This window comes from Esox lucius, chromosome 13 (assembly GCF_011004845.1).
Source record: "Esox lucius isolate fEsoLuc1 chromosome 13, fEsoLuc1.pri, whole genome shotgun sequence".
NCBI lineage: Eukaryota > Metazoa > Chordata > Actinopteri > Esociformes > Esocidae > Esox > Esox lucius.
This window is the reverse complement of record NC_047581.1, coordinates 11,593,607-11,861,139: the sequence shown is the minus strand read 5'-3', so window position 1 is coordinate 11,861,139 and position 267,533 is coordinate 11,593,607. Positions and strand designations below refer to the sequence as shown.

The 267,533-nt window shown below is 42.3% G+C and overlaps 13 protein-coding genes across 32 annotated transcripts; 7 read left to right on the top strand and 6 right to left on the bottom strand.

The window, feature by feature from the left end:
- Positions 1-41,330: 41,330 nt before the first annotated feature.
- Positions 41,331-81,864, top strand: ercc6l2 (excision repair cross-complementation group 6-like 2). 3 transcript variants are annotated; one of them, XM_034296466.1, is made up of 20 exons: positions 41,331-41,481; positions 60,568-60,886; positions 61,367-61,475; positions 63,132-63,242; positions 63,384-63,577; positions 63,651-63,812; positions 63,994-64,201; positions 64,475-64,615; positions 64,860-64,976; positions 65,063-65,182; positions 65,303-65,374; positions 65,746-65,891; positions 66,972-67,067; positions 69,494-69,593; positions 70,556-70,708; positions 71,713-71,814; positions 73,067-74,066; positions 74,264-74,418; positions 75,108-75,283; positions 77,551-81,864. In XM_034296466.1, the coding sequence occupies exons 1-20, from the start codon at positions 41,334-41,336 to the stop codon at positions 78,590-78,592; spliced, it is 4,671 nt and encodes a 1,556-aa protein (XP_034152357.1). In that variant the 5' UTR covers positions 41,331-41,333; the 3' UTR covers positions 78,593-81,864. The 3 variants fall into 3 exon arrangements, with proteins under 3 accessions (XP_034152357.1, XP_034152358.1, XP_034152359.1); XM_034296467.1 differs by lacking the exon at positions 41,331-41,481 and adding an exon at positions 59,409-60,056; XM_034296468.1 differs by lacking the exon at positions 41,331-41,481 and having other exon boundaries at positions 60,833-60,886; positions 61,320-61,475.
- A 15,447-nt stretch (positions 81,865-97,311) lies between these two features.
- LOC105014103 lies at positions 97,312-106,335 on the bottom strand. Of its 5 annotated transcripts, none has more exons than XM_034296245.1 (14): positions 105,668-106,335; positions 105,500-105,592; positions 105,084-105,188; positions 104,839-104,949; positions 104,282-104,386; positions 103,412-103,522; positions 102,841-102,945; positions 102,018-102,122; positions 101,295-101,399; positions 100,977-101,183; positions 100,244-100,726; positions 99,544-99,828; positions 98,783-98,931; positions 97,312-98,554 (listed from the first exon to the last, which is right to left on the bottom strand). In XM_034296245.1, the coding sequence occupies exons 2-14, from the start codon at positions 105,551-105,553 to the stop codon at positions 98,509-98,511; spliced, it is 1,971 nt and encodes a 656-aa protein (XP_034152136.1). In that variant the 5' UTR covers positions 105,554-105,592; positions 105,668-106,335; the 3' UTR covers positions 97,312-98,508. The 5 variants fall into 5 exon arrangements, with proteins under 5 accessions (XP_034152136.1, XP_028980675.2, XP_034152135.1 ...); XM_029124842.2 differs by having other exon boundaries at positions 105,500-105,748; positions 105,979-106,335; XM_034296244.1 differs by having other exon boundaries at positions 105,500-106,335.
- Positions 106,336-107,317: 982 nt separating this feature from the next.
- On the bottom strand, positions 107,318-136,369 carry hsd17b3 (hydroxysteroid (17-beta) dehydrogenase 3). Of its 5 annotated transcripts, NM_001310922.1 has the most exon segments (12): positions 112,705-113,092; positions 114,518-114,667; positions 115,158-115,223; positions 115,387-115,468; positions 115,659-115,693; positions 115,787-115,831; positions 116,056-116,123; positions 116,284-116,391; positions 116,496-116,571; positions 118,504-118,550; positions 133,439-133,665; positions 136,359-136,369. In NM_001310922.1, coding segments are annotated over 11 exon segments (924 nt in total). In that variant the 5' UTR covers positions 133,590-133,665; positions 136,359-136,369; the 3' UTR covers positions 112,705-112,996.
- A 2,969-nt stretch (positions 136,370-139,338) lies between these two features.
- On the bottom strand, positions 139,339-142,358 carry star (steroidogenic acute regulatory protein). Its single transcript, XM_010876119.5, has 7 exons — positions 142,101-142,358; positions 141,758-141,865; positions 141,342-141,472; positions 141,054-141,212; positions 140,645-140,829; positions 140,255-140,348; positions 139,339-140,092 (listed from the first exon to the last, which is right to left on the bottom strand). Exons 1-7 carry the CDS (start codon positions 142,162-142,164, stop codon positions 139,970-139,972), a joined length of 864 nt encoding a protein of 287 aa, XP_010874421.1. The 5' UTR covers positions 142,165-142,358; the 3' UTR covers positions 139,339-139,969.
- A 5,532-nt stretch (positions 142,359-147,890) lies between these two features.
- grk5l (G protein-coupled receptor kinase 5 like) lies at positions 147,891-184,106 on the bottom strand. Of its 2 annotated transcripts, none has more exons than XM_010876117.3 (16): positions 183,345-184,106; positions 161,821-161,916; positions 161,142-161,254; positions 156,732-156,809; positions 156,530-156,627; positions 154,746-154,838; positions 154,539-154,602; positions 154,309-154,449; positions 153,911-154,101; positions 152,738-152,775; positions 152,520-152,609; positions 151,936-152,144; positions 151,576-151,713; positions 150,028-150,165; positions 149,739-149,870; positions 147,891-148,692 (listed from the first exon to the last, which is right to left on the bottom strand). In XM_010876117.3, the coding sequence occupies exons 1-16, from the start codon at positions 183,394-183,396 to the stop codon at positions 148,609-148,611; spliced, it is 1,755 nt and encodes a 584-aa protein (XP_010874419.1). In that variant the 5' UTR covers positions 183,397-184,106; the 3' UTR covers positions 147,891-148,608. The 2 variants fall into 2 exon arrangements, with proteins under 2 accessions (XP_010874419.1, XP_010874420.1); XM_010876118.5 differs by lacking the exon at positions 183,345-184,106 and adding an exon at positions 166,851-167,020.
- A 1,098-nt stretch (positions 184,107-185,204) lies between these two features.
- Positions 185,205-191,594, bottom strand: lsm1 (LSM1, U6 small nuclear RNA associated). Its single transcript, XM_010876116.5, has 4 exons — positions 191,392-191,594; positions 191,048-191,116; positions 190,815-190,930; positions 185,205-186,088 (listed from the first exon to the last, which is right to left on the bottom strand). Exons 1-4 carry the CDS (start codon positions 191,435-191,437, stop codon positions 185,918-185,920), a joined length of 402 nt encoding a protein of 133 aa, XP_010874418.2. The 5' UTR covers positions 191,438-191,594; the 3' UTR covers positions 185,205-185,917.
- Positions 191,595-195,281: 3,687 nt separating this feature from the next.
- bag4 (BCL2 associated athanogene 4) lies at positions 195,282-200,015 on the top strand. Its single transcript, XM_010876115.5, has 5 exons — positions 195,282-195,609; positions 196,250-196,372; positions 196,571-196,813; positions 197,152-197,424; positions 197,804-200,015. The coding sequence occupies exons 1-5, from the start codon at positions 195,475-195,477 to the stop codon at positions 198,287-198,289; spliced, it is 1,260 nt and encodes a 419-aa protein (XP_010874417.1). The 5' UTR covers positions 195,282-195,474; the 3' UTR covers positions 198,290-200,015.
- Positions 200,016-200,182: 167 nt separating this feature from the next.
- Positions 200,183-202,184, top strand: LOC105014095 (dual specificity protein phosphatase 26-like). Its single transcript, XM_010876114.5, has 3 exons — positions 200,183-200,999; positions 201,426-201,637; positions 201,753-202,184. Exons 1-3 carry the CDS (start codon positions 200,821-200,823, stop codon positions 201,959-201,961), a joined length of 600 nt encoding a protein of 199 aa, XP_010874416.2. The 5' UTR covers positions 200,183-200,820; the 3' UTR covers positions 201,962-202,184.
- Positions 202,185-204,558: 2,374 nt separating this feature from the next.
- Positions 204,559-226,391, top strand: LOC105014093 (RING finger protein 122). Of its 5 annotated transcripts, XM_020052186.3 has the most exons (11): positions 204,559-204,780; positions 205,090-205,204; positions 206,082-206,132; positions 206,214-206,298; positions 206,439-206,577; positions 209,247-209,353; positions 209,446-209,539; positions 209,837-209,974; positions 210,149-211,207; positions 212,972-213,102; positions 213,285-214,041. In XM_020052186.3, the coding sequence occupies exons 1-9, from the start codon at positions 204,678-204,680 to the stop codon at positions 210,265-210,267; spliced, it is 951 nt and encodes a 316-aa protein (XP_019907745.1). In that variant the 5' UTR covers positions 204,559-204,677; the 3' UTR covers positions 210,268-211,207; positions 212,972-213,102; positions 213,285-214,041. The 5 variants fall into 5 exon arrangements, with proteins under 5 accessions (XP_019907745.1, XP_019907746.1, XP_010874413.1 ...); XM_020052187.3 differs by lacking the exons at positions 212,972-213,102; positions 213,285-214,041 and adding an exon at positions 220,417-220,504; XM_010876111.5 differs by lacking the exon at positions 212,972-213,102.
- A 1,247-nt stretch (positions 226,392-227,638) lies between these two features.
- LOC105014092 (chondroitin sulfate N-acetylgalactosaminyltransferase 1) lies at positions 227,639-238,725 on the top strand. The gene is made up of 10 exons (XM_010876105.3): positions 227,639-227,842; positions 229,842-230,477; positions 232,082-232,182; positions 235,466-235,635; positions 236,207-236,423; positions 236,713-236,814; positions 237,208-237,389; positions 237,487-237,581; positions 237,665-237,746; positions 237,826-238,725. Exons 2-10 carry the CDS (start codon positions 230,076-230,078, stop codon positions 238,116-238,118), a joined length of 1,644 nt encoding a protein of 547 aa, XP_010874407.2. The 5' UTR covers positions 227,639-227,842; positions 229,842-230,075; the 3' UTR covers positions 238,119-238,725.
- Positions 238,726-241,352: 2,627 nt separating this feature from the next.
- Positions 241,353-249,630, top strand: LOC105014091 (phospholipid phosphatase 1-like). Its single transcript, XM_010876104.4, has 7 exons — positions 241,353-241,571; positions 241,716-241,879; positions 246,358-246,509; positions 246,647-246,930; positions 247,573-247,630; positions 248,526-248,702; positions 248,857-249,630. The coding sequence occupies exons 1-7, from the start codon at positions 241,543-241,545 to the stop codon at positions 248,977-248,979; spliced, it is 987 nt and encodes a 328-aa protein (XP_010874406.2). The 5' UTR covers positions 241,353-241,542; the 3' UTR covers positions 248,980-249,630.
- Positions 249,631-254,099: 4,469 nt separating this feature from the next.
- LOC105014088 (ATP synthase subunit alpha, mitochondrial) lies at positions 254,100-258,627 on the bottom strand. Its single transcript, XM_010876099.4, has 11 exons — positions 258,470-258,627; positions 257,722-257,800; positions 257,250-257,419; positions 256,958-257,131; positions 256,656-256,822; positions 256,101-256,401; positions 255,784-256,008; positions 255,567-255,674; positions 255,294-255,438; positions 254,695-254,845; positions 254,100-254,328 (listed from the first exon to the last, which is right to left on the bottom strand). Exons 1-11 carry the CDS (start codon positions 258,527-258,529, stop codon positions 254,250-254,252), a joined length of 1,659 nt encoding a protein of 552 aa, XP_010874401.1. The 5' UTR covers positions 258,530-258,627; the 3' UTR covers positions 254,100-254,249.
- A 188-nt stretch (positions 258,628-258,815) lies between these two features.
- Positions 258,816-267,114, top strand: rnf165b (ring finger protein 165b). Of its 5 annotated transcripts, XM_020052698.3 has the most exons (9): positions 258,816-259,066; positions 260,217-263,139; positions 263,267-263,597; positions 264,144-264,290; positions 264,735-264,864; positions 264,995-265,099; positions 265,531-265,626; positions 266,045-266,148; positions 266,292-267,114. In XM_020052698.3, exons 3-9 carry the CDS (start codon positions 263,374-263,376, stop codon positions 266,407-266,409), a joined length of 924 nt encoding a protein of 307 aa, XP_019908257.1. In that variant the 5' UTR covers positions 258,816-259,066; positions 260,217-263,139; positions 263,267-263,373; the 3' UTR covers positions 266,410-267,114. The 5 variants fall into 5 exon arrangements, with proteins under 5 accessions (XP_019908257.1, XP_019908256.1, XP_010874404.1 ...); XM_020052697.3 differs by having other exon boundaries at positions 260,217-263,597; XM_010876102.4 differs by lacking the exon at positions 260,217-263,139 and having other exon boundaries at positions 258,836-259,066; positions 264,162-264,290.
- Positions 267,115-267,533: the final 419 nt, after the last annotated feature.

Here is a 267,533-nt window from a genome sequence, read left to right as displayed (position 1 = left end):
GATGATGACAAGACAAGGATGTGATGAAAACAGATCTTTGAAAAAAAACAGTGACTAAAATAATTTGTATTTCCGTTGACAAGAAATTATGAGATGAAAATGTTGGTGATGAATGAAGGAAAATAACATTGTTTTAAAGACTTGTCCTGTAAACAATCAAGTGCTTGCATGCACATCTTGTATTGTAGCGTGTCCGGGTCAGTCACTAAATGACACATTTTACTGGAGTCTAACTATTGTATATGTGCTCAACCCTCACAGCAAACAAACAAATGCAAGTCATTATCAAATAATTAAAAGTGAAAGTAATCCTCCATTTTGGCTTCAACCTCAACACCCATCCTTCAAAGGCTTGCCAGGAAAAAATTATCAGCATGGATGGTCTTTAATGTAAAATGTAACAGGAGGGAGACTTATTACTAAACCACAGAGGAGAAACATGCATCTAATCACAGTGAGCACCATCTTACCCTGCATGCCACTTGTAATGTCACTGAGAGCTATTAGTGATATTTAGATAGTAAATGGTTAGCAAGTTAAGTAGCGCAGTCAAACAGTAGCTTAAAGGGTAGGGTATTGTAAATGTTATCACTAAAACTTTGACTAAATAAAAAATTGCTGGCAAAATTAGCACAAAGGGACATCAGCAGACACACAGATCCTCTCCACATTATCAGGTAGGAGTGATCTGTAGGGCAGGACGCAATCCAAGAGTGTACAGAGCACCAGGGTATTTGACGGCAAGCTGAAGAGGGGATGAACCGCAAGTGTGGAGACTTCAGGACTAGTGGAGGAAAGCAGGAACTGGCTCGCAGGAGCCTGGATCCGGCGCCAAAACATACACAGACACCAACAGGACAGAGGAAGAGCCTGGCAGATTATGAGGAGGCGGATGTGGAGGGCGTGATAAAGGTGAGTGCTAATATTTAAATGAACCTGAAAATGGTGTAGTAAATGCATGTGAATTATTTTTTTTTAAATATATACATCCCACTCTCCCTGAGTCAACCTCTGGTCAAAGGAATCTGGCATTACTGACATTGACCATGACCCATTGGATGGCTACCTGCCATTGAATATGGTACCTGCCAACCAATAGGCTACATTCCACCCAATAGTGTATCTGCCACCCAATAGAGTACCTGCCACCCAACAGGGTACCTACCAATCAATAGGTTACATGCCACCCAATAGGATAACTGCCAACCAATAGGCTACGTGCCACCCAATAGGATACCTGCCATCCAATAGAGTACCTGCCAACCAACAGGGTACCTGCCACCCAATAGGGTACATGCCACCCAATAGGGTACATGCCACCAAAAGGCTACATGCCACCCAATAGGGTACCTGTGACCCAACAGGGAAAATGCCAACCAATAGAGTACCTGCCACCAAAAGGCTACATGCTGCCCAATAGGGTACTTGCCACCCAATAGGGCACCTGCCTACCAATAGGGTACATGCCATTCAATAGAGTACCTGCCACCCAATAGGGAACCTGCCACACAATAAGGTACTTGCTAGCTACTAGGGAACCTGCCACCTAATAGGGTACCTGCCAATTAATACACTATATGCCTCCCAATAGGGTACCTGCCACCCAATAGGGTACCTGCCAACCAAAAGGGTACCTGCTACCCAACAGGGTTTATGCCATTCAATAGGGTATTGGCCACCCAATAGGTTACCTGCCAGCTAATAGGGTACCTGCCACCAATAAGCTTCCTGTCACCAATAGGCTACATGTAATCAATAGGCGACCTGCCACCCTTAAACAAATTGTGTGAAGAGAGTAGTGTAATAAGAAGTAAAGTGGCATTGAGGAAATTGTTGTGGGAAATTCTCCTCACCTTGTAATACTGTAGAAGGAGTTGTAAAGATATGCCAGGAAAAGTCTGAAGGAGATTATATTGTAAGCATCTGGATTACCTAATGTGTGCATAGGATGCCAACACCCTCATCCAAGCATGAACATATTTCCTTTTTATTCAACATCATGTTTTAATAGTTGTCAGATGTGCTAAGTTTTAGCAACACCAAGTGGGGATAGTCATATTAGTCAAATGTTTCCCTCTAATGTTAGGATTAGAGACATCGGCTCTATGTTGATACTTCTATAGAGGTCGATTGCCTGATATTTACAGCATCATTACCAGCACCACTAAAGAGACGTCCAATCCCAAATTCCTAGGCTGAGGTTGTTGAATTTGAGGTCCTACTGTGTAAGTGTGAGCATTCGATACGGTAAAATCATGCTACCCGTAGTCTGTCAAACGACAGTGTGGAGCTAATGCCATTACGCTATTACTTCTTTCTGCTATACCGGGGGAAGGCTATGTGTTAGGGTTCAAGTTGAAATTGGCCAAGTGTCTCTCAGGATGACTTCATAAACCAATCAAATTCTTCAAACCCTGAGGGTTGATAGCCAGCTGGCTAACGGCCATGGGAAAAAACCTTTTAGTGCATTCAGTTGTTTATGATTTGCAGGTGGATTGTACAGTTTTGAGCAACATGGTGCCAGTAGATATTTTAGTTAAAGGCCAACTTTTTGTTCCTGGTCTATTCTCAAATTCTGAATTCAGGTTTTTTGTGCTACCCACACAATGAATGCATTTGTTTTTCATAGTTTCGTTATGTAGATAAGATGAGGAATAAAATAATAATAATACTGAGTGTGCTCATAAAAATGGGAAAAGTATATACATTAAATTCTTTACATTACTAAGAACAACTGATTGTTGCCTGGAGACAGAGAAGGCTATTAAATACTTCAATTCTTTAATAAATAGAAAAATTGGGGGGATTTCTATGTGTGCCTCAGATTATTATCTTGCTGATATTATCTGGCCCCCATCTGGGGCCAAAGTTTCACAGGTTTTTGGTTAAAATGGTTTATGATGCCATTGCCTTTAACAAGAGCCCTAAGACCAGTAGTGAGGAAGCAAAATTGCCCTAAAATAACATCAAAGATCCACTACCATATTTTATAGGAGGAATGGGGTTCTTTCTGCTTATGTATTCTTAATTTGTCGCCAAACCCACCACTGGTGTGTGTGGCGGACAAAGAGCTCTATTTTCATGTATGTCATCAGACCATGACACCAGTTCTAATCTAAGTGTCACTGATAATTAGCAATCTCCAAACGTTTACATATGGTGGATGACATGAAAATAGAGCTCTGTGTCCATTGGTGGGTTTGGCATTGAAATGAGAATGCATGAGCATAATAGAAATAACATACCTACTCTAAAATTGTGGTTGGCCTTTAATGTTATAGGGCCATTTTACTTCCACTGTTCGTGGGGACTCACAATTCACTGCTAGTGGATCTTCCAGCAAGACAATAACAAAGCAAACATCAACGTTCATAAATCAATTTATTTACCACAAAGTCAGCCTTGCAATGGTAATCTAAGGCTCCAGAATTGTGAGTCACTGAAAACCTGTGATTTGAATTGAAATATGAAATCCATAAATGCAAACGAAGGATCTGGAGAGTCTGCATAGAGGAATGATCCTTACCAGTGTGTTCTCAAAATGCGGCCTGCCAATATTCCTTCAAGGTCAGGTATTGAATAACATAATTCCCAGGCCTTTGGGCACATGAGCCTGGCACCACAACATTCAAAGCTGGCCTTAGTGGGAGGGCCATATGATTCTATAGGAATTACAATGCTGAGTTCATTATTTAATGTTGTTTTATTTTAGCTAATAAAAATACCGCAAAGCATGGTTCCAAATAAAACAATGTCATAATTTAAAATAGCAATTGTCCATTTCATCCAGTCCAGTATGGAGACAGTTCAGTTCAAGGTTACCTCATGATGACTGATGCTTGTGTGCACAAGACACGTGGTGGGGGAAGGGGTTGTGGGAGGTGATTGGTTGGTATTCATCAATTAAGCCAATACCAATCAAGCAAAGAATGTCTTTCAACAGATATTAAGCAAATTAAGTGTTGAAAAATATTGAACATTTTAGATGCATAGCTTCCTTAACGTGTTGCTTCAGTGGGCAGAAATATTCCCACTGAAAACGATTCAGTAGTTTTAAACAAGTCAAGTTTGAAGCGAGAGTATCCACCTCACACATATTATTAGGGCATTAAACAAAGAAAACAACTGTCATGTCAAATATAGAGTTGAAATATATTTAAGTTAAGGTTTAAAACTCAATATTAAACATTATCTATAGAAAAGACAACTGAAATATAACAAATAACTAGGTCATTTATTAAACTATTTATTCACTGAGGCAATTTTTCAGAGATGCTTAGTGGCAACAACAGGTGCTGGTCATAAAATTTTAATATCATCAAAAGGTAGATTTATTTCAGTAATTCCATTCAAAAAGTGAAACTTGTATATTATATTCATTCATTACACACAGATAGATATATTTCAAAAAGTTATTTATTTTAATTGTGATGATTATAATTGACAACTAATGAAAATCTCAAATTCAGTATCTTGGAAAATTTGAATATTACTTAAGACCAATACAAAAAAATGATTTTTAGAAATGTTGGCCAACTGAAAAGTATGAACATGAAAAATATGAGTATGTACAGCACTCAATATTTAGTTGGGGCTCCTTTTGCTTGAATTACTGCAGCAATGCGACGTGGCATGGAGTCGATCAATATGTGGCACTGCTCATGTGTTATGAGAGCCCAGGTTGCTCTGATAGTGGCCTTCAGCTCTTCTGCATTGTTAGGTCTGGCGTATCACATCTTCCTCTTCACAATACCCCATAGATTTTTTATAGGGTTAAGGTCAGGCGTGTTTGCTGGCCAATTAAGAACAGGGATACCGTGGTCCTTAAACCAGGTACTGGTAGCTTTGGCACTGTGTGCAGGTGCCAAGTCCTGTTGGAAAATGAAATCTGCATCTCCATAAAGTTGGTCAGCAACAGGAAGCATGAAGTGCTCTAAAACTTCCTGGTAGACGGCTGCGTTGACCTTGGACCTCAGAAAACACAGTGGACCAACAACAGCAGATGACATGGCACACCAAACCATCACTGACTGTGGAAACTTTACACTGGACTTCAAGCAACGTGAATTCTGTGCCTCTCCTCTCTTCCTCCAGACTCTGGGACCTTGAAATGCAAAATTTACTTCAGAGAACATAACTCAGCAGCAGTCCAGTCCTTTTTGTCTTTAGCCCAGGCGAAACGCTTCTGATGCTGTGTCTTGTTCAAGAGTGGCTTGACACAAGGAATGCGACAGCTGAAACCCATGTCTTGCATACGTCTGTGCGTGGTGGTTCTTGAAGCACTGACTCCAGCTGCAGTCCACTCTTTGTGAATGGGTTTTGTTTCACAATCCTCTCCAGGGTGCGGTTATCCCTATTGCTTGTACACTTTTTTCTACCACATCTTTTCCTTCCCTTCGCCTCTCTATTAATGTGCTTGGACACAGAGCTCTGTGAACAGCCAGCCTCTTTAGCTATGACCTTTTGTGTCTTGCCCTCCTTGTGCAAGGTGTCAATGGTCGTCTTTTGGACAGCTGTCAAGTTAGCAGTCTTCCCCATGATTGTGTTGCCTACAGAACTAGACTGAGAGACCATTTAAAGGCCTTTGCAGGTGTTTTGGGTTAATTAGCTGATTAGTGTGTGGCACCAGGTTTCTTCAATATTGAACCTTTTCACAATATTCATATTTTCTGAGATACTGAATTTGGGGTTTTCATTAGTTGTCAGTTATAATCATCAACATTAAAAGAAATAAACACTAGAAATATATCAGTCTGTGTGGAATGAATGTATACATTATACAAGTTTCGCTTTTTGAACGGAATTACTGAAATAAATGAACTTTTTGATGATATTCTAATTTTATGATCAGCACCTGTAATAGTTTACTCAATATTGATTCCCCAGTAACTTTTAAACAACAACAGTAAGCAGATACTATATCTTACACCAATCTGAGTATACAGACTGTTATGCACAACAAGACACGTGTCCTCTAGGGGATTTCTGTACTGTTCTTCTTTTGTCTGTATCTATAAACTGATTGGTGTACATTTTGGGGGAATCAACAGAGGGACATATTGACCCACTAAACGTATTTGAATTGCTACCCCAGGTTCCAATAAAAATAGAGCTCATGTGTTTTGATGTTTATATAGTATATTATTGGGATTTAAACTGAAAATAATAAAATGTATCTTGATTTCTGACACGGTACAAGTGTATTGATTATTTTAAGCCTATATTCATGTGTGTTCCCTGAGTGTATGGTATTTTGTTCAAACCACTGTATTAAAGGGTTAAATGCTGAATATATCCTGTAGTTCCCAATCAGTCAGCTTTCCTATTCAAATAGTTCTGAATGGAGAAAGATGCACAGCTGTGTTTGATTGCTCTTTGATATCTGTCCTGAGGCTAGATGGGTGGCAGTGTAAGAGCAGGCAGGAACAGAAGAAAAACACTGAAAAAAGAAAGAATTCAAACATAGCACACCTCTTTATTGGAAACCAACACATTCAACACTCCAATTAAGTAAGTCTGCTCTTTTTCTTTTCAAACCAAAAAGAAAAACAAAACACAGATGTCTTAGAGTGAAGCTCATTATAATCCAGATCACGTGAAGTGTTCCATTCATTCAGAGATACCGCAGACAACTCGTACGGTATGTGCAGCAGTAGTCTCAGAGCAGCAGTACTGGTGAGAGACAGATAGGCTGACAGTACATGGAGCTATAGTCTCTAAGCAACAGTGCTGATGAGAGACTGACAGGCTAGTGTAGATAGAAGCTTTGGAATTTAGTGAGACTATGTTTGAATGAAAAAAAAGAACACATCTCCGCGTTATATTATACACTCCGCTCAGCCATTATGGTGTCTTATTTTTCCAGTGACTGCTTCAATACCCCCCCCCCCTTCATTTATATGTCTGTCTTTTCCAGGCTTGGCCTATGGCTGAGAGGGCTAGTCAGTTTAGATTGCCTGCCTGGGATGTTTATGTTCCATGTCAAGGTTGTCCTCAATCATACAGAGCTGTTTGACAGCCATAGCATGGCCTACCCTCTGTTTACCACTCCCAATTTCTTCCACCAATCGCACGCTTTGTTCACAATCAGAGCAGCCCTGAACGCAATGGATTCAGCACTCTGGAACCTCAATTCCATTACAGTAAGCGGACAAAATGATCCCAGTACGCATTGTTATGTGATACTTCCTAACGCTTACAAGTGTCCTTAATAAAATAACATTTTAATTTGGCCTCACAAGAGAAGTGGCCTCTGTTGAATGTATAAAATAAACCACGAATTAATGTTGGAAAAATTATAAATTTGTATCTGGAATTCCCTGGATTGATGGGATTGAGTAAAGAGAGCATCTAAGGATGTTGTGGGCATTGAGCGTGTTTTGGTTAATTAGGCTGCTGCTGAACGGGGGAGAGGTCGTAAAAGGACAAAAGAGCTGGGGATACATTTTTATTCACATTATAGTGGTAATACTGCTATATCTGTGTTAGGTCATTGGAGAAATAGTGATGACAGATTTATTAGAGGATTTGGTTTTACATTCCAAGTTTATTCTTGGCTTTCTACCAATATGGGCTGGTTTGGTGGACACAGATTACACCTAGTCCTACAACATGATGAACTATATCAGACAGACTATACAATCCCTCTTTGTCAATATCTGTGTGTTTGATGTTATGACATTCATATCCTGCTGACGTGTCAACAAGTGTCATCAAGTGTCAACAAGTCAAGGAGGTTTTTACTGAGTTTAATTTTTCAGTCCAGGACTAAATGTAATCTTTCTCAGCAAAACCGGCCCTGTGTGCTAAGTCTGGAGGACACAATGTCAGAGCGGTGCAAAGACAAGGCTGGGGTCTGTTTCTAGCAGCTGGCCTGCAAAGCTGTACTTTTTGGAAGGGATTTCAGGGTCCAACCTTAACAGGAAACGTGTTCTGCTCTAAATGTATACACACGTCTCTCAACAAATAAGCAAAATAGTACAATATCAACGCTATGGCACCATCATGCTCCATGGGATTATTTTCTTCTTATTTCCCCCCTACTGTAAAGAGGGGTAAAGCCCACTGGGCACAGAGTTTGGACCTGTAGGAACGCCCCCAGGCACTGTGTCTGAAGTAGGTCTTGGAGCTGTAGGAACGCCCCCAACCACTGTGTCTGAAATAGGTCTTGTACCTGAAGAACCGCCCCCAGGCAGTGTCTGGAGTAAGTTTGTACCTGTAGGAATGCCCCAAGGCAGTGTGACTGGAGTGGATCTTGTATCAGTCGGAACAACCCCAGGCAGTGTCTAGAGTAGTTTTGGACCTGTTGGAACGCTCCCAGGCAGTGTCTGGAGTAGGTCTTTTACCTGTAGGAATGCCCCCAGGAAGTGTCTAGAGTAAGTTTGGACCTGTCGGAACACCACAGGCAGTGTGACTGGAGTAGTTCTTGTACCAGTGGGAATGCCCCCAGGCAGTGTCTACAGTAGGTTTGGACCTGTAGAAACTGTCTGAAAGAGACACAGAAAAGTAAGAATGCAAAAGGAACCCAACCGTAGTACTATAAACGGTCCAGACACTGGCGGCTGTAAAACCCCTGCAGCCACCGTGAGGCAGGGGGGCCCCCACACCCCAAGGGCCCCGCCCTGAATAGCAAAAAATATGCTAGCAAAAAAAAATGAAAAAACTGAAGGCGATAAACCTCAGCTCATTGAGAGCCCCTGAGTTTTGTGAGCCAGGTAAAGGAAGCCCGTGAAGTAGGCTACATAACAGATCTTCCTCCTTCTTCCAGTTGAAAAGGGGGCTAAATAGTATAAAAATCCCTGCATCTGGGAATAATGGCCTTTGCATATCTTAAGTGCATTAAGCCATTACGCCTCCTTCAAAATTGGTAATCATAAGTCTAAGGTTTGATCGATAACGGTAGACATTAGTAAAAAAAAAACATGCAAGCAGTGCTCAAAAGCACAGCATAGTGTTGAACAGGCTCGCATTAAACACCCAAAGATTACGTCCTTATTTAGACAAGCCATTGAGGACGCTATCATCATCACCTCCACAGGGCCTCCACAGACAAAACACTGCCGCCGTCGGTATCTAACAGCAGCACGTCTTCACCCGCAACTAGCCATCCCAACGTGAAATCAGTGTTAATTTCGTCAACAACAATAATGACAAAAATATTTATTAATACCTATTTTTCACTGGTTGTTGATTAGTTGATAACTGGCTCAAGAGAAACGGAAAAAACTAAAACTAAACGAAAAATACTTCTCATTTTGGTTGACAAATACGAGACTAGATGAAATAATCTTTGTGACAACAGTGAAATATAAGTAAAATAGTTAGGAGGATTTTGGAAAGAGACATCAAAAGAAATCTGAATGTGCATTATAATAATATATACGGAAAGACCGTGGTGCCTGGACACATGGGTATAATTTGTTAACTATCAAAATGTATTTGAATCTTCTTTTCTCCATTTCCATCCATGTCAGTTAAACTGCTCACACAATAATCATGTGCAATACACATTTTCCACTTGTAGACATTATCAACACTGTAAGTGAAACATGATATGTTCCATTGGCTTTATTTGATATGGTGATATGTTTATGCTACTATAGGGTTAATGAGGCAATAATTGTGATTGGACTAAAACACAAGGGCATTTTGTCATTTTGACATTAATTAGACAAAATCATTATTCAAATGATGTGTTTAAAAGTGAAAGATATTTTTGTCAAAATTACTAAAACTAGTTTGCCCACTGAAAAAGAAAGAATCAAATCTATAATTTTAATGGTAGGTTTATTTGACTAGTGAGATCCAGAAAAATGCATTTCAAAATTGTTATAAATTGATTTGCATTTCAATGAGTGAAATAATTATTCAAACCCCCTGCAAAACATGACTTAGTACTTGGTGGCAAAACCCTTGTTGGTAATCACAGAGGTCAGACATTTCTTGTAGTTGGCCACCAGGTTTGCACACATCTCAGGAGGGATTTGGTCCCATTCCTCTTTGCAGATCTTCTCCAAGTCATTAAGGTTTTGAGGCTGACGTTTTGCAACTTGAACCTTCAGCTCCTTCCACAGATTTTCCATGGGATTTAGGTCTGGAGACTGGCTATGCCACTCCAGGACCTTAATGTGTTTCTTCTGAGCAACTCCTTTGTTGCCTTGGCCGTGTGTTTTGGGTCATTGTCATGCTGGAATACCCATCCACGACCCATTTTCAATTCCCTGGCTGAGGGAAGAAGGTTCTCACCCAAGATTTGACGGTACATGGCTCCGTCCATCATCCCTTTGATGCGGTGAAGTTGTCCTGTCCCCTTAGCAGAAAAACACCCCAAAAGCACAATGTTTCCACCTCCATGTTTGATGGTGGGGATGGTGTTCTTGGGGTCATAGGCAGCATTCCTCCTCCTCCAAACACAGTGAGTTGAGGCCGACTTAACTGACCACAACACTTTCACCCAGTTCTCCACCTGGGAGCCAGAAATCTTTCTGATTGAGAGGGGACCAAATACTTGTTTCACTCATTAAAATACAAATCAATTTATATATTTTTTTACATGTGTTTTTCTGGATTTCTTTGTTGTTATTCTGTCTATCACTGATCAAATAAACCTACCATTAAAATGATAGACTTTTCATGTCTTTGTCAGTGGGCAAACGTACAAAATCAGCAGGGGATCAAATATTTTTTTCCCTCACTGTAATTGTAGCCCTTTTGTCCTAATCTCCCGCCCGCAGCACGTAGCTGTATAGCGCTGTCCTAGGTGTTGAACAATGATCAATAGGCTATATAGCGCTGCCTGTTAATTGTGCTGACTTTTGTAGTTTCAACTTTTTTTTTCTTTCTTTCTTTTCCATTACTGAATATTATATATGTTGTTAAAGGTAGACAGCCATCAGTCTATTGACGTAGGAGGCAGTGGTATATGCTAATAGATGGAGATACATTTTGAGGGGTTTGGGGGAGGGGCCTCGAGCTCCGACCTTGTGGGGAGGCCTCTGCAAAGTCTGGACGCCACTGGGTACAGAACTTGGTTTACTGGGACCTCCTAACCATGAGAAATGTTACCTTCATAAATACAATTTATTTAAACCCATAATCCAGGTCAGGACCTTTAGCATCCATTAAAACTTGTTAGAATGTACAAAATATTTATTATGAGCTATACACGAAATCTCAGTTCCCAGCAGCTAAAGTAAATACCACTGAAATCACCAGAACTTTTTTTCTAATGTACATGTTTCACAGACAGATGCATGTACAAATAGCTAAACACCCAAACAAAGCCATTGTCAGCTGTGTATTTGTAGGAGTCCCATGCCATATGTAACAGTTTACAATTCCTGAATAATGGTCCTATTAACTGTAATGAGGTTGTGTTAAGTGGTGTTCGTAATACCAGAACCATTCATAGGTGTTCCTAATTGGCAGTAGAGGACCAATTAAAGAATGTCTGTGTTTTGGACGTCTATGGCTTACCTAAAATGTGTGATGTGTTCTTAAATCAGAACTGGGGCAGAAAGACAAGAGAGATCTTGGTAAATAGCAATGATGCTTTTATTTTCAACTGTTGTCATGGAAATGCAGCATTTACGATTAAGTGCCTGGAAACATCCATTTGCACAGCTGTGAAGGACACTGGATGTTTAGTGTGTCTCCAGACAAGAAACTTGAGGATTTGTGAAGAGCAATTCTCACACGTGCCGAGTTCCACTGTAGTCAACCCAATACACTTGAGTGACAGAGATATCTTGGTAGTCGATGTCAGACTAATCTAACATAGTGTGCTCAAAGAAACAGGGAGTTAAATATACAGAAACAGAAGTCAGGTCTGATAACTGGACTTTTTAATTTTCCGGGCACTGAGCAGAGGGTGATTTTATACCTGTGACTGTTGATGTTTCCCACGACTAAACCAGTGTGTTTCAGCTCTGTTGACTGAGTCTTCAACAAGTCTTCCTCACTGTCATCTTCTGGTGTTTTCCCCACAACACCATGAAGTAGTGCAGGCTAAAGTGGACAATTAGCCCCAAAACAGCTCTAGCTCCTCTCCAGAGACACAGAGGGACTGAGGAATGCTTGATTCAGCTACACTTTAGAACAGCTGTGGAGGGCTTATTGTGAAACTTACTCCAGTTACTCCAGTTACTTTCTGTTCAAATACCGGCCAAGCATTCAACTATATACATCTGCATTGGTGGATATAACAGGATATTGTGTGTGTGTGTGTGCGCAGTATTGTTCCCTTTTAAAGATATATTTTCTGGCATTTTTATGTTTCATTAGACAGGAAAGAGTGAAAGTGGGCTGGATTCAAACTCGTGCGACCACCCTCTGTGCAAAATGTTCAACATCTTCTAATTTCTATAAAATGTTATTCCTTTTCCTATTAACTCTACATTACACTATGTTATGGCCTCTTTTTATTAGGTCAAGTACATTTTTTGCCTCATTTAGATAAACAGTGATAAATTGTTATCCCAATTAATCAAATAATGTTCATTTTCAACAAAAAGTATGTCTTTTCAACTTCTCTTATGTTCGTATGGATGGTCCTAACTGCAGATGCCTCGTATCGACAAGCTTGCAAGGATCCAGAGGATTCCACATCTTCAACACCCACATCCAGAGGATTCCACATCTTCAACACCCACATCCAGAGGATTCCACATCTTCAACACCCACATCCAGAGGATTCCTCATCTTCAACACCCACATCCAGAAGATTCCACATCTCCAACACCCACATCAAGAGGATTCCACATCTCCAACACCCACATCCAGAGGATTCCACATCTCCAAAACCCACATCCAGAGGATTCCACATCTCCAACACCCACATCCAGAAGATTCCACATCTCCAACACTCACATACAGAAGATTCCACATCTCCAACACCCCAGTGAGCCGCCCCAGGAAAGATGAGCAGCAGTTAGATGAATGAATCAATGTCACGTTGAATCCCATTTGCTATTTGTCTGGTGAGTGAAAACATTCGGTGAGTAAGCATATGCCTTGGTTTAGGTCCATGACTTTGGCCATTCAAACACCTGAGAAGGATGGAAGCTACTTTCAAAATGTGCGTCTTTACCCGTTAGACACTGTTCCCAGCTCTCAACAGCACCACTTCCCCCGAGTTGCTATGCCCCAAACTCTTAAACCCTCCTGTCGTCCTGCACTCTCTGGGTGCTCATTAGATGAGCCACACCGGATGTTTGGGTGCCTGCATCTAGACCGCTGCTCCCATCATGACCACTGGGTCCGTTGAGGCAGCGGCTGACCTCTAGGTCCGTACTTTGGTGTCTTTAGACCCGTGGGAACTGTCCCGCTAGTAAGGTGTTAGGGTTGTACCATGTCAAAAGGTATCTCATCCCTGGTATATCCAACGTTGCATTGTGAGGGTTTTTAATATCCTACATGAGGTGAGCTGTACCTGGCCAACACAAGAATCCATTGTGGCCTTGGCAGAATCAAGCCATATCTGACTGGAATAGAAAACAGTCTGTCTTCGTGTGTGGGAGTTGGAATAAACCCAAGTAGCTATGGATAGCTGTATCTGTTAAGAGCAGGTAATGGAGTAGTAAATTACAAACTGGCAACCTTTGTGAGTCCGAATAAATCCAAACCGAAACAGATAGTTGTATCTGGTACATTGAGAGCAGGTAATCTGGCAACCATTGTTGGTCTGAATAAGATCAAACAGATATCAAATAGCTATACCTGGTATATTGGTATACGGAAAAAGAGCGTAAAAAGAGAGTTGTATCAGAAAAGGAAGAAAAAATCTAGTGAACTACCTAAATAATCCTACAGACATTAAAGCTAGAAAGGGTGTGAGAAAAATACCTTTGTTGTGGTTCCATATATAGGTCAGATACCATAAATCCTTGAGATGCCATAATGTTATTAGAAATTAGTTACCAACGCAAATACAACAGTAAAAAGAATACGGTCTCTTATGAACCGGTTTGTTTGAATCATGAATGATGATTGGCTGATCAATCAATCAATCAATCAAAATTTATTTATAAAGCGCTTTTTACAACAGCAGTTGTCACAAAGTGCTTTACAGAGACACCCGGCCTTAAACCCCAAGGAGCAAACAACAGTAGTGTTGAATTTCAGTGGCTAGGAAAAAACTCCCTAAGAAGGTCGAATTTTAGGAAGAAACCTAGAGAGGACCCAGGCTCAGAGGGGTGACCAGTCCTCTTCTGGCTGTGCCGGGTGAGATATTAAGAGTCCAATTGGAATAATAAATAAATTTCTCTTGGCTAAATCCAGAGTATATTTGATTTTAGACTAGGTCAGAAGTATGACCAGGTGGACAAGGACAGGAACAGCAACGGTCCCCCCAAACCAGGTAATCCGCAGGTGTGGACCAGGACCTCATCTCCTTCTAAAATTTAAAATTGGAGGAAACTGAGTAAAGTTAGTAGTACATCCCTCATGTCCCCCAGCACAATAATATAGCAGCGTAACACCTTGGAAACTGAGACGGGGGGGTCCGGTGACACTGTGGCCCTACCCGGGGGAGGCCCCGGACAGGGCCCAACAGGCAGGAAATCAATCCAACCACATTGCCAGGCATCAACCAAAGGGACACCCACCATCCGCAACCCCCCTGAATGAGGGCCGAGTATTGCTAGTAGCGTACAGCCCAACTGCACAAGTGCGCAATAGAGAGTCAACAACAAGCCAGTGACTCTTCCCCCGAAGGGCATTGGAGGGAGGGCATCCCAGTGGCGACGAGAGCCCACCTGGCAAGACAGCAAGGGTGGACAGTATCAAGCCTACTGGTCACCTTCACGCCCCCGGGCCAGGCTACACCTAATTATAAACCGTGCTGTAGAGATGAGTTTTTTAGTAGACACTTGAAAGTTTGCACTGAGTTTGCATTTCTAACCTTAATTGGCAGATCATTCCACAGGAGTGGAGCTCTATGAGAAAAGGCCCTGCCGCCAATTGTTTGTTTAGAAATTCTAGGTACAATTAAAAGGCCTGCATCTTCGATATAAGGTTACGTGTAGGTATGTATGGCTGGATCATTTCAGCAAGGTAAGTAGGAGCAAGTCCATGTATTGATTTATAGGTTAAGAGTAAAACCTTAAAATCAGCCCTAACCCTAACAGGCAGCCAATGTAAGGATGCCAGGACAGGAGTAATGTGTTCAAATTTTTTTGTTCTAGTTAGGATTCTGGCAGCTGTGTGCAGCACTAATTGAAGTTTATTTATTAATTTGTCTGGATAACCAGAGATAAGAGCATTGCAGTAATCTAATCTAGAAGTAACGAAAGCATGGATTAATTTTTCTGCATCAGTTTTTGATAGGAAGTTTCTAATTTTTGCGATGTTTCGAAGATGAAAATAAGCAACTCTTGAGACATATTTTATATGTTCTTCAAAGGAGAGGTCAGGGTCAAGGGTAACGCCAAGGTTTTTTACAGTTTTTTGGGATACGACCATGCAGCCGTCGAGGTTCACAGTGAGATCTGCTAACAACGCTCTTTGTTTTTTGGGTCCTAAAAGGAGCATTTCTGTTTTATTTGAGTTTAAGAGCAAGAAATTCTCTGTCATCCACTTCCTAATATCTGAAACGCATGCTTCCAAAATAGCTAATTTAGGGGCTTCTCCATGCTTCATTGAAATATATATAACTGTGTGTCATCAGCATAACAGTGAAAGTTAATATTGTGATTTCGGATTACATCGCCTGCGTGTGATGGAATCGCCAATGACTAAAGTTTTCAGTTTTTCAAGTCCACCGGTAGAACATGCCTGCCGACCATTCCCCTCCGAAGACGGCTCGGGCCTTGACTCCGACTCCAGTGGGGAAAACCTGTTCAAAGTCTCAGTTGGTTTTAGCAACGATTCAGGTTTAACTGGTCGACGGCATTTCTTCCCAGTGACCAAGAGAAAGTTATTGCCCGGCTGCAGGAGCTGTGCCGGGGGGCTAACAAAACTATCGTTTCTACCTGGTGGCACTGACGCAGATTTTTCTATTTCTACACTAGCATAATCCTTGCCTGGCATTTGCGTCAGAAGCCGAGCCTCTAACTCTGCTATCTTTAACTTAAGACGAACATTCTCCTCCGTGTTGTTGCTACAACAATTACAGTGAAAAGGCATTGTATTGATACTTAGCTGTTAATTCTGTTAATTTATGTCCAAAAAGAGTCCCGGTGTAGAAAAGTTGGGTAAGAGGTCAACAGATAAATATTGCGTTGGTAAAACTCTAAAATAGAATTTTGACCAATTAGTTTATATCGAGTAAATTCAAAAAAGTTTGGCAGGTAGCCAGGTAGGTAACAGCAGGCAGAGTACAGCACGTCAACAAACCACAGGCATGACATCATATCACATTTCTCTACTCTACAGATTGGCTAATAAGTTGGCCTACCCTGGCAGAAATTGTGAAAGTTTTGCATTGATTTAGAAAATATGACTGATCATGCAAAGAACTATCTTTAACTGAAGGATAGTGATCATATGAAACCATTTATTATCTCATAGTTGTTTGACTCCTTTTTAAATCATAATGATAACAGAAATCACTCAAATGGCGCTGATCAAAAGTTTACCAACCCCTTGAATGTTTGGCTTTGTTACAGACACACAAGGTGACACACAAGGGAAAATGCCAATTAAAAGTGAATTTCCCACACCAGTGGCTTTTTAAATTGCAATTAGTGTCTTTGTATATATAATCAATGAGTTTGTTAGCTCTCGTGTGGATGTACTGAGCAGGCGAGATATACGGAGCCATGGGGAGCAGAAAAGAACTGTCAAAAGACCTGCGTAACAAGGTAATGGAACTTCATAAAGATGGAAAAGGATATAAAAAGATATCCAAAGCCTTGTAAATGCCAGTCAGTAATGTTTTTTCGTGTATCTCTTGATACCAATTTGAGTATCTCTTGATACAAGGCCAAGGTCATGTAGACCATGAAAGATTTCAGGCAAAACTGCCAGAAGAATTGTTCGGGATACACATGGGGCACTGGTCATTAGGGGCAGGTGTGGCACAGCCCCACCTGTTGTCAACAGAATGAACTACAACAAAATTGTTATTTATTTTTATTGTACATGTGAAAATATTAATATGCATGCTCAGAATGTTAGTGTGATCAATGTAGATCACACAAATTTGATGCCAAGTGGGTCTGACAGCCGGTAGCCCCACTACAGCGTCATTTCGTATTTCAGACGTGATTGGCTGTCTGTCTGTCTGGCGCCAACATTATTCGGCAAGAAGAGCAAGGAGGGTAGATTGTCTTAGCTAGCTTGTTAGCTTCACAAACGCCAGATAACTTCAGAAAATGAATAAAGTAGATTTCATACTCGAGCACCGGTTTGAAACCCTTAATTTGGAGGAGAAACTTGAAGTAAAGCGACTTGGTGCCCATCAGCTACGGGATATTGTCATCACTCAAACTGCTGGTAAAAGAAACCGCGGGATAAATGTGGAGTAGTTTTTGAAGAAAAAGTGGCTGACGGTTAGCATACAAAAGAAGGCACTCTTCTGTTTTCAATGTCTGCTATTTGGTGGAGATGATATTTGGTCAAGGATGGGTTACAAGGATTTGAAACATCTTTCTGAGAGGATTGCAAAGCATGAGAGCAGCGGGGGTCAATTGGAAAATGCTGTGAAATTGGGCTTACTTGGAAGGGTAAATGTCGCAGCCCAAGTTGATAGTGCATACAGACGCTCCATTGAGCAGCATAACAAACAGGTGGAGGAAAACAGGTACGTTCTCAGTCAGATCATAACATGTATTAAACTGTGTGGAAAATGTGAAACCGCACTGCGGGGGCACAACAGGTCGGTGGACTCCCTGAATCCTGGAATATTCAGATGCATTTTCAAGACTATGTGTGAGGGCAATACGAGACTTCAGAGGCACTATGACGCTCAGCCCATCTTCAAAGGGACATCAAGCACTGTACAAAAATAAACTGTTAGACTGTATGTATGAAGTGTACAGGGAGGAGATAGCCAAGCAAGTGGATGAGACATAATTTGTTGCCTTAAAGGCAGATGAGACAACTGATGTCTCCAGTAAATCACAAATGGTGGTTGTGTTGCGAAACATGTTGCCTGACAATACAGTGACAGAGAGGTTTTCGGAATTTGTGGAAGTCAAAGATAAAACTGGACTTGGCCTCTCTAATAGCTTCACGGGTGTGCTGGAACCACTGAAGTTGGGAGAAAAGCTGATCGCTCAGATTTAGCTGTAATGAGTGGAAACGTCCGAGGGATACAGACACTAATGAAAGAGACATACCCACATGCCCAGTTTGTTCATTGCTATGCTCACAGCTGAACCTGACCCTTGCAGCAACTATGTTCAGCAAGAATGAGCATCCTGAAGGTGTTTTTGCAGACCTTTTTCTCTGGCGCTCCAAAACGTGTTGCAGCAATTGCTGACACAACACAGAGATGCATTCCAAGGCCACCCGCTGTACAAAGGAACTTAAAAAGTAGAACTGTCAATGCAGTTTGGGAAAACCGCGCTACGCTGCTCCTGTGTATGGAGGACATACGCACACAACCAGGATAGGATGAGGTCACCATAAGTGAAAAAAACGCTGGGATCAAGCCTTTCTGCAGCTGCTGGAATTAATTTTCTTCCTTATGCCAGAAGTTTATGTTTTATATACTCTGCAAAAACAGAGGATCGATGTGCATCGATTATCTGGGATTAGCAATGCGCTCACCCGTTTCAACGAGAATGTCCAGAATATGCAGAAGCAAGCTGATGAATCGGCTGCCACCGTTCACGATGGAACAGACGAGCCAGGCCGACGAGTAACCAACACAGCGCCGTGATGAAGGAGGCATGCGACACAGGTGGAGCAGAGGTTTTCACAAAGTGACCACATGATCGCTCCCAAACTGGTTGACAGCTCGCTCTTCCCACAATTTGTCCTGTCATTCCCTACATCTGAGTATGACTGTGCAGTGAAACTATGGCCTCCAGGAAAAGAGGAATATTTGAACTCTGAGCTGACTACTAGCAGACAATTTGCATTCTCCTGCACAAAAGCTGTGCATGGGACGCTCTTGGACTTTCCAGCACGACAATGACCCCTAAGCACAAGGCCAAATCAACCCTCCAGTGGTTATAGCAGAAAAAGGTGAAGGTTCTGGAGTGGCCATCACAGTCTCCTGACCTTAATATCATCGAGCCAGTCTGGGAAAATTTCAAACAATGATGCAAGACGACCAAAGACTTTGCATGACCTGGAGGCATTTTGCCAAGATGAATGGGCAACTATACCACCTGCAAGTATACGGGGCCTCACAGACAACTGTTACAAAAGACTACATGCTGTCATTGATGCAAAAGGGGGCAATACACAGTATTAAGACCTAAGGGTATGCAGACGGGTCATTTCTTTCATTTTGTTTTATGATTGTGCCATTCTGTTATGACCTACAGTTGAATGTGAATCCCATAAAAAATAAAGGACATGTGTTTTGCCTGCTCACTCGTTTTTTTTTTTACAAATATTACACATATAACCAATTCTCCAGGGGTATGCAAACTTTTGAGTGCAACGGTAACCGTTTTATAAGAACAATCAGGCATCTTGGGAATTTGTAATATATTACAAATATACGAGTAAGCGCTGTTTAAGAACAGCTCCTTGCCTTGATTTGCCGTGGAATTTAACACACTCCCTCAAACCTTTTGTGTACTAATATCATGACTTTCAGCCAATCAGATTTCATGATATGAAAACGTTTTTGGGACATATGATTTGTTGTAAAGGGACTTAAAAATAATATAAAAATGTGTCATAATTATTGGCAGCACAGCATTTTTCTTTGGTCCTTTCTTGTGGACTCCGGGATTTAGGTCTAGGCATTTTTCACAGACTTCACCAAGGGCTGACTTTACTAATTCTAATGGCCACTATATTCTAATGTTAGAGTTAGGGTTAACAGCTTTATAAAAACAACAAATTATTCTTCTGTTAGCAAAAAATTGCTTTATTAGACTATTAAATTAATGCTAGGCATATCTGTCTCCTTTCTAATGCATGGCAATTGGTTGAAATACTCTGGTTAAGAAAATATCCTCTTATGCCAGATTTGTTCTGTGAATATTCATCATCTGAAATCTCAACTGAAACATCCAACTCAACAGGGTTCCTCTGTTTTTCAGAGAGGGTGGGACTGGGAGAGAGGCAGAATTAAAGAGGGAGAGAGAGAGGTGTGATTAAAAGAAGTGTGAAAGACGGAGAAAAATAGTGTGAAAGAGTAGAGATGCCTTTTTCTGACTGAAAGGTTGAACATAAACACAGCTGGCTGTGATATAAGATCATTTATTGGCTGCATCTTAATTATTGCTTTGGCTCAAAGCTGACTGCCAAGAGTTGACTGTTGTGTATACAAAAAATGTGCAGTTGACAGATTATCTGAATCAAGCCATACTTTTCAAGGAGGTGTTCACACCAAAAATTTGGCAAGAGCAGGGGTTGTATTCAAAGGCGTTACTGTGAGTTGGAGTTGGTGAAGTGTTCTGATCCTGTAGCAGCTTTGGTTGTGTATTCAATTTAACGGATACTAATCCATTTTTAAAATTCGGTCCATAATCATCTTCATACCTTGTACGTTATTACTCGTAAACACATTGCTGATCATTGTAAGTCCAGTGTATTGTAAGATCATTTGTTGCTATATCTTTCTGCTGCAATAACCCTTACAAGTAAAGGAGTTCAAGTAACTCGGGGTCTTGTTCAGGAGTGAGGGGACAATGGAGCAGGAGTTTGGCCGGAGAATCGGAGCAGCGGGGCGGTGTTGCATTCGCTTTACCGCACCGTTGTGATGAAAAGAGAGCTGAGCCTGAAGGCAAAGCTCTCGATATACAGGTACATTTTTGTTCCTACCCTCACCTATGGTCATGAAGGCTGGGTCATGACCGAAAGAACTAGCTTGCGAATACAAGCGGCTAAAATTGGTTTTCTCAGAAGGGTGGCTGGCTTCTCTAGAGATATGTGAGAAGCTCAGTCATCCGTGAGGAACTCGGAGTAGAGCCGCTGCTCCTTTGCATCGAAAGGAGCCAGTTGAGGTGGTTCGGGCATCAGGTAAGGATGCCCCCAGGACGTGTCCCTAGGGAGGTGTTCCAGGCGCATCCAGCTGGGAGGAGGCCTCAGGGTAGGCCCAGGACTAGGTGGAGAGATTATATTTCGACACTGGCCTGGGAACGCCTCGGGATCCTCCAGTCAGAGCTGGCAAATGTGGCTTGGGAAAGGGAAGTTCGGGGTCCCCTGCTGGAGCTGCTGCCCCAGCCACCCGATATCGGATAAGCGAATGAAGATGAAATGAGATGATGAGATGACAAGTTTAACTACAAACACCAGTTTATATGTATGCTATGCTACCAGATCAGGATCGTATTTGCAGTTTTCCATGTCTACAATATTTTATTTGCCATGATCAAATATTTCAGCTTTCATGTGTAAATCATACCATAACATTTAACATCTACCTTGACCGTCACAGCTTATTTCACAACAATACACATTGCGTGTGGCATTGTAATTGTTTTCACACTGGAGTGATTATGGGGGTATCTTTGGCAGAAAGGTCACAAGTAACCAAAGGTTTTCATTGTTTCATTTTTATTAATACCAATTCTACAGGCATGACTCCAAATGGAGGCAGGACAGTGGCAGGACTGTCCAGGACAGTGGCTGGACTGTTTGTGTACTCAGCAAAATATACACAGCAAAATATTGACCATGCCCAGTTGACTAGACACATCACTTCATGGGTCGTGTATTGCACTGTTTGATGGTTATTGACCTGAGCATTCTACATAGTGCATCTTCAATGAGTGCTGATGACTTTGGTGGAATTATTGAAGCTAGAAAACATGATGTCATGATTACACGCAGAGCACTATGATGTTTTAAGAACAACCCAATCCCAAATCCAGAAACACAGGGCAAGCAAAAAGTCAGTACACAATAAAGTCAGATTAGGCAGAGGTAAAGGTACAAAGGACTAAGGCAGTATTGTGGGCAAAATATTAATCGGCAATGGTCCACTGGCAAACAATAGAATTGACAAGAAAGAAAGGCTCAGTAGAGTGGCACATAAACACAATACTATACAAATAAGCTACAAACAGAACTGAACTATATAGGAACTGATAGAGAGCAGGTGAACAGAAACACAGGTGAAACTCATTAGGACTAACACAGGGAAGAAGGCTACGTTCAAACAACACTGAAACTTCATCTTCATCTTCATCTTCTTCTGCTTATCCGGGGCCGGGTCGCGGGGGCAGCAGTCTAAGCAGGGATGCCCAGACTTCCCTCTCCCCAGACACTTCCTCCAGCTCTTCCGGGGGGGACACCGAGGCGTTCCCAGGCCAGCCGGGAGACATAGTCCCTCCAGCGTGTCCTAGGTCTTCCCCTGGGTCTCCTCCCGGTGGGACGGGACCGGAACACCTTCCCAGGAAGGCGTTCCGGAGGCATCCGAAACAGATGCCCAAGCCACCTCACCCCTCTCGATGTGGAGGAGCAGCGGCTCTACTCTGAGCTCCTCCCGGGTGACCGAGCTTCTCACCCTATCTCTAAGGGATCGCCCAGCCACCCTGCGGAGAAAGCTCATTTCGGCCGCCTGTATCCGGGATCTTGTCCTTTCGGTCATGACCCAAAGCTCATGACCATAGGTGAGAGTAGGAACGTAGATTGACCGGTAAATCGAGAGCTTCGCCTTGCGGCTCAGCTCTTTCTTCACCACGACAGACCGATACATCAACCACATTACTGCAGAAGCTGCACCGATCCGTCTGTCAATCTCCCGTTCCTTCCTTCCCTCACTCGTGAACAGGACCCCTAGATACTTAAACTCCTCCACTTGGGGCAGGCACTCTCCACCAACCTGAAGTGGGCAAGCCACCCTTTTCCGACTGAGGACCATGGCCTTGGATTTGGAGGTACTGATTTTCATCCCCACCGCTTCACACTCGGCTGCAAACCGTCCAAGTGCATGCTGAAGGTCCTGGCTTGAAGGGGCCAACACGACAACATCATCCGCAAAGAGCAGAGACGAAATCGTGTGGTCCCCAAACCTGACACCCTCCGGCCCCTGGCTGCGCCTAGAAATTCTGTCCATAAAAATTACAAACAGAACCGGTGACAAAGGGCAGCCCTGCCGGAGTCCAACATGCACAGGGAACAAGTCTGACTTACTGCCGGCAATGCGGACCAAGCTCCTGCTTCGGTCGTACAGGGACCTGACAGCCCTTAGCAAGGGACCCAGGACCCCATATTCCCGAAGCACCCTCCACAGGATGCCGCGAGGGACACAGTCGAATGCCTTCTCCAAATCCACAAAACACATGTGGATTGGTTGGGCAAACTCCCATGAACCCTCCATCACCCTGTAGAGGGTATAGAGCTGGTCCAGTGTTCCACGGCCTGGACGAAAACCACACTGTTCCTCCTGAATCCGAGGTTCTACTATCGGCCGTATTCTCCTCTCCAGAACCCTGGCATAGACTTTCCCGGGGAGGCTGAGAAGTGTGATCCCCCTATAGTTGGAACACACCCTCCGGTCCCCCTTCTTAAAAAGAGGGACCACCACCCCGGTCTGCCATCCCAGAGGCACTGTCCCCGACTGCCACGCAATGTTGCACAGGCGTGTCAGCCAAGAGAGCCCCACAACATCCAGAGACTTGAGGTACTCAGGGCGGATCTCATCCACCCCCGGTGCCTTGCCACCGAGGAGTTTCTTAACCACCTCTGTGACTTCAGCCCGGGTGATGGACGAGTCCACCTCTGAACCCTCATCCTCTGCTTCCTCAATGGAAGACGTGACGGCGGGATTGAGGAGATCCTCGAAGTACTCCTTCCACCGCCCGACGACATCCCCAGTTGAGGTCAACAGCTGCCCACCTCTACTGTAAACAGCGTTGGTAGGGCACTGTTTCCCTCTCCTGAGGCGCCGGATGGTTTGCCAGAATCTCTTCGAGGCCAGCCGATAGTCCTTCTCTCTGACAGGAAACTCTGCCAGACGTTCCCAGCAGACCCTTACAGTACGCTTGGGCCTGCCGAGTCTGTCCAGCTTCCTCCCCCGCCATCGGATCCAACTCACATCCAGGTGGTGATCAGTTGACAGCTCTGCCCCTCTCTTTACCCGAGTGTCCAAGACATACGGCCGCAGGTCAGATGAAACGACAACAAAGTCGATCATCGACCTGCGGCCTAGGGTGTCCTGGTGCCACGTGCACTGATGGACACCCTTATGCTTGAACATGGTGTTCGTTATGGACAAACTGTGACTAGCACAGAAGTCCAAGAACTGACACCGCTCGGGTTCAGATCAGGGGGGCCGTTCCTCCCAATCACGCCCCTCCAGGTGTCACTGTCGTTGCCCACGTGGGCGTTGAAGTCCCCCAGTAGAACGATAGAGTCCCCAGTCGGAGCACTTTCCAGCACCCCTCCCAGAGACTCCAAGAAGGTCGGGTACTCTGCACTGCCGTTCGGCCCGTAGGCACAAACAACAGTGAGAGACCTATCCCCAACCCGTAGGCGCAGGGAAACGACCCTCTCGTTCACCGGGGTAAACTCCAACACATGGCGGCAGAGCTGGGGAGCTATTAGCAAACCCACACCAGCCCGCCGCCTCTCACCATGGGCAACTCCAGAGTGGTGAAAAGTCCAACCTCTCTCAAGGAGTGTGGTTCCGGAGCCCAAGCCGTGCGTAGGTGATCCCGACTACCTCTAGTCGGAACCTCTCAACCTCACGCACGATCTCAGGCTCCTTCCCCGCCAGCGAGGTGACGTTCCACGTCCCTAGAGCTAGTTTCTGTGTCCAGGGATCGGGTTGTCTAGGCCCCCGCCTTCGACTGCCGCCCGATCCTCTCTGCACCGGCCCCTTATGGTCCCTCCTGTGGGTGGTGAGCCCACGGGAGGGCGGCCCCATGTCGCTCGTTCGGGCTGGGCCCGGCCGGGCCCCATGGGGAAAGGCCCGGCCACCAGGCGCTCGCGAACGAGCCCCAACCCCGGGCCTGGCTCCAGGGTGGGGCCCCGGCTGCGCCATGCCGGGCGACGTCACAGGACACAAATTATTTATCATCATTAAGGGGTTTTTGAACCGCTCTTAGTCTGACCCGTCGCCTAGGACCTGTTTGCCTTGGGAGACCCTACCAGGGGCATATAGCCCCAGACAACATAGCTCCTAGGGTCACTCGGGTACTCAAACCCCTCCACCACGTTAAGGTGGCAGTTCAAGGAGGGGCAACACAACACTGAAACAATGTTGAAAAAACTAAATCAAAAACACAAGACAAGAGAGGCAAACCCAGCCCTCACAGATGCTATCTCTTAAGAAGGAATATAATTTGCTTGTAGCTATACCCTTTGTTATTATTTTCATTTCACCAGCCTGATTTTAGATGCAGTATAAAGTTACTTATCTAGCTAAAGTATTTTGCTGGGGTGTGCACCAAATGAACTAGCTACATTTAGCATAATTTAGCATTTGCTAGCTAATGACAACACTGCCATCAGTCCAACAAATTTTCATGACATGATGATGGAGCAAAAAAAAATTCCAGTTAATATTTGCCCACTTTAGCAATGTCAGCATATTTCCAAGCCTCTAGTGCAGAGGTCTCAAACTGGTTCCACGGAGGGCCATGTGTCTGCAGGTTTTTGGGTTTTCCTTTAAAGACCTTAACAACCAGGTGGGGGTATAAACGAACCAATTAGTGACCTAATTAGTCAGTTAAGTACAAGGTGAGAGCGAAAACCTGCAGACACTCGGCCCTCCGTGGAACCAGTTTGAGACCTCTGCTCTAGTGTAATTTAAACAAAACTTAATTAGCCTGTTTATTGTCATTGCCAATTGAGTCAATGGCTATCAAGCTGCTGATTTCTGGCTATATTCTTGGAAGGCCAAGTTAAAAGCAAAGATCCAACAGGCCTACAAATTTGGCCTGAAATGTCTGGAAACGTGGTTATCCAGCGCTATTGCATCCATAACAGCCTTGGGAATGACGCAATCAGTGACACCATCAGCCCAGCAGTCAGAGGCAGACGCATAAACTCACTGTAACACCGAGCTGAAACTGGGCTGGGGTGAGGGGAAGCTTGCCCAATCTGCTTATGGACAGAAATGCACAGGATAAATGACTAGTAGACATTTGCAATGAAGGTTTTAAGTTAATGTTTCAAATAAAACATTTTATTAATACGTTCTTAGCTCCCCGATAATTCTCAAGCTAATTGGGACTTAGCTCATCCATTATCTATTCAGTTAGTTAGTTAATGTTATTTATGATCTGTTCAGCAGCTGGATGCCTCTTGCTGTACCGTATTGCTGGCCTTATCACGGTGCCATGCGTTACCTACGGGTGGAGAATCAAGCAAAAGAACATGGAATTTTGTTTGCACTAGGGAGGCTCTCAAAATAGAACAATGTGTTAACAGCAACAACAAAGCATTTATTATTCATCAGTATATACTTTGACAGTCCTCATGTATATACATATTCGTTATTTTGGTTTATGATAAGCACTGAAAAACTAATTTTAAACGTTTATATCAATATGGCAAAGTTTTTTTTGCACAATAACAGTAAAAGCCATATTCACCATAATAGTATATAATTATTTAAGGATACCTACAAATGTTTTACAACTCTATAGCAAGTTACTAATCCATGATCCATAGAATGTCCATCTTAAAACAATTCCATGTGTTAGCTTAGCGAAAATGAAAATGAAGGGGAAAAGAAGGACATTGACTTGAATTGTTTAACAGACCTCTGGTCTCCAGGGTGAAGCAGGTCATCCACAGCCTCTCCCAGTGCCTCCTCCCAGTAACACCGCTAGCAAGGTATCTTTCCAGGAAGACAACAGTCAATGACATACATACATCACCTGAGGAGAACGTCAGAGTTCGATGTGAGTAACATAGTTCTGCTTTGTTGCTGTTTGGTCATTCCCGGATCAGCCATGCATGTCTTTAAAGCAGAGACAGGAAGTCTGCACACACACACACTCACCCTCACCTCATGCTCAAGTGATAACAGCAGGTGAGATCATCACTTGTGGACACGTGTAAACACATGCGTGTGTATGCTTGTCACACCCACAGACGCACACTCACAAGGACATATGCACCAAACACACATTCAACACATTCAAAACTCACATCTCTCCCCATACTCAACTGTTTATTACTGACAAATGACCGCTGTTTTACTCCTTACCCCCCTCTCTTTCACACACACACAGACACACACAGACACACACACAAACATGCACACACATACGCATGCACACACACGTACACAAGCATACACCAGCCCCACACATACAGATATGCTTCTACCAGTGGTACTAATACACACGCACACACGCACACACGCACACACACACAGACAGCCATGACACTTGTGACCTTGCTGTCATCCGATGTAGCAGCTCATTCTCTGTGTGTGAGGTCACATCCCATCAGAGCAAAAGTTGAGGGGGAGAGTGAAAGTCCAGCAGACACACAGCAAAATATTCCTGGACTGGGTTCTATTGCAAAAGTTTACTGAAATTATACCCCTTCCATTTCAGTTGTTATTCACCTGTACATGGTTTAAAGTTATCCTGTAATAATGTCAACTGTGCTGTAGCTCCTAATAACGTTACAAAAACAACCCAATTGGTAACAACTGGATATCAAATAGCACATCTTTGTGCTTCAACAAATAGATTCCTTAGAATGTTGTTAGGTTCTTCTCACCTTAACTTGCAATAACATTTTGGGAGTTCAGTAAACATGCTGTCCAGCCTGGTATTGTCAGAAATGCATCAATCTAGTATGAATTTTCAAAAAGATATGCATTCTAACCTAATGACATGTATGTAAATGCATCGTCCTGAATTGAGTGGAGGAAGAAATAGATCAAGAGAAAGAGAGAAAGGGAGAAAGCTTAGCCACACAATATTGGAACATAGGCAAATGTTTTAAGATATGACTCTTTAATTAATACTTTGAATTGAGTGATTCACTTCTCTCCCATTTCCCCCAGATAGGTGAGTAGAGATGTCTGCAGGCCTGCCTGCTTATTTTATCATATGAAATCCATGAATGTGCTTTATTCAAACTGTATTTACATGTCAGTATCCTGTTTGTGGAGATTGGAGGGAGTAATGAGGGAGAAGAACAGACGGGATAGGGGGGAGGGAAAGAAGGAGGGGAAGAAGACAGGAGAAGCAGGGAGAGAAGAGAGACAAAGAGAAAACAGAGAGGCAAGGACTGTCTGAATGAATGGACAGCCTGTGTGTAAGGATCCAGTTAGTGATGTGAGTACAAGAGAGGTGAGAGAACGGGAACAGATTTGTGGTGGGAGACAGGGGGAGCAGACAGAAAGGGAGAGAGTGACGAAGGGGGAAAAAGATAGAAATACAGACTGACAAGAGTGAGAAAGGGAGAGAAAGGAGAGATGTCTGAGCAAAAAATATAAAACCAGTATTAACTTACATTTGTTTGTCTATTTTGTTCTATTATCAATGTATGGGGCATTGTTTCAAAACTCTTAGTACAAAACTCCAAACTGATCATACTTGTAAACCATTTAATCTTGCATGCAAAACAACAGCTCTTGCTTTCATTTGGTTTCTAAACATCTTTCACCACAAGATCAGTGATTCAACCACTAAGTTTTTGGTGAAATACAATGAATACATTTGTGCAATTCCTTCAGTTTAGTCATTGTAACAATCTGTTAGTCCAAGACCAAACAATGTAAGACATGTGTTTCAAAATGACTCTTTGAAGTGCTAAAGGTAATCTGTTACAATTTATTTAACTGTTTTCACATTAGGCAAAACTCTGACTGTATACTACCCATCACAAATGACAGAAAATAATTTCCTTAATTTCTATCCCATAATCAAGTGTAATCAATCTATCAATTTTGTCTTCTGCATTTGGCCATGATATCATATCTACGTCACGGTGAATATCTTTATTTTTCATGCACTGCAGGAAGAATCTTTTGGCAAGGCAAACCCAAACGTGAAATTGGTCACCAGTGATGTTATGACAGGGCTTCTCCACCTCTGAATGGTGGAACCCATCCTTATTACACACAATGTCAATGAGGAACTCAATGAGGTGTGCAGCCACAGCATTTCAAGACTCCCCAACTGTCTATTCTCCTACCACCCCATCTTCAAATGTGGCAACACACACGTGAATATGTTGCCCCCACATTGTCCAGGCACATTGACAGTTGTTCATTGGCCAATGATATAGCGCTGACACTGTCGAGTTGAGTTAGAAGCCTGCTTTATCAACAAATATGTACTTGTGATGGTTCACAGCAGTTCGGTTTGTAGTTTTCAACCTGTCTCTCTGATTTATTCCTCTGCCTTGCTGGCTATCCTGCTCCATGTTGGAAGACATTGCCAGTGATCACACAATATATATTCTTCTACACTTACCAGTTGTGGTCATTATTATGGATGGCAATCATGTCCTGTTTAAGACAGTATTGTATAGTACATAGACTATGCTGTGTTTTTTTGTGACTCACACTACCAAGGTTGTGGGTTTGAATCCCACAAAGGTCACATACAAATCTATGGCTTTAGGGTGGCGCTTCTTTACTTTTCAATGGAAAATACATGCAGTATCTCCACCAAATGTTTGAGTAATGATCAATTAGGAACAATGAGCATAGTGATAGTAAAATGTATTTTAACAAAGAGAAGAACATCTTATTAAAAGTTATGTATACATTAGAACATAATGTATTCCAATGTGAAACGTCTTTCTAGATGTTTTTTAGTACTTAGTCACTGTCACATTTACTTAAAAGTTGTACATTTTTGATGATCTGTTGTGTTTTTGCACTAAGAGTGGTGAAATATTACCACATACTTGTGTGAATAAAACCAAAGCGTCTAAAAACCCTTGTAAATGTTATGCCCTTGACACATTTCTCCAGGCATCAATATGGTGATGCTAATCTCCACTCCGTTAAACGCAATTATGCGTTCATGGGTCGTTCTGTTTGATGCGTATCCTTCAGAAAATTCGTACCAGATTGATGTTGGTTAAGGTTAGGGATAAACTTAAACATACTATTGTATGTATACACAGAGATCAACCGATCGGCCAAAATGTCCAGGACTACAAAACATGATTTCACTTACACAGCATCATGTTTAGAAGGCATGATTATACATACACAACATCGTGTTTGGTTGAATTTGTTTCCATACATAACATTGTGTTCAGTGGACATGATTACATATGCAGCGTAGTGTGTTTAGATGATAATCATTTTTGTGACACAATGGTATGACATTGACGCTAATTGTGTATATGTAGAAGAAGGGATTGTTTGATTCTGACAGCGGTGGCAGTTTTAGGCCTACATAATATTTTAGAGTGATCTTAATGGCTCAGTTTTAGGCCTACATAAACATTTTGAACGGTCCTAATGGCTCAGTTTTAGGCCTACATAATATTTTAGAGCGGTCCTGATGGCTCAGTTGTTGGAGTGTCATGCTTGTGGGTTTGAATGGTTAACGAGGAAAACAACTTAAAATGAGAAATCTGCATAGTGCTGCATTTATAAACAAGACAAACATAATCAGCATCTAAAGTCCCATCTGGGTCCGCTCTGCCTTCCTTTACAGACTCTCTCTGATTGAGAAACCAGCGACCTCATGTCTGCAGAGCATTGTTTTGTCAAAGGAAGATGCTGTTTTGATTGTATGTACTACAGTCGTATTGTCTGGTCTACACACTGTTGGAAAACAACTCATAAAGATCACACACAAGCAGCTGTGTGTACAATCTTAACACACACTTGATCTGTCCATAGATCAATTCACACACACAAACACACACATACACACACACATACCAGCAACAGAGCGACCCTCCCCACCCCCCCCAACGTACACACACTATGTTTTGACATACTAACAACCTGAATACAGATGATATTGTGTCTATGAAGTGGCTCCAAGGCCATCCATCTTGTGTTTCTCCAAGTCTGTTTCTCCATGACAGCTGGCCTGGGATAGTTCACTGATACGCTCATGTAGTCTATGTAGAACATTGACAGCAATACATGCTTTGGTTGAGTTTTTCTGGCACTGTTTCCAAATGCTTTAAGCTTTTTTGTCACAAATCCCATCTACTATAAGTTCGCCATTCAAAATTGATTGTGAAGCTCAACAAACTCACAGAGGATTCACAAATGCAACAAATCATGGTACTGATATTACATATTATTTCACATCGTGTTCAATAAACAATAAGTTACTTAATTTATGTTCACAACCATTTTAAGACACTGTGTATGATTTTAACATGATTTAAATAACAATTAGAATGTAAGTGCAACAATATGATAAAATGTGAATATTTCTGCCACCCACATAAAGGGAAAAGATTCCATATTAATGACATCATAACTTTCTCTTCCACACATGCCATCTACTGTGGATATTTAAAGTCACCACACCCTTTCAAAATGTTCACCTTATGTTGCCTTACAGCCTGAAGGTGGGGAAATCACATATGACAGGTGGCTGAAACGACGGGACAAATTCTTTGTTATTATTATTAGAATGTATTATTATATTACTTATTACTGTAGAAACACTGCATTTGTAACTTGCAATTTACAAATCTTTGCTGTATTAATGTAACACCTTAAATCATACAGCAGATCCATCGTCTTTGAAAATGTTTAGGTTGAGCGTACATTTCTGTCATTGAGATTTATTATTCAGAGGATCACCACGTGTGAAGCTTTGTTTGATCACGTGTTTGATCACACGTGAAATTCCACTGACTGGTACTGAGGCTTTCTTTCAAGCCAAATTGTCTTCCCATTGCACCAAAGCGATAGCAAAGTATGTTTTATGTGAAAGCCGTCTAATTAAAATAATTATATTTACTTTTTGTATAGGTTGTGATAATCTTTTTTCTTCTGCAGTCTAAATCATACCAAGGATGCAATTTTCTTTACTTACAGTACCAGTCAAAAGTTAATTTAAATGGGTAAATGTGTCCAAATTTCTGACACATTTCCCTGGAGGTTTAAATAAATTCTGCTGAACATGGGGAGTTATTCTTGACAATTATCCAACTATTTGCTTACAATAGGTCAAACTCACTCAGCCACCACATCTGTGAACACAAAGGAGATAAACCTCTATAAAACCATCTAACAAACCATATTTATTTGTCCCACAAATGCTAAAACGTTAGCATGAACAAAAATAAAAATGTACCAGAGAAATGAAACCAAGTAGGGAAATGAAACCAAGTAGGTATTACTGTCATACATTGCCTATAGGCTGCTTTCAAGGTTCAGATACCATGGTGTAAATTAGGGTGAACTACCTCTTTAAGAGCATAACCTTAGCCAAGGGCTTGTCCCTCAACCACCTAAAGGAGAATGTACAATTAGACAAGGGAAATCTAGAAAATATATAATCTTGACAGAGTCTCCTTTCTACAGTACATTTGTAAAATAAATCAAACTGAATTACACTTCATTAATTTCTATCTATTTTAAAGAAAAGCATGAGACAATTTGGAAGAGAGCCAATTTAATTGGTTTTCTTGCATTTTTGTCTGAGCCTTAAAGAGAAGTGAAATGAAACAGAATGGCAATTTATCCATCTGACAATAAAATCCCCAACATGTCAGAATGGTTTCTGGTCTGTGTTTTGGAGACAGTAAAAGGTCAAAGCTCACATATACTGTGAGGTTATGGTTCCGTGGAGACATGCATAAACCATTCGATGAGGAGCCCAAACATCCAATCAGATAAATGCTCCTATTTTGTTTCTACTGGGAAAGCCATTCACGTAGATCATCAAACCCGTCATTATATTTAACAGATTACCATGAACATTTTTGGACTGTGAAAGGTTCCAGGAAGTCTCCATGCTCCTAGATTAGTGTGTAAACTTGGGATCTGACCACACAAACTCTACTGTCTCCATGCACACCTGTGTTCTTCTTCTATGGCTAAGCTAAGTATCGCGATAGAAATGCACCTTAGCCGATAACCACACTATAAACAAGCTCTCTTTGAGTTTTTTGTTCTATTCTAGACACTTGAATTTGAGCTGAGATACACCGTACAAATGGAACTCCCTTCCCCTGAATCTGATTGGGTGTGAAACATTGTTTGGGGTTCCATACCCTACCGTTCAAAGTTTGAGGTCCTTGCTTTTGAAAGAAAAGCTAATTTTTTGTCTATTAAAATAACATAAACTTGATCAGAAAAATAATATTGTAGTTGTAAATGGCTGATTTTTAATGGAATATGTACATAGGTATACAGAGACCCATTATCAGCAACCATCACTCCTGTGTTCCAATGGCACGTTGTGTTTGCGAATCCAAGTTTATTTCATTTTAAAAGGCTAATTGATCATTAGAAAACCCTTTTGCAATGATGTTAGCACTGCTGAAAACTGTTTAAAAACTGCTGAAAACTGTGCTGATTTAAGTAGCAATAAAACTGGTTTTCTTTACATGAGTTGAGTATCTGGAGCATCAGTGGTTGTGGGTTCAATTACAGGCTCAAAATGGCCAGAAACAAAGAACTTTCTTCTGAACTCGTTATTCTATGCTTGTTCTGAGAAATAAAGGCTATTCCAACAGTGACCCCAAAGTGACCCCAAATGTTTGAACGGTAGTGTACATGACTTAGCTTAACTGATGATTATGCTAAACAGCGAGTTATAACCTAAAAACACATTTTGTAACTTCAGGTTTCCCAATTCCAGTAGCTTTAAGTGGATTAGTTAAATGGATTTGCAGAAACTGTGTTTGGATGTAAACGAAACAAAACAAAAAGTACACTCACGCTAAAACTGTAAGTCAACCAGCTGCAATAGAATGGTGAGTTTGCTAAGCAATGTAATTTTTTGTTGTTGAGATAACGCACAATGAAGATACATAGTAAAGTCACAATCCTGTTGTAAGTCAAACCAGAAAAATTTTGTCTATTCAATGTAGGCCGCTTATGCAACTGTGTTTTATATCTCATAGCTTTCATCTGGTGATATATGTGAGGTTTTTGCGTCATTCCCGATCCAACTCCTCCCTGTCATTCTCCTCACCTGCCACAGTTACACCTTCACTTCCCGACACGCATGAACACACCCAACACTCCAGGTCCCAATCACCGGAATACTGAACACCTGTACCCTGTCAATCCCTCTATTTAGCCCGTGCTCTACCTCCACTCCAGTGTGAGGTATTGTTCTTAGTGGACCTGCCAAGCCTTCGTATCGCGCTCTGTATTTGCCTTTTTGACTCCCAGCCTGTCGTGTCTCTACCCTCCTCTCCCATCTCCTTATTCCAGAAACCTGCGTCCTGACCTGTTTACCTGCCCCATAGATTCTCTCCCCGCCTAACCCTTCCTGTGTTGTTGCCCTTACGGACTGATTACCCGGAACACCGACCTACCTGCCTGCCCCTGGATACTCTTACCGTCTCTCCCAGCCTGTGCTGTTGCCTCCGCGGACTGATCACCCGGCTTCCTGACCTGCTTGCCTGCTTCTGGGTTTCTTGTTCCTGTCCATTCCTGCCTGTGCCTTCGCCTTTGAGGACTGATCTCCTGGTTACCGAACTATCTGCCTGTCTTTATCGTTCTTGTGCTAACCTCACCCTGCTTCGATGGATCCACCAGAACTGAATGCGCGACTGTCGCAACAAGAGGAGAGGATTGAGGAGATGATGCGGCTGCTTCGACAACCAGGGCCCACGCCTCCTCCGTCCGGTATGGTTACCGTCTCCGCCTCTGCTCCTAATGTGTCCCTGCCAAACAAGTACGATGGGTCTCCAGGAAAGTGCAAGGGGTTTCTAATGCAATGCTCGAAGTACATCACACATCACCCGAGCCAGTTCACCTGCGACCAGAACAAGGTGGAATTCGTCATCTCCTTGCTAACAGACAAAGCCCTGGACTGGGCCACAGCCTTATGGTCTGCAAACAGCCCCGAACTGGGCTCGGAGGCTCAGTTCCTTGCACTATTCAGGGAGGTGTTTGACCACCCCGTCTCGGGACGCAATATAGGGGATCAGCTGGTCGAGATCAGGCTGGGGACACGCACCCGGCAGCATACGCCCTGGAGTTCCGCACCTTGGCTGCAGGAAGTGGGTGGAGCGAGGCTGCGCCCACTGAATCGAAAGCTGCAGGCCCAAGCTGGCCTGTAGGGGTGATCTAACCTCCCTCAGTGAATACATCAACGTATCCATCGCCATAGACAACCTGCTGTTGGACCGAAGGAGAACTACCACCCCACGACCCAGACCGGTCCCCTCTGCGTCCTCTGTGTCGACACCCCCAGCTGCACCAGCAGAGCCCGAACCTATGCAACTAGGCCGTTCCTGTTTGTCTGCCGCGGAGCACCATCATCGCCGTTTAGAAGGTTTTTGTCTGTACTGTGGCGAAAGAGGACACATAGCCTACCAGTGCCCTATTAGGCCGCCTCGCTCCGGAGAGACAGGGACCTCAGCGTACCACCAGGTAGGACGTTCCCACTTCCTAAATGTAACCCATAAGCAGTTGCATCTACCTTTGTGTTTCACTATCAGGGGGAGTCCGGTCTGCCTGGAGGGCCTGATCGACTCGGGAGCCGCAGGGAGTTTCATGGATCTGGGAATGGCAGAACAATTGGGGATTAAGCTGTACCCCATAGAACCGCTGTTGCGCGTTAAATCCCTGGACAGGGGACCTCTTGGATCCGGCTACGTTCACCATCAAACGGAACTACTTGACATGCAGGTGGGCGCGTTGCACTCAGAACGTATTCAATTACTAGTGGTATCCTCTCCCCATGAGCCGGTGGTGCTGGGGCACCCCTGGCTCTTCCTACACGACTCAGACATTTCCTGGAGTAAGGGAGAGTTGACGGCCTGGAATGCAACCTGTCTATCTCGATGTTTTAGTATGCCCTGCAGAGCCACCTCAGTGGAAAGTCCCACGTCATCAACCACTCCAGAACTCCCATCCGTTTACCTCCAGTACAAACAGGTCTTCAGTGAGGAGAAAGCATCTGAATTGCCACCACACCGCCCATGGGACTGCGCCATAGAACTGATCAAAGGAGCTCCGCTTCCGCGGGGATGCGTGTACCCACTGTCCATCCCTGAAACCGAGGCTATGAACACCTATTCAGAGCACATTGGTCACGTCCAACAGGTTCTACAACGGTTACAGCAACACCAACTGTATGTGAAACTAGAAAAGAGTGTGTTCCACGTCTCCACGGTGACCTTCCTAGGATCGGTGCTGTCGCCAGGCTACGTCCGGATGGACAAGAGCAAAGTATCCGCAGTGCTTCTGTGGCCTCAGCCAAAAACTGTCAAGGAGTTGCAGCGTTTTCTGGGTTTTGCCAACTATTACCGACGTTTCATCAGAAACTTCAGCACCATCGCTGCCCCATTGTTTGCCCTGACCAGTCAGAAAACCAGAACGTTGTGTTGGACCGAAGCTGCCAAGTCAGCTTTCGACAAACTGAAAGGTCTTTTCACCAGTGCTCCCATACTTCACCAGCCCGATTCCAGGCTACCGTTTGTAGTGGAGGTGGACGCCTCGGTAACGGGAGTAGGGGCAATTCTATCACAGCGCGTAGGCACGCCCCCCAAATTGCGCCACTGCGCTTTTTATTCCAAGAGGCTCACTCCCGCCCAACGGAATTACGACGTCGGGAATCGAGAGCTCCTCGCTATGAAACTAGCCCTGGAAGAATGGAGACACTGGTTGGAGGGAGCCCTCCACCCCTTCCTGGTACTCACGGATCACCGCAACCTGGAGTATTTGCAGACGGCCAAACGTTTGAATCCCCGTCAAGCTCAATGGTCTCTCTTCTTTAACCGTTTTCGTTTTTCAAGCTCAATGGTCTCCTATGTGCCCGGAAAAAAGAATGCCAAGGCAGACTCCCTTTCTTGCATGTTCGAGCAACCGACCTACACTCCGATGCACGAAACGATTCTGCCCTCCACCTGCCATGTAGGACCTATAAGATGGGACATCCAGGACACCATCGAGGAGGCCCTGTTGACGGATCCGGCCCCTCCTACCTGCCCACCGGGGAAGATCTATGTTCCGGCGGCCGTCCGATCACAATTATTACAGTGGTGCCACACTTCGTTGGGGACTGGGCATCCGGGCATCACCCGCACAACGAAGCTCCTGGGTAATCGGTATTGGTGGGCTTCTCTGTCCGATGACGTGCGCGACTATGTGCTGTCTTGCCCCGTCTGCGCTCAATCGAAAAAGTCCCGGTCACTTACCCGAGGGGCTGCTACAGCCTCAGCCTACTCCTCACCGCCCCTGGTCTCATATCGCCATGGATTTTGTAACGGACCTACCGGACTCCAATGGGTATACCACGATCCTAACCGTAGTTGACCGTTTCTCTAAGATGTGCCGTCTGATACCCCTAGCTAATCTGCCCAATGCCACAGAACTGGCGGACATTGTTTTCCAACAGGTGTTCCGGCAGTTTGGGATCCCAGAGGACATCGTGTCTGACCGAGGACCCCAGTTCATCTCCCGCGTATGGCGGGCCTTCTGCGACTGATCACCCGGCTTCCTGACCTGCTTGCCTGCTTCTGGGTTTCTTGTTCCTGTCCATTCCTGCCTGTGCCTTCGCCTTCGAGGACTGATCTCCTGGTTACCGAACTATCTGCCTGTCTTTATCGTTCTTGTGCTAGCCTACTCCCTTGTACGACGAAAAATAAATCTACAATTGCACTTCTGCAATTGGACCCACACTACTCTGGTCTTGGTGTTCACTACAATATGTGTGTCAGCTCCAGTCCCTGAGACCCCAACTCCTTATCCACTGCCACTTCCGTAAATGGAAACAGCCAGTCAGGACCAATCGATGGGTTTCCCTCCCATCACGCCATTTTGGAAACACTGGATTCAAAGAACGCCAGGATTCTGATTGAAAAATAAACAGTAGCAGCACCTGCGGAGCTGTGTAGAAAGTGTTTTTTGTCAGTCTGAGGAAAAGAGTGAATGGAGCAAGACGAAAGGTGCCTGTGTGTGTATGTGTGTGGGTCTGTGTATGAGTAATGAAACTGATTATTTCTGTCAGACAGAACATCCTGCTAAGTCCTAGGTTCCTGTGAGTGGGAGGGCGTTGATGTGCTGAACACATGCTGATTTTCTGAGGTATAAATCTTAGCTAAATAAACACTTTGTGCCTTCATGCGTTCACTCAGCAAATGTCATAATCTCAGGCTCATTTCAGATAATATGATTGTAGGTTTGGATCAATAGCTACTTATTGTATTTGAGGTGTTAAGGTGGTCTATTGTTTGGGGTATAAAGGTGAAGCAGTCTTTTATTTATGGTGCTAAGGTGGCACATTCTACAGTTTATGGTGCAGAGGTGGCAGTCTTTTATTTCTGGTCACAAGTTGGAATAGTCTTTTATTTATGGTGTAAAGTTGGTGCAGTGTTTTATTTATTTTGATAAAGTGATGCAATCTTTTATTGATGGTTAAGGTAGCTGTGACTATTTTCTGGTTTTAAGGTGACACAGTCTTTCATATGAATGGTTCCAAGGTATAGCCCTGGCATATCCTATATTGGATAAGAACAAGACACCACAACATTGTGTGGATTCAGACAGCATATTGTACAGGACCGGCTATGAAAAATAGAAACATTTATTTGGAACAACAAGAATACAGCTGTTGGGTAATGCTTCAACTAATAAAAATCAAAGTGTAGCCTGCATAAACTATCAGAAGTCAAAGAGCAGTTTATTGGTCTAAGCCTGCCTGGTGTAAACGGTCGGGTCTTCTGGGTCGAGAGTGGAATGGCCTCCAGTCCTGCTCTCAGACAGATGACTGATGAGCCCCAATCACGCTCTTTATTTTAACAAGAAGGCCGGGGTGCCATGCGTAGGGCATACCACGGTGGATTCATGGGTACCTTGTGTTCAGTATGGAGCACACTTCCAGCTCCTTGGACTTTTGGTCACAGTGAGCAAGACCCAGCCCACCTCTGTAGTGCACACTGACACACACAATAAAGCACGCAGCCGAGAGAACACGCACTCACACGTACATGAACACACATGAACACACATGAACACACATGAACACACACTCGAGGGGCAGAAAATGACTATGGAAATGCTTTCAAATTAAGAGGCCCCAACTAGGGTTAATTTGAAATGAGCAGGAGTCATTTCCACGCTCCTTCAGAGTAAGTTGTGTGACGTGCGTGTGCGCACTTGTACGTTGCATCTGTGTGTTCTCAAGTCTCTGCTCACATGCGTGTACATGCGTGTCTGCGTGCACGTTTTAAACAGTGATGAAAAATGTCGTGCCATAGAATAGTGTCTAACAGGGAGCTAGAGCAAACACAGAGGCAGAAGCAAAGCTGAACGGTTTCCTCTGCAGTCCGCACACACACAGAGGCCATTCTGTCTAACGCCTGTCTCTGCTGAGTGCATTATGACAGTAATCTGCCACGTACCACAGACACACAGGCAAGCTCTTCAACGATGTACTCAGTGACACGCTACTGTGCTGAAATGCGACTGAACCTTTGGTCCAAATCCTGGACCTTATATAGACTGGTGAACATATAGACTGGTCTTATAAGACATTGCTATAAATGAACTTAATAATTTAAATTGGTATAACTTGATGTCAACTTAATTACTTAACTCCATTGTTGTTGTTATGGAACATTGATATTTCCTACAAAACCGCAGGCTTTACAGACAAAAAAATAAGGCATGTTAGACATTGGTTTGACATGGAGTTATTTTTACTGGTGAGCTAAAGAAACAGGCACATTCTGTCTCTCTCACTGACATTTTTACAAATTATGTATGTATGCGATGGAGAAAATACTCCATTCTTCAGGGAGACAGGATGGTGAAAGCCATTCTGTCGTTTGGTGGGAAGCTGATATATTTGCAAATAGCACTGTAATCTCTTCATGCCAAGGCCAAACATACAGTGTTTGCTTGCTTATTTCACATAAAAGGCCGACTCGCTAACCCGCTCTGACACACAAGCAAAGACAAACATTCCCTTTATTGTGCAGACTCCTCTCTTTCTCTCTCCTTTTTCATTCCCCCCCTCTCTTCCTTCTGGGCCCAGGAAGGGCACACAGATATACTCACCCCGGAACAAGCCCGGAGGTATTCAGACCACACACAGAGTGGAGCGGTCTCACTCCCTCGTTCTCGCTCTCTTTCTATCCCTCTTTCTCTCACTGCGGTTGTCTCCTCTCAGCCAAGTCAAGCTCTCTGGTCCTGAACGAAGCTGAGGAGAAGGGAGACGCGGTTCTGTTCTGTGCTCTTTAAAAGTGTGTCCCTTCTCTCTCTCTCTCTCTCTCTCTCTCTCTTTCTCTGTCTCTCTCTCTCCCTCTCTTTCTCTGTCTCTCTCTCTCCCTCTATTTCTCTGTCTCTCTCTCTCCCTCTCTTTCTCTGTCTCTCTCTCTCCCTCTCTTTCTCTGTCTCAGTGTTTGTTTGAACATGCTGAAGTGAACTCTTCAACACCCGTCACTAACTGTAATATTTTTACCCATGTGACTAGTGACCACCCACCTAGGACGATGGATGTTTTGTTTTTTTTCCACTCCAGTGTTTTCATGCCCAGAGTGAAGCCAAAGTACAAGATCATGCTCATATGATTTTATGCTTCAGCGACAGAGAGACAAATAACAGCGCGTATGGAGAAGGAGATGTCTTTGGGGCAGGCACTTCACTTTCGTGTATAGTTGGGGACTGATCAAATAGAAGGAAATGTTACAAGTCAGTGTGAAGTCAATGGCTTGGTGAGACCCTCTAGTGGCTAAATGGGATAAGTCAAGAACATTGAGATATCTGGGCCCAAAAAAAGCTAAATCTCCCAACTAATCAAAACTGAAGTATTTGAAAGTTATAGTTTTTTTTTGTTGATTATCCTTAGGACACAGTGGATTTTTTACAGGGAAACTGATCTGAGGAATTACGTCAAATGATGCTACTGAGTAATCCCATTTTGAGAGTTCTGTTTGCATATCACCTGAAAGGAGTTTCACTCTAAGACACTACTGTACTTCACATGTATTGGACTTCTATCAGAAGTTTAGTGTTGGGTGCCTTGGTGTCAAAAGAGGATTCGTAAAATATAAACCACAAACATAGAGTCTGAGAGAGAGAGAGAGAGAGAGAGAGAAAGGGGGAAAGAGAGTGAAAGAGAGAGAGAAATAGAGAGAGAGAAAGAGAGAAACATAGAGAGCAGGGATGTAACGGAACATTCAGGGGGAGTGAGACAGAGACAGAGGGATATTTTGGAGAGATTATGAACGATATCAGTAAGCAACCTCTCAGATTGGGGAAGTTCCATGTATTTGCAGCTAAGAGAAAGAGGGAGAGAGAGGAAAAAAACAGGCATTTTCATTTAAGAGATAAAGAGAAACCTGTCTCTTCTGAGAATCATCAAGGACATGGTAAGTGTACCTTCAAAGGGCTGATATTCAGCAATCCTGACCGCACTACATTTAATTGATAGGTACCATTCATTTGGATTTCCCAATGTCCCAAGGCATATTAAGAAATAAATGTTTATTGTACTTAATTACTACTGTTTGAGTTCTGCTTGAAGTGTTGAACAGGGTTAGATGCCACACAGGTAAGGCTTTAACACTAAGCTATATACAAGACTTTATAAGTTGAAGAGAAACAAAGTCATAAACTCTTAGTCATAATTCTATTAACCTGCTCTTTGGGTTCAGCAATACAAGGTTGGGACAACTAAGGATTCCACACTGAAGTGTTAGAAATGAAACAAATAAATTGCACCAGCGCATTGAAATTGCGCCATGAGATGCTTGTGAAATCAACCAAATCGATGATATGTGTCACATCGAAGGAGCAAATACTAGCTAAGACCCCCCCTAAAAATTTCTTTTTGATCAATAGACCATGAGTCAGTTATCCTGTTAAAACCGTTTACATTGAACATTTTCAAATGGTGTTATTATGCTTCTGCTTGTGTAACTAACACTATTCAACGAGTCTCTCCATTCCTGATCCCCTTTGGTTTTAATTCATAAGCGGGGCTACTGTGTACATCTGCCCTGGTGTATCTCTCTCTAGTACTTTCCTGTTCTTTTTATTCCTTTCTTGCTTCCTCTCCCTTTTATGTCGTCTCAGGGCTCAGGACTCAGAGGTCAGTGGTCAGAGTTCTTGAGGTAACTCACATTATGGTCAGGACGCAACCATGGGATTAAAGAAGAATCCATTCAATGCAAATAGTCCATTGTGCAGTGGTGGCCATATTGGGTGCACCCTTTTTAATGTAGCATGAATGGAATTTCTTCTTTGTCCTGTATCCTCGTTCTTATCATATGGATGCTTATAGGAACCAATCCTAAAAGATTTCTTGTTGAGTTTTCTTCCAGAATTTTTTCCAAGAAAATCAGACAGGATACTTTCACTTGGGTTTATTAAAGTTCACTATAGTGCGGATAGGCAATCCAGAGCCTGGAATATCCCATGTGAATTCACAAACAGCATTCAAACATGTATCACTTTGATTCCCCCCAACACAGACCTTCCTCTGAGATTCACAGAAAAGAAAACCTGTTCTGCAAGGGGCCTGAACACAGTAGGCCACAGCTATGGAGAAAGCAACCGTGGCTATGTGGTCCATTCCTTGGGCTTGGAAACAGACCAACTAACCCCTCAGGACCAGGATGGAGAAAATGTGTAGTCTGAATACATAGGGGAATGGGCTAGCCCACAGGAGGAACACTCCCTACTGGAAAACCGTCACATAAAACACACACGCAGATAGGGTCACTGTCACACGACCACACAAGCATACACGCGCTGCACATAGATGCAAACACCGATACGCCCCGGTCCAAATGTCATTGAAATAGTTGTGCCTCTTAAATCTGAACACTTCTGCGTTCCCCAGTGACCCATCTAAGAGGGGAATAACTGGCTGCCATTGGTCGTTGTTGTTTTCCACTGTCCCCCCGGTTGCACAGCGATGGAGCACAGAGGAACATAATTGCATGCTTAAACGCCTGAGAAACGGACGTCCAGTTCTGCTGAGCTGGTACTTTTGTGTGGCCTCATTGTCGGGACGTGCAGTCATGCAGCTCTTTGCGCCCCTGTTGCTGCTCGAGTCTGGCTTTGGAAAGCAGTGGGGTGGTTAGGATGGTTGGAGCGGGCGGGGTGTGGGGTGTGTGTGGGGTGGGGGGGCTGGGGGACCGTCCAGCAAGCGGACAGATAATTCATTCCAACACCAAGCACTGTGCCTGGTGAGTCGGGAGGATTGCCCAGGATGGAGAAGAGAGAGAGGGACATTCTTTTGCATTTGTTTGCCGAGTTCCTTTGCTTTTGTTATTGGCCATTGAATCAGCTGTTTCGCGAGGCCCGTGGAGTCTTTGATAGAGAGAGACTTGATTAGGGGGGAGAACTCACTTGCACGCACACCCAGCACACGCACACACATAGCGGAATGCACGCAAGCACGTGCGCACACATGCACAGACACACACGCACACACATACTCTAGGTCTCTTGCACATCACTCTCTCATACATTGTCAGTTCTACTTTGTGGTTAACAAGCATATAGTGGCTCCGGTGGTGAAGCTGAAGTCTCCTTTGGACTGGTGTAATGATTGGTGGTGGGTGGATAGAAATACCATCTCAACTGTTGGGCAATTAGGGCAAGGAGAAGGATGACTGGAAAGGTGTTGATGATGTAAACACAGTGCTTCCGAATCTACACAACACTCAAGGCTCTGTGAATGTTATAGTCCTGCCGGAAAATGTTCTGGGAGTTCCTTTCGAAGTCGAGCTCTCATAAGGGATTTGTATAATTGACTGCCTCCAAAAAAGAGAACTGGAGAGAGAGATATAGAGAGGGAGAACTGGAGGGGGAGACATAGAGAGGGAGAACTGGAGGGGGAGACATAGAGAGGGAGAACTGGAGGGGGAGACATAGAGAGGGAGATCTGGAGGGGGAGACATAGAGAGGGAGAACTGGAGGGGGAGACATAGAGAGGGAGATCTGGAGGGGGAGACATAGAGAGGGAGATCTGGAGGGGGAGACATAGAGAGGGAGAACTGGAGGGGGAGACATAGAGAGGGAGAACTGGAGGGGGAGACATAGAGAGGGAGAACTGGAGGAGGAGACATAGAGAGTGAGAACTGGAGGGGGAGACATAGAGAGGGAGAGAGAACAATGACAGACGGAGTGAAAGATTGGATTGGGTTCAAGCAGCTTGGAAGAGATTCAAGTATTGTACAACTTAATTAAGAAGCATGGCAGCACCCTTTCTCTGTCCAGGGTCACTGAATAGATGCTATTTACAGTAGCATTAATTTACTCACAGTGTAATGGTAGTTGTTTTTATGGAAGGATATTCCCGAAAGATTATAGATGCCATTTATTGACTACCAGTCTCCAAAGTTGGTAAATGAATGTGGTTGAAAGGAACCCTTGACTATTTAAGGCATAAAGAGGGAAGAATTTTTCTGAGCTGAGGGTATCTTACCCAAGCCCAGATGCAGCCTGTCAGTTTCTGGGTCTGTAACTGCTATTCGTCTTAAGACGTGAAATAACTTGCAAAGTCATTAAATAGCCAGGTTATAAAGCCATTTCGGTCAGTCCATCATCAAATGTGTTTCATGAGAGAAAGTTGTCTCACACAAAGCTACAACAGCCAACCATTAGCTCTCTACGGGCTAGACCCTAAAGGAAATTCTTCTCCAGGTCAGACAATAAAATGGATCAATTGTTAAACAAGCATGGTTGCTTTATACAATAAATCAACTGTGTTAGTGCTACTGCAGCTTCCATGCATTGAAAGAAGAGGAGATCTAGAGAGCCGGCAAGCCTGTGGACATGATAGAGAGGTCTGCTTTGATTCAGTCGCCTTGATAATGCCTGTGACCCGTTTATGTTCAACATGAATGCAGGTCGGAGACATGATACAGCCGAAGCAGAATGTACGTTCATGTGGTCATGTGAATCCAACTTGGTGTAAATCAATGCTTAACAACCAGACACATTCTGGTAAATTAATAATTTACTCATCTAATGAACAAGGGAATAGCAGAGAGAAGAGGAAACATCTTCAACTTCATTTTCCATTTCTGCAATCAATGGTTATGAAGCTGAAACTGTCATTTTTGGCAGGGATGTAATTATTTTTGGCCCGTGTTGGGCCTAGTGACTCATGGGAGTAACACAGATGGAGCGTTTCCTAAACCCTTGAGAAGAGGAGGACAAATCCCCTATTCAGGTCTTAGACTCTCCAGTGTCTGATCATGACCTACAACAGACTTCCGGACAACGTTTGCTCCGTGTTGAATCCAGTTCGGTTGTTGATGTTCTAAAACTCTTGGAATTAAATACGTTTATTTTGGAAATTCATTTTTAATTTGACTTCTATTCAGTCATGTTGGAGACAGTGATGTATAGATGCATGAGTAACAAATAAATTGCCACTGTTTTGCATTGTAGTAATTGAAACAACAATGTGTTAAACATTAATGACCAGCCCAATTAAGTTGGAAGAAAGCTACGCAACCAGTGCTTAATATATTGTGGGCTAGTAAGTAAACATCTTCCTTCAATTACAAAGAACTAATGAAGGTGATCCCTAAGGTGCTTATCCTCTTCAAAGAAACAGAGAAAGTTATGAGAGGGACAAAGACACTGCATAAGCTAGGCAGGGAGAGTGGCCTTTTAAATATTATAGATATAAAAAAACCACAGTAGAAATCTGTCAGTGGGATTGTAATTGTATGGTGTACTTTAACTTATGCCTGAAGCTGCCTGGCCAGCACAAACCTTTGACGAATGTTGTCTGGCATAACAGCACTTAATATGTTTGCATTGTGCATTATTACAAGTCTGTAAGTTTCAAAGTCTTATCAGTAAAGAATTAAAACATACCTAAAAACACACGTTGCTTTTCACTCCATTAGATTAAAAACAAAAAGACCACTGTGACTGTGTCTGGTGTGTTCTACCCGTGACTTCACCGTCTCTAAACGAGTGCAGTGTGAACGAAGCCAGGCCCATCCGCCATGGTACAGTGCTATACAAAAATGGAACTTCTTGTTCCTGTTTTCTCAGTGCAGAGAATTTATAGGGCATCTGCCGCAGATGTTCCCATAAAGAAAACCCAAACACTGATGTCAAACGGTTTACACACTGGGCTAGATCTCACACACACTTGTTCTCTTGCTGAACCACGCAATGCAGTTCCCCGACCTCTTTTACAATAATACAGGACGGCTGGCCCAGGACTCACAACTGGAGCTGAAAGGTCAGTTGCTTGAGGTACTGTAGATCTTGATGACAGCCAGACAGATCACTTTGGCGGGGTTACTGAGTGACTACTGGGAAAGAATAGGCCGTATTTTTGGGTGACATTATACAGTTTTTCAGTTTTATCCAGATACAGTACTGTTATTTACTTGATTTGTACTATCTACTATGTACTGTAATTACAACTCTGTAGCAACACTGCATGAAGACAGTAGGATAGCTTATCTGGCTTGGACAGCTAGAAAGCTTCTGTACACACACAGAGAAAGCAAACTGTCTCCCCCTCTTAGTGTGAATGGTTTTCCCACCAGGGCATGTACTTCCTGAAGAGGACATGGCGTCTGTCTGTCAGAACACAAGCAACGTCCAATGGCTGCAACAGAATCAACTGGTCTGTGTGGCTGCGGGCTGGTGTGGGTGTTTATAATGTAAAATAATAAAAAACCAAAGTTCAATGTCACTGTCTGATATACCAGTTCCAGACAGTTCAATGACTATAGACTGAAATTCAATAAAAACTCCATATTTATGTGACAGGAAAGCCATATCAATGCAAATGGTAACTACAATATAGCCTATTCCTACCTGGGGTAAAGATATGATGATTATTGGATTGATCACTGGTTTGACCAGATCTTCTGTTGGAAGAATCTATGGAAACAAAACCATCCACACAGTGCTGGGTGATGCAAACGTGAATTGAAGGGTAACTTTTTATCTCAAAAATGTTAATTCTACAGCTTTACCAAGTGGTCCCCGTATGTGGTTCAGCTGATGGGAACAATTATTAAACAAATCTGGTTGTTTTTCTTTTACATACAGTAAACGTTACTTCAAAAACTTCAAAACTTTTAATAGAAGGCAAAATATTAGCCTACTTGCATATTACAGATTGGGTTGGCCTGACTGACGACTCTATATGGGATTTCTGATTTTATATCATTCCAAGTACTGTTTTTCATCAAATGTTTTAAGACAGAATGCCTCAGGGTGCCTTTCCATAGCTGGGCGGGCCGTTTTGTGAAATGTTTGGGTATAATTAGACTGTACCTATTTCTCCAAGCATCAACATATCACTGGCAGAATCACATGCATGCACTGTGCATGTAGCCTGGAGACATTCCTAATGAAAAACTTGGTTTAAATAGGATTTCATAGATGAAAGAAGAAATTGGGGCTATTATGCATTTCAAAATGACCTTCCAACCTTATTTTGCTACTAATGACCCATTGAGTGTTTGAGAATGAGCTGATCCTCAGTGCACTAAAGTCCATTGCCCGGGATGCAATCGGTCAAAGAACATTTTTGAACAACATTTATTTGTCAAGACAGATAAACCAAAAGGCATTTACTCTTCAACATGGAAGGACGGAATCCTCCTTATTACAACACCGAGGATAAGAGGTACATCTGCCCAGAGGTCTAGGCACGAATCACAGATAGACAGAAAGCACATGTAAGTGGGACACAAAACAGAGGAAATGGATTCCAAACAAAACACAGATAGCCAAAAGAAACAGTTTTTGGAGGAATGGGGTGGCGGGCCTTAAAAACAGACTAAGAGGGATGACACAAACACATTGGAAAGATGATCTTTGGAAGCAATCCTGGGTTCACCATTCACCCACGGGATTGGAAGGCGATGACAGCGTGAAAAGGGGAAAATGTAATAAAGAAACACTTTTGCCTTTATAGCTGATCCATCCATGGAAGATGTTCATAACCTCAAATATGTAAAGGGAAAAGAGGTAGCTGGGCCTGACAACATCAGTGAGAGACATGTGTGACTACAAGCAAAGCAAAGCATTGACAGACATCATGCCAAGTCCAAAAGCAATGGGAGAAGGAAAGATTTCCCTTCCAAAAGTGAAGCCACCAACATTAGACTAAATAACCTTCTCATTAGTTAAGCTGAGGAAAGGCATGTGGAAATGAGGGACACCGCAACAAATTTGGACACATAGCAATTTTACTGCTTGAAGAGACACTCTACAAATCATTGCTGCATTATTATCAGACTGTGTGAGGTAACAGAAACTAAAGGAGCTGGGTGAGATAATAGACTCTATATCAGCTGGTTGAGGTAACAGCGTCTAGAGGAACTGGGTGTGGTTACCAAGACTTGAGGACCTGGGTGAGGTAACAGTGCCCTCAGACACAACTCTGGACCTGGATGCAAGTCATACATTTTTTCATAATGACCTTCTAATCAGGGACTTATTTAGACCTCGAACACCAGGTGGGTGCAACTAATGATGAGGTAGAAAAGAAGAACAGCAGGCTCCGGACCTTGTAGTGTAAGAATTTAACACCCCTGGTCTAGAGGAACTGGTGACGTAACAGACTCTAGACGAACTGGTGAGGTAGCAGACTGTTGAGAAACTGGGTGAGGTAGCAAACTGTAGAACAACTGGTGAGGTAACAGACTGTAGAGGAACTGGTGAGGTAACAGACTCTAGAGGAACTGGGTGAGGTAACAAAGACTAGAGGAACTGGGTGAGGTAATAGACTCTAGAGGAACTGGGTGAGGTAACAAAGATTAGAGGACCTGGGTGAGGTAATAGACTGTAGAGGAACTGGTGAGGTAACAAAGACTAGAGGAACTAGGTGAGGTAACAAAGGCTAGAGGAACTTGGTGAGGTAACAGACTCTAGAGGAACTGGGTGAGGTAACAAAGACTAGAGGAACTGGGTGAGGTAATAGACTCTAGAGGAACTGGGTGAGGTAACAAAGATTAGAGGAACTGGGTGAGGTTACTAAGACAAGAGGAACTGGGTGCAGCCTGGTTCTCACTGACCTCTAGCGAGGAAGTTTATTTATATAGCAAAATTCATCGAAGCAATTCAATGTGCTCTACAAAGAAAAAGAAAAAATATAAAAATAGAATAACATACTCAAATTAAAAAATCAAAACAACATCATAATAATAGAAAATAGAATAATAAAATATAAAAAGAATAAAAACGAGATAAAAAAACATATACAGTGGGGAGAACAAGTATTTGATACACTGCCAATTTGCAGGTTTTCCTACTTACAAAGTATGTAAAGGTTTGTATGATTTTTAAATAATAATTAGCATTTTATTGAAAGACATAAGTATTTGAGCACCTACCAACCAGAAAGAATTCCGGTACTCACAGACCTGTTGGTTTTTCTTTAAGAAGCCCTCCTGTTCTCCACTCATTACCTGTATTAACTGCACCTGTTTGAACTTGTTACCTGTATAAAAGACACCTGTCCACACACTCAAACAAACAGACTCCAACCTCTCCACAATGGCCATGACCAGAGAGCTGTGTAAGGACATCAGGGATAATATTGTAGACCTGCACAAGGCTGGGATGGGCTACAGGACAATAGGCAAGCAGCTTGGTGAGAAGGCAACAACTGTTGGTGCAATTATTAGAAAATGGAAGAAGTTCTGGGGCTCCATGCAAGATCTCACCTCGTGGGGCAACAATGATCATGAAGAAGGTGAGGGATCAGCCCAGAACTAAAAAGCAGGACCTGGTCAATGACCTGAAGAGAGCTGGGACCACAGTCTCAAAGAAAACCATTAGTAACACACTACGCCGTCATGGATTAAAATCCTGCAGCGCACACAAGGTCCCCCTGCTCAAGCCAGCGCATGTTCAGGCCCGTCTGAAGTTTGCCAATGACCATCTGGATGATCCAGAGGAGGAATGGGAGAAGGTCATGTGGTCTGATGAGACAAAAATAGAGCTTTTTGGTCTAAACTGTAAGCTTGGAGGAAGAAGAAGGATGAGTACAACCCCAAGAACAACATCCCAACCGTGAAGGATGAAGGTGGAAACATCATTCTTTGGGGATGCTTTTCTGCAAAGGATTGCAAGATCTTGGCCAACAACCTCCTTCCCTCAGTAAGAGCATTTAAGATGGGTCGTGGCTGGGTCTTCCAGCATGACAATGACCCGAAACACACAGCCAGGGCAACTAAGGAGTGGCTCCGTAAGAAGCATCTCAAGGTCCTGAAGTGGTCTAGCCAGTCTCCAGACCTGAACCCAACAGAAAATCTTTGGAGGGAGCTGAAAGTCCGTATTGCCCAGCGACAGCCCCGAAACCTGAAAGATCTGGAGATGGTCTGTATAGAGGCCAAAACCCCTGCTGCAGTGTGTGCAAACCTGGTCAAGAACTACAGGAAACGTATTATCTCTGTAATTGCAAACAAATGTTTCTGTACCAAATATTAAGTTCTGCTTTTCTGATGTATCAAATACTTACGTCATGCAATAAAATGCTAATTAATTACTTAAAAATCATACAATGTGATTTTCTGGATTTTAGTTTTAGATTCCATCACTCAGAGTTGAAGAGTACCTATGTTAAAAATTACAGACTTCTACATGCTTTGTAAATGGGAAAACCTGCAAAATCGGCTGTGTATCAAATACTTGTTCTCCCCACTGTAAGTAAGCTATAAGGCTAAACAGTGTGGTTAAGTTTAAATGCTCAGTCATAGGCATGTGAAAGGAGAAGTGTTTTTAACCTGGATTTAAAAATAGATACATTTGGGGCATGTCTAAGATCTTCTAGTAGTTTATTCCAGTTGTGTATAGCATAACTGCTAAACGTAGCTTCTCCATGTTTAGTTTGGAATCTGGGCTCTACTAGCTGACCTTTGTTCATGGATCTAAGAGCCCTACTTGTTTCATATTCTTCAAACATATTCGGGGCCTAAACCATTCAGAGGTGTATAAACTAAAAGCACCACTTTAAAATCTATTATGTAACTGACTGGAAGCCAATGCACAGTTTTAAGAACCGGAGTGATGTGCTCTGTTCTCTTGGTCCTGGTTAACATTCTAGCAGCAGCATTCTGCATTCTTTTTGGGGAGTCCAGTTAAGAGGCCATTACAGTAGTCAACCCTACTAGAGATAAAAGCATGGATGAGCTTCTCTTGGTCTTTTTGGGACACAAAGCCTTTGAATCTGGCTATATTTTTAAGATGATAGAATGCTGTTTTGGAGACCACTTTAATATGACTGTTAAATGTGAGGTATGAGTCTATCAGAACACCAAGATTAAACACTTGATCCCGGGTTTTAAGGGCCCGAGAATCCAGCTCTTAACTATTACTTGTTCTTTTATTTTTGTTGCCAAACACAATAATCTCAGTTTTATCTTAATTTAATTATATAAAATTTTGGTTCATCCACATATTTATGTGCTCTATACAGTGACACAGAGAGTCTATTGAGCTGTTGTCAAATGGTTTGAGAGACATATATATTTGAGTATCATCGGCATAGCTGTGGTAGTTAATGTGTTTGTTCAGTAGAATTTGGCCCAGAGGTAGCATATAGAGATTGAACAGAAGCGATCCGAGAACAGATCCCTGTGGAACTCCGCATGTCATAGCCACCCTATCAGATTCATGATTACCAATGGTGACAAAGTAACTCCGGCCATCTAGATAAGATCTGAACCAATCAAGGACTGTCCCGGAGAGTCCTACCCAATTTTCCAGCCTATCTTTAAGTGTTCTATTATCTACAGTGTCAAATGCTGCACTGAGATCTAATAGAACCAGAACTGTTATTTTATCAGAATCAGTATTCAGCCGTATATCATTTAAAACTTTAATCAGGGCCATTTCAGTACTGTGGTGAGGTCAGATGCCTGACTGAAATTTGTCTAAGAGACCGCTTGAGGTCACAATATTGCTGAGTTGATTGAAGACAACCTTTTCAATGATCTTGGCTATAAAATGGAGATTTGATACAGGTCTATAGTTGTTCATTATAGATGCATCCAATGTTCTCTTTTTTATTAAGGGCTTAATGGCAGCTGTTTTTGAGACCTTAGGAAAATGCCTGTTTGCAGAGAGCTCTTAACTATATCCATTGTTATAGAGTTAAAAAAAAATTCTGATGGCAGTGTGTCGAGACAACGTGGAAGCTTTAAGATTTAATAACCAAGTTATGTCTTGGTGGTCGTAGTGACGGTACAGTGTCCTAGTTCTGATGGGCCGTCTAATACGTTTTAATTTTTTCATTAAGAAACATGCAAATTCATTACATCTCACAGTGGACATGAGTTCTGAAACTATCTGCTTCATTGGGTTTGTAAGCGTGTTGACCATGACAAATAGAGTGCGGGTATTGTTGAGATTCTTGTTGATCATTCCCGATAAATGTTGCTGTCTGGCCCTGCGTAACTCACACACTGTTGAATGCTTTATAAGCAAAGCCTTGGTAGCTTCAACAGTGTCAATCACACACTCATATCTCTCAATATGCTTCATTAACAATTTGCAGTGAAATGCTTAATCACTGGCCATTTTCCAGAAATGCAAACTGAAGTAAATAATAAGAAATACAAATATTACAAGGAATAAATTCTAAATTATTTACAAGGAGTGCCAGTACAAAGCTGCTGTGCGGGATGCTTTGTAGGGGTAGCAGTGGATAGGTTACAGACAGTAGCATCAGCAACTATGGGTAATTAGTGTGGCGTGTGTGTGCATGTATGCAGAATAGGTATGAATGAATAACCATGTGTACTGCAATGTTTCCAACAGGATTCTAGGTTAGCGGCGGGGGCACCAATTGTCCTGGGGCTCCAGAGATAAGTTTTTCTTCACTGTATTGTATTTACAGCCTTAAACTGTTCCCCAAGTAAAACATTTTACGCAGCCCTTAATTTCAGAATAGTGTTTGAGTCCTGTGTGGCCAGGCAGTTGTGTGTGAACAAGGAGTACAGGAGTGGACACTACATACCCCTGAGTGGCCCCTGTTTTAAAGGTGAGAATGGTGGATGTGTTGTTAACTACCCTACCAATGGAGGTGTTCAGTCCCACGATCTTGAGATTAGTGATTATTATGGAGGGTGTGAAGGTGTTGAATGCTGATTGGTACTCAATTTACAGCACTCGCATAGGCATTCTTCTTTTCCCAGCAGAAGAGTTCAGTGTGGAGTGCAATTCAGATGGCATTTTCTGTGGTATGTGATTACATGACATGGTATTCTGTCTGGCCCTGTGGCCCTGCAGATGTTCTTCTGTATAATAGTCTTAATCACATTGGCTATGGAGAACAACATCACAGTCATGCAGAACAGTAGGTGCTCTCATGCATGGTTTGGTGCCTTGAAGCGAGCAGAGAAGGCTTTTAGCTCATCTGGTAGGCTTGTTGCCGGACAGCTTCCAACTTGCTGTCATTCGACATAGTCATCTTAATATGATTGAAACCTAGTTCTGTATTGATGCTTTGTCTTGTTTTATGGCTTGTCCGTCTCATAGAAGTTTCTTTGTTGTAAACAGACACATTTGTGTCCATCTCCCTATGATGTTCAGTGCATTCAATGCGCTTTTAATTGAAGGCTTCTAGTTAGGACATTTATGATTTGTACATACAGTACCAGTCAAATGTTTAGACACACCTACTTATTCAAAAGTATTTCTTTAGTTTGAGTGTTTTCCAAATTGTAGAATACTTCAAATATCAAATATGGAATCATGTCATAACCAAAAAAGTCTTAAACAAATCAAAATACATTAATAATTTTAATTATTCGAAGTAGCCACCTTTTTCCTTTGAGAGATTTGCACACTCTTGGCATTCTCTCAACAAGCTTCATTTAGTATGACTGGTATAGAGAAACAGTCAAACTTTTGACTGCTACTGTATATAATCACTGTGAGGATGATGTCAATGATGTTCTTTTTAATGAAGCCAGTAACTGTTCTGGGAAACTTCATTGTTATTGTTGGAGCTTAGGGGGTGCTGTCAGAGTAACTCCCATGGGTGTGTAGCTTCCTTAACAGTAATAAAACAGAGGGTAGGGTATCAATCTACTGTTTCAGAGTGAGAGACTCTTGTGGCTTGTCAATGGTTCAACTATTTTCCTGGCCAAGATAAACACAGCTTCCCTGATAGCAAAAGTGGGAAGATACAAGTTTGTGAAGGCTGGTGGTTTACTACACAAGCCAAGCAGTCTGTGGAGGAGATGTTAGAAATGTAAACTTTAAAACACTGTACAGATATTTATCTCATAAAATGTTAACGGTGTGCACCACAATGGATTGAGGATCCATAATGTTTTGTATTCGCTGTGACAGGAAATTCGTTTTTTTCACAAAAATTATAATTATTTCACAAAGTTCTATCAAAACACATTAGCAGGGGAAAGCAATATGACCACAGGACACAGCACTCGTGCTAGCTCGCACAGAGAGACAATCACTTCAAGCAGTTTATGAACATAGACTGATTCATAATTTTCCGAAAGAATAACAGCCTCTAATAAGATTTCGGGAAGAAAAATCCACCAGAGAGATAGCAGGAACATTAGAGGTGGCCATTAAAAGTTTGCTATATTCTCAGAAAAAAAGAACACACTGGTTAGCTCTGCAACACAAAAAGGCATGGACATCCACGGAAGACCACAGTGGTGGATGATCGTAGGACCCTTTCCATTGTAGAGAAAAAACACTTCACAACATCCAGCCAAGTGAAGAACACTCTCCAGAAAGTAGGCATATCATTATCCAAGTCTACCATAAAGAGCAGACTTCACGAGAGCAAATACAGAGGGTTCACCACAAGGTGCAAACCATTCATAAGCCACAAGAATAGAAAGGCCAGATTAAACTTTGCCAAAAAACATCTAAAAAAGCCAGCCCAGTTCTGGAACAGCATTCTTTGGAAAGATTAAACTAAGATCAACCTGTACCAGAATGATGGGAAGAAAAAAGTATGGCAAAGGCTTGGAATGGCATATGAATTGAGGCATACCACATAATCTTTAAAACATGGTGGAGACAATGTGACGGTATGGGCATGCATGGTTTCCAATGGCACAGGTTCACTAGCAAGCACATTTATTTATATAGCACAATTCATACATAGAAGCAATTCAATGTGCTTTACAATCAAAAGAAAGATATTAAAATGCATTAGAACTAAAAAACAGTCAGATTGTTACAATTCTCTAACCACCTTTTGAGAGATAATACCCTACATTGATGTACAGGTGCTGGTCATAAAATTAGAATATCATCAAAAAGCTGATTTATTTCAGTAATTCCATTCAAAAAGTGAAACTTGTATATTATATTCATTCATTACACACACACATATTTCCAATGTTTATTTCTTTTAATTGTGATGATTATAACTGACAACTAACGAAAATCCCAAATTCAGTATCTCATCAAATTTGAATATTACTTAAGACCAATAAAAAAAAAGGATTTTTAGAAATGTTGGCCAACTGAAAAGTATGAACATGACAAGTATGAGTATGTACAGCACTCAATACTTAGTTGGGGCTCCTTTTGCCTGAATTACTGCAGCAATGCGGCGTGGCATGGAGTCGATCAGTCTGTGGCATTGCTCAGGTGTTATGAGGGCCCAGGTTGCTCTGATAGTGGCCTTCAGCTCTTCTGCATTGTTGGGTCTGGCGTATCGCATCTTCCTCTTCACAATACCCCATAGATTTTCTATAGGGTTAAGGTCAGGTAAGTTTGCTGGCCAATTAAGAACAGGGATACCATGGTCCTTAAACCAGGTACTGGTAGCTTTGGCACTGTGTGCAGGTGCCAAGTCCTGTTGGAAAATGAAATCTGCATCTCCATAAAGTTGGTCAGCAGCAGGAAGCATGAAGTGCTCTAAAACTTCCTGGTAGACGGTTGCGTTGACCTTGGACCTCAGAAAACACAGTGGACCAACAACAGCAGATGACATGACACCCCAAACCATCACTGACTGTGGAAACTTTACACTGGACTTCAAGCAACGTTGATTCTGTGCCTCTCCTCTCTTCCTCCAGACTCTGGGACCTTGATTTCCAAAGGAAATGCAAAATGTACTTTCATCAGAGAACATAATTTAGCAGCAGTCCAGTCCTTTTTGTCTTTAGCCCAGGCGAAATGCTTCTGACGCTGTGTCTTGTTCAAGAGTGGCTTGACACAAGGAATGCGACAGCTGAAACCCATGTCTTGCATACGTCTATGCGTGGTGGTTCTTGAAGCACTGACTCCAGCTGCAGTCCACTCTTTTTGAATCTCCCCCACATTTTGAATGGGTTTTGTTTCACAATCCTCTCCAGGGTGCGGTTATCCCTATTGCTTGTACACTTTTTTCCACAAGCATAGCAAAATAAGAACTAGAATAACAATGAAATAATAAAACATTGAATCAAAGAAAGAGAGAAATATAAAAAATACATCATAATAATAAAACATTGAATAAGAAAATAGAACAAAAACCAATAAAGGCTGTGTGGTTCAGTTCAAGCACTCATAGGCGCATGAAAAGAGAAATGTTTTTAACCTGGATTTCAAAATGTATATGTTTGGGGCACGTCTAAGATCTTCTGGTAGTTCATTCCAGTAATGTGCAGCATAACTGCTAAATGCAGCTTCGCCATGTTTAATTTGGACTCTAGGCTCTACTAGCTGACCTGAGTTCATGGATCTAAGAACCCTGCTTGGTTTATACTCTTCAAATATATCATAGACTGTAAAATCAAATGGACGACACCCCTTCGCTCTTTTCCATTGGTGAAAACTGAAGCCGCCAGTGTCCCGATATGGCGCTGACATCTTGGACTTGCGTCTGCGCAGATAGCGATCTTGGGACCAGTTCTGCGCAGTAGTTCTGCGCAGTAGTTATGCGCAGTAGCGAGCAGGAAATAAAGCCGTAAAGCCGCGAAATCAACGGCCCCACCCCTGTGCCCCGCCGTAATCAATCGCAAGCACACGCTGCACTGTTTTGGAAGTGGAGTCCTGCTCCTGTGAACTCTGTCTGCTCCGTTCCACTCCAACCTCATTAAAATACGATATGTTATAGCCTAACTTACATAATGTTTAACCTTAATTTAGAATAGGCCTAATACAAAAATAATTGGTAACTTCTAGCTAACGATCACCTGCTAGCTATTAACATGGCTATTAACGAGGCTTGTTTTCTTTTAGCTAACGTTAGCTAGCCCATTACATTTATTTACTAATTAAATAGCTTATAAATTTAACTTACCGAAAAAAATTCAAAGATCGATTGGAAATGCCAGATCGGTTAGCACAATCTACTGCAGAACAACCCATTATGTCCATGTGAAATTATATCAATTATAGAAATTTAGAGATTAAATTTAAAGCTCCAATCTCCTTAGTCCTCCGAAGATCGCGAAAAAAGCCTGTTGGCGCTTCAGTGGCTCCTCGGCTCAGATAGCTGTCAATCACAGCTGTGAATCACGACGTCACACCACCGTTTTTAGAGCATTAAATAACTAACTAAAAACCAACTTATTTTAAAAACAAACTCTTGAATTTACATTAGCGTGATACAAACTACAGTAAATGACAGAAACCAGCTTCGGAAAAAAGATATTTGAAGGGTAATTTAATTGTTTAGTTGGTCTTGCATCCCATTGAATAACATGGGGAGGTGGGGTTTATGACCTATACTGGGATCGAGACGTTTTGGCTTCACTTTTCAGGGCTTGTGCGGCACACTTGAAATATATCAGAAATGTATTCAGGGCCTAAACCATTCAGTAATTTATAGACTAAAAGTCCCACTTTAAAATCTATTCTGTAACTGACTGGAGGCCAGTGCAAAGATTTAAGAATCGGAGTGATGTGCTCTGTTCTCTTGGTCCTGGTTAACATTCAAGAAGCAGCATTCTGAATGAGCTGAAGTTGTTTTACAGTCTTTTTGGGGAGTCCAGTTAAAAGCCCATTACAACCCTACTAGAGATAAAAGCATGGATGAGCTTCTCTTGGTCTTTTTGGGACACCAGGCCTTTGATTCTGGCTATATATTTAAGATGATAGAATGCTGTTTTGGTGACCGCTTTGATATGAATTTTGAATGTGAAGTCTGAGTCAATCAGAACACCAAGATTAGCCACTTGGTCCCTGGTTTTTAGGGCCCGAGAATCCAGCTCTTTACTAATACTAGTTCTCTTACTTTTGTTGCCCAAAACAATAAACTCTGTTTTATATTAGTTTAATTGTAGACAATTTTGGTTCATTCAGGTATTTATGTGTTAATGTTTGGTAATGTTGTTGTTCTGTAGAATTTTGCCCAGAGGTAGCATAGAGATAGAACAGAAGCAGTCCAAGAACTTATCCTTGGGGAACTCTGCATGTCGTAGCCTCCCCATCAGACTCATGATTACCAATGGTGACAAAGTAACAATAGTGTTTATTGATAATATGACAAAAAACAAAAGCAGACGGATGAATTCTGAAGTGTATAGGGATATATAGTCTGCTCAAATTCAGCAAAGTTGATTGGATGGTGTTTTACTTAACAGATGGACTAAACATACTGCGAAAGCAACCCAAGGGTTTTTTGAGGCAAAGAAGTTGAATATTCTGCAAGGGCCTGAGTCAATCACCTGATCTCAACTCAATCAAAGATGCATTTCACTTGCTGAAGACAAAACTTAATGCAAAAAAACCCATGAACAAACAATAACTGAAACCCAGTGTTTGGTGATGTCCATGCGTTCCAGACTGCAAAGGATTCTCAACATAGTATTAAAATTGAACATTTTCATTTATGATTGTGTTAATTTGTCCAATTACATTTGAGCCCCTGAAATAAGGGGACTGTGTATGAAAATGGTAGCAATTCCTAAACGTTTCATAAAAAAAGTCCGTAATCGTTACCTCAGTGTAGCAATTGTTAGAAGCTAATGAAAAGGGCCATATTCGCTATTAAAGGACAATAGCACAAAAAAATGTGAATTGTTTAAATGACACTAATTTCATTGTATTTCTCTATGGGTATTTTGTAATATTCATTGAAGAATCTTAAAGTAAACTTAAGAAAGTTAAGTTAAGATTTTTTTATTTTTTTATTTGTTAATAAAATATTACAGTTTTAAAGACCCCTTTGGAACAGTATTTTAACCATTATTTGAAATGGTATATTGACAGAAAACAGTACAGTTTTCTATTGTACAAGGAAGACCTAGTGAAAAGAGAAGAATGAGCCTTATTCAGCGCTAAAAAAGATTTTCTATTGTTCTTCCTGAGAAATACATCCAGGAGGTGGCAGCGTATTGCTCTTAGATGGACTTTCCCGAGAGAGAGCGCTGCAGGTGTATGCCACTGATGATGCAGGAGTAAAAGTCTGATCAATTGATCGTGCCTCTTCTACAGTGCGTGGTAAAACCTATGGTCACAGTCACCCTAGTCTAAATTGCTGAACTGGCAGCACTTTCTAGTAAGTCTTAGAATAAAATAAACGTCTATTTTTCCGAGAGACGAAAACGTTTAATTATATTTTATTTTTATTTTAATTACTCATTTATTTTTGCGAACAATTTCAGCCATACTGTTTTCGGGAACATGCTGTGGAAAGTGCAACACGGAATGTTAACATAGATAAACAGCAGAGCGCTTTGGTAGGTGAAGCGAACGCTAGTCGCTAACAATTTAAAACGTAGCTAGTACAGGGCAGAATATGTCTGAAAGATATAAGGTACAAGCTAGCTCAAAACCCTGCCGAATGCTAAATAATGTATTTATCTTACTAACACTATAGTTGATGATTTGGAGAGCGCTATGTGTCTGTGTTGTTAGCAAGCTAACGTTAAGCTAGCTAATGTTAACTGCAGTAGAAAACGTGTGGTCAACGTTGCTGCTAGTCGCTGAAGAGAACATACTGTAATGTTTGCTTCTGTCAGCTTGCTACAATGCTGACTGATGATGGCTTCAACTTCTACAGCTGACATACAAGGTGTGTGTATCTAAAACTCATAATGTTACTAGTTTAGAGAAATTCCTAACTAAGACCAACATGACCAGGTAAAACGAGTTAATTACTAACCTGACCATGTCCATGGGCCTCAAATTAACTGATCGTTTTTCACTAATCAGTCCTTTTCATTTATTTGATTACAGGTTAGTAATTTACCTGTTATTATTTACCAGTTATTTATTTTATCTTACCTGGTGATTTAAGTCCTGATTAGGAACATACCAAAACACAGCTTTACTTGTATTTTCTTGCACCTCTAATGGTCAATAAGTTCAAACTGAGTCACATATAGCTATTAGCCTACTCATCCTATACGTTCAAGTTGCTAGTTATTGAATACTCAGATGTGCCATCGTATATTCATCTAGACACGTACATCTAAACCACATACATACAATTGTATCTTGTTAGTTTTGTAGTTGTTTGTGTAGATACCTTTGAGCTTGGCCTAACCAAGTTAATATTTTCCCTCATTCCCATAATTAAACAGTGTGGCATGAAGGTGACCGGTGCCTTGCTCCCAGCCCCAGAAATGGAACCCTACAGGAGGTGACAATCCAAAAACTCACCACCACTTCCTGTGGCAAGGTCACCGCACTGGTGAAGTTCACTGATCAGCATGTTGATGATGACGAACAAGAGGCAGTCTTTCCAGTCATTAAACTCCAAAGACCAGACAATATCCAGTCATCTGGTGGAGTGTCTGACCATGAGAAGCCTTTCTTCGTCTACACCCGGATAGTCCCCGGTCCATCAGAGTCCTTGGTGTTGTCCTCAAGCGGTGTAGCAGTCCCATACACCATCAACAGGTATATGAGCTGTTCAAATGATCACCTAGCCACTTTGTTTTTTTCACGTTATCACAGAGGTGTGAGAAGATGTCAGCATTGTTATGCTGCTATATTATTGTGCTGGGGGATATGAGGAATGCATTTTCTAACTTTTCTCAGTCTCCTCCAGTTTTAAATTTTAGGAGGAGATGAGGTCCTGGTCCACACCTGCGGAGTACCTGGTTTGGGGGGCCCGTTGCTGTCCCTGTCCTTGTCCACCTGGTCATACTTTTGACCTAGTCTAGAATTAAATAGACTATAGATTTAGCCCAGAGAAATGTATTTATTATTCTAATTGGACTCTTAATATCTCACCCGGCACAGCCAGTTGTAAAAAATTAATAAATGTGATTGATTGATTGTCATTAGGATGTTTATCCCAATCACTTTGTCTATAAACCTGGGATTGCAGGTTCTATTTGGTGTATGAATGGAGCCTTAATCAGATGCCATCACCAGGTACCTAAGGGGCTACCAGCGGGAAGGGATCCAGTTTATCTATGACAACTATGCCCTGTCTAGAGGATGTATCCTGGGCGATGACATGGGCCTGGGCAAGACCGTCCAGGTAATGACTGGGCTGGTTGACCCCTGAGTGATGATTTGTGTATATATACTACACAACCTCCTTTTGTCAACTGATGCTGGCTGTTTATATACATATTTTTGGAAGTACATAATGGCTGTCTTGAGATGAATGAACTTTAAGTTGCCCTGGATAAGAGCGTCTACTAAATGAGTGAAATGTCAATGTACAGTTGTGGCCAAAAGTTTTGAGAATTACAGAAATTAAAATTTTCACAAAGTCCGCTGCTTCCGTGTTTTTAAATATTTTTGTCAGATGTTACTATGGTATACTGACATATAATTACAAGCATTTCATAAGTGTCAAAGGCTTTTATTGACAATTACATTTAGTTTACGCAAAGAGTCAATATTTGCAGTGTTGACGTTTCTTTTTCAAGACCTCTGCAATCCGCCCTGGCATGCTGTCATTTAAATTCTGGGCCACATCCTGACTGATGGCAGCCCATTCTTGCGTAATCAATGCTGGGAGTTTGTCAGAATTATTGGCATTCTTGAGGATTGACCACACGTTCTCAATGGGATTAAGGTCTGGGGAGTTTCCTGGCCATGGACCCACATTTCTGTGTTTTGTTTCCTGAGCCACTTAGTTATAATTTTTGCCTTATGGCAAGGTGCTCCATCATGCTGGAAAAGGCGTTGTTCGTCAACAAACTGTTCTTGGATGGTTGGGAGAAGTTGCTCTCGGAGATTGTTTTGGTACCATTCTTTATTCATGGCTGTGTTCTTAGGCAGAATTGTGAGTGAGCCAGCTCCCTTGGCTGAGAAGCAACCCCACACATGAATGGTCTCAGGATGCTTTACTGTTGGCATGACACAGGACTGATGGTAGCGCTCACCTTGTCTTCTCCGGAAAAGCTTTTTTCCAGATGCCCCAAACAATCGGAAAGGGGACTCATCAGAGAAAATGACTTTACCCCAGTCCTCAGCAGTCCAATGCCTGTATCTATTGTAGAATATCAGTCTGTCCCTGATGTTTTCCTGGAGAGAAGTGGCTTCTTTGCTGCCCTTCTTGACACCAGGCCATCCTCCAAGTCTTCGCCCCCCTGTGCGTGCAGATGTACTCACACCTGCCTGCTGCCATTCCTGAGCAAGCTCTGCACTGGTGGTGCCCCGATCCCACAGCTGAATCAAATTTAGGAGACGGTCCTGGCGCTTGCTGGACTTTCTAGGGTGTCCTGAAGCCTTTTTTTGGGGATTAAGTTCATTTTCATGGCAAAGAGGGACTTTGCAATCAATTGCAATTCATCTGATCACTCTTCAAAACATGCTGGAGTATATGCAAATTGCCATCATAAAAACTGAGGCAGCAGACTTTGTGAAAATTAATATTTGTGTCATTCTCAAAACGTTTGACCACAACTGTATGTATCTACAGTATAGATTAGATTCAACTTTATTGTCATTGAACAAGTCCAGTACAACGAAATGCAGTTTGCATCTAACCAGAAGTGCAAATAGAAGAGGGAAGAAAATGTACAAGTATTAAGTATATGTATATTACAAGTGGAATGTATAGATGTACAATGAAGGCAAAGGCATTACAAATGGTAATACTAAATGTGCATTTAAGGCAAATAGAGGAGGGCAGAAAATGTGTAAGTATTAAGTTGTGTGTGTGCGCGCGCTCGGTCAACAGGTCATTGGTTTCCTGGCTGCTGTTCTGGGTAAAACGGGGACATGGGAAGATATTGAAAACAACAGGCCTCAGTTTCTCCTCACTTCGCCAGAGCAAATCAAACCCCAAAAGGTAGAAAAACCCATTTTTGAATTCCTACCAGGCTGGCACTCATTGATGAGAACTGATTGTTCCGCCTATGTTACAAGCATCGCATGCTCGTACTGTCTGTCAGGGTTCTGTTTTAATGTTCTCTCTGGTGGTTGTGCTCAGGTGTTCCTGATCGTGGCCCCTCTCTCGGTCCTGTATAACTGGAAGGATGAGCTGGAGACATGGGGTCACTTCCGAAGTGTGGTGGTCCACGGGCTGAGAAAGGAGGAGGAGCTGGCTCGCATCCGGAGGGGACGCACTGAGATCGCCCTCACTACTTACGAGACCCTCCGCCTCAGTCTGGAGCAGTTTAACGGGTAACGTTAGCGGAACTGTAAAACAAACCCACCAGTGTAGCTTCCATGCATTACAGTTGTGTTTCCCTTCCAGCATTAACTGGTCCGCTGTGATCGTGGACGAGGCCCACAAGATCAAAAACCCCAACTCCCAGATCACTGTGGCCATGAAGGGGCTGAGGTGTCGGGTCAGAGTGGGCCTGACCGGCACAATTCTGCAGAACAACCTTGAGGAACTCTGGTGTGTCATGGACTGGTGGGTAAACACCGACAGTACAGCGACTACATGTACGATCTTATTTAGAATCTTAGAAGTGCAGTATCATAACATTTTAGTTGAGAGGTTAATCAAGAAAACACCCAAAACCCTGTGCCACCAGTTCCTTTTAAACCTCTCTTTCACTTTGCATTAACCATAATGGTTCTGTTTACTGTAGGGCCAACCCTCACTGCCTTGGGTCCCTGGGTAACTTCAAGAACAAGTTTTCAGACCCAATCGAGCTGGCACAAAAGCACAGCGCGACTAAGCGTGTCCTAGCAGTGGGCAGAGGGGCTGTCCGAGCCCTGGCCCGGAAGCTTTCCCATTGGTTCCTCCGGAGGACCAAATCTTTAATCAAAGAGCAGCTGCCCAAGAAAGACGACAAGGTGGGTGGAGACTTCTGCACAGGGTTCCGGTTGAGAAGTAGAGTTGTTCAGTCCTGTGAACTTTCCCCCTAATCCTAACTAGCACATTATCTTTATTCCGTCCTAATGTTGGAAATCTTTCAACAATGATTTTGGAGAAACCTTGGAATCTCCCTTAAGTTACTGTCATTTTGCAGCACAGATCGAATAAATCCTCTGGTCTTGAATGTGAACATCCCGGGTCTAGAAAGGGGGGTTCCCACCACCCATTAACTGATCCCTCTTTCTTCCCAGGTGGTGTACTGTTCGCTGACTTCGTTCCAGGAGGCGGTGTATCAGGAGGTGCTGGACACGGAGGATGTCAAGCTGCTGCTGCGCTCCTCTGAGAAGTGTGACTGTCACAGCAGACGCACTCGCAGGGAGTGCTGCTACAAGGTCAGTTCGCAGCAGGAAACGGCTATGTTATAACCTCCTGAGCTATAAAGACAAACCTGTTTACACAACGCCCTGTACTCCGCTGGTCAGCGAGCATCGTCGATCAGTCGTTTTAATCGTTGTTTGTTCGTGGGATCACTGAGGAAGAGCTGTTGTTGGGTTGTCAGTAATGTTGAATTGATTCTGACTTAACACTTCCCTGTGAGGTGATGTGTGGTAATGACGGGCCACCTGTGAATTACAGGCGAATGCTAAGGGTGTACGTGTGTCGAACCTATACTTCACTTACCTGACCATCCTCAGGAAAGTGGCTAACCATGTGGCTTTGCTGCAATCCACGGGGAACACCAGCAAAAAACAGGTAGGCACTCCTGATTAAAGGCTGGGATAATTTTGGTGATGATCTGGTGTTCTGTTCGGTTGAACACCAGGGCTGTGTTCTCTCAGGAGCAGTACGTGGCGGCCGTCTGTGAGAAGGTGTTCCAGAAATTCCCAGACTTCACAGAGCGATGCAAGCAGGAGTCCTTCGAGGCCATGTCGGACCCAGTGTACAGCGGGAAAATGAAGGTAGTTTGGTCACAAGCACTGAATACCATGTCACCTGTATGGGAAAAGGCATTATGTTCACATGTCCCCGGGGGTATGGGGTTTTGCGTCATCTGCATCCTCCTCTACCCCCTGTTACAGGTTCTTCAGAGGCTGTTGAAACATTACATGCAGAGGAAAGACAAAGTACTGTTATTCTCCCTCTCCACTAAGGTATGAGATTGTATTGTGTTTGTAAGCCACAGGGGTTTGCTGCAGTTCTGTTGCTGTAGCTTTGTAACGGTGTGCGTTTGTGTGCGTGCGGCAGCTTTTCTTTTCATTAAGTGACACTTCTCAAATTGGAATGACCCACCTGATGTGAACCCTTTCAGCCCCTATCCATAATAACAGTTTTATACCCAGGCTGGGTTAATTCAACTACTACTGATCCATCCTTTACAGTGCTAGTGAGACTAAGGCATGTGGTGTGAAAAGTCTGTTTATTCTATAGAGAGTGATCCGTGCGTGATTTGGGGCTAAACACTGGTGTCGACTGGAATGTGGATGTCAGTTGTAATTCTCTGTCTGCCGGTGTGACCTTGTAGCTGTTGGATGTGCTGGAGAGTTACTGCATGGCGGAAGGCCTGGAGTATAGCAGGCTAGACGGCAATACCAAGTCCAGAGATCGGCTGAAGATCGTCAAAGATTTCAACAGCTGCCCTGACATCAACCTCTGCTTGGTGTCCACCATGTCAGTCCCGCTGTCCATGTTGCACGTCAGAGCACCGCGCCTTTGAGTGGAGGTCTTCGTCGGATACCCAAACCCAAATTATATCTAAAGTGAAAGAGATCTGTCATGTTTTTTTGTAAAATTAAAGCAGTGCCCGATCCAAATTGGATTGTAGGTCGGCCCTAACCCCAATCAGAATCGGATATATCCGAGAAGACCTCTACCTCATAGTACATCACCTGAGAGCATCGCCTCAGATCACCTCATAATGTATCACCACAGATCACCTCGTAAAGCATCACCACAGATCACCTCGTAATGCATCACCACAGATCACCTCGTAAAGCATCACCACAGATCACCTCGTAAAGCATCACCACAGATCACCTCGTAAAGCATCACCACAGATCACGTCGTAATGCATCACCACAGATCACGTCGTAATGCATCACCACAGATCACGTCGTAATGCATCACCACAGATCACGTCGTAATGCATCACCACAGATCACGTCGTAATGCATCACCACAGATCACGTCGTAATGCATCACCACAGATCACGTCGTAATGCATCAACACAGATCACGTCGTAATGCATCAACACAGATCACGTCGTAATGCATCAACACAGATCACGTCGTAATGCATCAACACAGATCACGTCGTAATGCATCAACACAGATCACGTCGTAATGCATCAACACAGATCACGTCGTAATGCATCATCACAGATCACGTCGTAATGCATCATCACAGATCACGTCGTAATGCATCATCACAGATCACGTCGTAATGCATCAACACAGATCACGTCGTAATGCATCACCACAGATCACGTCGTAATGCATCACCACAGATCACGTCGTAATGCATCACCACAGATCACGTCGTAATGCATCACCACAGATCACGTCGTAATGCATCACCACAGAGCCCAACAGTTTCAATGTGTGGAAGGTTGCCTCCCACATAGCCTTATATTATTATTACATATGGCACATCTCTGGTCAAATGTAATGGAGTTTATAGGGAATTGGGAGTCATATGTGTTAAATTGAATGAACCACTGATGGTTGGACTGTGCCAATTTCTCCCTCCAGGGCAGGTGGTCTGGGCTTGAACTTTGTGGGAGCCAATGTTGTGGTCCTTTTTGACCCGACGTGGAACCCTGCTAATGACCTACAGGCTATTGACAGGTATTCTTCAGCATCAAAACAATATACACAGTGCAAAGGAGAAGTACTCACTAACACAGATTTAGACAGATTTGTGAACAATATTTGAGAGTAATAGGCCTTTTGTGTACATAGAGAAAGTCTTAGCTCATGATAAATGGGGCCAAAAACAAAAGTGTTGCGTATATAGTTTTGTTCAGTGTAGATACCAGTAAGCTTATTACTGGATAATAAGCTGTTCAAATGGCCAGTGGCAAAAGCTAACAGCTCATAGATGCTATTTCTGCTGGAGGTTAACTTAATAAGAAACATTAGCCAGTTTAACACAATGCTCAATAGAGTTTAGCGACTGGTGAAATATGTAATGCTGTGGCATTATGGTTAAAGACAGTACCTCATGTGGAAGGCTCAAGTTCAAATCTATTGTGAACAATAACATTTTATTTCCACAATTCTCTCGTCGTTTCACTTGATGAAAAAGTAATCGTCACCTTTCTTGGTATGTGCCATCAAACGGCCAGTGGCAAAAGCTAACAGTTCACAGACGCTATTCATGGTGGAGGTAAACTTAGCAAGAAACGTTAGTCAGTTTAACTGTATCAATATAATTCACAAATGGCCAATTAGCTGTTAAAATGGCTTGTGTCAAAAGAGGATTTGTTCATATACACAAGGCTATACTGACACCCATGCTATATTCAGTGGGGCAAAAAAGTATTTAGTCAGCCACCAATTGTGCAAGTTCTCCCACTTAAAAAGATGAGAGGCCTGTAATTTTCATCATAGGTACACTTCAGCTATGAGAGACAAAATGAGAAAATTATCCAGAAAATCACGTTGTAGGATTTTTTATGAATTCATTGGTAAATTCCTCGGTAAAATAAGTATTTGGTCACCTACAAACAAGCAAGATTTCTGGCTCTCACAGACCTGTTACTTCTTCTTTAAGAGGCTCCTCTGTCCTCCACTCGTTACCTGTATTAATGGCACCAGTTTGAACTTATCAGTATAAAAGACACCTGTCCACAACCTCAAACAGTCACACTCCAAACTCCACTATGGCCAAGACCAAAGAGCTGTCAAAGGACACCAGAAAAAAATGTGTAGACCTGCACCAGGCTGGGAAGACTGAATCTGCAATAGGTAAGCAGCTTGGTGTGAAGAAATCAACTGTGGGAACAATTATAAGAAAATGGAAGACATACAAGACCACTGATAATCTCCCTCGATCCGGGTCTCCACGCAAGATCTCACCCCGTGGGGTCAAAATTATCACAAGAACGGTGAGCAAAAATCCCAGAACCACACTGGGGGACCTAGTGAATGACCTGCAGAGAGCTGGTACCAAAGTAACAAAGGCTACCATCAGTAACACACTACGCCGCCAGGGACTCAAATCCTGTAGTGCCAGACATGTCCCCCTGCTTAAGCCAGTACATGTCCAGGCCTGTCTGAGGTTTGCTAGAGAGCATTTGGATGGTCCAGAAGAGGATTGGGAGAATGTCATATGGTCAGATGAAACCAAAATAGAACTTTTTGGTAAAAACTCAACTTGTCGTGTTTGGAGGAGAAAGAATGCTGAGTTGCATCCAAAGAAGACCATACCTACTGTGAAGCATGGGGGTGGAAACATCATGCTTTGGGGCTGTTTTTCTGCAAAGGGACCAAGACGACTGAACCGTGTACAGGCAAGATTGAATGGGGCCATGTATTGTGAGATTTTGAGTGAAAACCTCCTTCCATCAGTCTTTGGAGGGAGTTGAGAGTCCGTGTTGCCCAGCGACAGCCCCAAAACATCACTGCTCTAGAGGAGATCTGCATGGAGGAATGGGCCAAAATACCAGCAACAGTGTGTGAAAACCTTGTGAAGACTTACAGAATATGTTTGACCTCTGTCATTGCCAACAAAGGGTATATAACAAAGTATTGAGATTAACTTTTGTTATTGACCAAATACTTATTTTCCACCATAATTTACCAATTCATAAAAAATCCTACAATATGATTTTCTGGATTCTTTTTCTCATTTTGTCTCTCATAATTGAAGTGTACCTATGATGAAAATTACAGGCCTCTCATCTTTTTAAATGGGAGAACTTACCAATTGGTGGCTGACTAAATACTTTTTTGCCCCACTGTAGCACTCTGTGGTGTAGTGGTTAGCAACACAGCCTTTCACATGGGCGACCTGGGTTTGAATCTCAAGAGGGCAATACATTCTATTGCAGTCCGGCTGAGCTAGGCTTGATGTATATCACGGAAATATATTTGGGGGCTTATTCCCTTTACAACAGTTAATAATTAACACACACCGGTTGAGACTCACAGAAAGTAATGGGTACCCCTATGAGTTTATTCAAAATCGCCCCTCAACCAATTATAGCATAAATGACCTAAACAGGGCTCGATTTTTATGGATTTTCTTGTATGTTTTGACCTGTTTTCAGGGCCTATCGTATAGGCCAGTGTCGGGATGTGACGGTATTCAGACTCATCTCTCTGGGCACTGTGGAAGAGGTCATTTACTTGCGCCAGGTTTACAAACAGGTACATTCTAGGATCTTGTCCAACCACTAGGCATTAATATGTCCACATACTCTGTGTTTACATGGGAAGACATTGCCCAAATAGTACCCTCAGGTACATTACCCCTTCATAGTGGGCCCAGGTCAAAAGTGGTGTAGTACACTGTGTCTATAGAAAGCCTACACCTCCTTCAAATGTCTCATTTTGAGTATCATGCATTTAAAATAGGATTCCCCCCACTTATGTACACACTCCACACCTTTGAGGGTGTTTTGTTATTATTGTGAAATGAACTTATATTTCACTATTTTGAATATATAATTGGTAGCTGTCAACCCTTGTAATAGTAATTGTAAATGTCGGGAAGTGAATTTTAAAGTAAACGGTCAACCATAAGTACCAAGAAGCTTTCAAAAGTACTTAAGGACTTAAGTGTTCCTGTGACATATTTTTGGCCTAAATGTAAAGCGTTACGTTTGGCTCAAACTCATCAGGGCACATCACCCAAAGAACACCAGCCCTGTAAGGCAGGCTGGCGGCAGCCATTAATTAACAGCCATTAAAATGTATTCCACAATGTTCAGAGAAATACTTGTGGAAAACCTGTGGTTCTCGAAAACAGAACTGGGACAGAATTTTACCTTTTAGCATGACAACGACCTGAAATCCAATTTTAAAAATTTGTGCCATGAGATTGCTGTCCACCAACACGCCTCAAGGAACTTGAGTCTGAACAGGTTTTTGAAGAAGAATGTTACACAGCTGTAATTACTGCCAAAGGTGCTTCCATGAAGTATTAACACAGGGAATGTGGAGACTTATACACTTAAGATATTTTAGTTATGTAGTTGTGGTATTTCATGAATACAAATACTTCAAGGCGGTGTAGACTTTCTAAAAACACTGAATATGGATTAGGGTGTCATTTGTGGCTCACCGTTCTGACTGATGTTCTTTCCCTCCATCCCTGTCTGAGAGAATAGCAGCTGCAGTGCACTGTGGTTGGGAACGAGAGTGCCCGGCGCTACTTCGAGGCGGTGCAAGGCGCCGACTGCCAGAAGGGGGAGCTGTTTGGGATACAGAACCTCTTCAGGCTACAAACCCAGGGGACCTGCCTCACCAGAAAAATACTGGAGGTCAGAAGTCACAGTGATTGCCTGGGAAATGATCTTCTTTTACGGTTGTGCTCATAAGTTTGCATACCCTGGGCAGAAATTGTGAAATTTTGGCGTTGATTTAGAAAATGTTACTGATAATGCAAAAACAAAAGGATAGTGATCATAATGATAAAAGAAATCACCCAAATGGCCCTGATCAAAAGTGTACATACCCTTGAATGTTTGGCCTTGTTACAGACACACAAGGTGACACACAGGTGAAAAGGGCAATTAAAGGTGAATTTCCTACTCCTGTGGCTTTTTAAATTGCAATTAGTGTCTGTCTTTTGTACAGGGGTCAGTTCATTTTTTTTTCTTTGTTGACATGTTTTGTTTTATGATTGCACCATTCTGTTATGATCTACAGTTCAATGTGAATCCCATAAGAAATAAAGTACATGTGTTTTGCCTGCTCACTCATGTTTTCTTTACAAATGGTACATATATTACCAGTTCTCCAAGGGTATGCAAACTTTTGAGCACAGCTGTACCTTTTAAAGTTTCAAACACTGTCAGGTGTTAAAAGAAAGTACAATGGCAAATGTAGGCAGAATGTTTTGTTTTTATGTGGCTTCAAATGGAACTGTTGCAACATGTGTTAAACATGTATATTAAATATACGATTTATATAAAATATAATATTTATTGCTAGATGATATATAAAACATACAATGTATTGATAGATGATGTATCAACATAAGATTTGGTGGTCGATGATCTAAACACTGATAGAAACACAGTCTCCTGCCTTGGAATGACCTGTGATCTAAACACTGATAGAAACACAGTCTCCTGCCTTGGAATGACCTGTGATCTAAACACTGAAAGAAACACAGTCTCCTGCCTTGGAATGACCTGTGATCTCATGCTGCAGTAGCACACAGGTTCTGCAGTAGTGAGTCTGATTTTCACAAGGCATTCGTTAATGGGGATTCATCTCTACTTGCGTGCTTGTATGCTTAAGTGTGTGTTTGTGTCCTCAGCGGGAGGGGCGAGTGGAGGTGGGAGTAATGACTGCCAACACACACACTGGGGAAGTGGAGGGGGAGACGGAGGAGGAGGAGGACAGGAGGAGGAGGGAGAGTGTGAGTAACTTATTTTTTCTGGGATATTGTCTTTCCCATCCCTCACTCTCCCCATTCCCACGTGAAAAATACGTCTCTCTTTTCCTCTTTCTCCATCTAGCTTTTTCTATCTAACTCTCTTTTTTTTCTCTTTCTCACTGTGTTTCTGTCTCATGTCCAACAGATGGACATAATTATCCCTTTATAAGACCACACTGAAGGCTATCTGTTGTGTATTATTTATTTACCCTGCAGTTTGGCCTCTATCTACTGTGACAGATCCCAGCTAAGACCTGGGACAAAGTGTCCTTTTATAAGGCTGGTATGTACTGGGGCCATTCACACTTTAACAGCCACGATACACCAGGGCGCAGTAACACGCAAACACGCCACGCAGGAGTCGTGCGGTTGGCGAAAATCATCCGATTAGCCTCGCTGTAGGTGGTCTTACTCACAAAGGCCTTCGCACAACTCCATTCACACCATAAATGCCACAGTGTTTCCTGTTGTTAAATGTGAATGACATCATGACTCGCAGCGTGACACGTTTGTGTATGGATGAGTGTTGTCAAAAGGGTCTTTTGCTGTACCCAGCATTGAGAAATGCCTCAGGCACGACCCGCCCCATTCTGGAGCTCTGCCCCAGCCCCAGGTCACAACCCAATACGATGACCTCTTGTGCAGTGAATACTTGACACGCAGACAAGCGGGAAGCTCTAGTCTGAATGAGGTTGAAGTGAGACCAGGTCGTGAAAGACAGAAAGCGAGGCGGAAGAGTGCTTGAGAAAAGTCTTAACAGCAGTTAGCAAAATCAATAGACGCTGGAGAAGAACTGAGTGAGACAAACAATATGTTGAGGTACTAAGAAAGTAGCTCAAATTACCTCATGAAGCTGGTTGAGAGAATGCAAGAGGTGTGCAAAGCTGACATCAAGGCAAAGGGTGGCTACTTTGACAAATCTAATTTTAAATGTATTTTGATCAGTTCAACACTTTCTTTTGGTTACTACATGATTCCGTATGTGTTATTTCATAGTTTTGATGTCCTTGCGATTTTTCTACAATGTGGAAAATAGTAAAAATAAAGAAATACCCTTGGATGAGTAGGTGTGTCCGAACTTTTAACTGGTATTGTATATACAGTACGAGTGAAGAATTTGGACACACCTATAAATGATAAAATAAATGAATGTTCTGCTGGCAACTATAGAGAAGTATTTGGGTGAACAGGATTTCTCTGCATAGTGTTTAGACTGGTTGACCTTCTGTTGCAGGAGACTGGAAAGGTTTCAACTAAGGACCCCTGTGAACCAAGTAATGGAGGGGTCATCAGCGGTGTGGGGGCATCAGCGACGTCCAGAGGACCCCCACGGAGGATACTGGACTTCAGCAGTGAGGAGGACGATGAGGGAGGCTGCAAGAGGAAGGTCGAGCCCGCGAACACCTCTGCCCCACCCGGCCGTCTCAGTCTCCTTCAGCATGGCTTCTCCAGGCTGCTCCAGAGGTCCGGGGTCAGGGCTGGGTCAGGGGAGAGCAGTCAGAGTGAGGGGGAAGGCGGGGGCTCGGAGGAGGACGGGTTTGAAGGCACCTCTGCCATTGGGACAGGCTCCAAAGGTTCCAGCACCGCAGGGAGTGGACGCCGCCAGACCCCTGGACTGACCTCAAACGGGGGGCGCCCCCGAGACGGAGACTGGGACACCTCATCCGGTTCTGAGGGACAGGAGAAAATGAAAGGAGAGAGGGGGGATGGACAGAGGGAGCGAAATCGTATGCCCGTCGCCCTGTCAGAAGACGGTGAAGACGTGGGGCGAGTAAGAACAAATATAAAACGAGCGAAGAGGGGGGCGGAGGCAGACGCCGATGAAGATTCACCCTCGTCCGAGGGAAACAGTAGCCCGATTGCTAAAAGCGTTGTTCCCAGAAGGCACCAGGACTTGTTTGACTCGGATGAGTCTGAAGATATTGACATGGACATTGAGAGGCTGCTGAAACCCAAAGCGCTGAAGAGATCCCCCGGTCAGTTGCGGAGGAGGGTGAAGGGGATGGACGCCAGACTGGCCAGCAACAGACCAGTAGATCCAAACATGAGAGACAGACACACGGAGGACATAGAGACGTTCACCTCCTCAGACGAAAACCACATGCCCGTCAAAAGAGGCCGATCTCTTCTAACACCGCAGACAGACACATTAACTAGACTGAAAAGCCAAAAAGCCAACCGGACTATCCCCTCTGCCAAAGAACGTCTCGGTGGAACCATAGACACGTTTTTAGGTAAGGTCCAACTGATTCAGGGGCGGTGTTGATAAAGCCGTTCTGAGCAGTTTGTGAATATGAGGAGTCTTTGTGAATATTAGTTCATTAATATAAAAATCTATATTGAATGTGTTCATATACCAAGAATGAGATTAGTGTCTACGAGGTAGGCCGTTATTTGTCTCCCTGACGTTCTCCTTGGTCCTGTGTGTCAGGTGGCGTGCAGGAGGTGGCGTACACCCACTCGAACCAACATGTGGTGGGCGGAAGCAAGGCTGAGGAGAGACTCAGCAGAGCCGCTCTCAGAGATGTGTTTGAACTCCACAAATACTCCCAGTTTCCAGCCAATGAGCTCGTAGGCACACAAGAGGTACACACCCTTACTTAGGTCAGACACAGTCAACCAGTTGGTCCAAATACCAGCTGCCTGCCACTTTGTTTCTTCATAATTATTTCTACGACTTCAACAGCTCAGCCAATGTATATATTTTTATACTGAGACTGTGCCATTACTAAGAACCGTGGTTTGACTTTAGTGTGCCCCCCTCACGTTGTTGAAGGCGGAATGCAACCCCCCCAGGCAAACCGACTTTGACACCCCTTAATTAGAACATTTTGGACCACAAACAGTTTAAAAATCATATAGGTTTACATTGTTATTTTGTTTCTTTAGGCTATTCAAAAACTATAAAGGAGTTACATTGGGGTTAATTCCAAGGCACCGTAAAACACTCAACTTGAAGAAAGCACTTTATTTTTCCATGGAATATATTCCGTTAGGCTAGTGAGGGATCAGACCTAGACACGCCTACAAAATATTTATTCATTAAAACCCAGCCATCTCCAGCACTTTTTCCGTCATTCACCATTGCGAAAATGACACCAAACACAACGGACACTCCCTGGAAGTCACTGTGCTATGGCCTGCTGGAAGATGCACCATTGGGTGTGGTTTCAATATAGAGCCCCCAGTGTCCTTTTTCCTGTCAGCTACCTGCCCCCCTCCCACCCTCATTGGCCCCTACCCTGTCGGTGATTGTAGATGTGTTTGCATTACAGACCCAGCCTGAACTCTCCCCACCACCTCAGACCTCCCACGGCCGGGTGCAGGCAGAGCGGGAGGCGGCCCAGAATCCCCGCGTGGACCACCCCGTCACACACGCCTCCAAGAGCGTCCACCGGCCCAGCCGGCACACCACCGTCATCATCGGGGAGACCCCCGGAGCCATCCGCAGGTGAGGGGGGGGCAGGGGGTTATTCCTGGTCGAATCGTCGCTAATGTTGTGGAGCGCCCCCAACTGGTCCAGAATGACAGCACATCTCATGGTAATGTGCTTTGTGTTTGCCTATGGCGTCTTTAGTGTGGCTGTCTGGTCTTATTAATGCCTGTGTCATGTTAGTGTCTTAGGTCTCCCATCGTGTAGCCAGATGGTCTCATGTTTTAACGGGCTTTGTTCAACTGATGGGCAGTGTCCTCGAAGTTTCCATCTAGTCAAACAGTTGCAGTCGGTGAACGTTCAGAGGTTTTATTTGAGGGTATTTCCATACATATCAGTCACCTATCCTATGCATGCGATAACTGGCTGAGGTCTGCGACACATTGACCCCACCAGATGCTGGGTATGTTCTCTGATGATGATCTTACACTTACGTGAAAATTATTTAGCAGACTCTTTTATCCAACGATTTACAATGAGTGCATTCATTTTCATACTGGCCCCCCATGGGAATTGAACCCACAACCATCATTGCAAGCATCGTTCTCTACAAACTGATCTAAACAGGACCACATGTTCTTCTAGGCCTGCACTGTAGCTGAAAGGCATGTTCAATTAGATTTAATTGTGGAGATTGCTAGTCAAGATCTTTCCATTTTTTGGCTCTGAAAAACTCCCTAGTTGCTGTGGGAGGGTATTGAGGGTCATTGCTCTGTTGCATGATTTGGCGCCATCCAGTGAGTAAAAGCTAACTAGTGGTAAGCTAACTAGTTGAGCATTCTTCTGATTCTTAAGTTATCCTCTGTAGAGGTGGTCTTTGGTGTTCCAGATCTTTTGCGATTGGTGACCTCAGCAGTGCTTTCCTTCCTCCAAACGGAGGTCTTGACTATGTTTCTGATTTATAATTCCTGATAACCTTTCTTTTTCATATATTCAATACGTTACACCCAAGCAACTCCCCGCGGACTAAGGACAGGCAATGTTCTTCTGGAGTAAATCAGATGGAGTTCTGGTTCTTATCACTCTGCTCACTCAACCAGGATATCTAGACCAGAATCCTTAAGCACCAGAAGGAATGCACTCTCCAGGCCATTTACCTCGATTGAGCTCACAGGTGTTATTCAATTACTGACCCCCCAAACCTGGCCAACTACACCGCCCTCCCTGAGACTCCTGGGCACGGACGCAGGATTCTAACCCTGGTCTCTCAGTGATGATGGTAACTGCAAGGCGTGACTTGACCGCTGCACTATTCAGGGGCCCCCACCTTATAATAATTTTTTGAATTCAAATCCAAACTTTTGAAATCTGACCCAGAAGAAGAAAACATTTACTGTCCCACTGCATTTACAGTTTACTTACTGAGGGCACTGTACAGTCTTCTGATGTCTGTGTGTGTCTCCTGATGTATAGGCTGCCAAGTGTTTTCTGTCTCGTCTTGCCTTCCCTAAACCCACAGGAGGCCGTTTGCCTCTAGCCAGGTTGTCATTGTAAATACAAATGTGTTCTTAACTGACCTGCGTATTAAAATGAAGGTTAAAGAGAGTTGGAGACCTCTGTGTCAGCCGTACCACCCATTTCCCAGTATCTTTCTAAAAATTAGCTTGGTTGCGTTCAGGTCTTCCAGTACTGCCTTTCCCCATCTGTATTAAAGTTCTCCTGACATCGCCCAAAATGTATGCTGGAGGACATCCAAACACACATGCGCGCACGCACACACCTACACACTCGCACGTACTCTGTCGTTGTGGGATGGTGGAGTATGAAGGGGGTTTTAAAGGAGGATGTGTGTTTGCCCGAGGACATCCACACACACCCCCCCCAATTAACCAACCTCTTAAATGATTTAAATCTGTGCGCAACTCATTTTAATGACTGTTGCTTTATTTATTGTTTTTCCTATGAAAGCCACAAATGGTAGCAACACCTCATAATAAGTCCTACCACCAGTGGCTTTGAAGTATTTCTGTCCCAGTATGGTGAGTTGTTTTTAGGGACGGTTAGAAACAGGGCCCTGTGCTATACCATCCTTGCAGGATGCAACGCAACTCAGGAAGTGTCATGCACATGCTTTCAAAGCATGTATTACTGGGACTATCTAAGATGCTATGTGACTTTTTAACTTGTCTCTAGTTGATTCCTAATTGTGTGTGTCTGTGTGTGTGTGTGTGTGTGAGTGTGTCTGTGTGTGTGTGTGTGTGTGTGTGTGTGTGTGTGTGTGTGTGTGTGTGTGTGTGTGTGTGTGTGTGTGTGTGTGTGTGTGTGTGTGTGTGTTTTTGCTCTAGGAAGCAGCTGGAAAATATGGCATGTACGTTTGGATCCGGTTCATTGAGACAGTTTGCTGAAGGGGTTCTGAGGAGCACTTCTGCCCAGAGACTGTCTCAGCTGCGACAGTTTTACATAAAACAGGGCCCTGAGCTGGCCTCTGTTGTGAGAGACAACTTCCCTGAACCACACACAGCCCAGCCCAAACCTGACAGGACCGCCTCAAAACCTTTGTCCAAAGCAAAACTCAGACCCGGCTCCAAAGGGAACCAGAAAGCCGCTATTGAACCCCAAACAGAGCCTAGAACACTGCATAGGGCCGTTCCAGAACCCCCAAGAGATATTCCTTCTCTTGAGAAAAAGGAACTGGGGTTTCAGAAAGCTAGAGGCAGGAAGAAGAGGATCGGTGAATGTGGAACATCCTCAGCTGCTCAGCGCTCTAGTCCAGACCCGGCCATCAGCCCTCCGAGCCGGGGAGACTCCTCTTCATCACCTCTCTGCCTTCACCACCAGCCCAAGTCTAAACCCCCTCCCAGCCCCCAGGCAGGACGGAGTGGTCTACCGACCTCCCACAGGAAGGGGGAGGCTGTGGAGAAACAGCGGTACACCGCCCAGGCCTCTCCTCTCCCTTCGTCAACCCCCAACCCACAGGTCCTCCTCACAGAGCTGCTCGGAGACACCTCCATCCTGGACGACCTGCTTCGACCCAGAAGCAAGGCCTCGTCAGACACTCAGTCACGGGCCATTTCGTCACGGGCTACAGCACCCTCTCCATCTACTAAGACTAGGGCACCCCCCAAACTGCAAAGCGCATCCCCAATGCCTACCCCAGCGCCACCCGCTTCCTCTCTAGCCACCGAAAGGTCAAGAGGCAGCCGCAGAGACTTCTGGGATATTCTGGAAGAAGGCAATGAGGAAAGGATCAACCGACTGACAGACTTGTCTGAGGTGGAGAGGGTGTGTGAAACATCCAGTGTTACAGCCAGGGCCAGAGGAGGACGCCAGGAGGAAGAGAGCACGTCACTCTGGAAGAAGAACCAGAAGTTCCTGTGGAAGAAATGATCCGGGGGAAGAGTGATCGTGTTACGCATGTATTTGTTTTCGTAGCAATTTTAATGATTATTTTCCTTTTTAAATGAGTGTGTTTTTTAAAACTGAGGAATAAAACACTGACTAGGTTATTTTAATGAACTGTTCTGGTTCCCCTTTTCCAGTGTTAAAGGAAGGCACCCTGGGGTTATATGGATGTACAGAACTCCTTTACAAAGGGAGACCGAGCGACTGTTGTTAATGCACTGACGTGTTACCGTTGGTGACCGATGTCAAGGAGATAAATGATACATTGTAAAACTTAAATTACAGTTTCAAATAAGGCTTCCCCTCTATCTCCTCCACAGTTCATTTCCAGGCAGACCTGAGTTTAAAGTATTTTATGGGTATTTTAGTTATGTTTACGGATGTTTTTTTTTTAATATCTTATCTCTTAAAAATAATTAGTTATACTGGAATGTATTTACAAAAATGTCTTATAATTCATGCATTTTCTGAAATATTTAATTGCTTCCTAGATTTGTACACAGTCCTATTTGCTCCTAGATCACTTAAGAACTTTAATACTATGAAAAATACTATTTATAGGACATTTAGTAGTTAGGGATAGGTTTTGGGGTGGGATTTGGTGTGTGCGTGATGCATTAGGACCCGTAGATCCTTCAAGGCTGTGTGGGCATGTCTGACGCCAAACCCTGAATCTTGGAGTATTTATCCAGCTATCCAACAGTCTACCTCAAAACCACCTTTCCTTATGTTGTTATTAAGCCTAATGAGCAATATGTGGGTGTGCGTGTATGTTTGTGGAGTATGGAACGTGAATAGTAAAGCAGACAATTAAGACTTATCTGCTACTCGCTTGGTTCGGCTGTATTACAGCGGTAGTAACCCAGTCTGCCTGCCTGTGTGTGTCATGAATCACCACCAGCCTGACACTGTCTCATGTCTGCCTTCTAACATGGCTGGACCCCTGGTGGTCCTAAAAAAAAAAGACCCCCTTAAAATTAGACACTAGCTGTTCAGGGTTTGCAAGTTTGTGGGCTCCCTCCCTTCTCAGTGCTGCTTCTAATGGCCACAGAGTGGAAGAACCATTAGAAAAATAACCATAATCATGTGAAGATGACAGAGAGGCTGAGAGCTGCAGGACCCCACCCCGATTGCCCCCTTCATACACACACCGGTCCGTTCCAAGTGGTGCCCTTTTCCCTAAGTAGAGCTCTCGTTTTGACAGGGCCCATCTGCACAAGTGAGTGAGGGACCATCTGAGTCGGACTCGGAATCAATCCGACAGATGATTCCCTTCACCTTACAGGCTTGGAGAGATACCCATGCAGCTGGTTGACCTCGTTTGGCTGTTGGCTGATGTAAGCTATGCCCTGTTTGTGTTTTGTTCAGCTGAAATGAGAAAGTGGTGATTGCTTTCAATAAACAAGATAAATACGTGCCTCAACAGAACACTCGGCATACTTTACCGAAGGTGTGTGTACGAGTGTGTGTGCACGCACAGCCCTTCTGGGTGGTAAGAGGTTCCCAATGCATGTCTCCTGACAGACAGGCCACACACCTGCCACACCTGTTTAAATTAGAAACTAGGGAGAATAAAAGGTCTTATCTCTCAGCTACCACCTAAACTCCATGCCAGAACGAACAGATTCCTATCTACTGATCTAGTCTGACGACGGAGTCTTCTCCGCTCCACAATTTTGTCAACTATTTCATTCTGTGCCATATTCTGGGTAACAGTTTTAGCCAAAAATGGACTGCTGTCTTTTCTCCCTCTCCAGTGGGTGTCTTTTCTCTGTGTGTCAGTACAGCGGGAGGAATGTTTAGATTCCCTGTCACAGTAACCCGTCCGACTGATGCACCGACCAGGCCTGCTGCTTCTCCAGTTTATTTGCAGAAGTCATATAGACAGACAGACTGAGCGTTTGGTTTGATCGGTGAAAAAAAGCCTCAGGATTTGTGGGAACCTGTTGGGTTTCTACATAGATGGACAGGTCTGGAGTGGAGGCATGCGTCTCCTGTACTGGTGCCTGAAGCTTTTTATGAGAAACCGAGAATATGAAAACCTTGACAGAATATAGTGAAGGATGAGTGAACGGTTTTCCCTCTATGTAGTATTCAATTTGTTAAATGCCTTTTGCATTTGGACATAGAAATCATTTTAAATAAATAGTTTTTAGGCCAAATGTAAATTGTTTGATTAATGATCTTACTAAAAGCATCATATATGGGATGACCAAGAAGACAACCAGACAACAGATTGGTGCTATGATGGATAATTTTCTCTAACTTAAGTGTATCAACATAGCTCCTAAAGGGCTGTAAAACTGTTTGAACAACTCCTGTATAGCTGAGGTCATGCTGAATGGGAGCAACACGAAGGGTTAACTGAAGCTAGAACATTTATCATAGCATTTAAAACTTGTGAAATAGTTTTCCCTTATTATTGACAGAGGTGCTTTCACTTGACACCCCTCTTCATTTCAGGTTAGTAGGCAACAACCTTAACCCTTTCTTTCCCCATGCTGTGGCCATCTGCAGCCAAAACCCTTTTACTGACTAATAATGCTTTATAACATCTACACACCTACACTGCACAGCACTCATCTTCTGTCAATTACATTGCCAATATTGATTCTGTAAATGTTTACATGATCTGTAAATCGATGTATATTTTATATCTATTGCTCATATCCCTTGATCTTATATGCACATGTAAAGTCAGTTACAAAGATTTGTATACCACTAAGAGCACGTTTACCCCAAATGAAAGCTTTATCACTTCACCTCTTCCCTTGTCCTCCCTAATCCTCTCCACTTAAATTGCTTAAACATTCCGTGGGTGTTATTCATGTGAACAAACTCATACAGGCAACTAAGGGGTCTTCAAAAGGCCGTACGCAGGTTGATTAACCGTTTACTGGATGTCCGCTTGTTTGTGTTTTTAAGTTAAGTGGAAATGTTGAGTATGGTTTGAGGGCATTATGTTTCATTGTTTTTGTGAGAAATGTGAGGCTTGTGCACATTATGCGCGATGAACCCTGTATTGCTTGGCTGAGTAAACTACCTTGCTTTGGTGTCACTGTGGATGTACTGTGTTAGTATCCTGGTGTCATGGGCAAAATTGTCCTAAGAAAGAGTCAGTAAAGAGTGTGTAGCTGTATTTTATTTTCCTTCTTTACGGGGTTGAGGGGGTATCCCACAGTTGTTACGGTAACGCACCAAGGAGGTGTCTGAATAAAGAAACGTGTTACCCCCTCTCATTTCTTGAGGAAATTACACACCATTGGTGGACCATTCTTCTCTTAGTTTCCTTGGTGATCCGTTAGCTGTAATTGAATCTAATTCACTGGCGCGCTCTCCCTGTTGTTCTGCATCATAAAAGAGGTAGACTAGACTCAAACACACACAGGAATACAGCAATAATCCTCCAGTTCAGTCTCTTGTTCCCCAACTGGCTGAAAACAGAATGGAACAGAATCCACTTCCTGAATACTAACGATCCATTGCCCAGATAACCTTGTCCTCGGATCTAATCACTCACCACATAGATTCAATGACTAGTTAGTTTTCCAACAAAATGCAAGTGTTCTAAAATCTGCCTAAAGAGAATATGCACATTTTCTTACCAGTTGTGTATTTAGGATAAAAGGCTGGGCATTTTAATATCTCTAGAGGAAAAGGCTGTCTTGAACTTCACAGGTCTGTAAAGTTTGTCATAACATATTTAATCTATAGTCCAATAAACTTATGTTTTAGTGTGGGAGCACCACAGAAATATACTTTCAAATATTGTATCAATAGTTTGCAATTACTATTTCTTGCTGGATTTATTTTCACAGACCGAAATATCCCACCATGTTGAACAGTGTCCATAGATTATAACATTGTACCAAAATATTATTTTCCCATCAGCCCCTTTGTGACTTTTTTATGCGGAACAGTGGTTACAGACTGAAATTATACATGGGTTCTGGTAGATTCTCATGTATAAAAGAAGTTCAGTGTCCATAGGTTTTCTGGGGTATTCTGTAATTGACGCTTGTCCTCACTGAACCCTGCTGGGTCATACAGTAGAAGGTGAGACGGAGATTGAGGGAGGTCTCCTTTCAAACAGGACAAAAGCAATGGAAAATTGTGCGTTTCTGTAGGGTAAATATTTGGAGTCAGGAGACATAAACGTGTAGAAGAAAGGCATTTCTGGGCTGTGTCTGTGTAGCGTTGCCAAAGTGGCCTGCGTCATCTGATCCATTGTTTAGTGAACGGGGGGCTTGGTAAGCAAGCCGCCCCTCTCCTCTCGCACCAGCTGTAGCCTCTCCTGTGTTTATGTTTGCTGGGCCCTTGCCTTGAAGTGGGCCTACACAAGCAAAGACCCGCCATATGTCAGTGGAGTGCGCTCCGCTCAGTTCCTGCAGGCACACTTTCTCTCTTTAGTTCGGGTTCTCTGACTCTCTTTGTCTTACTCCCCCTCTTTCTCGCTCTCCAGGTCTCCTTCTTTCTCAATCTCTCTGTCTTTCCCGGTTGCTGAAAGTGCACCTTCTCCTTGACAGCATGTTCTTTAGAAGGAGATGAAGGGTAGGAATTATACTCTTGAGTTTCAAAGACCTTCGTAGATGATGACTGGAGAGATTGGTGGTATGATTTCGAAGGGAAATAATTACGCCTTGAAGCGTGGTGAAAGTACTTATTGATGTTCACAAAAACTGAAGTTGAGGGACAAGGTGGTAATTATGTCATAGAAATATGTTAGAGAATGTAAATATTCTAGTAATTATTCTGGTGTCCCACTGACAAGCTCTGCACATTCCTCTGAGGGAGAAACCAGACATGAACTCTATGGTGGAAAACACAAAACATCTTCATGATTCCTGTAATGGCTCAGCCCTGAGGACTATTCTGGGCCTGGTTCAGACTGAACCAGGGCTGACCACTTCCTGAACACAGTCTGAACCAGACCTGAGCAATCAACTGAACACAGTCTGAACCAGACCCGAGGAATCAACTAAACACAGACTGTGTCAGTTGATTAGTCAGGACTGGTCCAGACTGTGTTTAATTGACTGGTCATGCCTTGTCCAGAGTGTGTTGAGGGATTGCTCAGGCCTGCTTCAGACTGTGTTGAGGGACTGGTCAGGCCTGGTTCAGACTGTTCAGGAAGTGGTCAGGCTTGATTCAGACTGTGTTGGAGAAGTGCTCAGGGCTGGTCCCAAACTGTTCATGTTGGGTGGGCTGCGGTGGCTGTGTGCTTGTTTTGGATGCTCCTCTGACCTTTCCTCTTGGTTTACTGAAACAACAGGCACTCAGTGCTGAGTCGAGTGCTGTCACGAAGGACCCGTCTTCAAAGACAGCTACTTTTTCAGTACCGAGTTCTCGCCCACCCACACTGCTCTACTATGAATTGACTGTATTAGATAGATAAGGACTCCATGTGTCTCTCCAGCCAATCACGGTCAATGTTGTGTGAGAGCTCAGTGTGGAAAGAGGTAGCGATGTTTCAAACAAAATCTCACAGAACTTTTTCCACTTGACCAAGCCAGTCCAAATGTAATTCAACGTCTGAACCATAATCGGTTGTGTAATTCCCCATCCTCTTCACCCACCTCTTCTTCCTCTCTCATCATCTCTTTCCCCCTCTCTAAGTTCAGTCACCTGTATTCGCTTGGATCTCCTCACAGCATTGTTACAGATACACACTGCCAATGGGAAAAGGGTTCACTTGACGCTCACAATATCATTTGATGCATGGAAGGGCTATAAAATAGCAATTTGAAAGGTGGTATTTAACATTTTAACAGTCCCTTCACAGAATTACCCCAGGTGTGGAAACTCCCATCTGGGAATAAATAATTATTTTAGCTGAAAGTGATATTCATCCTTTAAACTGTGGTTTGGGCTGAGAACCTTGCAGTAGCCTGAGTAACTATTAGCCTATATCAAACACATCTGTCGCTGGAACTTCCCTGAATTTTCCCACTTTGTGGTGTTCTCTCGCTACGTGTGAGGCTTGACACTTTTAACCACTGTTCAACCTGCAATGAAAAGTGTATCTTTAATGCCCTCTGGTGGCTCTGGGGCTCTATCAGTCTGTTGGTCAGACTATAGGACAGTGGTTCCCAACTCCGGTCCTCGAGTACCCCCAACAGCACACATCTTTGTTGTAGCCATGGACAAGCACACCCAATTCAACTCAATGAGAGCCTGATAATTAGTTGACAAGTTGAATCAGCTGTGCTTGGCTTGGGCTACAATGAAAATGTTTACTGTTGGGGGTACTTGAGGACCGTAGTTGGGAACCACTGCTATAGGAGACTCAACAGCCTCTAGCTGCAGGTATCATCTCTCACGCACCTCCTCTTTCAAGCATCTCTATACTGCCACCTACTGAGGTAAGATCAGAACTAACATTTCAGCTTTGGTTAATTCTGAGGGATTCTAAGGGGGGCTCACAGTGAAGTGGTGTTGCTTTATGTTTGATACAGCAAATTCTAATATTAATTATATATATTTGCATATATATGAATGGGACAATAACAATCTTGTTGAGAATCATAATTGAATAAATAGTCTAGATGGATTTCAGAAAAAAGGCCTTCTATAAGAAGTGAGGAGCATTTATTGGTACAAGTCGGGGACCACCTACCTTCCATATTTCAAGGGTGCTGAGTCCAAATGGTTCCCAAGCGAAATCTTGAGTTTTTGACCTTCTAATTTGCATATCAAAATGGCCACCAAATTGCCCATCTTGCACAGTCATTGGACCATTTCCCCATAGTTTTTTTGTAAGTAGGCAATCAAGATGAGGAAATTAAGTTTCTAGATCGATGGTCAAGGGTCAGAGCAAGGATATAGTGGAGGCTCACTGCCTTTTTTATGTATATACATGCAAATGTACAACTAAGGTGGAATTAAGCATTATATGTGTCATTTTTAAAGTGGACATAAATATTCAATAAATGTTACTCTGAAATTTCCCCTGTTGATATGACATATGTACACCATATTACATGATAACAAAGAAAAAAATCCATTGCAAGTTGTCTGAGATTTCATGTTTTTATGCAAATTAAGCATTTGTTCTATAAATTCTAAAACCCATGTGAATATTCAAAAAGAGACCACCATAAAACTTCCCAAGTTGAATATTTAGATCAGGACATAGCATGGTCAGTCTCATCTCTGAGGACCCTTTGCCTGAGGTGAATGGAACAGCATAGAGGATCGTAACAGTTTTACACGCTTTAGTAAGTTGCCTGTTTTTAGATTTTTTTAGACAAACAATGTCAATATTCCTTAGTTATTGATTGAACTTGTTACCCTATTTAACCAAAATGATACTTTTTCAACCACAGCGGGTCAATATTGTGTATTTCAATGATATTGAGATGGCTAGCAACTGGGAGAAAACTATAGCTAACAGTTTTGGAGGGAAAAAACAGCTAACTAGTTTTTTCTCAGTTGTGCCCTAAAGATTACCACCTTTGTTGATACAAGTTTATTTCTTAGAATTCCACCCCAAACATAGCACTGTGGCAGCATAAATCCCCCTACTCTATAGCTAACAAGCTATCATAGGGCAATGGATGCTGGGGAGTGACTGCTGCCACAGGGCTAGATTTGGGGTAAGGAATTATCAAAAATACACTTGTGTCAACAGAGATGGTATATCCTTAAAGGGCCATACCAGTCATGAAACATTCATGTAACATTCCATTTTCCAATCTACAGCTGGGATGGAGCCATTCAAAAAGAGGCTTTCACATGTCTGAAGCATTGAGAGTGTAAGCTGTGACTTTTACTGTCTTTAAGAGAACACATTTTCTTCAACATTCTAAAGTAAATTTAATGTTATTTTTCTTAGATTTTGCTTTTCAGCTTCAAATGGATCCAATAACAAACCGGAGACCGCTAGATTACAGCATTGTCTGCCTTTTTTGTTTAAGCAACAAGGGGAGTCTTAGTAATGCATCTGACCATGGATTGGCAAAAGCTAGGCATGCTGCCAGAACCAGGAGAAATCAAATTGACTCAAAGAACAGTGTTTTTGATTGATCGTGTTGCAGATGTATTGGACTCCGCTGCAGCCCAGAGTGTTGTATGGCATAAAATGTGCTATTCCCACTTCACTGACAAAAGCAAATTAGAACTTTTGCAAAGGACAGTGGGTTCTGCAGGTAGCAGCAGACAAACTGCACAAGCACAACCTTGCAGTAGCAGGTGTTCACTGCGAATGCAAATGGGTCCAGTAGATTGGAGTTTATGCCTGTTCTGCCAAACAGATGTTTTGAAGAAACCATTGAGATCAGTAATGACAACAAAACTGATCAAATTATTCAATCTTCTTCTTTAGACCATAACTTATGTTCGGCTGGCTGGAGTGATTGATCTAATTGCAGCTGAAGCAAAATATCACTTAACATGTTTAAGAGCATTCATCAGATCTACGGACAAGACAAAGAAGGCAATACAAGAACACTCTGAAAACTCAGACTACCCAGACCTTCCAATGACATGGCTATGCAAAGAGCTGCAAGGGGAACTTCCCGACATGTCATCTTGCCTCATCATAGATGGACAGGCACTGGTGGTTGCCCTAGGAAAGCCAGATAAAGCAGTAACATTTGGGGATTTGGCCGACACATTTGTCAGAGCAGTGTTGAAAGCAGGATGTTCCTATAAATGGATAGACGTTGTGTTTGACAGATACAGAGAAGAGACCATCAAGGGTGCTACCAGGACATGACGCACAAAAGCAGCTCAACCAATCAGACGACTTGTTGAGGGTTGTGATGTGCCTCTTCCGAAAAACTGGACCAACTTCCTGTCTCTCTCTGACAGAAAAGCTGATCTTGCCAATCTACTCTCTGAAGAACTATGTGCTCAGGCACCAGATGATAAAGAGAGAGTTGTTGCTGGTCGTGTCATCTAGAGACACTGATGTGCTTGTTATTCTGGTTTCCCATTTCCCGCATGTAGCATGTAAAAAAACTCTGGCTGTTGTCTGGTACCACAAGGAAGCCACAATATATACCCATTGATGCTGTTTTTAACAAATTGCCAAAGGATTCAGCACCAAGCCTTGTAGCATTTCATGCACTAACTGGTTTTGATACCACATCATACATTGCAAGTCACACCAAAAGTACATCGTGGAAAGTCTGGAAAATGCACCATCAATTGCTCAGCAAACTCGGAATTGGTGATCTCACGGAGGAGACTCAAAGATCTTCAGAGGCTTTTGTCTGTAGAATATATGATGTATATAAAACAGACTCTGTTGATGCAGCAAGGAATATACTTTTCTCCAGGACAGGTAAACCAGAAGCAATGCCGGCGACAAGCGATGCGCTCCACTTCCATCTGCTGAGATTACACTACCAGGCAATGGTTTGGAAAAATGCTCACTAGGCCACACCTGAGCTTCCTTCACCCTTGGACATGGGATGGAAACATGGCGATTCAGGACTACAGCCCATTCTTATGTCACATAATCCAATACCTGAAAGTTGCCTGGAAATGATCCTGTGTGCCTGTAAAAAACAATGCACAACACGCCAATGCAAACGCCGAAAATGCCTCGCAGTTTGCAGAGGTAACGCCACTGCCTCACAGTTTGCAAGAGGTAACGCCACTGCCTCACAGACAGCAATGCGGGACAAGGATTTCAGTTCTGGTTGCAAATTAGCCCAGGGATCACAGCACTGTCTGGATTTAAGAGGGATACGTAATCGAATATGATAAACCGACGAGTCTTCTACATCTTTCTGCTGCATACAGATTCTTGTATAAACTCCTGGTTGAACAAGCAGTGTGAAAACAACCAGAAATTAATTGGATGGTTTGAATGAAAATCCTGTACTTTATTGTCCCAGGTATGCTGTGAGTTGCTGCAATGAAGCAGAGCCTTAATTCCAAATTGGAGAATTTTAAAACAAAAAAACCTACACTCAATGTAGGAAGAAGTGGCAACCAACTGGGGTAAAGATCCCCTAAATATACAGATCTAGGATCACCTTTCCCCCAGCATTTCTAACCTCAACCATTAGCGGAAAAAAACTAAACTGTTCCAAGAGCAGTGCACAGGGACAACTTTATGACAAAACCTCCCATAACCCACCTGTTGGGAATTTCTGGCTACAATTTCTTGAAGCAGCTTCATGCCTTTTCGCTCACGTTGGTGATAGGGGCCAAGTGAGTCTTGTGGCCTTGTGGGAAGGACACTGCATTGGGATTGGAGGCGATGGCAGGAGCCTGGCTGTGATAGGTAAGAAGAGGGGGTATATCCCAGGGAGACCTCAGGGCAGAGGGCGGAACCTGTAGGGTGTCCTCCAGAGTCGGGGGTGCTGAGGTGACAGGCAAACAGAGGCCAGTCTGGCCAGACACCGGAACATTCCCTGGGCTCTGTAGTGTCAAGAACCCAACGAATAGTTATAAACGTCTTACACCAGATGGTTTAAACCCTGAGCACTGAGGCACGAGGGGGTGTGGTTTATGGCCAATATACAATGACTAAGACGTGTTCTTAGGCACTACACATGCCAGAGTACCAGGACACAAACCTTAGCAGTGGTATATTATCTTATATATATGTTAGCTCTTCATTAACGTAACACTAACACACTCTGCTACACATTTCTGCTACTCATTAACAGGACACTACTAGGCCTACACTATGCTACAGATGGTACCTTCCCATTAACAATACATGGGTAACCATCATGCTATGCAACTGACTTAGAACATCTTTCAGAATGCTGGTGTAACTGTTATATATATGGCTTAGGAGTAACTTACAAAGCTCTGGACCAAGAAATTTCTCGCAGACTCAAGTGTGTTCTGGGCTGCATTTCTTTTGGTCTGCATTTCTCTATCATTCAGCTTTGCAAGCTTTTTGGAGCATTTACTGAAGACCTCGTTCAGCGTTTCTAGGTCACTGATGTGTTTTTTCAGGTCTTCCAGCTCAGCGTTTGTCTTGCTGCAGTCCCTGAGTATTGAATTAATCACTGTGACAGCATCCAGGCCCAACTCTTTGACATTCACACGCTCCTTCTTCCTCCAAAACAGCCACTGGAAGCATCCCCCTCTCTTCTCCGGACTGTCTCCAGTGTACTCCTTCAGACTGTGGTCCAGGATGAGGTCCATGGAGGCCAGGTTTTCATGCTTCTTGTCCACGTCCTTCTGGGGGAGGACAGCGGGCAGCTTCTCCGGGCAGCTCGAGGCAGGGTGGGTCTGGGTAAACATGGGATCAAACACAGATAGCTGTTGAAAGTGCAGGTACGATGGAGGGTTACAGACACATATAGACATATAAAGAGGGTTAAAGTCTACAAGTAGACGGTCCTTTAACAAAGCTTCTTTGATCTCCTTTTGAGTCTAAGAGACATTGTTTCCATCATGACACTTTGGGTCGGAGGGCTGGTCACTTGCCACTCTCCACATTCATTTACAGAGTTACTTAAATAAATAAAATAGAACTCACCAGAAGGTCTGACTCATCTAAGGAGTGGATCGACAGATTGTCATCCTCGTTCTGTGGTGTTATCATGTCTCACGCTGTATCACCCTCAGCCGAACCATCCTTCCAGACTGAGAAGACAGAGCAAAGACATGTACTTAGAGACAACATTGAATATACTGCCGTTGGTGAGTATGTAGGTAGTGAGTCTTTATATAACATCAGTGGAGGGTTTGGTTGCATCAAAACATCGATCCATATTGTGTTTCTATGAGTACAATAGAGATATCACATCTGAAATATTTGCTTTTCAAGTCATGGTTTGACAATTGACCACATCATTGACATGGTTTAGTAGCCTATCAAAATGTTCCCTGAGGTGATAAAAAAAAAAAAAGACAAATTCTTTACCAAACAACATTCCACACTTCCAAATTTCACCTTTGATAGCGTTTGGAGATTTACACTGGCGTCATGCAGACCAATACAAGACACCTCGAAACATGTTTATGTTATAGGAGGCCACAGGCAAAGGGCCAAATCAAATAGAGACTCTTCAGTAGGTGCCGATCAAACAGCGCCTGAAGATCCAATTTCAGGACCGGCGAGAACTACGGCAACTTACAACGTGGATTGACATTGTCCTCCTGCTTCAGATCCATTTCCTTTCCAGTCAGTCAGACAACAATTCCCCTTAGATTTGTGTAACAACAAAGATATGGAAGAAGACAACTGTCTTACCTCAGGGTTACTGTGAAGGACAGAGTTGAAAGGAAAGTCATCCGAGTCACTGCAGGGCCATGTCGTCTCTCCAGGAGTCATGGAGGACCCGGTGTACGTGGGTAACGTGTTCTTGGGCTGAGCGTGAGAATATCAGGATGTCATCCAGATAGACAAAAACAAAGTCATTCAGCTTGTTCCAGAGGATGTTGTTGACGAGTGCTTGGAACACTGCAGTGGCGTTTGTCAGGCCAAACGCCATTACTCGATATTCGTAGTGCCCACTGGAAGTGTTGAATGCGGGTTTCCACTCATCGCCTTCTTTTATTCGGACCAAGTGGTAGGCATTTCGTAGGTCGAGTTTGGTGAACACCACTGCCCCCTGGAGAGGAGGGGAAGAGGGTAACGGTTGTTGACCGTAATGTCATTGAGCCCCCGGTAGTCAATGCAAGGGCGCAGCGTCTTGTCTTTCTTCTCCACAAAGAAGAAACCAGCGCCAGCAGAAGAGGATGACGGCCTCATAATCCCGGCCCGAAGCGAAGACACCACATATTCCTCCATGGCCTTTGTCTCTGGTCCAGACAGAGAGTAAAGGCATCCTCGTGGGGGCGACGTGCCTGGCCTGTGTGAAGGCAATGAAGTGGCACAGGCTTTACTGAAAACCGCCTTTAGCCCCTTGTATCGCAGGGACTGACGTGAGGTCGGTGTCTTCTTCTGGTCCAGAGGAGCTCGATGAAGTCTTGCAGACAATGGGCATGGCAGAACGGGCTCCAGCCTGTGATGGAGCCAGTGGGCCAGTCAATGAGTGGGTTGTGCTGACAGAGCCATGAGTGGCCCAGTACAACAGGGACGTGTAGTGAGTTCAAGGGCAGGAACTGGATCGACTCTTGTTGATTGCCGGAAATGAGCATAGACCCCAGCTCAGAGATACAGGTGACCCGCCTGATGGAATGCCCGTCCAGGGTAGTGGCATCGACAGGAACGTGGAGAGGACGTGATCGATGAAGCATTCATCAGCCCCGGAATTGATGAGGACTTGGACAGACAGAGAACGGGATCCCAACATGATAGTGGCATGGAACGGACACCACGCTGTGGGTGTACAGGGAGTGGATATCCAGCTAACCAACAGTAACGTGGCTATTGGTGAGCCTGGTCTTTTACTGAGCAGTTTGCCACAAATTGACTGGACACGCCGCAATACACACAGCTGCGGGCGAGGAGCCTCTGTTGACGAACAGCAGGAGCTCTACCCACTCAGTCGAGCTCTACCCACTTGCATGTGTTCGGGGTGGGAGTGTTTGGCAGCTTCCAGGATAACTTTGGGTGACTCAGACGGCAGGGCGGACTTGTGCTGTGTACGTCGTGGAGTACACGATGGTGTAATGGTTTCCGACAAGCCCTGGAAGAACGCGTCGAACAAAGGCTTTGGGGTTCCAGGCGGGAGTCGCCCAGGCCAACACCCTGCCCGCCAACACCAGGGTCATAAGTTAGATGATTTTCGATCGTTCAGTTAGGAACGATAAGGGCTGTAGCTCTGATACCAATGAGCATTGTGTCAGAAAGGACCGACAGGTCTTGGCCTTGCCCGAGAACCGTTCTGGTGGCGGTAGTCAGGGTTCTTAGGGAGGCGTAGCGGAAGCAGGTGACACTAGCTGGTGAAGGAGGTGGGGACTCCTGGCGTGGTAGGGTCCGGGTCAACCGCCCTAACTGCTCGGTGATGGCCTTGGTGGCTAGCCGCTGGGCTTCCTTCTGTCTAGCGAGTTCATCCATGATGGAGCATAAGGCTTCTTCGATGCCGTCCCACGGGAGTCCCTTGCAAGACTATGGCGTTTTGCATACGTTCCATGTCCGCTGGGTCCGTCTTGGCCAGATCGTTCTAACATGGCTGGGATGTTGAACCAAGCGCGGACACAGAGGCAGAGAGGAGATCCTAGAGGTACAGAGGATTTGGCTGTTTCGAAGTCGGGGGCAGGCAAAGGTCGTAACGAGGTGGTCACCATTGCAGAAGCACAGGGGGCAGGCAAGCTTGGGGTCTGGAACAGAAAGGATTCAGTAACTGGGATGGCTGAGCAGAGAACGGGTAATGGAAAACTGGTAACTCGGGAGTAAACACTGGAAATGTATGAAAAGACAATACGATCTGGCAGGGGGGAACAGAAAACACAGGCATAAATAGACAAGAGGTAACAGGAACATAGGAGACACCTGGTGGGTGGGTGGAGACAATAGTGAAACATGGTCTTCCAAGCCCACAGTACATATCGCTTTTTGATGGTCACGGTTCAGTACAGTGTCAAAACATATTGACATTTGTAACATGGCTCGATTACCTGGTCTTCTCAACCACAGAGTAGCCTATGTATGCATATCCACACCTATAACCTTATACATTGCTCTCGTAATTTATCCACCCTGATTAGACTGATGCTAAGGGTCTGCTTGAATATAATGGCAAAACCAAGTTGTGTTGTTTCTTTGTGTTTCTTGTTATTCCAGGGATACTGGGGTGATTGCCGCTGATTTGTCAACTGAAAATAGCCCCCTGTGCCATATGGCTACGAATAAGTTTACCATTACAGCCCTACTCTACACGTTCAGTCAGACAGTTACATTAATACATAGTACAGAACACACCAGAATGTCAGAATCATCGAAGTGGATCGACAGATTGTCCACCTGCTTCAGATCTGATCTTACCAAAGTGTCAGAGTCAGGGGAGGAGTTGAAAGGGATGTCCTCAGAGTCTGTGGAATCATAGATCTCATCAAGGGGTTTCCTTTCCAGTGGAGGCATCCTTCCAGACTAAGGAGACGGACAGGAAATGTACTTAGGGACAACATAGAACAATATACTGCTATTGGTAAGCATACAGAGTCATTTGTATTGAACCTCCTAAGTTAATCTTGGTCTCATCAGACCACAAGACATGGCTTTCTTGTGCATCATCTTTAGAAGAGGCTTCCTTCTGGGACAACAGCCATGCAGACCAATTTGATGCAGTGTGTGGCGTATGATCTGCACACTGACTGGCTGACCCCCCATTCTTCAACCTCTGCAGCAATGTTGGCAGCACTCATACATCTATTTCCCAAAGACAACCTCTGGATATGACGCTGAGCATGTGCACTCAACTTCTTTGGTCGACCATGGCGAGGCCTGTTCTGAATGGAAACTGTCCTGTTAAACCGCTGTATGGTCTTGGCCACAGTGCTGCAGCTCAGTTTCAGGGTCTTGGCAATCTTCTTATAGCCTAGGCCATCTTTATGTAGAGCAACAATATTTTTTTTCAGATCCTCAGAGAGTTCTTCGCCATGAGGTGCCATGTTGAACTTCCAGTGACCAGTATGAAGGAGTATGAGAGCGATAAGACCAAATTTAACACACCTGCTCCCCATTCACACCTGAAACCTTGTAACGCTAACAAGTCACATGACACCGGGGAGGTAAAATGGCTAATTGGGCCCAATTTGGACATTTTCACTTAGGGGTGTACTCACTTTTGTTGCCAGCGGTTCAGACATTAATGGCTGTGTGTTGAGTTATGTTGAGGGGACCGCAAATTTACACTGTTATACAAGCTGTACATATCTTCTCTTTTGTCACATGAAAAGATATAATGAAATATTTGCGAGGGGTGTACTCACTTTTGTGAGATACTGTATGAACAAAACAGAAAACATTTCAAAATTACATTGCTCCTATTAATACAACTTCTTAAAATAAATATGACTCAAAATTGACCAAACAACAGTGGTGTCTTAAATGGCTTCTTGGTGTCGCTTGATGTGAATTCATGTTGCTTTCTGATGACCGACTGTGCACTAGAATCCCTGTGGAGTAGCATCACGTTTGTCAGAACGTTATTGTGACGTCACATCCACAGAGTTGTGTCCGTTTTCACTTAACATGGCGTTCATGTTTATTTATATAGGATTAGCTAAATTACTTCAAACAGCACTGTGGTGACCATTAAGGCCATTGCCTAACACAAACTGAAATGACAAAAATCTTAAACAATGAATCTATAACTAATGAAGATAATATTGAAATTATTTTATGATTAAAGTCGTAACAATAAAAAAAAAGCTCAATGCGTTTTGTTCACCGATTATCCATTTTAACATTGTGACGAAATCTAGCACGACTTGCTAAATTCGATGCTAACGTTAGCAAAGCCAGCCAGTCAAAGCTATTTAATATACAACGAAAGTGATGGTACCAACCAGTTCAGCACATACAAGTTAAATATATTCCACTGACAGCTAGCTCCTGTTTATAAATAGTATCTAGCAATGTTTATGAAATTTCTTGAAGCCAGTTGTACTGTAGCTGCAATGCCTGAAATAGGGCGTGTTATCAGAAATACCATATACATTTTACTCTGAAGACTACATTCCAAACTTCCGGCAACCGAAAACCTTTATAGCAGCATGTTCGGTTTTTGATCTCATGAACGAAGCAATTTTGTTTGAAGAATTATCCGGTTAAATAGCAATTGGGGTTGGATTCCAAACACAAATTGACAGCCCCTAAGCACTAACCCTCAGGGGAATCCTATTCATAATCAAATGCAGTTTTTATTAGCATCTCAAGTACCCGCTCGGCACCAAACCAATTGTGCCCTGACACACTTGGTCGAGGGAGTTGCTGATGAAACTTGGAGGGTGACTTCCACAGTAGCTAGGGGTTAAATAAACACATCAAGGACAAGTCAAGGCGAAGCCAAGTTGAGAACCAATCCATATTTCATGGGCCATATGCTATACATTAGGCCTGTAAAGGACTATACAAAGGTAATATTTAGAGCCTATACATAGCCTAGTACAAAGTATAAACCAAACCATTATTCATAATCTGCACATGTTACAACCTCTGTAGGCTGTTATTTATAAAATACACAAAGAGTGGATATAAATGCCAGGTTCTTGTGGTGTAAAAGAATTAGACTAAGATAAATCATGTAAGGAACTTTTTCCACCTTTAATGTGACCTATAAAGTGAACAATTCGATTAAAAAACAAACTGAAAAAACTCACAATAACCTGGTTGCATATGTGTGCACACCCTTAAACTAATACTTTTTTGAAGCACCTTTTGATTCTTTTACAGCATAGGAGTCTATTAGCATGGCACATCTTAACGTGGCAATATTTGCCCACTCTTCTTTGCAAAACGCTCCAAATCTGTCAGATTGCGACGACATCTCCTGTGCACAGCCCTCTTCAAATCAACCTACAGATGTTCAATTGGATTCAGGTCTGGGCTCTGGCTGGGCCCTTCCAAAACTATGATCTTCTTCTGTTGAAGCCATGCTTTTGTGGATTTAGATGTGTGCTTTGGGTCACTGTAGTGCTGAAAGTTGAACTTCATCTTCAGCTTTCTAACGGACACCTGAAGGTTTTGTGCCAAAATTGCCTGGTATTTGGAACTGTTCATAATTTAGTCCACCCTGACTAAGGCCCTGGTTCCAGCTGAAGAAAAACAGCCCCAAAGTATGATGCTGCCACCACCATGCTTCACTGTGGGTATGATGTTCTTTGGATGATGTGCAGTGTTGTTTTTGCGCCAAACATATTTTTTGGAATTATGGCAAAAAAGTTCAACCTTGGTTTCATCACACCATAACACATTTTCCCAAGTGCTTTTGGGGAACTTTATGTTTGTTTTTGCAAACTTCAGCCGGGCTTGGAGGTTTTTCTTTGCAAGAAAAGGTTTCCATCTTGCCAACCTAATCCATAGCCCATTCATATGAAGAATACAGGAAATTGTTGTCACATGTCGCACACAGCCAGTACTTGCCAGAAATTCCTGCAGTTCCTTTTTGTTGCTGTAGGCCTCTTGGAAGCCACCCTGACCAGTTTTCTTCTCGTATTTTCATCAATTTGGGAGGGGGGGGGGGTCCAGTTCTTGGTAATGTCTCTGTTGTGCCATATTTTCTCCACTTGATGATGACTTCCTTCACTGTTTTCCATGGTATATCTAATGCTTTGGAAATTACTTTGTACCCTTCTCCTGACTGATAACAATTAGATCCCTCTGATGCTTTGGAAGCTCTCTGCGGACCATGGCTTTTGCTCTGAGATGAAACTAAGAAAATGTCAGGACAATCCTACTAGTCCAGCTGAACTTTATTTGTGATTAATCAGAGTAACTTTAAATGATGGCAGGTATGTAATGACTTCTATTTAACATGAGTTTGAATGTGATTGGTTAATTCTGAACACAGTCACATCCCCAGTTATAAGAGGGTGTGCACACTTATGCAACCAGGTTATTGTAAGGTTTTTATTTTTCATTTTTCCTCCTCGAAGATTTCAGTTTGTTTTTCAATTGTTCACATTATAGGTCACATTTAAAATTAGAGTTCTGACATGATTTATCTTTGTCTCATTCTTGTACATCACAAAAACCTGGCATTTTAACAGGGGTGTGTAGACTTTTTATATCCACTGTATTATAACCTATCCAAGCCATTATTCTTTCACAAAACCACAATTCAGAAAGAAAGCAAAGACCTGCCTTCACTATTCCATCATAATTTTAACACAAATCATCAAGTAAAAGTATTTTTATTGTCAATTGCACAAAATAACATGTAGCTAGTGTTGTTCTGAGCAGTGGAATTCTTATGACATGGCTAGCGACATGAAATCAAAGCGGAAAAGGGCATGACAAGCTCATTAAAATAGATGACATTATTTGTCCTAATTATTAGATAGCCTGCTGTTTTCTTTTACCGACGTTATCCTTCTGGAAATGCCTTCACGCTATTGACTGATTCAGCAGTGTGGATATAGGCCTACAATATACACGGTTTTAAACACAATCGTTATCTGATCTTAGAAATTATGGAAATTAAAGAGCCAAATGAACGGGTTCTTTCACCCATAAGATTTGGTTCCCAAACTAAAAAGAGCGACTTGATGTCCATCAAAGTGACATTTTGGTTGTACTCTTTTTTTAGCCAGACAGCATGAAATATACACATCTGTGTAATGGGATGATCTCCGGTAGGCTATAGATCAGCCACTTGCAAAATCTGGAATGAAGTTGTAAATAAACCGATAACTCGCCATTTTGAGTTCTACCGTTTTCTCTCTGCAGTCCCGTCAGGCTTCAGAGCAGGCTGTGGGTATATCCCAGCAACACCGAAGGCCCTGAATGAAATAATATCTTCTATAGAAAACGAGTAATAATGTGCAGCTCTTTTTTATCTACATAGCCGCAACTGACTCTGTTAATCATCTCATTCTAATCAATAGGCTCAATGACCACGGGTTCTCAAAAACATGACCATGTACAATTTAAATATGAGGGCCTTCTGTCTGGACTACTGGCTGTTTCAATGGGTGATTCTCAAGGTTTGATTCTTGTACCAACTTCATTCTCTAACTACACCAATAATGTTGCACTGCTGCTGGTGACTCTTTCATCTCCAAACAGGCGACACTATTTCTGTACTGACCACATTTCAACATACAGTAGCTTCAATAACGTACAGTGCTTCTCTTGAAGGCAAGATCAGAGTCCATTACACAGGCAGAGAGCGTCCAAACACACAGGTTATACAGCCGCGTGGCAGAGGTAACAGAAGGGGCAGGCAAGATCGGAGTCCGTTTCACAGGCAGAGATTGTTCAAACACACAGGAAATCCAGCAGCGTGGCAGAAGTAACAGAAGGGGCAGGCAATCGTAGTCTAGGTTAAGCAGGCAGAATGGTCAATAATCCGGGTGTGTCTTTGCAATGTCCACTACTTCCTCTTGCATCTCAGCTTGGGCAGCAGCCACTGAAGGAACCTGTCAAACAGCACCAGACACCAGTTACATGGGAGCATTGGAAGCAAATACATTCATCATTTTTATCAGATCTGCAGTAGTGGCCTGGTTGGTCATGTGAATAGTGACAGCATACAGAGGTTCATATCCTAGCCTACATAACCCTGCTCTATTTTTCTCCACTTTCATCATCTCTCATATCTGTTCAACAGAATTTAGTTTTTCTCTGTTTTCTGTTTGTTTCCTCACCTCTTCCTCAGACTGGATTTGTTGTTCTTGATGTCCTTCACATGAACATCTTCCTCCTGCTGCCTCTCATTGACTTCCTCCTTCTTCACTCTTTTCCTTTGTTTCTTAGCCCTCTTGGTGTCTTTGTTAGATATCTTGGTTTCTTCCTTCTGAAAGTAGAACAGAAACATACTTTACACTGACAACTGAGCACAGGTAACGTCACTTCCTCGCAGTTAGCAGAGCCAACGCCACTGTCGTGCAATTAGCAGAGGTAACGCCACTGCCATGCAGTTAGCAGATGTGACGCCACAGCCTTGCAGTTAGCAGATGTAACGCCACTGCCTTGCAGATTTAAGAGGGATACGTAATGAAATATGGTAAACCGGAGAGTCTTCTACATCTTTCTGCTGCATACAGATTCTTGTATAAACTCCTGGTTGAACAAGCAGTGTGAAAACAACCAGAACTGCATTGGATGGTTTGAATGAAAATCCTGTACTTTACTGTCCCAGGTCTGCTGTGAGTTGCTGCAATGAAGCAGAGCCTTAATTCCAAATTGGAGAATTTGTAAACAAAAAAACCTACACTCAAAGATGAAACCTAAATGTAGGAAGAAGTGGCAACCAACTGGGGTAAAGATCCCCAAGATATACAAATCTAGGATCAGCCTCTCCCCAGCGTTTTGAACCTCAACGATTAGTGGAAAAAAACTAAACTGTTCCAAGAGCAGTGCACAGGGACAACTTCATAACAAAACCTCCCACCTTCCCATAACCCACCTGTTGGGAATTTCTGGCTGCAATTTCTTGAAGCAGCTTCATGCCTTTTTCGCTCACGTTGGTGATAGGGGCCAAGTGAGGCTTGTGGCCTTGTGGGAAGGACACTGCATTGGGATTGGAGGCGATGGCAGGAGCGTAGCTGTGAAGGGTAAGAAGAGGGGGTATATCCCGGGGAGACCTCAGGGCAGAGGGCGGAACCTGTAGGGTGTCCTCCAGAGTCGGGGGTGCTGAGGTGACAGGCAAACAGAGGCCAGTCTGGCCAGACACCGGAACATTCCCTGGGCTCTGTAGTGTCAACAGATCAGAAGAACCCAACGAATAGTTATAAACGTCTTACACCAGATGGTTTAAACCCTGAGCACTGAGGCACGAGGGGGTGTGGCATATGGCCAATATACAATGACTAAGACGTGTTCTTAGGCACTACACATGCCAGAGTACCAGGACACAAACCTTAGCAGTGGTATATTATCTTATATATATATATATATATATATGTTAGCTCTTCATTAACGTAACACTAACACACTATGCTACACATTTCTGCTACTCGTTAACAGGACACTACTAGGCCTACACTATGCTACAGATGGTACCTTCCCATTAACAATACACGGGGAACAATCATGCTATGCAACTGACTTAGAGCATCTTTCAGAATGCTGGTGTAACTGTTATATATGGCTCAGGAGTAACTTACAGAGCTCTGGACCAAGACATTTCTCGCAGACTCAAGTGTGTGCTGGGCTGCATTTCTTTTGGTCTGCATTTCTTGTGCTCTATCATTCAGCTTTGCAAACTTTTTGGAGCATTTACCGAAGAGCTTGTTGAGTGTTTCTAGGTCACTCATGTGATTTTTCAGGTTTTCCAGCTCAGCGTTTGTCTGGCTGCAGTCCCTGAGTATTGAATTAATCACTGTGACAGCATCCAGTCCCAACCCTTTGACATTCACACGCTCCTTCTTCCTCCAAAACAGCCACTGGAAGCATCCCCCTCTCTTCTCCGGACTGTCTCCAGTGTACTCCTTCAGACTTTGGTCCAGGATGAGGTCCATGGAGGCCAGGTTTTCATGAATCCTCCTCAGGCACACTTCCAGGGAGTTGATCAGGTGTGGCTTCTTGTCCACGTCCTTCTGGGGGAGGACAGCGGGCAGCTTCTCCGGGCAGCTCGAGGCAGGGTGGGTCTGGGTAAACATGGGATCAAACACAGATAGCTGTTGAAAGTGCAGGTACGATGGAGGGTTACAGACACATATAGACATATAAAGAGGGTTAAAGTCTACAAGTAGACGGTCCTTTAACAAAGCTTCTTTGATCTCCTTTTGAGTCTAAGAGACATTCTTTCCATCATGACACTTTGGGTCGGAGGGCTGGTCACTTGCCACTCTCCACATTCATTTACAGAGTTACTTATATAAATAAAATAGAACTCACCAGAAAGTCTGACTCGTCTAAGGAGTGGATCGACAGATTTTCATCCTCGTTCTGTGGTGTTATCATGTCATTACAAAGCGGAGAAAGATAGCCCATTGCTCTTCCTTCAGGTTCACAGCCAGGGAAGGAGTTGATGGGGTGGTCCTCAGAGTATGTAGAGGGACAGATCTTATTCGGTTTCAAAGTCAGCCATTCCACCCTTCCAGACTGAAGAGATAGACAGAGGCCATGAACTTGGAGACACCATAGAGTAATATACTGCCATTGTTGAGTGTGTAGCTAGTGTCAACGACATGAAAGAAGGTTCAACTCTCCTACCACAGGGTCACATTTAAGGAAGGAGTCGACACAGTTGTCACCAGAGGATGTGGAGGGAAATATCTCCTCACGCTGTATCACCCTCAGCCGAACCATCCTTCCAGACTGAGAAGACAGAGCAAAGACATGTACATGTACGTGTAGAATATACTGCCATTGGTGAGTATGTAGGTAGTGAGTCTTTATATAACATCAGTGGGGGGTTTGGTTTAATCTAAACATTGATCCATATTGTGTTTCTATGAGTAAATTCTGAGATATCACATCTGAAATATTTGCTTTTCAATATTATTGACATGGTTTAGTAGCCTATCAAAATGTTGCCGGAGGTGATAAAAAATGACAAATTACTATTACATTTCTAACAAATTCTATCAATTTGTAACCAAACAACATTCCACACTTCCAAATTTCACCTTTGATAGCGTTTGGAGATTTACACTGGCGTCATGCAGACCAATACAAGACACCTCGAAACATGTTTATGTTATAGGAGGCCACAGGCAAAAGGGCCAAATCAAATGGACACTCTTCAGTCGGTGCCGATCAAACAGCGCCTGAAGATCCAATTTCAGGACCGGCGAGAACTACGGCAACTTACAACGTGGATTGACAGATTGTCCTCCTGCTTCATATTCATTTCCTTTCCAGTCAGTCAGACAACAATTCCCCTTGGATTTGTGTAACACAACAAAGATATGGAAGAAGACACAACTGTCTTACCTCAGGGTTACTGTGAAGGACGGAGTCAAAAGGAAAGTCATCCGAGTCACTGCAGGGCAATGTCGTCTCATGCAGGTTCACCATCAGCCTATACATCCTTCCAGTCTGAAGAGAGAGACAGAGCCAAGCACTGATGTAGGACCACCATGGAATATAATGCCATTGGCGAGTATGGGGTTAGTGATTCTTCATGTAACATCAGGGGAGGGTTTGGTTGAATTTAAAGATTTATTTATTTAGTGTCTCTATAGAGACAATGGAGATATTCTAACAGAAAATGTGGCTTTTTTAATTCATGGTTCGGGACAACATGTTTTAATAGCCCATTAAAAGTTGCCTAAGGTAAGGCTCCTGAATGTTGCAGTTAGCTGCATCACTGTGAGACCAGGGTGTGGATTAGCATAACCCAGGAGTTCCACAGGGGGCAGTGGAACTGGCCAGCACCATCCGGGTTTGTGAGTGTTAATAATAATCGAGTACCTCATTGAACTAGCAACACCTTGTGGCGCTATTGGCGCCTGTGAACTCTATCAAGTTAGAAGACCGGAGAGTGTGCTCCCTCCGGCCTGTAAGGATTCCAGTATAGCCTTACTGGTTAGGTGAGCGGCATGACAAGAACCAGAACAGTTTTGAATGTGCTTTGGTGGACAAATACCTCAATATAATATATCATATCATTTTTAAGTTGCTAAAAGCAAAATACAAATACATTGACTTATTCCCTTCCATGTCAGAGATCATTGTTCTCAATGCTGTCGGACAACAATTTTCCCTAAATTGGTGTAACACGACAAAGACACAGAGGAAGGTACCACTCTCTTACATTAGGGTCAGTGTGAATAATGTAGCTGCAGGAAAAGTCCTTAAGGTGCCTGGAGGGACAGACTTCCCTCCTCTGTATCACTTTCCTCCGATGCATAATTCCAGTCTAAGGAGACAGACAGAAGGAATTAGGGACACTACAAAATATACTGCCATTTGTGAGTATATAGGTAGTGAGTCTTGGTTCGTATTGAAGCTCCCACAACACCAGAAATGATTTGGTTAAATCAACAGATGGATCTATCTGGTGTCTATGGGTTTGCAGGTTTAGTAATCCAATATGGTGGCCTTGCCCCTTGCACTCTAGCAACTTCATGTGGAGGCTTTGGTGTTGGAGGGTTGATTTGTGTTTGCGTGTGTGGTGAAATCTCTGCGTGTTTGTCAAAAGTGACAAAGAGAGAAAGTGTCTGAGAGACAGAGAGAGAGGCTGAGAGAATGAGAATGCAATATATAAAAGGATAAATGTTCTGGACAATTTTTTCACCATCATATTGTAATGTACATCAGAGATCCATCACTTCACATTGGTGTAACAACAAAGACAAGAATTAAGGTGCAACTAACTCTCTTACCTCAGGGTCAAGATGAAGGAAGTCATCCTCAGAGCAGGTGGAGCCTGCAGAGTCTGTAGAGGGACTGGTCACCCTACAGGGTCTCACCATCACCCGTGTCACCCTTCCACACTGAGGAGACAAAGGCTTGTACTCAAGGACACCATTTAATATACTACCATTGGTTAATATGTAGATAGGGAGTCTTCATTTGTATTCAAGCTTCCATAATATCAGGGGATGGTTTGGTCAAATTGAAAGATGGATCAATCTTAATTTCACCATTGACCAACACTATATATAAAGAAGAGATACATCAACTATGACACCAAATACAGCTGCATGCTCATACAGAGGGTTGGGGGAGTCAGCATCATCACTCTATAGGTCAGAGGGCTGGTCCCCTGTCCACTCTCCAGTTGGGGTCCAATGGTCTGCCAAGCCCACAGTACGTATCTCTTTTTGAGGGTCACGGTTCAGTACAGTGTCAAAACGTATTGACATTTGTAACATGGCTCGATTACCTGGTCTTCTCAACCACAGAGTAGCCTATGGATGCATATCCACACCTATAACCTTATACATTGCTCTCGTAATTTATCCATCCTGATTAGACTGATGCTAAGGGTCTGCTTGAATATATTGGCGAAACCAAGTTGTGTTGTTTCTTTGTGTTTCTTGTTATTCCAGGGATACTGGGGTGATTGCCGCTGATTTGTCAACTGAAAATAGCCCCCTGTGCCATATGGCTACGAATACGTTTACCATTACAGCCCTACTCTACACGTTCAGTCAGACAGTTACATTAATACATGGTACAGAACACACCAGAATGTCACAATCATCGAAGTGGATCGACAGATTGTCCACCTGCTTCAGATCTGATCTTACCAAAGTGTCAGAGTCAGGGGAGGAGTTGAAAGGGATGTCCACAGAGTCTGTGGAATCATAGATCTCAGCAGGGGGTTTCCTTTCCAACTGAGGCCTCCTTCCAGACTAAGGACACAGAAGGCTATTAATTAGGGACTACATAGAATATACTGCCATTTGTGAGTATATAGGTAGTGAGTCTTGGTTCGTATTGAAGCTCCCACAACACCAGAAATGATTTGGTTAAATCAGCAGATGGATCTATCTGGTGTCTATGGGTTTGCAGGTTTAGTAATCCAATATGGTGGCCTTGCCTCTTGCACTCTAGCAACTTCATGTGGAGGCTTTGGTGTTGGAGGGTTGATTTGTGTTTGCGTGTGTGGTGAAATCTCAGCGTGTGTTTGCCAGAGTCAAACGTGACAGACAGAGAAAGAGAGAGAGTGTCTTGAGAGAGAGAAAGTAATAAATAATAGGATTATTATTTTTTCACCCTTGTATGGTAATGTACATCAGAGATCCTTCACCTCACATTGGTGTAACAACAAAGACAAGAATTAAGGTGCAACTAACTCTCTTACCTCAGGGTCAAGATGAAGGAAGTTATCCTCAGAACAGGTGGAGCCTGCAGAGTCTCTAGAGGGACTGGTCACCCTACAGGGTCTCACCATCACCCGTGTCGCCCTTCCACACTGAGGAGACAAAGGCTTGTACTCAAGGACACCATTTAATATACTACCATTAGTGAGCATAAAGGACACTCCAGAATGTCAGAATCATCGAAGTGGATCGACAGATTGTCCACCTGCTTCAGATCTGATCTTACCAAAGTGTCAGAGTCAGGGGAGGAGTTGAAAGGGATGTCCTCAGAGTCTGTGGAATCATAGATCTCAGCAGGGGGTTTCCTTTCAATTGGAGGCATCCTTCCAGACTAACGGAGACAGACAGGACATGTAGTTAGGGACAACATAAAACAATATACTGCTATTGGTAAGTATGTCGAGTAATTTGTATTCAATACCACAATACATCGGAGCCTCCCCATAAGATATGGGGAGGGTTTGGTTAATACAAAAGATGGTTATGGTGTGCCTCTATGACTATGATTGGAGACGACCCACCGGCCTGGGAGGCTCCGATGTATTGTGGTCAGAACTCACATTTAGACTATGAACCAAACAGAAAACATTTCAATATTACATTGCTTATTAAACTTATTAAAATAAATTTCTTGAAATATACCAAATAACGGTGGTGTCTTAAATCATTTCTTGGTGTCGCTTGGTTTGAATTCATGTTGCTTTCTGATGACAGACTGTCTGTGCACTAGAATTTCTTTGGAGTAGCATGACGTTTGTCAGAACGTTATTGTGACGTCACATCCATAGAGGAGTGTCTGTTTTCACTTACCATGTTTGTTTATATAGGGATTACTTCAAACAGCGCTGTGGTGCCATCTTTAGGACCATTACGGCCATTGCCTAACACAAACTGAAATGACAAAAATCTTAAACAATGAATCTATAAGTAATGAAGATAATATTGAAATTATTTCATGATTAAAGACGTAACATGTAAAAAAAAAAACGAGTTTATTTCTCCAATTATCCATTTTAACATAGTGACGAAAGCTAGCATGACTTGCTAAATCCGATATGCTAATGTTAGCAAAGCTAGTCAGTCATACCTATTTAATATTAAACGAAAGGGATGGTACCAACCAGTGCAGCACATACAAGTTATATATATTCCACCGACAGCTCCTGTTGATAAATATCTAGCATTGTTTATGGTTTCACGAAGCCAGTTCCCAGCACGCAACACGCAAATGGCCCACCCGCGGCCCACTAGCTTTCTGCCGCTGCGGCCGCCGAGCGTTTCTGCGAAGCGTCCGGCCAGCGTTAGCCGCGTTACAGTCGGGCCGCTTTCATTACAATGCCTTCCAACAATACCCTGATCTGCTGCTCGACGCTTTTATGCAGTAAACCCAGCGGGATGACTCACGACCCAATGTTAGGTTTTATTTATAATAATCATTTACAATAATTTGGTCATATAACAAATGACAACCAACTGAATAAAATCGAAATAATTAATTTCAAATAGTGCAAGATGCATACAAAAAAACATGCATTATACAGCAAGCATACAAAAAAAACATGTGCAAACGAATTCAAATATTATTATTTTTTAAATAAAATAGTGCAAGAAAACGTGTCTAGCATCAGATATAATAAAATTACAGTATTTGAATGTGAAAAAGTACAAACATAATACAATACAAAATAAACAAGGGCGAATGGCATTAATAACATAGGTGTGACCTAGCAGCAATCAATAGATGTTGAATATTATAGATACATCAGTGCAATATGTTTATGAATGGTGGCATAGCACACTACAACTACAGTCAGAATTAAGAACATTCACACACAGCTTTAAATATTAAGAGGATAATGCAATCATATACATAACTGTACATAGCAGCAGTTAAAAAAAAAAAGAGTACTTTAGATTAGCAGCAATATTGGTTGTGCAGTAGATGTCATTCATATTCACGGCAGGTCACTTGTACCGCCTCAACGTTTTCTCCCACTTGCACGGTCAGCTGCCCCTTTCTGGTACCTGGGGACCTGGTTCTGGACAGCCTCGTCAGTGGCATCCAGTTGGAAGGATTCTTCCTTATGGCTCCTGTAATACAGTAATCAGATATTGTACCTCAGTGGTCTGACATGATTTTGAGAATTGCATGACATACAACACAAATGAAATGTTTCATGAAGACAACATGCTAGTGCAACTATAGTCTTGTTTTACCTGATTGTAGAGCCAGCTGTTCCCTCGGCTTGACATTCTCTTCAGTCAGACGTTTATCAGAAGCTAAAAAGTCAATAGCTTAATAGTGAAATAAACAAAACTGCCATATACATGTAATTTCTGAAAGGCTGTACAGTATTGCATTTTAGTAAAGGACACACATTCAGACAAATGCAGTTTCATGAAGACAAGATGCAAGCGTAACTAGTCTTGTTTTTACCTGATTGTAGAGCCAGCTGTGCCCTCAGCTCGACCTTCTATTCAGTCAGCCGCTTGATCTTCTCCAAATGTTCTGAAAGTAAAGACAGACAGTTAATTATTCAGTCCTAAATATAGAAACGAAGAAACAAAAAATAGTAAGCAACCAAACTTGTGGACACACGAAGGAAAACAAGGGAATACTGTAGGTATTTCATCTCAGGCCAACACTGTTTTTTTCAAGCTCAGTTTCTATAACTTGTTTTCCTGCCAATGGTTTAGAACTTGCGTTCAGCTACCAGTAACTTAACTAAAGAATTCAAATGTTAATAGAATATTGCAAACGGTCATTGTTAAATACAAAACAGAACTTACGTTCTTACTCAGTAACTTAACAACACTTAGTTATTTTTAATAACGCAGAACAGAACTCAACAATAAAAATGTTGATCTTCGTTTGTTTTGGGAGTTCATCAAATTGTAGTAAAACAATGTCATAATACACATGTTGTATTGTCCAATTCAGAGCATATAGCTTATACCTTACACCCTTTGAAAAAGACTTGTTCCTTTTCCTGAACGAGACTTAAAGAACCAAGTCACTAAAATGTTTTCACATTACTAGAATGTGGTATTCCTAGCTTGCAAAAATGGTGATAGTCTTGCCTTACGTGCAATTCACATTTGCTACAGCGCCGTCTACGGACACGGCGGTGTTTAAACACAGTAAAGACCTTTCCCCCATGAAGCGACTAAAGTCGAGGCTATAGGCGAATAGTTGACCCGGTACCATGCAGTGGAAAATGGCCATTAGTTTGGGGGAAAAAGTGATGGTAAGCAATGGCGAGAGACGGCTGTTTCTATGTGTTTACTGTACACAAAGGTCCTTTACACAAGCAATAGTGCAAAACTCAAAGTCTATTTTATTTATAAACTACCAATGTTGACCAGAATTCCGTACACTAAGGTTTAACAATAAAAACTAAGTTGATATATATAATACAAATTGACAGCCCCTAAGCACTGGGAATCCCAGTCATAATCAAATGCAGTTTTGATTAGCATCTCAAGTACCTGCTCGGCACCAAACCCACTGCCCTGACGCACTTGCTCGGGGGAGTTGCTGATGAAACTTGGAGGGTGACTTCCACAGTAGCAAGGGGTTTAATAAACGCATCAAGGACAAGTCAAGGGGAAGCCAAGTCGGGAACCAATCCATATTTCATAGGCCATATGCTATACATTAGGCCTGTAAAGGACTATACATAGGTAATATTTATAGCCTATACATAGCCTAATACAAACTCTATAAACCAAACCATTATTCATAATCTGCACATGTTACAACCTCTGTAGGCTGTTATTCATAACATACACATAATACAACCTACCTATGCCATTATTCTTTCACAAAACCACAAATCGGAAAGAGAAAAAAGACCTGACTTCACTACTCCAGCATCATTTTAACACAAATCATCAAGTCAAAGTCTTCTTATTGTCAAATGCACAAAATGACATGTAGTGTCGTTCTGAGCAGTGGAATTCTTATGATGACACGCGACGTCTGCACTTCTAATCTTATAACCTGCAGCAGCCACCAAAGAGAACAACACACCTACGTTATTACTGAGTTGTATATTTTGCCAATGACGTTTTGACTATGATGTGATTTCACTGGTGTGGAGTCAGATCCAAATCGGCTTCCCTTGATGGTTTCTTACACAAGGACTACCCACACCAACAGTAGTGACGCGCATTCCGAGGCTTTTTGGTGAGCTGGCTCTTTTCACCTCAAAGGACCGTTTTATTTGGCAGCCGAACAGCTCTTCGGTTTAAATGCTTAAAAATAACTTAAACACTATGAAAAAGGCGGAAAAGGGCATGACACGCACATTAAAATAGATGATATTATGTAATTATTAGATAGCCTGCTGTTTTCTTTTACCGACGTTATCCTTCTGGAAATGAATTCTCCACGTGATTGATTCTGCAGTGCGGATATGCCTACAATATACACGGTTTTCAACCCAATCGTTATTTGAGCTTAATAATTAGGGAAATTAAGGAGCCAAATTAACGGCTTCTTTCACGCATACGATTCGGTTTCCAAACTAAAAAGAGCGACTTAATGTCCATCAATCAAGTGACATTTTGGTTCTACTCTTTTTTAGCCAGACAGCATGAAATATACACATCTGTGTAATCGGATCATCTCCGATAGGCTATAGATCAGCCACTTGCAAAATCTGGAATGAAGCTGTAAATAAACCGATAACTCGCCATTTTGAGTTCTACCGTTTTCTCTCTGCAGTCCCTTCAGGCTTCAGTGCAGGCCGTGGGTATATCCCAGCAACACCGATATTGGCCTTGAATGAAATCAAATCTTCTATAGAAAACGAGTAATAATGTGCAGCTCTTTTTTATCTACATAGCTGCAACTTTGACTCTGTTAATCATCTCATTCTAATCAATAGGCTCAATGACCACGGGTTCTCAAAAACATGACCATGTACAATTTAAATATGAGGGCCTTCTGTCTGGACTACTGGCTGTTTCAATGGGTGATTCTCAAGGTTTGATTCTTGTACCAACTTTATTCTCTAACTACACCAATAATGTTGCACTGCTGCTAGTGACTCTCTTTCGTCTCTAAACAGGCAACACTACTCTGTAGACATTTGGTCTTCTGACATGAAATTCTGTGCTGACCACTTTTCAACATACAGTCGCTTAAATAAAGTACAATGCTTCTCTTGATCTGCAACAACTGCTTGACTCCAGTAAAACAAAATGCACGCTCTTCAGTCCTGTTGACAGTCTCACCATGGATCTGAGTTAGACTTAGAATATGTCGATAGCTATACATTCTAAGACACTACACTCACCTAAAGGATTATTAGGAACACCTGTTCAATTTCTCATTCATGCAATTATCTAATGTTTTCTTGGCACACTTTAGGTCCCTTAGTGCCAATTGGGCATCGTTTAAATGCCAAGGCCTACCTGAGCATTGTTTCTGACCATGTCCATCCCTTTATGACCACCATGTACCCATCCTCTGATGGCTACTTCCAGCAGGATAATGCACCATGTCACAAAGCTCGAATCATTTGAAATTGGTTTCTTGAACATGACAATGAGTTCACTTTACTGAAATGGCCCCCACAGTCACCATATCTCAACCAACAGAGCATCTTTGGGATGTGGTGGAACGGGAGCTTCGTGCCCTGAATGTGCATCCCACAGATCTCCATCAACTGCAAGATGCTATCCTATCAATATGGGCCAACATTTCTAAAGAATGCTTTCAGCACCTTGTTGAATCAATACCACGTATAATTAAGGCAGTTCTGAAGGCGAAAGGGGGTCAAACACAGTATTAGTATGGTGTTCCTAATAATCCTTTAGGTGAGTGTATATTGTGTGAATATTTTTGACTTCTTCTTGAGAAATAGGAAACAGCAGATTATTAGGGTTTCAGCAGTTCACTGGGGAAAATTGTGTTTGTTCCAGCTCATAATTCTTATCATTCTTCTCGTGAGTTTAAATGTCTCAAAGGTTTATGGTAGTAAAGGGCCCAGAGCCGCAACTTCAGGTGCAGTGGTATGCAAGTCGGCCTCATGGTGGCGCTGTCACAAGCCTCCAATGTCTCACTGTTTGCAAGTTCACCACGCCCAACCCTTGTGACCTAGAGTCTTAAAATATTTTTATTGCGATATACAAAATATTACAAAGGCCTTGTATTTTCCATAACATATGCCACTTAGGTCTGAGCTAATACAATTTAGATACATAACATTTGTAATAATAACATAAAATATAATAGAACAATATAAAAACAAGTAATTTAATCAATGTTACTTTCTTTCCTTAAGGAGTCAAATTTCAAGTTTGATAAATGGTTGTATAAATTCCGGGGATTCTTAGATTTTAACAATTTCAATGACTGCAAGTAAAGTGATATTTCATTAAAAAATTATCCTAAACATGGTGGGATTTGTGTAAAACATATTTTGCCAGTATTATTCAATTGTTAAATAAAACTTCTAAGGTTTTGTCCTTCGATATTAAGCAAAATCTGATATTTGGCTCAATCCAGAGTTGGCATAATTAAGAGGAAAATACTTTTCAGAGTCAATTGCTGACCAGCAATACAAATGTTTGATCTATTTAATGGAACGCGGCCATCCATATAGGAAATAATATTCTGGAAAAAGTGGGTAAACAGGGATTTTGCTGGAGTATATTTTTATTGTGAAAAGGGCAAATTTTGCAGATTTGGAGAACAGATGTGGCAGGTTAGGAGAACAAGGTTATGGTTAAGATTATGCTGAGCTTAATTTCTAAATTGCATAATCGCTACCCTCTGGCTTTGCCCCAGTGGTTAGAACATTGAGATCAATATCAAAAGTTAGAGAAACAAGGGTTTTTTACTTTTTTTTCTTTATAGGACAGTTTATATCTGTGGTTCTATTTGGTCACTACACTTTAACCTCCTACCTTCTATCCCTGTCCTCTCTAGACTCTTTAAGGGGCAGAAGCAATCCATGTTCCGACTCTATTGCTCAATTCAATCAGTGCTCATAACACATAACGGACGACACATTATGCCAATTTACTGCTTGTGATTACCATAATCTCCCACTAGATGGTGACATAGATGTTATTTTCTTTGTATTATTTTAAAGAGACCTTGTAAAAGAGAGCTTGTTCTCAGCTTGGCTGTTTAAATGAAGGTTAAATAAAATTAAAATAAAAAAACTAATAACATGTTGGCACATGAAAGTCTTTTAAATGTTTATTACAAGTTCTCTCATAACATTGGCCATTACTGAGATAACAAATGCTAGGTTGTGATCTGTGTGTAGCAATGTCTTTGCCTATCTACTTTTAAAGGATGTGTATGTGTCTGTCACCCTGTTAGATTAATAGTGAGAGAGTTTTAGCCTCCTCATCCCTCTTTCTGTCGCTCTTTCTTGTCTTTCTTTTATTCTTGTCTCTTTATCTTGAACAGTAACGCAAAACAAGGGCAGACTTTGGTGGTAACAAATAGCAACCTTAGTTCAACTCCTAGAAACTTTGTCAGGACATAAATGGTATCATAAGTGGGATTCATATATTTAAAATGGGGTATTAACCGTTGACATGAACCCCACCTACCAAGTGTACAACCAACCCACCAACATACTGACCAGGCTGGTAAGCAAAACAAACAAACCTGACTCCTCACCTGTTCATCACACTCCCTTCTCCTCTCCTCTCACCTTCATCCAGTACTCTGTTAAATGTCATAAACAACCACCACAAACTGTCCTACGGGCTAACCTGCTACGAATCATTTCATATTGTCACGATATCTCCTTCCATGAGGTTAATGACTATACTTGGTCAAATGGTGTATCTTCTGTATTGTAAATATAACATGATATCAGTTGACCTTTTATTAAATACATAAAGTAGCTCATCAGCCATTTGATTCAAAACAGACGTACAGTTCTAAAAGTTTGACAGATATCATTCCAATTTTGCACAAATATTATCAGAATGTGATACATTTTCTCAGATTTGTCTCCAACAGCTCCTGTAAACAAAGTTCAAATATCCTCTTGTACAAATAGTTACTTATTAAAAGGTATTATATTATTAACAGATATGCAGACATTATGGCGATGTGTCTAACAGAATGTTTTGCAGGGGATGGTCTATGGCAACACCTATGGTCTATGACCCCACTCTTTTATTTACATACTCCCGGAGACAGTCCTGCATTCTCTCACTGTGGATGATCTGCAGAGGAACAGACTGTAATATCCATCCCTGTAGAGAAAACATACACACGCACGCACACGCACGCACAAGCACATACACAGACAAACAGAGAGAGGTAAGATACGTAATACAAAATGAAATGAGCCTACTGCAAATAATCCTCCTTCTCATCATTTATAAATACATTATTTGTTTCTAACATCTGCAACCTGGAAAACGTTTGGCCTGTTTAATCTCAAACCCATCAAAGATGCCTCCTTTAACCTGGTGCTCTTACTCTGCAGAACGCACATCTCTGGACAAAACTATCAACATGGGCCGTCACAACATCCTTCAACACCTCGGCATCCTGAAAACCAACGCAAGGATACCGTTGGTGAACTTTAGCTCTGCACTCAATACCATCCAGAACTACAACAAGACCAACTTTCTGGATCATTAACTTTCTGACCAGTTGGCTGCAACACCTAAAGATGGCTGAGCCATACCACTAGTCCCATACCACTATAGCCAACCCCCCAGGATGTGGCGGGAAAAGAAAATCTAATGGAAGATTGTAGCAAAGGTTTGTTCGAATGGTGGAGAAAGTACCTCAATCAACTCCCACTCAGATTCAAGCTGATTCAACTTAAACCATCCATCTCCAACTATGGTAAGGCACCAACGGTATGAGACCAAATGTTGAGAGAGAGACCTAAGCCAAACTACAATTTTCCAAAACACACCTGAACATGCTACAATCCTTCAGGGAGAATCTCATGTGGACAGCTGGGACCAAATAAGAGCTTCTTGGTAAAGCACACCACATCCGAAAACTAAATGAAGACTTCAAAGACAAGAACAGCTGCCCCACGGTCAAATATGGAGTAGGTTTTGCATGGCTTTGCCGTGTCTCAAATGGCATTGTGAGAACAGGAGAATACCAAGGCATTTTGGAGCACAATGTCAAACCCAATGTCAGAAGGCTGGGTCTCCGTTAAAGACCATGGGTCTTCCAGCAGGACATTTACCCCAGACATACAGAAATGAAGCGCAATTCCAAACTGTCAGCACAGAGGTACAGGAAGCTCATCGAAGGCTGTAGGAAGCGTTTGATAGCAGGTGCTGAGTCCAGTGTGTCAATAACTTGGTCAATGTAATTTCTGTTTATTTCTGATTTGAAAGGATATATTCAATTCTGAAACAGAAACAAAGGTTCTGTAATATTATCTGTTAAATATGTTATTTCAGAGACCTTTGATCAATTTCTATTTATTTTATGAGATAAGGTTTTTGAATAAATTGCAATAGTGCATATATTTTGGGGCACAATTCTATAAGCCCAGTACCTATTTGTATGTAATGAAATGCCATCATTAAGTAGAGTTTGTGTATTCTGTCACTATATGTTGTCTATCACAAACATCACCGTTACACCAAATACACTTCTGAGTGCATGCACTGTCCATCTTTTGATGTTATGACATATTTTACCATTATTGTGTGGCAGATGCTGCCATAGGTCTTGTCTCCTGCTTTCAGGTACTTCAGGGACGTCCTGACAAAGTCCTCCGCTGTCATGGTAACCAGGTTGGGCTTCAGGTAGCCCGTCATGGGGGTGGACACCCCGAACGGAGCCACTGTCTGGGACACAGAGACAGGTAGAGAGAGTGAAGCAGACAGGTAGAGAAGGGATAAAAAGGATCTAAGCTCCATCTAGTCAAGACAGGAAGTGAGTTTAGCTTCCAATTACACAATTGAAAGATCAGACCGAAACGTTGTTCTCATTATGGTTTTTTGATATTGCAAGTTATTAGGACAGTATGCGGGAGCTCAACACTTGTTCAACCTTTGGTCTTCTCTGATGCACCGGTCGATTTGCAGGTGTGCAAAAGCTTTGTACTTTCATTTTTAACAATTGAAAGATGCCATTTATATTTCCCTTTACATTTAAATTAGCTGTGAATTAGTCATCACTATCAATTCACCTCCAGAATTTACACAGGATTGATCCCTCTAATACAAGACCACAAACACAAACTAAACTATTCTTTTAATATTCAGTCAGTAAATGCACAAATAATTTGAGTGCACTCCCCATGAATGTATATAAACATAAAATAAGTTAATGCACCTGTATCACGATTCCTTTTTCTTTATATTCAGCCTGCAGACCTTGAGAGAACCTCTCCACAAAAACCTGTATGAACACAGCAAGACAGATATATTGAAATCCCTTTGCTATTTTTTAGATAAACTCTTAATTCCAGAAAGATCTGGTACAACTGACAAGATCGTGCTGTACTTATATGAAGCTAAGTGAAACGATTTCAAAGTGAAAAAGATAGCAGATCTGTACAAGCCTTTGATGCGCAGTACATGGTGTACATGGGGGAGGGAACACAGGCTACACCAGAAGAGATGTTCACGATCACTCCTTTCCCTCTGTTGAGGCATTACACAGTCAGGTTCTCCTCCTTTCATCAAGTTTCATCAATAACGTGTGTTTATCCAGCATTTAACATGGAGGAGTCGATCGATTTCAGTTTAAAGAGAACAAGACGTGGATTTCTGACCGCGTCATTTAACTAATGGGTGTGACCATGAGGGGGAAAAAAGCTCTCTTCAACCACACCTCTTCTCCATCCCTGGCAGAACTATTTGGCTCATCTGTGGAATAAAGGATAAAGGCTTGTCAGAAACAACGAGACACAAGCTTAATCTCCACTAATGGGCTTTCATATCAGCAGGTCGTCTGCCCACCTTCACCAAGGCTTTCACATTGCAGTTGATCACTTCAGTAATTCTCTGAAAGGAAAACAAAACAAAAGAATAGTTATGTGTTTTTCTCGTTTGTCTCCCGTCAGGTTACATCGAAGCCATAACTGCCGTATTCCTGCATTGACCATTTTATGACATTGCGAAGAGCACAGGATGAAGGTGAGGTTTGAGGAGAGGCTGAGGAACACGTGAGGTGTGTGGACGGGTGAGGGGGGTAGGACAGGCCGGAAGGTAGACCAGGAGTGTCTCACCTGGGTCAGATTCCTGATTTGTAGGAACTTGCTGGGAATATGACTGGGCAGAATCCCAACATTATTCACTGCATGTATTGAATAAGATGACGATTGGTTAATGCTTCTCGGTAGCATTCAATGACATCAGTAGATTAATATCACTCCCGGTTATCTAAACAATACTCAGATGTTCTACCAGTTCCGCTAAGACTGAATGACACCAGGCTCATCTTAAGCTGTATATACCTAATACACCAATGTTTAGGCCTTTCAGCTCCTCCTGAATTTGTTCGTACTCGTCATCTTCAGTGAAATCTGCAACGATCACTTTCACTTTCTGGCCTGTGGTTTGTCCTGTAAAAGAGCCGACATGGAGTTTAAGAGATGCATTGATCCTGTAGGACTTAAATTTAAACCGCAAACCTCAAAGAAGAAGAAAAGACAATTGTTCAGGCCACCTATCTCCAGTGCCACCTGGTCCAGTTTGTCCTTGGTTCTGCTCAGGATCACAATGTTCAGCCCACGTCCTGCTAGCTGTGCAGGTTGAATAGAATCATATAGATTTGTGATAGAAGTGTGATATTGGAGATCAGATATGGTCACAATATGTCTGTTAATAAGTTCTTATTAATCCCAATCTAACAATTTTTGTATAATCATTTTAAAGGTTTGTTGTTGTCAAAAATCCTCAGAATATAATGAAGGCTACCAGGCCAAAATACATGTCTGTGCTCATCAAGTTCTGCATGTGTTGATTTCCTACTCAATTTGTAGACCTCCAGAAAATGGTATTAAGTTAGATCAAAGCTGAATCAATGTCAGCAGAATTACAGTCCTGATACCAACCCAACACATTGCTGTTTCTCCTAGTATTTAAAAGATTCTTGTTAGATACTGTATATCAGTGCTATAAAATCCACACAGCAGCTTAAAAGTGTGACAACCAGCCCTGTTCTCCACAGGAAGTGGTGAATCATAGAGTGGTTTGATAGAACCATAGACGTTATGGATGAATACAGAGGCTTGATAGAACCACAGGAGTTATGGATGAATACAGAGGCTTGATAGAACCACAGAATTTATGGATGAATACAGTGATTTGATAGAACCACAGGAGTTATGGATGAATACAGAGGTTTGATAGAACCATAGGAGTTATGGATGAATACAGTGCTTTGATAGAACCATAGGAGTTATGGATGAATACAGAGGCTTGATAGAACCATAGGAGTTATGGATGAATACAGAGGCTTGATAGAACCATAGGAGTTATGGATGAATACAGAGGTTTGATAGAACCACAGGAGTTATGGATGAGTACAGAGGCTTGATAGAACCACAGGAGTTATGGATGAATACAGAGCCTTGATAGAACCACAGGAGTTATGGATGAATACAGAGGTTTGATAGAACCACAGGAGTTATGGATGAATACAGAGATTTGATAGAACCACAGGAAATATGGATAAATACAGAGGTTTGATGGAACCACAGGAATTCTGGATAAATACAGAGGTTTGATGGAACCACAGGAGTTGTGGATGAATACAGAGATTTGATAGAACAACAGGAGTTATGGATGAATAAAGATGTTTGATAGAACCACAGACGTTATGGAAGAATACAGATGCTTGATAGAACCACAGGAGTTATGGATGAATACAGTGCTTTGATAGAACCACAGGAGTTATGGATGAATACAGAGGTTTGATAGAACCACAGGAGTTATGGATGAATACAGAGGTTTGATAGAACCACAGGAATTATGGATAAATACAGAGGTTTGATGGAACCACAGGTATTATGGATAAGTACAGAGGTTTGATGGAACCACAGGAGTTGTGGATGAATACAAAGGTTTGATAGAACCACAGACGTTATGGATGAATACAGAGGTTTGATAGAACCACAGGAGTTATGGATAAATACAGAGGTTTGATGGAACCACAGGAATTATGGATAAATACAGAGGTTTGATGGAACCACAGGAGTTGTGGATGAATACAGAGGTTTGATAGAACGACAGGAGTTATGGATGAATAAAGATGTTTGATAGAACCACAGACGTTATGGAAGAATACAAGGCTTGATAGAACCACAGGAGTTATGGATGAATACAGAGCCTTGATAGAACCACAGGAGTTATGGATGAATACAGAGGTCTGATAGAACCACAGGAGTTATGGATGAATACAGAGATTTGATAGAACCACAGGAAATATGGATAAATACAGAGGTTTGATGGAACCACAGGTATTATGGATAAATACAGAGGTTTGATGGAACCACAGGAGTTATGGATAAATACAAAGGTTTGATAGAACCACAGACGTTATGGATGAATACAGAGGTTTGATAGAACGACAGGAGTTAGTGATAGATTAACATGTTTGATAGAACCAAACATGTTAGTGACAGACAGGCAGCATGTACAGTGCGGACACAGAGAGAGCATTGGTAACTTACTTCAAACGAGTAAGCCCTCCCTATCCCATCTGACCCTCCAGTGACCACTGCAAAACAATAAAATAAGTTTAGGCACTAGTCACTGAAAAAGATCCCTCTGAACACTCCATTGATCACACCAAAAGACAGGACTGATCTTCCCTTTTCTCTTTCCTCATCTATTTTGCTGTCAGACTTGGAATTGTCTTCAGAGTTTGTTTGTCCTGTATTTACCTTTACTCATAAACATACACAGGGTTAATTCAGACGTCTCTCTTGAAGTATAGTCAATTAATGAGATTTTTTATTCCCTCTGTTTAATTTAAACCTGTGCCCTGATGATTCAGTCTTCAGCGCATGCCCACATTCTGCACTAATGCGTGTTTTATAGAAGTCAGATGTTTCACTTTCTCTCTGGGGACGTGGTGGTTGGGATACACCCACAAAACATTGTTTTCACTTTATATTTAATTACCTATGGTGTAAAAAGACCAAAAAAGTTTTTTGTTTGTAGTAGTGCTGCTGTATTTGCAGTCCATTATCTATTTATATTTGGTCGGTTCTTATAACCTTAGCTACAACAATTTCACACTGAGGCTGTGGCTTGCTTAAAGAGAAAACAGAAACACAAAATGTGGATAAAAACATTTTTGTTTCACTACATCTATCAGAGCCAACAGGCCAGAAGAATTTTCTGGATGTTTGTGTTTGATTCAAATATGTTACTATCAGGGACCATTCCAGAAATGTTTGTTATTGTGGTGACTCACACAAACACAGATGCCGGCACACAAACACACAAACACACACACGAAAACATCAAAATTCAGAATAACAACCCTAATCAAGACCAAATCAAACTCTACACCAGAAGCCCACATGTTCTTCACTAAAGGAAAACAGAAGGGTGTAAAAGGAGATAAAAACATATTCTGAAAGCTGTGGAGTTTGGCTGGAACTGAATGTTCTCAGGGCTTCATACAGGCTACTGAACCTCGCCAGCATCTCTTTTTCCCCATAGTATAATATGCTGTTTGTCTATATAGTCTGCTCTGAGTGTACAGCGTTTCAGGACTGTTGTTGTGCTCCTTTCATGCTCCTCTTGGTTTTCTTCTGCTTTGTTTCAGGACTTCGAACATTGATCTTCAATACACTGACAAAAGGAATGACTTCGTTATTTCTCGAAATGTACCAAAAAGATAATATTTGGTACATCCTCCAATATGTTATCTAAATGAATTTTTTAACATTATGACACTGTGCCACTAGTAAGATATCAACAGTAATAAGAGATTGTAGAAGTGGTATCGCTTTCATTAAAGCTCGTAATACAACACAATGAGATTTGGGGACTTTCAGGCCATTGGAGTAAACTGTCCCAGTCATGTTCATGGAAACAGCATGAGATGAGGCATGCTTTATGACTTGTCACGTTGTCCTGCTGGAAGTATCCATTAGAAAATAGACTATGTCTATCAAGATATGTTCATGGTCAAACACAATGCTTAGATATGCTGTGGCATTAAAACTGGCATGAAGGGGCTTAATGTGTACCAAGAAAACATTCTCCATGCTATTACACCATTTCCATCCTATACTGAAGTCATAAGGCAAGATGGATCTGTAGATCCATGCAGTTTAAGACAAATTATATGTATCGCAGCTGAAATCAAGGTTTGTCAGACCAGGAAAAGTTTTTCCTTTCCTCAATCTTACAGTATTGGTTGTCACTGTAGATTAATTTTCCTATTCTGAGCTGTAACCCGGTAAGGTCTTCTGCAGCTGCAGCCCATCCTCTTCAAGGTTCCACACATTGTGTATTTCTAGATGCCCTTCTGCACACCACTGTTGTGAAAAGTGTTTTTGGAGTATTTGTAACCTTTCTGTCCACATAAGTCTGGCATATTCTCCTCAGTATGCCTGTGTTTGGCCAGAAAACCTCTCAAGACATGTTGTTTGTTTTTTTCACCATTCTCTGTAAACTCTAGAGACTGTAGTGTGTGAAAATCCCAGGAGGTTAGCTCTTTCTGAAATGCTGGAACAACCACATCTGTCACCAACAATCATACCACGGTTGAAGTAGAGTAGATCACTTGTCTTCCCCATTCTAATGTTTGGCCAAACAACAACTGAACCACTTCACCAATATGCTTTACGTCTTTCTGTCTCTATACTCCAAATGTTTGGATTTGAAATCAGACAAATATGTAGTGCCCTCCACAAGTATTGGCACCCCTAGTAAAGATGAGTAAAAAAGGATAACTAAAAAATTCACCTTTTGCTGAATAAGCTGAATAAGCTGAAAACATCCAACCTTTAATTGAAGTAAATTTATTCTGTGAAAAAAATCTGTCAACTCAGCCCACAGGTTTTCAATGGGGTTTAGGTCAGGGGCCTGAGATGGCCATGGCAGAAGCTTGATTTTGTGTTCAGTGTACCATTTCTGTGTTGATTTGGATGCATGTTTAGGATCATTGTCCTGCCGGAAGATCCAATGATGACCCCGTTTTATTTTCCTGGCAGAGGCAGCCAAATTCAGATTTAAAAGTTCCTGGTATTTCATAGAGTTCATGATTCCATGTACCCTAACATGGTTCCCAGGGCCTTTGGAGGAAAAACAACACCAAGACATCATGGAACCTCCACCATATTTAACAGTGGGGATCAGGTTATTTTCAGTACAGCCACTTTCTGTTTACGCCAAACCAGAAATGTCTTTAAGTCACTTCAGACAAGTCTAAGTCAAGTCACTGCATGCAAGTCACAATCAGTGGTATTCCAGCTACAGCCCTGTTAGTTAGTGTTAGAACCCGACATAAATACTGTGCAAATGGAGATGAACATGAGTATCCTGCAGCCCAGGCACAGGGAAAGAGCTTGTGTTTAACTGTTGGGCTTGTTAAAGGCATAAGTCTTGTTAGGACAGAATGTTCTGTAAGGAGACAGGTGTTGGGAGAGTTTTGCCATTGGGTAAGCCCATGAACCAGAAGGGGGCGCTGCAGAGCAGCTTGTAATGTCTCAGAGTCTCATAGGGAAAGTTCTGTCTCTTTTCCCAAGCATCAGTCCAGATCTGGATATGGATTTGCCACATTTGTCTCCACAGATGCAGAAAGAGTTGGAGGCCATATGTCCTCAGAAAAATCTTGTTATACCACATTGGTTTGCCAGAGAATATCTAGGATTCCTGAGATGTTTCTTCCAGTATTCAAGGAGGGGCTGGTGGTGATAAAGTCACCAGCAGTCATTGAAAGGTCACAAAGTGAGTGGAGAAACTCTGTTGTTATAGTCTCAAAGAAAGATGACCCAATGAGGACTTTATGGACTTCAGAAAAGTTCATGCTTCTCTTATTTTGATGTCCAAGTTCAAGTTCATTTATTTATATAGCACATTTAAACAGCCGCTAGGCAGACCAAAGTGCTTTACAGAACACGCATATAAAAAAGAAAAGCAGCAAAACAACCCATAAACATATAGAGAACATCTAAACTAAGATTAACTTTAAAACAAAGACACAAATGTAAAATAGTTAAAACAGCCCAAGAAAAATCATCAATATGCTAAAGAGAACAGGTATGTTTTAACCAAAGACTTAAAAGCAGAGAGGTTTGGAGCCGTTCTGATCTCTAGAGGGAGGGTGTTCCACAGACGAGGCCCTGCCACCGCAAAAGCATGCTCCCCTCTACGCTTTAGTCTGACACGAGGGACTACCAGCAGCGCCTGGTCGTGGGATCTGAGACTTCTGGACGGAATGTACGGATGAAGTTCAGAGAGATAAACCGGAGCTATGTTGTGTAAAGATTTGTAGACAAAGAGGAGGATTTTAAAATCTATTCTCTGCCAAACTGGTAGCCAGTGTTAAGATCTGAGGATAGGAGAGATATGATCGTTGGTAGAAACCGGAACTGATTACAGATGAGATGTGTTTATCAAACTTTAAGGACTGGTCAACAAGAACACCTAAGTTCCGCACTCCGGTAGATTTAACGGGAGATAGACTCCCCAAGTCTGGGCTTGCACACTGGGACCTCTCACTCGGGCTGAAAACAATGAACTTGGTCTTATCATCATTTAGAGAGAGGAAATTTTGAGCCAGCCATGCCTTCACCTCCTCTAAGCATAGCAGAAGAGAATTTATTGCTGCAGGATTATTTCGCTTAATTGGAATGTAAATTTGAGTGTCGTCCGCATACAGTGTTTCCTAAACATTGCGCCCAGTGGTAGCATGTAGAGAGAAAATAGAGAGGGAGCCAAAATGGAGCCCTGTGGAAGACCACAGCTCAGAGGTGCCATGGAGCTGGAGAAGTTGCCCATCTTTACTAAAAACTTTCTGTCAGAAAGGTAAGACTGGAACCATGACAAAACAGAGCCTTTTATGCCCACCCATGTCTCCAGTCTAGTTAACAGAGTTGGGTGGTCAACGGTGTCCAAAGCCGCCAAAAGATCTAAGAGAACTAAAACCACAGTGTCTCCAGAGTCAGTAGAGATATAAATGTCGTTCAGCACTCGCAGGAGAGCAGACTCAGTGCTGTGGGCAGTCCTAAACCCAGATAGGAAAAACCTCATATATACAGTTATTTGACAAAAAGTGTTGGAGTTGATCTCCAATAACTTGGAAATGAAAGGTAAGACAGAGATGGGCCGGTAATTTTTTAAATGTTTTAATGTCCAGCCAGTCCCTCGGTTACATCTTATTGAACAAATGCCCAGAACATGTCATGTCATCATGTCATCTTCTTCCGCTTATCCGGGGCCGGGTCGCGGGGGCAGCAGTCTAAGCAGGGATGCCCAGACTTCCCTCTCCCCAGACACTTCCTCTAGCTCTTCCGGGGGGACACCGAGGCGTTCCCAGGCCAGCCGGGAGACATAGTCCCTCCAGCGAGTCCTAGGTCTTCCCCGGGGTCTCCTCCCGGTGGGACGGGACCGGAACACCTTCCCAGGAAGGCGTTCCGGAGGCATCCGAAAAAGATGCCCAAGCCACCTCAGCTGCCCAGAACATCAGAATCTTAAACCTATGTAAGAGATAATGGCAAGTGCCTTCAGCTTCATAAGCTAAACTCTTAACATTCTCCAGGACACCCTAAGTGCTATTTCTGTTCACTTTTATACTATTTGGAGCAATCAAGCCACAGAAAGACAAAACACAAGCAGTAAGATATTTTTCTATTCCCCACAAATCCTTTAATGGACTTGTTGGTTGGTACAGGAGATTTATTCCCGACTATTTGATGCATCTTGTCCCTTTAATTGACCTAACTCGAATGTCTGGGCCCAATAAGAGTCTGGAAGAAGAAGCACAAAAAAGCCTTCTTTGACTTGAAAGTGACTGTGCAATAATCCAGTCGTGAAGAGCCCAGACATGAAAAGCCCTTCAGTTCAGACACATGGCTCAGGAGTGGGCATTGGGGCCGTCCTGCCTCAAGGAGAAAGTGAAGACGAAAACGTATTGGCTTACATGAGTAGAGAACTGTTTTCAACAGAGATCCAGTACTCTATTGTCAAACTTGAATGTCTGGCTGTAAAGTGTGTGTTGGACATCTTAAAGTATTATTTGCTTGGCAGAGTGTTTACTGCTCTGCCAAGTGGAGAGCCTTCCAGTGGCTCCACAAAATTGAGGACTCACATTATCGAATTTCAAGATGGGCGCTCAGGATTCAACCCTACCAGATTACATTACAATACCTGTTGCAGACTTTCTGTCTTATCCAGATTGAGGGCTTCCAGGGGGAAGGAAATGTAATAAAGTTGTCCCTACCTTTTCACTAGACCCCATATCCCCCATCAAAAAAATCACAATAAGCCTACCTGCATTTATTCACATTCATATCCTTAAAATAAGAGTAACATGTACCAATGTGATGGCAAGAGAAATCAAATTTAGCTTAGGGCCCCTAAAAGGCTTGTGCGGATCTGGGCTGCAGCACAGACCTGGCAGAACATGACGAAGATGTATCTGTTGGGGTCTGTGGCTCCCAAGATGTTATTGCATGCAAAGAATATGCCACCAAATAAAGACAAAAATAAGAAACCATTCTCCACAGTCACAATAATTACTGGAGGCACTGTAATTTTGAAATCCCAAGGGAAAAGAAGACATTTATTGTTTTGTGTAAAAGACAGGTGTTGAATAGTACTTTTATGTAAAGCTAATGATGAATATCATTAATTAATCTTAATTAATGAATGAATTAATTGTTAATTTCGTTAATGACTTAGTTTATTGTAAATTGTTTGCTTAGAATTGTATATTTGATGTTGTCATTCAGTGAGATATCGTATGAATATACACTTTGTTATAAGTTAAATGTGTTTAGATTACAACAAAACATCAGTCTGTATTCATTCACATGAAGTTATATTCACAGGAAGTCATGTTCTGTCAAAGCTCGCAACTGTAATTAGTCAATGTGTTGAATTCTGGGTAGCCACGACCCTGTATAAATGAGTGGTTATTGCCATTTTCTGACTGAGATCGATGAACATGTAACATCAGAAATCTTTGCTGCTGTTCTTTTTAATAATAAAAGATTATCTTTCACTCTTGACTGGTTCTGGGTGACATTTCTTCAATATCAAACCAAGTCCATGTAGGCTATGCGCCACTTTATGTATGACATGAAAATATAACAAATACGGAAATCCATCATATGGTAACCAAAACAGCATAAGAATTTACACATAATACAATTCAAGTGTTGTATAGGAATTCCAGAAGTTCCCATAGAATAACCTTTTTCCACAGGAATACACACAGTAGCATTGTGTTGATATTCAGAGTCTAGCTGTTTTCTGTATTAGAGTATTATAGTACAGTATGTATATCATTGGCCACCATCATTAACATTTTTGACTGCAACTAACTACATGTCTAAGGCAGAGGAAGGCAAGCCTGTTCATCTATTTGTGTAGGTGATCTGTCAGTTACGTCTTTACTTCAGCAGATGAGAATGTATAACTGCCTCCAAAGAAACCTGGACTTGCTCAAATAGGAAACATTTCAGTATGTATTAAAAAAGGGCATGCATACCCAGTGACTCAAAAGGGATCTTCCTGTGAATGAGATGTGGTACAACCAGTTATCTTTAGAATTCATGTAATTAGTTAAATGGAGTCCACCTGGGAGCAAACAAGATTAAATACTCCTGTTTCTGGGAGGTCTTCAGGGGTAGGATATTAAACCATTTCCGACGTATTGAATATCACCCGGAGCACAGTAAAATCCATTAGTAAGAAATGGAGAGAATATGGCCCTTTGAATCTAGAACGGGATGTCTTCAAACTGAGTGCCTGGACAGGAAGAGAACTAGTCAGGTAGAACACCAAGATGTCCGTCACATTCTGGCATAGCAGCCAGCCTTGCTTCATCACGGACACCTGTTTTTGTGAATTATTGCCCACAACTGTTTTCCCTCATCACTCACCCTGTTTAAGTTCCTGCTTCCCCATTTTATCCTGCTGGTCATTGTTTTGGTTCTACGCCAACGTCACATAGTTCTGTTCTGGTTCCGTGTTTTATTTTGTTTCTGTTCTTGTTCTTTACTAAAGTATACTGTTTTGTTCCTGTTTGTTTTGTTTAATTTATTTAATGTTCTCCATTCTCCCTGCGCATGTGTCCTACCTCCATCCTGCATCGTGACAAAGTCTATGCAACTCTTCCTGGGCTGAGCTGGGACACAGGGTGCATACCGCATAATAGCCCGGATGCTTCACAAAACGGGTCTTTGTGATAATGGTAAGTAGAAAAGGCCAATATGCAAACTCTGAGACCAAGTGGGAGAAGATTCTATACTGAGCGCAATGTTTAAAGCGAATCTACCACATCAAGTCATCCCAAAATTGATATTTGTCTTAAATGCTTAGCGCTGTGTTTGACATAAGCCCGAAAACCTCACAACTTTCTCAAAACCCCGTCCCTACCGTAAAGCCTGGTGGTGGCAGCATCATACTATGGGGATACTTCTCTGTGTCAGGAACTGGTGTGCTTGTGCAGATCGACTGCAAAACGAATGCAGCAAAATACAGAGAAATCCTAGGAGGAAACCTGCTGAAGTGAAGTCTGCAAAAGACCTGGGACTTAGGAGAAGATTGATGTTTTCCAATTCAACAAAGCACCCCATCCAACAAACCCTGACCAATTTTGCAAAGAAGAATGGACAAGACTTGTTGTGTCCAAATGTGCATAATTGACTTATCCAAATAGACTAACAGCTGTAATTGCTGCCAAAAGTGACAGATATTGAAACACAGAGGTAAATATTTTTTGTAGCTAATTTAGGACAGTATAAAAATTTATCTTTCAAGTTCAACTGAAAAAGCATGTATGGTGTGAATTCTTGGTAATTTTAAATGGAACATTGTCATTATTTCGAATGGCAATTTAAGAACAATCCAAGAACAGACGCTAAATGGATCATGATCCACCAGAAACCTCCCATGAAATACATTTGAAAATACAAAAACATCTCAAATTCAATCACACACACAGAAATACACAAAAGAAATGTCCCGGATGGTTAAAAAGTCTTTCAAGTGAAACAAAACACGAAGGAATTATGTGATTACCAATAAGCTCAAGAAACTCCTCTAAATTAAGGGGAGGTAAGGGAATAGAATGCCCTGGAACATTCTGTTCTACTATCTTTTTTTCCAGAGCTTGGAAAAAGGAGGCCATCAAGCTGGGTTTTGTTAGTCCTTTATAGAGGAAAGAGAATACCGCAGCTATAGAAACACTGTGTGAGGTAGAACAGCTCAGCCCAAAAGAGAAGTGAACCCAGTTATACAGAGAGACTGCTGCCTCAGGAACAAAGGAACAATTGATGTGTGTGTTAGTTTGTTTTTGTAGCCTTGCAGTGTCCCTTACGCTGTCATATAACATTAAGTAATTTACCATGGGAGTGGCCCAGTGAAATCTATGTCAGAAAAGGATCTGTTAGGTAACTGACTCAGACACCATTAGCCACTCCCTTGTCATTGATGACCTCAGTTGGAAAATGATCCTGGTATGTCAACAGTCTGTTTAAGTTATAGATAGTCTGGGTATATCCAGCAGATGTCACTCGTAGGACAGAGCATGGGCATTCAGATCTTACCCTATGAGATCTGGAGTGTCGCTGGTTTTCTGTCCTACCTGAGAATTGCACTCACCTGGTGTTCTACATCCAAATCAGTCCTTGATTTGAGCGGAAGAATCAAGAACAGCAGTTAATCTGGTTTCAAGGTCCAGAATAGAAGGTTATGGTTAGAGGGTATACAGTGCTTTTGGAAAGTATTCAGACCCATTCAGTGTTTCCGCATTTTGTTACTTTACAACCTTATTCTCAAAGTGATTACATAGATTTTTTTTCCCTCAAAGGGCAGGAAAAGCAAATCTATTAATAAATAAAAACACAGAAATAGCACATTTACATAAGCTTTCCTGCCCTTTGCTATAAAACTCGAAATTGAGATCAGGTGCCTCTTGTTTCCACTGATCATCTTTGAGAAGTGACCGAAAAGGACAAGATCCCGGATACAGGCGGCCGAAATGAGCTTTCTCCGCAGGGTGGCTGGGCGATCCCTTAGAGATAGGGTGAGAAGCTCGGGTCACCCGGGAGGAGCTCAGAGTAGAGCCGCTGCTCCTCCACATCGAGAGGGGTCAGCTGAGGTGGCTTGGGCATCTGTTTCGGATGCCTCCGGAACGCCTTCCTGGGAAGGTGTTCCGGTCCCGTCCCACCGGGAGGAGACCCCGGGGAAGACCTAGGACACGCTGGAGGGACTATGTCTCCCGGCTGGCCTGGGAACGCCTCGGTGTCCCCCCGGAAGAGCTGGAGGAAGTGTCTGGGGAGAGGGAAGTCTGGGCATCCCTGCTTAGACTGCTGCCCCCACGGTCCAGCCAGAGCCCAGATATGAACATGATCAAATATCTCTGGACAGACCTGAAAATGGCTGTGCAGTGACATTCCCCGTCCAACCTGACAGAGCTTGATAGGATGTGAAAAGAAGAATGTGAGAAACTCCACAAATTAGATTGGACTAGATTCAACTTTATTGTAATTGAACAGTACGAGTACAATTCAATGAAATGCAGTTAGAAGAGGACCGGAAATGTACAAGTATTAAGTACACTATGTTATTGGAATGTATAGATCTGCAATGAAGGCAAATGGCTATTCGAATAGAGCAAAGAAGGCAAATAGGAAAGGGCAGAAAATGCACAAGTATTGAGTATACAGCTATCAGCCATAACATTATGACCACCTGCCTAATATTGTGTAGGTCCCCCTTTTGCCACCAAAACAGTGTTAACCTCTTGAGACATGGACTCCACTCGACCTCTGAAAGTGTGCTGTGGTATCTGGCACCAAGATGTTATCAGCAGTTCATTTAAGTCCTGTAAGTTGCAAGGTGGGGCCTCCATTGACCAGCACATCCCGCAGATGCTCGATTAGATTGAGATCTGGGGAATTTGGATGCTAAGTGAACAACTCAAAACATTCATGTTCCTCAAACCATTCCTGAACCATTTTTTCTTTGTGGCAGGGCACATTATCCTGCTGAAAAAGGCCAATGCCATCTGGGAATTCCGTTGCCATGAAAGGGTGCACATGGTCTGCAACAATGCTCAGGTAGGTGGTACATGTCAAAGTAACATCCACTTTAATGGCAGGACCCAAGTTTTCCCAGCAGAACATTGCCCAAATCATCACACTGCCTCCACTGGCTTGCCTCCTTCCCATAGTGCATCCTGGTTCCATGTGTTCTCCAGGAAAGCGACACACACACCGGGCCATCCACGTGATGTAAAAGGAAACGTGATTCATCAGACCAGGCCACCTTCTTCCATTGCTCCATGTTCCAGTTCTGATGCAAAAATGCCCTTTGTAGGCGCTTTCAGCAACAGGGGCCAGCATGGGCACCCTGACTGGTCGGCAGCTATGCAGCCCCACACACACTGCAATGCACTGTGTGTTCTGACACTTTTCTATCAGAACCAGCATTAACTTTTTCAGCAATTTGAGCTACAGTAGCTTGTCTGTTGGATCGAACCACACGGGCCAACCTTCGCTCCCCATGTGCATTAGTGAGCCTTGGCCACCCATGCCCCTGTCTCCACTTTTCCTTCCATGGACCACTATTGATAGGTACTGACCACTGTAGACTGGGAACACCCCACAAGGGCTGTAGTTTTGGAGAGGCTCTGACCCAATCATCTAGCCATCAAAATTTGGCCCTTGTCAAATTCGCTCAGATCCTTATGCTTGCCCATTTTCCTGCTTCTAACACATCAACTTTGTGGACAGAATGTTCACTTGCTGCCTAATATAGCACACCCACTGGCAGGTTATTCACTTCACCTGTCAGTGGTCATAATGTTATGGCTGATCGGTGTATGTACACTCACCTAAAGGATTATTAGGAACACCATACTAATATTGTGTTTGATCCCCTTTCGCCTTCAGAACTGCCTTAATTCTACGTGGCATTGATTCAACAAGGGGCTGAAAGCATTCTTTAGAAATGTTGGCCCATATTGATAGGATAGCATCTTGCAGTTGATGGAGATTTGTGGGATGCACATCCAGTGCACAAAGCTCCTGTTCCACCACATCCCAAGGATGCTCTGTTGGGTTGAAATCTGGTGACTGTGGGGGCCATTTCAGTACAGTGAACTCATTGTCATGTTCAAGAAACCAATTCGAAATGATTCAAGCTTTGTGACATGGTGCATTATCCTGCTGGAAGTAACCATCAGAGGATGGGTACATGGTGATCATAAAGGGATGGACATGGTCAGAAACAATGCTCAGGTAGGCTGTGGCATTTAAACTATGCCCAATTTGCACTAAGGGGCCTAAAGTGTGCCAAGAAAACATCCCCCACACCATTACACCACTACCACCAGCCTGCACAGTGGTAACAAGGCATGATGGATCCATGTTCTCATTCTGTTTACGCCAAATTCTGACTCTACCATCTGAATGTCTCAACAGAAATTGAGACTCATCAGACCAGGCAACATTCTTCCAGTCTTCAACTGTCCAATTTTGGTGAGCTTGTGCAAATTGTAGCCTCTTTTTCCTATTTGTAGTGGAGATGAGTGGTACCCGGTGGGGTCTTCTGCTGTTGTAGCTTCTGCTGTTGACTGTGAAATCAAGGAAGTTGGAGGTTTTAGGTAGTATATGCAACTGAAATGCAGGGATAGCAGCAATGAGTTTCCCAAGGTAGAGATGTGCATGTAACAACTGAAAACTTACTTATCAGATTTTGCAAGGCAGTGTCAGAGTCCACTAGTACAAGGAAGTAGTGCAAAAAGGTCCCTGAGTGAAAGTACTAAGCAGTGGGTGGGTAAGGTTAGTGATGGGTCACAGAGTTCAGCAGGGTTACATTAGTTGGAAAGAAACCTTTCCTTAGCCTGCTGGTGTGGGAATGAAAAGACCTGTACCGCCTGCCTGATGGTAGGAGGGCAAACAGTTTGTGGCATGGATGTGAAGGGTCTCTGATGATGCTGCACACCGTACGCAGACAACACTTTCACTGGAGGTCTACAATGCCTGGGAGCTGGGTACCTGTGATGTGCCGGGCGGTTTTCATCACCCATTGTAGGCCCTTTCACCCACCAAACCACACTCTGGCACACTTCAACAGAATGCTCTCGATTGTGCTGAGGCAGAAGTTCACACTGATCTGGCAAGATAGGCGGGCCTTCTTCAGCGTCCTCAAAATATACAGGCGCTAATGTGCCTTTTTGACCAGGATTGAGGTGTTGAGGGTCCAGGAGAGGTCCTCGGAGATGTAGACACCCAGGAATTTACAGCTGGACACGCTCCACTTCAGTGCCATTGATGAGAACTGGGGGGTGACTGCAGCATTTAGATTTCCTGTAATCCACAATGAGTTCCTTGGTCTTTTTGCATTGAGGGCCAGGCTGTTGTCATTGCACCATGCCTCCAGGCACTTGACTTCCTCCCTGTAGGGTGACATGTCATTATCATTGATCAGGCTTACTACCGTGGTGTCGTCTGCGAATATGATGATGGTGTTGGAAGTGTTTACAGGGACACATTTGTTGGTGAAGAGGGAGTAAAGGAGCGGGCTCAGTACGCAGACTTGTGGAAAACCAGTGTTCAGGATCAGGGTGAAGGAGGTGAAGTTGTCTAACCTGACAGACTGGGGTCTGTTGGTTAGGAAGTCCTTAGTCCAGTTGCAGAGAGAGGGTCTGATCCCTAGGTCATGGAGTTTGTTGACTAGATTAGAGAGGATGACCATGTTGAATGCTGAGCTGAAGTCTATCAATTTGATTCTCACATAGGTGTTGTCCAGGTCGGTCAGGTGGGTTTTGTCCAGGTGGGTCAGGGTTGAGTGTAAAGCTATGGAGATGGTGTCCTCTGTAGATCTAGGTGTGCCAAGCTTTTAGCGTCATACTGAAGAAGGCGTTTCAACTCAGTAGTCAGTGAGGGGGTCTGAATACTTTGGTATATGTCTTTTTAAATACATTTTCAAGCATTTCTAAGTATTTCAATGTTTTTGATTGGTCATGTATTGTGTGAAGATTGATTAGGAAAAGTTTAATCCATTTTAGAATAAGGTGGTTATTTAACACAATGTGGAAAAAGTGAAAGGGTCTGAAAACTTTCTAAAAGCACTTTATCATGTACAGTTAATAAAGGAAGGTCATTACTGTTAACAATGAGTAATATTTTTTACATTTAGGTGTGAATGATCTAAACAGTGTGTAGATATCATGCTGTCTTTTCCTGGGACATGATATCAGCCAGTGTAATGGTCCCCTGTGTTGACCATTTCAGATGACACAGGTCATCCCATCCAGATATGGGTCAACATGACATCAATATGGTATTGAAATGGCATTTATAGCCGGCTGTGAAGTAAAAAACAGCCTTTATATACCCGCCTCTATTCACTAAAGAATTGGTATTTAAGGTTTTGGTTTTGGGGAAACTGCAGGTTATTGTTTGGGACAATATTACAAGAAAGATAATTTAAAACATATATGTATTATTGAGTATCTGTACAATAAACTGCATGTTAGGTTCTTTGCAAGAGACACTAAAATGAAAAAAATGTAAAAAAGACAGTAAAATGTATAGACGTTATAAATACATTGTGTTATTCAATTTGGGTAAATTCAGAAAAATAAAATGTGGTCTACAGAAGAAATATAACGAAATTAAATTGTTTTGAATATCATTGCTCTAAAGACTCATTGCTGACCTCCCAGTATCTGTGTGACCTCAGAGCACGTTTCCTAGACACCCAGATGTTTATAGAACTGGAAATATTGTGGGGTTTAATACCAGTCTGGATGGAACTCATTGTCCTCCAGTACAATTTGCAGTGAGTTCACAACAGTGACCACAAGTTGCAACATTTCATTCCATTCAATGAAATACTTCAAGAGGCAGCATGTCCTAGGGTTGAAGCCACCGGGCTGGGCTTCAAGTAGGAAATTCATGTAGAACTCATACAAGCACTGAGTTGACTGATTAAATGTGTTTACTTTTCCTAATAAGTAACTTATTTTAAAATAACTGTAAACTGCTTTGGATAAATGACAACAATGTCAATATAAAATACAAGTGCATGATAGGTATTTATTCTGGGCTCACAAACACACCCACACCCACAGACACATTTACTTGCATATCTAAATGGGGACACCAAAGTGGATTGCCCTTTGAAAAATCCTACTTTTAGTAATCCTAATCCTAATCCTAAATCGTACCCTAACCGTAACCCTAACCTCAGCCTAACAATAAGCACAACCTTAGTAACTTCACTTAAAACTAAAGTTTACCTTATCCTAACTCATAACCCTAAACTTAATCTGTAATGCCAAACATTACAAACACATCAACTCAAAAAACAGAGTCCTTGCTTTCAGATTCATGTCTCTGATATAGAGTAAAGTGACAAATAACCGCGCACACACACACACACACACACACACACAGTGCTCACCTGCCCACTCTCCCATGGATGTAAAGAAGGATGCTGGCTGCAGGAACAAAACTCCGGAATAAAACATCTTCACAAAGCTGACTATTTTTATAACATAGAAGACTACAACTGCAGCACCAAGCCAGACAAAGAATAGCTCCATGACATCCATCTCTAATCAACCTTTCCTCTAGGACTGCCTATCTGAATGTGACAACTAGCTATGTGTCTGTGAGTCTATGGGTTTGCTCTGACCACACCACAACCCCTCAGACCAGATATACACAAAGGGGAGGGACAGAAGAAATAGCCAATCCATAGCCACTCCTCTACACACATGAAGCAAACACTTACAGAAAGGCTACCTGAACAAAACACACACATGCACAGACACTGAAAGTTACATGAAAAAAGCAACCTGGTCTCAGGAACCTACGTAGACTATTTTACAAAAATCCATGGCACCCGATTTCGTATGATATGTGATGTTATGTTAGGTTACATTACAGTGCGCCACCAAAACGTATGATACATAATGAAATTATTAAAACATAACATATCTTGCGAATGCTATGACAATGTATCAAATGTTACGAGCACTATTAAAATGCAAAATAACATACGAATGCCAAACAAATGTATGATATGTATGAACGCTATGAAAGACAATTTTTTAACAAAATGTTTAACCGTTATTTCAAACCAGTGACATTTGGATGAGAAGACAATCGCCTTAACCACTGCCCCACACTAGACATGGGGATTTAGAATGAGTAACAGCAATAGCAAGGTCGCTAGAATATGTTATAAAAGCATTTTATCGTTAACGTTACGTTAATGTTAGGCATCAAAGCCCTGGGGTTAGGGTAGAGGTTAGATCTCACAGCACCAGGGTTAAGGTTTGGGTTATGGTTAGGAAACAAAAAAGGTTAGGTTAAGGTTTGGTTAGGGTTACGTCTTACAGCTCTGGGGTTCAGTTTAGAGTTTGGGTTAAGGTTAGGTATCACAGCACTGGGGTTAAAGTTAGGGTTATGGTTTGGGTTAAGTTTACAAAGAAAATCCCTTCAAACATATTTATGTTGTGACAACACCACTCACCAAGACTGGTTACAGGTTCCTCACTGGAGCAGTGGGTAGCGTGCCTATCTAGGATGTGGAAGGTCCCTGGTTTGAACCACATTTACTGCTTTTATATCTCAGTTCCGACTCTAACGTTATTTTACTACACGTTATATATCTTACAAAATCCCCTGCCTAGAATTTACGTAAAATAGTCTATGTCATCCTTCTGAGATCTGGTTGGAAAAAACCCACACTGAAAGCTACATACACACAGACACTCAATCATCAAATTGAAAGAAGCTACACCTGCTCAGTTAGTTACTAAATGTGCAATCAAATGTAGTCTCCACTTTTCTGGATACAATTCAGAATACTAAATGAAGAAAGGCTCTCAAGCATTTCAAACAACAATCAAGACAAGAATGACAAAACAAAAAAACAGCAACAAATGATTGACTAGAATCACTTGGAAAAGACTTGAGTTTGAATTAAATATTCTGTACTACAGGAGCTTTTTCGAAAACAATCACTTTGGTACTATTTTTACAAGGACCCATTTTTTAGGTAATCAAAAAAGCATTTATTTCTAGTAAAAACACCATGTGTGTCTGATCCAGCCCTGCAAGCATCAGCACATATGTCGTCAATGGCCGACTCCATGGCTTGAAGGTGGGCAACCTACACATGGGGAAAACTGTTTCCCTCAATATTGTCACATTTTGGCGCCATCTATTGAAGCACACCGATCACAGCAAGGCAGAGTATAGTAGGACGGAGACCAACCATTCTTGAACCAGGAGTGCTTAATCAACCCAGGTGGCTGGAGTTGGTGTGCTTCTAAAAAACTGCCAAGTCTTTTTGAGAAGAACAAAGAAGTTACTCCTCAATTCCACTTAGTCAGCAGAACAGTTAACCAACCATTGGGCAGACTGTTTACCCTAATGTGGATTTAATCTTTCAGGAATACTTTTAGAAATAGTTCCATCTGTATTGCAATTCCGCAGGCAAAAACTGAAGAAATTATACACTACTTTTTTTTGTATGTACAGGTACATGGTAAATATTGCATTGACAGCCATTTTATGAATTTGCTAACTATAATTAAGATCAAAGTTTTACCTACTCAATTTCTGAGAAGCATTTACATTTAGTTTTTTATTAGATTTTCTAAATTGAGAATCAAAATGTCATGTTACTTTGCCAACCAGGAAAGGTGGAGGAGAACTGATAGAATCAAATGCTCTCTGGTAATTAGAAGGCAGTGAAAAATATGTGCAGAAACCTGAATACTTAGAAACTTAAAACCAATTCCACCCATGCACATAATCTTCAGTATAGTATAATTATAAACCAGAATTACCCAAATACATACCCCTTCAAATGATACCTAATTATTAATATTAACCTGATCTCCATATTTCAGCCTAAATACTTACAGTGGGGAGAACAAGTATTTGATACACTGCCGATTTTGCAGGTTTTCCTACTTAACAAGCATCTAGAGGTCTGTAATTTTACAGTACAGAAAATCACATTGTATGATTTTTAAATAATTAATTAGCATTTTATTGCATGACATACAGTCATGGCCAAAAGTGTTGGCACCCCTGAACCTTTTCCAGAAAATCAAGTATTTCTCACAGAAAAGTATTGCATTAACACGTATTTTGCTATACACATGTTTATTCCCTTTGTGTGTATTGGAACAAAACAAAAAAAAGAAGGAAAAAAAGCCAATTGGACATAATTGCACACAAACCCCCCCAAAATGGGCTGGACGAAATTCTTGGCACCCTTAACTTAATATTTGTTTGCACACCCTTTGAAAGAAATAACTGAAATCAATTGCTTCCTATAACCATCAATAAGTTTCTTACACCTCTCACCCGGACTTTTGGACCACTCTTCCTTTGCAAACTGCTCCAGGTCTCTCATATTGGCAGGGCGCCTTTTCCCAACAGCAATTTTAAGATCTCTCCACAGGTGTTCAATGGGATTTAGATCTGGACTCATTGCTGGCCACTTCAGAACTCTCCAGCGCTTTGTTGCCATCCATTTCTGTGTGCTTTTTTAAGTATGTTTGGGGTCATTGTCCTGCTAGAAGTCCCACGATCCTGGCGCAAACCCAGCTTTTTGACACTGGGCCCTACATTGCGACCCAAAATCCTTTGGCAATCCTCAGATGCCTTGCACACAGTCAAGGCACCCAGTGCCAGAGGCAGCAAAACAACCCCAAAACATATTTGAACCTCCACCATATTTCACTGTAGGTACTGTGTTCTTTTCTTTGCAGGCCTCATTCCGTTTTCGGTAAACAGTAAAATGATGTGCTTTACCAAAAAGCTCTATCTTGGTCTCATCTGTCCATAAGATGTTTTCCCAGAAGGATTTTGGCTTATTTAAGTACATTTTGGCAAACTGTAGTCTTGCTTTTTTATGTCTCTGTGTCAGCAGTGGGGTCCTCCTGGGACTCCTGCCATAGCGTTTCATTTCATTCAAATGTCGACGGGTAGTTCGTGCTGACACTGATGCACCCTGAGCCTGCAGGACAGCTTGAATTTCTTTGGAACTTGTTTGGGGCTGCTTATCCACCATCCGGACTATCCTGCGTTGCAACCTTTCCTACATTTTTCGCTTCCATCCACGTCCAGGGAGATTAGCTACAGTGCCATGGGTTGCAAACTTCCTGATACAGACTTCCTCAGACAGTTCTCCTCTCCTCTTTCTGTTGTCCATGCTTAGTGTGGTACACACAGACACACAATGCACCGATTAAGTCAACTTCTCTCCTTTTTATCTGCTTTCAGGTGTGATTTTTATATTGCCCACACCTGTTACTTGCCCCAGGTGAGAATAAAGGAGCATCACATGCTTGAAACAATCTTATTTATCCACAATTTTGAAAGGGTGCCAAGAGATTTGTCCAGCCCATTTTGGGGGTTTTGTGTGCAATTATGTCCAATTAGCTTTTTTTTCTTCTTTTTTTTGTTTTGTTCCAATACACACAAAGGGAATAAACATGTGTATAGCAAAACATGTGTTAATGCAATACTTTTCTGTGAGAAATATCTGATTTTCTGGACAAATTGCCAACACTTTTGGCCATGTAAGAATTTGATCACCTACCAACCAGTAAAAACTCCATCTCTCACAGACCTGTTAGTTTTTCTTTAAGAAGCCCTCCTGTTCTTCACTCATTACCTGTATTAACTGCACCTGTTTGAACTCGTTACCTGTATAAAAAACACCTGTCCACACACTCAATCAAACAGACTCCAACCTCTCCACAATGGCCAAGACCAGAGAGCTGTGTAAGGACATCAGGGATAAAACTGTAGACCTGCACAAGACTGGGATGGGCTACAGGACAATAGGCAAGCAGCTTGGTGAGAAGGCAACAACTGTTGGCGCAATTATTAGAAAATGGAAGAAGTTCAAGATGACGGTCAATCTCCCTCGGTCTGGGGCTCCATGCAAGATCTCACCTCGTGGGGCATCAATGATCATGAGGAAGGTGAGGGATCAGCCCAGAACTACACGGCAGGACCTGGTCAATGACCTGAGAGCTGGGATCACAGTCTCAAAGAAAACCATTGGTAACACAGAATGACAATGCCGTCATGGATTAAAGTCCTGCAGCGCAGGCAAGGACCCCTGCTCAAGCCAGTGCATGTCCAGGCCCGTCTGAAGTTTGCCAATGACCATCTGGATGATCCAGAGGAGGAATGGGAGAAGGTCATGTGGTCTGATGAGACAAAAATAGAGCTTTTTGGTCTAAACTCCACTCGCTGTGCTTGGAGGAAGAAGAAGGATGAGTACAACCCCAAGAACACAATCCCAACCGTGAAGCATGGAGGTAGAAACATAATTTTTTGGGGATGCTTTTCTGCAAAGGGGACAGGACGACTGCACCGTATTGAGGGGAGGATGGATGTGGCCATGTATCGCAAGTTCTTGGCCAACAACCTCCTTCCCTCAGTAAGAGCATTGAAGATGGGTTGTGGCTGGGTCTTCCAGCATGACAACGACCCGAAACACACAGACAGGGCAACTATGGAGTGGCTCTGTAAGAAGCATCTCAAGGTCCTGGAGTGGCCTAGCCAGTCTCCAGACCTGAACCCAATAGAAAATCTTTGGAGGGAGCTGAAAGTCCATATTGCCCAGTGACAGCCCTGAAACCTGAAGGATCTGGAGAAGGTCTGTATGGAGGAGTGGGCCAAAATCCCTGCTGCAGTGTGTGCAAACCTGGTCAAGAACTACAGGAAACGTATGATCTCTGTAATTGCAAACAAAGGTTTCTCTACCAAATATTAAGTTCTGCTTTTCGGATGTATCAAATACTTATGTTATGCAATAAAATGCAAATTAAAAATCATATAATGTGATTTTCTGGATTTTAGTTTTAGATTCTGTCACTCACAGTTGAAGAGTACTTACTATAAAAATTATAGACTTCTACATGCTTTGTAAGTGGGAAAACCTGCAAAATCGGCAGTGTATCAAATACTTGTTCTCCCCCACTGTATATACCAGGTTTACATCTACGTGTCTGTTTGTCTCAATTGTCTTGTTAAAAACCCCTACCCTTTTGACTATTTAATAAAACAAACATGAATCTGGATCCTATTAATGAAGTGTGTAGGTAATTCAACATCAATCTTCTTAAAAAAGAAAGAATCTGCTATATATGAATACAGTACATTTAAACCACAACATTATCTAATTCATTACAAAGATAAAATCAGCCTATTGCACTCAATGTACTGTAAAGGAAGGCCCTTATATAAATATAATTTGAAAAACTTGACACCTTAATAAAACATAACATATTACTTGTTTGTGAATGAGTACAACTTTAATGATGTTAAAATATTTTATTTCATTGGCAGCCACTCTAACCTATTGTAATGCAATGACAATGTTTTTACAATAAATATAATATTAAAATGAAAGTGCAAATTCCACACTGAGGATACAATAACAATGCAGTCACCAGCTGCATGGCTGGATGAAAAGTGACTTTGATAGTGCACCATAGAAACACTATACAGACTTGTGGGAATGTTTTGAAAAGAGGGTTAGTGCGGTGTAAAGGGGGCACATTGGGAAACATCTGGTCTAATGTATGACATATGCACAAATGTGTCCTAAACGTGTCCTGTCCTGGTCTCTCCCTTTCATCTAGCGTGTTAACAGCTGATTATGGTAGTAGGTATGATCAGTATGAAGGGAAGGTTGTGAGGAGAGTAAAACACTTGAGACTGCTAAAGAGTTCAGGATTCAAAAGAACAAGGCTTCATCTAACTGTCCCCAAATTCTGTCCTAAAAATTCTAATTTCAGAAGAGTAGTTCTGAATTGGCCCTATGGTACTGATCCTCTAGGAATGCCTTTGATGGATGCAGGAAGCGGAATAGATGGCTGAGCACAGCTGTCCATCTGGTGGCATGCAATTGGCATACGTTAATGGTAAGCTCATAGGGCACGGCATGTCAGCAAGCTGGGGCCATCTCCATGGAAAGGCTGTTGTCAGCCATCCTCTGCCTAAGGTGGTTGGCAAAGTCCACCTGTGTCTGTGAAAGTACTTTGTTTATAATGGTCTTTGGAATCCACCCCTGTGAGGAAGGGACACAGGGTCAAAGAGAAGAGATTATTACAGTATCCTCAGAATACAAGTCTTTTCGAACATAACTAAAGGTGAAAATATATCTATTGGGCTATTATACAACTGAATCATTCAGGCCCTAGTTAAAAATTCAGAATATCATTATCCCTACCTTTAAGTCTATGCTTAACAGCCAGGTAAACTTGGTCTTGTTGGGGTCATCCACACTAGGCCTCATCACTATACACGTTGGTCCATTCTGCGCCCTGAAAAAGTCAACAATGCCATTAACAGCATCCATGTTAGGTGGCCTAGCGTGGTCCAGCTGTCTAAGCCACAAAGCACAGGCTTAAAACAGGCCAATTTCGATAAAACAAATCTCTGCTATTTCAATAAAACAAATTATCTCCTCTATCTCCATCAAATACGTCCTTAATCCCTCCTACAATTATTTATTTAAGAAAATCCATGTTAGTCCAAGACAATAATCAAAGTATTGTGTTTATTATGCATTGTTAGCAATTTCATCCTTTCCATCCCTTGAGGATGTGAATCAGCCCACCTGACAATGCCTCTCTGTTCAGGCATGCTGGAGTGCTGGGTGGACATGCCTGCCAGGAAGCATGTGGACCCCCTGCGCTTGGCACAGCGAACGCTGACGAAGTCCCGTGGGCCCACCACGTTACCCGGCGTGGGTCCAGATACCTCATGGGTCACCATAGTTTCCGGGCCAATCTTCTGGAGGATCTAGAGATGAGCGGCGAGAAGGAAAGGATGAAAAGAGAGAGATAGAAAAAAAGAGTCACCCCATCAATTGGAGAATGTGTGTCTGGACCCTTACATTGAAATAAACAACCCAAGGCACATGACTTGTGGTGGCTTCATGCAATCTTTGCACATTTGGTAATTCAGAATAATGTTTCATGCGTGCTATTTTAATAAAGTCGATTGAAAAACCTAAATTGCCCCACCTTGACCTCTTTAACATTGGGGTTCCATTCACCCATCTGCTCCATGTTGTCGACCAACTCCCCATAGAGGTTATCAGAGCGCTGGTCCAACAGCACCTCTAGCTTAAACACCTTCCCCACATCAGGTAACATCTTACTCATCACCTTGTCTCCATTTGCCTGGGATCATAGTAGCAGAGAATTGAAATGTTTAGAACTGTAGACTTGTAACTGATACATTAAGTAGGTGCAGGGAAATTCTGTGTATCATCCTTCCGGTCTTTTTTCCGTGTCTATTTCCATACTCACAGCAACAATCTCAGTGGTCCATCCTTCCTGATCGCCAAGGATGCTGATAGACTTCTGCAGTGCCTCCTCTCCCTGCTTCACATACATCACCTCCTCTTCGTTGTAACCCTGCTTCTCCTCCATCCGCGAGCCTGGAGCACAGCAATGAGAGAAAAAAAACATTGACGATCAAGTGCAAGTTAGAAGAAAGGACTATCCTATTTGGTGTTCATGTATTTCCGGTTGCCTATGTGGTCCAGTCGTTAAGTTGACCCCAGCATTCATACAGCCTCAGCTATCAGGGATGACATTGGTTTAAGTCCCACATGCACCGTTCTGACATGCAAACTCTCCTGCCTCCAATGTCTCCCCTTCACTGAACTATCTCAGTAGAAAATACATAAACATAAAAAATAAAAATAAAAGTGCAGCCTTACTGAGTAGTGAGCTCCTGCGGCGGACATGATGGATCCAGCTGCTAGGGTTGGGCCCTGCTAGCATGTTCAACTCATGGTGAATAGCTACCATTGCATTCTTCCTCAAACCTGGGACAGGGAGAAAATTAAAAAGTGCTAAGGAGAGCAGTAGAGAAATCTACAATATATTGCATTTTGTAATGTTTTCATCTTTAGGGTAAACAAAACAGCTTTTTTTATCAGAAATTATTAAGCACTTTTTTGTGAGCCAAGAAGCTACAAGTAAAAATTACAGCATCATGGTGACATGGTTATGAACCAATAGATAAATAAATATTTGTATATACTGTCTTACTTCACTAACCTGTCATTTTACGCATATGTCGGTAGGAGATGCCGGCACACAGTTTGAAAGTTGCAGGCAACATCTTGTCTCAATTTAGTATTTAGTTCACCAGTAAAATAGAAAATGCTCAAATATAACTGATAAAAAACAGAGAAGATCCGTGTAGGTTTCCGATTTTGTTCCTGGCGTTTCAACAAGACAATTAGATAATCCTAGAACTATAAAACAAAGAGGACCAGTGGGAGATCATGAGTTTGGATTCTGTCTGCTGGAGTGTCTGTTTTTGTGTCTATATAAGCGTGCAGCAAGGTCATGATGCTGTCACCTCGGAGATAAACACACACATCATCCCGCCATTCTGACGACCCTGTGGCCAAGGATACTTCTTGGGACACGTTGAACGTGTCTACAGGCTCTAATAAACATTGTGTCAGATAACATCCAGTGCTTATGCCCACTACACACACACACACACACACAGGAAATCCACAAATAGTTGCTTAAATGCACAAACACACATACACACTTGCACACATGAACTTACACAACACATACACACACACACACACCTACACACACAAACAAGGCAAAACTTTACATTCACATCCCAATGAGCAAGATAGAATACATTATGATGATAGAGTCCCTCAGACAGACAGACACATGTCAGTCAGTGTTTCAGGACCACATCCGCTCACAATGTCAAGGTCCCTCACAGCCAAACCAAAGGAATGTGAGAGATATCACGTGACATAGCATTCCGCATGATAAATGTGATCCCGCAATTACCAATATGATAAGAAGAGTTGGGTGCTCTGACATTAATTAATAGATGATGGATACAAAGCACATTGTATTGTGCTTTGTATCCAAGACCAGACTGACCAATCACATACAGTCCATTGTAACTAGGACAGGGCCCTCCAACACTGGGTTTGGGCTCCAACCCAAATCTACTTAATCTGATTCTAAATTAGCTGCTTGATATGCTTAATCAGGTGAGTTACAACTGCGTTTGATGTAAAAACAACAACAAAAGGGAAGCTCTCTAGAAACAGGGTTGGAGTGTCAAGATCAATAGAATCCCAATGTAAAAAGCCAACTCTTCCTTCCAGGATTAAGGAAAAGAACAGCCATCATAAGTGGTTATTGGTTACATGTCATTTTGAATTTTTGTCCACAATGTAGCCGATTACAAAAAAATAATTGTTAAAGGTTTTGCCAAATGGTTCCTTTAATCTTGATTTCTGTGAATAGCCAAGCATCCCTTGGCATTACAAACTGACTGGATTCTAAACATACCCTAGGCTTACAGCCTACCACTGACCTCAGGTCTGACCTCTGGACTGACCTAGATCCACTGCACACCACCTATATTGTACTTCACAGTGCTAATAAACAAATATGATACAACGTGAATCAGTCAGCAGCCATTCCTGGGGGATTATGACCTTCGGAATGATGTCCAACCTCTGATTGTAGCTGTGACTGCTCCGCCACTGCCTGTCAGGGTAATCACAATTTGGAGGAAACAAACTATTACACAAGCAGTCCCACACACTTTGATAACCTTGCTTTGAGTCCAACCAAAACACAGCAATCAGACGACAATATTTCTCCAGTGACTGTGCGTCAAACCAGCCAGAGAAAGACAACAGTGTTCAAGAGCATTGCAACAGCATTCAAGTCTCTAGAGCATGAGAACACAACTGAAAAGTCAATAAAGAAATAGCCATGGCACAGAAAGAGAACTGTTCATAAATCACTGAGAGAGAGTGAAGCTGCCTTAACCTGCAACCCTTCGTCCTTCTGACTTTTGTGATTTATACATTAGGCCTTATTATGGGTGAGGTCACACATTAAAAATGGGAACACACAGATCCTGTATCACTGGAAAATGCGGCCATTGCAATCCAGATGAACATCGGTGAACTACTTATATACTCACAAATATATACAAAAATACAAGCAGGAGTAGATAAACATGTTAATATCATAGCAGATCACATAATGTAATGGGCTTTGACCAAACAAGTGTTCCTTGGGCAGCATTTCACTGACCTTCTCTCAACAGTATTATCTGGCCTGTTTATGTTCTATAGCAGCCAAGTAGGCTTTGTATGCACATCCAACACCACTATAACAACCAAAACCAATATTATCACTAGTTTTAGCATGGCCTCCTTGGCATCATTGCCTGATTATGAAATGAGAGAATTAAGATACTGTATGATTTGGTAGAATATATCCATAAAGATAACGATGACAGACATTCCACAAGGAAGTGGGAATTTGACATCTATTCGGGTTAAGATTCAACTTTATTGTAATTGAACAGTACAACGAAATGCAGTTAGCATCTAACCAGAAGTTCAAATAGAATATGGCAGGACATTTACAAATATTTGGTACAGTGTATGTTACAAGTGGAATGTATAGATGTGCAATGAGGGCAAATAAAGAGCAAATGGCAAATCAAAATGAGCAATGAAGGCAAATAAGGGAGGGCTGGAAATGTACAAGTATTAAGTATATGTATGTACAAGTGGCAAATTAATAGTTGTGCAATGAGGCAAATGCAAGTACAAAGGGGAGAACAAGTATTTGATACACTGCCGATTTTACAGGTTTTCCTACTTACAAAGCATGTAGAGGTCTGTAATTTTTATCATAGGTACACTTCAACTGTGAGAGATGGACTCTAAAACATAAATCAAGAAAATCACATTGTATGATTTTTTTATAATTAATTTGCATTTTATTGCATGACATAAATGTATTACCCTATTCTTATTCTATCCTTTATTCTGCAAATTAACTGTAACAAATGGACTGTTTTAGACTATGTCTGAAATTGCTTTAGATTGTTCATGGTTGCCACATATACAGTGGGGAGAACAAATATTAGATACACTACCGATTTTGCAGTTTTTTTATTTTTACACTGCCCCATATTAACAATCTACATATTCCGAAACATTCTTTTCTCATCTCTCAGACAGAGCTGTCATTTCATCAGAAAGAATACAAGTCAAAGGAAGTCCTGATAGTTGAAGTGAAAACTGGTCAGGATTCCCTGGTGGCCTTAACTGCTGTTGACACTGCTGTCTACTCCCTCAGAGCTTCTTTAAGATAAAGAAACATTAAGGTCCAGTTTTTATATATTTAATTTCAGGCATTTTATGATTAGTTAAATAGGAAAGTGGTGAAAGACATAGAAGAGAGTTTTCTTTTATCATAGGTAAACTGTGAGAGACGGAATCTAAAACAAAAATCCAGAAAATCACATTGAATGATTTTTAAGTAATTAATTTGCATTCCGTCACTCACGGTTGAAGAGTAGACCTGGCAACCTTTTTCTACTGCTCTCAGGTCCAGTTGTGACACTTGGGTGCCCATCGTTTGCACATTTGATGGTAGACAGGGGTCACTTTGACTGGTCTGTGGCTACGCAGCCCCATATGCAGCAGAGTGCAATGCATTGTGTGTTGTGACCCATACCTGCTGTAACTATCAATACTTTTTCTGTGACTTGTGCCACAGTAGACCTTCTGTCTTCTGAGCCATGGGTGCCCAACCCGTCGCCATGTTGTGGTATGTCCCTCCTCAGACCTCAGAACTTTAAGCCTTGCCGTATCTGAGATTCTCTGTCCCAGTTGTCTGGCCATAACAATTTGGCCCTTGTGAAAGTCACTCATGTCAATTACTCCTGCCCATTTCTCCTGCATCCAACACATTGACTACAATAAACTGATGGTTTGCTTACCATCTAATCCAGCCATACCTTGACATGTGCCCTAGTTAGGAAATGATCAATTTCACCTGTGAGTGGTGACTGATGTTGACGTATGTTTAATTCTCTTGAGACTGTAACCATCAAACTTGGGTGGTCTTATTAAGGATGTGGATTTTTTTTCTCCAGAGACTATGGACTAGTACCCAACCATGACTGGTGCTCTATTATTATTGATGAGATCATTGTGTTTATGACTGATGTTGTAAACAGAGATGGTCAAATAAAGTAACACAGGCAATTAACCCGTGTGAATGGACATGTATGCAGTGTACAAAAGTATAATAAACTCTTTGCAGCCCTAGAAAATATTCCAAGAGGTAATTAAACAATCAAGAAGTGTGTATCAAAAAACAATTAAAAACCATGCATATTGTAAAATGACACACACCTACCATAACCTTAATGAATTTATTCAGGTCAGAATGTTCATTGGAAATGCCCACCACAACAACCTTTTTAAGGACGTTCCTGGCACTATATTCATTTTAAACAGTAATTTTCATTATAAAGTGGCGCTCAAAGATGATTTATTTCAGAAAGTTGGTATTCATGGGGGAGGGAAGTTGGTACAGGAAGGGAGAAACATCAGACAAATAAACAGGTTCTAAGATCGTCATTGGGCATTTTCACCTTCTTCTCTGTTCAACAATCTACACCAGCAACTCTACTACCTCCATGAGCTGAATACCATGAGGCATGTCACTTGTTTTTCTTTTTTGTGTCTAATTGCAACACATGTATTTGTCTGATTTCAAGAATTGACTCATGTAAAAGACAAAACATTTCCTAAATTAAATGTTTAACTGTTAGTGAGGTTTATATTATGTAAAACGACAGGAGTAAAAAGTGGAACATGAATTGCGTCATTCAAATCAGTGAGTCTGAAGTTGATAGGTTTATTGATCCAACAACTAACACCAGTCCACTCACCTGGTTGCATTCCAACAAGCTTTATGTGGTCTTTGTGTGCTAGGTAGAATATAATATTCAACATTAATAACTCATAAACCTTCCACTACGTTAATGCTCTACAGCAAAATGTATCCAAATACTGTAAAACATGCTTTTATATATTTTATTACTTTTTTAAAGTGAACAGAAATCTTTTCAAAATTACTTTAAAATAAAAGGCATAATTTTGTACTGTAAATATCATCACAAATCTTAAATTCTACAGTGAAGAGCCAAAGTTTAAATTGCTTGTCCAAATAAAAAACAGCGTGGATTAGACTGCAGAATCAGACATTTAATCCACAATCACAGGACTTCTCTTTTTTCTTCATCTTCCTTTCACCCTCTCTTCACTTCCTTACCTCCATCACCATCCAAATACAGTGCGTTTGTGTACAAGTGTCATAAAGAAACAGAAAATGAGACAAAAAAGGCAAACATTTGGGTCTGAAACCTGGGTGATCAGGTCAGCATATTTCTAACTATAAACCAAAGCCATTCTTCCCTTGGTTCCAGTCAGGATTTAAGGCATCCCTTTATAATGTGATGTGAGGTCCCTTGCCCAACCAGACCTCAGGCAAGCCTTGATCTCCACTGGACTTGTAAAATCCAAATCCCTGCAGACAAACAATGTACTTGCCAGGAATCTTAACCGTTCCTTGGGATTAGTACAGACGAGAGATGAGAACAGAATAGCTCCCGTTGAGAATATTGAGATCCATTGTCGCGATGACAACACAAACACAAAACTGCACTGGCTCATTAGATATGACAAAAGCTAGATCACAGTAGTATTATTTTTCTCTCTGAGGTAAAACAATAACATATTGACCATTAACACATCTCCACTGGTGTATAAATGGTGCGCTACTGGTTTGACAACTGCTTTCGCTAATGTTCTATTTGGTGACAGTGGTGCACACTTTGGGGAAAAGTGTAGACAACAGGAGAATTACTGTAGTTAAAATACGGATTGCGCAGTCATGTTCGAGGATATTCCAATACACTTGTCAGGTCACACACACTCGTCAATGGTACAAAAAAATATTAACTGAGACTGGTGTAACAAAGTTTCAGACTCAAGTTTAATCTGTGATTGCATAAAGACCAGGCAACCCTACATCCTCCACATCCTCAAAGACCGATATGGCAACAATAACACACACTACTGAACTATATCTTTGGCCTGAGGGTATACAAGGCAATATGCACATTGTGTTTGGAGGTTGGTGATGTTGTCATTTGATTATAGGAGTGGAGCTGGAAAATAAAGGAAAGTGGGAGGGAGATAGAGAAAAAGTGAGGGAAAAAGAAGTATAGACAGATGAACAAATACAGGGTACATTTGAGTGTGAATGTGTATTTATGCAATTCATTTTTATTTCTTAAAAAAAACAGCAACAACATTTGAACAAAGACCCCATCTTGTATCTATGGTGGTCATTCTCTTAGACAGTGGATCCCCTGAATTAGCTTTGTTTTTACTTCTTATTCATCATCAACGTCAGTCGCTCTTCTATACTCCATCGATCCTGAGGGTAAGTGAAGTGTCTGAGCATCATTCTCAAAAAACGTCTTTGCGTCATTGAACATCCCCCTAATGATTCCCCATGGGTCACAAGTCCGGGTCTGGGTCAGCATTTCCCCTAGATTGACCGTGGGCTTGGGTGGGATGCCTCCGGATGACTGACAGCTGGTCAGGCCGGATGTAAACCAATCAGCAGTGAGGAGATCCTACAGACTCCTCTGTCTGTATGGCGCCACACAGGGCTGTGGCCACTAGGGGGCAGAGTTTGACATGGAGTCCACCGAGTTCACACTACAGGAAGACACACGACTGTTGGCGATGGTCACATCTGGATGCTGGAGGGAGGCGGAAGACGGAGACAGAGAGACAGGCAGAGATAGAGCGAGACAGACAGGCAGAGATAGAGCGAGACAGACAGGGAGTGAGAAAGAGCGGAACAGACAGGGAGGGAGGCACAGCGGGGCCGGGAGGGAGGGAGATACAGAGGGGCCGGGAGGGAGGGAGACACAGCGGGGCAGACAGGGAGGGAGGCACAGCGGGGCAGACAGGGAGGGAGGCACAGCGGGGCAGACAGGGAGGGAGGCACAGCGGGGCAGACAGGGAGGGAGGCACAGCGGGGCAGACAGGGAGGGAGAGGGGCAGACAGGGAGGGAGGCACAGCGGGGCAGACAGGGAGGGAGGCACAGCGGGGCAGACAGGGAGGGAGGCACAGCGGGGCAGACAGGGAGGGAGGCACAGAGGGGCAGACAGGGAGGGAGGCACAGAGGGGAAGACAGGGAGGGAGAGGGGCAGACAGGGAGGGAGACACAGAGGGGCAGACAGGGAGGGAGACACAGAGGGGCAGACAGGGAGGGAGACACAGAGGGGCAGACAGGGAGGGAGACACAGAGGGGCAGACAGGGATAGAGACACAGAGGGGCAGACAGGGATAGAGACACAGAGGGGCAGACAGGGAGAGAGACACAGAGGGGCAGACAGGGAGAGAGACACAGAGGGGCAGACAGGGAGGGAGGCACAGCGGGGCAGACAGGGAGGGAGGCACAGCGGGGCAGACAGGGAGGGAGGCACAGCGGGGCAGACAGGGAGGGAGACACAGAGGGGCAGACAGGGAGGGAGACACAGAGGGGCAGTTAGGGAGGGAGACACAGAGGGGCAGACAGGGAGGGAGACACAGAGGGGCAGACAGGGAGGGAGACACAGAGGGGCAGACAGGGAGGGAGACACAGAGGGGCAGACAGGGAGGGAGACACAGAGGGGCAGACAGGGAGGGAGACACAGAGGGGCAGACAGGGAGGGAGACACAGCGGGGCAGACAGAGAGACATAGTTAGTGTGGTCCCTAAATCACTGTGTTGATTTAACAGTACAGTACATGCCCTCACATGTCTCCTGAGAATCCTGTCCAGCAGGCTGCGCCGGGGAGGCTCAGGTGGTGTCATCCAGTCTAGATCTGGGGATCTGGTCCCATGCGGCCCGAACACGTTCAGATCACTGAAACACTCAGTGTCTATCATCTGCATGGAGAAAGGGGGCAGTAGACAAAGAGAGAGAGAAAGGAGGAGACTCAGGATTTTATAGTTGGTGTGAAGACAGTACGACGGTTCAGTCCTCCAGGTTACCTTACAGACAACCTCTGAGTAGAGGGACAGACATCCCAGTTAGTTCACCCACCTCGTGCTGCCATGGGATGGACACGCAACCCGTAGCAAATTTGAAGTAGAAGTCATTGTCGGTTTGGTCCAGATTTACTCCCTTGACTGTAGAGAACTGCTCGATGTCCAATACATCTTTACAGTAAACTGCCCGCGGCTGAGAGAGAAGGAAATACATAGAAGGGAAGATAAAAAAAATAATTCTTGATTCAAATCACACATCCATGATTAACTGAATAAAACACCTGGTTTCCATTTTAAAGCTGGTATCCTTAAGAGGAATAACATTCCTGTTTGTGGCACTACAAAGTGACTGCAAACCTCCGTGGACGTAACTGAACACCAGATACAATTTTTTGGAGAGGGGGTACATTTACATAATTTAGCAGACACTTGTCTCACATTCTGATACATTCCCCCTATTAAACACTTCCTAGTCTTGTGTTTTCCCTACTGGGGATGACTTTAAACACTTCCTAGTCTTGTGTTTTCCCTACTGGGGATGACTTTAAACACTTCCTAGTCTTGTGTTTTCCCTACTGGGGATGACTTTAAACACTTCCTAGTCTTGTGTTTTCCCACCTGGGGATGACTTTAAACCCTCCTAGTCTTGTGTTTTCCCTACTGGGGATGACTTTAAACACTTCCTAGTCTTGTGTTTTCCCTACTGGGGATGACTTTAAACACTTCCTAGTCTTGTGTTTTCCCTACTAGGGATGACTTTAAACACTTCCTAGTCTTGTGTTTTCCCTACTGGGGATGACTTTAAACCCTCCTAGTCTTGTGTTTTCCCTACTGGGGATGACTTTTAAACACTTCCTAGTCTTGTGTTTTCCCTACTGGGGATGACTTTAAACACTTCCTAGTCTTGTGTTTTCCCTACTGTGGTTTACTTTTAAACCCTCCTAGTCTTGTGTTCTCCCTACTGTGGATGACTTTAAACCCTCCTAGTCTTGTGTTTTCCCTACTGGGGATGACTTTAAACACTTCCTAGTCTTGTGTTTTCCCACCTGGGGATGACTTTAAACACTTCCTAGTCTTGTGTTTTCCCTACTAGGGATGACTTTAAACACTTCCTAGTCTTGTGTTTTCCCTACTGGGGATGACTTTAAACACTTCCTAGTCTTGTGTTTTCCCTACTGGGGATGACTTTAAACCCTCCTAGTCTTGTGTTTTCCCTACTGGGGATGACTTTTAAACACTTCCTAGTCTTGTGTTTTCCCTACTGGGGATGACTTTAAACACTTCCTAGTCTTGTGTTTTCCCTACTGTGGTTTACTTTTAAACCCTCCTAGTCTTGTGTTCTCCCTACTGTGGATGACTTTAAACCCTCCTAGTCTTGTGTTTTCCCTACTGGGGATGACTTTAAACACTTCCTAGTCTTGTGTTTTCCCACCTGGGGATGACTTTAAACACTTCCTAGTCTTGTGTTTTCCCTACTAGGGATGACTTTAAACACTTCCTAGTCTTGTGTTTTCCCTACTGGGGATGACTTTAAACACTTCCTAGTCTTGTGTTTTCCTTACTGTGGTTTACTTTTAAACATGGGTCTTGTGTTTCTACTCACGTCTGGTACAAAGGAGGGCTCCTGGATGCCAGCTTCAAGTCTCTTAAAGTTGATGTTCTTGAAGAAGCAATGAGCCTTCACCGCTGCTGACCCCTCCACTGTACAGCCGAGCCGCTGCTTAGGGTCTTTGGTCAACAGCTGGAATGAGGGGAGAGCCGAGAGACAGAGAGAGTGACAGAGAGAGAGAGAGAGAGAGACAGACAGACAGAGAGAGAGAGATGAGGATTCCAGTCAGTCAGCCATGTTAACCAATCGCTTGGTCAGTTTAAAATGAGCCCGGCGACTGATGTTATCCACCCAATACGATGTGAGCTTCCCAAAGACGACCCACTAACGAGGCACTAAACGCTGGACTCTCACCGCCCTACAGATGGCCTCGGTGTCCTCCGTGAACTTGTCGCTGTACTCTTCCTCTTCCTCCTGCACCCTCTTCTCCACCTCCTCCCTCTTCACTCGTTCTTTGCGGGCGCGGAAAGGCGAGCGCCCGGCGGTCATCTCGTAGATAAGACATCCCAGCCCCCACCAGTCTGGACTCATGCCGTAGCGCTCGTTGTTGATCACCTCAGGAGCTGTACAGAGACAGAACACGAGACACATTTCAGTCACTGAGCAGACGCTCGCATCCAGACTGACTTCTAGTTGGTGCTCATTCCAACAAAACACCCAACACAGTAGTGGTAAGTACGACCTCAACCAAATAGCAATCAGAACAGTCAGTGGTGGAAAGGAGGACAAAGTGAAGAATAAAAGAAAATGCAAGAGTTAATTCATAACGGTGCAAGTTATTCCAGACCCTCCTTGAAAAGGTAGCGTTTCTGAAACTTGGCAGGCACCCAAAACACATTGTTCCAAAACAATTACCAGTGTGTTTCATGTTACAAGGTATTTTAGTGTACGTCTCTATCCTATAAGTATTGTATTGTGATGCATTATCAATGTCTTACCCATGTAGCCTACTGTTCCCACCCTGCCACGTATGGGTTCTCCTTCAGGCACTTTGATGGCCAGGCCTAGATCTGATATCCGGATATGTCCTACAGCCCAGGGGCAGAAACATCAGGGTCAAAAATCAGATCTATTCAACATAGAGACTCACAGAGCTCAAAGACACAATCCCAGTAGTTTGGCTACTAACTGTACAGTAGGAACAAATTCAACTCACCATTATCGTCTAACAGAATATTCTCTGGTTTTAAATCCCTGAATAAAAGTTCAGAAAGCACAGTTAATTTGGAGCATTGACATTGAGACTGTCACGTGATCTCTGCAGGAATTGGTATCTAGCAAATTATGTTTCTTTTCTGTAAGTGGGAGTAGTTCAGTCTTCTTTTTTCTACACCTATTCATGGATTGCACTCGGACGCGTCATTGCCATGGTCAATAACATTCTATAGACACAGAAGCAATATTGATGACTAGAAGTTAAATGAGGTTAATGACTCTAAACAGGGGCTAATTACCGTTTTGTCTAAAGTACACTATTAGGGCTTGGAAATACTGCATCCAAAATCAATTTGGAGACATCAGCATGATGACAAAAGATTTAGCTACTAATTGTTTGCCTGCTTTAGAGATGGTATCATGTTTTCCAGCCTTAGTAATGCACTTTAGACCAAATCTTCATCCACTCCCATTGAGGATAGATTGCGTAGAATTCTCACTTGGAGGTTCAAAACAGTGTTGTGATGAAATGTGCAATCCCTGAAAATTACTCTACAGTTGCAAACTGAACATACAGACGGGTGACAAATTAAAGGAAAAACCTGGATAAATGAGTGGAAGAACAAACACAAATGCTTCTATACAGGCGTACGGCATGAAACAATCAAGCAATTAACATCCCATCAGGCTCTCGGGCAGAAACGGGTGAACAGGCCCAGTTTTTGGATCAAGATATTGAAAGCAGGTTCATTAGTGGGTTTCGTCCAGGATGACAAAGCCCCCCTCCACAGGGTATTAAGGGTCACTGAATCGAACGATGAGGATGATCATAAACGATGTGAATCATATGCCATGGCCTTTGCAGTCACCAGATCTCAACCGAACACATCTGGGAGATTTTTGTTTACCGACATGTTACGACTCCCCATCAACATCATCCGAACACCAAATTGAGGCGTAACTTTTTGGAAGAATGGTGATCCATCCCTCCATCAGAGTTACTGAGACTGGTTGAATCAATGCCAAGGCGCACTGAAGCCGTTCTGGTAGCTTATGGTGACCCAACACCTTACTGTCGGTTTTTCCTTTAAGTTGTCACCCGTCTGTAGATCTGTTTAAGGCCACCTCTCTCGTGATTGGTGCTAGGTAATACAAAGGGGGAAAAAAATGTCACCTGTAAACAATGGATTCTTGGTGTAGGTGGTCCAGGCCGCAGCAGATCTGGGCAGCGTAAAACTGGACGCGGTCCTTTTCAAAGCCCGGAGTACCCATGCTGTAGATGTGGAACTTCAGATCGCCTCCATTCATTAATGTCAACACCAGACACAGAGCATCCTTGGTCTCATAGGCATACGCTAAACTCACCTTGGGAGGGGGACAGAGAGACAGTGAAGATTAGATGAGATGGCCAAAAATGAAAGCGCGCCGGCGCGCGAGTGAGCGAGAGAGAAAGAAACAAAGAAAGAGGAAGGAAAAACAGCACTCATTTTGCACATCATTTAATTTCAGACACAACACTTGAAAATGTGTCCGTGTGTTGTGTTCGGTCACGAATCCAACTAACAGACTCACAACAAATCTGCTGTTGACCTTCTCTAGTATCTGCTTCTCGTTGAGGGCCATGGCTTCTCCTTTCCTCTTCTTGATCCGCTTCTTCTCCAGCTTCTTGCAAGCGTACATCTTCCCCGTGGCCCTCACCTGGCAGGCACACACCTGACAGGACACCGTGCATTAGGTGTCCAACCGACCGCTTCATCTCACACAAAACCTTCTCGTCCCCTAAATGGGATAATGTGCCTCACCTCTCCGAAGCCACCCTTCCCAAGTACTCTGTACTGTCGAAACGTATCTTTGGTTATGGGTTGCCTGGAAACACACATCAACAGTTAACGTACGGCTGAATAATGGTATACAGGGCATATTCAGACTAGCCTGGGCACAAGGCTGCCGCTGCTTTAGCCGATCTGTAATGCTGCTCAATGCAAAATGTGTATCTAGGCACCACTCACCTCTCCAGCATCTTCCACTGTAGGAAACGGTCAAAGTACATGCTGTTCTGGTAGTCAGAGAATGGCGCTCCTTTCAGGTAGTCATGGAGAGCCCTGTGTCAACAGAAAATAGGTAAAAGCCCAGAAATGATGGGTTATAGGTTAAAGGGAAAGTCCAGAAAATATATAAAGCCTTTAGACAACAGACAGTGCGTTAAAGGTAAAAGCCTACATGCAACAGGTTAAAATGTTAAAGTAGTGGTTTGAATGTGGTACAGTGGTTGAATAGTGGTTTGAATGTTAATACCCTCCGACAACAAGTTAAAGAAGCACTGAGACAGTAGATTAAATGTTAAAGTGCAGAGACAGTGGGTTGAAAGTCAAAACCCTCTGACAACAGGTTAAAGGTTAGAAGCACTGAGACAGTAGATTAAATGTTAAAGTGCAGAGACAGTGGGTTGAAAGTCAAAACCCTCTGACAACAGGTTAAAGTCCTGAGACAATAGGTTAAAGGTTAAATCCCAGGGACAACAGAACACAACTTCAAGTAGTGTAGGGGTCACCCAGCTTGGTGTCCTATGTCTTTGTGCTTTGGCCAACACTTCTGGCTTTTGTAGACAGTCAATCTACACCTGGTACACCAACACACACTTCTTCCCTATCTGATCTGACCTACATACTTTGTTTGTGTACTGATGTCTGGTTGTCTCGTTCTCATGCTGATATGCATGAAAAACAGCAGTTCCAGACCATTTCACTTCCTCCACACTGTCGTGCTATAGACTTAATGGATTAAATTAGCTTTCTTTCAATAAAAAACACAGTACCCCGACAAGTATAAGGGAAAAACATGTTTTAGAAATGTGTGCCAATTTATTGAAAAAAAAATACTGAAAATTCTCATGTACATAAATATTAAAACCATTTGCCATGACAGAACAAATCAAGCTCAAATGCATCTAGTGTCCATAAAAAATATTTGCGAAGCCTCTAGAACTTGGAGTCCACCTGTGGCAAATTCAATTGATGGAACATGATTTAGAAAGTCACACATGCCTATATAAGGTCCCACACGTCACAGGCATTTCAGAGCAAAAACCAAGCCAAGTTCAAGGAACACGCCATAGACATCTGAGATAGAGGCACAGATTTATGGGAGGTTGTAAAATATTTGCTAAAGCATTAAAAGTGCCCAGTAGCACAGCGGGCCCATCAATGTGAAATGGAAGACATCCACCAAGAATCGTCCTGGAGCTGGCTTTCTGGCCAAAACAGCTCTCAGAAATATACACCTCCATTTGACACTCAGAAGTATACACTTCCATTTGACTCTCAGAAGTATACACTTCCATTTGACTCTCAGAAGTATACACTTCCATTTGACTCTCAGAAGTATACACTTCCATTTGACTCTCAGAAGTATACACTTCCATTTGACTCTCAGAAGTATACACTTCCATTTGACTCTCAGAAGTATACACTTCCATTTGACTCTCAGAAGTATACACTTCCACTGGAACTTTCCACGTTGCAACATGTCATGCCATGTCACAACAATTTCACTGTTCAGAATGATGCTATGTTATTCGTTGCCCTTCATAAATAAAATACTTTGAAAATCAGTCACAAAGTGCATCTTAAATCAAATTCCCTTTTCAAGATTTGCTACACCAGCAACTTAAAAAAAAAAAGAAGACATTCTTGTTGGGTACAGCATGTCAAATATAACATAAGGGACAACCGGGTTCTTATTTAGAAGATCAAAGTTGGCGAGTAGGGCTAAGACCAAAGAACGAATCCCTTACTTGCGACAGTCACTAAAGATCTCCTTGCAGGGGTGAAGCTCCAGGTTCTCTCTACACTGTTCAGCAAGGCTCTCTGCTGCCTCCACACACTCTGATGACTGGACACACAAACACACGTTATATTGCTTTGCTTATATTACTCAATCAACATAAAAAAGAATATATCTATAGCACGTTAATCAATCCTTCTAGAAAGACTCACCTGTTTAGTGAGGAACTTCCCGATAATTTCACCTCCTCTGCTTTTTCGTTTCTCATCCGGTGCCAGCTCATAGTCATCCTGGAGACCACAACATCTCGTCATTACACACACACACACACACACACACACACACACACAATACCTGGGCCCGGTCATATTTTTCTTTAAACTTCTTAATTCACTGTTAATGCATCTTGCCAACTATTAACCAATGGATGGAATTCCAAAAATAATAATCAGTGTTGTGTAGACATGCTACGTTGACGTAAAATATTAGCAGTATCTTCTAACATCATTAGCAACTCTAGTTTGGTCAGCCATGACTGTGGGAGCACCCCCAGCACTGGGGGATGGTTCTGCAGGAGTAGTCAGCTGATCTGGGCATCGGTGACGATTCTTCATCAGTCCCTGATCATTCTCTCTTTACTATCCCCATTCCGCAAGAATCTCCTCCCGCACTTCTAAAGGTCTTCTTCTAAACCCCACTCTTTGACCCACAATCTATTAACAGACACACAATCTCCCCCTTTGACACACACTGCCTAGGACTGCATGTGACCCTGCGTCACCTGGCAACCACATAGTCAACACGGCAGGATTCCATGAGGTCCTGGAGTGTCACAGCGTGTCGGACCAACGTCACCAGCTTTTCAACACACACAAACACACACACACGTCTAGAGATTCTCTCCGGACCCAGGCCGAGGCTCACTCGAGTGTTCGACTTTGCTCTGAGACAAAGACAGCAGGAAAGAGATGGAGAGACAAAGCCCTTATCACCTGACTGATTAACTTAAGATAGGAGCCTACTAAGCCAGCTCATACTGGAGCTCTCCACAAATCTAAACAGACCCCACAGAGACCCAGGAGAGCAACACAGACCAAACCAAGTAATGACAAAACTGATTTTACACTACTTTGAAACTGGAAAGAAAAAGGCAGCAAATTGTAACAGGAGTTGTACCTAACACTAATCAGAGGGTTCACAGTGGCCGACCAAAGTGAAAGACCCAAAGTATTAAAAATTAACATAACTAGGTACAGACTTACTGAGTGTGGCCATGCTATCGACAGAAGGTGGCACAGAGGCAACAGAACAGTGCCCCCAAAAAAAGGTGGAAACAGAGCTGCATACTTCTAAATGTGTCACCACATTTGGGACACATTTCCCTCAGATCATAGAGACCCACAAAGGATTTGAAATTCGATCACTGAATAAACTCTTGTATCTGTAAGGCAAAATACCCAATACCAGCAGCCTGATTTGTGACCTGTTGCCATGAGGAAAGGGCAACCAGTGGAACACTAACAGCATTGTGAACCTAACCCACAGTCATTCTCTCTTCTTACTAAATGCAAATTTTTACAACACAGTCTATAATATAACATTCAAAATCCTTATATCCTTTCTTGAAAGTTGTGTGTAATGTCCACTTTGAATTTTGGATTAGTAAACAATCTTTACATATTTGCTTTTGTAATTTATTAGCTAGATTATTTCCCACTTCCTTTGGAAATATACAGAAATGTGTACTGTAACAATGAAGCCCTTTAAATACATTGAAAGAGAATGAGATTGAGAGAAAAAGAGAGGGTTTGGGGAAAAAGGCAGCACTTCTGCGATTACAATCTGTTTTTTGTGGTGTGTTGGGGTTTGTGTCTCAACTTTTACCTGATGCTTAAAATCGGGTGGCTAGTTCTTTGTGTGTGCGCGTGTTTGTGTCTTACAACACAGCCTATTGCCAACAATAGCCAATCAGAATTCGGCAATAACACCCCTTCCCATTTCTGCATGGACGTCAGAGGAACAACAGGCAACCGGTGGCTTCTGCAGTTGCACATCTGTCTCACTCTCTCGATCCCTGTCTCACTCTCTCGCTCCCTGTCTCACTCTCTCGCTCCCTGTCTCAGTCTCTCGCTCCCTGTCTCAGTCTCTCGCTCCCTGTCTCAGTCTCTCGCTCCCTGTCTCAGTCTCTCGCTCTCATTACGTCTATTTCCCTGTGGCTCCATTTCTTTCTCTCCCCTCCCTTTCTTCTAGTACTACAACACCCTGAACCTTACTGCTGGTTTGCCTCTGAAGCTAAGCAGTGTTGGTGGTGGAAAGCCCCTAGATAAGAGGCCACATGCTGCTGAAGGTAGAATTGTAGGGCCAATAGGGGGCACCGCTCTGTGTAGGGCGCTCTGTGCAGGGCGCTCAGTGTAGGGCGCTCTGTGTAGGGCGCCGTCTTTCAGACGGGTGTCTCCAGTCTTACTAATGACCCTATTGTACAAATTATAAGAGTAGGGGTGTAAAGACCCTAATGTACAATTATAAGAGTAGGGGTGTAAAGACCCTAATGTACAAATTATAAGAGTAGGGGTGTAAAGACCCTAATGTACAATTATAAGAGTAGGGGTGTAAAGACCCTAATGTACAATTATAAGAGTAGGGGTGTAAAGACCCTAATGTACAATTATAAGAGTAGGGGTGTAAAGACCCTAATGTACAATTATAAGAGTAGGGGTGTAAAGACCCTAATGTACAATTATAAGAGTAGGGGTGTAAAGACCCTAATGTACAATTATAAGAGTAGGGGTGTAAAGACCCTAATGTACAATTATAAGAGTAGGGGTGTAAGGACCCTAATGTACAATTATAAGAGTAGGGGTGTAAAGACCCTAATGTACAATTATAAGAGTAGGGGTGTAAAGACCCTAATGTACAATTATAAGAGTAGGGGTGTAAAGACCCTAATGTACAATTATAAGAGTAGGGGTGTAAAGACCCTGGTTCATCCCTATTTGGCAGAAATCACTCATCTCTCCACCTGCTAGCTGATGTGTGGTGTGGGGTTGGGCACAAAATGGCTGACATACATCATCCAGATGGCTGCTACACATTGGTGGTGGATGAGAGGAGCTTTCCCCTTGTTATATAAATTGCTTTTGGTGCCTAGAAAAAGTGCTATATATAAAAATCCAATACATATCTCTCTCTCTTTCTCTCTCTCTCTCCTCACCGACACCAATGATCATACAGTAGGATGTTTTTTGGACATAGACCCCATCTGTGCATTCATTTATCAACTTTGCAAGTGACCCAACAAGAGAATGTGGTTGATAACTGATTTAATGGTCTTCCCTGTTCCTTCTCTTTTATTTAATTACCGTCAGAACATGTTTAAGCTGCTGACTAATTGTGTGTATGGTGCGTTGTTGTTGTTGCTGTGTGTGGGTGTGTGTGTTTGGCAAAGATACTTCCACTTGAAAGAGGGTGCATGGTCATCATCTGAACACGAATTGTGTAAATTGGGGGGGTTCAATGGGGGGGATTTCAGCAGTTCAAGCACATTATTCACTTTCTAGCTTTCTTTTGTTTCACATTAAGTTATTGTGCGGTCGTCAGTCAGAATATTACTAATCTCCACCCTCTCCCCTGTATGTGAACGCACCACATTTGACTTTGCGGGACAAACGTTTCAATGCGACTGAGGTCTGCTGGGGCCTTAAGAGTATGATGGTCATTTTTAGGTTGTAGGGAAGGGGTGCGGACGGGAAGGGGGTCAGGCCAGAAACAATCCTTTCATTCTGTCCAGTCAGATGACTATGGTGATATGTTGGGCTGCATTCAAAAGGCTTAACCACGTCATGTGGGAGGCACTGCGTCTAGACACTAGAAGAGGGACATAAGGGGCGGGGCGGGGGGCGGGGCTGCCAGTTACTGCTGCCACTTCATTTGGACTGTTTCCACGGTGATGACGGCAGACATTAAGTCATTTAAAACCCCCTCATCTGGGGCAAATTGTGTGTAGGCAGAGCAAAGTTAGAATGCCTCAAGGCACAGAGATGGGCAAAAACTACTAAACATACATCACAAATTACCCTAAAGACTACATTATATAAATACAACTTAAAGTAATTAAAAAGCATCTCAGAAACAGCAGAAACAAAATACATTTGCAGATAACCGCCCTCACTTTAACAACATTCTTAGTAATTAACAGTATTAAAATGTTTTACTTGCTATGACAGTCATATGTGCTTGTTCATCTACTTTATTTCCAGTGACTGTAGGTTGCTCTGGACAGTAAAATAGAAAAATCTGAATGTAAATAATAACACTTCAAGTGCATTCTGGGTAGTACTATTCCATATAATATCTTTTTACAAAATTGACTGGAGAGTAATTCAGGCCAGTGAAATATAAATTACAAAATAATCAATAGTAGTGTAAATGTATATATATATTTCAAAGAAATGTTTTTCTACTAATCACAACTGATGTTGATTATCTTCTATCAGTCAACTGAACACTATTATTGCTTTCTGAATTAATCCATAATGAGTGCAATTAAAGCATGTATATGTGTGTGTGAATGTGTGTGTGTGTGTGTGTGTGTGTGTGTATACATGTGTGTTTGTGTGTGTTACCATGGCATCCAGTAGGTGGATGCATCGCAGCAGTTCAGGTCTTGTCTCACAATAAAGGCGGAACAGCAGTCTGCCAATGGGCTGCTTCTCACACAGGCTCATGTAGTCTCGATCTGCCAAAAACACGCAGACACACACTTGATCTCGGCCTGTCGGAGTGCTACTGAAATAACACAAATTTCGAGACACCATCACAACATTATACTATGAACCTGACATGTAATTCACTCCCATACACACACAAGTTTACTAAGTCATCTACATTGAGAGACCTAATGTGTGTGCCTGTTAAAAAAATTAAATAAATAACCCTAAACTTACCTTAACTCTAACAACCTTATTTTATTCCTGAACGTAATCCTACCCTAACCCTAAACGTAATGCCCAACGTAAACGCAATTCTAACCCTAACCCCAATTCTAACCCCCACTTTTGCCCTCAACCTAACCCATACCCTAACCTTACGCTCAACAACTTAACCTTCATGCCAAATCCTAGCTTTAACACCAAAGCCTAAACTTACCACATAAAGCCAAATCCTTGAATGTAACCCCATTTCTAAAAACTCTAATTCTACGTTTTACCCTAGACTTTATAACATTTGTCCAGTTAGGGGGTCGGCAGAAGTGTTAGGTTTTACGGTGATGTGATGTTAGACCTGGTCACCACGCAAACAAACCTATGGTGTTGCTCAGCTCAGTGCACTGACGGATGTGGGGGAAGCGGAGGATCTCCTTCCATTTCTTACTCCTGCCTTTCCGCTTGCCTCCTCCACCTAGAGAGAGAGAAGTGATGAGTTGATGAGAACAACAATTAAAGGGGCGCTGTGTGGATCCCTGCCTCTAACGTTAACAAGAATGAATTTGAAACGTAACTCAACCAGTCTCCTCCACTTCCTTTAGCGATTTAGACCGGTACAGTACCAGCTAGTCCGGGGTGGTTTAGAGAGGGGGGATAGTACTGACCGGTACAGTACCAGCTAGTCCGGGGTGGTTTAGAGTGGGGGGGATAGTACTGACCGGTACAGTACCAGCTAGTCCGGGGTGGTTTAGAGTGGGGGGGATGGTATTGACCGGTACAGTACCAGCTAGTCCAGGGTGGTTTAGAGTGGGGGGGATAGTACTGACCGGTACAGTACCAGCTAGTCCGGGGTGGTTTAGAGTGGGGGGATAGTACTGACCGGTACAGTACCAGCTAGTCCGGGGTGGTTTAGAGTGGGGGGATAGTATTGTGAGTGTGTAAAGCAAGTCTAAGGAGATTACATGTCAATGTAACCTGATAGACAGACCGGTTAGAGTAATGGGGCATATATTGGGCACTACAAACATTTTGTAGAAAAAACATTTGAAAGATTAACTATCCATGTCTTCCGGTCATTTCTGCTGGAATGTATGCTAGCAAAACAGTAAAAATCTTACATATGGCCTCTTTAAATTCGGACAGAGAGAAACACAATTAGTTTTAGTACTTGAGAGAGGGTACCGCGAAGAGCTCTGAATTAAATCATAGCCCTCATGTACCATGTCTCACTTCCTGTCCAAATAACATTTTTCTTTCCGTTTTCTTTCTCTATGTAACATTGGTGGAATGTGACCATTCCAAGGAAGAACATTGCGCACTTGTTTGTGTGTGTGTGTGTGTGTGTGTGTGTGTGTGTTTGTAACAGGGGATACATTCAATTCAGTCAGTTTTCCATCCGAAGGAAAGAGCTTGCCAAAGCAGATTCCAACATGGTGAATAACCCAACATATGTTTTACTCTCACATCAATATGAGATGATTAACCATGTTTCATTCTGACACGGTGCTCATGTTCCCCATCTCTTTCTCACTCACAGGATGTGTGGGGTATTCCCTAGAGAGAGAGGGAGGACGAGAGAACAGGAGAGGTAGGAGCAGAGACAGGATGTGTGGGGTATTCCCTAGAGAGAGAGGGAGGACGAGAGAACAGGAGAGGTAGGAGCAGAGACAGCGAGGAAGGCAGAAGGAGGCAGAGAGAGAGCAATGGAGGAGAAAGTGTGAGAGAGGAGTGAAAGTGAGAGACATCTTTAAGCAATAATCCAGGAATGCTCCAACATGGACGTCATGCGTTAACCCCTCACTGTGTGAGTGAACGCTTTAGCAGCGTTCACATCCGTTTCCCCTCTAGTAACCCCCATCCCTGACTCTCTCACACACTTCGACTTACTACAGACCTCCCCCTTGGGGACAATTCTGGCCCAGGTTACACAATGCCCCTCCCTTCATGCCTCTTCCCACTACACATGTCTGACGTTAACTGGATAGGTGTAAGCTTTGTAGAGGAACCACACAGCTTGGAGGTATATCCTTCTGCCGACATGAAACTCGGTCAGGTACAGCTCAGTGACAACAACCTAAATGTACACCTGGCCAACGTGTATAACAGAGTGAATTATCGACCCTGACCTCATACATCCTAGACTGGGGGGAGACAGCACTGGCCTTGGAGGGTTAAATCACAACTTTCATTTCTACCTGCTAGATAATTGCACTCACTTGGTATCCCAGGTCTGAATTAAACTTTGAAATGTTTAGTCGCTGACCGCGGTCTTAAACTTTTCGGCCCCAGTAACAGTAAATGTGACATTCTTACTTTAGCCCATTTCTCTGGTAATGTTCATACAAATTGTCAGAGAACTAACAATACAATCTGGACAACGAACAACAATGAATAAGTAGACATGTCAGGTCTGACAGACGACATGACAGAGGACAGAAGCAGTTAATTCATGTGAAGGTTCAATCTCAGGTCAAAGTTATTGTATCTGAGTGGTGGTCCTCCACCCTGTCTTTCAGTACAACACAATATGTACTTAACCACAATACTCCTTCCTCCTTCGGCCATTTCCTCCCAGCTCTTTCCTTCCATTGCGCCTCTCTTCACCTCGCTCCCTTCTCTTCTCCACCTCTCTTGCTGTCTCACTCTCTTCTACGTCTTTAACTTTCTCTCACCTTTTCCTGTCTCTCTCTCTTCCCTCTACCAGTCTCTCTCTCCCCTCTAGAGGAGGGAGTGAGAGAGAGAGAAGTAGAGGAGAGAGACAGGTAGAGGCGAGAGAGAGACAGGTAGAGCCGGGGGAGAGTCTCTCTCTTGCCTCTACTTGTCTCTCTTCTCTACCTGTCTCTCTCACTCTCCTCTACCTGCCTCTCTCACTCTCCCTCTAACTTCCTCTATCTAAATACCTCCAGGTTTTCTCTGTCTCTTAATGTGTCGGATTCATCAATGAATCATCATTACATGCTGACCTCCTGCAATCATGGCAAATCAATGATCTCTTTACTTACAACTGACCAATCAATTTCCTCCTGGGGTAAAGGTCTTACTCTCACTGTTTATCTTGTCCTCTCTTTACCCCTCCTGCTCGCTCCCACTACCTCTCTTATTCCCTCTATATTTCACTCCCGCCCTCCTCTACCTGTCGCACTCTCTCCCTTCCCGTACCTGTCCCTCTGTCTCCTCTACCTGTTGTTCTCTCTCTCCTCTACCTGCTGCTCACTTTCTCTGCTCTACCTGTCGCTCGCTCTCTCCTCTACCTGTCGCTCTTCCTCTCCTCCACCTGTCGTTTTCGCTACCTCTCTACTTGTTGCTCTTGCTCACCTCTACCTGTCTCTCTCTCCTCTACCCGTCTCTCCCTCTTCTACCTGTCTGTATCTCTCGTTCACTCTACCGGTCACTCTTCCTCGCTCCTCTAACAGTAACGCACTCCTCTACCGGTCTCTCTCTACACTTCCGGTCTCTCTCTCTCCCTCTCTCTCTCTCACTCAATCAAATGTATTCATAAAGCCCTTTTTACATCAGTAGTTGTCACAAAGTTCTTTTACAAAACACCCAGCCTGCAACCTTAAGAATCAAGCAACAACAATGTTGAAGCACAGTGGCTAGGAAAAACTCCCTAAGAGGGGCCGGAATTTAGGAAGAAACCTAGAGAGGAACCAGGCTCATTGGGGTGAACAGTCCTCTTCTGGCGGTGCTAGGTGAACATTTAAAGAGTACTAGTTGTAATGATTAGTAAATGTATTTGGGTTGTGTCCAGAATCTATAAATCCTAATCCTGGTCAGAAGCATGACCAGATGGACAAGGACAGGGACAACCAGGTGGAGTGGGGGGGGGTATCAGACTGGCAGCTGGAATCATCAGGTATCGTCTTGATCTGCAACCTATAGCTGTTAATGGGTATCTGGGGTGTTCAGGGATTGTTGTGTTCAGTTACTGTGGAGGAAGATTTGGTGATGCTTTTTAAATTAAAGGTTTTTGTGTTGTGGGCTGGTAGACCCAATAAAGCAGCGGTGTCCAAACCATTCCACGGAGGAAATTGGTTCCAAGTTTACACCTACACAACCAGGTGAGGGTAGAAACTAACCAATTAGTAACCTAATTTGTCAATCAAGTACAAGGAGAGAGCGAAAACCTGCAGACACTCGGCCCTCCGTGGAAAAGTTTGGACACCCCTGCAATAGAGGTATTAAAACAAAACTCTACCTGTCTCTCTCATCAACTCTGTCTAAATGTCTCTTAATATATCGGAGTCATCACTATTACAAGCTTCTCCTTTATTCATGGCAAAACAATAACCCATTTACCTGCTATTGACCAATTTCCTCCTGGTTAAGGTCAAAGATTTAGACCACTTGGTAAACCAGATGAATCTTGGATGCAGTAAAGGATTGTGCGTTTGAATTAGGACAGATGAACTCTTTTCCCCTCTACTGGGATACCTGAAGTATAATCATCTTTATGAAAGTGTATAAATGCCACGTTGTTTTAGCAAAATATCTCAAAATACCATAAATAGATAAATAGTATAATTCTACAGTTAGGACAAAGAAATTAACCAGAAAACGAAGAAAACGACAATACTGTTCAAAGCACAATGACGAATAGTGTGTCTATGCCCAAATGGAACCTGAAATGTATCTGACTGACTTTTACTTTGGTACAGTGCACCAACGCTGAAACAAACAGGGACAAAGTCTACTGGAAGAAACAGGCTCAGGCGTGTGTGTGTGTGTGTGTGTGTATGTCAGTCAGTGTGTGTGTGCAAAGTTTAAAAGAAAGCATTTAGAACTGCTTGGCAAACTCTGGCAGTACAGTCTCAGGATCCTGTCCCAGAACACTGGCGATGCTATAAGACTTGCTGACAGGACTTAAGAAACAGCAGAGCCAGGGATGAACACTTAGAACATTACAGGCACACAAGTGCTGCCAGGGAAAAGATCCCAAACTAAATATTGCGCTGAGCGTCGGGCTCCATGAATTCACTCCAGATTCCAAACAACGCTGAAACAATAAGCAAGTCAGTTGGAGTCTCACAGACAGGAAGACGGAAGACATTGGGGGTCGCGCAATAAATGACACACTTAAGTGTGACAGAGAGAGATTAAAGACATTATCAGTATAACAACAAATGTAGTTGTATGTAATTGCAGCATGATATTGAACAACATGTGACAACACGTCTCATTCTGGGAAAACATAGCTTACTCCTTCACACTGACAGCACGGTCCGGAGTAGATAACATTCGATGCTACCTACCGTGAACAGGAAGACAAAATAAACATGCTTCTCACTATGGAATATTCCATCAACTGGAGTTTGCCTGCTGATAAGTCCCTTCCGGTCTTTAAACATCTCCTGCTGTCTGGGACAGAGTGGGTCCATTATGTCTACATGAGTAATAATTCGAACTTACTTTCATAGTTGGCAGCCTATGTTGATTAGCACAGGGGAAACATTGACATAAACATGCCGAGACCATCTGGAATGATCAAAACTATAATAAATGAAAATGTTCTGATGGATTACGGTGGTATTATGTTGAGGTGAAGGAGGAGCGTTTGGCAGACACAGTGTCACATGTTCCTGTAGCTTTCTGTTTGAAAACGGTGGGTTGTGAAGTATGATTAAAGTAATAAAAGAAGGCTCTCCTTTCCATTTTCTTCCCTTTCCTCCGTCAACCGACTTTGTCCCCCCCCACACACACACACACACACAAACACACACACACGAACACACACACACGAACACACACATTTCTTCCATGCGGGTCATGAGGACTACTCCCTTACGTTTCGGTTTACAGCTCTGACATCATCAGTGCGGGTTGAGTAAAGTAAAAATAATGAGAAGTTCTTACATTTAGCCCTAGCACACGTTGTAGGAATGCTTTGGCATCAGGCAATTCGGAACCAGACGGGCCAAGGTTAATTTAAAAAGCTTTTTAGATATTTTATGATAAAAATGCTTTATCAACAAATGAAAACTCAACACAAGCATATTTCATGCAACAGAGAAAACACCGTAGCCGGTTTGTTAAGTACCCCCCTGCCCAAAGTGACTTTGGGCATGACAATCATCACGGACATGTGTCCCAGTTTCAACATTTCCGAAATGTCATGGGTTTACTCTGAATAGGGCGAAGAACAACAAAAGTTCCAGTCAGTGGCAGTCTAGTGGGCGAAAACACCTTGTTGACTAAAGAAGTTGCTGGGCAAGAATTGCGCAAGTTAACAAGTGGGGGCCATAAACAGGCAAACGGTGCATTACAAAAGTTATGCGCTAACTGACTTTTCGGAACACAACATATCGGCCATTCTGACAGGTGGGCTATTGAAGCAGACAAACACATCGGGTTTAACTCCCATGAACTATACATAAAAAAAGAATCTCCTGAGACCTTCATCCAGTCATCACTTCATCCATGACCACGTGCTGGGTCTTCTCTGACTGCGAGATGGCCAAAGTTTGTCCCGCCTGTAAGAAAGCAACACTTGACCGTTCTGACGCCAAAAAACAACGATTGGTATCCCTTCTGTTTTATCTTTCAAAAACACTTGAAACAAGGGGTCTCTGACCCACTCTGCTGACCAAGTTCCTCTAACGAAACCAATCTGGCCTTAAGACTCAACCAAGAATACTCCTCCGTGTTGAGGCCCTTCGCCCAGCCCCAGCTGACTCTCTTGCCTCGGTACTCATCCGTCCCTCTGTACTCATCCGTCCCTCTGTACTCATCCTCCTGGATCTTTCCGCTGCCATTGACAGTCCAAACAATCAGATCCACCAATATACCCTCTTAGGCCTGGGTGTCTAAGGCTCTGCACACTCTTGGATTACATTCTGCCTGGCAAGCATCTCCTTCCAAATGACCTCTGGTAGGAGGATATGGGTCTATCTTGCAGGCGCTCACTACAGGCTCACTATCCTCCAGAGCTTGGTTCTAGGCTCTCCCTTATTCTCTAAATATCAAGATATTTGACTATCCTCACATTAACTCTCCTATCACTGCCACAGATCACACTAAACCTTTTTATCCTTCCTCCCCCTAGGTGGCAACATACACCAAAAGACTGCCTGGCTGACTGCCCACCACCTTAAGATCAACCTTGACAAGACAGAGATGCTCTTCCTCCAGGTAAAGGCCTGGCTGCTCCAAAATCTCTCCATAGTGTTTTTCAACACGACCATGGCCCTGTCCCAGAGTGCAGAGAACATTGGCATGACTCTATAGACAATCCTGCCAAAAAACCCGGCGAGCACTCCATCCTGCAGGTTCATGCTCTACGACATTTGTACAATCTCACCAAAATGTCTTGACAAAAAGCACAGTCTCAGAATTTAGTTTTAGCAGTATGACCACAAGTTCAGTTTACTTGATTCTACAACCCCCATTATGGTTTACCTTAGGCTACACTCGTAGAAATGCCTCACTGTCAGTGTGCAAATGCCCTGGATGTGTATACTACCATAAACAGTCCTTGAAACGGAGACATCTCACTTGAAAACTCACCCACATTGTTTTATTCCATGCGGGACCACTATAGACTGCTTTTGGCTACCACTCCACAGGGATATTTATACTTATAACCTTAACCTTTTTATTTCACGCAACCTGCTTATGTCTCAACTTTGCTAGAGCACCACACAAAACCGGAATCTCAACCAATGTCTAACAAAAGGTCCTCAATGTGAACTTTGGCAGTGTCTCTGTCTGCTTGCACTCCGACAGGAGCAGAGTACATTCAACCAGTTACCCATTTCTCACAGCAGCAGGCTTAACAGGCAGAAAGGCATTGGGGTCCATGCCCGACTTGTGATTGATCAAGAAATAATGTGAATAAAAACATTACCATTTATAGACTACAGAAAAATGAATAATTGTGGTAAATGTGTGTACATGTTGAAATTAATACATTTTTCAAAACTACTTTTTCTACTACTCTGCCAGTGCTTGCTCCAGGCATTGGCCATTTGCAGCACAGTGCTAATGGACCACTTGGCTGCATTCAAATGAACATCCAGAAATCTATAAGGTACTCAACAGATGGATATAAAAAGCAACTTGCATTGAACTTACAACAAAATTCTTAAATCAGTCAGTCACTGTAATCACGCAAACCACTGCAGTGACAAGCTTTCACCAGTGTAGATTCACTTAAAAAAAAAAAAAAAAAAAACATTGAAAGGCTAACCTTTCAAGATGAATTTAAAATGAACCAGATGGGATGTGACAAACCGGACATATGCATCAAACAAACAACAAAGAAAAAATGGACGCAATATAGTCTTCTGGTGGACCTGGTATTAAAAAAAAGCATGGGAGCCCAATTTGGAATACTATATTCCCCTTGCTTTCTATTCTGCTTATTATCTAGAGGAAAGGGTGACACGTTGACACATAGCAACCCAACCAGACCAAGGCTACTATGGTATTACTATATTTGTAAACACAATCTGGAAGTTGATACGAATCATCAATTGAAAAATGCAAGAAAATAAAAGTGAACTCAGGGGTGTTTGAAGGGATTTTGTGGCCTTACTGGACCGTGGATTCAAAGACAACTACATACAGTGGGGACAACAAGTATTTGATACACTGCCGATATTGCAGGTTTTCCCACTTACAAAGCATGTAGAAGTTTGTCATTTTTATCATAGGTACTCTTCAACTGTGAGTGACGGAATCGAAAACAAAAATCCAGAAAATCACATTGTATGATTTTTCTGTCATTATTTTATATTTTATTGCATGACATAATTATTTGATACATCAGAAAAGCAGACCTTAATATATGGTACAGACACCTTTGTTTGCAATAACAGAGATCATACGTTTCCTGTAATTCGTGACCAGGTTTGCAAACACTGCAGCAGGGATTTTGGCCCACTCCTCCATACAGACCTTCTCCAGATCCTTCAGGTTTCAGGGCTGTCGCTGGGCAATACGGACTTTAAGCTCCCTCCAAAGATTTTCTATTGGGTTCAGGTCTGGAGACTGACTAGGCCACTCCAGGACCTTGAGATGCTTCTTACAGAGCCACTCCTTAGTTTCCCTGGCTGTTTGTTTGAGGTCGTTGTCATGCTGGAAGACCCAGCCACGACCCATCTTCAATGCTCTTACTGAGGGAAGGAGGTTGTTGGTCAAGATCTCGCGATACATGGCCCCATCCATCCTCCCCTCAATACGGTGCAGTCATCCTGTCCCCTTTGCAGAAAAGCATCCCCAAAAAATTATGTTTCTACCTCCATGCTTCACGGTTGGTATGGTGTTCTTGGGGTTGTACTCATCCTTCTTTACCCATCCCAGCCTTGTGCAGGTCTACAATTTTATCCCTGATGTCCTTACACAGCTCTCTGGTCTTGGCCGTTGTGGAGAGGTTGGAGTCTGTTTGATTGAGTGTGTGGACAGGTGTCTTTTATACAGGTAACGAGTTTAAACAGGTGCAGTTAATACAGGTAATGAGTGGAGAACAGGAGGGCTTCTTAAAGAAAAACTAACAGGTCTGTGAGAGCCGGAATTCTCACTGGTTGCTAGGTGATCAAATACTTGTCATGCAATGAAATGCAAATTCAATATTTAAAAATCATACAATGTGATTTTCTGGGTTTTTGTTTTAGATTCCGTCTCTCACAGTTGAAGTGCATACATGCTTTGTAAGTATGCTTTGTAAAATCAGCAGTGTATCAAATACTTGTTTTCCCCACTGTAGAGACAGACTATTGTTACCACATCACCCCACTGTATACCCGGCAAGACGGTATCTTGTGTATACAAAAATATATGTATATTTTTGGGTCATTCAGTGGACCCTCTTGTAGAGTTTTAGGGTAAACAGGTATTTCACCTTGTTTGGGGAGGGATTCAAAACAGCAACCAATAAGTTACAGGTTTAGTGTTCTTCACTTCTAGGGTATTTCTCATCCCCTTTATACATTTCTTGTTTGAATGAAATATCTTAACAAGGATGGTAAATCATTGACAATTTGGAAAAAGGTTATTTTAATGGTAAGGTTGAATGGTAAGGTTGTTGGTGTACACAAGTATAGTGATCCCAGCCTGTTTGTGTACAGAACTAGAGGTCTGTGCAGCAAAGACTTGGCAGCGCTGGCGTCGCTCAGCAGAGGAGCCCGGGCAATGAGCAGAGGATCTTGATCGACTAGCCAGGGGGAGGTGATGAGATAATTCCTTCTGTCCCTCGTCTGTCTTCTTGAAGGAAGCTATGGCAGTGTGAACGGGGTCGCCGAATAAGCCCTCCTGGGATAGAGGTGCGTTCAGGAGGGGTGCGCGATCGTCGTCGCGTAAGGAGGACAGTGACAGCCACAGGTGACGGTGTCCGACCACGGAAGAAGCCACTGTGCGTCCGGCACAGACCATCTGTGCCTGGTTAAGGTGGAGGATAGCCTTTAGATTACCCACTACCTCTTCGATGTCACGGAGTAGGTGAACGGTCTAAAATATGGGTCTAAAGTTTGACACTAAGCCCAGGAGCCAAAGGACATGTCGGAAGGTTCCTTCAGTGTCAGCAGGGGAGGCAGGGGCAGCTGAATATGTAGCACTTCTCTCTCAATCATGCCAGCAAACTCCACCCTAAAAGACCTCCCTGAATCTACATTCTATACCGTCTGATGGAAATGACAGGGACCCCAAGGGACAGGTGTTCTTTTTATAAAAAAAAGACACAAAATAATAATATACCTTACAACACATTTCATTAAAATTGACATTTACTCTATGTGCCATTTGTATTTTAAGTTAATATTAGATCAACATTAAATTCAAAATTAAGCAGGGTTGAATGTGCAAAATCTGGCCAAGGGACAAAGGCAATATGGCAAAAACTACACATAAAAGGCAATTTATATATAATACAAATTATGACTTTCCTATCATTACATTTTTGTATGTTCCTTTTGGTGTTAAGTAAGTTAGACAAAAATAAAAAATGAGTGTTTTTGTTTGTTTTATTTCTGCCAAGGACACAAAAATGCAGCTAGTTGAAGAATGACCCACATATCTCTGCACTAATTCATGGGAGAGAATGGGTGTTTTTTTATGACGTTTATAGTTCATTTGTATTTGCAATTAATGGAAAAGCTTGTAACAATAATTTGAAATAAATCACTTGTTATAAAATCCTAATGACTTAACAGGCCTGTGCATTAGGATATTTGCTGCGGTTATGGCATTTCTGAATCTGAATGTCTCCTGATTAAAAGTCTAAATGTTTATACTAAAACATTATTGAAGTTGTTAACTACATTTTTAAATAAAACATAGAATTTATGGCATAACATATTACAAAAAAAAATTTAATCCATTGAATACATCTCTTTTTGGCACGAGTGGATAGGGACTACAATTTAACAATTCAACAACAAAAGCTGAGGAATAATCGATATGGAAAATATTTGTCATGCACATCCCTAGTAATCCGTCATTAATTAAATTATATTTGTATAGCCTTACAAGTTCTTTCTTTCACTAAACCTCCTTTGAGTCAAATGTATCAAAGTAATCTCATTGCATTACTATTCTGATATCAAAAATATATTAATGTACTGTAAATAGTGATATCACTGGATGAAATACTGTGAATGCAAAGGAAGGAGCATTAAATAGAAGAAACCCAATTACATTTAGTCAAGTCAGAATGGCGCAGGTTACCAAAAACAATATAGTTTTTGCAAAAAAAAGTTGTCTGAAAACCTCATACACAATCTCCCACATTGCGGATGTGATAGCTTAAAAACCACATCCTGAATTCTAAATAGTATGACAATCAAAACTAAACTGTAGCAAAAACCCACATCCACAAACAGTACGCAGGTGAACTTAGTAGTCTGATAATTGGTAGAACATAGTAGTGTGAGAATCTGTAACTATGTCTAATGCCCTGGCGTCGACCAAGGCTGAAGTAATTCCCTCCATGTGCTGAAACACAGTGGGATAATACAGAAAGACGGTTCAAAGACTGTTTAGTGGGGCTTAAAAAAATAACGTTCTCTGATGTTCATTGAAGGCCCTTTCATTGTCCAGATCCATTTCTGTTTCACTTGCCTTCATCAGATCAGTTTCAAATGTTCCCAGATGTTAACAGTTGAGCACATGTTAGGTACGAAATGTAAGACCCATTGGCAGGGCTATAACCAGAGCTAGGAAGCGCATCAGCAGGGCTATAACCAGAGCTAGGAAGCGCATGGGCTATAACCAGAGCCCAAGCGCAGGGGTATAACCAGAGCTAGGAAACGCATCAGCAGGGCTATAACCAGAGATAGGTGACATCAATAACCATAAGGTTCCTAATTCCATTAAATCATGTTTACAACTTCAGTCTTTTCATTGGTCCACACTGTTCAGAAGACATGTCCATGAGAAGAATCGTTCTCACGATCAACCATGCAAATATGGTCATAATGAAAGTTACAGGCTTTTTCTCTTTCAACAGTGTCATCCTGTCTGATCCTGAGAGAACATTTGCATTGAGGTCAGAGAGTAGATATTCTTTCAGGTTGTTTGACATGCACACAACCAATGGAAGACCAACAATGTTAACTACCAGGTAACCGAACTAGATTAATTTGATATGAAAAGTGGTGCTGACTCCCTCTTGAAACCACATTTCCATTTTTCCTCAGAAGTAAAATTAGGCAGTTATAAGAGATCTCTCTCCTGTCAGCGTAGGCAAAGGGAATGCTTATGTCTGGGCGAACACAGGCATTCTTGGAAAAATTACAGACTGTTTCCAGCACACATACTTATTGGGCTGTGTGTTCGCCAGGTGTTTGTCAGATATTGAGAAATGCCCAAAAGGGGGACTATGTGAGGAAGAGCTCTTGGTTACCCTGTTCCACAATGGTGATGTCACTGTTTACACTCTCACGGCTTATAAATGAACCTGGGGTTTTAAATGGCTTTTATATCATCACAATAATGATGGGACGTTCCAAGCAGCCGTAACATCTGTTAATGTGCTATAAGTGAACATCGCTGACGGATGTGCTGTCATAACATTCACACAGGACTATTCTTCCCATTGTCCCAGGATAAACTATTTAAAGGAGAGCATAGACTAAACATATTTTATAGGCGGGAAAAAGTCTGGGCTGACCTGCCACATGTGGTTATAGCTGGATTACGTGACCCCGTCTGACGTCATACAACTCCTGGTTGTGCTACAGTGGCCCTCATAGGTTACTGAACAAAAAAAGTCTTACGTTCCACTCGTTTTGTGCTGCTACCACTTAAACCACAGCTAAAAATTATTTGGGGAATACTAAAGACAAAAAAAAAACATTGTAAAATATACACGATACAAATCGCCCCAGTCTAAGGCTCTCCTTTCTAGCACCAAGTTGACCACCGTGATCCATGTTCAAATTGACTGTGCCCGGGAAGCGAGAAAGACATTTCTTGATCTTGCGACACACTAACAACTCCATCAGCTGGTTTAGGCTCCAGCAAAGCTAACTGAGGTCGTTAGGCAAATGAATGTGCCGTCACGCATTCCCCCATACGACTTCTTGACTGAAAGAGCAGTGTGGGGGGAAAAAAGCAGAATGGCTGTCCACAAATGCCTGAAGAAAGCTTGGTGCAAACTTCAGTTCAGCTGTTGACATGGCAGGAAAATGTAATTGCATTTAACAAAACTATACCTGTACACAGTTTAACACAATAAAAAGGTTTACATTAACTTCAGGAATGCATTCTGGCCTGATTTTAACTCTACATGCATATCATGTGATGTCGCAAACCAAGGTTGATGTTTGAAGTAGCTCTTCCGCCTGAGGGCACAAACTGTCACTCTCTTAACTGAACACAGACCTTTCTAGAGATCTCAATGACAAAGGTGGTCGGAACAGACCCTGACTTCACAACGATGGAGCTGTAATGATTCTCTCTTGTGTTTGTGTGTGCGCGCCACACAGAGTTAACTAAATGGGAAATGTGTAACACTTCCTCTATAACAGTCCCCTACCAATACAAACCTTGGTACAAATGTAACCTCTGACCTGATCCAATCTGTTTGACCTGATCAGGCTTATGTCAGGCGGACTGGCGTTTTCTGTTCCTCTCTCAAACATAGATCACCTCAAACAAGCACAACACACACACACACACACACACACAGACACACAAACACACAAACACACAACAGAATCAAACAGCAATCCCGGAAACAGGGTTAAAGTGATTACGACCGGCCCTCTCTAGGCTCTGCGCTTCCTCTCCAGCTGTTCCCCATTTCCTTTCCTCTGTGCACTAACCAACATACACAGACCTTTCCTCCCTCTGAATGACCATCCTAACCCCTCCGATCTAGCAAAGCTCATGTGTCCATTTTCTTCTACCAGCCCAACCTCTTCTCTTTTGTCCTTGTTTGTTCACTCGGTCACCTCCGCCCCTTCATTCCTCGTTCACCCGTGTGATTAATGAACCCAGAACAATTGTTTGTTTATCCAAAAGAGAGCAGTGTTAACTGCCTGGCCGTACATATTTGACTGTCCTGTGTCACTAGCCAAATCCCACACAAGACGTTCTTTCACAGGACAAACAACTTGCACCGTTTCATACTTGGCAATAGATGGTAGTGACCTCCTGGCTCCTTACACAGTGCCCCCTCTCAGGCTCATCCCTCTGACCTGCAGCCATCCTCTTTCTTCATGGGCTCTAACTACCATTTCTTTTGTCTTTCCGAGAGCTTCAAATGAGCAAAGGATCTAGGGGGTGCCAAGGGAAAACCAAAAACCACTGTTAAATATAGAACTCTGATAAGTCTGGGAACTGGGAAAAGAGCCAAGATTACTCAACAGTAAAAGGCCACTGTAGGTCAACGTCTGCCCCTAACCGTTACGCTGTACTGGTGTGCGTACATTTGTGCTTGTGTAAAAAGCACACAAAGCCAAACTCTCGTCAGAGATAAGACGCCCTACAGCCATTGGTCTGAGAAGGTTCCAGAGAGATGCACAAACAGACACCTACTCATAACTGCCGATTCTCCTCATGACATTGCGATAGCTAGAGTTAGCTAGCTGTTCTATCTCCGAGCTTCTGGGGTGTGTGGTTGTATAAAAATAGCCAATGCGGTGGCTACTTTGCGAGAGACAGTCTTCTCTCGGTTTTCATGCGGACAAATGGAACTGCGCAGAGGAAACGGGCAGGCCTGCAGGGGCCTCGAACCTTATGGACACGACTCGACTCCCATAATGTTCTCCAGTTGTCTCCCAATAAAACTCCCTGACATTGTCATGGCTCCACCCTCTGAGAGAGGGTCTCAGGGAACACAATCCAGGCTCCGAGTGACCGTGTGCGAGTGATTGGATGAATGTGTGCGACAGAGATTGCTACTGCCTAATAGCTTGCTTTCCTCAGCTCATTTGTCTCATAAACACACAGTATATTAACCATAAACACAAAGTTTTGCTCTTTAGGCTTGCTGAGATAAGCAGCATTACAAAAGAGCCTGCTCACAAACTGAGCCTGGGGGCATCTCCTTCCAAGAAAAAGTGGAGCTTCATCCCAGACAGCAAACATTGTCTCTCCACGTGCAAGGCCCCACCATCCCTACTTCCAAGGGTACAGGTACACACGGCAAGCAGGGGGACGGACTGTCACCCCCAAACATCTCATTTACAGATCATGTGAGATCAGACTGGTTATACACCAGCTATTAGGCTAGACCTTGGCAGGGGCGCTTTTATATCTCTGGCGGTTGCCACAATCCAGGGGACTACCACCCGCGGTATAGGCGAACCGTAGTCATGAGTTCATTAGAAAGCAACAAGGAATTCCTCTAATCTCAAGTTTGATCAGCTAAAGTTAGCCGGCTACATTGTTTGTGATTTAAATGATTCTGAGTTTCCCAATTAAATCAGGAAAGAAAGATTCACACTAAGAATCAGCCCAACAAATCTTAAATAAAATAAAGTCAAATAAATTATAATTAAGATAAAATTGTATAGAGGTAATATTATCCCATTACTCTACAAATACCTACTCAACAGGTGAGTTCTGGGGAGAAACGTTTTATAAAAATTAGAGAAAGTTAAAATTAGAGAAAAAGTTTAGAGAAAGAAATAGAAAAGTTAGGGAATGAACTAAAGAAGCTGATTTGCCCAGCAATTACTTTTACCATGACCCCGTAGTTTGCAAGCAAAGTGCAATTGTTCCAAAATCCTCCCATACAAGTCTGCAAAGAAAAAGAGCATTTAATACACATCATGTTGAATACCCGGTCAGCTGATTCAGGTGGAGGCATGTAAAATCTAATTATTTAATTCATATTTAAATGTGGGATGGTACCAACCAAATCTGTAGCACTGTATGATCCCAATAACCAGTTACTGGCCAGGCTAGCTTCTCATTCGAAAAACCTCCCAAAGGCTAAGCTAGTTAGCGAAGAAAATGGGCATCAGCCTGTAGTGGCAGCCAAGGGCTTGGTAGCATTTTGAACTTAATGACCAAAAAGCAAAATGTAACTACTGTAATGAAACAATACATATGCTTGCAAGTATGGCTACACAAGTCATTTAAGGAAACATGCTTTAACTTCAGAGAGAGTCAAAGTATTGTCATTTGACTGTGTTTTAAGAAAACCGAAAGGGAGTCTGTCTTTCTTCATTGCAGCAGCATTTGAATGGCAGCCATGGAGGTACGTACAGCAGTACATTCACTTAGGCCAGATGAAAGCCTTTATTTTCTTTTTTCTTAGTAGAGTATGTACTCAAATTCAATATGTTTCAGACTGGGTCAGTGACTACATGCATGTCCAATGCAGAAACGGAGCTGGACTGGCATTTGATTTTCTGTGATCGATGGATTTTTCCGAGATTGATGGACCTTCGTTGGCACCTCTTGATTGATTTAGCAATTTATATTTAAATATTACATGTTGGACAGATGTGAAGGTGCTGAATACATTTGAAAAAATATATCAGACTTTCCAGTCTTTGTCACCCCCCCCCCCCCCCCCCACATCGCTGGCTGTTGGCTCAAGCAAGAGTTGGCAACCATTACTTTAGCTGCATCTGCTTCATTAAAACACCTAGAGGACTTTCGCTGTTAGACACTGCCTTAGCACAGAGATTAAAAACAAGTTTGTTTTAATGTCATGTCAAACAGCAGCATTAGCCTACCAAGCTTTCGAGCCGTCTCTGCAGAGAAAGGTTACTGCTCACTCTTGCCCCATCCTTACCACCCGTAAGCACTGAGTGCACTTTAAGTCAGACCGCATGGTATTATATCCAGCTGTTGATAATGCTTAGTAATTTAAACCTTTTAATCGGGATGGGATTGAAAAGAGTTACGTAGGCTGTTTTATATGTGTTGGTGTTGAGTACTTAAGTGGGTACACTGAAGTCTACCAGAACAATGCAAAGTTGTCATCTTTTATTATAATACTGCCACTGCACTGCGATCATTACACACAGTTTTTTTTAGCGGCTGGGCTGTGGGAAGGCAGTGACATGTAATCGGTAGTAAACTCAGCTGCCGCTTTGTGAAAATAAGACCATATTTAAATGCCGCAACCGCTAGTATGCAGTCCCGGATGCCTACGCAGGGCCGCAGGTCAACCTGCTATCTGGGACAGTGCATAGCTAAACTCCAGTTGGGGCATCCTGTATAGTGCTTGCAGCACTTGGTCGCACTTCCTGCATGGGGCACATATTCACACATTACACATTCAGTACACACTTTCATCAAGACAATGACTTACATACTGGTTTGAATGTGTTCAACGTACAGCTAGACAACTTTCCGAGTTTACTGGCAGCAGGCAGAGCTGGTTAAGTAGGCTAGTTAAGTTCACAAAACTGTTTAGAAAAATCCATGCCAACGAACGGTACTGGACAGCATGGACTCAGTCACGGTTGTTTGGTTATGAAACAGACTGAGCAGGGTTAGTTGCTGGCTCACCATTTCACCCCTGCATAGCCTCAATGGAAATATTATTTTTCACACAGTCTCAATGTTGCTTTCAAACGTATTTCAGAGAATATAATATTTTAATGTCTCATTGCATCACTAGCCTGCTGAAGTAAAAAGAAATCAGCAATCACAAGTGTTTTTTTGTACCTGAATGAAAAGGAGACCTTTCCAATAACACTGATTTGCATAGTGGCATGTGGGGTCAAGTACAGGTTAGAGGTAAGCTGCTACATTTTGAGAAAGACAGCAGTCATTTTCTCACCATGTTTGTCCTCATTTCACCTCAGAAGAATTTAGTGGAATTCTTACTGGTGTTCATGACCTTTTATCAGTGTAACACAGTACTAGGATATAGAGTTTTGGTTAAGGGGATATTTTAGAAAGAAAACATACATGTTTGTTTTGATTTATCCATTATTCATGACAAATTATCTTTCCATTCAAAAACTTTTCACTCAGTTTAATCAAATGTTTGCTGTTCATTCTAAACAGAACACTTGTTTGTTAATTTTATAAAAAAAATTATCCAATGCTTTAATATATAAAACATATTTTTACTCAATAAAAAGCTACTGGAAATTACATTTCCTCCAGTCAAAGGAGGCTATCAGTGATGGATCTTGGTTTAAACTTTCTAACTTCAAAGTGAAACAGTATCTATCTGAAAACTAGGAAAACATGGGTCAGCAATGCCCATGTGAGGACTTCTGAATGGTGAAGCCCATGCACACACACGCAATAAGCTCAGGGTCTACTGCTGGATGTTGCGGAGTTCATATTACACATACACATACGTTTAGAGACACACACACAGACACACACACACACACACGTAATGGAGATGCCTCTATAAGTGCAGCAGAAACAGGAAGTGAAAATGCCTCCGAAAAATCCAATAAACATGATGCTTTGTCTTTTAAGTGTAAGAAACATTGCTGTTCTATAATCTTTTCTAGGTAGTCTGATGTTGAAAACACCAGCTGGGTTCACACACATATTGCTTTTCTGACATGCATCCTATAATTTAGGCCACAATCTGTATCTATGTTGTCACAACACATTTTGGAGGAACATGACAAGCAGCATGACAAGTCATTGAGTTTTCATTCAAAGCCACCATTTCTACTTTGCCCCATTGCTACAAGGGACATACTGTAACTTACGGACTGCACCTTTAATATTTTTATGTTCAACACATCAGCATCTCTAAAACACTGGGGGCAGTGAATGGAAATAGAAGCCGTTAGGTAATCCACAGCAGAGATGAAATGGCTGAATGGAGGTTTGGATTTCACTGCATCAGCCTCTAGAAAGACACTTTAACTAGATGTCTGGGAAAAAAGGATGGAGATTGAATGACTTCATTGCAGTCAATCTGCCATCAAAACACACCACCCTCCCTTCAGCTAACACTGTGTAGGCTAAATACAAGAAATAAAAATGACCTAGTGTGTGTTGGTCCTTTTCCTTGATCTACAAAAGTTACCCCTGAGTGTGGCTCCCTCCCGATAGGATTACTTTATATGTCAGCAGTAGGCCCAGTACCTTAGGATTTAATAGTTAGTTATAGGCAGCCTGAATAGTATTCCTCTGATGTGGTTGCCTTGCATCTTCTTGTTCCAACAAGCACAAAGAGGCTTAGGGGCCTGTGAGCTCAATTGAGATAGAAGGCCAGAAAGTGCATTATTTCCGGCGCATAAGGATTCTGGTCCATAGTGGTGGGTGCATAAGCAATGAAATGATAATCAGCCACATCCAGCACCATCATGGATGTTACAGACATCATACAGCTAAAAAAGGATTCTGACAAAAGTGAGAAACCTGATATTGACTCTAAAGAGAACATTTTGAGATGATCTGCTGAAGTTTAAAAAAGAAAAGAAACGTACGGATAATTATTTTGTGATTTATATGCCCTTTTATTTCTCTGATAAGGGTTCACCTTATTCCAGTGAATTTAGGAAGTCTGAGGACACTGGAGTAAACATTGGTAGCTGAGTGTAAACTGAGCCTTCCTGTTGTCCGTGCGACTTGGGGAGCATTCGGACAGGGAATGCGTGTCTCTGCTCAACTCAGGCTGAGACACACTTGCATAAACAAACAAGGATAAACATGGTCCTCCCTTCCCCATTCACATTCTTGCGATGTCCATAGTCTTTGACCTCCACTAGCCTAGGCATATTGCATACATACACATAGATAGGAACATCCCTGTCCCACCACAGACTTCAACAGACTCTCACAGGCATTCAAACAACCCCTTGAAACTGTGGGCCCTGTCAGATACAACCCCAATAGTCATTGGAACATAACCAGGCAGAGTTGAAACAAATAGCCACTCAATACACACAATACACAACACACCCCAATCAGCTATGAATCGTGAAAGGTTTGACAGTTGAGCCCTTGTTATGGAGCCAAATTTACCAAGCTCTTATAAATCAGCTCTTCACTAGAGATATCTAAGTTGATCAATGATTATGTTTGCCTTTTCACGATTTGTGAAAAGCAACAGCAAATCCACCGAATATCAATGAAACCCCCTTTCAGTTTTAGGGACGCATCAGACCATGATTTGCCCATGGCTGTGCCAAGCTCCTAACCCAACCCACACACCGCTGGCTAGACTAGAGCCACAGGGACAACAGGGATCTGTCATAGGTTGTCATATATTCTTCTGGATCTTAAAGGGACACCTGCAAACAAACTGTCACCACAGAATGGTGTTCTTCTTCATGATATTCAGACTAGAGCATCATAGAACACTTGCCAAGCAGTGGTTTCGCAATCATGACTGAAACCTTTTGATACGCCAAAAGAGGACTGTTCAAATTTGGTGCGTATCTCTGCAACAGAGATTTTTTTTTAATGCTGATTTGCTTTGGAATCATCTATACTATGGTGTTTCTTTAAACTGTAGAACATTAAGGACTGTTGGTCTGCAGTCAGTGTACCATTCTCGTACAGTGTCTTTCTGTCGGGTGATGCAGCACAGCCCATCCATAAGTATGTCATTAACCTACTGTGAGAGAAAACCCCTGGGCCAGCCACAGAAACACTGCCTTCTCCTGCGTCACTGTTCCAACTCCACAGACAGACTGTAGCCACATTACACCATACATAATACTGTGCAAGTGTGTGTGTGTTTGAGTGAAAGCAACACCACTTTCTTCTCAGTTTCTGCACCATTTGTTTAGATATACGCTAAGCCGTCTACACTAACACGATACAAAAGCCAAAACATTCAAATTAGTAACACACTGCTGCGTTATGCATTTCTGGATGTAGAGATTAACAAAAGGTAAAAAGAAAAAATGAAAACAAAAAGCCTACCCGCTGAAGAAGTTCAGCCTACCTACATGAGTTTAAAAAATCTGAAATTAAATTAAGAGCACCCAAGTTGTCCAATCAGAGTTGTTCGTGGTCTAAGTGAAACAGACAGCATTTTGGTACACGGAGACCACCAAGGCCATTTCGATTCTGATCACGTCACATATCATCATAAAATATGCCAGTGACAACTGTAGCAAATGATGTTAAGATCAGAATTTGACCCCAATTCGTAAATGTTGTTTGAAACCGTCGATTGTTACGAAATATTTTTTAGCCTACAGCATCACTGGGCACAGCAATGAGTTCAGCGAAACGTATAGAGGAAATGATTTTATCTTACATTTGGAGGACCTTTGCTCACACATATACCTGTCAAACGATATTAAACTACTGACCTGAACCCAGACTGTGGATATCAATGATATAATGAGAGAAAATTGCTGTTTTTAAAGCCTTGTATTAGTAATAAAACATGTATGATGATGATAGACTGTGTAGGATAGATTAGAGGATAACATCTGTATAGACTATTAAAATATCAAGTACTGAGACAATGTAGATCGCATCGCGTGCATTGATCACAAAATGGAATACGAAACCTCTTTAACGCTTGAAAACGGTACATTCATTGAATTAGGCTGTTTGACATACCTTCTCTTGCTTTCAGCAGTACGGTATTTGCCACAATGTTCTCCAGCTCCATCTAAAATCCTTTGAGATTTGATGAATAGATAAAAAAACTAAAAACGTCGGAACCGCAAAACCTCACTCTTCACGGTTGAATTGGTTTCCGTTTTATTCCAAATCAAGATGAATGGTATTCATTATGAACTAATTGAGGATCTATGGACATGCTAAATGAGAAATCCTTGTAATATGTACTAAGCATGGTTCATAACGTCGGCTAGGAATGCAGCATCGGGAGGGCATTTCCATTCCACTTCCGAAGATCGTTGTATTTCGTGCGTAATTTGGCGCGGAATCCCATTAAAGAGAAATAATAGATCACCGTTGGGCCATCAATACATCCCAAAAACAGCCGGAGAAATCGGCAAGACCTACATCCTTTAGTAACGCATTCCTCACGGCCGCTGAGGTACAGCACAGAAGCACTGGTTTGAAGTGTAGACTGAACATCAACGTGCTCCCCCTCTCGGTGCATAGGCCTAATCAAAAAGGACTGTTTTTTTTCTTTTGGTTGTAACGTTTGGCGAAACTCCAAACAGTTTTACTCGTGTGCCTGGTGAAGATTTCGAGTAAATGTGAATGTCGAACAGAAAGCTATTAACGCACAGCCCATGAAAGTTGAGCGATTATAGTGGTTCGTGAATCTTGATCCACCAAGTTGGTTCCAATATTCCATTCCACCGCCCGTGAAACACACATCCAGTCGGAAGGGGCGTATTCGGATCTGACCCATGACGTATGTACGTTGATAGAGTAGCCTAGGCCTATGCGTGTCTGGCTGTCACAGACATCTGATAGCAGAACATTCTTGCCATCCCCTCCCAATGCCAAGCGGTAGAACTTGAGATGAAAGACCTTTGTTCAAATGTTGTTTTTCATTTGACATTGACAGGATAACCAATAACCTGCATTAAATTATAGTTCGTAAGGAACTTGGGAAAATGTATCAAAATCGTATGATCTTATAGGTCCACCAGATGATGGTCTATTTATGCCATTGCTGATGCTCTGGCTACTTTGGATTCATGTATACAACTATCTTGGGAATTTGGCGCCATCACCTGGGACATCACTAGTGTCTCTCCCCGGTTCCCCTTCCATTCATAGGCATACTGGAGAAATTATTACGCAACTTAATGTGAATGTAAATACGATATAAATCAGTAGTCCGTATAACACTGAAAGGAGACAAGGAATCCAAATATAATATTTAGTCATTGCCACACGCGTAAAACTAAATGATAACCATTAGCCATGTTCAAGCTGATACGTTGACTGCGATTGGTGGCTAACACTTTTAATGTTACATTAAGCAACATTTAGATATGGTGTCAGATAAAGAGGATGTAAGCAATTTTCTGTTACTGGAATAATGACACAGATGATTTTTTGACAGAACATTTACATTATTAAGTCTTCATATGCAACTCACCAAAACTCATTCCCAAGACATTTTTAGATTGGCAGTGAGGACTTCATGTTGTAAAGCTACTGAATACTGACTACTACAGATAGAAGTCAACTAATACTCACTAAAGTGGCATCCCATGCACTATTTTGTCCCTGTTTGGCCACACTGGTCTACTTGTGATGGTTTATGAATTCGGGGCTGCCATATTTTGTAATAAAGAGTCATAGTTATTTGCAAAATCAACACTATATAGACCACTGCTTCATCATGCTCAACGGACTATATATATAGTTAAGCCCAAAAGTATTTATACCCATGCCACATTTTTAGCTATAGTTAATTTTCATTCGATCAATAGGTTTCTTCTGTCTGGAAAAGACAAACAAGTGACAAAACACAGTAAGACATTGTGCTGGAGATACAAATGTCTTACATTCATATGGAATATGCTTTATTTCTCAACAGAAACTGAATTTAAGAGGTTTTAATATGTTGAATTTGATTCCTGTGAACAATTACTGCAGGACACACTATGACATCCAGGAACACAGGGAAGCAGGTGAGGAAATAGAGGATGTGTACTAGCCTTCTCCCAGAGGTCTTGTTTGTTTGCTTGGATGTCTGTTATGTCTGCTCTTCTTACCGTCAAAGCATCTCAATCTGGAAACCAACATGACCTTCACAACTGACCTCCCTTCAACCCTTTGTATGTACAGTTCTCTTACAATTTAAAGGTGAACCTCTTTTTATTTATATATTTTTTTTTAAAGAAAGCGCTTTTAATGGAAAAACAAATCTTACCATGACAGTTTGTCTGTTTAAACTAACACAGAATCCATCTATATGTACTTATTGACTAAGTTCTAAGTGCAGTGGTACAAAAACCATATTTAATTTATCAAATGTAGTCTTGTATACAATCCTGTTTTTTTTTTTTTTAAGTATACCCTCACTTTCTGCATACCGCCATCCACCAACAACAACAAAAACGCAATGAAATCAGTACAGTATTAAGAGCGATGGGACATGATCTCCAAGCCACACTCCCAGTCTCAAAAAATATTCCCATATTCAACATGTAACTGAGAAGTCCAGGATAACAGAGGAAGTTGGAACAGAAGTGCCTTCAATATTCATCAAGATTATCTGCCTTGGGGATGGATAGACCTCTGTCCTTCAGTGCAGTCACCTTGGCTTTCTCAGTCTCCTGCTTGGCTTGCTGTTGCAATCGCTGCTCCTCTAGGATCTCCTCTATAGAAACCTGCTGCAAGACTGTGTCACACGGCTTATCCATGTCCTAAAGAGGGAAAACAATATTAAAACATCAACATGTATGTGCTACTGGAGAATGAGTACTACCACATAGATACACACGCACAACCTTAACGTCAACTAGCTACTGACTTGCAACCAAAATAACTAATTCAGGTGAGACTATTGGGAAGAAAAAAAAAGAAATCATACAGATTATACAAAACAACATCCAACTTGTATTCAACCTGACAAAACAATTTTAGTGGCAAAACCTTAGGCGAGTCTAGGACATTTATTTGGTCAAAGAACAAAATCGTGAGGAACCCTATTGGACAAATTCTGATTTGAAAAAACATTTCCTAACTAGAACATTTGGTTTGGTGTAATGAATACACCCCCATGGGTCATTGTAAGTACAGGGCAAGATTCACCCAGGTATTCTTTTTCTCTAATTAACTTTACATTCCAGCTCTGGCTTCATCAGCACTAACAGGGTAGTCATAGCTCATCGGTCCTCCACTAGCTGGCTTGCAAGTGAGCATGTCGCACTTGCCAAGTTAGCCACCGACTGGGATCATTGAGACAATACTGAATCATGAACCCGTGGGTCAGTTCCACGTTTCCTTTTGTACACAACACCATTTCCACAACGCTACTGGCACAAACAATTTAGTTGTACAAATGTATCAACATAATGTGTTGTTATCTTTTATTATTAAACTGTTTTAATCTAAATGTTTTCCGATTAAAGATGCCCACCAGTGGACTATTGAACCTGCACTTACTCAGACAATTTTGTTCTAGACTAGAAATCCTTGTTTACTTTCCACCTCTGAAGACTGACACAGGTTGCTATACACACACATGAAGGATGGGAACTTCTTTGCCCAAGTGCTTGGAATAATGACAAACAACGCTACCAGTTGGCATCTTAGCCGTTTGGGATAGGCATTTGACTCTTGCCATTTCATAATTAATATTGAAACTGAGTTCTAGTCACTAACATTTGAAAATGTACAAATATAAGCCTATTAAATAGCTTTTCCATAGCACCATGGTTAACGTTCCAGCCTTAGCTGATGTTTGGTTGGGAAGCCCAATGGGAATGCACCTGGGAGGACAGTGGCATCATTAGCAGGAATCACATTTCACTCTAGCAGCTCCCACAGGCTGTTTGAGCACCTACAAAAGCTATGGGAGGTCACCAGCTGAAGGCTCAACAAGCAGTTTGTCATGTGTAACGAGTGAGGAGGATTTTTTTAGTTGATTTAATATAAACTGCCATACTGTTGGGTGGTAAAATGTAAATAAAACCAATCATTGAATAGGGTCGGTGGGCTGAAAGGAATAGTCACGTCATTAACAGGAAATGTGATGACATCCTCCCAGAAAAACATTATGGTACACTTTCAGATTTGCCACTTCAAGGCTATCACACATTGTTAATCACATCTTTGTTGTTTTCACCCCTTTCCTCATCCCCTTCCAACTTTTTAAGTACAATTTGCAATAATGGGCTTGCCTACTCTCAGCACTTCCTGACATGCTCAGGAGAGTAGAATATTAAGAAATGTCCTCCGAAGCATTTGTAAAGCAGTTCTGCTTTTAACGTCACTGCTCACTCAACCTGGAATTATGGTCAACGCAGCCCTTGTCCAAGACTAACCACAGACAGTTCTGAGCCAGTTTGCACCACCACATGAAAGGCCTCTAAAAATTGTCGGTATGCCACGACCAGGATTGAAACTCAAACTGTGCCATTCAACAACCCCCCTCAGTATAATGTCCTATTGATGTAGATTGTTGTACAGCATCATCGGTAACCTCTGGCCATCACTTCAAAGTTCAAAGTCAGATGACTTGCTATTTTTTTTAACTTTTTGCCAGGTATGTTGGCTGTGAACAGGGTGAAAAGGTTAAATGCCTTGTTTAAAAAAAAGTTTTTTAAATTACATTTTGTAAAACAGTCACAGGGTCAAGCACTACCAATAGGCTAGCTGCAGCCACTTGAAAAAAAATTACAACAGAACAGCTTCTAAAGATTGTTATTTTACTGAAGGTGAATTTAGTTACCACCAGGAATGGACTTTTGTCATTTTAGGGGCAAGGCCATTTGGCTTTCGGTGTCACAAAAATTTTTAGGGCACAAAGGCAACATTGCCGGAGCATAAAGGCCATTGAGTGAAACAGGAGGATTTGGAGCTTACAAATAAACAACTTGAACTGCTGATAAAACAAAACATGCATGACATAAAAACATGTCACTTTGTTAATATAATTATTTGAATAATAACTTATTATAACTGATGTTTTTTCCACATAAAAAGTTCAATTATCATGTTTTAATCCTCGAAATTCTCTCTTCTCCTCGCTCAAAGTTTTTATTGATTCTGTTATACGTTTCATTTCAGTAGTTTATTTAGGAGCGTTCACATTTCGACAACAACAGGCAACTGTATTGACAGTTAAGTAACTTTAGGGTTAACTAGCAAGAAGGCTAACATGACCTCAGTTACACAAAAGTATCCTTTAACATCACAATCTCCTTTACAAATGTGTACGACTTAAATAAACCAAAGTAGTGACTTATTTGTGTGCGGAGAAAGTCATTAAAAATGTTCACCACAAACGCTGCCATGTCTAGTGATGTCAAACCTAACGTTACTTCTCGGAGCTCAAAAAGCGTTCAGGGGTCTTTTTCAGTATCCTCCTACAGGTATTCTCCCACTCTGAGTTCGGAACCTTCCCACTTCCTAGTTGCTCATGAATGCACCTTCCAAAACAGAGGTTTGATTCAGTTAAGCACTAAATAATCTAAACAGATCTCCTCACAGACCTGGATCAGGGCATCAATGAACTCCTGGAAAGTCTGTAGTGCTGCTTGGCGGCATCGGATGCACTGATTCATAATGTCCCAGAGGTTCTCAATTGGATTCAGATCTGGGGAACGTGAGGGCCAGTCAATGGCATCAATGCCTTGGTCATCCAGGAACTGCCTACACACACTGGCCACATGAGGCCAGGCATTCTCCTGCACCAGGAGGAACCCAGGGCCCACTGCACCAGCGTAAGGTCTGACGATGGGTCTGAGGATTTCATCCCAGTACCTAACAGCAGTCAGGGTACCATTGGCTTGCATGTGGAGGTCTGTGCAACCCTCCAAGGATATGCCTCCCCAGACCATCTCTGACCAACCGCCAAACCGGTCATGCTGGCTGATGTTGCAGGCAACATAACGTTCAGCATGGCGTCTCAAGATGCTTTCACATCTGTCACATGCTCAGTGTGAACCTGCAAATTCTGGTGTTCTCTGGTGAATGCCAATCAAGTTGCACAGTGCTGGGCTGTGAGCACATGTCCCACTAGAGGATGCTGGGCCCTCAGGGAGTTTGTTTCTCACAGTTTGGTCAGAAACAAGCACACCAGTAGCCCGCAAGAGATCATTTTGTAGTGCTCTGGCAGTGCTCCTCCAGTTCCTCCTTGCACAAAGGAGCAGATACGGGTCCTGCTGCTGGGTTGATGCCCTTCTACGGCCCTGTCCAGCTCTACTTGTGTAACGTCCCATTTTCTAGCATCTCCTCCATGCTCAAGATTGCACTGGGAGACACAGCAAACCTTCTTGCGACAGCATGTATGGATGTGCCATCCTGGAGGAGCTGGAAACCAGTGCAACCTGAATGGGCTGCAGGTACCGCCTAATGCTACCAGTTGTGACAAGCACACAAGCAAAATGCAAAACAAGAGAATAATCAGTTGGGAAGGCTAAAGACAGAGCAGTTGTCTGTGTCCACCACCTGCAAAACCATTCCCTTTTTGGGGGTTGTCTTGCTGTTGCCCCTCCAGTTCACCTGTTTTCACTTTCATTTGCACAAAAACATTGATTCACAATCACTTATGCTTCCTAACTGGTCAGATCAATAGTTTAATTGACTTGGTGTTATACTGTAATGACTCTGTTCCCTTAATTATTTTGAGCAGTGTACATCTGGTTACTGATAATGCCACATTTATGACAATTTCTCTAGAGTTTGAAATCAGAGTTGCTACATTTAGCTCACCATATCCCCGAAACCAGGTAGTGCAACTCACTTGTTAAATCAACGCACACAAGGTAAACAGGACCCCCACAATTGATGCAGCTCCCCACTTGGGCCAATTAAGATGCTGAATTTCAGTAAATTACCACAATGCCTTGGAACAATCAGTTGTCCTTTTGCTTGACAATAAAAATATGGGAAGGTTCTCTGCTGCACTGGTAAACCAATCCAGTAAAGAGTTAAGATAATGTTGACCTTGTTACTGTCCAAAAAGCTGAAGTTGTCAGAGGATCTGTTTACATTTACCTTGAGTATCTGTAGCTCCTTTTTACAAATTAAATCACCAAGATGTAATTGAAATCAGGCCAAGTTAAAAAATATCTAGTCACACATCAGTTAATACCAATTTTGTCATTGGCCAATCAGTGTACTTTCACCCTGAAAATGTACATTTGTTTTGACCCTAAACTGCCACACAATATTAATTAGGCAACAGCATGATGATTAGCCCAAGACAAGACTTAATTTGTGTCTGTGAAACCAGTACTATGATTACTATAGTAGCTGCATAGAATTATCAGTGTGTCATTTTGTAAAAGTTGGTTCTCTAACAGGATGCATCATTCACCCAAGTTTTGTAAAGTTGTCCAATCATGACTTAATATCTACCACTATGATTTGATAATGAGAGTTAAAGGTGTGCTGATGAATGTTTCATGGATTTATACTTACTATCTCTCCAAGCAAAACCACATTCTCTCCTCTTACAATGAAAATTCCTCTAGGAATGTCCCCAAACTTCTTGCCCACATGGATGCGCTCCACTGTTTGATGAAAAACTAGGTTGGCTGGAAAAGAAGTGAAAAGATAGTGACGCTATTTGTGAGTAAGTTCCATTATTTGAAGCCTTTTGTAGGCTAGTGATTAATTTACAATTAGTCTATTCGGCAATTAATTTTGCATACCAAACTGGTCAATACTTCTAAGAAACCCAATAAGCGTTCTTCCATCGCGAAGTAGTACAAGATGCTTTTCTGCAAGAGAAAGACAATTAAGATAAACAGTTCAGCCAGCAACAGCACGTGGATATGAAGTAGGTAATATCCCTTCGTTGAACACATTGTTTTAATGACCCATTGTCAGCCGTGAAGTGTCACCACAATAACATAGTTACAAGGACATTTAACAATGTAACCTAACTACATTAAATACCCAGTTCCCTAAACGTTGAAAACATGTTGGATTTGCTCGCAATCACACTTACACTGCTGCCTTATAACTCAACGTATTCTTTGCTATACCTACTTACTGTCTATATCATCGATGAGACTCGCCGTCCCTGGCATGTAGTTCATTTTGATCGTGTGAAGCTATCTCTGCGGTGAAACTGTTACACTTCGCGGTGTATAAAAATGTATCAAGCCATGAATGTTCGCAAATAAAGCTATCCTCGCTACAGGGAGCGCAGTCGCAGTAACGCACGTTCAGTAACTTCCGGTATTATATTAACACTTGAACCGCTGATGAGACGTCACTTATTTTTGAGGCAATTTAACATTTATAGTGTGTTATTTCTTCCTTCATTCTTTGAATTGTGATTGAGTTGTATCCTGACTATTTTAAATAGCGGATTTTAAAATAAAAAAACTTTTCACATACTTTTAAAATAATCGCTTAGGCTACTCCTCGATTTTTACATTGATTACAGTGTCTGCTAGCGCTCAAAAGTATGCTGCTCCCTTCATCTGCTCATCGGTGATAAGACACTAATAAGGTCCAATTACAAGTGGAGCCCAATCCAACACTCGTGCTCACTTGAGCTCTTTCCAAAAGGCTTTCGTTTGGTAAAATCTTCTCAGATCTACACAGGTGCAGGATCGAAATTTGTTGAAGCAAAGTCGCTGCAAATATTTTTACAACTAATTAAAGACTGGGGCAGAGCCAAGCATAAGCGGGGTGTATCATGTTGGACAATATTAGCGGATTCTGTTAGGAAACGTCTGTACTCTATGAAGTGCGCTTGGGCCCACCATCTCTTGAACGTTTTCACTCCCAGAATGCATCTTTAATATGGTTCCAGTGATGTCCACAATCTTTCCAAAATTCTGTTTGGTTCCCGGTCAATCTGTGGTAGAAGTGCAAGATGATTTGTAGATTAACCAGTGCAGTCGTTTAGATTCTTTTGAACATGGCTCAAAGTTTCTCTAAATTCTAACTAGGAGGATCATTATAGTGACATTTTCCAATGGGAACTATAGGACTACTTAACACTGATAGCACTTGAGTGCGGAACATGTTGTTACCTTTCTCTGAGTTACAATTTGCCTAAATGATAAAGCACTTTACTGCTGCACATGTAGAAAAAGGTAGCGAGAGAGGCCTGTAAGCTGTCTGATAGGTAAAGAGTGGGAGGTGGAGTATGTTTCTTACTTTGAACAGTGTATGGAGCATTTGATGTGTGATAGATAATGGCAGTATAGTGTATAGTTCAGTTGCCGGGACCTCAGGCAAGACTAGTGTTGCGTTTCTGATGTCTATGCAGTCAGCTTTGCTGGTTGTAATGGCGGAGATGCCACAGCAGATTAGGAGACTGCAACTGGCAATGAAGTACTCGGTCAAGGGGTTTTCCAAAGTTATCAAACAGAGCTTTGGGTGGGTGGAAAATACCCAGGTCAGAGAGATGGGATTGTGAGGGATAAGGTTTGATCCAGCAATGGCAGTTCCATCCACCATGTTACTGCCACCTCCAGTAGTCGGTTTGGAGGTATTTGACAGAATTGTTTAAGAGAGGGAGGGAGTTGACTCATCTCACAATTGTTAAAAAGACTTATACAGAGAATACTGTGTGTCAGCATTATGTGCCCATTAATACAGACGGGTCAAAAGACCCAAGCACTGGTTGTACAGGATCGTCATTTAGGGCAGGACTGGAGTTGTTCAGTAAACTCAGGCTTCCGATCTCACTACAGTACTGAAAATGGCTCTGATAAAAGTTTAAAATAATATACGGCTGAATTCTGATTCTGGTTAAATAACAGTTCTGATTCTATTAGATCTCAGTGCAGCATTTGACACTGTAGATCATAGAACACTTCAAGACAGACTGAAAAATCGGGTAGGATTCTCCAAGACAGTTCTTAATTGGTTCAGATCTTATTTAGATGGCCGGAGTGACTTTGTTACCATTGGCAATCATGAATCTGATAGGGTGGCTATGACATGCAGAGTTCCCCAGAGATCAGTTCTTGGACCACTTCTGTTCAATCTCTATATGCTACATCTGGGACAAATTCTACGAAACAACATTAACTACCATAGTTATGCGGATGATACTCAAATATATATGTCTCTCGAACCATATGACTACAGCTCAAAAGACTCACTGTGTCACTGCATAGAGCACATAAATACCTGGATGAACCTACATTTTCTACAATTAAACCAAGATATAACAGAGATTATTGTGTTTGGCAGCAGTAATAAGAGAACTGGTATTAGTAAAGAGCTTGATTCCCGTGCCCTAAAAACCAGGGACCAAGTGCATTATCTTGGTGTTCTGATAGACTCAGACCTCATGTTCAACAGTCAAAATGGTCACCAAAACAGCATTCTATCATCTTAAAAATATAGCCAGAATCAAGGGCTTGGTGTCCCAAAAAGACTAAGACTATCTCTAGTAGGGTTGACTATTGTAGTGGTCTCTTAACCGGACTCCACAAAAAGACTGTAAAACAACTGCAGCTCAGAATGATGCTGCCAGAATGTTAACCAGGACCAAGAGAACAGAGCACATCACACCGATTCTTAAATATTTTGCACTGGCTTCCAGTCAGTTACAGAATATATTTTAAAGTGGTGCTTTTAATCTATAAATCACTGAATGGTTTAGGCCCCGAATAAATTTCTGATATGTTTGAAGAGGATAAACGGAGCAGGAGTCTTAGATCCATGAAGTCAGGTCAGCTAATAGAGCCCAGAGTCCAAACTAAAGATGGCAAAGCTGCATTTAGCAGTTATGCTGCACACAACTGGAATGAACTGCAGAAGATCTTATACTTGCACCAAGCATTTCAATTTTTTTTATCCAGGTTAAAAACACTTATTTTTTTATGTGCCTATAACTGAGTGCTTAAACTTAACCACACTGTTTAGCCTTACAGCTTTTATAAGTTCCTCATGGTATCTACTAAGGAATCGACCCTATGTTTTTATTTTTATTTTATTCTTTCTATTTTCTTATTTAGAGTTTTCTTATTATGATGTTTTATTGTTGTTTGTTTTATTCTAGTATTTGTTTTTATTCTGTTGTATTTTTATATTGCTCTTTTTCTTTGTAAAGCACATTGAATTGCTTCTATGTGTGCTATATAAACAAACGTGCTGTGGGCCATGATGTGGGTGGAAGACATTAATCTGTGAAGAGTCGTTGTTTGCTCCCACTCATGTACAGTGTTAATGAGTCTTCCGTCTTTTACATCAAATAGTAGTAACCTACTCTATGAGATACTTCAGACATACACATGTTACAGATGGGTGCAAAGTTGTAATTTATGGGTCCCAGCACATGTTGGGGTGAAGGGGAATTAAGTGGCTGATAATGCTAACCAAGCAGCCCTTGGTAGTGAGGAGGTGAAAATTGCAGTGCCCTTGAACAAAGTAGAGGCCAAGTGTATGTCAATGATGATGGTGATGATGGTGATGAGTTGACAGGAGCAGTGGGATAAAGACACCAGGGGCAGGTATTTATTTAGATTTCTAGGAGAAACTGGACTCACAGTTAAAATGGAATAACAAAGAATCTCTACAAATTATCTGCAAGAGACATTTATGTCATAAAATGTATATGGCATATGCCATAATTGATTGTGGTTAGCCATTGTGTTTTTGCTGTGAGAAAACATTCGTTTTCCACGTCGATAATCGGTATGTCACAAAGCTCAATCAAATCGCATTAGTAGAAGAGCAATAGAACTACATGATGACTATATGACTATAACTACTCGCATTTGCTCGACCCCTGATCTCTGCTTGAGTTTGTGTTGCGTGCCTAGAAAAGTCAGTCCAATAATTACTTCAAGCGATTAGTGGATGTAGATTAATTGAATACATTCCTCGTTTTTTCACCTACTCTGGCAAGCACACAGTAGGTGGCGGTAATGCACTAATATTGTTGGATACCAAACAGCCTAAAACCCCACCGAACAAGAAGGCAGGGACGTAACATTAAAGGGGCAAACACGAAAAGATTCATTCTATAGATTTCCCGAGTTTTCTGTTCACGGTCCATGCATTCAGTAAGTCTCGAATTTTCGAGTATTTTTTTCCGCGTAGCAGTAAGATATATACTTCTTTAGTTTTAGTTTATACAATAAATCGAATCACAATTATTTGTATGGCAAACGTCAACGACATTACTGCTGGGGACATTGCTCCGGTTATGCATCATCAAATGCCATTGAATCCAAAATCCGCCTGGCCTTCAAATTACAACTCGGAAAATAACAACGTGAACTGGAGTACCGCTATGGTAAGTCAGATTGTATAGCTAGTTCATGATATCAACAAGTATGCTGATCTTATTTAAGAGTATACGAGTTACTGTCAATGAACCACCTCCTGCTCCTGCTTGGCTAGCTATCTAAGTTTAGATGTAGATAGCTAATACTAGCGTAGCTAGCTACTGCTGGACTGTCAGAAGCTAGTTCGATTCTGACAGTCACTCAGGTGAATCTGAATCGGGTTAACAAGCAGGGACGATATATTTCCATATTGCTAGCTACCCACTTATCCACCTTGTACAACCAAGTAGGACTATTGGCTAGTTATAGTTGACCTACAAATAGTATAGCTAGTTAGCTATTGCGTTTGTAGTATGGTCAGTAGTTAGCTAATGTAATGCTGCTGTTATGTGGGGCTGCTAACTAGCTACTATAGCTGGCTAAATAAAATGTATAACTTCGCAACCTATGATTAAACGTTTTAGCCGTGTCAGTCTTCCTACATTATTTTATTGGATTCTGATCAAACAGTGTTTTAAGTGACGTGGAACTGGCAATAGAAGTCTTCTAGTGTTAAACCGTCTTTGCTCAGATCAATACAGTATTTGACTGTTATTCAAACAGTGCTGATTTTGAAGCCACCTGCAACCTCTTTCCTAATGCCGACAGGACGCTTCACAATACCCTGGCTATTCCTCAAACTATTGGTACCCTCAGTCACATTCCACAGCAGGGCATTATGGAAATGCCTATCCTTCAGGATCTGATGTGCAGCCACCTTACAACCCACAGGTACAGTACAGCCTTGTTATATCATAGCAAAGTCCCTCTAAGTCCAAGGCTATATGGGGATTCATTACTTATCTCTAGACTTAAGGGCTCTCAACCCTCTGTGATACTCTGTTAGTCTCACACACACACACACACTTTCAGACTGAACGTCTCGCCTTCACTGATGTACCACACCCTGTCTTTCCCCTCCCTGTCCAGGCAATGCAGGCATATCCAAATGGCCACAGTGTCTATAACCCGGGTCCAGGCCAGTACCCGGCAAGTTCATTTCATCCATCCAACCCGTTCTACTGTGCAGAACAGATGCCTCCCAGGCAGGCCTCAGGCCAGTACCCGAGCCAGGGCTGCCCAGGACCAGAACAGAGTACGGGGGGGTCAGGAAATCCGCATGTTCAGCACCAGCATCCGCACCACCACTACCCTGGACCACACTGTCAAGGGGTAAGTCCATTAATGAACTGGTGCAGGGTCCGGTGTCCAGGGAAATTCTGACTTGCTGTACTCTCAGGAACACACTAAAGACTGACGATTTGTTCTGTTCAGTTAAACAGGAAACTGTAATTGTCTGTGTAATTGTCAAAGGCTCTAGGTATACACATTCGCCAATGCACACTTCCAAAGCGCTGCATGCTAGTTTTTATTGAAAACATCTTCACGTACTTCCCTCGTGAACTGCTTCACTTGGCCTCCTTCTGTGTGTCCACACGGGTGATGATAAAATAAGTAAGGGTTTTAAAAAGCAGAGGTTTGCCTGAGAGTTCCTTAACCTTCTTCTTTAGGCTCCGGGTTATCTTCCTGGGTCTTACCCACACTATGGGGAAGGTGGGCCTACGTTACCCCCAAACCCTCCGTACCCCACCGGACAGGCTCTTCACACTAGGCCCCAGGCTGAGGCTTGGGTCCACTCAGGCGGTTATGGACCCGCTCAGCAGCAGCAGTGGCAGCCAGGAACCCAACCTCAACACAGCCACTACGGAACCCCTGTCCGCCCCCAACACCCCCCAGCCTGGCCAGGCACCGGCACTGGAGCCCCACCACCCTATGAAGCCAAGGTACGTCTGGAACACCACAGGGGTGTGTCAAGCATTGCTTTCTGTCTCTTTTCTTCCCCACACATTGTCTCTGAAATACTCTCAATGTTGGCCCAATATACTTCTTGTAAGGAAGAGGATGTTTCATCTTAATCCATGTTCTGGTATCATAGCTTTTTTTGTGTCTGAATGTAATAACTTCTATTCATTTGTAGTTGTCTTAGACCACTGCCCTAAATGACTGCACACATGTTTTTTTTGGTTTACTAATTTGGTTTACAAAAAAAAATCACTGCAGCCTTATAATATTCAACATGTCAATGTAGCTTCGAGACAGATATATATTTATATATTTTTTTCAAGTCCTGTTCTAAAACAATCTTGTTTTTTACTTCCCCAGGACCAGCACTACCCAGGACCCCACCACCAGCAGCGTGCTCCACAGGTGGGACCAAAACCCAGGACGGCCCAGTCCCCAAACCCCACTAACAGCAAGCCTGTAAACTTCAGCTCACCACCTCAGATGTACAACAAACCAGGGCGAGTGGGACCACAGGAGCCAAATCCTTCCCAGGGTGAACCTCCACCCTCAGCTCCAGCCCAGACCCAGGGCCTGATCGGGCCTCAGAACCTGAGCGACAACCCCAGCCTGGCCAAAGTCCAGCAGGTCATGGCTCGGGTGCTTTTGCTCCATGAGGACGTGGACGAGTTTGTGGGTAGAAAATCGGACAAAAGTTACCGGTACCTGGAGGAACTTCTGACCAAGGAGCTCCTGGTGCTTGACTCTGTGGAGACTCAGGGACAGGAAGTGGTCAGGCAGGCTCGGAAGGAAGCCGTGCAGAGGATCCAGGCCATACTGGACCGACTGGAGAAAAAGGCCTTCTGAACTGGAACACTTCTGGTTCTGTATTAAGGATGGGTCTTAGTTTTTCTTGTGACATTTTAATCTTCCACGGTCAGGTCGAGGGCCTTATTTCTTATTCAAACTGCCCCTTTGGAATTAACTGGAATCCTAAGTCCTTGTGTTTCAATTCCACCTTCCGGATTTGTAATGTGTAGAAATTGATTGTCAACAAGGGCGGAGGGTTAGGGGGTGGTCTGGTTTGGAATTGGGCCTGTGCAGGCCTCTTTGGGAAGGTGTGACCACAACACGACATGTTATGTAGTCATGATGGCAAATGAAACGGTTGTACATAACAAGTAATGGTAAAAAAATTACGTTGTCTGGTTGTCATAGCCCAGCATTGTGTTCATGACCGCTTAAAGCCTCTGCTGTGTCATGCTTATGCCAGTGTAATTTACGCTTTATAACCGTGGTTTCATACAGTGTCACCATGTTTCTTTCAAAGTAGGTAGATGTTGCCCCAGAGCCACTGATACAGGATCCTATATGTTTGTACTGGTTTATTATGATTAGGATAACGGCAGTGATTCTCAATTCCAGGCCTTGGGACCCAAAGTACTGCTGGTTTTCATTCTAGCCCTCCAAATATTCACTAATTTAGACTTGGAACACCAGGTGAAGGCAATGAACTATCGAATAGAAAACAAGCAGTAGTCTGGGTCCCCAGGCTCGGAGTTGAGAACCCCTGGATAATGGGGGATCTGATCCTAGATCTGTGGTCAAAGACCCTTTGTACCATGTCTTCCATTCACCCCGTTTCAAAACAGGATGACAACCTGTGGCGCTGCCGTGAGATGCCCCCTTCATCACTCACCCAAACATTTAGTTACTTGGCATTACAAACAGAAGGCCAAACGGGTGCATTCACACAACTCTTTCAAAATTGTGACAGGTCACTAGGTAATATAAAACTGTATACTGTTTATTTATGTTTCTGCAGTGTACAAATGGTGAATCTGTGTTCAATTAATGAATTGAGTAGTTCCTCAGTGAACATGTTGAGCACGTTTCAATTCACTTTCTGAACAGATGAAATTTATTCCAACCCTGGAAGGTACTGTATATAGTGTAGTTGGTCCACCACAATGTCATTAATTTGTGGTAGATGTTGTAACTAAATTCAGATCTAAGATCAGATTTCAAAAGAATGAAATGGGAAAACTCTCCTTTTTCATCTTTTATCTCTGACCATTCTACCACATACAGTAGATGTAACAATCCTGTCAAAATTAGGCCAGTAATTGAAGGAAGGATGCATTGTCCTGGTATTAAAACTGGATGGTGGCACTATTGTTGTAATTGGATATTTCTTTATTATTATTATTTTTTTTTTAACCAGGTGGATGCCCTTCCTCTTGTTTAATCTTGCAATTAATTTTTTTTTCTTGACTGTGGTCAGTTCAAAAATCACAAGTGCCATAATATCGGCAGGTGCTTTTTCAAAAGGTAAAAAAGACGTCAGCTTAGCATGGGAACAAAATGTTCTGTTTGTCATGTTTGTTAAACTTTTTCCTGTGATTATATATATATTTTTTTCAGTTCAGATACAGCTACATTGTATATTAGTTCAATTACCTAAGAAAATATATATTTGTAAAATAGAAGACCTGTAAAAAAAAAATGAAATCTTAAAAATACAGCAAAAGGGACCAAGGTCATGTCTCTAGCAGTTTCTGATTAAATGCATGTTTCCAACTCAAGATGGAAATATTTGCCTGACTGATTTTGTAATGACTATAGCTCAAACTAAAAGCTTGCATTAAATGTCAGGACATTATTTTTTGATATATGTGGTGTTTTATGCTTGCAATTGTGTGTTTATCAGAAATGGCATAAACACGGTTAACATATCTTAGTTGGAGTGAAATATTTTAAGAGTGCAGAAAGTGAAACGAATCACACTCCCACTTCATTTGTTTCTAGGGATTTAGATAATTCTGGGAATACTTGTTTCTGTGCTGAAGAATCCATGTGTCCTATTCTGAATGGCTAGCCATTAGAAACACCTAATGAATGAAGTTCAGATGGCTGTGTATGACCAAACATATTCCATTCCCTGCCAACTGGCATTCAGATCTTTAAATAGGTAGTTATTTTGATACAGAAGCATAACATGGCCTCTCTGAACCTTGTGGGAACAGCCATTGAATTTGATTTCTGGGCCACAGTAAGTCGGAAGTAAAGCAACTTTATTTTTATTTTTTTATATCTACACCTGTTGATTGCTCTTCAGAACTGTAGTGAAACGATCCTTCAGTTCATGTTTCTGCTCCTCAAGAAGGAAATCTAGAGCTATATTTACTGTCTACTTAGTGTGGTGATAGCACAGACTGTAGGTTGCCGGAGGGATCGCTTACCCTTTCCAAAACTGGTTCCAGCAGTTGCAACTTTTTTCTTCGTTGGTTGTCTAGTCTTTCAGATGGGCCATAAAAAACCTTGGAATAACTGGATTTCTACATAAACTGAAAATGTATTACAGCTGCAATATATCAGTAATTTAAAAAGCAGAACAAATGTCTTTTTCCTCCAAATTCCCCCCGTCTTGGAATGACAAAGCTCCTATTCGTAAGGTGGAGATTGACCTGAGCTCACCAGGGCTGGCAGTTTTTGAACTGGAAAGACTCCTCTTCACTGGGAAAGCCATTGTCAACCATGCCGATGAAGTGTGGCCCAGACTTTACATTGGAGACCAGTAAGTTCAATAACAATACATTTTCCTTTTACACTGGTGGAGCCCTGAACTGAAACTGTCAGAATGTGGGACATAAAATTGTGTATGTCATCAAGATCCACAGAAAGCGTGTTTTGAGTTAGGTTGAGACCTCAGTGAGAGGAAATGATCATAAATCAGTTTTTAATGGATGGGCTCTCTAAAGGCAATGCATAGGTTTTATCAGTCACAGTTCCCAATTATGTAAAAAAGTATCAATTATATAGAGTCCACAGTACAACATATGCAGTGTTTTCATTGTCCAGGGATTTTGTACATAATTAACTAAAATGAATTGTCCAGGGTAGACAGTTTATTCTAAACGTGTCCTTGACATTGTGTTGTGGACATTTTTTATAGTTGGTTGATAAGGAACTTAAGACTTATATGTTCCGGTCGTTTTCATAGACACAGCGCTATGAACATCGCCCAGCTGGCCAACCATCGTGTCACGCACGTCTTAAACGCAAACCACAGTAAACGACGTGACGGGGCGGAGATATACCAGGGCACGAACATCAAGTACTTAGGAATTGAGGCCCGTGACTCTTCTGATTTTGACATGAGCTCCAACTTTCACACAGCTGCCGAGTTCATCCACAGGGCTCTCAGCAGAGGAGGTGAGTGGAAGGAGTTTCCAAAGAAGCAAGTAACAAGTTGTGGTTAGTGTGTGGATTCCATGATCTCCACCGTCCCCTCCCTCTCTCTACCCTTTTCCTCCCACCTCACACCCAGGGGTAGTCCTGGTGCACTGTGCAGTAGGTGTAAGCCGTTCAGCCACCCTGGTGCTGGCCTACCTCATGCTGAAACAGAACCTGACCCTGGTGGATTCCATATGCGCTGTGAAGGTCACCCGCGGTATCATCCCAAACAGAGGTTTCCTCAGACAGCTCATCAACCTGGAGACCAAACTGTGCGGCTGCCTCCGCAAAACCCACATTTAGAAACATTGGTTATATCAGATTACGTTCTGTTTAATTCCCATTTCCTCTGTTTGAGATGTTGGTCACAAACCTTTTTATATTGTTTGCATTATTTGTATTGGCTGTGTGACATGGGTTTGAAATTCTGCTTTTCTAGCTATGAAATGTGTACACACAGTATCGACCTTTAGAGATATGAGACATCACTGATTGTTAGGGGGTTAAACTTGAAAAATCTGTGTTATTGGGAAAAAAGTGACAATTTGAAAGTAATGTGGCCTACTGTAATGTTAGCTAGTATTGCAAGTTTTGGCATTGAGTATTGTGTATGCTCCAAGCTGATGTAATTACTTTAAATTCAAATAACATAAAATTATTTGTGAATATACTTTCCTTGTACTTCCATCTTCCGTTTGGATTGTATTTAATGTTTGAAGAAGCTCCTGTGTGATTTCTTCTGGCTCCTGCAAACATAACACCTCCAAATACCATGTGGCGTAATTTGATCACATTCATTTTAATTATGTACATTTACACAAATGCAGAATTACAGTTGGACGCATTTAGTTTTCGTGTAAAATATCAAGATGCGAAGTGAGTAGATGAGCAGAGTAGTGCAGCTGTTTACAGTTTGGATGTGGTAACAATAGTCTGTCTCTACAGTGGGGAGAACAAGTATTTGATACACTGCCGATTTTGCAGGTTTTCCTACTTACAAAGCATGTAGAGGTCCATAATTTTTATCATAGGTACACATCAACTGTGAGAGACGGAATCTAAAAAATTAAAAATCCAGAAAATCACATTGTATGATTTTTAAATAATTAATTTGCATTTTATTGCATGACATAAGTATTTGATCACCTACCAACCAGTAAGAATTCCGTCTCTCACAGACTTGTTATTTTTTCTTTAAGAAGCCCTCCTGTTCTCCACTCATTACCTGTATTAGCTGCACCTGTTTGAACTCGGTACCTGGATAAAAGACACCTGTCCACACACTCAAACAGACTCCAACCTCTCCACAATGGCCAAGACCAGAGAGCTGTGTAAGGACATCAGGGATAAAATTGTAGACCTGCACAAGGCTGGGATGGGCTACAGGACAATAGGCAAGCAGCTTGGTGAGAAGGCAACAACTGTTGGCGCAATTATTAGAAAATTGAAGTTTAAGATAACAGTCAATCTCCCTTGGTCTGGGGCTCCATGCAAGATCTCACCTTGTGGGGCATCAATGATCATGAGGAAGGTGATCATTGGGGAATCAGCCCAGAACTACACGGCAGGACCTGGTCAATGACCTGAAGAGAGCTGGGACCACAGTCTCAAAGAAAACCATTAGTAACACACTGTCGTCATGGATTAAAATCCTGCAGCGCACGCAAGGTCCCCCTGCTCAAGCCAGCGCATGTCCAGGCCCGTCTGAAGTTTGCCAATGACCATCTGGATGATCCAGAGGAGGAATGGGAGAAGGTCATGTGGTCTGATGAGACAGAAATTGAGCTTTTTGGTCTAAACTCCACTCGCCGTGTTTGGAGGAAGAAGGATGAGTACAACCCCAAGAACACCATCCCAACCGTGAAGCATGGAGGTGGAAACATCATTCTTTGGGGATGCTTTCTGCAAAGGGGACAGGATGACTGCATCATATTGAGGGGAGGATGGATGGGGCCATGTATCGTGAGATCTTGCACAATAACATTCTTCCCTCAGTAAGAGCATTGAAGATGGGTCATGGCTGGGTCTTCCAGCATGACAATGACCCGAAACACACAGCCAGGGCAACTAAGGAGTGGCTCCGTAAGAAGCATCTTAAGGTCCTGGAGTGGCCTAGCCAGTCTACAGACCTGAACCCAATAGAAAATCTTTGGAGGAAGCTGAAAGTCCGTATTGCCCAGCAACAGCCCCGAAACCTGAAGGATCTTAAGAAGGTCTGTATGGAGGAGTGGGCCAAAATCCCTGCTGCAGTGTGTGCAAACCTGGTCAAGAACTACAGGAAATGTATGATCTGTGTAATTGCAAAAAAAATGATTCTGTGCCAAATATTAAGTTCTTCATTTCTGATGTATTAAATACTTATGTCAAGAAATAAAAAGCAGATTAATTACTTAAAAATCATTGTGTAATTTTCTGGATTTGTTTTTGATTCAGTCACTCACAGTTGAAGAGTACCCATGATAAAAATTAGACTTCTACATGTGGCAAAATCGGCAGTGTATCAAATACTTGTTCTCCCCACTGTATGTGATCGGTAGCCCTCAGCATGAAAACCTCCAGATCTCAAAATGCTGACTTACGTTAATTTATAAATAGTCCTAGTATGTCCATTTTCTTACGTAATATGTCAGTGCATATATCTACTTCTACAGGGTTACACGGAAATTATTAAAATATTCAGAGTAAACCATTCAACAGGAACATATCTGCTAAATACAGAGGTGGAACAACTACCAAAATCCTGTATGATCATGGATTTACCAGATACTAACCACAAACACATGTTGCAATAAATGATTCTCCATTTCGAAATGTTGCTGTACAATTAAAAACCTGTGACTGTCTTAGCAGATTGGTTTTTCGTAAATAGGCTGGGACCTGGAATCTCCCGACTTCCCTCTCGCATTTCACGCGAGTTGTAAATAACCTTCAATCGAGTTACCGAAAACACTTCCTCATAAGCTTTATAACACTGTCGTACTGGGAGGCCACGGATTTGTTCGAACTGAATGGTGAGAGTATGTTGCGCTCCGTAGTGTTTTTACCGGTCATTTTTATCCAGTGGAGTTGCGCATTACCGACGAAATGGAAACCGGATCCAATCAACAATCGACCGATTATTGGTGCGTATAGAAATCTTCGGAAATGAAATCAATGAATGTATATAGTAGCTTAAATTAAAATCCTCAACATCAATGTTTACGCAGTGTCTTTAAAATATCTATTTTCCAAAATTGAAACCATGCATACCTGTAAGGGGAGTCGCTCACAGTTGCAGGTTTTCATACCAGTTTTTATTGACTATTGGAAAAATAACTAATGCAAATGATTGCAGTGCTGGTTTGATTGAATTAAGCCACTCAATTACTTTGTTTAAGTCTTAATGGATAAACACTTATGGGTTAGCTTACAGGTTTTTTAATGTCCCACAGGAATTTTAACTCAAGAAGTCAACGATCATGTGATGAAGCCGTTTGGAAAGACGTATATCCCTGCTTCCTATGTGAAGTATATTGAATCAGGTGGAAGTAGAGTGGTGCCCATCAGGTAGGCCAACACAACATATATATATATATATATATATATATATATATATATATATATATATATATATATATATATATATATATATATATATATAGCATTCCAGACAACATTACGAATCTCTTATATATCCTCTCTTTTAAATAGGCTACTTTGAAAACTCCCCAAAATCTTAATATTCTATTTTCACAATCACCCTAAAAATGTCACCCTAAAATGGTTGAAAGTTTATTTAAATTTACTGCATTATATAATCATACATTATTATTATTAGTAAGGAATCCAACATGGGGCCTGACCCCAACTGTGGAAACCCTAATACTAAACGTTCGATCAGATTGTTTCCTGTCTCCTGTGCTTCCCCTCCTGCATGTTAGTGCAGGTTGCTTCAGCCTAATAACATCACTCCATCTCACCTGTAGCCCACTAATTTTGAGCTCTTTTTGAGGTTTGTCTTAATTAACATTAGCTTCTTCATCATTCTAGCTGGCTACTCTGTCAAGGTTAAAGCAAAGCTATATCAGTGTGTGCAAAGATCTCATAATGATCACAGTATTCCAGGAACATGAGTATAGGCTACATTACATGGCTGAATATAATTGCATAGTATTACATTACTGTAAGACAATGACTCCACTACATTCAATCATGAGTAATTTTTAATAGTGTAGCCTATTCACTGTCTTACAGTATTGTCTCTGTCTTACAGTAATGATCACAAAACACATTAGAACAGATGGTGTAAACATGCTGTAGCATAGCCTAGTGTTGCAAACTGTTATATGTGACCCATCTTTTGGTAAGGTAGCCTGAAGAACTGAAAAGGTCCTATCCGCAGCCATTTTGTAGGTTCTCAATCAGTGCCTTTTTTCTTCTACAGGTTGACTCAGAGTACTGCTGAGTATGAGAAGATCTTTAGGTCGATAAATGGGTAGGAAGTCATATTATCATTTCTTTCTACATAGGAATTTCCTGTATTGTGTCTTATATAAATGATTGATCTATCCAACAGTCTGCTGTTCATCGGAGGTTCATCAAATCTGGAGACGTCAAACTTTGCCAGGGTGGCAAGGATCTTTTACAGGCTTGCCCTCAAAGTCAGTGGTGCTAATCAGCAAAGTTAATTTGTCTCTGTCTGTCCGTCTGTCTAGTTGATTTTTTCTCCATCTGTCCATTTAACATCAGTTAACATCTTGTCAAACCCTCTCCAGTAGACTCGTGCTTCCCTGTTTTTCAGGCCAATGATGCTGGAGACTTCTTCCCTATCTGGGGCACGTGTTTGGGGATGCAGCTGTTGACTGTTCTGGTGGCTGGAGAGAACCTGCTGACCAAAACCCCAGCTGAGAATATGTCCCTGCCCCTGAACCTCACCACAGGTAGCCACAGTGCTTCAACATTCCTATATAGCAGACCTGGGCAAGATGAGACCTGGGTAGAAGTTATCATTTGTACGTACTATATGCAATTGATGGCTAGCGATCTCTGGAAATGAGCCTAAGAATAGTTGATAACGAAATCAGGGTTTTAAAAAAACTATTGACAGGAAAATATTTATTTGCAGATGTCGCAGGTTAATACTGTAGCGACCTTGGTAGGGCCACTACTCGCCCCTCCAAATGGGATATCCCTATTTGGAGCAGTGGGTAGTGTGACCGCCTGGGGAGCTGTTCGAGACACTGCCCTGCCAGACGCTGCAATATGTTAAGCTAATGCCACAGTTTTTAAAGAGTACAGTTTGCAGAGGCAGTTCCAGAACAACCATGCAGCGAAATACAAAAACTGTCACCTGATGCAACAAAAACTGTCACCTGATCCAAGCACAGAGGCAGCCTCTCTGATGAACATCTTGCAGCAGTACCTCACACTGCTTCAACAGTACCGCACACTGCTTCAACAGAAATTCCTCCTGACTTCACCTCACTTGTCAATGCCCATACGAGGCTCTCCTGTTCATATTGAGTGTGTAGCCCTAAAAGTTGATTTATTGGGTCTGGGCTGCTGGAATCGCTGTCTTTAAAAGCACGTAGTACAAAAAATATACTGTATGAAATTAGATGATGGCAATAATACCAACATTTGCTGTGAGTGAAAATCTTCAGAAGTGATTTCATAGACGTATGTCTGCCCTAATAACTATTATACCTATATAACTGTTATACACTATACCTTATGTATTGTAGCTTACTCTATTGAGTTGAAAGTTAAGTTTTAATGCAAATATGTGTTGCAACATTTCTGTTTAGTAATAACCCTAAAAAGGGATTTTGTAGGCCTTTGCCTGCCATAAAAACAGTTTTTAACAGAAAATAATAATAAAAATCTGGCCCATGATGCTCTCTGGCATTTTCAGTGTGGCCTCCCAGTGAAAAATATTGCCCACCACTGTTATAGAGGAATCAGGCTCTATATGAACAAGTTCAAGGATAGATTCCTCCACATATGTCACATGCTCAAATCCACCACTAGAGGGCAGGGAATACAAATTCAGAGAAGCTTTAGATTTTAGATTAGATTAAACTTCATTGTCATTGTACAGTACAAGTACAGTACAACAAAATGCAATTAGCATCTAACCAGAAGTGCAAATAGAAGAGGGCTGGAAATGTACAAGTATTAAGTAAAGTGTATGTTACAAGGGGAATGTATAGATGTGCAATGAAGGCAAATACAGTGCAAAATAGCAATTCTAAATGAGCAATGAAGGCAAATAGGGGATGGCAGAAAATGTACAAGTATTACGATTAGATTAAACTTCATTGTCACTGGACAGTACAAGTACAGTACAACGAAATGCAGTTAGCATCTAATCAGAAGTGCGAATAGAGGGCAGAAAATGTACAAGTATTTACAAGTATTAAGTAAAAGTATATTACAAGTGGAATGTGCACATGTGCAATCAAGGCAAATGCCGGTAAAATGGCAACACTAAATGTGCAATTAAGTATTAAGTATAGTGTATGTTACAAGTGGGATAGTAGTTGTTTGGGTACAAATGGCAATTTCTAAAAGGCATTCTAGAAGTGCAACGAGGCAAATAAAGGAATAATGTAGTAAGGTAGCATGAACAACTGGTATGCAGAGATAGCCGCACTAAGGTCCCACAGGTTGACGTGTGGGTAGAAAATGCAAGCACATTGGCAATTCTATATGTGCAAAGAGGCAAATTGAATGTACAAGGTGCCACTGAAATGCAGGGGTAGCAGCAGTGAGGTTCCTGAGGTAGACACATAAACTGCGAAACTTCCATTATCAGGCTTTGCCAAGGCAGTGTCAGAGTAGTGCAAGCGAGTAGGAAGTTGTGCAACAAGGACCTGAGAGGCGGGAGGGGTGTGGTTTGTGATGGGTCACAGAGTTCCCAGAGTTCTCTGGGCCACTGAATTCAGCAGGGTTACAGAAGATAGGAAGAAACTGTTCCTGAGTCTGATGGTGCGGGAACGAAGAGACCTATACTGCTTGCCTGATGGTAGGAGGGCAAGCAGTTTGTGGCATGGGTGTGAAGGTTCTCTGATGATGCCGCGTGCCCTGCGCAGACAACGCTTGCGCTGAAGGTCCCCGATGGCTGGGCACCAGTGATGTGCTGGGCCGTTTTCACCACCCATTGTATGGCCTTCTGGTTGGCCACGGAGCATCTGCCAAACCAGACCGTGGCACAGTTCATCAAAATGCTCTTGTTTGTGCAGCGGTAGAAGTTCAAAAGGATCTGCGAAGACAGACGGGTCATCTTCAGCCTTCTCAAAAAGTACAGACGCTGCTGCGCCTTTTTGACCAGGGCTGAGGTGTTATGGGTCCAGGAGAGGTCCTCGAAGATGTGGGCACCCAGGAATTTGAAGCTAGACACACGCTCCACCTCAGTGCCATCGATGAGAATTGGGGCGTTTAGAACTTAGACATCTTGTGAACAATATTTGAGAGAAATAGGCCTTTTGTGTACATAGAGAAAGTCTTAGATCTTTGAGTTCAGCTCATGATATAGGAGGGCAAAAACAAAGGTGTTTATAATTTTGTTCAGTGTGTATTGTAATGTATTTTTCTTCTTTCCCTGCAGAGGCTTTTTCCAGTCGAATGTTTGAGGGATTCTCAAGTAATCTAATGAATGCATTATCCCAGGAAGCGTTGACAGGCAATTTTCATCATTATGGAGTGACCGTTGAGGTGCAATCACATTTTAAATGAGGATTTCTGAACAATATTAGTTTGTACTAGTTTTGATTATCAGCTCCTTTGCATGTGATTGTTGCTTGCAGACATTCAAGGACAATGATAAGCTGCAAAGTTTTTTCTCCATCTTGTCCACCAACAAAGCTGAAAATGGTGCCACCTTTGTCTCTACCATGGAAGGTAATGAACTACAAGTAAAACTGCAATTTTAAATGTCATCCATTCCGAACGAGCGTATAACAGATCATACTACATTATTTATTTATTTATTTATTTTATTACATAAAGCAATGTGGACTGCATCTGTACAAAATATGCTGCAGAGATTGTGTTTTAATAGTCTGTATTATAATAATATTAATATTACTGCATTGATGTCTCACTCGGAAGGATGTCTAAAGAAAAATGTATGAAGTCTTCTCTGCTTACATTGTAGGATTTTATGTGTTAAGTTTGGGGGGGATGTCTTTTCTCCAGGGAAGACCTACCCATTTTATGGGGTCCAGTGGCATCCTGAGGTGAGCCGTTTTCAGTGGGACCCCAAATTAACCTTCCCCCACTCCCCGGATGCAGTACGAGTGGCCTCCCTACTCGCTGAGTTCTTTGTCAATGAAGGTGGGTAATCACCCCCTTGACAGTTTAGTTGTCTTTAATGGTCGGCCATACACAATTTCTTGCATTCCTGTGTAGTTTTTATTATTTTATTAGTATACTGTTGTCTTGTTATTGGTTTTAAAAGGCAGAATGGTGCCTCTGGCTACACAATAACATATTTTTTCTATGTTAAAGGCAGAAGAAATTTACATTACTTCAGTCAGCCTGAGGAAGAGGCCATGTCGCTCATTTACAACTACACACCAACCTACACTGGCAACTTCACGGGATATGAGCAGATCTACTTTTTCTGAGTTTTGAAAGTTAATGGTCTGCTCTTACTACTCGGTCATCTTTACATTTACATTATTTAGCTGACTGAATGCATACATTTCATGGCAATTAAGCACCATTACATTTCATTAAGCACCATGCTCCTACCAAATGACCTACGTGAGGCATTGAGGTTATGGGATTTCATGTTCTGATATGTTTACAATGGGCAATACCTATGCATTGGCTAACCCTAACTCCAAATTACTCCACAATTTTATGTCTAATGTACTGTACTGCTTGAAAGTATGATTTTCATGAAGACTGGTGGTTTGTTTCACTCAAAAGACGTAGGCCTACTTTGACTTGAGATTTATCTTTTACTGAAATAAATCCAAACTTGTGGACAAATATTGTAGCATGCATACCTACGACTCATCCATCCAACACCATCAGAACACAACACAACGACGGGGTTCCAGTCACAACGCGCGGTCACGACACAACGGGTTTCCACCACAGGGCCAGGGCAGGAATTGATTGGACCATAACGATGTCTGCGTATAGGAAGGCGGGTGTAAGAATAAGTGTTCCAGTGTTCTCTTTTTCTTAGATGCTGGTTCAGTTTGAAGTCGTTTGACAATAGAACCAGTTCATCAGCGACAAATTACTGGTAGCTTATTTAATTTGACTGTCGACAACACCACCAGACCTACTTCAAAGCTGAACCGACGTATAAATGTTCGCTGGCCTTTTTTATGGGAACAATTACATCCTGAATTGAACAATAATGTGCTTTTTCTTTGGATCTACGCTATTTATGTCTATTTTTACCTGAGTATCAAACAATCAGCTGCTTTAAAAACAACCGTAACTGCGGACAGGAGTACGGGAGCTGTTATAACTGTTGATAAACAGGGAATCCTTACTCATCCAGAACCACCTCATGTGCCTTAATGCACCCGTTTCAGTGGTGTAACGGTGAGCGTTTATTTCTATATACTGTGTCATAGAGGATTTAACTGTGTGATCGGTAACATTTAAATGGCAACAGTACTATGCCATTTAAATGTTACATGTTTAATCTATCGACGTATTATTCATTTAGTGCACTTGATATCTGTGGGTTTTACTTCAATAATAATGAGCCCCTATATATGTGTCATTATGTTTTGCTTTTTAAATCATGCTGTCCTTGCCATTCTCTGATAATGTAATTTTGGTGTTCATTGAATTAACGTGGTGAACATCAAAGAGGCTTGGTTGGTGAATGAAGATGCTTAGATTTCACACCTTTTCTTCAGTATGTCTGTTTTTTAAGCTAAATTGTTTACTTGCATTATACACTGATTTTTTCAACATAATTTAAAAACATATGGATTAATATTATGAGATATATTGATGTCGACTATCATGCATAGATCCACAACGTTGTGCACTATACAGTATTGTTGACAAATATTATAGTTATTTAATTATTTATAGGCGCTTATGCATTAAAATGAAAATAGCAATGGGATAAAGGCATTACAGCAGGTAGAGTTTACTGAATTAAGTAGCTAACAGCAAAAGGCTGATTTATGCTTCAATGTCAAAGAGCCGTCAGAGAGCCGCACAGCCAAGGCGCGTAGGCTACGCGCACCAGCTCAAAAATCTAAAAGCTTGTAGCTACGCTTATGTGAACCACAGAGCCGCACAAATGATGATTGTGTGGCTGGCGGAGGGAGGGTTTTACACAGAGTATGGAATTCCGGTCAAATTTGACTTCCTGTATCAAAGACTAAGCAACAATGGAGTCTGGAGGCATGGCTCAAGGAACATTTGGTAGTATAGGAGAAATTCTGGGCAAAGAGCCAGCAACTTGCCAGAAAAGGGGGAAGCTGATGAGGGACAAATATGTAAGAATAAAGAAGAAATTGAAGAGTAAAAGTGGATATGCAGGAGGGGGAAAAAAAGCACCTGTGTTTTATATAATGCTTTCTTGGCTGTCCGGGCACATAAAACACAGTGAAACCAACTCCAATTTTGTCGAGGACACAAGGTAAGTTCCTTTTTTTACTGGCAAATTCAGTGTTGATTGCTTTAACTACAAAGTTAGCTAACTGGTCAGTAAAGATTAAAGATTCGTATTAGCAACAGAGGAAACAAAAACGAAACTTAGTTGATGTTTTTCCTCAATACACTTGAGGTATCCCTATGGACTGGAAGTAAACGAAAATCGTAGTCACGTTGTCTGAGAAACTAAACTGCAAGTACTAAAAGTGTATACTCCAGTGATTCTGTTGTGTTCATTTAACAGTCGTATATTTGCATGGCTGCGTTGATTAGCTAACTACTCAGTTAAATATAGTTATGTTTAGATGTAGCTATCGATATTGCTGCCACAATTGTATTTGTAAAAACAGACGTTTTATGTAAAGCAAGTTTGGCTAGCTAACAATAATAGTGCTATTTTGCCATGCTTTAGGTAAAGCAAGTTTGGCTGACTAACCCTAATAGCACTATTTGGCCATACTAGCTAGTTGTGCATCCAACATTACATGCTAAGTACATGTGTCAACGTGATTTTTCTTCAGTTTTAACCTGAAAGTGAAAAGGGGGAGCAGGGACAAGTGTCAGGAAACTTTAAAGTTGAATGAAATGATGTATTTACTTGAACCTGAATAACCTTATTAGGGGAAAATGATTAACATCTCTTAAAGGTTTTACTTGGTGTTTTTATAAGTTTATGCATTACTTTAGTAGGCAGGGAAGAGACAAGAGACTTGGTAGTGAGGGACAGAATGGCACAGAGAGAGCAAACGGAGGACATGGAAGAGGAGAGAGTAGACCATAATGGAACAGAGGATAGGAGACCGCAGAGAGAAGAGATGGAGGTAATGAGAAAATAAAAATATTACTTTTATACAACGACAGTGATATTGTGGCATACGTTTAAGATTACTTGAAAGCAGCCATATGCCTGTTTATTTTCAGTTGTCATGTACTGCAAGCTTATGTTGTGCTCCCCTTCAGGTTGAGTAGCCCTGTTGAATAGTAAAATATGTTGTCATTGCAGATGGAGTACACCAGCAGCTCATCAATCCTACATTCATCTGAAACTGACCTGGACTCAAATGTAACTTTACATGCTGCATCAGTTGACCCCGAGGCTGAGAAGAGACAACCATTAGAACCTGCCATGTCTAATTACCAACGACCTGTCCACCAAAAACAACCTAGGAGTCTCTCCAGTTACATCCTGCCTCAACTCCTCTTCATCCTCCTAGAGAGCACCAAAGAAAATTAGGAAGAACGATGACCTTACAACTCGACTTAACCTATTGGATCAGCGCAGACAAGCAGGAAGAGAGAGATGCCATGCTCACTTCAGAGTTTGAGGACGATATTGCAAGATTTTGTCACACCATAGGCTAACTGATCCGTGAAAACATTGCTTTTCAAGGACACTACCTAAACCATGTAAACTAGTACCACCATTTTTAGGATCAATGGAAATAAATCTAGCTAACCGATTTGGATTAGTTTAGAAAGATTTGTAATTTTTCTTTGTAGTGCTTGAGATTTAATTTATCAATCAATGTATATTGAAAAACATTGCAAACGATTCTGAAAAAACTACAGCCTCCTTTGAAAACCAGCAGTAGAGATGAGTGCTTGTGTTCATGTGAGCTGATGAATATTTGATAGAAGCTCTAACTGTAAAAGGATGCAGCAGGACAGGCTTTGCATGAGCGTCATCCAAATCTCTCCCTAAATGTACAAATATATACACACACACCAGCCATAACATTATGACCACTGACAGGTGAAGTGAATAACACTCATAATCAAGTTATCATGGCACCTGTCAGTGGGTGGGATATATTAGGCAGCAAGTGAACATTCTGTCCTAAAAGTTGATGTGTTAGAAGCAGGAAAAATGGGCAAGCGTAAGGATCTGAGCGACTTTGACAAGGGCCAAATTGTGGTGGCTAGACAACTGGGTCAGAGCATCTCCAAAATTGCAGCCATTGTAGTGTATTCCCGGTCTGCAGTGGTCAGTACCTATCAAAAGTGGTACAAGGAAGGCAAACCGGAGACAGGGTCATGTGTGGCTAAGGCACGTGTGGAGAGAAGGCTGGCCGTGTGGACCGATCCAACAGACAAGCTACTGTAGCTCAAATTGCTGAAAAAGTTAATGCTGGTACTGATAGAAAAGTGTCAGAACAGTGCATTGCAGTTTGTGTGTGTGGGGCTGCGTAGCCGCAGGCCAGTCAGGGTGCCTATGCTGACCCCTGTTGCCGAAAGCGCCTACAAAGGGCATTTTAGCATCAAAACTGGACCATGGAGCAATGGAAGAAGGTGGCCAGGTCTGATGAATCACGTTTCCTTTTACATCACTTGGATGGCCAGGTGTGTGTGTGTGTGTGTGTGTCGCTTTCCTGGAGAACATATGGAATTATGCATGCATTATGAGAAAAAGGCAAGTCGGCGGAGGCAGTGTGATGCTTTGAACAATGTTCTTCTGGGAAACCTTGGGTCCTGCCATTCATGTGGATGTTACTTTGACATGTACCACCTACCTAAGCATTGTTGCAGACCATGTGCACCATTTCATGGCAACGGTATTCCCTGATGGCATTGGCCTCTTTCAGCAGGATAATGCGCCCTGCCACAAAGAAAAAATGGTTCAGGAATTGGTTTGAGGAACACAACTAGTTTAAGGTGTTGACTTGGCCTCTATATTCTCCAGATTTCAATCCAATCAAGCATCTATGGGATGTGCTGGACAAACAGATCCGATCTATGGAGGCCTCACCTCAACTTACAGGACTAAAAGGATCTGCTGCTAATGCCTTGGTGCCATATACCACAGCACATCTTAGGTCTAGTGGAGTCCATGCCTCAATGGGTCAGGGCTGTTTTGGTGACAAAAGGGGTACCTACACAATATTAGGCAGGTGGTCATAATATTGTGGCTGATTGATGTAAACATGTACTATATAAATTTACAATATACAAATATGTTGATCTCTCATACTTGGGAAGATCTGACCAGTTCTAGAAGAATATCAGTAGCAACCAGGGGGATCTTAGAATAGAGGAACAGTACCAAGCATCCCTGGTGAAATTTGTCACCTGTGAAATTGTTGGAATTCATAAACATGGACATTCTCTCACTCCCTAACCGTGGAGACCATTCTCTATTATCTACCTTTGTCTCTTTTTCTCACTGTCCAAAATTGCACACATTACTTAGAGGAAATGAGAGCATCTATAATGTGAGCATGTGTGGAGGATCAGACAGACATCAGAGTGTCTGGTATTGATTGCTTTCAGCCGAGTGGAGTAGTTTGACAGAAGAAAACAAACCAGAAACACCTCTCAGTAAGTAAGGTTTTGCCTCTCATTGTGTGTAAATGAAATTAAGAGGCACGGATATTGATTCCTTCATTCTGGACCATGAGATAGGTCTAAAGGGAGGAAGAGTATAGATCTTTGTTTTTGGCTCGTGTTTATGAATGATTAGGAAAACATGGTGAGAGATAATGAGATTCAATAAACAGACTCCATAATGAAATGAACTGCAAATTTGGGGCAGTAATTACACAGTATGCTGGATGTGTGTTGACCTATCAAATGCTTTTAATCAACACATTAATGTAGACATTAGTACAGACTCACACGAAAGCGCTCTCAGACGGCCAGCCTGTGTGGTAGTCATTCCTCACAGTTATCTCTCCACCCCCGCTGTTTCGAGTGCTGTATGCAGCACAAACACAGGCGAGCCAACCTCTCTGTGGATTTAACTGGCAAATGCACTGAAAACCACAGAGTTTAACCATTGAAAAGGTAACCATACATGCAATATGCTGATCTTGGCACGGCCAGAGAATGCATCAATTAAGGAGAACAATATTTCCAGGCAATCACCACAGTACACAGTGCCACATCACTGCAGGAAGGAAACAAAGACAGGTGGAGGCTGGGTAGGTAATGTACTGGGCAGAAGTCATAGGCTCTTTTTATTCTAATTAAAGCTATTTATCCAAGCAGTGAATATATATTTGTTTGAAAAATAATATTGACTTGAAATAAACAAAAAACATAACAATGAAAACCAACAATGTATTGTTTTTAAAACAGGTCTGTTTTTAAAACAAGATTACATGAACAACACATCTGGGAAATCTTGTTTGATGGGCTGTTGCTTTCTGAGTTCAGCTAATCAATACCTAATTCATTTAATTCAGGTGTGCTGGTGGTGGAATTCTACAAATATATGTAATGGCCGGGGTGCCTCAAGAAGAGGTTTAGGACACATCCTACATTCTTATAGCCATTTTACAAGATATATCCTACACATTAAATAATTGTTGCTTACATTGTATTCATATTTTTGTAGTAAGTCCAATGTTAGTATGAGCAAATAAACACTAGTTTAACACAATATTGTTGGCTGGCCTACTTTTGTGCAATACTATAAATGGGTAGAAGAACATGTACTCTTGAAATCTTTACCTGGCACACCCAGAGGAGAACTGGCCACCACTCAGAGTCTGGTTCCTCTTTAGACCTTGCTAGGGAGTTTTTCCTAGCTAGTTCAAGGTTTTGCTTGCTCTTTGTGGGTTCAGGCTTGGTATCTTGAGAAAGCATTCTTATTAAAACAACCTGAGAAGAATAAGGGTTACCTGCCTGTTGTTACTTAGTTGAATAACAACAGTTTTTTTTTACCTGGCCAGCTCAGAGTTTTGATCTAGAAACCTTTTGTTTATTGGTCTGATGCTCGAATTGCTAGGTTATCTGTTTCCTCTGGTTTCATTGATGACATTTGGTACACATGCTCAGGGACCTGAGGTAATCCATGTGATACCAGAGGAAGCAGATAGCATAGAAATGTGAGCATCTGACCAGTAAATTAGGTAATCCATGTGAAATCATAGACGCCACTCTACGTTTTGAGTAAATGTGGGTGAATGATACGCTTTGCCATGGCATTTACAAAATTACACCGATTGGCCCAAAGGCTGCCTTGTAGTAATCAACTGAAATTCTTTAGTCACACAATATCTAAAAAAGAGGTGTGCTGCATCATTTTGGGTGACTACATATTTCTGTTGTCTTGGTTGTACTGAAATTAATTGAAGAGCTTAAATTGCTTTATCTCTTCCATACTCTTCTTTACTCTGCATTTAATTTAATGTGCATCTTAGACATTAAATTAAATGTATTCTTTTTTAAACAATTTTCACTCAAATAATTGTCAGATTCATGATTATTTTTTGATTTAAGACAACATTTTTCACAGCCTTTTTTGTTCATGTTTGCAAAGGGTGCAAATAATTAGATTATATAATATTTATTATTTATTATTATAGTATATTCTAAAAGCCTATTTTTGTCTCTGGTGTAGGGTGCTCTATGTTCTAAAGCTAGTCACTGTCCCATGTGTAAGGGTCCTAAGATGTTCTTAAACCATTGTCGTCCTTAAACCATTGTGTAGGGTAGCGATGGCCAAGCAAGGCTTAATTAGTGTTATTTTAGCAGCAGGATATTATGCTGGCAGAACATAGATTTTCTTAATCACAATAAAAGCCATTATTGCAATATATAAGGCAATATAGTTAACAATCTAGTCTGTAAAAAAGAACAGACAAGAACAACATTGGAACGGACATGACACATAAAATGACAGACTCGATTGACAGACAAGATTGTTAACTATATTGCCTTGCATTTCAATGATGGCTTTTATTTTGAAAAAGAAAATCTGAGTTAGCGCCGCTAGCGTAATATCCTGCTGCTTGAAGAAAGATAATGAAGCCTCGAATGGCCGTCACTAGTGTAGGGTGCTTGTATGTTCTAAAGCATGTCACCGTCCACTGTGTAGGGTGTTTTATGTTCTAAAGCTTGTTCCCTCCACTGTGTAGGGTGATTTTATGTTCTAAAGCCTATTCCGTCCTGTGTGTAGGGTGCTTTTATGTTCTGAAGCTTGTTCTCGTCCTCTGTGTATGGAGCTTGTATGTTCTATAGCCTGTTCCTGTCCACTGGATAGTGTGCTTGTATGTTCTATAGCCTCTTCTCGTCCTCTGTGTAGGGTGCTTTCAAGTTCTAAAGGCTGTTGTCATCCTCTGTGTAGGGTGCTTCTGTGGTCTGGGCCTGGTCTACTTCAACAAGTCGTGCACCATGCCTCCCATCACCTTCCAGGACGTGCCCCTGAACATCTACATGGTTATCTTTGGAACAGGCATTTTTGTCTTCATCCTCAGTCTCATCTTCTGCTGCTACTTTTTCAGGTGAACTTCCTACAGAAGGGAATAGAATAGATGAACGTGCGATGGTAGGCCAGAGCCTGGTGGCAGCAAAGGACAGTTGAGTTCATACATGTTGCATCTTCACAGAGGTCCATTAACTCACATTCACCTCTGAGATACCTTTTCCTGGACAGAGAGTGTGAGTCAGATGACGTTTTTCTCCTCTTGACAATGAAATCCCTGATGTGCTGAGGGGACGATTGTTTGTGAAGGACAGGAAATGAGGCAGCAGGAAGGTACTTGCCAGATTGTAAGGACAGACGTCACAGCAGTGTGGGTGGCAGGGGTCAATGTAACAACCCCCCATAAAGATCTGCTGTGTATTACTTCATACATGTCCTGGTATTGTATTTTCTGTATTGTTATAAGGTCTGAGGCAAAAGTATATTCCTGTCCAAATTAATTGTTGGGTCAGAACCAAAGCCCTAAAGAAAGAAAGAATATTATCCACACTGTCCGCCAACGAGAATGCTGCCTGGCACTAATGCTCTATTGTTATACAGTTACTTTTTCGACAAAACACAATATCCCAGTGTGGAAAATCACAGGGGAAATCACATACAACTGTTCCTGATTATTCGTAGATTACGTATGTCATTTCACTTTGTGTTTTTTGCCTAGAGTTGTAAATATGTGGTTGTTTTAACCATTAGAGTGGAAAGAGAGGGCGTTCAGTACATGACATTGTCATAGGATGGTGTCACTGTTGAGTGAGTGTCAGTGAGGTACAGTTAATGTACTGCCATTTAAAATGGAAACATATTGCACATTTGGTATATGTATGTTTTATATCGATCCAAAAACATCAATGGAAGTGATATTTAATTTAAACCTACTCAATCTTACTTATAAATGAAATTGTAGTACTGACCTTGATAAACAAAAACAGCAGATTATCTTGTCGGTTCTTTGTAGTAAGAGAATCATGAATAGAATATGTATATCCATTAGCTGAGAGCCTTTAGGTATAAGCATGAGGAATGTGCATTATTGTGCTGTGGTAATTGGCTATAGGATTATAATTTACTGAAAAGGTGCAAAAGGCTAACTGTGGAAAATCACAGGGGAAATCACATACAACTGTTCCTGATTATTCGTAGATTACGTATGTCATTTCACTTTGTGTTTTTTGCCTAGAGTTGTAAATATGTGGTTGTTTTAACCATTAGAGTGGAAAGAGAGGGCGTTCAGTACATGACATTGTCATAGGATGGTGTCACTGTTGAGTGAGTGTCAGTGAGGTACAGTTAATGTACTGCCATTTAAAATGGAAACATATTGCACATTTGGTATATGTATGTTTTATATCGATCCAAAAACATCAATGGAAGTGATATTTAATTTAAACCTACTCAATCTTACTTATAAATGAAATTGTAGTACTGACCTTGATAAACAAAAACAGCAGATTATCTTGTCGGTTCTTTGTAGTAAGAGAATCATGAATAGAATATGTATATCCATTAGCTGAGAGCCTTTAGGTATAAGCATGAGGAATGTGCATTATTGTGCTGTGGTAATTGGCTATAGGATTATAATTTACTGAAAAGGTGCAAAAGGCTAACTGACAGTAAATAAAGATGTTTTGATCAGCTCATTGTTATTGTTGATTGCTGCTAACTGTGCATCATGTAGTAAGTTGTGTGAATTCTTGCTTAATATACTTTGAGTATATACATGAGGATGTAAACTGGATGAAAGGATACTTGAAGTCTTATATATTTCTTGGCTAGAGTTGAAATCCTCACAGCCAAACTGTCTGATTCACAAGTGCATTGTGGGGTACTAATACAGTAGTTTCAAAAGTAAACAAATGATTTCCCACTTTTTACTGGTCGTATTTTTTTAACCAGAAATGTTTGGCCTTTCTGTCTTTTGTCTGTATATCCATAGTAAACTAAGACATCAGGCCCTGACTGAGAGATTTGGCTACAGAGATGTTGTTTTAAATGGGGATCCTAAGAAGTTGAATCTGCATGGGGTAAGACTTCTATCTACTTTACAATATGGATTGTGAATAGGTATGATGGCTTGCCTTAATCTTACTAATAGTTACAGTGAGACATTATCTGAAATAAATTACCACCTAAATCTCTCTGCCTCCCTCTCTCTTTGTCTCCTTCTTTTTATGGACCAATCTATTGTTCTCTCATTTGCTTACTTTACTGATCCTTCCTGTGTTTCTTCTGTCCTGCAATGGTTGTCACTTTCTGATCTCTCTCTTGTCACCCTCTGTCCCTCTCTGTCTCTCTCACAGCAGACGTGTGCTGTTTGCTTGGAAGACTTCAAATTCAAAGATGAGCTGGGAGTGTTGCCATGCCAACATGCCTTTCACAGGAAGTAAGTAACAAATGAAGAGGCCACTGCCATTCATCTCAACAGTCAACAGTTTGATATGGAGAGTTTTGTCGCTGACAAACCCACAGTTCTAAAATGTTTCCGGGTCAAAGGAAGACAATACTTGCTTGAAAGGCCTTTCTGGATATGGAGTGCTTTAGTATACTGTATTTAAAGCCTCTTTGATGTGAAATATAATACAACCCCTTTTCCAAAAAAGCAGGGACGCTGCTTAAAATGTAAATAATATCAGAATGCAATGATGTGCAAATCATTTAAACTCTATATTTGATAGAAAATAGTACAAAAACAACATATCAAATGTTGAAACTGAGACATTTTATTGTTTCTTGAAAAATATATATCCACTTTGAATTTGATGCCAGCAACATGTCTGAAAAAAATTGGGACAGGTGCAAAAAAAGACTGGAAAATTGTGTAACCATAAAAAACTAAACCTGCTATAATATCACACAACTAATCAATTGGCAACAGGTCAGTAACATGATTGGGTATTAAAAGATCATTCCAGAGAGGATGGGTCTGTCAGAAGTGAAAGGGTGAATGGGCAAATGCAGCAATTTAAGAATACAATTTCTCAATGTAAAATTGCAAAGGGTTTGGGGATCTCATCATTTACGGTACATAATATCATAACAAGATTCAGAGAATCTGGAGAAATCTCTGTATGCAAAGGACAAGCCTGAAAACCAATATTGGATGGCCGTGATCTTCGGGCCCTTAGGTGGAACTGCAATTGGAACGGCAATTGATTATTTTGGGGAATCATGGACGCCACGTCCTCCAAGCTAAAGAGGAGAGGGACCATCCAGCTTGTTATCAGTGCACATTTCAAAAGCCAGCATCCATGATGGCATGTTTGAAGGCACCAATAATGCTGAACAATATATACAGGTTTTGGAGCAACATATGCTGCCATCCAGACAACATCTTTTTCAGGGAGGCCTTGCTTATTTCAGCAAGAAAATGCCAGAGGTGGGGGACTCGAGTCACATGACTTGACTCGAGTCTGACTCAGTCACAATTTTCAGGACTTGTGACTTGCTTGATTAAAGTATTAAAATGACTTGACTTGACTTTGACTTGAGAACAAGTTACTTGAGACTTGACTTGACTTGAAGTGGAAGACTCGACAATGACTTGAATTATAATAAACAAACAGCAATAAAATGATTTTATATGTTGTGACATCAGCACCACTAATCAGCGTATGTGCCTTTAACGCTGCACAATTCAAACCGCGCCAAACATGGCAGACAGTAAGGTTAGTCGAGCTCCACAAATAGTATCGTTTGGATACAAGGACTTTGAACTGGACCGTGTGAATAAAAAAAAGATTTGCCAGATGCTAAATATGCAACAACGTCAAATTTCATTCGTCATTTTAAGAACCACAAGGAAAGGTAAGAAAGTATAATCTCTTTATATTCAGTTTCACATACGATCTATAACGATTAATTTACTAATGTAATTAATTAATCTTTTGTTTGTCATAATTTGGCCTTGGTTGCATATTATGTTTGTTTTTTTCTTGTTAGAAATGTGACCATTATCATTACTGAATACGTCTGGTAAATAGATGTAAGGGAATTTGACTATAACAGTGGCATAGCCTGAATTTTAATGTTGATGGGCATCTTAAAATGAGCGGGCATGTATATTATTACACGTAGGTAATAATGCCTGTATTAAATGTGCGCATTTTCAAGTGTTTGTGGACTGCGTGTGGAAACTAAAAAGCATTGTGCTTACAGCATAACAGTTAACTTTACTGCATGAAAGGCTAACATGGAGGCGCCGATGTGATTACTAGCACCTAAACATTTCGAAGAGTTTAATTTTTTTACTCATACAGACAAGAATAATTACAGCGTAATTACATATTACGCAGTTTTTCAGTCACAATAATTAGTTTATAAGGTTGTTATTATTAGCCCTTATTACATGGATTGGCTGAATTCCAGTGCAGAATGCGTGTTATTTCTTGATAACAGACCGTTGCCATGAAAAACAGCGCGTTGCTATGGACGCAGCAGGATTCTAACCAGAGACGTGAAATCGAGCTTCGCACCGAGCGCACGTCAGAAACCGAGGACAGTGTGTGTGTGTGTGTGTTCATCTCTTTAGTACTGTGACTTGACTTGACTTGAAACTTATAAGGACTCGACTTGACTTGCTTAGGGTGAACCCTTGACTTGACTTCACTTGCTTGATTTATCTGAACTGTGACTTGAGACTTGACTCGAGACTTGATGGTTAAGACTTGAGACTTGCTTGGACTTGACCATGTGTGACTTGTCCCCATCTCTGGGAAATGCCAAACCACATGTATTACAACAGCATGGCTCTTTACTAAAATAGTTTGGGCGCTAAACTGGCCATCCAGACCAGTCACCCACTAAAAACATTTGGCGCATTATGAAATGAAAATACAACAAAGGAGACCACGATTGTTTTGTATTGTTAAAAGAAGAGCTGATGCAACACAGCGGTAAAAATGCCCCTTTTTATGAAAGGCGCTGAGGGCATTCAATTCCAAATGGGCATGTATTTTTCCAAAAACAATCACATTTCTCAGTTTCAACATTTGATATGTAAATTGAATGATAAGATGATGATCCCAAAGCTGTTTTCTATTAAATACCTACTTTCCCAATATGTATATTGTATATCCAAGCCGCTGTACTGAAAAACACTAGCTCCTGTTGAAAGACATTAGACCCGTTTCCATTTATGACCATGACTTGAACAGATATATCCTTCCTAGTTGATGTTGCAGTAACAAGTTGTTTTTGTTTCTCAGGTGTCTGGTGAAGTGGCTGGAGGTGCGCTGTGTGTGCCCAATGTGTAACAAACCCATTGTAGGACCCCTAGAACAACGCCACAGCATAGGCATACTACTGAGCGAACTGGTGTAACCATAGTGTCTGGCATGAAAGGGCCCTGCTAAGCCAGTAGAACTCTGCAACCAACCGGGACCCTTATCAGGTTTAACCTACCAACCAACAGAAAGTGGACAACGTAATCTGGTGCGTCTTAGATGCCAAATCTATGAACCGTTCTGGACAACAACTGGAATACTTCAATAACTTTGTTGGCCGACACGTTTCAGAGCAAAGCTCCTCTGTTTTAAAGCCACCCACAGATGACTGTGAAATGGTGTAACCTAGTTACTACCTTCAAAAGCAGCCGTTCCTTAGCAACAAACACAGAATTGCAGACGCATGTTAACACCGCACTCTGACAGACTGTCACAATACCCACACATCACTGGCTTTCTCTTTCCCTTACCTTTCTAATCTCCCTTAACCCCCTCTCTGTCCTTGTCATTCAGGAACTCTACCTGACTTTATTCCAGGCTTCTTGTCTGCTTCTCTCTCTGCTACTCTTTCCCACCACATATTTTCTTCTTTCTCTCTCTCTTCCACTCTTTCTCACCATCTTTCTCTTACTGCCACAGAGGTGCTTGCTAGTTCCAAAGTCCACAAGACCAAAAACGAGCAGACAATTCAAGTTTGGAAAGTGACTGAGCAGGTGGTGTACAGCAGTATGTGAAGATCTATCAGAATGATGGGGTTGAAAGAAAACTCCTGAATGTTCTATAGGCATGCGTCTGTTCTGTTTGTGTTCTATGTTGCACTGAGGATTCCATTTGGATTTGTCACTAGGTATATTTCTTGTTTTGTGGTCTGATTTGTATATTTTGTATGTGGATCAAAGGAATGTGAATAATGTCCATCACCCCTTCATCACTGAGTTGTTCTTGTGCAAAACATGTCATTATTTGTGAAAATTTATATTTTTCAATAACACTCTGACAAGTGTTCTGTGAACGTATTGCCATTTGACAGTACTGCAAGTATAGGTGAAGACTGTTCTCAACAGCATTTGTGGAGCCCCAGTAATTGGTAAATGAAGCTCACATTTCATAAACTTGCCAGACACATGAAGACTCAATTAAGTGTTTAATTGTTTTTTGTGGTATGTCTCAAGAACTACCCAATCTGATGAAATTCAGTATATTGGTGATTTTGAAATGGGCTCTTAAAAAAAAGTTCATTAACAGAAAAACATCTAATTTTACCAAGAGCCATAAACTGCCTTTGACTGTGATTCTCTCAAGCTAATATCAACATTGCTATTGTTTGTTTATTAACTATTTTATATACAGTATTATTGTTTTTTTGAGTTGTTGGGAACAAGTAAGTGCAGATGAGGTGGACAGAGGTGTGATATGTAATTGTAAATATAGATATTGAATTATATATGTGTACATTGTGGTGGCACTGATAGAATGTAAATTGCATTAGTTGTTAAAGATAAGTTGGTGGATATGGATATCCACAAAACCACAAAGACAGATTCGAATCATTTGAGATGAGGTATGATGTTCATCACGCTCACCTACCATTTCTTTCTCGTGGCACTATAATTTATCGTTTTATCTCTGCATCAGTAAACTGCTCCTGGATTCGTCCGAACAGGCTATGTTTTTCCACTCCTCATTTGCCCAGTGTCGGCGATTACATGCCCACTCCAGCCGCTTATTATTTTTCTTGCTGATAGTAACTCTGTGTGGTCATCTACTTCAAATGCCATTCCGTGACAAAAAAACTATGCGTTTTGCATTCAGTCTGCATGCCCCTGTTGGACTGTTCGGTTATTTACCTGTTTGTGACCCTGTTAGCTTGCACGATTCTTTTCCATTCTCCTTCAACATTTCTCATAAACAAGCTGTTTCTCCCCCGCCTGACTGCCGTTGACTGGATGTTTGTTAGTTTGCTAGCGATCGTACTATGCTCAATGGCCACATGACTGTTTATACAAACAATCAATTTTCATGAACGGGGGTGGTGTAAAACCTGTTTGCTGAGTGTATATCAAGATTGTAATAATAAAAATAATAGTCAATACCCCTGTATTAAGCACAAAAACACATCTATAGATCACTAGTCTATATATTAGGAATGGACCAAAACAATTTGTTTATTTTATATGGGTGTTATGTTGCTGTGACAATGAAGTACAACACAGTCTTGACCAGGGAATTATAAACCAAGTAGACTTGCTTCTGGATGCTGTTTGGCTGAAAGAGCATTTTAATAGTGTATATTAGACAATATACCACCCACAAGGTGCCTTATAACTATTTTAAACTGATTACCAACATAAATAGAACAGTAATTAAGTATTTTGCATCCTACCTGTGGTATATTGTCTAAGACACACATTAAATATTTTGCATCAAACAGAATAGCTAGGACTGCTGCTGTCGTTTTTATCAAACTGTTCAATGCACCTAACTTTAATTCCGGCCCTGAAAAACAACAGTGCCGGCTCAGACAGTACCGTGGTTTCCCCTAATATGGATTCCATCTTACAGAACCTTTTAGAAGAACCAATTACAGAACATTTTAGAAGCTGGCCATGTTTGTTGATGATCAGCCACACTCCAGGTTTTTTCATCAGACGGTGTACATACATAAGAATAAATGAAGGGTTTATGACTATTTTACGAGTTATTTCTGTGCTACTTTTTTCCATCTTGTGTGGACGTGAAGTTAAAATGACAGTAATGTCTCTGGCACCCCCCTCTGGTAGAACATCACAGTAACACCTGTAGTCTTTATTTCTCTGAAGGACACATGATGCCCTGCAGTTCTCTTATATTTCCATCCTACATGTAATTTCTGAATCTGACAAATGTCGGTATATTTGAAATGAAAGTCTTTGAAGGGTCAATCTTTATTGGCTTTAGTGGCTCTGGGTTATATGTATTCTTTAATTATAAAGAATATTAATTATAAAATGGATAGACAGTTTGTTGAATTATTATGCCCCATCAGGACCCTCATGGAACTTTTTACTGCAATGTTTGAAAACAAAGTCAATGTAAACAGCGTGTAAACCTGGTTAAAATGCATATTTTTATAGCTTAAATGGTCAGTCTTGGTCTATGAAATCTTAAGAGGGGTTACATTTCTTAAGCCCTGGGCTGACTCTAGATTTTTGGGGGCCCTAAGGAAAATTTGATTTAGGGCCCTTTAGAGGTTGGGGCCCACTAGCAGTCGGTTTGGTTATGCCTAGAATTGACCCTGCTCAAGCCTCATATCTTCCAGTTTTTTACATAATCAGTGGCATGCTTTAAATGTCAGATTGCTCCTTTAATGGTGTTCTGTAACTCGCATGTTCTGTAATTCTTAGAGAAATATGTTTAATCCAGTAGAGCTCAATTAGAACGTAAATACAGCATTTCATTTCCATTCCACTTACTATCCTACTGCTACTAATTATCTAATAAGAGTTTAGTACAGGATTTCAGGACACTCTCCCTAGTCAGAGAGAGTGAATATTTAACAAGGCAGGGTTTCAAGAGGAGTTTGAGATTACAGAGATGGGAGTCATTCTAGTTCTCCTAATCTCCTTTCGTAATCGTCATTCCTGTAGAGGTGAATGAACTGGGTTGGAAAAGAAGCTATTGATACATCCCAGTACATAACAAACACCACTCTCATGGAAGGAGTTGGGGAGAGGAAGGATAAGACAGAGGGGGCACTCAGCAGCACTGAGCTCAGACTGACTGGGTCATTTCAGCTCTCACAACCCCTCCTACTCTCTCTCTTACTCAGTATCTCTCCCATTTCCAGGGGTCCTAATGGGGGGGGGGGAACAGTGCTAGAGCAAAGCAGAGGAACAGTGGGAGAAAGAGTAGGAGAGTGAGAGTGGGGGAGAGAGAGTGGGAGAGGAAGAGGGCGAGTTGGAGAGATAGTAGAAGAGAGTGGGAGAGAAAGTGGGAGAGAAACTTGGAGAGAGAGGGAGCTCTGTTGCATGTTATTATGAGGGAAGGTCAGGGCTCTGTACATTAAGTTAGTTAACTCTTGACAGAGATGCAGAAAAGGGAGATTATTAAAAGATGTTGGATCTGTCTTTTGTGCTGTTGCATCCCGATGAAGAGCAGTTGGTGAGTATACATTGTTTTATACTGAAGAAAAAAGGTTTAATGTGGTGAGGGTTTATACATGATAGAATGGTTTCAGTTAATCTGAGAAATATGTGAAAAATGAATGTCAAACTGCTCCTGTGTGGTAGTTTAATATGAATCTCAGTATAGTTTTCCTAGAGCATACGTGTAGATATGGAATTTCAGTAGAGCATATGCGTAGATATGGAATTTCAGTAGAGTATAGGTGTAGATATGGAATTTCAGTAGAGCATAGGTGTAGATATGGAATTTCAGTAGAGCATACGTGTAGATATGGAATTTCAGTAGAGCATACGCGTAGATATGGAATTTCAGTAGAGCATATGCGTAGATAAGGAATTTCAGTAGAGCATACGCATAGATAAGGAATTTCAGTAGAGCATACGCATAGATAAGGAATTTCAGTAGAGCATACGCGTTGATATGTAATTGCAGTGAATATTATGTTTTATTGTACTTCAACCTGATCGAAGCACATATCGGTGCAATCATGGCCTCAGGGATTTAAAGCAAGCATACATACTCTCTGCTAACAAAGATAGGGTGAGACAGAGAGCACCAGCAGACTGATTAATAATGTAGAGAGGAGTAAAGACTGCCTCTGTCTAGTTTCTAGTCGATGGCAGACAGGGTGTGGATCTGACTGTCTGGGTCCTATTTGTGACTAACAGCTTAAACTGACACACAAATGTACACACGCAAAACATACATTTGTTTTTCTATTCTTGTGGGGACCTGAAAAATTATGCCCCATTTTACTCATCCCCTAACCTCAGTATTCTAATCTTTATGACTAAACTTACCCTAAAGCTAATGCAGTCCATCATGCACACACTCAATCACACACACACACACACCCAGGGGTGTGTACTGTAGGCTGTAAGTATCTTCTCTGAATCTGACAGTTCAAGTGGACCTGGAAACATAAGTAACTCTTTCATATATTCAGCCTCTACTTGGCCTATAAAGGCCTAACTGTGCTGTGAGTAAATGTTAACTAGAAAAACACACCCACACACAGGTACATGGACACACACAGACACACAGATATGTGCACACACATACACACACAAATACAGAGAGAGGTTTGTCTCAGAAATGTTCTTCTAGAGCGTTGTGGTTGTGCAGGGGTACGCAAAGTCAGGTGTTTCTCTGTTTGTGAGTCTTATATTAGCACAGATCAGCCCTCACACACACACACACATGCACACACATGCACACGCATGCACACGCATGCACACACACCCTTCTTTCTTTCTTTGTGAGGACCTGACATCTAAAACCATGTTCTCTGTTCCCTAGCCCTAAACCTAACACTTACCTTACATTTAACCTAACTCTAACTTCAATAACCTAACTAAACTTAACCAAACTCAGTGCCCAACCCAAAACATAACTAGTAATGTCTAAACCTAAAATGTAGATGTATTCTAACATTATGTCTAATAAAACTATTTTCATTTAACATATTCAGGTTTTACTGTGTTGGTCTGGTCCCCACATGTACTCATAATTGTGGAAAACACACACACAGAACCTACACACACACAGACGCAGTACCTACACAGACACAGTACCCACACACACACAGACACCATACCTACACAGACAGACAGACAGTCACCGTACCTACACAGACAGACAGACACTGTACCTACACACACAGACAGACACTGTACCTACACACACAGACAGACACTGTACCTACACACACAGACAGACACTGTACCTACACACACAGACACCGTACCTACACAGACCACCATACAGATGAAACCTTTCTAAATGTCGTAATGTAAACAAACCCTGCTACTTCTCACAATGATTAGAACGTTTACTGTATCAGTGTGCTAGCGTAACAGTAGGCCTTTTATTTCAACCATCCCACGGCGCTGTATCCAACTCAGGCCATATTACTGTAGTTGTTGAAGATGTCTGTCACTGGTTCAAATGTGACGCCGTATTTACTTCATTTCAGGCAAGTTTGACCGTCAAAAGAATGACCACACATTTCCCACGACATGAACACACAATGACGGACCTCAGTGGTCGGCGGAACGGTTGCTATCGCGGGACATTATGACCATTTCGCCTGTGTCAGACTTTAGGACATCAGACGTCAACAACAAGCTGAGAGCGGACAGTGAGAACTGGCAGAAATAAGGAGCTCCACGAGCGCTGAGACCCACCCCCTGCGCCATGCTCCAGAGATATGCCGCGTGAAGCCGTGACGGGGCCGAGCTCCACGATGCTCCACAGGTGGCTGCTCTCCCTGGTGGCCCGTGTCGGGGTCCTGGCGTTGGTCCTGTGCTGCTGCCTTTCGGCCCTCTACCTGCTGTCCTGCAAAGCCCCGAGCGTCCACAGTTATCCTCCGGCCCTGGTCTGGGTGGGAGGAGCCACAAGTAAAGAGGGTTACCTGGCTCTCCTGCAGGAGAGAGAGGACACCCACAGACACTATATTAACAGCCTGGGGAAACAGATAGCCCAGCTTAAGGAGGCTCTCCAGGCAAGGACCCAGCAGCTCCAGGAGTCACTGGACAAGGCCAAGGCCAAAGGAGTTCTGCCTCTTGGGCTGGAGGGGTCGCATAAGCCCCAGACACACATAGACCTCCAGGTCAGTGTGTGTGTGTGTGTGTGTGTGGGGGGGTGGGTGGTCGATTCCATTTCAATCTCTGTCCGTTGAAAAGGAGAACTTTTCTCTGTCCTAGGAGAACTTTTCTCTGTCCTAGGAGAACTTTTCTCTGTCCTATTGTTTCTCCTCATAAAGCTATGAGGGGATTTTAGTGTATTTGCCGAATTGACTGAAAAATGAAATGGAATGGAGCCCAACAATAGTGTGTGTGTATTTGTATGTTTGCTTGCATTCTAATGTCAAATGTTATAGTCCTTTGCCCTCAATGTAAACTCCTGCTTTTCAAAAAAGGACTAGCATTGGTAGGCATGACCATCTTGTCAATCTGATTGTGAGATATGTACAAAACATACAGTCATGATGTGAGGTCACAGGGGAATACTTGTTCGGGACATGGCCTGGTTGTTTGACCGCTACATGCAGCAGATCTTAGCTGACAGGTTTCTTGCATACCTGCCCTGAATAATACATCAAAGCCTATTTATAAATGCCACTAACATGGGTTTTGTGCTGATCCTGACCAAATCTAGTCTACATACATTCAAAAGACTGGATCAAAACATAGCACAATGCATGTTTTAAACCTGTCAATCCTAAACTATGGTAAAGTTATCTATTGGCTAGCCAGTATAAAGGTCTTCAGTAATTTACATGTAATTTAACACATTGCCATCCACGTTGTCACCAGTTCCCCCACACTCATCACTGTGACCTTTACCAGTTCCCCCCACACTCATCACTATGACCTTTACCAGTTCCCCCCACACTCATCACTGTGACTTTTACCAGTTCCCCCCACACTCATCACTGTGACTTTTACCAGTTCCCCCCACAGTCATCACTGTGACTTTTACCAGTTCCCCCCACAGTCATCACTATGACCTTTACCAGTTCCCCCCACACTCATCATTGTGACCTTTACCAGTTCCCCCCATGCTCATCACTGCTAATCTAATTGTAACCTGTACACTGATAGATAAGACACACTAGTCCCTCCTAAAGCCATTCAGTCGTCTGCTGTACATGACGGTAACAAATTGCAAAATAAAGCATGGTATTTCACATTATACGCATTCAAAATAAAAGAAAGCCACTATCTGATCAATGCTATTCTTTCTGAATTCATCAAAACTGTTTGTATTTACAGTATGTCTTTCTATGTTTAGTGTAATTTGATGCAGATTTTCTATTCCTTTGAATATTGTTTTATTTTTTATTTTTATACATTATTTAGTATGCGGTTATGTATGTGTTTTTGTCCCTCTTGCTGTTGTATGGAGCTTAGCTTTTTGGACAGGATGCCTTCTGTATCCAACAGTGTTAATACCTTCAAAAGCTTTGAGCTGTATGGATCTTTCTTGAGTGTAAATGTGATGTGTGTGTGTGTGTGTGCGCGCGTGCGCGCATGTGTACTTGCATGTGTCTGTACATTTGTTCTGCCCCCCTCAATTCGCACTTCTGGTTAGACGCAAACTGAAATGTTTTATTCTGTACTTATACTGTTGACAATAAAGTTGAATCTAATCTAATACGTATGCACATGAAAGCATAATCTTTATGAATCATCATGCCAAATCTTCCAACAGGATTTTTTCAAAGCCCAGCTGAACCGGGCTGAGATCCAGTCTGGTGAGAACTTGCCCAGTGAATACGCTGTGGTTCCCTTCGACAGTTTCACACTGCGCAGGTCAGTCACTTCACCTTTGACCCCTGCACCTTCACCCATCCTCAACCACATGACCTGGCCACGAAAAGCAATAGGCCCGATCAAACGTTACCATAGCGACCTTACCTTATGTTTTTGAGGTACAGTATGGATGGTAAATCATATATCTCCAAACATGAGACAACGCATCTGCCAGTATATTATCAGACCCCTTTTTGCATTAGGCATTGGTTCTGGCAGGGGCATAAGGAGGGGTCACAAAGCTGAGATGTCAGGGGTTAATGGCACCTGCCAGTAACCTTTTAGGAGATCTACCTTGGTGACATGAGTAGCAGCACCAACAATGTCAATACAGTCATCCAGTCTGGGCAACAGTACGAGTCAGGCACTGTGACAGCATTGACCATTTCGATAGTCCGTACATAACCTGGATGTGCCATCAGGTTTGGGGACCAGAATGGATGGAGAACTCTATGGACTTGAACTTAGCATAGCCAGGTCATTCTCCAGCAAGTCATTTACTTTGTCTTTCATTATCTTCTCTTTAGAAGCGTTGACCCGATATGCATGTTGCTGGATAGGGGCAGCGTTTCCAATGTTAATGTCACGCTCTAACATGTTTGTGCATGTAGGAACATCACTAAAAAGACAAGGAAAGCTGTGTAACAGCCTCACAATGTCACCTGACTGTTCGTCGGTTAAATGACCCAGACTAGACCAAAGAGACAGCAGCATTTCTGAGTTGGGCAATCCAGCGCACTGCTGCTGAGTATTATGCAACTCCAAACCATCTTTGCCAGCATCAATAACTGGCACGCTGAGTATTGCGCAACTCCAAACCATCTTTGCCAGCATCAATAACAGGCACGCTGAGTATTGCGCAACTCCAAACCATCTTCGCCAGCATCAATAACATGCACGCTGAGTATTGTGCAACTCCAAACCATCTTCACCAGCATCAATAACACTGACTATACCAGCAGCAGCAATAGAGGAGACGACAGTGTCTGCCAGCTTCACTGGACTGTCTATCTGGGTGATGGGTCTGGTGTGGTACATCTTTAACATGTTAATGTGGCACACACAGGGGTTTGTATCACAAAATCAGTTTCACTTAGTTTCTTTTCAATCACATAAGGACCTGAGAAACGTGCCGACAATGATGCTCCTGTTACAGGCAACAACACAAGAACTTGGTCACCCAGCTGCAGAGGACGAGAAACAGCATGTTTATCATAATGACGTTTCATACGTCTCTGCGAGGAAGATAGGGCTTACCAGCGCACAGGCTCCATGTAGGCGCTCACGAAAGCGACTCATGTAGTCTAACACATTGTCCTTGGCACACAATCCTTCTGATAAAAACTGATCCTTAAGGACTTTCGTAGTTTTTTTTTTATCAAGGCTCACCACCGGAGCAGTAATCCTTCACAGAGGAATGGCCTCTGGGTATCGTGTGGCCACACACAATCATCAACAGAAATAATCATCAACAGAAACTGGTTACCAGCTTTTGTTTTCGTTAATGGTCCAACACAATCAACTACCACATGTTCGAACGGTTCGCCTATGGCGGGAATGGGACAAAAGAGCAGGAGGAGTAACCTGGTTTGATTTTCCAGTTACCTCGCAGGTGTGGCATGTTCGACAGTCATGAGCCACATCCTGTTTTAAACTGGGCCAAAAGAAATGCTGCAGAACCCGATCATAAGTCTTGGTGACTCCCAAATGACCGGACCATTGGTGATCATGAGCAAGGGATTAAACAGTTTTGTCAAAAGGCTGTAGGAACCACTATTTGGTAAATAGCATTCCACCAGTGTCACCATGGGATGTCTGTTTGCACATGAGGAGATTGCCATCAATGATCAATGCCATGTTCTTGTCCTTAAGCTCTTCCAATGGGACAACACTGGAAAAACATTTAGCAAGGCTTTTGTCAACCTTTTGGTTTGCAACCAGCTGCTCACGAGTTACTGGTAACTGTATTGCATCAGCAACACGGTCCACATTCTTCTGATCCTGTGCTGTTTTTCAGACCCCACCAGTTTATCAGAAGTAGCACACAAGCTATCCTCTTGGTCAAACTCTCTAGACACTTGCCTGAGTACGTGTGACGGCACAAGCGGGGAACACATGTGGATACCTCTGTGCCAGCTCCTCCGAAAGAGATTGATCACTTTTATCCAACATCTCCAATATGGGTTTCACCTTTCCACCGACAATATCGTAGCCCATTACAAACGTCACCCCATTTACTGGCAACATAGGATGTACTCCAACTCTGAACAATCCACTGACTAGCTCAGAGTGTACGTTCACAAAATGCAATGGCACTGGAACAATTCACATTTCAATTCCCTGGACTAACACAGTATGTATTTTCGGAGAAGGGCAACACGTCAGAATGAATGACTGTGCCGCACCAGTATCTCTAAGGATCTTAACCAGATGCTGAGACGCATCGTAATCTGATAGGGAAACAAATCCCTCAAATATGAATGGTTTAGAACTGCAATCTGGGACCTTCAAGCCACATTTACGAGGCACCTGTCGTTTCTCTGAACTAACAACAAGTACGAATTAGCCCAACACCTGTTGACGGCTTGGCGTGCAGAGGCGTCCCTTGTTTGCGTTTCAGCAGGAAGCACTCATTAACCATATGTCCTGGCTGAGGACAAAAGCATTGACGTACGTCATTCGGTTTGATGCACTGTTGGTCGACTAGGGCTAGGTGCCAGTGGCTCCGCAGCCCAACTCTCCGCACGAGCCGAGAATACGCTGGTGCGTCAATACGAATTCTTCTGCCAATACAGAAGCTACCGACAGTGAGGGCACTTTCTGTTCGTTTAGGTAAACAACAATGCGTTCAGGTAAACAATTTTTAAACTCCTCCAACAAGAGTAACTCCCGAAGATAATTAAAATCAGTCACCTTACTAGCAGTGAGCCATTTGTCAAACAGATTTCCCTTGTCTCTAGCAAACTCCAAGTAAGTCTGGGACCTAAATCTCTGTCAATATGCCTCAGGCGATATGCCTCTCTTAAACAAGGGGATGTGTGATGTGATTGGGTACAAGAAAAAAGGAACAGTTGGTGCAATTAGGAGGGTTGTCCACTGATTGGTCCACCTCAGCAGTCAGGCAATGCACTCATGACTGCCTGGTGGGAAACACCAACGAGCACAATCAGGAACATAAAGGACACCTGGGGAAACGGCAGGAGGGGAAAAACACAAATGCACATACAGGGTACCTGCATGCGTAACAACAACAGCTGTCCCACTCCTAATGATTGTTTCCCAGGGTGTACCAGCTGGAGACTGGGCTGACGCGTCACCCGGAGGAAAGGCCAGTGAGAAAGGACCGGAGAGACGAGCTGACAGGCACCCTGGAGACAGCCCTGCAGATCCTCAATGGACCCCGGAGACACAAGCAGCACCAGCGCTCCTACTCTCCGTCAGACTTCATAGAGGGTGAGAGGGACAGACCCTGTCCAGTCTAATCTCCACTTATAATCTCCAGGTCCTCAGGACCCAAAGGGGTGCACATTTCTGTTTTTGCACTAGCAGTCACCCACCTGTTTCCAATGTTGGAAATGTTGCCCTACCACTTTCACACTTGATTGACATAATCAACCTATCACCAAGTCATACATTTTTATCTAGTGTGTGAGTGCTTGGGGAAAAACAAAAATTTGCGCCCCTTCGGGTCCCGAGGACCAGGATTGGGAAACACATCATAATTCACGTGAAAAGGAATTATGATGTGAAAATATGTTTTTATTTTCCTCTACCTATTGGTGTGGACTCTGCTTATAGCTACTTCACAGAGTAAAATGCACAACTGCAGGGTTAGGTGGTGGTCCCACCAAGCTACCTTAAGATTAATGGCAGACCTGTAGCCCCGCACTCAATAAGAGCATCTGCTAAATGACGTCTGCTAAAGTAAAATGCATACAAGAAAGGGCTGCTTGTGTCATTTTTCTGATGGGTTCTATCTGTGTCTGTGCCCGTCTGTTTGTGTCTGTCCGTCGTCCCCACCCAGGTCTGACCCGTACAGAGCGTGACAAGGGGACGGTGTATGAGCTAATGTTTAAGGGCGAGGGGCCGCGGGACTTCAGACAGCTGATGTTCTTCAGACCGTTCGGCCCGGTGGTCAGGGTGAAGAATGAGAGGGTGGACACGCGTCACATGCTCATCAACATCGTAGTACCGCTGTCCCAGAGGACAGACACTTTCAGACTGTTCATGGACAACTTCAGGTTGGAACAGAAATGTACACATCCTCAGGTGGTTTGAAAAGCAACAGGATCAGTCAATCAACAAATCATGTTTATACTTATGAAACCCTTAAACAAGTAGTGGTCACAAAGTGCTACACAGGTATACGTCCAGAACACCAAAATAAGCATGCAAACAAGATCTCTGGAAGCAAAGGGACTAGAAAAAGCTAACCGGAAAGGCACAAATGTATAAAGAAACCAAGGAAGGAACCAAGCGCTGAGGGCTGTCCAGTCTTATTCTGTGTGTCATTTTATCTCACTGTTTCAGAGAGGTGTGCATCAATCAGGACAGGAAGACCCACCTTACTGTGGTCTACTTTGGCAGGGAGCAAATTGACGAGGTCAAAGCCATCATGGATCACACATCCAGGTAATAAACCCTTTTCTACTCAACAATGTATGTAGGTTTAATGAGTCCCTCTGCGTTCGCCATCCAGCTTGACAAAACAGGAAAATCCCTCCCTAATTATCTTGACCTATAGTGTCAATATGGACATCTTAGGCTGAAGATACATTTTATACCAACAGACTTGGAGTGCATAACCAGATGCATTCTGGGACTTGAACCACCCATTTTGGGCGGGATGTATAATATGTTGTTTATATGTGCATACTACATAAGTTGAATCACTATCAACTTATCACTGTCATCCATGAGATTTTTCTTTGTTTTGACCTAAGGAATGATGCCCCCCAGTTGGACTGATGATAACTTCTCATAAAAACCTTGATTTAGATGACCTCAGCAGAACTTTCTCCCCAGGAAAACCCAATTCCGGAACTTTACCCTGATCCAATTGAATGAGGAGTTCTCTCGTGGGCGAGGCCTTGAGGTAGGCGCACGGGCCTGGAGGCGGAGCCACAATGTGCTTTTCTTCTTCTGTGACGTTGACATCCACTTCACCCTGGATTTCCTCACTTCCTGCAGACTCAATGCAGAGCCGGGTGAGGAACGGGGCCCCCTAACAATCAGTTTTTCTGTCAATGTGTCAGTCTTGGAAGTTCTCCTGGAAGATGTATTTCTTTGTTTTTCTAACTTTAGGAAAGAAAGTATTCTACCCAGTGCTCTTCAGCCAGTATAATCCATCTCTTGTCTACAGTAACCAAAGTCCCCTCCCTTCTATTCAACAACAAGCCGTGAGTTCTGCTTATTGTGCCTATGAATTTTGTGCTCTTCATACGATGCATGACACAAATAATTGTAATATTTTTGTCAACAGGTGATAAAAAAGGATGCCGGATTCTGGAGAGATTTTGGTTTTGGAATGACTTGCCAATATAGGTCTGATTTCATCAACATAGGTAAGGAAACAATTTGGGTTTTTTCACTGAGTGACTGACTGACTGATTGATTGACCATTTGCATCTCCGATTGGCACAGGTGGGTTTGACCGGAACACCAAAGGCTGGGGTTTGGAGGACGTCCACCTGTATAGAAAGTACCTGCACAGCAAGCTAATGGTGATTCGCTCCCCATCCCGAGGCCTCTTTCACCTGTGGCATGAAAAGCAGTGCGCGGACGAGCTGCCGCCTGACAAGTACAAGATGTGTATGCAGACTAAGGCGATGAGCGAGGCCTCTCATGGCCACCTGGGGGAGCTGTTCTTCACACATGAGATACAGGAGCATCTGCAAAGGCAGAAACTACTCAATGACTCAATTCACTTGCGGTAGATGTTGCACCAGAACCGCAGATCTACCCAACAGATTGCTGAACAATGTTTGACCCTGGCTCAGTGGATGAGGTTATAAAGTCAGCCCTTTGGCTATGTGTTGGGTGAACAATGTTCTTATCATCCGTCCAGACTTAACTCAGGGACTGGGGAGAGAAATGACACATGGACTTCGACATGCCATTTTATTGAAAATAATGTGAATATCAGTTATTACACTTCCTCATATCTTCCTGTAGCCTGTCAACAGGATATTGTGCCTGCAAGTGACTATCAATGAGTCATATTTTTGTATGAATTATAAGATGACCGTTCTTTATTGTATTTTGTAACTATATCTCAATATGTATTAGCATTATACTGGGTCAGAATGCCTTACACATATTCATTATATGAACTCAAATGTGTATTTAGACAAATAGACTGTCTGAGCATATTCATATTCAAGCATACTCTGATTTCCTCTCAGAAGCTGGTGGACACTGAATAAAATATGCTGGGAAATAAACCTAATTTGGGCACCAACATTTTTGGCATTGTGACACACATAATACAACCCCATTTACAAAAAGTTGGGTGTAAAATGTAAAGAAAAACTGAATGCATTCAGCTGCAAATTATTTAAACACTATTCAATAAAGTATCAAGGCAACATATCAAATGTTGAAACTAATGAAATGATATTGTTTCTTGTAAAATACATGCTCACTTTGAATTTCATGCCAGCAACATGTTTCTAAGAAGCTGGGGCAGAGGCACCAAAAGACTGGAAACATTGGGTAATGCAAAAAAAAATGCTACTTTTTTTTTAATATCACACAACTAATCAGGTCAATTGGCAACAGGTCAGTAATATGATTGGGTATTAAAAGATAATTCCAGAAAGGACGGGTCTGTCAGAAGAGAGGATGGGGAGGGGTTCACCACGCTGTGAAAAAACATGCAGGCAAATAGTGCCACAATTCAAGTATAACACAGCATGTTTTATGTTTTAACTGCAAAGAGTTTGGGGATCTCATAATCTACCATACATAATATCATTTAATGTTTCTGAGAATCTGGAGTCATCTCTGTACGCAAGGGACAAGGCTGACAACCAATATTGGATGGCCGTGATCTTTGGTCCCTCAGGCAGCAATGCATTAAAAACATACAGGATTCTGTAGTGGAAATCACTGCATGGGCTCAGGAACAATTCTGAAAACCACTGTCTGTAAACACAGTATGTCGCTGCATCCACAAATGCAAGTTAAAACTTTTCCATGCAAAGAAGAAACCACACATAAACAACATCCAGAAACGCAAGCACCTTTTTTGGATGGACTGAGGCAAAGTAGAAAACTGTCCTGTGATCTGATTAATCAAAGTTTGAGATTATTTTATGGAATAAAATAATGGGAATCATTGATGCCTTGCAGACACCATCTTTTTCAAAGAAGGTCTTGCTTATTTCATGGCGCAACGAGGGGGCGAGAGGGGGCTTAGCCTCCTCAGCTGTATTTTCTGCCCCCTCAAGTTTTAAATACCCTATAGATAAATTGCCAAAAAAAAGATTAGCCCCCTCGTCATTTTTACCTGCCCCCTCAGTCATTTCATCCTGGCGCCTGGCCTGAACCACATTCTGCACGTATAACAGTAATAGTAGTAGCTCTGTTGTAAAAGAGTCAGGGTGCTAAAATTGCTTGCCTGCTGTCCAGACCTGTTCCCCTATTGACAACATTTGGCGCATTATGAAATGACAAATACGGCAAAGAAGACCCAAAACCGTTGAGCAGCTACAATCCTGTATCAAGCAAGAATGTGACAACATGTCACTTTCAAAACTACAGCAACTGGTCTCCTCAGTTCCCAAACTCTTACAGTGTTGTTAAAAAAAGAGGTGATGCAATACAGTGATAAAGATGCCCCTGTCCAAACTTTTTTGAAACGTGTTGATGGCATCAAATTCCAAATGGGCATGTATTTTTCCAAAAACATATTGTCTTTGTACTATTTTCAATTAAATAGTGATAAATGATGTGCAAATCTTTGCATTCTGTTTTTATTTGGAATTTATGCAGCGTCCCAACTTTTTTGGAAACTGGGTTGTAGATAAAATTATGTTTACTAGCCACAAATCAAGAGGAGCTTACCAGGACCCAATTAATTCATCAACTCAACAACCGCCCACAATCTAGTTACAGGGATAAGGTAGTTCAGCTGATTCCACTCAGCATCATGATAGCATTTCATGATTTTGGAGTAGATGAACAATTGCAGGTAGGTCAATATTTGAAGGTCATTCTGGTCTTGTGTGGCAAAACTGACAGTCAAACGTGTGGATAGTAAAGGTGGGGCTCAGAAGTACCCAGAAAATAGAAAAACCTGACTGTTTTGCTGGTCCCCACTAGGAATCTATTGATTTCTGGCTTAAGTGTTGGATTTTGGGTAAAATGTATCACAGGGCATAATATTAGAATAGTGGTAACTTTCTGGTTTAGGATTAAGCGTATGGGCTAGGTTCAGTTTAAGCAGTAAGGCTAGGTTATTTAGATCAGGGTTATGTTAGGGTTAGGATTAGGGGATAAGGAACATGGATTTCTGGTTTTCTAGTCCCCACTAGTAGCCTAGAAAAACAAACGTGGGTTTGTGTGTCATGTTTCTTGTTCTGAGGGTATGTTTCCTAGATGGACGTATGGATCTATGATCAAGACCCCCAAAATTGCATGAAAAAAACAATTATATCAGGATCATCTGGGAAAAAACGTTGTTACCTCTGTTTATCCGTCTAGAAAGACACATCAAAGCAATTAGAGTAAACTAAATGAAAAAGCTTATGATGCCTTACGGGTATGTCGTGTATTCAAATATTTATTTAGAAAAACAAACTCTCTGAAGCCTTTCCATTGTTCGCTGGCACCGATCTAGCCACGGAGTTTCCAATTATAGCCGCAGTGGCCTAACCTCAATTTAGCAGGGACAATCCTTAAACCGAGATATCGAACTCAAAGATTCCCCGCCATTATTTTAATCGAGATGGTGCTACTCCAGACCGTTTATTTCTCCAGTCCACATATACATTTATTCAAAGCGAGACATCTAATTGGCTGGTTTTATTGTAGTCGGTCAGTGCAATAAATAGTGTCCCTTACGTTTTAAATGGGTACCCCATTTGTGGGGAAGAGGAAACTGACGAAATGGCCCCGCCTAGATTTAAAAATGGTGGTGTGAACAATTTTGCGGATCTTAATACTAAAAGAACTTCGAAAGCTGGGAGGAGGTGGAGCGAGTCCAGCATCGTGCGACGGCTGTCGTATCTCCCTAGAATGCACACGATAGGCTCTTCACCTGAGCCCACCTCCCTATAATTATCACAACCGGGGACCTTTGTGCGGTACGGTCATACGGAAGGTTTGAGTCTATATTGCTGAGGAATTCGTTTGATTATGAAGTTGGGTAATTCCGATTCTGAAGGGTGAGGAAATTTAAACATCGTGAGTGTGTTAATATGGTAGACGGCACAGCAGTCCCCTGATTTCTAATAGTTTACTTTTTTGGGGCTTAGTAAGACTACAATATTGACCGCTTTTGTGTTTTTTAAATTGATTTGAACAAATAGCGAGTCAAGTTTGGAAAATAGGCAGTCTCTCATCTCGCCGAAAGAAAGCCGACAGACGAAAGCAGCTCAGGAGGATTTGTCAAAGAACAAAGTCCAGAGACTCATCATGTTTGACACTTGGGGAATCCTTCTCGTCCTTCTCGACATAACTTGCCTTATACTTGGTATGTAACCTAATTACTATGCTGATGTTTTAACAGTGTTAAGACCTACAACTGGCGTTCTTGTGAGAAGTTATTCTCCACTAGCCTAGGCTACAGCCTAAGCACTATTCCTGTTAAAAGTATGTTTAGGTATTAGTGAGCGAAGCCATCTCTTTATTACCATGGTATGTATGTTACATTCTGTATATATTAATGCAGCGTTTACTGTTATCTACCAGTGTAAGTCTGTGAATTAATGAATCTTTTTCACTGAAGACCCAATTCACTGTCTACCCACTAGATATTTACTGATGTGATCATTAACACTGTATACAACCCAGTAGTTTATTACAGTAGAATAACTAGGGCCCATGTCTTGACCAGTTGATAACAGTAAGCTTCAGTACTAAATAGTATAATTTATGTATTATAGATTATTAAGGCCCACAGGGTTTGTGTTAATTTCAATAGCCTCCTGGTTCCATAGTAACTTCTTCAGTGCCATAACGCCAGCACTGGCATGTTGTCATGAATTATATGTCACAGAGGTCAGGTTTGATTTACTCAGTTATTGAACAGTGGTGATGTCCAGTTGTCTAATGGCATTCCCTGTTTTCTTTGTGGGTTATAGTACATAGATTGTTCTGTTATATTTGCTATAGCTTTCTATATCGACCTCCATTTCCTCTAGATTATATTGCTGATGGCCTTCATATTCTTCCACAGGCCATTGATACTTTGTTTGGGATTGTGTGATTTCCGTAGCAATTGAGGAGAGCAGATTTGACATTTGTGTTGAAGGTGTGTATTGTGGTGTTTCCGGAGCGTTGTAATAATAGCTGAATGGGGTGGAGTGTTATGAAGGCATGTCTAGATTTGCCAGTGCGTGGCCCTACATCCTTTCCACTTCCCCCTCACAGGGCCGTTGCTTCCAAGATAAACAAAGCCAGGCACATTACATGTTTTTTCACGCACTGTTTCCCCATCTGTGATGAGGAAGCATGCTGACATGGATGTTATCTGTGTTGAGTTGAAACAGTTACTTCATTTTACCAGAGTATGGTAATGACATTATCAGTAGGATAAGTGGTCAAGAGACAATCTGAAAGACCATATTCTTGTTTTAAGAGGTTTGCCTGTATCACAAAGTCTTACTCAATCTTAATTTACACAAAAAATAATCCAAACCTCAAAACCTTGCGAATGAAGATTAACCCCTCCCTTTGATATTTGACCCTTCAGATTTGACCCCTCAAATTTGATCTTAATTCTGTGCCTATATAAAACTTGTAGAAAAGGTATTGTAGCACTTTCAAAACAGGAGCAATGTTCTGTTCAGGATTTTTTCCCACTAGATTTCCCCCACTCTTGTTATGCGTTAGAAGCAGTCAGAATGTTAAACAATGGAAGGCTCATGGTGTTCTGTCCACAATAGGACAGGCCTGTGGCTCCAGTTAAACTCTGGAATCTGCCGACAGGGGTTGAATGTGCCTTACTGGCTAGGATTAGGATAGACAAACCTTTTTTTTAGGCACTTAGAACAATTGCTGGTCTTGTAAACTGAGCCAAAAGCAAATTAAGTTACCAAAGATGTGAAGAGAGGAAGTTTGTGCAACTGTAGAGTTCTTAAGAAACAACAAACTCTGTTTGATTAACGCAAACTTTGTTTAAATTTGAAGCTGATGAAGATTAACATTGTGAATTTGGAATAATGGGTTATGTAGCATTCTGCTTTTTTACTAATAAATTATTCAAGACCGAGGTCTTTAAGCCTTTAAGAGACAGGAAGCGGTATCTGGAGAGGAAATTAAATTAGACTGTAGTGGCAGACCATTCAGTTAATAATGATTTTGTCTGCACGTTTCCAATCGCCAGTCATGTAGGACCTCAATGGAGGACCGTTGGCAGCTGGTGACCCTTTATTTTGGCCCATCCGACGCAATGCAGTTTATCCCTGTAGCTGGCAGACCCAGAACCAAACCAGATGGTGAGGGAGGAGGTGTAGGTAGACTCTACGATTGGTGGTTGATGTGATATGTGTTGTTCTCCCACCTGAGATTGTGAGAGATGGTCCCCAAGAATCTGAATTATTCAGCTGAACTAAGTCAGTCTTAAGAGGGGTGAGGTGGGGTGGTGGTGGGGGGTCTTCTCCTGAAGTGAACTGCCACCTCCAGAGGTTTTGTCTGAGATGAATTCCAGGTAAAATGCCCTGTGCTGCGAGTCTCCTAAACCATGAGCCAATGACCATTGTACAGTCTCTCTCTACCTCTCTGGTCATGTCTAGATACTACATGTTTTGTTAATGCCAGTTCTGCCTCGTAGGCTATGTTCATGCTTTGTAAATTGATTTTGCAATGATGAACATGCAATTTTAAATTACTAGACCTCAACAATTGTCCTGCCCTCACATTGCTTTTATATTATGTCAGATAAAATACACCCACACTTTATCTGTCCCAATGACGCCTTGGCACCCTAGAATATGTCATGAAATAGCGACCAATTCTGCTGAAAATGGAGGAGATGCTAGCCTTAGCAGTTGTGAACACGGACTTATGTTGTTTTAGGCTGTGCTCCACTCCTACCTGCAGTTCAGCTTGTTCAAACAGTGAGCTGGGCAAATCTTCCCCTCGGTATCGCTGAGCGGGTGCCGGCGGCAGTGATCTTACTGATAGGTCTGATATGATAATCAAACAGGTGAACGATGTTATTCAAATGGTTGTTTAACACATTGCATATATGCTTGGCACAAACAGTGGGTATTGCTCGTTACAAATATTATAATAGATTTTAGTCAGTTCCCCCTATGGCTTATTGTCTGTTAACCTGGAGTAGTGTCATTTGGTTCCTGGGACCAATGGCAAACTTCATTCAGTTGTCAAAAACTATTTCAGTATTCATTTTCCAGTGGTTGTCCTGAAAATAACTGGGTAAGGCACTTTATTGTGAGACAAAAAATAAGGTCAGGATATGCAGGTAAAGGACAATAGCCCATCCTCATCCCACATGAATAATAGGGTTAGTATTTCTTTTGCTGGAACATGGCAAAAAATTCTCAACCTAGTCCATGAGCAGCTGAGTAAAAAGAAACTTGACAGATAGACATACAAAAACCAAGATAGATACAGAGATGGAATGAGACAGACAGACAGAAAGAGACACAGACCGAGAGACAAAATACTGAAAATCGATCATGTCAGCACACCAAACAGACAACACAGAAAGTTGCTATACACAGTTCATCACCTGAGTTTGTTTTACACACCTGATTGTCCTTCAGCCATGCCTTTAGGTTACTGTACATGTGAAAGCACAGCGTGCGTCTCTGTCTTTCTGTACGTGCTTTTCCTTAGGAAACCATACAGTCACCCCTCATGTAAGACCTTTTGGATCTGCTGCCATTCATTTTCTATTTGACTGAAATACTAAAAGGGAGATGTTGACTATTACAAAGTACATAGCCTGTCACTTGGCTTACTCCTTTCAGATGTTTATGGGTCAGGTACGACGCTGAGGTACTTAAAATCAGAAGCCACTTGGAGCTTCTCCCATGACACACAGACGTCATGCTGAGTATTATCCATTGCCCTCCATGTAAAGAACAGGCAGGCTGTGTTTTTTCCCCTCACATTGATGTGTAAACATGAGTCACTAAGTCACTTCTCAGATTAGACCATTCCTGCAGTGAGTTTGCACTTTATTCTTTGATTGCATATAAATCACTGTATTGGTTGCCTACATTTGAACTTCTGCCAGTACAGACAGAAAGCCGATTAGCTACTGACCCTTGGGGCATGCCCACATCATAGCGGAGAGTGGGCGACATCTCATTGTTCACCCTGGTTCACCCTTTAAGATTACATTGATTTACATTGACTGATTTATGGCACCAGGAGAGAAATGTAAATGGATAGTTTTGTCATGTGCATGTCACAGTTAACCATATCAAAATCTTTCCTTGGGTGTATAAACAGTGCCCTGATAGCAGGCTTACAGGTGGCGCAGTAGCTTTTTATATAATGTCCTATCAGTGGAATAGTGCTCCACTACACTCCTGACACACTCTTGAGACTCAGTCTTTCACTGGCCCACATCTACTACCAGCCCCTGCAGCTTTTTCCAGATCTTCCTGATAGTGATGGTGTGAAATGAGGCCTACTGACTGTTTCCTATATGTCTCTTGTTACACGCCTGATGTTGTGGAGAGTGAATATGAGAAAGATACATTTTAGAAAATAGCTGTTCCCTTTTTTGCCACTTATGGTGTCCCTATTTGGTGTATTCAGTGGCTGCGAGGGAATGGTACAGTATAAACAAATCAAGTGAAAGCAGGAACAGGCATCCCTTATTTGAATATTGGGTTTGTATCAAGTTTTTTTAACTTTCTGTCTACATGTTCTTGAGAATTACATCAGAACCACTACAGCATGTTTTACAAAAGCAAGTTCGAACAACGAAACAATGCTGAATATCTCTAGTGTTTCTCTGTCTCTCTCCAGTTGGACTTCCATTTGCAGTTCTCACGCCTCAGCATAACCCCTTTAAAAGAGGTTTCTTCTGTAACGATGAATCAATCAGATACCCCCTCAAAGAGGACACCATATCCTATCAGTTACTTGGGGGTGTTATGATCCCTTTAATACTAATTGTGGTAAGTCATCACATCTTGCTCTTTTCAAAATGTCATCGAAATATCAAGTGATTGTTTTGAAAGTTTGTGTTTAAACTACACTTATATGACTCAGTATATTCACTGAGAACCTCTGGTAATCTTTTCTTGCTTTACAGGTAGTCGGAGGTGAGTGTCTTGGTGTCTATTTGACTCGTGTCAAGACCAAATCGTCCTTGGGGACTAACTACGTGGCACGCATCTATAAAGCTGTGGGCAGCTTTGTGTTCGGGGCTGCTGCTAGCCAATCTCTGACAGACATTGCAAAGTACTCGATTGGCCGTCTGCGGCCCCATTTCCTGGCTGTGTGCAAGCCTGTGTGGGAGCAGATCAACTGCAAGTCTGAAAGCTACATTGAGCACTTCACCTGTACAGGGGACAAGACCATGGTTGATGAGGCCAGGTACAATTGGCGTTCCAAGGACTACTCAAAGATCTAAAAGCCTGGCTTATATCCAATACTGTGCCTTTGGGAAATATTCAGACCCTTTCACTTTCTCCACATTTTGTTGTGTTATAGATGTAGTCAGTAATTTATTAAAATGTTTTGCCATCCATTTGAAAAACAATATCCCCTAATGACAAAGCAATAGCAACAATATGTAGAAAAACGGAATACCTTCAAAAAGACGGTATTAACCTGATTCTATGTGTTGGCCATTCAAGCCCCTGGTCTCTCCTTGTGAAAGCAGTCCTCCATAGGAATGAATAATATTCTAATTGAATATGTCAAGGACAAATGTAGTAGTGGGGATTATAACCAAAATAATTATATGGCATGGGAAATGCTTTAATTAAATTTTATAATATAATGCAACAATGAATATTAATATTAATAACTTAATATCTAAAATATAAGTGCAAGAAGGCTGTGAGGTGGATTCAATACACTGGCCACTATCAGTCAAGGCTATATAATGCATCATTGTTTACATGCCAAGAGAAGGGATTGCTGCTTTACTTAACATGGAAATGGATGTTCAGGGGAAGTTTTCAAAGCAGAGCATCCAGCTTCACCTAATCTCTTATTTCTGTTCTTTTACAGACTCTCCTTTTTTTCTGGTCACGCATCTTTCTCTATGTACTGCATGCTGTTCCTGTCAGTAAGTATAGTAGATGTCATGGTACATAGAGGTCCTAATATGTAGAGGTCATAATAGGGTTAGGTTAGAATTCTTACTAAGGATAGTAAAATAGTAGAGGTCGTAATAAGGTTAGTAGAGGTCGTAATAAGGTTAGTAGAGGTCGTAATAAGGTTAGTAGAGGTCATAATAAGGTTAGTAGACGTCATAATAAGGTTAGTAGACGTCATAATAAGGTTATAAAAAAGGTGTATAGAAGTTGTAAAGAGGAAAACAGAACATACCAAGAGAATAAAAAGAAGAATGCTTCTGTAAAACATCTGATCTAACTGATGTTTTTCTAATCCGTTATTTCATTTTAGTAACTGGCCAACAATTCAGTCACTCTAGTCTGATTTTTATATATTACAGAGTGTATATATATGTATATATTAATACAGTCTTTCTGCTATGTAGAAGTTTTTTTAAGGTTTTTAAAATGATATAATAGATAACGGAACACAAGTTAAGAAGAAAAACAGGTCCAAAAGAAATAAATGCTGAGCTGGTTGCATAGCTAGCATAAAAAAAGCAGTAGTGGTCGTCAAAATGCTTCTTAGGTTCTGCAGTTGGTTGCTTAGAGGAACATACTTAATATTGGGGTTGATCTTATCCAACATAGTGTGAAATACACCTAAAAAGAACCTAAATGTAGGCTAATCTTTCTCTCAAGGTATCTATCCTGCATGCTTTTTATTGGCATTCCCTGTTTTGGTTAAGTTCCATTGACCTCTTAACCCGATCTATAATACAGGCCTCAGAACATGTGCTCGGTGTTACATAGGCATACTACAATAGTTGTATTCACTTCATTGTCACTAAGCAGGAGCTCCGCTTCATGATGCTGATAGCTTCTCCTTCGTTTTCCGCCTTCTAGCTGTACATTCAGGCAAGACTGCAGACAGAGTGGGCCAGACTCCTCAGACCCACCATCCAGTTCTTCCTGATCGCAGCGTCAGTCTATGTGGGGCTGTCACGTGTCTCAGACTACAAACACCATTGGAGTGATGTACTGACTGGCCTCTTGCAGGGGGCAATAGTTGCAACACTCACGGTGGGTTGAGAGATTTAGACCCCCCCCCCCCCCCCCCATGTGAAGACTACGTAAAAGCAAACAGAGACTACATCAATCTCATGGTTGTATTAGTCTAAGCGGTTTTCTCCATTTGTCTCCATTGTATAATAACTCCCTTCCTCTCACGACACAGGTGTTCTGTGTGTCTGACTTCTTTAAGAAATCTGTTGAGCCAGAAGAGATGGAAGAGGAGATATCCCACACCAGTCTACAGGACAACCCTTCTAATGGGAATCACTATGGAAGCACAGACTGAAGCAACGGCTTCAGAAGGACATGCTGTAGCAGATCAGGCGCGGTGGTGGAATGCTAAGCCAACGATGGCTAGCTCCCAGCCACTGTGTCGGAATACGGATATTTATTTGAACATGTTGTTGCGAGGCATTGGCTGTCATGGTGATGTAAATTTGCTTTAACTCAGGTGAGTAAAGTGTCTTCTTTGGTTGGGTGTGTTGAGCTAATGGTCCATAGATTAAAGTCCTGGGTTATGTGGGCAATTACGTTGCGTTGGAGCTTGCCATGGGTTAGGCTTTTGTTTTAAATGAGTGAGTAATGAGCGTACATGTGAGAAGCTTAGCAAGTATTTACAGATGTGAATGGAATACCCTATCCCAAAACAAAAATGGCGACTTACTGAACTCTGAAATGGTGTACTCAGTGCTGTACATATTTTTAATAATTCTTATGCCAGATTGTTGCTGATACTTGTTCAAAGCTGCCTGCCAACTTTTTATGAATGTCTGTCAGAGAGGAAATCATGGTGGCAAATATAAAAAGTAACTTTTTTTACTGAATGCATGCTGATTTTTTTTTTTGTACTGTTGTGAAAACTGTATCTGTGTTCTGAGCTATGAAAAAGAACAAAATGCTACCTATTTTGACATGAATAAAGATGATCAGAAAGAAACTACCTGTTTAAAAAGGCCAAACCCATCCCTGTCAAATAGCTTGGGTAGGCTGCTTTTGTAATTTATTTAACCAGAATGTACAATCTGTCACATGTTGTCTAGATCTCAACTGGACACAAATAGGAAGGAAAAACACTAAAAACAGCAGACTTGGCCCTCTGTGAACTGAGATTGCCACCTCTGAGTTGTGTGGTATCCAGGGGTTAAGATGGCTTGGGTGGAGCGTGAACACCATAATCCTGAAGGGATCCTAAAGGATCACAATCCTTTTTCTAATGGATCTGTAGAGCCACAATGCACACAAATGTAGAGGCGCACTCACCACAAGTCTGGAAATATGTTCTTTCTCACTCTGAGCTGTGTGGGGTGGGGCCTCGCAAGAAACTTTGGACATGCTGATATGCAATAAAATCACATTCATATGAAACATGTCATTACGTACCTGCAAACCATAGTCCTATAAATAACTACTGCTGACAGTGCTTTATTTGCTAGCCAGCATTAGTTTGGTTTGGGAAAAATCAGCTGCTTAAGAAATGAGTTACTACTATTACTATGATCTACACAACCCTCAGAGAGCACTCAGTGAATAGCATGGACTGGATGCCAGCCTGATCCCCTGCTACGGTTCGCTTTGAATCCAAGAGAGTAAATCTCAATGTCATGTTTAATTAAGGTTGACGGGATTCTCTTGCAGAGATCTACTCTGACCTCTCCTTGACTTAAAAATACAACGCAAGGGCCAGGAGTTAAAAAACTGTTGACCCTCTGACTCGACTTGTTAGGAGAAAATACAAAATAATGTATTTGTACTATTAGTGTCCACGTTGCGATGACCAAGTAACCAATTATATCCCAGAGCTGGAGAGGGTGAAAAGCTGCAGTTCTGTCCCTGAGCAAGACCCTTAACCTTAGATGCTCCAAGGTCAATGTTGAAAATGGTTGTTCTGAATCATATTTACCAGGTTTAAAAAAAGTGAAAAGAACATCAATTAATTTAATCTAACAACGTTCTCCATCACAGGGTTTGTTCTGCCACTATGGCTTCCTACCATCAACACAGGCATCATTAGTTATTTGGCATAAATATTAAAGTAATCTGATATCTTTAGTGAAGTTGTGTAAACATATGCTAATACTTTCAATACTTTTAACATCCCACAACCAAAGTACATTGAAGTTTCAAAACATCAGCACCCAACTCTCATTACTGGTAATTATCACCTTCCCACTTACTGATGAACACAGCTTTACAGTGATCCACACGGCTAGGAACGAGACCATTCAGCCCCAAACAATGGTCCCCCTTCAGGCTGTCACATGCTGCTCTCTCTCTGGCCAGGCAAATAGGCAATGTTTTTTTCAAGCAATGATGGTAAAGCACTGCCCAATACAATTGTTCGAAGGCATCTTTTGAAAAAAATGCCAATACACTTCTTTATAACACTGCAGTAGTGCAACTGTTATACATAGTTTAAGATTTGGCTGCTCTACATGAATTCAAACCACGTACCCCATCTGCTGGAGGTTAGTAGGATTGCAGGCAAGTCTATGGAGAAATAGTTTGACGATAAAAGAAAATAATAAAGTTATTTCATGTGAGTACAATTTCATTGTATTACAAATTTAGTAAATATCACACTAATTTTCAAAACCACTTGCAGACACCTAGAGTGTAAATACTGATGTGTGATTGAGATTAAACAGTATGTCCACACACGTTAGACCTCTGAGTCATGAAGAACATGGCAATGGTTTTGCAGCCAATGTGGATAACTTTATTTCCATATCAAACACTCAACATTGTCACACAACATTGCGGTTCTAGTGAAGTGTTCAAAATTCCTGAAAGACCGGAACTAAACACATTTGCCCCATTAGGCTTCTAAATATATTATACATTTTAATATTTTAAATGCTTTATGGTTATGCTGCTTTTTTAATCCATATCATGAAATCACCAACTTCAATGTGAAACCATTGAGGTTTAGGACAGTTTGATTATGCAGTGGGGAGAACAAGTATTTGATAAAATGTCATTTTTATCATAGGTACACTTCAGCTGTGAGAGACGGAATCTAAAACAAAAATCCAGAAAATCACATTGTAAGTATTTGATCACCTACCAACCAGTAAGAATTCCGGCTCTCACTGACCTGTTAGTTTTTCTTTAAGAAGCCCTCCTGTTCTCCACTCATTACCTGTATTAACTGCACCTGTTTGAACTTGTTACCTGTATAAAAGACACCTGTCCACACACTCAATCAAACAGACTCCAACCTCTCCACAATGGCCCAGACCAGAGAGCTGTGTAAGGACATCAGGGATAAAATTGTAGACCTGCACAAGGCTGGGATGGGCTACAGGACAATAGGCAAGCAGCTTGGTGAGAAGGCAACAACTGTTGGTGCAATTATTAGAAAATGGAAGTTCAAGATGACGGTCAATCTCCCTCGGTCTGAGACTCCATGCAAGATCTCACCTCGTGGGGCATCAATGATCATGAGGAAGGTGAGGGATCAGCCCAGAACTACATGGCAGGACCTGGTCAATGACCTGAAGAGAGCTGGGACCACAGTCTCAAAGAAAACCATTAGTAACACACAATGCCGTCATGGATTAAAGTCCTTCAGCGCAGGCAAGGACCCCTGCTCAAACCAGTGCATGTCCAGACCCGTCTGAAGTTTGCCAATGACCATCTGGATGATCCAGAGGAGGAATGGGAGACGGTCATGTGGTCTAATAAGAAAAAATTGCTTTTTGGTCTAAACTCCACTCGTCGTGTTTGGAGGAAGAAGGATGAGTACAGCCCCAAGAACACCATCCCAATTGTGAAGCATGGAAACATCATTCTTTGGGGATGCTTTTCTGCAAAGGGGACAGGACGACTGCACCATATGGAGGGGAGGATGGATGGGTGTATCGCGAGATCTTGGCCAACAACCTCCTTCCCTCAGTAAAACCATTGAAGATGGGTCGTGGCTGGGTCTTCCAGGGAGGAGACCCCGGGGAAGACCTAGGACACGCTGGAGGGACTATGTCTCCCGGCTGGCCTGGGAACGCCTCGGTGTCCCCCCGGAAGAGCAGGAGGAAGTGTCTGGGGAGAGGGAAGTCTGGGCATCCCTGCTTAGACTGCTGCCCCCGCGACCCGGCCCCCCGGAAGAAGCGGAAGATGTATGTATGTATGTATGTCACCTAAAGGATTATTAGGAACACCATACTAATACTGTGTTTGACCCCCTTTCGCCTTCTGAACTGCCTTAATTATACGTGGCATTGATTCAACAAGGTGCCGAAAGCATTCTTTTGAAATGTTGGCCCATATTGATAGGATAGCATCTTGCAGTTGATGGAGATCTGTGGGATGCACATCCAGGGCACGAAGCTCCCGTTCCACCACATCCCAAAGATGCTCTATTGGGTTGAGATCTGGTGACTGTGGGGGCCATTTCAGTACAGTGAACTCATTGTCATGTTCAAGAAACCAATTTGAAATGATTCAAGCTTTGTGACATGGTGCATTATCCTGCTGGAAGTAGCCATCAGAGGATGGGTATATGGTGGTCATAAAGGGATGGACATGGTCAGAAACAATGCTCAGGTAGGCCGTGGCATTTAAACGATGCCCAATTGGCACTAAGGGGCCTAGTGTGGCAAGAAAACATCCCCCACACCATTACGCCAAATTCTGACTCGGAATTCTGAATTCTACCATCTGAACGTCTCAACAGAAATCAAGACTCATCAGACCAGGCAACATTCTTCCAGTCTTCAACTGTCCAATTTTGGTGAGCTCGTGCAAATTGTAGCCTCTTTTTCCTATTTGTAGTGGAGATGAGTGGTACCCGGTGGGGTCTTCTGCTGTTGTAGCCCATCCGCCTCAAGGTTGTGCGTGTTGTGGCTTCACAAATGCTTTGCTGCATACCTCAGTTGTAACAAGAGGTTATTTCAGTCAAAGTTGCTCTTCTATCAGCTTGAATCAGTCGGCCCATTCTCCTCTGACCTCTAGCATCAACAAGGCATTTTCGCCCACAGGACTGCTGCATACTGGATGTTTTTCCCTTTTCACACCATTCTTTGTAAACCCTAGAAATGGTTGTGCGTGAAAATCCCAGTAACTGAGCAGATTGTGAAATACTCAGACCGGCCCGTCTGGCACTAACAGTTCAGGAGATTGTCTTGACCAGGACCACACCCCTAAATGCATTGAAGCAACTGCCATGTGATTGGTTGATTAGATAATTGCATTAATGAGAAATTGAACAGGTGTTCCTAATAATCCTTTAGGTGAGTGTATACATGCTTTGTAAGTGGCAAAACCTGCAGCGTATCAAATACTTGTTCTCCCCACTGTATGATGGCCATGTGGGCAACTTGTTACTCCAATAGAACAGTGATATTTTGTACACCCTTCAACATCTGCTGGACCTACACAACCTACCAAGAACAGGCATGTTTGACCACAGCGCTGAGGGTTGTAAAATTTTATTTCTTCTTAGGAGAAATCTGTACATCGAGATTTTGGCCTTCAGTGTTTCACCATTTCACATACATATAATATTAGGACAATGGGACAGAGACAGTAATCACACCGAAGGCTCAGGAGCTGCTCCATCCATTACTCAAAGCTTGACAAGAAGTTCAACACGATCTCCTTCAGTTTAGCATCAGACGTTGGGGAGATCATGCCATCAGTCCTGAAAAAAAGGTATATCAAAACCTCTCTAGAAAACACCCTAGGGATGCACCATATCACTCATTGCCCATAATGGCCCATTATTTATGACTGATCATAATCATAAGAGTAAAGTTTGTATTTACAGGGTTTAAGCATTTTGTTATTAGCGTATGATTGAATTTGCGGAAATTAGAAGCTTCAGATGCCACATGTGTATTCCTTTTTTGCCAGGGCACATAGGTACCGAAACGACCAATATCACCATGGACAAATTGTCTTAGAAGACTCAGCTACTGGCCAAGAATTTTATTAGGTGCATCCCCAATTTCAAACTCTGGTTGACTGATACCTCGACAATGACAGTGCAGAGAGACGTGGGACCTACCTGATGGTGGTGAGCAGGTCCTGGTGCTGGCTGAGGACATGTCCGAGGAAGGCCTTCTCAAAGCGGGTGATCTTGGAAGGGTCCATCTTGTCCAAGTGACCTCTGACACCGGCGTAGATGACGGTCACCTGCTCCTCAATAGCCATAGGGCCTGGCCGGGGGTCAAGTAAAAATCGTTTAAGAGAGAAAACTAAGGGACCGGACTCAGAGAAAACCCATATTATTTAAGCCATGTCCGGATTTAATGTCCCCACTTCACGTGGACTATTTTTCTCTAGTCAGGGAAGCAAGAAATGTTGCTCTAGGACAGTGTTTCTCAACACAGCTCCTGGGCACCCCCGCAGCCCGGCATGTTTTATATCTCTTCCTGCTCCATCACACTCGTTTCAAATGATCAGCTAATTATCAAGTCCTTGATGAACTACATCAGTTATGTTCGGGCAGAAAGATCTAAAACATGCAGGGTGGGGGGGTGCCCAGGAGCAGGGTTGAGAAACACTGCTAGGACACCAGTCTACAGAGTGTAGGGATTAATCAGAACAGGAGCCCCATCCAAAAAGTGTGTTGAGTGAGTTGATCCGTTTGGTAGTGTCACTCACAGTACTGTCCCTGCTTGAGCAGCTCAGTGAGACGGACTCCTCTGTTCAACAGCTGCTGGGTGGCAGCGTCCAGGTCAGAGCCAAACTGGGCGAAGGCAGCCACCTCACGGTACTGGGCCAGCTCCAGCTTCATGGTCCCGGCCACCTACACAGGACCACAATCGATGAATAGACAGGAGACATTGTGTAAGTAAAATTGTTTAAAGGGCAGCGGTGAACTAGATTACAAAGACATTTATCTCATGCACATCTCTTTAGAGCCCCAGGGCATACCTGTTTCATGGCTTTGGTCTGGGCGGCAGATCCGACTCTGGACACAGACAGACCCACGTTGATGGCTGGGCGGATACCCTTGTAGAACAACTCTGTCTCCAAGAAAATCTGCAGGAGAGAGCGGGCACATCATTGGAGGGATTACATTTCACAATAACTGGAGGCGAGGTAAAGGGAGAGCCGCTGCCTCGACATATTCTGTTTGAGCCCCGCCCACCTGTCCGTCAGTGATGGAGATAACGTTAGTGGGGATGTAGGCGGACACATCTCCAGCCTGGGTCTCGATAACAGGCAGAGCAGTCAGGGAGCCGCCCCCGAAGTTGTCATGCATCTTGGCGGCCCTCTCAAGCAGACGGGAGTGCAGGTAGAACACATCGCCGGGGTAGGCCTCGCGACCAGGTGGACGACGCAGGAGCAGGGACATCTGACGGTAGGCCACGGCCTGTGGAGGGGGGCCGAGAGAGAATGAGAAATCGGTTAAAAATCTGCAAAGTAATGTCGCTGAAGACTCCACCCCTGGCCCTGAAAGGTCACCTGCTTGGACAAGTCATCGTAGATGATGAGGCCATGCTTGCCATTGTCCCTGAAGAACTCCCCCATGGAGCAACCGGAGTAGGGGGCCAGGTACTGCAGAGGAGCGGCGTCGGAGGCCGTGGCGGACACCACGATGGTGTACTTCATGGCGTCAGCGTCGGTCAGCCTCTTCACAAGCTGGGCCACTGTGGACCTCTTCTGGCCGATGGCCACATAGATGCAGTAGAGCTTCTTCTTCTCATCTTTGCCTTCGTTGAAACGCCTCTGGTTGATGATTGTGTCAATTGCGATAGCGGTTTTCCTGTTATGGGAAAGAGGAACTTAATTTCTCTTGTGTTTTACATCTGTGTTCTGGAATGTCAAGGGCATCAGATTAATAAGAGCGACTGTATGCAAAGATGACTCATCCCACTGCTAATAAATTAGGCAAATACTGAATACAAGGTTTGCAACTACCTAGTTTTAAAGCGCCAAATCTTAATCTAGTTAACACAGACCACAAGCACATGCATGATTTATCGTCCCCTAAAAGCATATTTTTTTGACAGCATTTACCCAGTCTGCCTGTCACCGATGATCAGCTCACGCTGGCCACGGCCAATGGGAACCAGGCTGTCCACGGCCTTGATGCCAGTCTGCATGGGCTCCTTCACAGAGATCCGGGGGATGATGCCAGGGGCCTTCAGACCCACACGCCTACGGATGCTGGACCCCAGAGGACCCTAAGGAGTAGACAGAATAGGGTTACTGACATGATCAGACCTGATATGCTACGGCTGTAGGGACAACCCTGTTAGCGCTGTATCAGACCTTTATACACTAGCTTTTTAGCTTAGCTTCCACAAATCCTGCCCTACCTTCCCGTCGATAGCATTTCCCAGAGCGTCCACCACACGGCCCAGCAGCTCCTCGCCCACCGGCACGTCCACGATGGCGCCGGTCCTTTTCACAATGTCCCCCTCTTTGATCAGTTTGTCATTACCAAACACCACCACACCGACATTGTCAGGCTCCAAGTTCAGAGACATGCCCTTGAAAAGACATGACATTTATTTTAAACACGTTCATTGACAATGGTCGTTAGACAGAACGGCAGACACTCAAATGTAATAAGGGTTCAGAAACTGTAAATTGAGCCAGAATCTTCACCTTGAGCCCAGAGGAGAACTCCACCATCTCCTCAGCCTGAACATTCCTGAGACCGTACACTCTAGCGATACCGTCACCGATGGACAACACACGGCCGGTCTCTTCCAAATCTGCACTGGTGTCAGCCCCCAGGATCTTCTCCTCCAAGATAGAGGACACCTCAGCTGTACCTGGGGGTTGTGCGGGGCAGCTCATTAAAAGGGGCTATAACCATTTAAACGTCAACATCTGTCAGTTTCTGTTAGTATATTATAGCTACAGAGGAATAAAATGTTGTGTATACATTTACATTTGAGTCATTCAGCAGACATTGATTCTGAGCAAAAACTAAAATTAAGCATTTGTTTTCACATGTCTAAATTCTGAAATACTCCATAAGAACAATGAGGTCTGATCTAATAGATGTCAAGAACTAAAGGTCATTTCTTAAAAAAGTCAAGTCATTGAGCCCCTCCATTCCTTCTATACACACCAGTCTTCGCAGCGAGACATGGTCTGTGTGTGTGGAGGTGATTAACACCTACGCAGGCAGCTGCAACATTTTTAGAAACCTGGAATGAATGAATGAATTAAATCATTAGTTTGTCCAAGACAAATGTAATTCAAATGATGCAAATGCATCTAAAAATGTATTAGAAAAACTACAAAGTGGAGTCAAAACATGAAATACGCCGTTAGCGTAAGTACAGATGTTAGCTCGCAAGTTTGGTTGTCCTTTATCCTTTGACAGTGGGTATAAGGAAAACCTACCATCTAGATTAGGTTACCAATTCTAAAAGACGGTTACTTGCAAAACCATAGAGTTCGACAGAATACCTTAATATATTGTCAGTGGGTCTTAGTGTGGGCTCAAGGGATAACATTTCGTAGGTATGGGATCCTGACCTTCAGAGCATTGCTAGCTGGCAACCTAGCAAATAGCATGCTAAACTTGCTAGCTAGCAGAGCCATTTCATGGAACCGCAGTGAAGTTCAAGTGCGCATAAGCGAATTAAGAAGGGCAAACTAAGTGTCTTATGCTCGATGTGTAAAGACAACAAAACGTAACGTTCTCAAACAAACATCCAGACAGTAAGTATGTCGAGTGGCATGCGTCGTCTTTAACATGGGCGCGTGAAGGTGGCGGCCTGTACCCTTCACACAGATACAGCATTCACATTGAAATGTTTAATTGCGCAATAGAACATATTCTCTCACACACAAATCATTGCAATACTCACAAATCCAGCCCGTCTTGGGAGGCTTCTGGCCAGAGCCGCTGCAACTCTCACGGATAACATCTCTAATTACGAATGTTACTTGTCCTCCACCTGCAAAGACCAGCTAGCTGTACTTGGAGGGTGCCCTAAAGTAACGAGAATGGCCGCAAAATAACCAGTTCTTCTTCTTTTTAACTATCCCGTGCTGACAGCCTGTCATATAAAAACATTACTGCCACCTACTGCACTGGAGTACATTTCTGGAGGTTCCTTCCCAGTTGCTATTTGTGGTGCATCGGCGCCCCCTATGTATCGATCAACTAGAAAAATATACACAGCTTTTTCGCACAACCCAGTGGCGGTTTGTGGTACTTAACATTTCTTAAACCTTCAGAAAACACTGAGCTAGCCATTGACGCTTTGTCAACGAAGCAGCAGCCTCCTACTACCAGTGGTAGCTAGCAAACCTTAGATCCGCGAATGTAGAAGATTGGGACGGATCATCCGCATGGGCTATTTGTCTCTCAAAAACCCAGCGGCAAGATAAGGATCCAAGGATGGTTTTAGTGCATGTCGGATATCTGGTTCTTCCGGTATTTGGTTCAGTAAGAAGTAGAGGTATTTATATTTATTTATTTTTAACAATTAGCTACATGAGCCTTGTTCATTTTAATACCACTGGAACGGCTCGCTAACGCGGCTGAAAGTCTTTAAAATCCATTCCAATATTAGCCAGCTAACTAGCTACATTAGCTAGTAGAGTTAACGACAACGTTGTTGTTGAACAGCGCTTAGCTGGCTAACGTTACCAAACAGCTGTTCAATTCCTTTCTAAAAAAAAACATACGTGAACAACATATTTGCTGTACAATTTATTAGGTACTATGGTTAAATTATTCATTTCACTTTATCTAACGAATGTATTTTATTAAAAAGAAAATCCTAGACCATAACACACGTTTGTTATTCTGGTCGTATTTACTGTAGATAGCTAGCTGGTTAACTAAAAAATATTTTCCCAGACAAACATGTAGCAAGCTGGCTAGTTGTTGTATCTCAGCCAACTAGCTAGCTACAGCTATGTTTAGATGGCGTGATTAAGCGTTGATCGACGAGAGTGTGCTAAACGTTTCGCTATTTTGTATATATTATAGTTAGTCATCTCCGTTTTCGGAAATACCTAAACACACCATAAATGATAGCGATGTAAGGTCAGGCAATGTAGAGTAGTAAGTGAGACATGTTTAAACTTGGTTGAAGGTTAGTTATCTAACGAGAGCTGTGTGCAACGTGCTAGCTAGCACGGTATCTGCAGGTTAGCTTATAGCGAGAACCTATTTAATCGCAGGATGATGTCATTTGAAGATCATCTCCGCTGCTTGCCTAGAGGGCCTGGTGTCCAATTCAATTAAGGATACAATTGTAGCTAGATGTATAGCGACTAATAGACCAAAATAGGTTTAATTGGTTTATTTTAAATTCCAAGCACATCTTCATAACCGTCCTATATATGTAGGTGGCGAGGGTTTTTTCCCCCTAACTAAAAAAAACAAGCTTTCGCTAGCTAGCTACCGTATTTCCACCAGGTGATTATTATTATTTTTTTACCCCACGTACTACTGTAGTGAGTTATTTTCCATTGCTTTAGTACCCAAACATACCATTGCACAAACCATTTAGGACTACAGTCTAGCGTATTAACGTCATACAGTGGCATTAATGATTTCACATTGTGCTTTTATTTCTGTTCTTATTTCCTGTTTCATAGTATCGAGGCTGGCTCTACATTCTGCATTTATCAGATCTTTGTCGTCCCCCCATTGATTGTGTAGCTAATGATCATCTGCTGCTGTGTGGCGTGGCCTCTGCCTGTTCTCTGCATTTAGCTGTATTGTGAATCCCTTCTTCATTTCCTCTTTCCATCAGAAGACAACATTGGTATTTTTAAAAACCCACAGGAATGTATAATTCACCCATAGAGTATTTGAGAAACTAAAAAAATAGCTAACACCTATAGGCTGTAACTTGTCTTTGTCTGTCACGTTGCTGTAGAGTTAACCCATTTTTAGCTCTTGTAGATAATCAAATGAATGTCATTGTGTATCTCCCATTCAGTCTTGATAGACAACATGCTGTAAATTCCTGTTAAGTGGATACATTTTGCATGGGTTCGATTTCTACACTGCTTTACAGAACACCAGAATTTGGCTAATTTCCATATTTTCTCCATGGAAGATGCATTCCACAAATGTGTATGAAATGGTTTTCTAATGCTCCTATCAGCATTCTTCCATGAAATAGTGCAAAACCTTGACATTTATATTTTTATGGAATTTGATCATACACCATTGAGATTTTCACCAATGTGGTCATGTAAGGTATTTTAAAAATGGCCTGCTCATCACAATGCATTAATTCTGGTACACTGCACCTCTTCCAAACAGTCTGTCATAACCGTCTCCATTTGTGTAACCCCTTTGTTCTTTAAAAAAATGTAATCTATGAAACACACTGAAGTACCTGGCCTTCCGCTCACAGAAGCCAAAAAACAAATTGTAATGCTATAATTAGCAGATACACTTTCACTGGTGGTTCATCATTCCCTAATGATCCTACCCACTAACAAAAAGCCAAAATGCTATCCATTTCACAGGGATGCCTATTTCCTGCACTGCTACAGTAAATCCTAGTGGAGTAATAACATTATTTGGTTGTGGTCTCTACCCTTTGTTCTGGTACTTTCAATGCATGGTCACGTTATGATTCATATGATTTTTTTTATTTTTAATTTTTATACATTGAATAGTAAATTCCAATGTAATCTTTAGTAAAGATGTATCCTGCTTTACTGTACTGTGCTGTAGCCAACCACGTCTGCTCATTGGATGCTGCTTTTGTTCTTTTTAACCCTACATGGAGCATGGTGGGCCTTGCCTTCAGTCGATGTTGTTAATTTTTGTTGCATGGTATTTATATTATTATTACAAAAACACAAATTCCACATATATACTAATATTTTTCAATAAAGAATATAGTATTTTTCCTAACCTTCAGTGTGCTTCTTGCTGATTTCCATTTATTGTCTTTACCCCTTCCCCTGGTCCCCACCTGCCCCTCCACCCCACCCACCTCCTCTCCCGCTGTGACAAAGATAGACGATTTCCTGGCCTTTTCTCATCACAAGGCCTGAATGAGTCTATGCCCTGTCATTCATGGTGATTGTACCACAGAGACAATTGAAAGTGCAGTGTCACTGTTGATCCTAAGCATTGGATCAAAATGTACTCTAGTATGGCTCTTTATTCGTGACTGGTCAAAACCTAGCACCACAAATGCTCCTGAAAGTTGTCAAGGTTACAGAACCTTTACTATTTTCCAAGATGTTTTAACACTGCACCTTCAAGTCTACTCTAACTCAATGATCCAAATGGAATGTAGACATTGCCTATTTATCAATTGTAAGGGTTTCATCCGTTTTCATCAAAATTTGTCATTCACTTTTCCGCCAATGTTTTTCTTGTAAGAAAATAGCCTAACTACAGTAGGTGACATTGACAAAGGCCTATCCATATGTCTCTCGCACAATATTCTGCATAAAGCTCAGTGGATAGTGTTGGTTTGAAGTTCTTTTTCTTCTCTTGCTGCTTGAGTTTACACTACTTTTCCACACCATAGAAAACCACAGACTGTGAACTATTCTTTCAAATGTAATATGTTGTCATTTTGCCATTAAGTTTACAATGTAGCATATGCCTTCATGTAAGAAGACTGCCATTCTTATTCACATTGTTATTTCCTTTTAAATATTCAGTCCACGAGTTCGGTAGTATTAACATCTAGCCAGTATATGAGTGATTGGGCTTGAATCTCCTTCTATAGACTCAACAGCAACCTGTTTAGCTGCCAAAAAGCTGTGGTTAGGAAGAAGGAAAAAAAGTACAGAGCTGGCATGCAATGTATTCAAGCTATTTCCCCTGAACCAAGAAATCTACATGTGGGAAAGCTTTGGTTTGCACTGTTTGTCTGAGTGAGAGAATGAGAGAGATTCAGGCATATGGGGTATGCCAGTCAATACACATTTCTGGTTTGCGATGGACAAATGCGTAGTAGGTTTTAAACATTTGCCTATACATTTTTGCTTAGCTGTTGACTAGAAATTGATAAACAGCCATATCCCTGGTATTGGTATTTAACAAAATCTGCTCTTACTCACTTCAGCAGGTAAAACAAATCTAAAAGAAAGGACTTAACAAAATGTCATCACTGATAAATTCTTTGATTATAATGAATACATTATTTTAGTCATTAGAAGTCAAACATCTTTAGAACAGATATTTATTGTCTTCTTACCTTCTGTGGATCAATGAGAATTTCAAGGTTTAGAATTAGTAAAATAATTCTTGCAGCAATTGTGGACTTCTGCAAAAGATAGTAAAGGTCATTCAGACACAGTACAGATTGTGAAACTAGCCTACTTGGTTAAGAGCTTTGAATACACAATGTAAATGCGCGGTCCAAGGCGCGCCCATTGCCGAAGAGTCAGATGCCCAGAGGTGAGAATTCAACCAGAGGGCTATTGTGACACGGTGTCATAAAAGACCATTCAGGTTTGGGAAAATTACAATTTTCCGTGCTGGACTGAGTGTCACTTCAACATACCTCCTTATCCCCCGACGTAAGTTTCACCATAGGTAAGAGTTAGGGCTTTTGTAAAGATCATCCTAAAGCAACACCTTTACACTCCATGTCTCGTACACAATCAATTCTAACGCAGCCTTTCCCTCTCGGGTGTCTGACACGCTGTCATTGTTTCCGCAGGGTCCCACTTTAACCGGCAGCCACAGCCACAGCAGCATCATAGCCATGCTACCTCTTGCCGGCACTTCCAGCTAGGCCCGCAGGCCCCGCTGCCCATTGACTTCCCCATGCCTCACCCAGGTCAGCCCCAGTCTGGCATGAGCCCCCACCTGTCTCCCCCCGGCCACCAGCATCCTCCCCAGCTCCACCCGCCCCTGAACACCCTCCCCCATGCGCCCCAGTTCCAGGAGCTCTCGGCACCCCCTTTCCTACCTCAGGCCTTACACCAGCAATACCTCCTCCAGCAGCAGATACTAGAGGCCCAACACCGCCGCATCATACCACCTTCCAGGTACGGGCACGTGGTTTCTTAGGCCTGCTGGTTAACCAAACTAGTCTCCATATGCTTTAAAAATGCCAGGGTTTGTATGAGGGAAATCTGTAAAGAGTCACCTGTAAGAAAGTAATATATATACTGCAGGTTAAAGGGCAAAGCGGTAGTTCACTCCTACCGGTAGTTGAACCTTGGCATGTGTTTTCATGCCTCAAATTTGATTTTAAAGATGTCCTCCTGTGAAAGTTGAAAAAACTGTTGTAAATCTATGCAAGTATTACTAAAGTACAGTGAAGTGAAGGGGAAACCGTTTGTTTCATGGAGTATAGAACTGTTTTTTATTGTTAGACACCACTGCAAACATCAAGGAGTTAGGCGTGATGGGAATATGTGTTGCTGTTGGTCTTCCTTAGCTTGAGGAACAATAAAGAACAAAATTACAGTAAACAAATAGTTAACAGGTTAAATGTGACAAAAGGGAAACTGGAGCAGGTCAACATTCACAACATGCACATGGTTTCGGTGGATTGCATGGAATATGACATGTGCAGATATCTTTTTCAGTTGTTTTCTTATCAGCAGACGCACCCCAGAGAGGATGCCCCACCAGCCCCACAGACTGAGGCCGGGATACGACTTCGCTCCTGCCCTCCACGTCAACCCCCAGCCAGTGGCCCAGCAGCCTCGCTACCTGGCCGAAGGCACCGACTGGTACATGACACAACCGCTTGCAACCATACAACAATGTCGCTATGTAGTTGAGGGAATAGTCTAGGAAATTAGAGTCAGATGAGCTTCTGAATGCCATTTTTGATGTCTATGTGTACAGTCTGGAGGAATTTGCCTTCTAAACGCGGTTGCTAACTGCCATTAGCATTGGCTGGTGAGACTACCTTTAACTTCCTTTATACTGGATGCTGATACATTAAATATTTTTTCACAAGTTCATCTGACTGTGTAGTAGTGCATAACTCAAATCCTGAACTGTGGCCTCAACCATTGGGCTCATTCACTGTGACTATGGATTGGCTTAATTTTAAATCAGTCACCTCACACCAGGCTTGGTCATCCAACGACAGTCGATACTGAGGTTAAATGGGTGTGTGAATGTATTTAACTGTCTCTTCTCGCCCCTGGTCCTGTGTGGCTGGCCAGGGACCTGAGTGTGGACGCGGGGATGCCCCCCCACCAGTACCACATCCGCCCACTGCCCCAGCACTATCAACACTACCTGACCTCTCCCAGGATGCATCACTTCCCCAGGAACAATGCCTCTGCCCAAGTGGTGAGACCGTCACGACGCTTTCAGTCACTGAACTGAAATGCCATTTTCAATAAACATCGCCATGAAATGCAAAGAGTTCTTCTCAGAAATGAGTTGTTGCAGGTTACTCTCTCCCTGTATGTTTTCCCAGGTTGTCCATGAGATTAGGAACTACCCGTATCCTCAGTTACACCTGCTGGCCCTACAGGGCCTGAACCCCTCCCGCCATGCATCTGCTGTCAGGGAGAGCTACGAGGTACATCCCAGTCACAACTTCAAATCCCCTCAACCGCCATCACACTGACACACCAATCCACATTTTCTCGCTCTCTTTGCCTTTGTCTCTTTCATCTCCCTCCCTCTCTGCCTTCTCTTTCCATCCCCCCTTTCCCCCGCCATCTCCCTCTGTCCGTCTCCCTTCCTTCTCTCTGTGTAACTAATAATGTGGACAGCCTAGTGCCATTTTTCCCTCTCTATTCTGCTGGTTCTGTGCTACTTTTGCTTTCTTCATGTGTTTCATCAGACTAAAATCAGAGCCAAATATTCTGTTTTGTGGACTGTACTACTAAAGTATTCATAAAGTGTCTTGGCCTAAAAAAACACTAAAATCTGCATTTTTTTTTTTTTAAATGGAGACAGTTACTTGTTCCAGATGTTTAACAGTCCTTCTCCATGGGTTGCCTGTAGGAGCTACTACAACTGGAGGACAGGTTGGGCAATGTAAACCGAGGGGCTGTCCAGACCACTATTGAAAGATTCACCTTCCCTCACAAATACAAAAAGGTGAGGACAATGGTCGCATAGGCTGTGTCAGCAACACTTTTACACACCCTGGTAGAGAAAAAGGAATTAGTGCCATTGAACTGAATGGTACAGGTGAGCATTGCTGTCTCGTTTAAGTTCATTGTAAGCTACGAAAATCTCTTGAAAGAATATTGTCTCCTTCAATTCCAAACTGACTTGTTAGTGTGAGATGGTTCTCTGGAATGTTCTCGGTTTAAGACTAGAGATTGCGTTAGACTAGAGTCTAATAGTTAGTATGATTTTAATATAATTTTAATGGTCTGTGAAAGTCATTTTAAATTGCCTTCTGAAGTATATTGTTTATTTGGACATTGGTTCAAAACCGGGTTTATTAGTATATATGTAATATATGTCAAATATAGTATGGGGACACAACTGCATTTGTATTATTTTCCAGCGGATACCCCAGGACCTGAAGCTAGGACTGGAGGATGAAGAATTGGATACAGATGAGAAGTGTACCATCTGCCTATCAATGCTGGAGGACGGAGAGGATGTCAGGTGGGTCTAATCAAAGTGCAAATAGCAGTGTTACTGTTATCGGATGATGGACACCAACAAAAAAACTGTGTAAAGTTTGTGGATGACTGTATATCAGTGGCCATTCATATTAACACTCTTCCGCCTTTGTCCTCCACCCCCAGGCGATTACCCTGCATGCATCTCTTCCATCAGGCCTGTGTGGATCAATGGCTGGCCACCAGTAGGAAATGCCCCATATGCAGGGTGGACATTGAGACCCAGCTGACCCCAGACAGCTGATGCCTCTTCTCCCTGCCCCCGTCCTGAAATACCCCACTGCATCCCTAGGGGGAGCTCTGCCAAACGTCCCCCTTCCCATTCGCATCACTTATGAGCCTGCCTTCTGAGCCAGCCGAAGAAGACAATGAACGGGAAGGGACGAGGGAGGGATCAACAAAGCACACAGCTCAAACAATGGCGAAACGAAAGAGATGGATGAATGGATGGATAGGCAAATGGATGGATAGATGAATGTGTCGATGGATAGAAGATTGGATGGATAACAAATGGATGGTGGAATGTTTGGACAGATATGCCGGGGCTTGATGAGTCTCAATTGGGTTGTGCACAGTAGCATTAGCTTCTCCATACGCCCCCTCAAAGGAGAGATTCTCCATCACACCCTCCAGCATGTGTGTGTTTAGTATGGTTTTGTACATAGACCTATTCTCTACCGCTGACGTGTACGGGGCCTCCCTCCCTGTGGTGAAACCCAAACTCTGAGCTCTGTAAAGCGTATATCTGTGCAAAACATGACGAGATATGAAATCAGCAAGCAGATGTTTCTTGGATTGAGCTTCTGTGGCCTAACGCTTATGGAGTGTAGTAGTCTTGCAATTGATAGGCATTATTTACAAGAGAGTGACAGTGTTGTACAAGCAAGAGAAAAAAAAAATGAAAAAATCCCGCTGAGAAATAAGATGTGTGTGGGGGGGGGGGGGGGGGGGTAAAATACACCTAATAGTCGTACAGGCAGCCTTTAGGGAATGGGGGAAGTGCTAGCTAGGTAGAAATGCCAAGCAAACCGTGGGTTTCCAGTGTAGTACATGTTTGCCATCTTAGTGGATGCTAGAGATCTAAACAGGCATGGCTTCAGTGGTCTGTATTGTGCTGTAGTGAGGCCTCAAACATAGAAGAGGCCCCAGGTATGCATGCTCTATGGCAGGCTTGGGCTGTCTTGTGATTGTGGAGCAGTGGAAAGTCTGCAGTCTCCCTGCATGTGAACCATAAAGAGTACGCCTCACACTCATCCATGGAGTAGGACAAAGTTGCACCTAGATGCTGATCTTAGGTCTTTCAGATTCTAGAATAGTGTCTACGGGCAACTTCTACTCAGAGCCACATCCATAGCACAATCTTATTGG

Coding starts and splice junctions, on each gene's coding strand:
- ercc6l2 (XM_034296466.1), top strand. CDS start 41,334: ATGAACGATATCAGTAAGCAACCTCTCAGATTGGGGAAGTTCCATGTA. Junction 65,892..66,971: donor CTCTGCTTGGTGTCCACCAT/GTCAGTCCCGCT, acceptor TTCTCCCTCCAG/GGCAGGTGGTCTGGGCTTGA. Junction 71,815..73,066: donor ACAGGAGGAGGAGGGAGAGT/GTGAGTAACTTA, acceptor CTTCTGTTGCAG/GAGACTGGAAAGGTTTCAAC.
- LOC105014103 (XM_034296244.1), bottom strand. CDS start 105,553: ATGAATTCAAACCAAGCGACACCAAGAAATGATTTAAGACACCACCGT. Junction 99,829..100,243: donor ATGTCTTGGTCCAGAGCTCT/GTAAGTTACTCC, acceptor TTGACACTACAG/AGCCCAGGGAATGTTCCGGT. Junction 98,555..98,782: donor AAATCCAGTCTGAGGAAGAG/GTGAGGAAACAA, acceptor GCTGTTTGACAG/GTTCCTTCAGTGGCTGCTGC.
- hsd17b3 (XM_010876120.3), bottom strand. CDS start 133,589: ATGGATGTCATGGAGCTATTCTTTGTCTGGCTTGGTGCTGCAGTTGTA. Junction 115,224..115,386: donor CCATGTACTGCGCATCAAAG/GCTTGTACAGAT, acceptor GTGTTCATACAG/GTTTTTGTGGAGAGGTTCTC. Junction 113,093..114,517: donor GCATCTGCCACACAATAATG/GTAAAATATGTC, acceptor TTTTCTCTACAG/GGATGGATATTACAGTCTGT.
- star (XM_010876119.5), bottom strand. CDS start 142,164: ATGTTGCCTGCAACTTTCAAACTGTGTGCCGGCATCTCCTACCGACAT. Junction 141,213..141,341: donor GGACCACTGAGATTGTTGCT/GTGAGTATGGAA, acceptor CTATGATCCCAG/GCAAATGGAGACAAGGTGAT. Junction 140,830..141,053: donor CCAATGTTAAAGAGGTCAAG/GTGGGGCAATTT, acceptor GCTCATCTCTAG/ATCCTCCAGAAGATTGGCCC.
- grk5l (XM_010876117.3), bottom strand. CDS start 183,396: ATGGAGCTGGAGAACATTGTGGCAAATACCGTACTGCTGAAAGCAAGA. Junction 156,810..161,141: donor TCCACCTACTGGATGCCATG/GTAACACACACA, acceptor TGTGGTCTCCAG/GATGACTATGAGCTGGCACC. Junction 156,628..156,731: donor GGAAGTTCCTCACTAAACAG/GTGAGTCTTTCT, acceptor TTGTGTGTCCAG/TCATCAGAGTGTGTGGAGGC.
- lsm1 (XM_010876116.5), bottom strand. CDS start 191,437: ATGAACTACATGCCAGGGACGGCGAGTCTCATCGATGATATAGACA. Junction 191,117..191,391: donor TCTCATCGATGATATAGACA/GTAAGTAGGTAT, acceptor TTTCTCTTGCAG/AAAAGCATCTTGTACTACTT. Junction 190,931..191,047: donor TAGAAGTATTGACCAGTTTG/GTATGCAAAATT, acceptor CTTCTTTTCCAG/CCAACCTAGTTTTTCATCAA.
- bag4 (XM_010876115.5), top strand. CDS start 195,475: ATGGCAAACGTCAACGACATTACTGCTGGGGACATTGCTCCGGTTATG. Junction 196,373..196,570: donor AGCCACCTTACAACCCACAG/GTACAGTACAGC, acceptor CTCCCTGTCCAG/GCAATGCAGGCATATCCAAA. Junction 196,814..197,151: donor CTGGACCACACTGTCAAGGG/GTAAGTCCATTA, acceptor CTTCTTCTTTAG/GCTCCGGGTTATCTTCCTGG.
- LOC105014095 (XM_010876114.5), top strand. CDS start 200,821: ATGTCTTTTTCCTCCAAATTCCCCCCGTCTTGGAATGACAAAGCTCCT. Junction 201,000..201,425: donor AGACTTTACATTGGAGACCA/GTAAGTTCAATA, acceptor TCGTTTTCATAG/ACACAGCGCTATGAACATCG. Junction 201,638..201,752: donor CAGGGCTCTCAGCAGAGGAG/GTGAGTGGAAGG, acceptor CCTCACACCCAG/GGGTAGTCCTGGTGCACTGT.
- LOC105014093 (XM_020052187.3), top strand. CDS start 204,678: ATGTTGCGCTCCGTAGTGTTTTTACCGGTCATTTTTATCCAGTGGAGT. Junction 204,781..205,089: donor CAACAATCGACCGATTATTG/GTGCGTATAGAA, acceptor AATGTCCCACAG/GAATTTTAACTCAAGAAGTC. Junction 209,540..209,836: donor CTTTGTCTCTACCATGGAAG/GTAATGAACTAC, acceptor TCTTTTCTCCAG/GGAAGACCTACCCATTTTAT.
- LOC105014092 (XM_010876105.3), top strand. CDS start 230,076: ATGCCGCGTGAAGCCGTGACGGGGCCGAGCTCCACGATGCTCCACAGG. Junction 237,390..237,486: donor CAGACTCAATGCAGAGCCGG/GTGAGGAACGGG, acceptor TTCTAACTTTAG/GAAAGAAAGTATTCTACCCA. Junction 237,747..237,825: donor GTCTGATTTCATCAACATAG/GTAAGGAAACAA, acceptor CGATTGGCACAG/GTGGGTTTGACCGGAACACC.
- LOC105014091 (XM_010876104.4), top strand. CDS start 241,543: ATGAAGTTGGGTAATTCCGATTCTGAAGG. Junction 241,572..241,715: donor GGTAATTCCGATTCTGAAGG/GTGAGGAAATTT, acceptor TTGAACAAATAG/CGAGTCAAGTTTGGAAAATA. Junction 247,631..248,525: donor ACTGCATGCTGTTCCTGTCA/GTAAGTATAGTA, acceptor TCCGCCTTCTAG/CTGTACATTCAGGCAAGACT.
- LOC105014088 (XM_010876099.4), bottom strand. CDS start 258,529: ATGTTATCCGTGAGAGTTGCAGCGGCTCTGGCCAGAAGCCTCCCAAGA. Junction 255,675..255,783: donor TCTCCATCACTGACGGACAG/GTGGGCGGGGCT, acceptor TCTCTCCTGCAG/ATTTTCTTGGAGACAGAGTT. Junction 254,329..254,694: donor GACCTGCTCACCACCATCAG/GTAGGTCCCACG, acceptor CCTTTTTTTCAG/GACTGATGGCATGATCTCCC.
- rnf165b (XM_010876100.4), top strand. CDS start 259,006: ATGGTTTTAGTGCATGTCGGATATCTGGTTCTTCCGGTATTTGGTTCA. Junction 264,291..264,734: donor CTGGCCGAAGGCACCGACTG/GTACATGACACA, acceptor GTGGCTGGCCAG/GGACCTGAGTGTGGACGCGG. Junction 266,149..266,291: donor GAGGACGGAGAGGATGTCAG/GTGGGTCTAATC, acceptor CTCCACCCCCAG/GCGATTACCCTGCATGCATC.